Source organism: Oncorhynchus clarkii, chromosome 11 (assembly GCF_045791955.1).
Source record: "Oncorhynchus clarkii lewisi isolate Uvic-CL-2024 chromosome 11, UVic_Ocla_1.0, whole genome shotgun sequence".
In the NCBI taxonomy this organism is placed as follows: Eukaryota; Metazoa; Chordata; class Actinopteri; order Salmoniformes; family Salmonidae; genus Oncorhynchus; species Oncorhynchus clarkii.
In genome coordinates this window covers 10,587,859-10,811,527 of record NC_092157.1, presented here as the reverse complement: position 1 = coordinate 10,811,527, position 223,669 = coordinate 10,587,859, and the positions used below count along the sequence as shown (strand labels likewise).

The window sequence follows — 223,669 nt, the reverse complement described above, 5'->3', positions numbered from 1 at the left end:
TGACCCACTGGGAATGTGATGAAATAAATAAAAGCTGAAATAAATCATTCTCTACTATTATTCTGTAATTTAACATTCTTAAAATAAAGTGGTGATCCTAACTGACCTAAAACAGGGAATTTTTACTATGATTAAATGTCAGGAATTGTGAAATACTGAGTTTAAATGTATTTGGCTAAGGTGTATGTAAACGTCTGACTTCAACTGTACATGCGGGTAGGGGTAAAGTGACTTGGCAACAGAATATATAATAAACAGAGTAGCAATTGCGTATGTGAAGAGTGTGTGTGTGTGTGTGTGCTGTCAAAATGCGTATGTGTGTTGTAGTGTCAGTGTAGTATGTGTGAGTGTGGGCAGAGTCAGTGCAAAATAATGAAGATTAAATAATAAAGGGGTTGATGTAAAATGTTTGGGCAGCCATTTAATTGATTGTTCAGCAGTCTTATGGCTTGGGAGTAGAAGCTGTTCAGGTGCCTTTTGGTCCCAGACTTGGCGTTCCGGTACCGATTCGGTAGCAGGAGTCTTGGATCATTTTTAGGGCCTGCCTCTGACACCGCCTGGTATAGTGGTCCTGGATGGCAGGGAGTTCGGCCCCAGTGATGTACAGGTCCGTACACAATACCGTCTGTAGCGCCTTGTGGTCAGTTGCCGAGCAGTTGACATACCAAGCGGTGATGCAGCCAATCAAGATTCTCTCAATGGTGCAGCTGTAGAACTTTGAGTCTTTGAGGACGACATACCAATTATTTTCAGCCTCCTGAGGGGGAAGAGTCGTTGCCGTACACTCTTCACAGCGGAGTTTATGTGCTTGGATCATGAATAGGTCCTAAGTGATGTGGACACAGAGGAACTTGAAGCTCGACCCGCTCCACTACCGCCGCGTTGATGTGAATGGTGGCGTGTTCGGCCCTTTGTTTCCTGTAGTCCACGATCAGCTCATTTTTCTTGCTGACGTTGAGGGAAAGGTTGTTGTCCTGGCACCACACTGCCAGGTCTCTGACCCACCTATAAGCTGTCTCATCGTCATCGGTGATCAGGCCAACCACCGTTGTGTCGTCAGAAAAGTTAATGAAAAGTTAATGATGGTGTTGGAGTCGTGGCCATTCAGTCGTGGGTGAACAGAGAGTACAGGAGGGGACTGAGCATGCACCCCAGATGTTGTGGGTCAGTGTAGCGGATGTGTTGCTGCCTACCCTCACCACCTGGGACCCATCAGGATGTCCAGGATCCAGTTGCAGAGGGAGGTGTTCAGTCCCAGGGTCCTTAGCTTAGTGATGAGCTTTGTGGACACTATGGTGTTGAACGCTGAGCTGTAGTCAATGAACAGCATTCATACATAGGTGTTCCTTTTGTCCAGGTGGGAAAGGGCAGTGTGGAGTGTGATTGAGATTGCGTCATCTGTGGATCTGTTGGGGCAGTATGCGAATTGGAGAGGGTCTAGAGTTTCCGGCTTGAGCAAGTGGGGGATAGAAATATGGTCAGATTTGCCAAATGGAGGATGAGGGAGAGCTTTGTATGCGTTTCTGTGTGTGGAGTAAAGGTGGTCTAGAATAGTTTTTTCCCTCTGGTTGCACATGTGACATGCTGGTAGAAATGAGGTAAAACGGGTTTAAGTTTGCCTGCATTTAAGTCCCCGGCCACTAGGAGCGCTGCTTTTGGATGAGCATTTTCTGTTTGTCGTGGTAAAGAGACGGCTACAAATAATAAAGATAAGAAGGTATTCTACCTCAGGCGAGCAATACCTCAAGACTTCTTTAATATTAGACATCGCGCAACAGCAGTTCTTGACAATAGACAGACACCCCCGCCCCTTGTCAGACGTAGCTGCTCTGTCCTGCCGATGCACGGAGAAGCCAGCCAGCTCTATATTATCAGTGTTGTCGTTTAGCCACGTCTAGGTGAAACATATGATATTACCGTTTTTAATGTCCCGTTGGTAGGATAGTCTTAATCATAGATCTTCCAATTTGTTTTCCAATGATTACACGTTGGCCAATAATACGGAGGGTAGTGGTGGTTTATCTACTCGATGGCAAATTCTTACAAGGCACCCCGTCCTCCTCCCCTTTTCCTCTGGCTTTTCTTCACGCTGATAACGGTGATTTGGGCCTTGTCTTGACAAATGGTATATCGTTCACGTCAGACTGATCTTTGTCCAGTTCGAGGTGAGTAATTGTTGTTCTGATGTCCAGAAGGTATTTTCGGTCATAAGAGACGGTAGCAGCAACATCATGTACAAAATGAATTACAAACGATGCGAAAATGGCACAGTTGGCACAGTTGGTTAGGAGCCTGTAAAACGTCAGCCATCCCCTACAGCGCCATTATAATTGAATATGTAAATACCTACACGCAAACACACTGACTGAACAAAATAGATGCACGTGATCATGGCTGGTATGGAGTGTTTTGATATAACCCAGCAGAGTATATGGAGGCACATCCCACATCATGTGCAGGCTTCACCCTCTAAACCATCCGTATTTTATGTTCTGTCTCTTGATGTAGAGTGCGCAGTAAGCCTATGTATCAAATCTATATTGATGTGATCATTGTAACGAACCCTTATAGACATTGTGGATGGGTGTCTCTTAAAGTGTGTTTGGATGCAGTTATGCTCTGCACAGTACTGGAAATGGTAGCTTGAGAAACAAAGTCTATGTGATGTATTACCATCTCCCCACTGACTTAAACTGTAATTTGAAGGTTCCTTTTAACTCTCTGCACTACAGGTAATGATCTAGTTACTGCAGTGTTCATTTGTTTAATGTACAACTGAGAATGCAGATCCAGTATATATTCTTATCACTGGTAGAAAATATACGGGAAGGTTTTATAGTGATCATAAATGTTTTCACTTTTTTTTTTTTATCTGTGGGTTAAAGGTCGGCTGTATAATAACAGTGGAAATAAATGACTCTGGGCGTAAAGTAGGGAAATTGTTGGTGCAATTTCGCTCAGTGCAATATTCCCTGTTGTTGCCTCTGGGAACACTCTCTCTCTCTCTCCCCCTCACTTTCTCTCTCTCCCCCTCACTTTCTATCTCGCTCCCCCTCACTTTCTCTCTCGCTCCCCCTCACTCTCTCTCTCTCTCCCCCTCACTTTCTCTCTCTCCCCCTCACTTTCTCTCTCTCCCCCTCACTTTCTCTCTCTCCCCCTCACTTTCTCTCTCTCCCCCTCACTTTCTCTCTTTCTCCCCCTCACTTTCTCTCTCTCCCCCTCACGTCCTCTTACTCTCTCTCTCCCCCTCACGTCCTCTTACTCTCTCTCTCCCCCTCACGTCCTCTTACTCTCTCTCTCCCCCTCACATCCTCTTACTCTCTCTCTCCCTCTCACGTCCTCTTACTCTCTCTCCCCCTCACGTCCTCTTACTCTCTCTCTCCCCCTCACATCCTCTTACTCTCTCTCCCCCTCACTTTCTCTCTCGCTCCCCCTCACTCTCTCTCTCCCCCTCACTTTCTCTCTCCCCCTCACTTTCTCTCTCTCCCCCTCACTTTCTCTCTCTCCCCCTCACTTTCTCTCTCTCCCCCTCACTTTCTCTCTCTCCCCCTCACTTTCTCTCTCTCCCCCTCACTTTCTCTCTCTCCCCCTCACTTTTTCTCTATCTCCCCCTCACTTTCTCTCTCTCCCCCTCACGTCCTCTTACTCTCTCTCTCCCCCTCACGTCTTCTTACTCTCTCTCTCCCCCTCACGTCCTCTTACTCTCTCTCTCCCCCTCACGTCCTCTTACTCTCTCTCTCCCTCTCACGTCCTCTTACTCTCTCTCCCCCTCACATCCTCTTACTCACTCTCTCCCCCTCACATCCTCTTACTCTCGCTCCCCCTCACTTTCTCTCTCTCTCCCCCTCACTTTCTCTCTCCCCCTCACTTTCTCTCTCTCCCCCTCACTTTCTCTCTCTCCCCCTCACTTTCTCTCTCTCCCCCTCACTTTCTCTCTCTCCCCCTCACGTCCTCTTACTCTCTCTCTCCCCCTCACGTCCTCTTACTCTCTCTCTCCCCCTCACGTCCTCTTACTCTCTCTCCCCCTCTCGTCCTCTTACTCTCTCTCCCCCTCACGTCCTCTTACTCTCTCTCTCCCTCATGTCCTCTTACTCTCTCTCTCCCCCTCACGTCCTCTTACTCTCTCTCCCCCTCACGTCCTCTTACTCTCTCTCTCCCCCTCACGTCCTCTTACTCTCTCTCCCCCTCTCGTCCTCTTACTCTCTCTCCCCCTCACGTCCTCTTACTCTCTCTCTCCCTCATGTCCTCTTACTCTCTCTCTCCCCCTCACTTCCACTTATTATCTCTCTCCCCTCTCTCTCTCTCCCTCACGTCCTTTTATTCTCTCTCTCCCCTCTCTCCCTCTCACGTCCTCTTATTCTCTCTCTCCCCCTCACGTCCTCTTACTCTCTCTCCCCCTCTCGTCCTCTTACTCTCTCTCCCCCCTCACGTCCTCTTACTCTCTCTCTCTCCCTCACGTCCTCTTACTCTCTCTCTCCCCCTCACGTCCTCTTACTCTCTCTCTCCCCCTCACGTCCTCTTACTCTCTCTCTCCCCCTCACGTCCTCCTACTCTCTCTCTCCCCCTCACGTCCTCTTACTCTCTCTCTCGCCTCACGTCCTCTTATTCTCTCTCTCCCCTCTCTCTCCCTCTCACGTCCTCTTACGTCCTCTTACTCTCTCTCTCCCCCTCACGTCCTCTTACTCTCTCTCTCTCCCTCACGTCCTCTTACTCTCTCTCTCCCCCTCACGTCCTCTTACTCTCTCTCTCCCCCTCACGTCCTCTTACTCTCTCTCTCCCCCTCACGTCCTCTTACTCTCTCTCTCTCACGTCCTCTCACGTCCTCTTACTCTCTCTCTCCCCCTCACGTCCTCTTACTCTCTCTCTCCCCCTCACGTCCTCTTACTCTCTCTCTCCCCCTCACGTCCTCTTATTCTCTCTCTCCACTCTCTCTCTCCCCCTCACGTCCTCTTACTCTCTCTCTCCCTCACGTCCTCTTACTCTCTCTCCCCCTCACGTCCTCTTACTCTCTCTCTCCCCCTCACATCCTCTTACTCTCTCCCCCTCACGTCCTCTTACTCTCTCTCTCCCCCTCACATCCTCTTACTCTCTCTCTCCCCCTCACGTCCTCTTACTCTCTCTCTCCCCCTCACGTCCTCTTACTCTCTCTCTCCCCATCACATCCTCTTACTCTCTCCCCCTCACGTCCTCTTACTCTCTCTCTCCCCCTCACATCCTCTTACTCTCTCTCTTCCCCTCACGTCCTCTTACTCTCTCTCTCCCCCTCACGTCCTCTTACTCTCTCTCTCTCCCTCACGTCCTCTTATTCTCTCTCTCCCCTCTCTCTCTCCCCCTCACGTCCTCTTACTCTCTCTCTCCCCCTCACGTCCTCTTATTCTCTCTCTCCCCTCTCTCTCTCCCTCTCACGTCCTCTTACTCTCTCTCCCCCTCACATCCTCTTACTCACTCTCTCCCCCTCACATCCTCTTACTCTCACTCCCCCTCACTTTCTCTCTCTCTCCCCCTCACTTTCTCTCTCCCCCTCACTTTCTCTCTCTCCCCCTCACTTTCTCTCTCTCCCCCTCACTTTCTCTCTCTCCCCCTCACTTTCTCTCTTTCTCCCCCTCACTTTCTCTCTCTCCCCCTCACGTCCTCTTACTCTCTCTCTCCCCCTCACGTCCTCTTACTCTCTCTCCCCCTCTCATCCTCTTACTCTCTCTCCCCCTCACGTCCTCTTACTCTCTCTCTCCCTCATGTCCTCTTACTCTCTCTCTCCCCCTCACGTCCTCTTACTCTCTCTCCCCCTCACGTCCTCTTACTCTCTCTCTCCCCCTCACGTCCTCTTACTCTCTCTCCCCCTCTCGTCCTCTTACTCTCTCTCCCCCTCACGTCCTCTTACTCTCTCTCTCCCTCATGTCCTCTTACTCTCTCTCTCCCCCTCACTTCCACTTATTATCTCTCTCCCCTCTCTCTCTCCCCCTCACGTCCTTTTATTCTCTCTCTCCCCTCTCTCCCTCTCACGTCCTCTTATTCTCTCTCTCCCCCTCACGTCCTCTTACTCTCTCTCCCCCTCTCGTCCTCTTACTCTCTCTCTCCCCCTCACGTCCTCTTACTCTCTCTCTCTCCCTCACGTCCTCTTACTCTCTCTCTCCCCCTCACGTCCTCTTACTCTCTCTCTCCCCCTCACGTCCTCTTACTCTCTCTCTCCCCCTCACGTCCTCCTACTCTCTCTCTCCCCCTCACGTCCTCTTACTCTCTCTCTCGCCTCACGTCCTCTTATTCTCTCTCTCCCCTCTCTCTCCCTCTCACGTCCTCTTACTCTCTCTCTCCCCCTCACGTCCTCTTACTCTCTCTCTCCCCCTCACGTCCTCTTACTCTCTCTCTCTCCCTCACGTCCTCTTACTCTCTCTCTCCCCCTCACGTCCTCTTACTCTCTCTCTCCCCCTCACGTCCTCTTACTCTCTCTCTCTCCCCCTCACGTCCTCTTACTCTCTCTCTCCCCCTCACGTCCTCTTACTCTCTCTCTCCCCCTCACATCCTCTTATTCTCTCTCTCCCCTCTCTCTCTCCCCCTCACGTCCTCTTACTCTCTCTCTCCCCCTCACGTCCTCTTACTCTCTCTCTCCCCCTCACGTCCTCTTATTCTCTCTCTCCACTCTCTCTCTCCCCCTCACGTCCTCTTACTCTCTCTCTCCCCCTCACATCCTCTTACTCTCTCCCCCTCACGTCCTCTTACTCTCTCTCTCCCCCTCACATCCTCTTTCTCTCTCTCTCCCCCTCACGTCCTCTTACTCTCTCTCTCCCCCTCACGTCCTCTTACTCTCTCTCTCCCCATCACATCCTCTTACTCTCTCCCCCTCACGTCCTCTTACTCTCTCTCTCCCCCTCACATCCTCTTACTCTCTCTCTCCCCCTCACGTCCTCTTACTCTCTCTCTCCCCCTCACGTCCTCTTACTCTCTCTCTCTCCCTCACGTCCTCTTATTCTCTCTCTCCCCTCTCTCTCTCCCCCTCACGTCCTCTTACTCTCTCTCTCCCCCTCACATCCTCTTACTCTCTCTCTCCCCCTCACGTCCTCTTACTCTCTCTCTCCCCCTCACGTCCTCTTACTCTCTCTCTCCCTCACGTCCTCTTACTCTCTCTCTCCCCCTCACGTCCTATTATTCTCTCTCTCCCCCCACGTCCTCTTACTCTCTCTCTCCCCTCTCTCTCTCTCCCCCTCACGTCCTCTTACTCTCTCTCCCCCTCACATCCTCTTACTCTCTCTCCCCCTCACGTCCTCTTACTCTCCCCCTCACGTCCTCTTACTCTCCCACTCACGTCCTCTTACTCTCCCCCTCACGTCCTCTTACTCTCTCTCTCTCCCTCACGTCCACTTATTCTTTCTCTCCCCTCTCTCTCTCCCCCTCACGTCCTCTTACTCTCTCTCTCCCCCTCACGTCCTCTTACTCTCTCTCTCCCCCTCACGTCCTCTTACTCTCTCTCTCCCCCTCACGTCCTCTTACTCTCTCTCCCCCTCACGTCCTCTTACTCTCTCTCGTCCTCTTACGTCCTCTTACTCTCTCTCTCCCCCTCACGTCCTCTTACTCTCTCTCTCCCCTCTCTCTCTCTCCCCCCTCACGTCCTCTTACTCTCTCTCTCCCTCACATCCTCTTACTCTCTCTCTCCCCTCACGTCCTCTTACTCTCTCTCTCCCCCTCACGTCCTCTTACTCTCTCTCTCCCTCTCTCTCTCTCCCCTCACGTCATCTTACTCTCTCTCTCTCCCTCACGTCCTCTTACTCTCTCTCTCCCCTCTCTCTCTCTCTCCCTCACGTCCTCTTACGTCCTCTTACTCTCTCTCTCCCCTCTCTCTCTCTCCCCCTCACATCCTCTTACTCTCCCCCTCACGTCCTCTTACTCTCCCCCTCACGTCCTCTTACTCTCCCCCTCATGTCCTCTTACTCTCTCTTCCCTCTCTCTCCCCTCACATCCTCTTACTCTCTCTCCCCCTCACGTCCTCTTACTCTCCCCCTCATGTCCTCTTACTCTCTCTTCCCTCTCTCTCCCCCTCACATCCTCTTACTCTCTCTCCCCCTCACATCCTCTTACTCTTTCTCCCCTCACTCTCTCTCCCCCCCTCACGTCCTCTTATGTCCTCTTATTCTCTCCCCCCTCTCTACTTTTTCTCATTCTCTTACACACACACACACACACCACATTAACAACCCATTAATGGCATCCGAATATGACAAGCGCCCTGCCAAAAGTCCCTTGGTTTTTAAAACATGAACAACAGCAGCAGCCTCCCTATGGGCAAGCAAACCCCTCTAATGCTCCAGCCCTGGTCATCAGCAGATGGTCTGCTGCTTTAGGTATTTCTAGGAGTGTTATGGGGATACTCTTGTCGCAGAGCATTTTAATTCTCTCTTCTCTACTATGGTTGTGTGGAAGTGGAGGAAAGAGCCAGGGATTTGAGTACAGCAGTCAAACAGTACTACAAGGCACCAGACCAAGCACATTTTAACTTGGCCCGGATGGACCCAGGTGCTTTAGTGGAAAGAAAGGCAAGGCAGACAAAACTCCTCAGGGAGAGGTGTGTGTGTGTGCGTACGTGCGTGCGTGCGTGCGTGCACATGTGTCTCCGTAGAAGAGCTCCCCAAACAAATCATTGTATGTCTTGTGACACTAACGGATGACGAGAGGGTTTTCTCTTTGCCTCTTGAACAGCGTACCTCCCATGGTAAATAATAGTGTGTGGTGACACATGCTCTTTGAGTGTGTGTGCAATGCTGTGTGTGTGTGTGCAAGCATGTTCTTGGAGATATTGAGGGCTACTGGGAGCAGGAAAATTAAAGGGATTCATGGCTCTGTATGTTCCAACAGACGGAGGCTATACACAGTGTACAAAACATTAAGAACGCCTTCCTAATATCAAGTTGCACCCCCTTCTGCTGGCCCATGTTGACTCCAATGCTTCCCACAGTTGTGTCAAGTTGGCTAGATGTACTTTGGGTGGTGAACCATTTTATTTTATTTAACCAGTTAAGAACAAATTCTTATTTATAATGACGGCCTACCATTCTGGAAACACACGGGAAAAGTTTGAACGTGAAAAACCCAGCAGCGTTGCAGTTCTTGACCCAAACCAGTGCACCTGGCACCTACTACCATACCCTGTTCAAAGGCACTTCAATATTTTGTCTTTCCCATTCACCCTCTGAATGGCACACATACACAATCCATGTCTCTATTTAACCTGTCTCCTCCCCTTCAACTACACTGATTTTAAGTGGATTTAACAAGTCACATCAATAAGGGAAAATAGCTTTCACCTGGTCAGTTTGTCATGGAAAGAGCAGGTGTTCATAATGTTTTGTACACTCACTATATAGGCTGCAGAAGCTGCTCACATCAAAGGCAGAGGAGGTTTCCTCCTTATTAAAGATCTTTCCAGGCACACATGGGGCTTTCTCAGCACGAGTGGCTGGTTCAACACGATGGGCCTTGTTAGTAGCAAACTGCTTTATCTTTGAATCCAAGCTTATCTGTGAAATTTGCTGGCTTGCTGCTATGCGGAGATGAATTTAAAATGATTTCGCTGTAGGTGCTGTATGTTTTATCACACAGTGGATAACATGTTAAGTGTAGTAGTATAGGCTACAAGCATCAATATGGATTTTTTTTAATGTATTCTATTGAGAGACCCCACTTCAAATGTGTTAATATGATGTTGATATGGGAGACCCATTTCCATCCTACCCAATTAGGTCTTAACTATGGATATTGTAATGCATCTCCAATAGTCAATCATCTATGTATAGTAGATATCAGCTGCCCCAGTTGACCATACACCATACACATACCATCAATTGCTTTGAAGTTAGCTGCACTCATCGCAATTTACATAGATATGTTGCCTATACGTTGATCTGATGGAGTGCTTTTTTATATAATGGTGCTTGGAGAAGAACTGGGTTCTCAACATTAACAAAATACATTTTATTTTATTTATTTAACCTTTATTTAACCAGGTAGGCAAGTTGAGAACAAGTTCTCATTTACAATTGCGACCTGGCCAAGATAAAGCAAAGCAGTTCGACACATTCAACGACACAGAGTTACACATGGAGTAAAACAAACATGAAGTCAATAATACAGTAGAAAAGGTAAGTGTATATATACAATGTGAGCAAATGAGGTGAGATAAGGGAGGTAAAGGCAAAAAAAGCCAGCCAACGAGAGCGTACAGGTCGCAGTGGTGGGTAGTATAAGGGGCTTTGGTGACATAACGGATGGCACTGTGATAGACTGCATCCAATTTATTGAGTAGGGTATTGGAGGCTATTTTGTAAATGACATCACCAAAGTCGAGGATCGGTAGGATGGTCAGTTTTACGAGGGCATGTTTGGCATCATGAGTGAAGGATGCTTTTTTGCGAAATAGGAAGCCAATTCTAGATTTAACTTTGGATTGGAGATGTTTGATGTGAGCCTGGAAGGAGAGTTTACAGTCTAACCAGACACCTAGGTATTTGTATTCTAAGTCAGAACCGTCCAGAGTAGTGATGCTGGACGGGCGGGCAGGTGCAGGCAGCGATCGGTTGAAGAGCATGCATTTAGTTTTACTTGTATTTAAGAGCAATTGGAGGCCACAGAAGGAGAGTTGTGTGGCATTGAAGCTCGCCTGGAGGGTTGTTAACACAGTGTCCAAACAAGGGCCAGAAAGTATACAGAATTGTGTCGTCTGCGTAGAGGTGGATCAGAGACTCACCAGCAGCAAGAGCGACATCATTGACGTATACAGAGAAGAGAGTCGATCCAAGAATTGAACCCTGTGGCACCTCCATAGAGACTGCCAGAGAACCGGACAACAAGGCCCTCCGATTTGACACACTGAACTCTTTCAGAGAAGTCGTTGGTGACCCAGGTGAGGCAATCATTTTAGAAACCAAGGCTATCAAGTCTGCCGATGAGGATGTGGTGATTGACAGTGTCGAAAGCCTTGGCCAGGTCAATGAATACGGCTGCACAGTATTGTTTCTTATCGATGGCGGTTAAGATATCGTTTAGGACCTTGAGCGTGGCCGAGTTGCACCCCTGACCAGCTCTGAAACCAGATTGCATAGCGGATAAGGAATGGTGGGATTCGAAATGGTTGGTAATCTGTTTGTTGACTTGGCTTTCGAAGACCTTGGAAAGGCAGGGAAGGATAGATATAGGTCTGTAGCAGTTTGGGTCAAGAGTGTCCCCCCCTTTGAAGAGGGGGATGACCGCAGCTGCTTTCCAATCTTTGGGAATCTCAGAAGACACGAAAGAGAGGTTGAACAGGCTAGTAATAGGGGTTGAAACAATTTCTGCAGATCATTTTAGAAAGAAAGCGTCCAGATTGTCTAGCCCGGCTGATTTGTAGGGGTCCAGATTTTGCATCTCTTTCAGAACATCAGCTGACTGGATTTGGGAGAAGGAGAAATGGGGAAGGCTTGGGCGAGTTGCTGTGGGGGGTGCAGTGCTGTTGAAAGCCAGGTGGAAAGCATGGCCAGCCGTAGAAAAATGCTTATTGAAATTCTCAATTATAGTGGATTTATTGGTTTCCTATCCTCAGTGCAGTGGGCAGCTGGGAGAAGGTGTTCTTATTCTCCATGGACTTTATAGTGTCCCAGAACTTTTTTGAGTTTGTGTTGCAGGAAGCAAATTTCTGCTTGAAAAAAGCTAGCCTTGGCTTTTCTAACTGCCTGTGTATATTGGTTTCTAGCTTCCCTGAAAAGTTGCATATCACGGGGCTGTTCGATGCTAATGCAGAATGCCATAGGATGTTTTTGTGTTAGTTAAGGGCAGTCAGGTCTGGAGAGAACCAAGTGCTATATCTGTTCCTGTTTCTACATTTCTTGAATGGGGCATGCTTATTTAAGATGGTGAGGAAGGCATTTAAAAAAATAACCAGGCATCCTCTACTGACGGGATGAGATCAATATCCTTCCAGGATACCCCGGCCAGGTCGATTAGAAAGGCCTGCTCGCTGAAGTGTTTCAGGGAGCGTTTGACAGTGATGAATGGAGGTCGTTTGACCGCTGACCCATTACGGATGCAGGCAATGAGGCAGTGATCGCTGAGATCTTGGTTGAAAATAGAAGAGGTGTATTTAGAGGGCAAGTTGGTTAGGATGATATCTATGAGGGTGCCCGTGTTTACGGCTTTGGGTTGGTACCTGGTAGGTTCATTGATAATTTGTGTGAGATTGAGGGCATCAAGCTTAGATTGTAGGATGGCTGGGGTGTTAAGCATGTTCCAGTTTAGGTCACCTAGCAGCATGAGCTCTGAAGATAGATGGGGGGCAGTCAGTTCACATATTTTGTCCAGAGCACAGCTGGGGGCAGAGGGTGGTCTATAGCAGGCGGCAATGGTGAGAGACTTGTTTTTAGAGAGGTGGATTTGTAAAAGTAGAAGTACAAATTGTTTGGGTACAGACCTGGATAGTAGGACAGAACTCTGCAGGCTATCTTTACAGTAGATTGGTCTTTCTATCTTGTCTGAAAATGTTGTAGTTAGGGATGGAGATTTCAGAATTTCTGGTGGTCTTCCTAAGCCAGGATTCAGACACGGCGAGTGTGCTAAAGCAGTGAATAAAACAAACTTAGGGAGGAGGCTTCTAATGTTAACCTGCATGAAACCAAGGCTATTACGGTTACAGAAGTCATCAAAAGAGAGCGCCTATGGAATTGGCGTGGAGCTAGGCACTGCAGGTCCTGGATTCACCTCTACATCACTAGAGTAACAGAGGAGGAGTAGGATAATGGTACGGCTAAAAGCTATGAGAATTGGTCGTCTATAACGTCCGGAACAGAGAGTAAAGGAGGTTTCTGGGGGCGATGAAATAGCTTCAAGGTATAATGTACAGACAAAGGTGTGGTAGGATGTGAATACAGTGGAGGTAAACCTAGGTATTGAGTGATGATGAGAGAGATATTGTCTCTAGAAACATCATTGAAACCAGGTGATGTCATCGCATGTGTGGGTGGTGGAACTGAAAGGTTGGATAAGGTATAATGAGCAGGGCTGGAGGCTCTACAGTGAAATAAGCCCATAAATACTAACCAGAACAGCAATGGACAAGGCATATTGACATTAAGGAGAGGCATGCTTAGTCGAGTGATCATAAGGGTCCAGTGAGTAGTGAGGTTGGTTGGGGTCACGGCGATTCAGACAGCTAGCCGGGCCATCGGTAGCAAGCTAGCATAGGCTGGAGATCTGTGTTTAGCCACCTCGTGCGTTTCCGTCGGTAGATTAGTGGGTTTCCGTGTGGTAGAGGGGATCAATCCAATTGGCAAAATAGATATAGTTATAGTGACCCAAGAAAGATTTTCCGATAGACCTATTCAGATAGCAGCCAATAAGACAGCTAACGATTAGCGGGCTGCAGATGGGCGTTCAGGTAACGTCGTGACGGAGGGGCCAGTTGGATAACTCCCTTGGGCAGATAACGTCGGTTGTCCAGTCGTGAAGGCCCGGTCGGGCTCTGCATCGGCAGTAAAACGGGTCCGAATAGGTGATTGTAGCCCAGGAGTGGCTGATGGAACTCTTCAGCTGGCTAGCTCCAGAATAATTGATGTTTGCTCCGGGATCGACGTAAGCCAATAGTCACACGGATAGAAGCTAGCTAGCTGCGAGATCCAGGTGTAAATGTCCAGAGCTTGCGGTTGAAATCCGGGGATATGGAGAGAAAAATAGATCTGGCAATAGCTTCTCGAGCTAAAGGATAGCTGATGACCACAAACCGTGGTTAGCTGAATACTAACGTTAACCAGTAAACTGTTCAGCTTCTGGCTAGCTTCTGGTTAGCTTCTGGCTAGCTTCTGGCTAGCTTCTGGCTAGCTTCTATTGTGGATTTCAGATTTGAGGTAAATAATACTTTTTTTTAAATTGGTGAGGCGGGTTGCAGGAGAGTGTTTTGAAGTTGAGTTTTTGGAAAAGAAAATATATAAAAGATATGTGAAGAAAGATGTAAATATATATATATATATATACACAGGACACGACAAGACGAGGACAAAGGACGTCTGACTGCTATGCCATCATGGTAGTGCATATGAATGATTAAACTAATTAGCGATCACATGTTTAGCTGTACACCAATGGATTCCAATGGCTATATACTGCAATACCAATAGACGGGTATGATGTCGAGCAACAAAAACCTACACGTGCTTAACTATGGGGCAAAACAGACGGGGTTGGCTTAGACTGTTGACAACATCTAAACTATATTTAGTCTCAATGTTTATTGAAAACATAAATACATTTGCACAATGAGCACTTGTTGTGTCTGAAATATATCGTTACAGTTGTTGGTCAGCTAGCTAGCTGATATTAGCATAGACATGACATCAGTCAAAAAACCTCAATACGAAACATGGTATCAATAACAAGATATACTGAGATTAAACGAGCCACATACGATTCACCAGAAGGCAGCTTCTTGTCATTGTTGCTAGATACAGTGCCTTCAGGAATTATTGTTACTCCTTGGCTTATTCCACATTTGGTTGCGTTATAGCCTGAATTAAAAATGGATTAAATTTATAATTTTTCTCACCCGTCTACACACGTAAAACGAAATGCATGCTCTTCAACCGATCACTGCGCGCACCCGCCCGCCCGACTAGCATCACTACTCTGGACGGTTCTGACTTAGAATATGTGCACAACTATAAATACCTCGGTGTCTGGCTAGACTGTAAACTCTCCTTCCAGACTCATATTAAGCATCTCCATCCAAAATTAAATCTAGAATCGGCTTCCTATTTCCCAACAAAGCCTCCTGCACTCATGCTGCCAAACATACACTCATAAAAAACGGACTATCCTACCGATCCTTGACTTCGGCGATGTCATTTACAAAATGGCCTCCAACACTCCACTCAGCAAATTGGATGCAGTCTATCACAGTGCCGTCCGTTCTATCACCAAAGCCCCATATACTACCCACCACTGCGACCTGTATGCTCTCGTTGGCTGACCCTCGCTACATATTCATCGCCAAACCCACTGGCTCCAGGTCATCTATAAGTATTTGCTAGGTAAAGCTCCCCCTTATCTCAGCTCACTGGTCACCATAGAATCGCCCAACCGTAGCATGCGCTCCAGCAGGTATATTTCAATGGTCACCCCCAAAGCCAACTCCTCCTTTGGCTGCCTTTCCTACACGTGCTCTGCTGCCAATGACTGGAAGAAATTGCAAAAATCACTGAAGTTGGAGACTTACAGTTGAAGTCGGAAGTTTACATACACCTTAGCTAAATACATTTGAACTCAGTTTTTCACAATTCCTGACATTATTCCACGTAAAAAATTCCCTGTCTTAGGTCAGTTAGGATCATCACTTTATTTTAAGAATGTGAAATGTCAGAATAATAGTAGAGGGATTTATGTCAGCTTTTATTTATTTCATCACATTCCCAGTGGGTCAGAAGTTTACATACACTCAATTGGTACTTGGTAACATTGCCTTTAAATTGTTTAACTTGGGTCAAACGTTTCGGGTCGCCTTCCACAAGCTTCCCACAATAAGTTGGGTGAATTTTGGCCCATTCCTCCTGACAGAGCTGGTGTAACTGAGTCAGGTTTGTAGGCATTCTTGCTAGCACATGCTTTTTCAGTTCTGCCCACACATTTTTGAATAGGATTGAGGTCAGGGCTTTGTGATGGCCACTCCAATACCTGGACTTTGTTGCCCTTAATCCATTTCGCCACAACTTTGGAAGTATGCTTGGGGTCATTGTCCATTTGGAAGACCCATTTGCGACCAAGCTTTAACTTCCTGACTGATGTCTTGAGATGTTGCTTCAATATACCCACAATTTTCCGACCTCATGATGCCATCTATTTTGTGAAAAGTCCCTCCTGCAGCAAAGCACCCCCACAACATGATGCTGCCACCCCCGTGCTTCACGGTTGGGATGATGTTCTTCGGCTTGCAAGCATCCCCCTTTTTCTTCCAAACATAACGATGGTCATTATGGCCAAACAGTTCTATTTTTGTTTAATCTGACCAGAGGACATTTCTCCAAAAAGTACAATCTTTGTCCCCATGTGCAGTTGCATACCGTAATCTGGCTTTTTTATGTCGGTTTTGGAACAGTGGCTTCTTCCTTTGCTGAGCAGCTTTTCAGGTTATGTCGATATAGGACTCGTTTTACTGTGGATGTAGACACTTTTGTATCTGTTTCCTCCAGCATGTTCACAAGGTCATTTGCTGTTGTTCTGGGATTGACTTGCACTTTTCACACCAAAGTACGTTAACCTCTAGAAGACAGAACGCGTCTCCTTCTTGAGGGGTATGATGGCTGTGTGGTCCCATGGTGTTTATACTTGCGTACTATTGTTTGTACAGATGAACGTGGTACCTTCAGGCATTTGGAAATTGCTCCTAAGGATGAACCAGACTTGTGGAGGTCTACAATTTTTTTCTGAGGTCTTGGCTGATTTATTTTGATTTTCCCATGATGTCAAGCAAAGAGGCCCTGAGTTTGAAGGTAGGCCTTGAAATACATCCACAGGTACACCTCCAATTGACTCAAATTATGTCACTTGCCTATCAGAAGCTTCTAAAGCCATGACATAATTTTCTGGAATTTTCCAAGTTGTTTAAAGGCACAGTCAACTTAGTGTATTTAAACTTCTGACCCAATGGAATTGTGATCAAGTGATTTATAAGAGAAATAATCTGTCTGTAAACAATTGTTGGAAAAATTACTTGTGTCATGCACAAAGTAGATGTCCTAACCGACTTGCCAAACCTATAGTTTGTTTTAACAAGAAATTTGTGGAGTGGTTGAAAAATGAGTTTTAATGATTCCAACCTAAGTGTATGTAAACTTCTGACTTCACTAACTTTAACCATCAACTGTCAGAGCAGCTTACCAATCGCTACAGCTGTACACAGCCCATCTGTAAAAAGCCCATCCAACCAATTATCTTCATCATCCCCATATTTGTTTTTCTGCTCTTTTGCACACCAGTATTTCTACTTGCACATCCTCATCTGCAGATCTATCACTCCAGTGTTAATTGCTCAATTGTAATTACTTTGCCACTATGGCCTTACCTCCTTACTTCATTTGCACACACTGCATACAGATTTTTCTATTGTGTTATCTACTGTACATTTGTTTATCCCATGTGTAACTCTGTGTTGTTTTTGTCGCACTGCTTTGCTTTATCTTGGCCAGTTCGCAGTTGTAAATGAGAACTTTTTCTCAACTGGCCTACCTGGTTAAATAAAGGTGAAATAAAAAATTAAATTAAAAGACAATACGCCATAATGACAAAGTGAAAACAGGTGTTTTGACATTTTTGCTAAATGATTGAAAATTAAATACAGAAATATCTCATTTACATAACTATTCACACCCCTGAGTCAATACTTTGTAGAGGCACTTTTGGAAGCTATTGCAGCTGTAAGTCTTTCTGGGTAAATCTGTAAGAGCTTTCCACACTTGGATTGTGCATCATTTGCCCATTATTCTTTTCAAAATTCTTCAAGCTCTGTCAAATTGGTTGTTAATCATTGCTAAACAACCATGTTCAGGTCTTTTCAGGTCTTTCAAGTAGATTTTAGTCAAAACTGTAACTTGGTGGCCTCCCGGGTGGCGCAGTGGTTAAGGGCGCTGTACTGCAGCGCCAGCTGTGCCATCAGAGTCTTGGGTTCGCGCCCAGGCTCTGTCGTAACCGGCCGCGACCGGGAGGTCCGTGGGGCGACGCACAATTGGCCTCTCATCGCGCACCAGCGACTCCTGTGGCGGGCTGGGCGCAGTGTACGCTAGCCAAGGTGGCCAGGTGCACGGTGTTTCCTCCGGCGCATTGGTGCGGCTGGCTTCCGGGTTGGACGTGTGCTGTGTTAAAGAAGCAGCGGCTTGGTTGGTTGTGTATCGGAGGACGCATGACTTTCAACCTTCGTCTCTCCCGAGCCCGTACGGGAGTTGTAGCGATGAGACAAGATAGTAGCTACTACAACAATTGGATACTACGAAATTGGGGAGAAAAAAGGGTTTAAATTCAAAAAAAAAAAAAAAAAAAAAAACTGTAACTTGGCCAACATTCAATGTCTTCTTGGTAAGCAACTTCAGTGTAGATTTGGCCTTGTGTTTTAGGTTATTGTCCTGCCTAAAGGTGAATTCATGTCCCAGTGTCTGGTGGAAAGCAGATTGAACCAGGTTTTCCTCTAGGATTTTTCCTATCCTTAGCTCCACTCTTTTTTTATCCTGAAAAACTCCCCAGTCATTAACGATTACAAGCATAACCATAACATGATGCAGCCATCATGCTTGAAAATATGGAGAGTGGTACTCAGTGAACTCAGCTACTATCTTGTGTTGTATTGGATTTGCCCCAAACATAACACTTTGTATTCAGAACAAAAAGTTAATTGCTTTGTCACAAGTTTTGTGTGTAATGAATAACTTCACCATGCTAAAGGGATATTTAATGTCTGTCTTTCCCCCCCATCTACCAATAGGTGCCCTTCTTTGCAAGGCATTGGAAAACCTCCCTGGTCTTTGTGGTTGAATGTGTTTGAAATTCCCTGCTCAACTGAGAGATCTTATAGATCATGATATGTGTGGGGTACAGAGCTGAGGTAGTAATTCAAAAATCATATTCAACACTTGTTAAGCACATTTTTACTCGTGAACTTATTTAGGCTTGCCATAACAAAGAGGTTGAATACTTACTGACTGAAGGCACTGTTCTGAAGGCACAATGCACACATTCTGGCCACATTGTTGCGTGTGTATCATTTTCCTGACGTTGTCAGCAAACCCGTTTATAGAAGGCAACATATGAAGTACATTTTCCTGTATTTAAAAAAATATATATATCATATGCATTTGATGGATGCATTTTTTAAAGATATATGCTACATCACATAATTACAGAATGAATTCATCAAAATCATAGTGCATGTTGTAGGTAGGCAAAGCATGGTGCTGGGAAATACTCATTACTGATACATGGCCTAACACCTCAGGTGCAATTGTTCATTCAGTAAGATACTTTCTCCACCTGCAGAGAAAATATCCACAAAAACACATTAAATCTGCTTTAATACGTTTTGTACATATTTGCACGAATTGAGTGTGAGATTATGTTGGATCAAAATGTGTACTCCTCATCCCCAGAATCTGTTTGGGAATGAGAAGAGATACTATACTGTATGTGCAATGCACATTTCTGTTTGGTCTCTGTTATTGGTAAGCCACTAACCTAGCCATTCTTCCCATATAAACATAATTTTTCATTTAACATTTTGATGGACAGTTAGACCCACTCCACTGGGCACAGACGTCAATTCAACGTCTATTCCAAGTTGGTTCAACGTAATTTCATTGATTGAACCAGTGTGTGACCAGTGGGATCAGATTCAATGGCAGAAAATAATTACCGATGTATCTGGCATAAATAAGGCGCGCAATTTACAGGTATGTTTTTTTGCAGGAATTTTGGAAGCATATGTGATGCGGCAGATATAGAAGGTTCTGGATAGATTATGTTTCTGGATAGATTATGTTTCTAAATGCGCCAGGTGCCTTGCGCATTTTAGTTGGCGTCACTAACAATAGTCCACTGGTCCTACTTCTAGCCGAAAACGTTGGAAAGGTCTCACCATACGCGCTCTGACCGCAGCACAGCACGACTGGTCTTCGCTTTCAGCGCACCTGCACATCCAACCATGGATGGGGACTTTATGTTAACGAGAGGATAGTTAAGAACACAATTATTAAAATCCTGCCGAAATTTCAGTCGATGACTGCTGTGGTGGTAGCATAGCAACAACACCCAAGAATTAGAGAAACATCAGCAATCTCACCCACTGCCTTGCAAGCTCAAAACTATCCGTTAGAAACTCGGCGCGCTGCTCGCTGAAAAGACACTCCCTGGAGAGGAGCGCGAGTACGCCGAATAAAAGGGATACGCTTTTCACCCAGATGCAGGATGACTTGGAAAAGCTTAAGCCTCGATGAAAACTACAGCGCCTAGTGACTGTGACTGGTTGTCCTTGCTGAAGATCGCTAAACCTATGCCAAAATGGAATTACATGGAATGAACAGAGTTTCCTTTTACGACATGAGATATCCACGCCCAGGAATCTAAACTTTATTTTAGTGTTTAAGATGTGGTTGTTTTTGCCTGTCTTCTATGGTAAGCTTTTCGTTATAGGTGTTTTGATATGATATTGAAGAACTAGTGCTAGAATAAGCGTCTCATCTGAATTTCATGCAATTTCACTGTGCTTGTTTATGCGTTATACTGTAGATGGCTCCTGTCACGACCGCATAAATTGAACATTATTTAATTGCTCCTGTTCTGTGGTGGTGGTGGAGGTGGGGGGGGGGGGGGGGGGGGGGGGGTTATCTATGTATTGGACCTAATGCACCATATCAATATCTGACAATTCATACATGTCTATCAATGCCTGTAATGTTATCATATCCTTGAATAGCCTACTAAACATTAATCAACTGCACTTATGAATACTCAGTTGCCTGTCCAAGGACTGGATGAATGAATAATTGACAAACGTCATGCGTTTAGATGTGGAGACAGTAAAAACACTGGCCATTGCGCATCTGTTATTATTGCATAGCCTACTCAGAAATCGACGAGCCTAAATAACTGTCCTCGTCATTTTTTATGTAGGCTACTGAATAGTTTTTAAAATCTTAATTCTGCTACAGTAGACATGTCTGTTCTGTGTTTAGTTTACATTTAAATTCCTATTCAGCATCAAGTGAACATCGTTTAATGGCACAATAGGTGCATTTCTCATCAGTCTGTTTCTGTGGCATGGCCATAGATATGCCTTGCCATGGGCACCCGAGTGTTCCTCTTAACTGAAACTGTTATTATCATCATCATCTGTGTCTGTGTGCGTGTGTGTGCCTGCCTCTGTGTCTCTGTGCGTGTGTGTGCCTGCCTCTGTGTCGCTCTCTGTGTGTGTGTGTGTGCGCGCGCGTGCGTGCGGGGCAGTGAAGGTTTAGCGGGGTTTAATGGTTCACTATACATTGTGACTGAAGGCAGTTGAAAGGTAAGAGGGGGCATTCACATAATCAGAAACCTCACTTTTGTTAACAGCAATTTGTAGATCAGTTACCAACTGAGTGTGCTAAACCAGGGTTCTCCCCCCAAAATTGTTCTGGGACCCCTTTGATAGCAAATTCATAAAGTACCCCTCATAATTACAACACAACTCCAGTGCAATAAAAAAAGATATAGTTTTACTATGATGTATGCAGTGGCTGGACGAACCAAGTGTCAGACCCGGGGAAAGAATATTTAAAAGGTCACCTCTTAGCATTGGAGAGAACATTTAGCAGTTTAAGCTAATATCCTTCAATTCTACACATTTTGTCATGGAGCAGAGATTGTTGTTTTTGCAGCTTTAAAGCTAATATCCTTCAATTCTACACATTTTGTCATGGAGCAGAGATTGTTGTTTTTGCAGCTTTAAACCTAATATCCTTCAATTCTACACATTTTGTCATGGAGCAGAGATTGTTGTTTTTGCAGCTTTAAAGTCTAATATCCTTATCCTTCAATTCTACACATTTTGTCATGGAGCAGAGATTGTTGTTTTTGCAGCTTTAAACCTAATATCCTTCAATTCTACACATTTTGTCATGGAGCAGAGATTGTTGTTTTTGCATCCTTCCTTCAATTCTACACATTTTGTCATGGAGCAGAGATTGTTGTTTTTGCAGCTTTAAACCTAATATCCTTCAATTCTACACATTTTGTCATGGAGCAGAGATTGTTGTTTTTGCAGCTTTAAACCTAATATCCTTCAATTCTACACATTTTGTCATGGAGCAGAGATTGTTGTTTTTGCAGCTTTAAACCTAATATCCTTCAATTCTACACATTTTGTCATGGAGCAGAGATTGTTGTTTTTGCAGCTTTAAACCTAATATCCTTCAATTCTACACATTTTGCGATGAGGCAGAGAGAAAACTTTGCCGTTTTAAAGCTTAAATTAAAGTGCATTTTCAAAAACATTTTTGGGGATAGCTTTGAACTACGAAAATATATAATTGCTGGATTACAGTAATATCCCTGTGAACCTCCCAGACCCATGTTTCCCAGGGTTAACAACATAATAGCACATTGTATTCCACACTTTAAACTTATTAAACAATCCCTTTGTCAATAGTTGTTTAATCTGTGTGTAATATTCATGTAAATTATCATTTTTTATCTGGCCATGGAGCCCCTGCAGTACTTCCCCTGCACTAAACTCGTCATTATAACGCTGGTTATGTAATCAATTATTCAAATGTGCTTCAGTTGTCTGTTGAAATTGTCTTTTGAACATAAACAAGAATATTAGGATTATGTTTGGAAAACAGCTGACATTGAAATCTTATGATTCTATAACCTGCTAAATAGTTATAAATTGGTGCAATGTCAATGCATGGTTATCAAATGTTCTCCTAATTGTATGGTAAATAGAATTCTGATAAGATAGGCAATTGTGTTTGGTCATTGCCTCAGGGATCATAAGTAAAAGCATGTTGAACATCCCTCAGATAAACAGAAAGCGCATACACAGATAAAGAATTCTGAGAAACAGGTTTCTTCCTATTCTACAACACAGGTTGTGACACTTCACCTCCCCATCACAATGACTCCTGTAGAACCCCAGGGCATGTTTCAGCATGCTCCTGTAACAGAGGTGGTTTGGTGACCTTAGCTTTCCTTAGACCTGAAGAGTTGCTCTGGGTCAGAAATTAGCTGGCTAATGTGCTTTTCAACAGACAAGCAGAGTCCAGGAACCGAAATGTGGAGTGTTGAGAGTTTTCTAGTCTGATAGAGCTTGATACTTCACCACTATGAGGATGGATAGAGTTGTGGACCTATAGTGACCCTGACGCACGGCACCAAATGGGGAAGGATGTTCATAGAATTAGTTTGAGGGCACAGTACAGCCATCTCTGTGTTTGTCAGAGGGGGATGAGAATTAGTTTGAGGGCACAGTACAGTAGTCTCTGTGTTCGTCAGAGGGGGATGATACCATAGTGATACATCTACTGTATCCAACTCTATTGAGGAGACATGGTAGAAAGACCAATATACTGCAGTAGAAAAGCTGAGGGCTGTCGAGGTATGTTGCTATTTATGAAGAGATGGAGGATAAGAGGTGTGTTGGTGGTTATGTCTATCTGTGAAGAGGAGTTTAGGGGTGGTTATGTCTATCTGTGAAGAGGAGTTTAGAAGTGGTTATGTCTATCTGCGAAGAGGAGTTTAGAGGTGGGTATAAATAGCAGACCTTAAATAAACTGTACATACTGTATATACACACACTACTGTTCAAAAGTTTGGGGTCACTTAGAAATGTCCTTTTTAAAAAAAAAAAATTTAAGCATTTTTTTGGTCCAGTAAAAAACATCAAATTGATCAGAAATACCATGTAGACATTGTTAATGTTGTAAATGACTATTGTAGCTGGAAATGGCACATTTTTTAAATGGAAAATCTACATAGGTGTACAGAGGCCCATTATCAGCAACTATCACTCCTGTGTTCCAATGGCACGTTGTGTTAGCTAATCCAAGTTTATAATTTTAAAAGGATAATTGATTATTAGAAAATCCTTTTGCAATTATGTTAGCACAGCTGAAAACTGTTTTCTGATTGAAGAAGCAATAAAACTGTCCTTCTTTAGTTAGTTGAGTATCTGGAGCATCAGCATTTGCGTGTTCGATTACAGGCTCAAAATGGCCAGAAACAAAGCACTTTCTTCTGAAACTCGTCAGTCTATTTATGTTCCGAGAAATTATTCCAATGCGAGAAATTGCCAAGAAACTGAAGATCTTGTACAATGCTGTGTACTACTCCCTTCACAGAATAGCGCAAACTGTCTCTAACCAGAATAGAAAGAGGAGTGGGAGGCCTCGGTGCACAACAGAGCAAGAGGACAAGTACATTACAGTGTCTAGTTTGAGAAACAGGCGCCTCACATGTCCTCAACTGGCAGCTTCATTAAATAATACCCGCAAAACACCAGTCTCAATGTCAACAGTGAAGAGGCGACTCCGGGATGCTGGCCTTCTAGGCAGAGTTGCAAAGAAAAAGCCATATATCACTGGCCAATAAAGAGAAAAGATTAAGATGGGCAAAATAACACGGACACTGGACAGAGGAGATTTGAAAAAAAGTGTTATGGACAGACTAATCTAAGTATGAGGTGTTCGGGTCACAAAGAACATTCGTGAGATGCAGAAAAAATGAAAAGATGCTGGAGCAGTGCTTGACGCCATCTGTCAAGCCTGGTGGAGGCAATGTGATGATCTGGGGGTGCTTTGGTGATGGTATAGTTTGAGATGTGTACAGGGTAAAAGGGATCTTGAAGAAGGAAGACTATCACTCCTATTTGCAACACCATTCCATAGCTTGTGGACGGCGCTTAAATGGAGCCAGTTTCCTCCTACAACAGGACAATAACCAAAGCACAGCTCCAAACTATGCAATAACTATTTAGGGAAGAAGCAGTCAGCTGGTATTCTGTCTATAATGGAGTGGCCAGCAGAGTCACTGGATCTCAACCCTATTGCGCTGTTGTGGGAGCAGCTTGACCGTATGGTACGTAAGAAGTGCCCATCAAGCCAATCCAACTTGTGGGAGGTGCTTCAGGAAGTATGGGGTGAATAGAATCTCTAGAATAGAATCACTAGAATACCAAAGGTCTGCAAGGTTGTAATTGCTGCAAATGGAGGATTCTTTGACAAAAACAAAGTTTGAAGGATACAGTTATTATTTAAATGAAAAATCATTGTTTATAACCTTGTCAACGTCTTGACTATATTTCCTATTCCTTTTGCAACTAATTTCATGGAAAACAAGGACATTTCTAATTGACCCCAAACTTTTGAACGGTAGTGTGTATAGATGTATATATAAAAATAACCAATTATGAAGGCCCCTAAGGTGTACTGGAGAGACAGGTAGAGAATAGTGCTGCCCAGGAGGTCGGCAGAATCAAAGGAGCAACTCAATTGCACCTCGTTGCTATTGCCACATCACCAGAATGTCATTTTTACTTCAAGCCTGTTAACTTTCCCTGAGTCATTGAAATTTACCACAGCCTAAGTGAGTCCATGCCGGCGCTGATCATTAATTTCAACACTTCAGTGGCCATTTCTGAGATCATCGTGTGTATGTACCATTTCTGAGATCATCATGTGCATGTACTATTTCTGAGATCATCATGTGTATGTACTGTACTATTTCTGAGATCATCATGTGTATGTACTATTTCTGAGATCATCATGTGTATGTACCATTTCTGAGATCTTCATGTGTATGCACTATTTCACCATGCTTATGTACCAGTCCTGGGAGAACGGAGGAGAGATCAAGTTATGATGCCGTTGTTATAGAGTCATTCAAGATTGATGATGGAGAGATGTATCCAATGGTTACTACTGCCTCAGCGTGCCTCTACAGCCCTGAGAATGTGTGTGAAGCCAGGCCGCCGTACGGCAGGAGTAAACGGTTATCTACTCTCTTATTTTACATTAAGCATAGAATAGGTCCCTCGTGTGTGTGTGTGTGTGTGTGTGTGTGTGTGTGTGTGTGTGTGTGTGTGTGTGTGTGTGTGTGTGTGTGTGTGTGTGTGTGTGTGTGTGTGTGACACTGAGGTTGCATGTCAGCTTACAGTTCAAAGGTTAAGTCATTGATCCATAAATGCCTTATCGACTTCGCAGGAGGATGACAATACAACCCTGTTATGCTTCGGTTCCTCAATACATTTTGCTGTCCACAGTGCATGTCCAATTATTTCTTTGGTAAATGTACAAAAATGTAATCAGGAGTCAGGGGTTGTGTTGATATTTTCTTGCATGGTTCTTAATTTAACTGACATGATGTATCTTTTTAGTCACACCAGTTTTAGTTAGAATTTCAATCAAACCCCCACTGCAGAAAGCACACTCCATGAAAAACACAATGCACGTAATGTCTTATTTGAAATAGGGGGTTTCAACGTAAAATAAAGCAGTGTTACTTTCCACAATGCAGGTTTAATTAAATCCCAGAAAAATTGGTTGACTTGTATTGTAGCTTTTAATTAGCTCAAAGTTGTCAACTATAACTGCGTTAACAAGTATATACGTAATTGATTGCTACTTCATGCTCTCTCTAATGATTGGCCACTGCCAGTGATAATTAAAAATGGCAACTGTGGCCTGTAAAAAAGCAAATCGCTACTGGACATTCTTCTTCCTCCTGACAGAGAACCCATGTTCTTTACACCATCTAGCATCCTTCAACAAAAGAGGAGAAATACTTGTCATTTTTCTTTGAAGCAGACAGCAATTCAGTTGGATACCAGAGAAGAAATATATTGCCAGGAGTAAAACTGTACTATAATTCATATAACACGGTGATCCATCAATAGCCAATGATTCTGGCCGAGACAAATCCATTTCAGCTAGCTGTGGGCGTTCATCTGGGGTTGCCTTGGATTCCACTTGGCATTTTGCAGAGGCTGCAATCCACACCCGCCCTCAATAATGCGCTTGACATTATGGTCAAGACTGAATTATCCTGTGGTATGAAATAGGATTTACTGAGGGTTATTGTGACGTGAAAGAGCAGGAACAGAAAATAACTAGTGATGTGAATGTGGTGAAGGGTTACAGTACATTAGTTAATGGATTGACACAATACCCAGCTTGATCACACTGCTTTAGCTACACCCCTAGGCACCAGGCAATAGTGGCTCACACACAATGAACAAAGCATGCCTTCAACCTTTCTGTATATTTTCCCTATTGTAAGATGTAGGCCTGTGCCTTAATGCAGTCCATTCATTAGTCTAAGTGAGAGAAATGCTCAGGCAACAACGGTTTAATTAGACCTGCAACTGGACAGTACATTTGTCATCACAAATGAAGAATTATAGCTGCAATATATAACTAGGAGGCTATTCCTGGCCAAATGTCACCGGGCAAATGTCAGCACTGTCTGTTCTCTCTCTCTCCCTGCTGATTTAGGATTGATGGATATTTAAATTTTATGGCATACCCCCCCCCCCCCCCCCCCCCTGTGTGCTCTACACTTGCAAGCTACGCATAAAACAAAATGGATTTAAATATTACTGCCATTCACCGGTCTGATCAAACTCACTGGACAGTTCCTTGTCCTCATCATTTGTGAGCTGTCAAACTCACTGGACAGTTCCTTGTCCTCATCATTTGTGAGCTGTCAAACTCACTGGACAGTTCCTTGTCCTCATCATTTGTGAGCTGTCAAACTCACTGGACAGTTCCTTGTCCTCATCATTTGTGAGCTGTCAAACTCACTGGACAGTTCCTTGTCCTCATCATTTGTGAGCTGTCAAACTCACTGGACAGTTCCTTGTCCTCATCATTTGTGAGCTGTCAAACTCACTGGACAGTTCCTTGTCCTCATCATTTGTGAGTTGCGAGTTGCGAGAAAAAAGGCAGTTTTTCCCCCCGATGCTAACATTGAAGCGATCATATGAAGCTAAATGAGCTAGCCTACACACAGCTAGCCCTTTTTAATTGGACTGACCTTCTATGATCAAAGGTTAATGCAAAAATGCCAACACAAACACTTGTGCCTGCCTGAAATTGTTAGCTACCAGCTAGCTTCTTCTCTCCTCCATCCACTAGTCGCTATGCTAGCTGTGTGTAGAAGTCTCAGCTGGGTGGATGCCGCGTGCAGGGGTACAGCCCTGAAAGTGCTCCTGTGGGCCCAGCAGCCATTTGGCTTGTCTCTTTGAATTATCTCTGACACCAGGTGCTTCTTTCTGCTCCGTCTGTTTGCCAGCCAGGGGAGTATTAAAAGAGGCTTAGTTTTCACCCAGGAGCTTGTTTTTTTATTAGCCCTCTAAAGAGCTGTTTCCTCTTAAGTCTTTATTATTAAGGTACACTTTACCAAATGATCATATGTCAGGGATGTGGTGTGTTTTTATTTCTCTCACTATTTTTTGTAAGACAATAATTTTATGATAGAGGATGAGCTATCAACATATTTTGTGTTGCACATGCAGGGTGTATTGCACAATTGAATTATTTATTTGTGATTGATTTATTGAACCCTTATATCTTGGTTTGTTTTTTCGTGGACTATTGATCATTAGTTACACTGAAGCCATTGTTCCAATGTCATAATTGGTAGCCATCAATAATCCGCTGTGTCTGTGAGCTAATGAAACACCTGGGAGCAGAGGGAAGTGTGCATGTAACACATTGGGGATGTGTGGAACTTACTCCTCAGCCGGAAGTGTCCCCACTTGCGCCAGCGTATAGCTAGCTTTTCGCATGGCGCCGACTGGTGAGATGCTTCAGGAGGGCGGTCACCTGTGCTAGCAAGGTAGAGGTCCTGGGTTTGAGCCTCGTGTGAGCCGAATCAGGAGGAAGCGGTACTCGCTAAGCAAGCAGCGCAACATCCTTTAGAGTGGTGCCGTGGTCCGGATATACAGTTGCACTCAGCTCAACGCTGGGGGTCGCTGTTGAGTAAATATGAGGCTACTGGCTGTTTCACGCCATGAGAGAGTCACTCGCTCCAGCTGGTAACTGCACTGCGCACCAATCTCCATGCATCTCAATTAACATTTGTGGTCAAGATTTAGGTCTTGGATTATGTATCAGAATATGCCCTCCTGGGGTGGTAGATGTGCCAGTGTTATGGAGAATCACGCTTCGACTGGCTCTTCCGAGTAGTCAGCAGAGTAGTCAGAGAGCAGAGAGAATCTTTTTAACGACTCCCACAGATGGTAAAGCTCTTTGTATCAAAGTGTATCAGACTCACATCCAGGTCAGATGGGCTAGGTCTGCCGAGACCGCAGCAGCCATGTCCGAGTGTCCTCTCCTCTCTCACTCCTCTCTGGTTTAGGCGAGGAGATCTGTAGTCACCTTCTTCAATGGAGAGCTGCTTGGCTGCTTCAAGGTGGTGCATTAGCTCACCATATGTGTACCATCATCACTCATTGCACAATAACATCAATAGAATCTCAATCTTGTAACACAACACTCTTTAGACCACCTTTACAGGCACATTGCTGGTCACTGGATGCTTTTACTTATCTCCTTATCTGCTTTTATCTCAAGGGGATTTTCCTCCTCTCACTGTTTAGGTATTGGCATTGTTTTTGGTATCGCTATTGATAGTGACGATGTACCTAGTTCAAAGTTTTAAAACTTGTCCTGCCCAATGGGGCGGCAGGTAGCCTAGTGGTTAGAGTGTTGGACCAGTAACCGAAAGGTTGCTGGATTGATTCCCCGAGCTGACAATGTAAAAATCTGTCGTTCTGCCCCTGAACAAGGCAGTTAACCCATTGTTCCCCCGGTAGGCCATCATTGTAAATAAGAATTTGTTCTGACTTGCCTAGTTAAAGGTTAAATAAAAATAATCATTCAACTCCAGGAGTCCCCCAAGGTTTAGTCTCAAATCCGTTCCTGATGTGCTGTGCATAGCAAGAGCCAGCAAGTACACTACACACACTGTGAAGACTTTTAAGGGACAATCTTCTTCCTGTATTCAGTGTTTTCTATAGGGTGATCATGATTCTCTATGCAGCTTAGTAACGGTGCTACCTGGCGTTTCTGCTCTCTCGCCCCTTACATTAGAAAGAGGAGTGGTGTGGCAGTGTTGGATGGCCAGTTGTTTTCATTCTTCACAGTCCGCTAGGCTTTAAGATGTGTGTATTTATATCCCCTGTTGATCTTAGAACAGTGTATTGTGAAGCCACAGAATGTCTACCTCGCCCGCTCTGCCATGCCGCCTTGTCATTTTGGTGCATTCACCCCAGAGCGTGTGTGTGTGTGTGTGTGTGTGTGTGTGTGTGTGTGTGTGTGTGTGTGTGTGTGTGTGTGTCCAGACTTGTGTGTGCACATTCATTTCTGTTACTCTGTTCCCTGTGCTGTGGCAGAAATGTCATCACTCCCACACATCTCGAGCTGTCACCCAGTGAGCAAGTGCCTCTGGGAAACAGGCTTCACTTTGCATTGATTCTTATTGTTTCCCTCCTCCTTCATCCTGAAAGAGCAGAACTTAGCATATTTCACTGGGATGATCTAAATTAGTCAGAGCACAGCAGAGGTGTAGCTCTATTCAACTGAATAGGACTGGCAAATTCAGCAGTGCATTAACTATTATGGACTGCTTGAGTATCATGATCGATATTGTTAATCTAGAGCTATTATCAAACCTTTCCTCTTTCTCTCCCTGCCTATCTCTCACTCTTCCCCTCCTCTCTTCCTCCCCCCTTTATCTCTCCCCCTCCACCTCTCTCTCTCTGGCCTCAGGATGAGTGAGTGAGCTGTCCGTCCATCCGTTGCATCCCAACCATGATCGCCACCGGAGGCCTGCTGCGGATCAACAGGAGGCAGGACTCACTGCACTCCAAGAGCCGCGCCGAGAACAAGCGCAAGAGGAAAGCCAAGAAGAAGCAGAAGAACGAGGTGGTGGTGGTCAAAGGCAAGCTGAATCTATGCTCCATCTCGGGGGTAGTGGCGGCCATTGGGATTCTGATCCTACTGGTGGGCATTTCCATGGCCATACTGGGCTACTGGCCTAGGGAGAGCCCACTATACCCTGTGCCGCGCCATACCCAAAGGATTTACGACAAGAAGGAAGAGTCAGGGCTGACAGGCAACTGGACAAACAATGCAAAGGTCGGATTTCACATGGATAGGGATTTGGTCAGTAACAATCGTTCCAACGGCACAGGTTTAGAGCAGCCTCCTATGGGCTTCCTGTCCGAGTTCTTGGATAATTACCTGTACTCAGACAAGCTGAAGGTGTTCGGGCCCCTCATCATGGGCATTGGCATCTTTCTGTTCATCTGCGCCAACGCGGTGCTCCACGAAAACCGCGACAAGAAGACCAAAGTCATCAACCTGAGGGACATCTACTCCACAGTCATCGACATCCACAGCTTGCGGACTAAGGAGAACACGCCGCTCAATGGCTTTGTGAATTATGTGCAGTCCAAAGGGGTGGAAGGGAACCCTAGTGCTGCGTATACCGCCGCCCTGCTGGCCAAAGGAACCTGGCCCTCAGGGGGCTCGCCGGATGAGGGCAGTCGGGGCCCCTCCAGATGCCACTCCCTGACCAGGTCAAGGGTCTCGTCACTCGAGAGGCAGACGTTCACCGACACAGTCTACACTATCTCCAGACACAGCGGGGCCGGCCAGCAGAGCAGCCCTATTCCCATCCCCAAACAGTGGGAGACCAAGACAATAGTGGCCTCCTCGGTCAACGCCTTTACTCTCCCCATGACCAAACCCAACCACCGGGCCAACCAGCACCAGCGCAGGCCCTCGGCCAAAGCAGAGGCAGGCAGGAGCAGAGCCGCGCTGTGCGACTCTGGGGAGGAAGACGACGAGGCTCGGGTGGGGTACGTAGTTTCAGAAACCACCACTCAGGCCAAGGTAGAGACTTTGCGGACGGCCATGTTCTTGCCTCAAGACTCGGTAGAAGTATACAAGAGCAGTGGTAGCCTCCAGGGGGCGCCGCAGGGCTCCCAGGTGCAGCTACTCCCCTCTTCCCCCACCGGACACAGAGTGACAGGCTCCCACCTGTCCCTCAGCGCACTGACGGAATACTCCCGGTCCATCGACCTGGGCATCACTCCATCCACCCCCACCGATTGGAAAGTGGAACGTTCTCGGCGACTCAGCTGCCCTCGCCTAGAAGTACTGGGAGGCGGTGGGTACATCAAACTGGGCAACCTAGGGGGGGAGTCATTTGAGTCAAGGGAGTCATGTGAGATGACTGCCTTCAGCCAAGTGACCTCAGAGGAGGCTCTGGCTAAGTGTCAGAGGGAAGGAGGAGAAGCCAATGAACAGGAGATCAGATCCGGGGAACCACAGGACAGGGGCTCAAGGCGATACTCAAACAAAGATAAACTTTTTATGATCTCTCAGTCAGACTCCGTTTTGGATGATGAGGAGGTGGAGAGCACAGACATATGATTGGACGATTGCTGATTAGATAATTGCTGATTGGCGGATTACTGAATAGCGTAATGAGTTTACTTGAACAAAATGAACACGGGATAACTGGCAGGGTGTTGATCAAAGACACCTGACAACAGGCTCAAGCAATTATGACTATTACAACAAACTGTATAGGATCTGAAATCTAGAGTATCTTGCTGTTCATTGCAAATGCAATTATCGATACATGACCAAAAAAACGAACATGGTCTTTGGTGGGCTATGAAAAGTGAAGACTGTGTGTGAGTAGTATTTTGTCAAGCGTTTGTTTGTGTAGGTTGGAAGCATCGCGCCCAACAGAATGAGTTTCACAGCAAAAAGATAACATTAACCAAAAAGGGCCCGTTTTTAAATGGTGACTGTACAGATACTGTACCATCCACTTGATGTAATAGTTTATATAATGTGTAGAAATATAATTGTGGCTGTTCCACCCACTGTCACTACTGATACTGTAGTAGTATATTGATTGAGAGTTGCTGTCTCAACAGCATGTATTTTATACTGCAATGTCCTTACACCGTTTTTGTCAGTTGCCAGAGGAAGGTTTGAATTCAAACTTTAATAGCAATACATAATTGACCATCTCTGTTTGCTTGTGGGTAATCACAGTGTTGGCATATTTGCCAGTCTCTTAAAATTCTCTGAACAAGACATATGTTATTGTTTAGTTTTTTAGAACAGTTTTGACTTGCTTGTTAAGAAATCTATATCTTTGCCATCGCTATTGCCTGAGGGAAACTGAGAACCACACACTGACTAGCACAATTCACAGCACAATACTTGTATCTCGGTACAAGTAGCATAACTACCTTACCACAAGTAACCATCCGTGTAGAAAACAAATATCAAATCAATGTTATCCTGCGCAAAAGCAGCTGGGTTGTTTTTGTAGTTGGTTGTTGTTCAATGACAAACCTGCAGTACGTATTGTATTCCAATTGTTGCTGGTTACCATGGTCACGTCAAACATCCCATGGTCGTCCTATGGGTCATTCAGTCTTCAAATAAACATACTAGGCTGTCTCATTATCTGTACCATCTGTAATTGGTGACCTTCTGACATTCTGTCAATCAAGTTATCAACCCAAAGGAGAGAGAGAGAGAGAAAGAGAGAGAGAGAAAGAGAGAGAGAGAGAGAGAGAGAGAGAGAGAGAGAGAGAGAGAGAGAGAGAGAGAGAGGGGGAGAGAGAGAGAGAGAGAGAGAGAGAGAGAGAGGAGAGAGAGAGAGAGAGAGAGAGAGAGAGAGAGAGAGAAGAGAGAACATGAGAACATGAAAGATGGAGCATGAAAGAGAGTAGAGTGTAAGTGAAACCCATTTGGTATAGAATTCTGGTTCTTGGGAGTCGGGAGAGCGAGGTTTCCATCTGTTTATGGGGAGAAGGAGCTTAATATAGACAGAAAAAAAAGCAGCGTGTATTCCATTACAAGCAAACTAATTCCCTGTGTTTAAGTGCCAATCGTCAAGCTGTCGGCGTCTTATGTAAACGTGGCCACTCAGTTTTATGAATGATCATTATGGATTGAATGTAACCTTCCTGTGGATAGGACACCTAACGTTTCTTCTCTGCAGTCTTTCCAGGGTCTTTGAAGTGTGTGTGCTCTTCGAACATGTATTCATTTACTATAGTTCATGGGAATCCTAGAGCAACATAAATTCAACCCTGAAACGGATTATACACACTGAACCCATTTATGCCGCCAAATTCTGACTTGACTTCTGTCCTTTTTTTTTTTTTAACCTGTCTGACCTTTCTCTCAGCCAGCCAAGCCAGATGTGTGATGTGTTTTTTTTCTCTCTCTCTCCCGCTCTCGCTCTATGGCCTGCAGTGAGCTCTGAATCTTTCAACATCTCTTTTAAACCCTCCGCCTCTAACTCACATATCACAGAACTCTTCCTTATTCTCAATGTCATAGCATCACCTATTCCCTTATGGTTAAGATTAAACTGGGTTTCTCATCAATGTTTAATTACTACTTCTAATTAACAGTGGAAATGCTCAGTTGTCTTCCAACGGCAGGTGATATGTACTTGGTGTAGTCAGTCTCCTGTTCCTCTCTTCAGGTGATATGTACTTGGTATAGTCAGTCTCCTGTTCCTCTCTTCAGGTGATATGTACTTGGTGTAGTCAGTCTCCTGTTCCTCTCTTCAGGTGATATGTACTTGCTATAGTCAGTCTCCTGTTCCTCTCTTCAGGTGATATGTACTTGGTGTAGTCAGTCTCCTGTTCCTCTCTTCAGGTGATATGTACTTGGTATAGTCAGTCTCCTGTTCCTCTCTTCAGGTGATATGTACTTGGTATAGTCAGTCTCCTGTTCCTCTCTTCAGAGAGTTTTTCAGCTGATGTGGCGATTCTTTGCTCATTAAGATAATGAGCTGTGAGTCCTCTTGACGATTGTTTTTAAAGTGAGCCTACTTACAACACATTCTCAAGTGATGTCTAGCATTAATACCAATTTGAAGACCAAATCCAATGCCATAGAGTGTAGACCGATGGCATATAGGCTTCTTCACCTGGAAGAGAAATACATTCCTCATGTTACATTTTTATCTCAACCGTAGGCTTATTGCCACCCCTTTCCAACATCCTCTCCCTGGCCCCGTTTATGTTCAGATAAGATATACAAACAAAAGTACTTCATCTTAATGTTCACCAAGGTATACAGGGACAGCACACAGGTAATCCTTACTATACTACATACTATTGTCTTCATTAAACCTACTATTCCGGATTTGTAATACATTTCCTTCGAGAATCTCTACATCTGAATTTATTTGACACTGATAAAAGCGGCACATCTATCCCACGTTCAGCTCGTCTCAGTAAATTTGCTGTGACGCAATGAGAGTATCGACAGTCACATTGTCTTACATCCCATATCTGTCAGGAACATCTGATCTACATGACAGATCGTCTGACATGCCACTGACATGCCAAATCAAGTTTACTGCACTTGTTGTAAATGACATTGAGGATCTGCTTGGACCAATCAAAATGTTATAGACATTTTATCATCATAGCAGCCACATCGAGCTAAAAAAATAAAAATAAGCCTGGATTCCTAATGTTGACAGTATTAGGAAAGCCTGGTAAACATTTGCATTCAACTATTTAGTGTCAGTGACTCAGAGGAAATCAAGTCTGAATAAATTAGGAAGCATGAATATATTACAGTATGATCACATGACTTACTATAAGGTAGGCTCTGAGCCACAGATATGGGTCTGATTGGGTATGTAGCCCTGTTTTCCAGTGGTTGGCCCGCCTGTCATATTTTTGTAGGCCAAGACAACTTTAATAACAGCAGAACGGTTCACTAGGTGGGCATTTCCACCTGAGATTTCCACCCACACCAGTGTGTTGTTAGTGTTTATGTTAATAGAATATTTTTTTCAGGGAACTGTGTTACCATCAGGAATGTGGCACTTAAGACTTGGGGCAAGTAGAATCAACAACCTATGCATCATCAAAACAGTCGCTTAGTGAGAAAGTGTTAACTGTGGAAGGAGTTAACCCATGTTCACCTTTAAAAGGAAAAGGGGTTAGATGCAGAGTGATGTTTCTGCTAAGACGGGAGTTGGATTATGTAACGACAGATGCCGTTTATATAACACGCCCAAACATCTAGCAGCATCTCTCTGTACCGCTCTCTCTCCCTGTCACCATCACTTGCGCATCAGTGCAGCGCAACAGCTCGTAGGTCTGTCCAAGCACAGCTTACAGCTTCCATTTTCGTAGGTGAAAAAGCCGTTCAGCATCCCACACATTAACTTGAATAACAATTCAGCGCCCCCTCCCCCCAGGTCCACAAATAAGATATATGACTCCTCGTCTTAGTCATACCCAGCTCCATTACTGTATAACCCATATCAATGTGACAAGATGTGCGCACAGAATGACATGTGGACATCTAATGATGTGAGTCACATGTGGCCTAGTAATTGGGAGGTAAAGCATGACATTTTGAGATCACCTCATGACCATGCATTGGCTGCTGTATCAAATGGCTGTGTAGGCTCCGATAAATACACAATGCCGTCTTTTTGCACCATCTAGTGGTATGTTAAAATATATATATATATATGATTTTTTTCATGCAGCGCTTCAAGTGGGCCTACTATATATTCCCAAGCTGCTGTCATGTTGTCATCTTTACCTTTACAGCGCTCATGGATAATAGTATTTGTGTGTGTGTGTGTGTGTGTGTGTGTATATGTGTGTGTGTGTGTGTGTGTGTGTGTGCGTGCGTGTGCGCAATGATAATTTTACTTTCATTTGCATGTGTTTGATGCATTCATACTTTTCCAGCCATTAAAGTGAGCCCATCCTCCCCAGTCACAGACATTAAATTGAATTATTTTCATTGATGTGAACTACAGATAAAAAACAAAAAGAAGTTGGTAATAGTACTAGTTGCACTAATGGCTAGTTGTGACTTTTGAAAATAAGTGTCTCTTTGTTTTTTCATTTAATGGCCTACTACATAAAATACTAGCAACATTCTGTCCTAACATAAAATACTAGCAACATTCTGTCCAAACACATAAAATACTAGCGACACTCTGTCCTAACACATAAAATACTAGCAACACTCTGTCCTAACACATAAAATACTAGCAACACTCTGTCCTAACACATAAAATACTAGCAACACTGTCCTAACACATAAAATACTAGCGACACTCTGTCCAAACACATAAAATACTAGCAACACTCTGTCCTAACACATAAAATACTAGCAACACTCTGTCCTAACACATAAAATACTAGCAACACAGTCCTAACACATAAAATACTAGCAACACTGTCCTAACACAAAATACTAGCAGCACTCTGTCCAAACACATAAAATACTAGCGACACTCTGTCCTAACACATAAAATACTAGCAACACTGTCCTAACACAAAATACTAGCAACACTCTGTCCTAACACATAAAATACTAGCAACACTCTGTCCTAACACATGAGAGCAACACTGTCCTAACACATAAAATACTAGCAACACTGTCCTAACACAGAAAATACTAGCAACACTCTGTCCTAACAAATAAAAAACGAGCAACACTGCCCAAACACATAATATACGAGCCGCACCTTGTCCTAACACATAAAATACTAGCTTCAACCTGTCCTAACACAAAATACAAGCAACACTCTGTCCTAACACATGAGAGCAACACTGTCCTAACACATACAATACTAAACACTCTGTCCTAACACAAAATATGCGAGCAACACTGTCCTAACACATACAATACTAGCAGCAATCTGTCCTAACACATAAAATACTAGCGATACTCTGTCCTGACAAATACTAGCAACACTGTGTCCTAACACATTTGCGAGCAACACTCTGTCCTAACGCACAAAATACTAGCAACAATCTGTCCTAACACATAAAATACGGGCCGCACCCTGTTGTAATGCAGAAAATACTAGCCACACCCTGTCTGTAACGCTCGTCGTTGGAATGAGGTGAGGACCAAATCGCAGGGTGGTAAGTGTTCATCATTATATTTATTAAACACAGAACACAAAACAAAGTAACAAAGGAGAAACTAAACAGTTCTGTAAGGTGACAGACAACAGAAAACAATCAGCGTGAGCTTTGGTTGCGAATGGTATGAACTTTGAACTCTTATTCACTACAGAAGTGATACCTCCTAGCCGTTGAGTTAGCAACAGCCTCTGCAAACGAGGGTTAGGAAGGAACAGACAGAGTATCCCGTCTACCACACAACGACGTTACTACAACATATTCAATTTACCAGCAGAGACATTCTTCAAAGGACAAAGGACTTCGTTGGGCAACACGGTCTTCCATCTACCACCAACCTACTGAAGCGCAGCTCAGAGTAAATATTTACTGCATTTTCCTTTTCCAAATGGGCGGTAATTTAGAATGCATAAAATACTGTATTTACGATAGCACAGCTTCGCCCTTTGTTCCTCAGTCTTCCCGCTCTTTCACTCAAACCCAGCCCCTTTTCTTTTGTGTAACCAGCTGTCATATCTGTTCCGCCAGGGACGTTTTCCTTTATGACGTCATTTGTAACCAAGTTATGATTTAATTATGTGTATGTGTAATTTGGTGTGATTAGTTAGGTATTTAGTAAATAAATAATTAAACCCAATTTTGTATTGCTGATTCAACTTGTTAGCCAGGGTTCGTGCAGATAACCAAGAATTTACAACTTTCAGATGAGACTGAATTAAGATGACGATTAATATTGACTGCTATTGATGTAAAATATTACTAGGTCTTTAAGAGTTTATTCTGAAGATAACAGCTCTATAAATATTATTTTGTGGTGCCCAACTCTCTAGTTAATTACATTTACAGGATTAGCTCAATCAGGTAATATTAATTACGGAGAAATTATTTTATAGAATAGCATGTCATATCACTTAATCCGGCATAGCCAAAGACACAACAACCCTGTCATAACGCATAAAATACAAGCAGCACCCTGTCCTAAACCATCAAATACAACCCTCTGTCCTAACGCACCCTGTCATAAACCATCAAATACAACCCTCTGTCATAACGCACCCTGTCCTAAACCATCAAATACAACCCTCTGTCCTAACGCACCCTGTCCTAAACCATCAAATACAACCCTCTGTCCTAACGCACCCTGTCCTAAACCATCAAATACAACCCTCTGTCCTAACGCACCCTGTCCTAAACCATCAAATACAACCCTCTGTCCTAACGCACCCTGTCCTAAACCATCAAATACAACCCTCTGTCCTAACGCACCCTGTCCTAAACCATCAAATACAACCCTCTGTCCTAACGCACCCTGTCCTAAACCATCAAATACAACCCTCTGTCCTAACGCACCCTGTCCTAAACCATCAAATACAACCCTCTGTCCTAACGCACCCTGTCCTAAACCATCAAATACAACCCTCTGTCCTAACGCACCCTATCCTAAACCATCAAATACAACCCTCTGTCCTAACGCACCCTGTCCTAAACCATAAAATACAACCCTCTGTCCTAACGCACCCTGTCCTAAACCATCAAATACAACCCTCTGTCCTAACGCACCCTGTCCTAAACCATCAAATACAACCCTCTGTCCTAACGCACCCTGTCCTAAACCATCAAATACAACCCTCTGTCCTAACGCACCCTGTCCTAAACCATCAAATACAACCCTCTGTCCTAACGCACCCTGTCCTAAACCATCAAATACAACCCTCTGTCCTAACGCACCCTGTCCTAAACCATCAAATACAACCCTCTGTCCTAACGCACCCTGTCCTAAACCATCAAATACAACCCTCTGTCCTAACGCACCCTGTCCTAAACCATCAAATACAACCCTCTGTCCTAACGCACCCTGTCCTAAACCATCAAATACAACCCTCTGTCCTAACGCACCCTGTCCTAAACCATCAAATACAACCCTCTGTCCTAACGCACCCTGTCCTAAACCATCAAATACAACCCTCTGTCCTAACGCACCCTGTCCTAAACCATCAAATACAACCCTCTGTCCTAACGCACCCTGTCCTAAACCATCAAATACAACCCTCTGTCCTAACGCACCCTGTCCTAAACCATCAAATACAACCCTCTGTCCTAACGCACCCTGTCCTAAACCATCAAATACAACCCTCTGTCCTAACGCACCCTGTCCTAAACCATCAAATACAACCCTCTGTCCTAACGCACCCTGTCCTAAACCATCAAATACAACCCTCTGTCCTAACGCACCCTGTCCTAAACCATCAAATACAACCCTCTGTCCTAACGCACCCTGTCCTAAACCATCAAATACAACCCTCTGTCCTAACGCACCCTGTCCTAAACCATCAAATACAACCCTCTGTCCTAACGCACCCTGTCCTAAACCATCAAATACAACCCTCTGTCCTAACGCACCCTGTCCTAAACCATCAAATACAACCCTCTGTCCTAACGCACCCTGTCCTAAACCATCAAATACAACCCTCTGTCCTAACGCACCCTGTCCTAAATCATCAAATACAACCCTCTGTCCTAACGCACCCTGTCCTAAACCATCAAATACAACCCTCTGTCCTAACGCACCCTGTCCTAAACCATCAAATACAACCCTCTGTCCTAACGCACCCTGTCCTAAACCATCAAATACAACCCTCTGTCCTAACGCACCCTGTCCTAAACCATCAAATACAACCCTCTGTCCTAACGCACCCTGTCCTAAACCATCAAATACAACCCTCTGTCCTAACGCACCCTGTCCTAAACCATCAAATACAACCCTCTGTCCTAACGCACCCTGTCCTAAACCATCAAATACAACCCTCTGTCCTAACGCACCCTGTCCTAAACCATCAAATACAACCCTCTGTCCTAACGCACCCTGTCCTAAACCATCAAATACAACCCTCTGTCCTAACGCACCCTGTCCTAAACCATCAAATACAACCCTCTGTCCTAACGCACCCTGTCCTAAACCATAAAATACAACATTCTTTCCTAACGTACCCTGTCCTAAAACATAAAACACAAGCAGCACCCTGTCCTAAACCATAAAATACAATACTCTGTCCTAACGCACCCTGTCCTAAACCATAAAATACAACATTCTTTCCTAACGTACCCTGTCCTAAACCATAAAATACAAGCAGCACCCTGTCCTAAACCATAAAATACAATACTCTGTCCTAACGCACCCTGTCCTAAACCATAAAACACAAGCAGCACCCTGTCCTAATGCACAAAATACAAAATGCTAACGCATATCATAATCATTATTCTGATTAATTTGATTAAAAGACGTTACAGATGAACTACATTTGGATAAACCTGGATTAAAAGGCAAACGTTACGTATCTAACATTGCCTTTCGGGACATCATTAATTTCGGTTAAATGAAATGCTTGCAGAATTTCTCCTAACAAGTCCAATCAACTGCACCATTGAAGACATCATGACACATAAAGAGCCTGTTCTAGTGGCCTCGCCTGTTTCAGCTGTTGTGATCGTGTCACAAATGTGCACTGCAGCCATGCGCTCCTGGGGGAAGTTTCAACTTCTCCTCACCCAATCCTAACCTTAATCATTAGTGGGGGTAACTTCAAACCACACTCAGCACAGACAGGGACCGTATTTGTTTGTGTGTTGACCACAGGGGGGCAGGATCGCCCCATTTTCTTCCACACTGAGTTATTTTACCAGCCTACATGTCCATGTACCATTTCCTGTTTATCTGATGTCTGAAGCTCTGTCACGTTAACCAGCTAATCCTAGCTTATTTTATAATGAGTGAGTCTAACTGAGTCCCGAGCGGGAATGTAGCACAAGGGATTCGATTTTCCCCTTTCGATACAAATTGACTCAACAAACAGATGCCCAGTGGATACTAGTATCTAGCCCTTACAAAGCTCTCTGATATTTCACGTGGATGTGACATCGTTTTTAAAGTATCCAAATTTCGCGGTAAATCCGCGGACATGGCAAACCTGTCTGTAATAAGTAATGTCCTTTCTGTAAGGAGTCTCTCTGTGGCTGGGTCCTCTCTAAGGTTAATATACATGATTGTGTCATGAGTCTCAGTTACTCATAGTGGGACTTTTATTGTTGTTCAATGACATTTTGGTGAAATGTCAGCAGCCACAATCTGCCCTTCTTGAACCTGGGTTCTGATAGGGCTCTGGTTGGTATAAATGGCAGTCATGAAAGAAGTGTAAACGTTTTTGCCCTGTTGCCTGCCAATGTCTGTTCTGCTAACAAACCCAACCAGAGTCAGTATTCAGAAAACATTTCAGAGTAGGAGTGCTGATCTAGCATCAGTGTTCTGTTTTAGATCATAATGAATGGACAGTGAGTACCTGATCCTAGATCAGCGACACTACTCTTAGATACTTTGTGAATACAGACCAGATGTGCTGGTCGCTCCACAGCAGAGAAAGACCTCCCAGATCTAAATACTTAGCTCAATTCCTCTTATTTTGACAGAACAGCCACAGTTTCATTTTAAACTTGAACGTTGATACTACCTAACACTTTCAGACACATCTGTGTTTGGATTTTCTCCTAGTTTCACAAAAGAGCTATTGCTTTGTCTGACTCACTTTGACAAAAATAGTAAGAGAAGCCACACTAATAAGAAATAATGTTTTATTCATGGTGATTTTCCCCACTGCACGATGCTATCACTATCCACTGAGCAGCAGGGCTCCTCCAGTGGTGCACCACATTGGCTGTTTCTCAGAGAATAGCTTTGCATTGTAATGGGTATAACACCACACTTTGACCAGGACAAAGAACCTGGCAGCGCTGCGTACGTGCTGCCTCACTCTCTGTGCAACCTGATTGGAGAAACTGAACTGGGAATAAAAGCCAGTGATGAGACAAAGGGGTTTATATTTGAATGAATAATGCAGGGAGACGGGGAAGACTATTGAAGCTATACTTTGCTTAAGCAATAAGACCTGAAGGAGGTATGGTATATTGGTCATATACCACAAACCCCTGAGGTGCCTTATTGCTATTAGAAACGGATTACCAATGTAATTAGAGCAGTAAAAAATGTTTTGTCATACCCATGGTATATGGTCTGATATACCACGGCTGTCAGCCAATCAGCATTCAGGGCTCGAACCACACAGTTTATAATGCTAAGTACAGTGCGGAGAACAAGTATTTGATACACTGCAGATTTTGCAGGTTTTCCTACTTACAAAGCTTGTAGAGGTCTGTAATTTGTATCATAGGTACACTTCAACTGTGAGAGACGGAATCTAAAACAATAATCCAGAAAATTGTATGATTTTTAAGTAATTAATTTGTATTTTATTGCATGACATAAGTATTTGATACATCAGAAAAGCAGAACTTAATATTTGGTACAGAAACCTTTGTTTGCAATTACAGAGATCATACGTTTCCTGTAGTTCTTGACCAGGTTTGCACACACTGCAGCAGGGATTTTGGCCCACTCCTCCATACAGACCTTCTCCAGATCCTTCAGGTTTCGGGGCTGTCGCTGGGCAATACAGACTTTCAGCTCCCTCCAAAGATTTTCTATTGGGTTCAGGTCTGGAAACTGGCTAGGCCACTCCAGGACCTTGAGATGCTTCTTACGGAGCCACTCCTTAGTTGCCCTGGCTGTGTGTTTTGGGTCGTTGTCATGCTGGAAGACCCAGCCACGACCCATCTTCAATGCTCTTACTGAGGGAAGGAGGTTGTTGGCCAAGATCTCGCGATACATAGCCCCATCCATCCTCCCCTCAATACGGTGCAGTCGTCCTGTCCCCTTTGCAGAAAAACATCCCCAAAGGATGATGTTTCCACCTCCATGCTTCACGGTTGGGATGGTGTTCTTGGGGTTGTACTAATCCTTCTTCTCCCTCCAAACACGGCGAGTGGAGTTTAGACCAAAAAGCTCTATTTTTGTCTCATCAGACCACATGACCTTCTCCCATTCCTCCTCTGGATCATCCAGATGGTCATTGGCAAACTTCAGACGGGCCTGGACATGCGTTGGCTTGAGCTGGGGGACCTTGCGTGCACTGCAGGATTTTAATCCATGATGGTGTAGTGTGTTACTAATGGTTTTCTTTGAGACTGTGGTCCCAGCTCTCTTCAGGTCATTGACCAGGTCCTGCCGTGTAGTTCTGGGCTGATCCCTCACCTTCCTCATGAGCATTGATGCCCCAAGAGGTGAGATCTGCATGGAGCCCCAGACAGAGGGTGATTGACCGTCATCTTGAACATCTTCCATTTTCTAATAATTGCGCCAACAGTTGTTGCCTTCTCACCAAGCTGCTTGCCTATTGTCCTGTAGCCCATCCCAGCCTTGTGCAGGTATACAATTTGATCCCTGATGTCCTTACACAGCTCTCTGGTCCTGACCATGGTGGAGAGGTTGGAGTCTGTTTGATTGAGTGTGTGGACAGGTGTCTTTTATACAGGTAACGAGTTCAAACAGGTGCAGTTAATACAGGTAATGAGTGGAGAACGGGAGGGATTCTTCAAGAAAAACTAACAGGTCTGTGAGAGCCGGAATTCTTACTGGTTGGTAGGTGATCAAATTCTTATGTCATGCAATAAAATGCAAATCATTTACTTAAAAATCATACAATGTGATTTTCTAGATGTTTGTTTTAGATTCCGTCTCTCACAGTTGAAGTGGGGCGGCAGGGTAGCCTAGTGGTTAGAGCGTTGGACTCGGAGGGTTGCAAGTTCAAACCCCCGAGCTGACAAGGTACAAATCTGTTGTTCTGCCCCTGAACAGGCCGTCATTGAAAATAAGAATTTGTTCTTAACTGACTTGCCTGGTTAAATAAAGGTAAAAAAATTAATAATAAAAAAAAGTGTACCTGTGATAAAATTGACAGACATGCTTTGTAAGTAGGACAACCTGCGAAACCAGAAGTGTATCAAATACTTGTATAGCACTTGTAAGACATCTTTATTTTTCCTTTACTTACTTTCAGCTTGACTAATATTTTCTTGTGATATGCTCTTTATATCCCTTATTTTACCAGGTAAGTTGACTAAGAACACTTTCTCATTTACACCAGCAACCTGGGGAATAGTTACAGGGCAGAGGAATGAACCAATTGGAAGCTGGGGACGATTAGGTGGCAATGATGGTATGAGGGCCAGATTGTGAATTTAGCCAGGACCCCGGGGTTAACACCACTACTCTTACAATAAGTGCCATGGGATCTTTAGTGACCACAGAGAGTCAGGACACCTGTTAAAAGTCCCATCTTAAAGATAGCAACTTACACAGGGCAATGTCCCCAATCACTGCCTTGGGATAAAAATAATAATTATCAGAGGAAATAGTGCCTCTTACTGGCCTTCCAACACCACTTTCAGCAGCATCTGGTCTCCCATCCAGGACCAATCATGCTTAGCTTTAGAGGCAAGCCAGCAGTGGGATGCAGGATGGTATGCTGCTTAATGATCTATTAAACTGGTGTCAATGTTATTGAAGATCTGTCTTTTGTTCTATAGGAGGCCACATGTATATAATTCATAAATATAAATCAGAATTGTCTGTGTGAAAAGTTGTTTGCAGTTGCACTTCCAATCGTAGCCACATGAAGCCAGTATTACACTTCACACCATAGTGCGAGTCTGTAAGAAGCAATGGCAGTGAAGCACAATGTGCTCCAATGAGTATGTGACTGCAAAATGACCGCACATGATTTATACCGGCTGAATCTATCTTCTGTTACAACACTGATTTCATTTGTCACACTACAGCCATTTATATACCAGAACTCCTTGTGGTACGTCCTAATAAAAGAGTATACTGGACTGACATTTCAGGTCAGGCTATAATGGCTACTGTAGTGATCCGTCATATAAATAATTACTTTCCAGAGATCACATCACTGTTTCATTGGATTAATAAAGTTGCATCACATTGTATCTAGGCCCCACATGACGGGAGAAGTTTTGTACCTCGAGAGATTAAATCTCTCTCTTGTCTTTTGCAGACCACATCTGTGCTGTGGGAAGGGGCCGAGAGGCATCAATTTATTCCAGGTGACAGATTTACTTTCAATAATTCATACGAAAGTTGGAACACACCCTTCAAAGGGATGCGGGTAAAGATGAGTGTGGTCTGAGGTGTACTAAGAAGATGTAGCCTACTGACAGTATGTGTCCTGGTGACAGCCTTTGTAATTCTCATCACATTCTAATTGTCTAAAGGGAATTATTAAGTGGGTGGTTCGAGCCCTGAATGCTGATTGGCTGACAGCCGTGGTAACATTGGTAACCAGTTTATAATAGCAATAAGGCACCTTGGGAGTTTGTGGTATATGGCCAATATATTATCATACCCAGAGCAAGTTGGTCTGTTAATAGCCTAAACATATTTTTTATCAACTCCCAGCATTTTGCCTCTGAATTTCCCTCTAAATCAGTGGCTGAAAATCAAGCCGTAAACTCATCAGAAATCAGTACTTCTGTGTGCCTTCTCCAATGATGATTGACATTCAGAGATAGGGTCTAATCTGATTATGTCCCATTGGAAGACTATACAATCAGAGATAGAGACTGAAATAGACATTTGCCATGCAATAAACCAGCTGGCCTACTATCTTGGGTTAGTTATTCATTGGTGCATGCACCCCCATTATAATAGCCATTACAGAGACTATCCTTCCAGCCATTGCATTAGGCAGAAAGAAGCAGCAGTGACATTTTTCTGACTACAGTAGGCTAGCTCAGAGGGACAGTAGCAGCAGTAGGCTAGCTCAGAGGGACAGTATCAGCATTAGGCTAGCTCAGAGGGACAGTATCAGCATTAGGCTAGCTCAGAGGGACAGTAGCAGCATTAGGCTAGCTCAGAGGGACAGTATCAGCATTAGGCTAGCTCAGAGGGACAGTAGCAGCATTAGGCTAGCTCAGAGGGACAGTATCAGCATTAGGCTAGCTCAGAGGGACAGTAGCAGCATTAGGCTAGCTCAGAGGGACAGTAAGCAGCATTTATCTCACTCAATTAAAGCCACTGGATGGGAGAGCCAACAGCCAGCCCACATATGTGATTAATATTTTAACTGACAGTAACATTGACCTATGAGGATTGACCTATCCCGTTATGGAAAGAGGCTTTGCCCAGAATGGGTGTGACTTCTCTTGCTGGGAATGGCTTGTGTGGAAGATGACCATTTGCGCAATAGAGGGGCGTGTCTGTGAGGAGCGATGGGTTCGGTTGTAGCGTCGACTGTTAGTGGACAGCGAGAGGACTGTTGTGCAGGTGTGAGAGGCGCTCTACACTGTCCTGGACTGGATTTACGTCGTCCCGCCAATCAGACGTTTCAGAAATAACGCTATTTATCTTAGAGGATCGTATCAGAGGGCTGGAAAGGACAGTACATCTATAGGAATCAGGTAAACATATCTTTACAAATGAAGTGTCCCTATACTTGTTTTATTCGGGACGGACTTCAGTATATGAATGAGAGTAACATCTGTTCGTTTTTGTTTTGGTCACTGCACAGTAGTGTTTTTACTGTGAAGATCGACTGTTGTTTTAAAAGTGTACTTTGTTGCAGTTTTATTTTAGAAGTAGTCAAACCATTTTCGATGTAACTGTATTGCCTATTGCGGATTTCGTTATTTGCTAAAATGACTTGTTGATAAAACAATATCCCACATCCGTACGCGAGGAAAATGCCAATTTTTCTCTTGACTGATAATTGTATTGATATGCTACTGTATTTGACCGTATCCTGTCTCCATGACGTCAACAGCTGGTTATACAAAGTATTCTGTGCGTAACGTCGCAGATAATTTGCTTTAATGCCTTGAGAATAGACTGGCTACTGGGTCGTTCCACTTCAAAAAGCACAACAGGATTTCGACACCCACCATCACAGGCTGTTCTGAAATTCTTTCTGTTATTAGAGAAAGATACGATAGCATTCCTGCAACATTATTTTGCTGAGAAATTAAGCTAATTGTTTGCACCCAAATTGGCCATTTTAATGTATAGGATTCATATAATACTCAATAAATCTAGTACCCAACATCCGATTTGTACTAAACTTTTCCAACAATGAGTTAGACATGAGGAATCCAAAGGTATTGTAAAAAGCCATTAGCGGACCGATATAGACCTCTGCAGCGCAGCTAAACTGACAAAGACACACCAACAACACAAAAAAACTCCACATAATTCTGCCCAAAAACAACGACAATGTCTCTCAACCAGTGGCATATGGGCTTTTTTTTTTAAGTGAGCGCTGATGCCTCCCTGTGATAAGCAGTGCTCACTTTGTCAAAAATATTTAGTGTCCATTCCCAGCGCGCCTCTCCAGGGTGCTGTTGGAGAGACCTATCGCTGCAGCCCTCCACCAACGTTCTGTCCCCAAAATAATCTAACATAAATCATGTAGCAGAGAGTATATGGTAGAAAGAGCGTGTGGCTTTTTCGGTAGCCTACAGGCTGGAGATAACATGTATGGCAATGTAATGAGACAGTCCCTTTTTTACATCATGCACGTTTCTACGATCAATTAGCCTAACCTACATTTTTTTATCCATTATTTTACCAGGTAAGTTGACTGAGAACACGTTCTCGTTTACAGCAACAACCTGGGGAATAGTTACAGGGTAGAGGAGGGGGATGAAAGAGCCAATTGTAAACTGGGGATTATTAGGTGACCTTGATGGTTTGAGGGCCAGATTGGAAATTTAGCCAGGACACTGGGGTTAACACCACTACTCTTACGATAAGTGCCATGGGATCTTTAATGACCACAGAGAGTCAGGACACCTGTTTAACGTCCCATCCAAAGGCCAGCACCCTACACAGGGGAGTGTCCCCAATCACTGCCCTGGGGCATTGGGATATTTTTTTAGACCAGAGGAAAGAGTGCCTCCTACTGGCCCTCCAACACCACTTCCAGCAGCATCTGGTCTCCCATCCAGGAACTGACCAGGACCAACCCTGCTTAGCTTCAGAAGCAAGCCAGCAGTGGTATGCAGGGTGGTATGCTGCTGGTATGCCGCATTGCTCCCAATCAAATAAAAAAAATGTGCTGACATGTTAACAAACAACATATCCTATAAACAGGACCGGTCAAACTAAATAGGACCATATGGAATGGATAATCAGGCTACTCACAACTGCTGTCCAGGAGTTTCACCCCATTGGCTAAATTGTCATGATCAGTGTTTTCAAGTTTGTATCTGTCAAAATGAGCGAAGAAGAAAAAACTTCTGCATTTCCCGTTGCAAATCGGCTCAGGATAACTCCTGATAAAGTTGGGTAGCTGATATTCAGAGTTTAAATAGCCAAATTAATTAAGTCACAGGAATTAGGACTAATTAATTAAGACAATGCAACAGCCTGTTTTACAAACGGTGGTCCTACCACATGGATGGGCATTCATAACATTCCATTGCAGGCCGACATGGTAGGCTACACCCCAGACAGATGGTCTTTTGGCCGTCTTTTTTGGTCCAGTCCAGACTAGCAGTCTTTTTCTGGTCCAGTCCAGACTAGCAGTCATTTTTTGGTCCAGTCCAGACTAGCAGTCTTTTTTGGTCCTGTCCAGACCGTCTTTGATTTCCATTTCCACAGACGTTGGTTTTTGGTCTGGACCAGCCTTGATTTGGCCCAAACATAGACATCTATGTTTAGAAAGGGGAAAGGGGATACCTCGTCAGTTGTACAACTGAATGCCTTGAACTGAAATGTGTCTTCCGCAGTTAACCCATCCCCTCTGAATCAGAGAGGTTCGGGGGGCTGCCTTAATCCACATCCACATCTTGCGTCACCCAGGGAACAGTGGGTTAACTTCCTTGTTCAGGGGCAGTATGACAGATTTTTACCTTGTTAGCTCGGGGATTCGATCCAGAGCATTTCTGGTCCAATGCTCTAACCACAAGGCTACCCATCCAGGCATTGTGCTAAAGCTAGTTAGCGTTGGCTTACGAAACTACCTCTAACTTCCTTCGTAATGGGCACAGATACATAAAATGTGTATCCACAAGTTCATCTGACTCTGGGGAAGTAGATAAAGGGCCTCATTGCTAAAATACTGAAGTATCCCTTTAATATCAGCCACAGCACAATGGTCTTTGGCAGTAGACTGTAGAGAAAATATTAGATTAGAATATTAGTCTCTGCGCAGGCAAGAATGTTGACTAGAATGTTGATTATTGTGCACACTATCAAAATCATTGGTGTTCTGGTTGCAGCTTGGAATAAGCACTGCTGTACAAATATTGACGTAGACTAAATTATAACTGTTTGACAAACAATTCTACTGGTATATTTGATCTCTGGGTTATGTTGTTGGCATGTTATGACATGTTACACTTTGAGTGTTGGACTACTGAGTTGTTATGCCATTTTCTCCCCCACACCACTCCGGATCAACCTGAATGGAATTGTGGATGGAATCTGGATGTGCTGTATATGACCTGTCATGGTGAGTACAAATACATACTTCCTACATTTACTCACAAAATGAACTACCTGGTTGAGGAGTCAGCCCTTGTCACCTGTCAACAAATTGTGGGATATACTGTAGGGTACAACTGCACAACGATCTCGCTCTCGCTCTCTCTCTCTCTCTCGCTCTCGGCAATATTACCCTGTAACTTGTTCCCTCCCATCTCTCTCTTTCTCTCTCTCCAATATTTCCCTCTCTCTCTGTCTCTCTCTGTTCCCTACCATCTCTCTCTCTCTCTCTCTCTCTCACTCTCTCTCTCTCCAGTTTCCCTGTAACTTATTCCCTACCATCTCTCTCTCGCTTTCTCTCTCTCTCTGTCTCTCTCTCTCTCTCTCTTTCTCTCTCTTTTTCTCCCAGAACAGTGTTTTCCTGTAATCCTTATTTATCTGCAGGTATAAATCAGACTTAGTCTTCTTTCCCAGCAGTAAGTCATAAAGCGCTCCATTACTTGAATGACTGAACAGACATTTTTAATGTAGCAAAACCTATGGGATGATTCTGAATGCTCAAGTGCTGTCAAAGTGCCGGTTCAGCATGATGTAAATATTACACTGGTATACCCTGGCTAGGCCTATTTCAGTGTTCCTGCTCCCTGCCTTGTAGATTGGGAGAAAACAACCGCTGTTAAGGTTGTCAGGGCTTTTGTGCCTGTATTCTTTGTAATTCAACTCTGGTGCAAGGCCTTCTGTACTCAAATTATTACTTTTGGTAAAGTAATATACTGAATGGTAACCTGAGCTTCTGAGTGCAAGATCGTTATACACTGATGAAATAGTTCTATTTCCTTTTTAAGATTGTAACATAAAATCTCAGCTTGCACTGCGCTCTCCCTCATCAAAGTTAGAAGAACCAGCAGGGCTATGCACAAAGCTATGCACAAACCAACTCCCTCATCTCTCCTGTCATCTTAGCTTTCAAACACATACACACACACACACACACACACACACACACACACACACACAGACACAGACACAGACACACACACTAACACTCAGAAATGATGACAGTCGGCACCAGCAGCACCCAGAGAAGGCCTCCACGTGTTGTTTGATATTATAAAATCTGCCACATCTCACACTAGACAAGATCAGAAGTGGATTCCATTCACAATACACTGGTCTACTCAACGAATCATAGATCTACTAGTGACTATTGTACACTGAAAGTCGACTCTCACCCTGGACTCGGGGCTATATGCATGTTGCATCGATGAGTCCATTTAAAAAGGTGAACTAAACTGCAATGAATAGAGGTAAGGGCCATATTCACAAAGGGTCTCAGTGTAAGAGTGCTGATATAGTATCAGTTTAGCCTTTGTGATCATTCTGGATAAAATTACATGTTTAGGGGGACCTGTCTACGTAAACAACAGGTGTAGACTAACAGTGAAATGCTTACTGATGGGCCCTTCCCCACAACGCAGAGAGACGAATAGGAAAATAATAACAAAGAATAAATACAAAACGAGTAACAATAAATTGGTTATATACACGGGGTACCAGTACCGAGTCGATGTGCAGGGGCACGAGGTAATTGAGGTAGATATGTACATATACTGTAGGTAGGGAAAAAGTTACTAGGCAACAGGCTAGATAATAAACAGTATCAGCAGCGTATGTGATGAGTTAAAATAATTTGTGCAAAAAATGTCAATGCAGATAGTCCTGATAGTCTTGGTTAACTATTTAACTAATTATTTAGTTGGTTCTGGACTTGGTGCATCGGTCCCACTTCCTGTGCAGTAGCAGTAGCAGAGAGAACAGTCTACTTCCTATGCAGTAGTAGAGAGAACAGTCTACGACTTGGTTGGCTGGAGTCTGACAATTTTAAGGGGCCTTCCTCTGACACTGGCTTGTATAGAGATCCTGGATGGTAGGGACCTCTATATTATCATGTTCCATGTGTGTGAACCATGATAACTCCTTACTGGAAGTTCTCGACCCGTTCCACTACACCCCAGTCGATGTGGAAGGGGTGTGCTCGGCCCTTCTTTTCCTGTAGTCCACGATCAGCTCCTTTGTCTTGCTGACATCGTGGGAGAGGTTGTTGTCCTGTCACCACACTGCCAGGTCTCTGACCTTCTCCCTATAGGCTGTCTCATTGTCGTCGGTGATCAGGCCAATCATCGTTGAGTAGTCAACAAACGTAGTGATGGTGTTGGAGTCGTGTGCGCCGTGCAGTCGTGAGTGAGCAGGGAGTACATGAGGGGACTAAGCACGCACCCCTGAGGGGCCCCCGTGTTGAGGGTCAGCGTGGCGGATGTGTTGTTGCCTACCCTCACCTGGGGGCAACCCGTCAGGAAGTCAGTATCCAGTTGCGGAGGGAGGGGTTCATGTTTTACACATTTCGGCTACTAATGGAAAACGAAATGCTCATCAACAGACCTTTTTCCACCCCCCCAGCATCAAACCAAAGAGCAACAATAATTTGACTCAGTTTTAAGTCTTATCAAATCTTTATCAAAAGTGAACATTGAACTGACAAATGTGCCCAGTGGGTAGGTGCTCTCAGCTAACTCAGTGGAGGTCCTTATCATACACTGTGTGATGAGTGTTCATTGACCATGTCTGCCGTTTTTGGACCTTAAAAGCTCTTCTATTGATGTACTCGGCCATGATGAAAAGCTCTTCTATTGATGTACTCGGCCATGATGAAAAGCTCTTCTATTGATGTACTCGGCCATGATGAAAAGCTCTTCTCTTCTATCGATGTACTCGGCCATGATTGAAAAGCTCTTCTATCGATGTACTCGGCCATGATGAAAAGCTCTTCTCTTCTATCGATGTACTCGGCCATGATGAAAAGCTCTTCTCTTCTATCGATGTACTCGGCCATGATGAAAAGCTCTTCTCTTCTATCGATGTACTCGGCCATGATGAAAAGCTCTTTTCTTCTATCGATGTACTCGACCATGATGAAAAGCTCTTCTATTGATGTACTCGACCATGATGAAAAGCTCTTCTCTTCTATCGATGTACTCGACCATGATGAAAAGCTCTTCTCTTCTATCGATGTACTCGGCCATGATGAAAAGCTCTTTTCTTCTATCGATGTACTCGACCATGATGAAAAGCTCTTCTCTTCTATCGATGTACTCGGCCATGATGAAAAGCTCTTCTCTTCTATCGATGTACTCGGCCATGATGAAAAGCTCTTCTATCGATGTACTCGGCCATGATGAAAAGCTCTTCTCTTCTATCGATGTACTCGGCCATGATGAAAAGCTCTTCTCTTCTATCGATGTACTCGGCCATGATGAAAAGCTCTTCTCTTCTATCGATGTACTCGGCCATGATGAAAAGCTCTTCTCTTCTGTCGATCTACTCGGCCATGATGAAAAGCTCTTCTCTTCTGTCGATGTACTCGGCCATGATGAAAAGCTCATCTCCTGAGTCGATATTGGTCCTTCTGCTGTCTCTGGGATTTTATATCATTGACTGAAAGAATATTGTTCCAAGTCAAGCGAACAATTGGTGTCAGCGGTCTCAATGATGATGCTTAACAGGGTAAGAATAAGTAGCCCGACTTGCTCATTGATTTTGGGTCTTTTGACTTGTCATTCACACTGGAGGTCTGACCATGGCCGTTGCTACATATGAGGACACCAAGGTCCGGATACCAAGGTCCGGACCGCTGTACTTTCTTTTCTAATTTGAAAAAATACATAACATTATAAAAAATATATTTAGTAGACAATAAAGAAAATAAATGATGGGTCACATGTACATATTGCTCCCAGCATTGATCAATGCTTAGAACCCTTCTATTATCGATCTGACTGAGTCCTAATAGCTCCTGCCTCTTTACAAACGAGTGGAAACATGAACAGGGGTTTGTTCATTATGTTTGGCTGCGTCCCCCGGATTGGCCTTTTTAGCAGCACGTTCACCACCCTCTCAGCTGGCTAGCTCCGCCCTCTCGCCGCACAGAACGAGAGTCTGAGCTGTGAAACAAACCGCCCCAGCTTGCATTAAGCAACTTGAGATGGGGCTGACAGTGTGTTTGCGAGATGGTGGACAAAAGGCCATTTTAAAACCGTCCTGGGATTCCTGCCATGTCTACAGACATCCCCCAAACAAACCAAACCTGGCTTTTGGAGAATGACTGCACAGCTGGTAAATAGTCGCTTCTAGATATGTCTGTCAGTCAGGTGGCTATCTGCTGGCAGAGACTTCTATTGCAGTAATGTTGATGGGCTCTGGCTAGTATTACTTACAGTGCCTTCAGAAAGTATTCATACCCCTTGGTTTATTCCACATTTTGTTGTGTTACAGCCTAAATTCTAAATGGATTAAATATGCATTTATTCTTACCCATCTACACTGTTTTTATAAATGTTTGTACATGAAATGCAGAAATATCTCATTTACATAGGTATTCACACCCCTGAGTCAATATTTTGTAGAAGCACCTTTGGTGGTGACTACAGCTGTGAGTTGTCTTGGGTTTGTCTGTATCAGCTGTGAGTTGTCTTGGGTTTGTCTGTATCAGCTGTGAGTTGTCTTGGGTTTGTCTGTATCAGCTGTGAGTTGTCTTGGGTATGTCTGTATCAGCTGTGAGTTGTCTTGGGTATGTCTGTATCAGCTGTGAGTTGTCTTGGGTTTGTCTGTATCAGCTGTGAGTTGTCTTGGGTTTGTCTGTATCAGCTGTGAGTTGTCTTGGGTTTGTCTGTATCAGCTGTGAGTTGTCTTGGGTTTGTCTGTATCAGCTGTGAGTTGTCTTGGGTTTGTCTGTATCAGCTGTGAGTTGTCTTGGGTTTGTCTGTATCAGCTGTGAGTTGTCTTGGGTTTGTCTGTATCAGCTGTGAGTTGTCTTGGGTATGTCTGTATCAGCTGTGAGTTGTCTTGGGTATGTCTGTATCAGCTGTGAGTTGTCTTGGGTTTGTCTGTATCAGCTGTGAGTTGTCTTGGGTTTGTCTGTATCAGCTGTGAGTTGTCTTGGGTTTGTCTGTATCAGCTGTGAGTTGTCTTGGGTATGTCTGTATCAGCTGTGAGTTGTCTTGGGTTTGTCTGTATCAGCTGTGAGTTGTCTTGGGTATGTCTGTATCAGCTGTGAGTTGTCTTGGGTTTGTCTGTATCAGCTGTGAGTTGTCTTGGGTTTGTCTGTATCAGCTGTGAGTTGTCTTGGGTTTGTCTGTATCAGCTGTGAGTTGTCTTGGGTTTGTCTGTATCAGCTGTGAGTTGTCTTGGGTTTGTCTGTATCAGCTGTGAGTTGTCTTGGGTATGTCTGTATCAGCTGTGAGTTGTCTTGGGTTTGTCTGTATCAGCTGTGAGTTGTCTTGGGTTTGTCTGTATCAGCTGTGAGTTGTCTTGGGTTTGTCTGTATCAGCTGTGAGTTGTCTTGGGTTTGTCTGTATCAGCTGTGAGTTGTCTTGGGTTTGTCTGTATCAGCTGTGCACATCTGGATTTGAGGATTTTCTTCCTTGCAGATTTTCTCAAGCTGAAGTTAGATGGGGAGTGGTGGGGAATAGCCATCTTCAACTCTTTCCACATATTTTCATTAGGATTCAGGTCTGGGCTTTGGCTGGGCCACTCAAGGACTTTCATATTCTTGTTCTGAAGCCATTCCAGCGTTTCTTTGGCTGTATGTTTGGGGTCATTGTCCTGCTGGAACGTAAATCTTCTCCCCCAGTCTGAGGTCGTTTGCACTCTGAAGCAGGTTCTCGTCAAGGATTTGCCTGTATTTGGCTCCGTTCGTTGTTCCCCCTATTGTTACCAGTCTCCCAGTCCCTGCTGCTGAAAAGCGTCCTCATAGTGTGATGCTGCCACCACCATGGTGTTAGACGGGTGATGAGCTGTGCCTGGTTTTCTCCAGACAGCGTTTTGCATTCAGACTAAAGAGTTAAAAGTTTGTCTTATCAGACCACAGAATCTTTCACATGCCGCTATAGAAACTGTCAGAGTGGTCATTGGGTTATTGGTCAACTCCTTGACCAAGGTCATTCTTGCCTACGTGCTCAGTTAGTCGGACGGACAGCTCTAGGCAGTCTGGGTAGTTCCATATTTTCCGTTTCCCAATGATGCAGACACCTTGCTCTTAGAAACTTTAAACACTCTAGAAATGGTTTTATACCCTTCCCCAGATATATGCCTCATCACATGTCTATCTTGGAGAACTACGGACAGTTCCTTATACTTCATGGTATAGATTCTGCTCTGACATACACTGTCAACTGTGGGACCTTATATAGACAGGTGTGTTTAAAAAAAAATAATGTTCAAACAATGGAATTGGCCACAGGTGGACTCCAATCAAGTTGTCATGACATCTCAAGTATGATCAAAGGACATTGGATGCACCTGAGATAAATTTGGAGTGTCATAGCTAAAGGGTGTGAATACTTATTAAGTAAATTAGATATTTCTGTATTTAATTTTCAATAAATGTGCTAAAATGTCTAAAAACATGTTTCACTTTGTCATTATGGGGTATTGTGATGTCATTATGGGGTATTGTGATGTCATTATGGGGTATTGTGATGCCATTATGGGGTATTGTGATGTCATTATGGGGGTATTGTGATGTCATTATGGGGTATTGTGATGTCATTATGGGGTATTGTGATGTCATTATGGGGTATTGTGATGTCATTATGGGGTATTGTGATGTCATTATGGGGGTATTGTGATGTCATTATGGGGTATTGTGTGTAGATGGGTTAGAGATTATTATACATTTGTTTTATCCATTTTGAACAACATGTGGAATATATCAAGGGGTATGAATACTTTCTGAAGGCCCTGTAGCCAGCTAGAAGGATGAGGTAAACAAAGCCTACCTCAGCGGGAGCAAGAAATACGCTAATGATATCTCATAATACTACTGAGGCTATTGAGACAGACAGTGATGTGGCGCTCAGTGGTGAAGCTGCGATGCATGTAGGAGACACAGACACAGAGAGAGAGGTTAGTACAGTGGTTCTCAAACTTAATAAACATGTCAGGACCTTAAGAAAATAAGCTACTGTATGTTTCAATATGAACATCTCCAGCCTATCTTCCCTATAGGTCGACATTACAATCCAATCAACTCGCAAATAACACAGTCGTAAAAATGTCCGATGTTTTCGTTTCTTCGCTGATGCTACGTGTCAGTGTGAATCATTTCTCCTATTTCCCCCCTCCTTTTCAGGGGTACAACATCACAATTGTGTAGGTAATAGGCTATGTGTTTGTAGATGGACTGAGGTGAAGCAACCTACATCAGCCAAGGTGGTAATGGCCGGGGTCATTTTTGCTTGTTTTTTGCCGTTCTCCAAATAGCATGTGAAAGTTCTTGAACTGTTTAGGGATTTTGAGCTCTTGACCTCACTAAATCTCAAGCCCCTGGGTCTGACATCAGGGCCGAAGGTTTCACCAACAGCTGGGATTGCTGTGTTAAAACAGGAATCGAGCGTGAGAAACAGAAAAGTACAGGGAAGCACTAATGACATAACCCCACTGTCGACGTGCCCCTGTCTGTAGAATGATGCCTGGGTAGCCTGTTGTGTATTTAGTGGTGAATGGGTAAACATTGGTATCCTCAGCTGTGGACTAGATCAACTCAAAAAGCTTTTCAGCGTCAGTTCAGCTGCTTGGAGAGCTTACATAATGAATGCAAATAGGTACTCTAGATGGATGTTCGTGACAAAAACACACTTTTCTTTTAGGAGTGGCAGTCCTCGTGGACTTTACTTTTTAATAGATATTTTATTAATACAGAAAGAGGATGGGGTAGCCTACTTTGTCGAGACACACACGTCGTGGCGTTTTGACGATCCTCTGTAGGTTCCACTTCTCATTTGGCTGGCTGTGCTGTGATTGGCTTTCTCTCCAACAAATTGTGCCCACTCTTCACATTGAGTCCACTGTAAAAGTCTGTTGGAGGTTTCAGACATCATTAAAGGTGGTCTGTGTTGAGGGGCTGCCAGAGCCAGAGCCCATTTGCTCAGCAAAGCAATTATAGTCTCTGTCTTATTAGATAGAGTGCCGGGAGAAATAAAAGGAAGTCTGGAGCATGGAAGAGGAGTGTTCCATCACCTCAGTCAGTGTGTGTGGGACTAAGCTTGTGTGTGTAACCATCCCTAGAACGTGACACTGAGCTACTCCACTCCTCCTCACCATGGGCCATGTCTGCTCTGACTGACTCAACAGCAGTACCTACATGGGGGGACCACACAAACACACACACACACACACACACACACACACAGACAGACAGACAGACAGACCTACAGTGTCATCTCTTCTGTACGCACCATGCAGACAGACAGTCAGACAGACAGACAGTGTCACCTCTTCTGTACGCACCATGCAGACAGACAGACAGTGTAATTTCTTCTGTACGCATCATGCAGACAGACAGACAGTCAGACAGACAGTGTCATCTCTTCTGTATGCACCATGCAGACAGTCAGACAGTCAGACAGACAGACAGACAGTGTCATCTCTTCTGTACGCACCATGCACACAGTCAGACAGACAGTCAGACAGACAGACAGACAGTGTCATCTCTTCTGTACGCACATGCAGACAGACAGACAGACAGACAGACAGTGTCATCCCTTCTGTACGCACCATGCAGACAGTCAGACAGACAGTCAGACAGACAGTCAGACAGACAGACAGTCAGACAGACAGACAGACAGACAGACAGACAGTGTCATCTCTTCTGTACGCACCATGCAGACAGTCAGACAGACAGTGTCATCTCTTCTGTACGCACCATGCAGACAGACAGTCAGACAGACAGACAGACAGTGTCATCAGACAGACAGACAGACAGACAGACAGACAGACAGTGTCATCTCTTCTGTACGCACCATGCAGTCAGACAGACAGACAGACAGTCAGACAGACAGACAGACAGACAGACAGTGTCATCTCTTCTGTACGCACCATGCAGACAGTCAGACAGACAGACAGACAGTGTCATCTCTTCTGTACACACCATGCAGACAGACAGACAGTCAGACAGACAGACAGACAGTGTCATCTCTTCTGTACGCACCATGCAGACAGACACACAGACAGACAGACAGTCAGACAGACAGACAGTGTCATCTCTTCTGTACGCACCATGCAGACAGTCAGACAGACAGACAGACAGACAGACAGACAGTGTCATCTCTTCTGTACGCACCATGCAGACAGACAGACAGACAGACAGACAGTCAGACAGACAGACAGACAGTGTCATCTCTTCTGTACGCACCATGCAGACAGTCAGACAGACAGACAGACAGTGTCATCTCTTCTGTACGCACCATGCAGACAGTCAGACAGACAGACAGACAGACAGACAGTGTCATCTCTTCTGTACGCACCATGCAGACATACAGACAGTCAGACAGACAGACAGACAGACAGACAGACAGACAGACAGACAGACAGACAGACAGACAGACAGTGTCATCTATTCTGTACGCACCATGCAGACAGACAGACAGACAGACAGACAGACAGACAGTGTCATCTCTTCTGTACGCACCATGCAGACAGACAGACAGACAGACAGACAGACAGACAGACAGACAGATTACCGATTACATCACTATCAGCCAGTAGCTATCATCTCTCTCTTTGTTGAATGAAGACACGTGTCTGCTTTGTGCTGGACTCACCCCACGCTGTGAATAATTGAGGATCTATTTAACCAGTCCTTTCCTCTGCAGTGACATTCAAGCACAAGATAGGTGAAAGTAAATTGGTGATCATTCTCGATATTCCTTTGACTTATCCTGTGTTTTCAGTCAACATGAAGGAGAGGAGACAAGGAGAGGAGACAAGGAGTGATGCTTTATCAGTCTAACAGTATGTAAATAGCCATGTACAGTCAGTGTAATGCATGTATGCATGTTACTTAATGGGACATTGAACTCGTGAATTAAGCATGGTGGTGGTGGTGGTGTGTTGGTTGAATGGAGTCCAGTCTCGTGAAGACAGGAGGAGAATTCTAACACACCAGTTCAGCTGCTGGGTCCATAAAGAGGATGGATGGGAGAAGCAGACCAGTCTGTAATGTTGTTTTATGGCCCTGTGGCTTTCCCTTCCCTTCATCTAGCGAATCAATCTGTCGCTCCTGATATTACACTTTCTTACCGATTCTTCATTTTTTTGTATTAGTTGTGGTTTAAATGACTGTGGGTTAGATCATGGTGCTGGTAACCAGGCATATGGGTTAGATCATGGTGCTGGTAACCAGGCATATGGGTTAGATCATGGTGCTGGTAACCAGGCATATGGGTTAGATCATGGTGCTGGTAACCAGGCATATGGGTTAGATCATGGTGCTGGTAACCAGGCATATGGGTTAGATCATGGTGCTGGTAACCAGGCCTGTGGGTTAGATCATGGTGCTGGTAACCAGGCATATGGGTTAGATCATGGTGCTGGTAACCAGGCATATGGGTTAGATCATGGTGCTGGTAACCAGGCATATGGGTTAGATCATGGTGCTGGTAACCAGGCATATGGGTTAGATCATGGTGCTGGTAACCAGGCCTGTGGGTTAGATCAGGATGCTGGTAACCAGGCATATGGTTTAGATCATGGTGCTGGTAACCAGGACTGTGGGTTAGATCAGGATGCTGGTAACCAGGCATATGGTTTAGATCATGGTGCTGGTTGTGGGTTAGATCATGGTGCTGGTATGCTGGTAACCAGGCATATGGTTTAGATCATGGTGCTGGTAACCAGGACTGTGGGTTAGATCATGGTGCTGGTATGTGGGTTAGATCTGGTGCTGGTAACCAGGCCTGTGGGTTAGATCAGGATGCTGGTAACCAGGCATGGTGCTGGTAACCATGTGGGTTTAGATCATGATGCTGGTAACCAGGCATGTGGGTTAGATCATGGTGCTGGTAACCAGGCATATGGGTTAGATCATGGTGCTGGTAACCAGGCATATGGGTTAGATCATGGTGCTGGTAACCAGGCCTGTGGGTTAGATCATGGTGCTGGTAACCAGGCCTGTGGGTTAGATCATGGTGCTGGTAACCAGGCATATGGGCTAGATCATGGTGCTGGTAACCAGGCATATGGGTTAGATCATGGTGCTGGTAACCAGGCCTGTGGGTTAGATCATGGTGCTGGTAACCAGGCCTGTGGGTTAGATCATGGTGCTGGTAACCAGGCCTGTGGGTTAGATCATGGTGCTGGTAACCAGGCATATGGGTTAGATCAGGATGCTGGTAACCAGGCATATGGGTTAGATCAGGATGCTGGTAACCAGGCATATGGGTTAGATCAGGATGCTGGTAACCAGGCCTGTGGGTTAGATCAGGATGCTGGTAACCAGGCATATGGGTTCGATCATGGTGCTGGTAACCAGGACTGTGGGTTAGATCATGGTGCTGGTAACCAGGCCTGTGGGTTAGATCAGGATGCTGGTAATGCCAGGCCTGTGGGTTAGATCATGGTGCTGGTAACCAGGCCTGTGGGTTAGATCATGGTGCTGGTAATGCCAGGCCTGTGGGTTAGATCATGGTGCTGGTAACCAGGCCTGTGGGTTAGACCATGGTGCTGGTAATGCCAGGCCTGTGGGTTAGATCATGGTGCTGGTAATGCCAGGCCTGTGGGTTAGGTCAGAGTGCTGGTAACCAGGCCTGTGGATTAGATCAGAGTGCTGGTAACCAGGCCTGTGGGTTAGATCAGTGTGCTGGTAACCAGGCCTGTGGGTTAGATCAGAGTGCTGGTAACCAGGCCTGTGGGTTAGATCATAGTGCTGGTAACCACGCATATGGGTTAGATTAGGGTGCTGGTAACCAGGCCTGTGGGTTAGATCATGGTGCTGGTAACCAAGCCTGTGGGTTAAAGCATTGTGCTGGTAATGCCAGGCCTGTGGGTTTGATTCCCTCATGGGTCACAAATAGTTTTTGTCACTGTTTGTGTCAAAAGGTTTTAGTCTAACAAAATGGATCCTAGTCCTCCTGGTTTATCAGACAAATCTTGGTATTACTGACACACTGATGTGTTTTTCATTTCATTCTTGCTTCTATCCTTGACATTAAGGGCACAGTAGTGTGCAACAGTAATGCAGGTGACTGTGTTCATTTGAAATGGAACACTAATCTGTTGGTGGCGAGGGATTGGGGGTTTACTACAGTCATCCAGATTAGCTGTAATCCAATGGCTAAATCACAGTTTTGGACAATGTGTGTCTGGATTGGTCATAGGCTGGACAGATTCTGCAGGGTGTGAAGAGACAGTGTAATCATCAAGGGAAAGGGCAGCTTCTAGGGCAGTTGGGAGGTATTGAATGTTGATTGAATGTTGATTGAATGTTGATAGAATGTTGTTGACAGCGGGATACTGTATCTGTGCTTGGACCACACTAACACGTTGAGGAATTTGAGACATAATTGATGTATTTCGTTGATAACCGATGATTTGTGTATAGGGCTTTTTTTTTGGAGAGGCTAAGTGACGATTACCCGGCCTATATTCTCAGGTAAGAGAAAGTGATGGTGTTTTAGCCCTGTTATAGGTTGACCCTGGAGAGTGGCTCTCTTAGCCTTGGGCACCACTTCAGCACAATCTGATTTAGCCTCTCTCCCACAGCCTCTTCACACTATTACATGGCAGTATCCTGCTGGCAGCAGATGGATACGACCCCATCAGCAATACATCAATAGCATGACATGGAATGCTTACGATATGAAATTCATCAAGTGTTTTCTAAACAAACATAGTGCCATGCTGACTTGCTCTCAGGAAACAGTCGTACATTTTGTCCGTACAGTCATTATCACGTCTGGTTATATTGCCTGCCAGAACAGCTCGTAATAACAGGATTCAGGGCTCCCTTCATCTTCTCTCTTCCGTTATTTCGCTCACTCACTTGCTACACACACACACACACACACACTCTCATCTAAAGTGTGATTGGCGATGTGATGGGTTTCTATTCGACTCGTGGGATACTGACAATGGAATACTGGGCTACTGACACTGGCAGGCTAAAATTATTATGATCGTCCGTGAAGAAACATTTAAATGTGTACTCCATTCAGATCCTTACACTTGAGTACACTCTGTAAGAATTCACAGTTTCAAAATGTGGTTGTGCATCAACACTTTTCCCCTTGTTACACTTGTCGTGTCTTTGGCTATGCCGGATTAAGTGATATGACATGCTATTCTATAAAATAATTTATCCGTAATTAATATTACCTGATTGAGCTAATCATGTAAATGTAATTAACTAGAGAGTCGGGGCACCACAAAATAATTTTTATAGAGGTGTTATCTTCCGAATAAACTCTTAAAGACCTAGTAATATTTTACATCAATAGCAGTCAATATTAATCGTCACCTTAATTCAGTCTCATCTGAAAGTTGTAAATTCTTGGTTATCTTCACTAACCCTGGCTAACAAGTTGAATCAGCAATACAAAATTGGGTTTCATTATTTATTTAGTAAATACCTAACTAATCACACAGAATTACATATACACAGAATTAATCATACCTTGATTACAAATGACGTCATAAAGGAAAACGTTCCTAGCGGAACAGATATGACAGCTGGTTACACAAAAGAAAAGGGCTGGGGTTGAGTGAAAGAGCGGGAAGACTGAGGACCAAAGGAAGAAGCTGTGCTATCGTAAATACAGTATCTTATGCATTCTAAATTACCGGCCATTTGGAAAAGGAAAATGCAATAAATATTTACTCTGAGCTGCGCTTCGGTAGGTTGGTGGTAGATGGAAGGCCGTGTTGCCCAACCAAGTCCTTTGTCCTTTGAAGAATGTCTCTGGTGGTCAATTGAATACGTTGTAGTAACGTCGTTGTGTGATAGACGGGATACTCTGTCTGTTCCTTCCTAACCCTCGTTTGCAGCTGCTGTTGCTAACTCAACGGCTAGGAGGTATCACTTCTGTAGTGAATAAGAGTTCAAAGTTCATACCATTCGCAACCAAAGCTCACGCTGATGTTGGCTTCGTTCTGTAGTTATTATCTGAACCATTCTGACATCGGACCGTCGTCCTCACAGCCTCGGAACAGGAGGTTACATTTTCGTCAAGGGCTTATATAGTGGAGGGAGAAAAGGGGTGTGTTTCATAGTTTACAACCTATGTCTCTTCACGTTGGCAGGCCAATGAGTCGGGCATAATTCACTCATGAAAACCCCAACCCCATTTTAGAAGCTAAAATCACATTTCATCCCATCACAAATAATTTCATATTCAAACATTTAAATTGAACAACAATTCCATGTGAATCCGATAACTCTGATGTGTAGACTTTCCACTGTAGTGTTTATGTCATCTTATCATTGATGAGAATGTCTCAGATGACAACTGAACTGACATCATATTCATTAAGTACCACCGCATATGTTCAATTGGTCGGATTACCAGAATATAGTTCATTTCCCCCCACCTTCTGATGTTCCCAGAATCTCTATGTTAACCAAGGGGGTTTCAAATGTAACATCAGTAGGGTAGAGAGAGGAAAAAGGGGGGAGAGGTATTTATGACTGTCATAAACCTACCCCCAGGCCAACATCATGACACACTGATAGCTCATGTCAGCTAACATTTTTTAGATTGCTAAATTAGTTTAGCAGCCAGCTATCTAAACTTGTTATCATGGTTGAAGTACCGGCTGGGGTGACACCCACTGATTTTGTTAGTCAGTCTCACTCAGATATCATATTAATTAAAACTGCAAACATTTTTCTCCACCCTATTTCAAAATATGTAGAATTGCATGAATTTAGTTATAAAATTGTTAACCCTTCTCTCTGCCACATGGCAAAATGTGTTGAATTGTAGAAAACTTGCTTTAAAACTGCAACATTTTCTCTACACTCCAAGACAAAGTGAGTAGAATTGCACAAAATGAAGTCTAAAATGTTTTTAAAAATTCTGCGCTGTCAATAAGGGGCCACTAAAAAAAAAAATCTAATTCTGCGCTGTCAATAAGGGGCCACTAAAATGTTTTGCTCGCAGTGTGGGAGTATGGATGTGGGTACACAGACCCGGGAGCAACTGCAGCCCCTCAATGATTAATGAAAAATGTTGTGGCCCCCACTCCTATCAAAGTTTACCATCCCTGGTCGATGTGTATAGGGGAGACCTGGGTTGGTTGTCTCACAGTGCTAATTACTTCCAATCTAAATGGAGCTGTGTAATATTTTTAAGGTTAAAATTGATGAATTCTTTGAAAGAACTCAATTCATGTGAGCGTGACAAAATATTGAAGTGAGGGGAATTTGTGTTTTTCAAAGGTAAAAGAAAATATATATATATATATTGGTATTTTCTTTGTATATGTTTACTTTATGGGAGTATCTATGAACAACTATGTTTGTTGAAAATAGGAAAGGGAGTGCTGTATTTCAAACCTATTTCTGAGTTACTAAGTCAAGCCATGTGGTTACTAGCATCTTCATTAGCATTGGGGGGTGGTTGGGGATGTATGTCACATGGAATGTGGGGTTGGTTGTCACAATCAACTCCATTATAAAACAATGTCAGGTTGGTTGTCACAATCCGACCCATTATAGCCATATTGTTCAGGGATATTACCACTGCCAGTATAATAATAATATATGCTATTTAGCAGACACTTTTATCCAAAGTGACTTACCCACAGCCCTGGCGGTGTAAGCGCCATGGTCTACCAACTGAGCCATACAGGACCACAGCATACAATAAATCCCAAGAGCTCCCTTCCCAGTAAATCCCAAGGGCTCCCTTCCCAGTAAACACCTTTGGCCAAAGTATCAACATGTGTTTGGAATATATAGTGTGGAGAGCGTTTGCACATTGGGAAGACGTCGCTGAGATATCAGAATGGAATGTTGACGCCTGGCCGTCGTATATACGATGTAGAACTGTAGAATTTAGAATGTAGGTATTCTACACACATCTGTGAGACATCTTGCCAATTAGCAAACAGTGTGTAAACTGCATATTCTCAATGCATTTGTTGGCCAGAGATATCTGTGCTATCTGAGTTTGTTGTGTCTCTCGCACATACATATTTTCTGTCAAACACATGCTCACACAAATTTCCTTCTGTCACATCACAGTTTAGCCTAATTTAACCATTTTCTACTTTTGTCAACACTGATACTAGAGTTTCACAAAGAGCTTGCCATTGTCCAAATATGAATGGATTATCAGCCTCTACAATAACTTTGATTGCGTTGTTATATTGTCTTTGATTACAAGATAATTAGGTCTTTGTGGAGTTCTCAGTCATTCAGTGGATATTTTTCTGTCTGTTGTGGGCTGAGCATCGTTTCCATTTTGGAGTCTTGTGAAGACTTACTGTGGATTTGAAACAGAATTCTTGATTAGATGTTATTAGTGTAGAATGTGGATCAGATCTCTGTTCTTACTGAAGATTGCCTCATACAGTATGTTTGGTACATTGCTGCATGTAGTCCTACAGTACAATACCGATGTTACATGGTAACAGTACAATACCGATGTTACATGGTAACAGTACAATACCGATGTTACATGGTAACAGTACAATACCGATGTTACATGGTAACAGTACCATACCCATGTTACAAAGCAACAGTACCATACCCATGTTACATAGCAACAGTACCATACCCATGTTACATAGCAACAGTACCATACCCATGTTACATAGCAACAGGACCATACCCATGTTACATAGCAACAGGACCATACCCATGTTACAAAGCAACAGTACCATACCCATGTTACAAAGCAACAGTATCATACCCATGTTACATAGCAACAGTACCATACCCATGTTACATAGCAACAAGGGAAGGAAGATGGCGTAATAGTTGCTCTCTGAAAATGAGGGAAAATTGTACAGCATCACTCTCATTCATTACAACCCTGCTACAGTATATTTGTGCTTTCCTGAAAGACTTGCAGTTGAAACATGGCATCATGGAATTTTCCATGGATTAGCCACTTATGGCAGACAAAACGTAGGCGTATCCACTGTAACACTAACAGGGAATTCTTAAATTGCGGTGGTAAATGCTGATTTTGGCACCATATAAAAACACTTTTTAATGACAGAAACATAATAAATGTTCCTTTTTATTTAACTGTTATTTAATAAGAAAACATACAGTACCAGTCAAAAGTTTGGACACACCTACTGTACTCATTCAAAGGTTTTTCTTTATTTGGACTATTTTCTACATTGTAGAATAATAGTGAAGACATCAAACTATGAAATAACACCTGTATTATCATGAATCACGTCGTAACCAAAAAAGTGTTCAAAAAATCCAAATATATTTTATATTTGAGATTCTTCAAAGTAGCCACCCTTTGCCTTGATGACAGCTTTGCACATTCTTGGCATTCTCTCAGCCAGCTCTACCTGGAATGCTTTTCCAACAGTCTTGAAGGAGTTCCCACATATGCTGAGCACTTGTTGGCTGCTTTTCCTTCACACTGCGGTCCAACTCATCCCAAACCATCTCAATTGGGTTGAGGTCGGGTGATTATGGAGGCCAGGTCATCTGATAGGGCACTCCATCACTCTCTTTGGTCAGATAGCCCTTACACAGCCTGGAGGTGTGTTGGGTCATTGTCCTGTTGAAAAACAAATGTCAGTCCCACTAAGCGCAAACCAGATAGCATGGCTACCACAGCCTTCTGCAGCGATACGCCATCCCATCTGGTTTGCGCTTAGTGAGACTGACATTTGTTTTTCAATAGGACAATGACCCAACACACCTCCATGCTGTGTAAGGGCTATCTGTGTGCCTTGAATTCTAAATAAATCACTGTCAGTATCACCAGCAAAAGCACCCCCATACCATCACACCTCCTTTTCCATGCTTCATGGTGGGAACAACACATGCAGAGATCATCCGTTCACCTACTCTGCATCTTACAAGACACGGCGGTTGGAACCAAAAAATCTCAAATTTGGACTCATCAGACCAAAGGACAGATTTCCACCGGTCTAATGTCCATTGCTCGTGTTTCTTGGCCCAAGCAAGTCTCTTCTTATTATTGGTGTGCTTTAGTTGTGGTTTCTTTGCAGCAATTCAACCATGAAGGCCTGATTCACACAGTCTCCTCTGAACAGTTGATGTTGAGATGTGTCTGTTACTTAAACTCTGTGGAGCATTTATTTGGACTGCAATTTCTGAGGCTGGTAACTGTAATGAACTTATCCTCTGCAGCAGAGGTAACTCTGGGTCTTCCTTTCCTGTAGCGGTCCTCATGAGAGCCAGTTTCATCAAAGCACTTGATGTTTTTTGCGACTGCACTTGAAGAAACTTTCAGAGTTCTTGACATTTTCCGGATTGACTGACCTTCATGTCTTAAAGTAATGTTGGACTGTCATTTCTCTTTACTTATTTGAGCTGTTCTTGCCATAATATGGACTTGGTCTTTTCCCAAATAGGGCCGTCTTCTGTATACCACCTAGGGGTTGTCGATATGAACAAAAATTCATATCACAATATTTTCCACTGTCCGGACGATAACAATGTAATATCACGATAAATTGTTTAAAAAAAAACGTTTAAAAAAATTATGATATTGCTTTATCCTTGTAGAAACAGAAAGGGGGCATTGCAATTTTTTTTTATATATATATATATATATATATATATATATATATATATATATTTTTTTACTTCTGTGGAAAACCTGTGCAAACTTGAAACATTAACAAAGGTATACGAGTTAAATAAATATGCAGTAAAATGTTATACAAAAATATTTAAAGTACACATTGCCCTTAGTGCTAAATGCTCTCTCAGAGGGCCAACTTGTTTGACCGAAAGTCGGCAGTGGGAGAGAAGAATGCAGTGTTACGGATTCCGTTGGCAACTCTGTCCCGACATTCTGTGGCTCGCGATCTTGTATCTTGGGTCTGAAGTTCGAATCAACTTTCTGAAACCGACTTCCTCCACAGTTTGAATTGGTTCCATGTCTTTCGCTATGTGATACGTAACTGCACTCATTATCTAATTCCACTTGTTGCTCTTCTTGTCATAGGGAGTACCACTAACGAATGATGCCTTGCGTGATAGCTGAGTGAGGGTCTGTAGAAGATGTCTCGGGGGTTTGTTGCACGCATTCTGGTAGATTCTTCATATTCGCGCACATGCAAGGTTTTCAGGTGGTGAAAAATATTGTTGGTGTTTCCACCTTTGGCTAGCGTCTACACGACTTACACAGTATTGTTTTTTTTGGTCGAGATCGAATATCGTAACGCCAAACCAGTTACAAACGTCAGAGATTCATGATTCCAAAAGGTTCTACAGCTGCAACATCGAGAGCATCCTGACTGGTTGCATCACTGCCTGGTACGGCAACTGCTCTGCCTGCGACCGCAAGGCACTACAGAGGGTAGTATGTACGGCCCAGTACATCACTGGGGCTAAGCTGCCTGCCATCCAGGACCTCTATACCAGGCGGTGTCAGAGGAAGGCCCTAGAAATTGTCAAAGACTCCAGCCACCCCAGTCATAGACTGTTCTCTCTGCTACCGCATGGCAAGCGGTACCAGAGCACCAAGTCTAGGACCAAAAGCTTCTCAACAGCTTTTACCCCCAAGCATAAGACTCACTTTAACTGATCCTACATGTACATATTACCTCAAATAGCCCGACTAACCAGTGCACCCGCACTCTGTACCTGTACCACCTGTTTATAGCGACTGTTTTTTTTTTTTTTTACATTTCTTTACCTAATTATTGTTTACCTAATACCTATTTTTTTACTTAAAAACTGCATTGTTGGTGAAGGGCAGGTAAGTAAGCATTTCACTGTAAAGTCTACTACACCTGTTGTATTCAGCATTTCACTGTAAGGTCTACTACACCTGTTGTATTTGACGCACGTGACAAATAAACTTTGATTTGATTTACTGTCACTTAGGGTTGCACTATCAGTAGCTAGATAGCTTGCTTTGGCTAACGTTAGCTAGTTAGCTATTGGCTGTGTACAAGGGGATTGTTTGAAAGAGAAACTCACATCGACTACAACGAGAGATGGTACTCCCTTATTTCTGCTTATCGTCACCAACTAGTTAACTAGTTAACGAACTAACCACTATCTGTTAACTAATGTTTTCCCTCTACAGTATATGGTTAATTTTCAGAATGAGAGAATATGGTGAAAATGAGGCGTTGCTTGTTAAACAAGTGGATTCAGGGTTAGGGAGTTTTTCCTAGCCACCGTGCTTCTACACCTGCATTGCTTGCTGTTTGGGGTTTTAGGCTGGGTTTCTGTACAGCACTTTGAGATATCAGCTGATGTACGAAGGGCTATATAAATACATTTGATTTGATTTGATTTAAAGTGTAGCTGGAGCTCGGCCTGGCTTACTGTAAGCTGGATGCCACTATAGAGGTGAAAGGAACACCACACACTTTCCCTCTTTCCCACTTTTGCTGGCACATTGTAGAACATATGTCCACAGACAGAAAGTGTACAATGTAATAATGCCAATAATGTGCAGTGTAGCCCAAAGATATTGTTTTTGTTATGTTGAACTTGACAGTAACACGTGTGTGTGTGTGTGTGTGTGTGTGTGTGTGTGTGTGTGTGTGTGTGTGTGTGTGTGTGTGTGTGTGTGTGTGTGTGTGTGTGTGTGTGTGTGTGTGTGTGTGTGTGTGTGTGTGTGTGTGTGTGTGTGTGTGTGTGTGTGTGTGTGTGTTATTTTTTCACACATGTAGCCTTGTGCACTTGATCGATGTCTACTATAGTGGCCACTATAATAGAGCAAAAATAGAATGCCTGTTTGTTTCATTCTATTTCTACTTTAAGATGTTTTGTGTGGCCACAAGCGTTCTATGTAGATCATATTCTTTGTTGTTGCGTTTCCCCCGAGCAGCGTTTTTTTGCGTGTTTCAGTGCCCAAAAAAAATAAGTGTCACCTTTTTGTGCCCTCATCAGTTTGCATCCCTGTATCATACTGTGGGGATATCTTTCAGCTGCAGGGACTGGGAGACTAGTCAGGATCGAGGGAAAGATGAATGGAGCAAAGTACACAGAGATCCTTGATGAAAACCTGCTCCAGAGCGCTCAGGACCTCAGACTGGGGTGAAGGTTCACCTTCCAACAAAATAACAACCCTAAACACACAGCCAAGACAACGCAGGAGTGGTTTCGGGACAAGTCTCTGAATATCCTTGAGTGGCTCAGCCAGAGCCCAGACTTGAACCCAATCTAACATCTCTGGAGAGACCTGAAAATAGCTGTGCAGTGACGCTCCCCTTCCAACCAAGACAGAGCTTGAGAGGATCTGCAGAGAAGAATGAAGAGAAGAAACTCCCCAAATACAGGTGGGCCAAGTTTGTAGCGTCACACCCAAGAAGACTTGAGGCTGTGATCACTGCCAAAGGTGCTTCAACAAAGTACTGAGTAAAGGGTCTGAATACTGATCTAAATGTGACATTTCACTTTTTTATTTTTAATACATTTGCCGTTATGGTGTATTGTGTGTAGATTGATGAGGGAGAAACACGATTTAATCAATTTTAGAATAAGGCTGTAACGTAACAAAATGTGGAAGAGTCAAGGGGTCGGAGAACTTTCTGAATGCACTGTACTTTTTAAATAAATACAAATGATAGATTTGTATAAATTTTTTCCAAAATGCCAATGTAATTCAAGAACGGCCTTAACACAATAAAGGGCTTTGCATGGTCGGCTTCAGCTCAGACTAGACACGTTTTAGAAGACAGTTTGTTTTCTGTCTTTGAAAATGATTAAAAAGCTAATTCAATGTTCTTATCTCTGCCACTGCTTCTCCTCCACCTTCTCACTCTCCACCTTCTCACTTACCTTGTGTTTTGACAGGTATTTCTTGAAGCATACTTAGTCATTAAGTTCCTGATTAAACCGTGATTGACTTGCCCCTCACGACAGATGCAGTCAAGTGTTTAATGAATCCCCCTCGGCTTGCCTATTTTTCACCCGATAATTAGGTGTCTATTCTAATGAGTCGTACAGTTGTGACGAAGAGCGACAGGAGCCCATCAAAATGACACCCGAAACACTGGAGTTGACTGGCGTTTCCTTGGTGACCCGGGTCGTGTTCATTTGGCACCAAATGGAGAGAGAAAAATGACTGAAACAGGTAGGGACTACCTGGACTTGTTCAATAAGGAATATGCATCTTTGTTTTCCGTTGCTCAATGTTTTAACACCACAGGGTGTTGCAGGGTTTTACAGGTGGTGCAGGTTTTTACAGGGTGTTGCAGTGTGTTGCAGGGTTTTACAGGGTGTTACAGGGTGTTGCAGTACAGCAACAGGATGTTGCAGGGTTTTACAGAGTGCTGCAATGTATTGCAGTGTGTTGCAGTGTGTTACAGGGTGTTGCAGTGTGTTGCAGGGTGTTACAGGGTGTTACAGGGTGTTGCAGTACAGCAACAGGGTGTTGGAGGGTGTTGCAGGGTGCTGAGCGTGCTACAGGGTGTTGCAGTACAGCAACAGGGTGTTGGAGGGTGTTGCAGGGTGTTGCAGTACAGCAACAGGGTGTTACAGGGTGTTAGAGGGTGTATCAGGGTGTTGCAGTACAGCAACAGGGTGTTACAGGGTGTTGGAGGATGTTGTAGGGTGTTAGAGGGTGTTGCAGTACAGCAACAGGGTGTTAGAGGGTGTTTCAGGTTGTTACAGTACAGCAACAGGGTATTGCAAAGTTTTGCAGAGTATTAGTGAGGTCGGGTACTGATGTCGGGCGATTAGGCCTGGCTCGCAGTCACCGTTCCTATTCATCTCAAAGGTGTTCGATGGGGTTAAGGTCAGGTCAGTCAGAAGTTCTTCCACATCGATCTGAACAAACCATTTCTGTATGGACCTCGCTTTGTTCATGGGGACATTGTCATGCTGAAACAGGAAAGGGCCTTCCCCAAACTGTTGCAACAAAGTTGGAAGCAAAGAATCATCTAAAATGCCATTGAATGGTGTAGCGTTAAGATTTCCCTTCACTGGAACTAAGGGGCCTGAACCATGAAAAACAGCCCCAGATCATTATTCCTCCTCCACCAAACTTTACAGTTGGCACAATGCAATCGAGTAGGTAGCGTTCTCCTGGCATCCGCCAAACACAAATTTGTCCGTTATTCATCACTCCAGAGAATGCGTTTCCACTGCTCCAATGATGGCGAGTTTACACCACTCCAGCAGACGCTTGGCATTGAGCATGGTATTCTTAGGCTTGTGTGTGGCTGCTCGGCCATGGAAACCCATTTCATGAAGCTGCCGAAGAACAGTTCTTGTGCTGACGTTGCTTCCAGAGGCAGTTTGGAACTCGGTGATAAGTGTTGCAACCGAGAGCAGACGATTTTTACGCGCTACGCGATTCAGCACTCTGAGGTCCCGTTCTGTGAGCTTGTGTCGCCTACCACTTCGCGGCTGAGCCGTTGTTGCTCCTAGACGTTTCCTCTTCACAATAACAGCACTTACAGTTGACCGGGGCAGCTCTATCAGGGCAGAAATTTGATGAATTGACTTGTTGGAAAGGTGGCATCCTATGACGGTGCCACGTTGAAAGTCACTGAGCTCTTCAGTAAGGCCATTCTACTGCCAATATTTGTCTATGGAGATTGCATGGCTGTGTGCTCGATTTTATACCCCTGTCAGCGACGGGCATGGCTTAAATAGACGAATCCATTCATTTGAAAGGGTGTTCACATACTGCTGTATATATAGTGTAGCTAGTGCTACCATATGGCATCATTCTCACTTGCAGGAACCTGGCTCACCGTTCAGACCTCGGCTGCCAGCTGGAGGAGTTAGGTTGGCCTTCACAGAAATGCATCAACCACTAAATGAGGCTTGGAGTCAGCACCGCTCAGGCAACCCTTCACATTTTCTGAAGGGTCTGAGTCAGAGTGCTCAATCTCTGGGAACCTTCCAACCCATTTCCTTCTCATCCCACCTATCGAAATTTGTTTTTTTGACGTCCCCCCAGGGTGGTTTGGGGGGGGGGGTTGGGGGGGGGGTGTATGAGGATAGTCAACAATCAGCCCACTCTCTCTTCTTTGAACTGATGGAACTTGTGTAGATGAGATGACATCAGAAGTCAGACCCTGGAAAAGCTAATAATTCAATTTCAGATTAATCGTACTGGATCAGCAGGCCGTTAATAGGTGTTAACTTATCAATATATGCCTTGTGCTTTTGGGACAGTGTCCTGGGTGGTCAATGATATAATTATATAACGTTTTCACTTGGAAATCAGCAAGTCAGATATTTCTAAGGGAATGTAGTTTTAGGATGTTTGTGTACTGTTATTCATCTTTTAATTCAGGGTTAGCTTTTCAGCTATCTAATACAGATGTAGGAACTTAATTTGAGTCCGTTTTCTACAGCAGGAAAGTAATCCTGCAGCAACAGAAAATGTGACTTGTTATGTGGATTATAATGAATGGCCATTTTTGTAGCCGTTGATACACACCACTGGAGGCTGGTGAGGGGAGGACTTCTCATAATAACGGCCGGAATGGAGCAAATGGAAGGGCTCATTACCACGAGCCTGTCCTCCCCAATTACGGGTGCCACCAACCTCCTGTGATATACACTATATATATATATATAAAAGTACACTACCTGACACAAAGTATGTGGACACCTGCTCATCGAACATCTCATTCCAAATCATGGGCATTAATATGGAGTTGGACCCCCCTTGGCTGGGGGGGGGCTCCACTCTTCTGGGAAGGCTTTCCACTAGATGTTGGAACATTGCTTCAATTCAGCCACAAGAGCATTAGTGAGGTCAGGCACTGATGTTGGGCGATGAGGCCTGGCACTCGGCGGTGAGGACTGTCAGCAACGGGTGTGGCTGAAATAGCCGAATCCACTCATTCGAAGGGGTGTCCACATGCTTTTATATATATAATGCATGTGGACATTCCTTCAAATTTGTGTATTCAGCTATTTCAGCCACACCTGTTGCTGACAGGTGTATAAAATCGAACACACAGCCATGCAATTTGGCTATACTTTTGGTCATCTAGTGTATTTTTCTGAAGGGAAAATCAAGTCTGAAATTTCAAAGGGGAAATGACACAATTCAGAAGCATTTTTAAACCTCAAATACACTTCAAGTTTTTAATTTCCAACAGTTCATAAAAGTTCTGCAACAGGGTGATCAAATTAAGATTTTACACATGTAATATGCCTGTCATACAAATTATTTTATTAAATTAGAACTTTTTAGCATATTTTAGCATAAAAGGGGAGGTTCATCGTCGTTTGATCTGGTAATATGACCGTAAATGTTTCTAAGTTTAATCATGTTTGCTGGCTTCATAATTCAACTTTTAATCTAAGCAATCTGCACACACAATATTGTTATGAATCTTAATTTTGAGCAGTCTAAACTGATTTATAATTTGATGGTTTTGTGGTCATTAATAGCACCAGACCATATCAGCTAATGCACTCAGGTCTGCAGAGCATTATAATTGTATTTTCAGGGGCATTTTCATATAAATGAATATCGCAAATAGAATCAAGACAATCTGTCTGAATAGAAATGGCCCCAGATGGCCCCCTCAAGGTCATTATCAGACTGAACTGAAGGTCAGGATTCGGGGTTGTCTTTTGCACAATAACAGTAGACAGACATTATGTTATGCATTTGGTGTGCTGTGTATGGTTTCAGGTAGTAGTTATGAGTTGTGTTGTTATAGACTATTTAAGCTGTGATGTCGTTCTATGCATCTTAGATAGACGGTAGCTCAGACCTCAAAAGATTGTCATCCCATTAGCTTGTTTTTTATGTTAGCTCAATTTTGTTCCTCAACTTTTTATGTCACAAGCCACCACTTTAACAAGTGCTTCCTGAGAGCCAGATAGAAGTGCTTTACAGCTATAGCAAGTTGTTTACCAAAGCTTCAAGGATGCATATGTTGTTCAGAAAAGCTCAAACTTGGAAGCACCCATGGCATCACCCGATGCCCAGCTGTGATTTGAGGTGTGGCACTATGCAACATATAGGACCACCCAACCAAATAGCTCATAATCATGTTATGATCCCAAACTCTGATGTAGTGGAATATCAATGTTGTAACTCAACCTTAAATCAACACCTAGCAACCTCGTCAAGAAGGCCGGACCTCTTGGCGTAACCGTTAAGGTGTTGGCTTGACAGTCGCTCGAGCTGGGTTTGAGACCTGGTCAGGGCTAACTCCCGAATTGGCTACAATGGTGTTAGAAGCGGGATGGTGCATGTGAGGCCATCGGGGAGGTGTGTATGCATGAGACAAGTGTGGGGAAACGCTCTCCTGAGGGAAGGGGTTAATGTAGCAACCTTAATCCAACAACTAGCAACTTTGTTAAGAAGTTTGGACCTCTTGGTATAATAGTTAAGGTGTTGGTTTGACAGGTTTTGGACCTGGTTTCAAGTCCTGGTATTCACTACAATATGTAAATAAGTTGAAGCAAATTATTTTTTTCATTTAGATTTATTTAATAGATAATAGTAATCTAAAAAGTATTACAGAAGTTTGAATAAGTAGTCTATGTGTTCCCCAAGGTCAGTTTCCAATGTGTGATAGCTCTTATTTATTTTATTAGGACCTCTCAATTGGAGGAGGGGGATTTTGCGCACATATAATAGTATAAACCTGCACCCGGTATTATCCATCTGTGGGTGGGTCGTGTTTTGTCATAAGGTGGGCATCCTTGGCTATCCCAGAATTCCGTTTTTCCCGGTGTAGAGTGTAGCAAGCTATTTTGGCTGCTGCAGGCAGTGGCAGGATGACATAGGGGAGACTTTACCGGTCTGCAGCTAAAGCGTGGAGGAACTGCACCTTAGACCAGAGATTTTGGAGGACACAGGATACCCGGTAAAACGCTACTAACTCCATCTTTCAGAAAGGAGAGTCATGTGTTGAATTCAATAGTCGCACAATAATTGTGGAAAGAGAGAAAATAGTTTCGTTATCGAGGTTTTCATCTGAAAATGTGACGTGCCGGCGTCGCATCATTTACAGTAGGTGACGAAGCAGATTCCTTGCACCAACAACTGCTCAGGTGTAGAGCAACATTAACCTTTAAGACAAATAGAAATGTACATCTTTATCTTTATCTTTAGTCTTTGTATCCAGTGTCCCACATTGTAATTTGAGAAACCATGCATAGGCTGCTGTGTAGCCTAGTGTATGTGTTTAATTTTACTCGGGATACTGTATATTGTCCATGTGATCAAAACGCCCGATGCCTACTGCCTAGTAGCGACTGGTTCAAAAGTGTCTAGGCCAAATAATACAATAATGCACGGAGACTTGCGCATCAGACAAAAAGTTATCGGTTATATTCTGTTTTGAGAGTTGTGCGCTTTTGTGTGCTCTTTACTATTGCGTAATGCGTTACGTCTAGCGGTTTTGTTGCTGGTAGACTAGACTATATCACTGGCGTATAACAGTTATGACTTGCAATCGTGAAGTTCCGGTCTCGGTTTTCGGGATGTGCTTCTGCAATGCGGTGGGTGTGGCCTGGCTGTTCGGTAGATGGAGAACCGAGATGAGAGGAGAGAGGAGAGGAGAGCGCCTATGTGGCCGCTTTGCCCTGGTTTACCCGTCTGATGGGGCGTTTTTCAGCCCACGTCATGGTTAGAGAGTGAGAGCAGATGCTACTGTCACAGGTGATGGTGCATTGTGCAACATGAGTCAGAAAATCTAGGTGTAGTTGGCCATTGTTTACTATTTTTGATTGTGTTTTGTTTTGGTCTCATCTTTCATTATGGGGCACCACAAAGGGGTTAAAAATAGGCATGTGCTTGTGTGTGTAGATGTATAATAAACCATTGGTCAGATTTGTTTTATCATCACTTGATTTATGATGTAGAAAATACAAATTGCACCACAAGAAAATGCCATGACTGACATGAAATGAACTGGATGTTATGATAACTGCCTGCACCACTCTGCTTGAAATGAGATGGATGTTATGATAACTGCCTGCACCACTCTGCTTGAAATGAGATGGATGTTATGATAACTGCCTGCACCACTCTGCTTGAAATGAGATGGATGTTATGATACTGCCTGCACCACTCTGCTTGAAATGAGATGGATGTTATGATACTGCCTGCACCACTCTGCTTGAAATGAGATGGATGTTATGATAACTGCCTGCACCACTCTGCTTGAAATGAGATGGATGTTATGATATCTGCCTGCACCACTCTGCTTGAAATGAGATGGATGTTATGATAACTGCCTGCACCACTCTGCTTGAAATGAGATGGATGTTACGATACTGCCTGCACCACTCTGCTTGAAATGAGATGGATGTTATGATAACTGCCTGCACCACTCTGCTTAAAATGTTTAAAGTCACAGGGCAACTGGAACCTTCTTTATTTTCATAGCCTATTTGAAGAGGTAGGTCATTCAACGTGTGCCCATACCAATACTTACTCTTTCCGATTAGCGGACATGGACGTAAGGTCCACAGAATAGTGATTGTCATGGCTTCCCTTACAGTAGCTGCATGGTAGGGTTGTGTTGTTGTTCCAGTGACGCCTCTTCAGAAGGTGACTCACTCAAAGCCTGTTGATGTCAAACAGAGAGAAAATAAACAAACTGGCACAGATTTCTGTTGTGCTTTTCACTAATACCTGCCCAATATCCTTTATCTTGGCCAGAGCTCAGCCGACCATTGGTCAATATTAGCGAAATAGCTTTCATTTTAACATAGCAAAATGTTCAACGGTTATAAGATTTTGGATAGTAGAAAGTGGCATGGCAGTGCACTTTTAAACCTTGTATAGATAGATCTCTTCAGTCTAGGAGCAGTGGATCTGTACCATTTTCCTTGTGGATGTGTCGTATCCCCGTGTCCCATGACTTTGATGGATGACTTAAAGTGCCTTTATGCTGACTACGGACTACTGCAACAATACTGCTACTGTGCTGAGGTGGAAGGTTACGTGGGAGAATGTCACATACACAATCTCCTATCATAACCAAAAGGTTTATAGTGTGTTATATTCAGGCTATTATTGTAGGGGACCAGTGGACCTGGCATCCAAATGATAATGCTTGGTCTCGATTTGTCAGTCTGTGGACCCTTGTATACATCTTGTACGTTTTCCCATCCTGGATGTTTCCCTGTGTGTACTCTTGGAAAGCGTTGTGTGATTGTGAACAGTTGGTAATCAGCCATGTGTCCTTGCTGAGAAGAGTTAATTGGCTTCGGTCTCCTGTGTCTAGTGTTTCAATCACTGGGATGTAGGCTACAGTGGAACAAGTCACAGAGTAGCAGCCTTCTTTTAGACTACAGTGGAACAAGTCACAGAGTAGCAGCCTTCTTTTAGACTACAGTGGAACAAGTCACAGAGTAGCAGCCTTCTTTTAGACTACAGTGGAACAAGTCACAGAGTATCAGCCTTCTTTTAGGCTACAGTTGAACAAGTCACAGAGTAGCAGCCTTCTTTTAGGCTACAGTGGAACCAGTCACAGAGTAGCAGCCTTGTTTTAGGCTACAGTGGAACAAGTCACAGAGTAGCAGCCTTCTCAGAGCAAAGCAGGAAGAAAGTGAAGCTACTGGGGCATTTCTGTCAATGGCAGGATAAAGGCGTTCGGTTGTGCACCCTTATCTCATCCAAGAGAGTTCACAGTACTTTTAGGCTGCCGCTATGCAGTGTAAGTACACAATTACTGCATGGAGACTAATTTATACGATCAGATATGCTTTATGTAATTTATGCTTAGCAGAGCTTGCTGCATCCACTTGTTTGTGACTCAAGGAGGTGTGTCTTAGCACAAGGGCACCATGGACAGCACCACAGGCTTTGACGAGACAATCAGACCCAGTTCAAGTCCTGTAACACTGTTGTGGGCACTGGAAGGGCCATTGAAGGTCAATCAGGGAGCCTTGTAGGTGTGCTGCTGCTTTGTCATCAGGATAATTCAATGTCATTGAAACAGATATATGCAGTTTCACAAAACACTGCCGTTCCTTTCCCTGATGCAGCCTATGCGTTGAACCATAAGCAGTTTAGAGGAACTTAACACGGGTTATGTAAAGGTTTGGTTGTAACCTTTACGTTACAGCAACAACTAGGAACATAACTTGTTATTGTCCTTATACCACTTTATTCTGTGCTTAATGTGAAGCGCTATCCAAGGTTTTTGGAGGTTGTATCTAGGTTTTTGGAGGTTGTATCTAGGTTTTTGGAGGTTGTATGTAGGTTTTTGGAGGTTGTATCTAGGGTTTTGGAGGTTGTATGTAGGTTTTTGGAGGTTGTATGTAGGTTTTTGGAGGTTGTATCTAGGTTTTTGGAGGTTGTATCTAGGTTTTTCTAGGTTGTATTCTCCATTTCTAATAGTAATACTCTGGCCGTGTATAGGCCTATAGACAGTATATAGGCCTATAGACAGTAAATAGGCCTATAGACAGTATATACGCCTATAGACAGTATATAGGCCTATAGACAGTATATAGGCCTATAGACAGTAAATAGGCCTATAGACAGTATATAGGCCTATAGACAGTATATAGGCCTATAGCTCTATATGGATTATAATCTTCACAGTATGCAGAGCGGCTGTCCTACATTTTTTGAATGACAGCCTTTAAGCACCCTCTGTAATTGTCTGGATCTGTGGATATTACTGTAACATCTAACTCCATGTGGTGCAATCCTGCTTTAGATTCCATGGGAGATATTCTTTACGACAAGAACAAACAGAAAAACAGTTGGAGCTTAATATGCCGATCTGATCAGTACATGCATTTTTCAAAATTAGGATCTAAAATCCAATCATTCAATTTTTTTTTCTATCTTATAATTATTCTATTTTTAGCCATCTTAACCAGGTTCTGTTTGCAGTTAGATGGACCTGATTGAATAATTCATATTTCTCATTAGTGAAATGGTATTGGCTTTTTTTTGAAGAGGTCATTTGGTGGTGAACATGCCTCGTCAATAATGTTAACTTCATCAGTATTAGGCTATATGAAACGCTCCGCTATTACAATGTCTGTTTTCTTTGCTTTGCCTTCAATGGGGTAGGGTTGCTAGGTTACAGTAGGTGACTCTTTTAATGATACCTAATATTTTTTTTAAATAAAAATTAAACTTTGTTTTTGTAATTGCAATTCTGTTCTCTTAATTTCAGGAAAGTAGTGATTCATGTTTGTGTAGATACCAAGTATTGGACTAATTCCTTATTCATGAGCAGTGTGGTTTTGGTCCATCAATGTAAAATGTGTAAACCCATATAATAATTGGGTTCATCTAAACCATGTCAGCTGATTGGACCTCTCTCCCATCCAGATCAATGTTGCCCTCAAGACTATTTTTCATCTGTCCTTGTCTTATTTAACCTACTTGCACAAAACAGGTTTCTTCCGTGATAGGCCTTAATTACAGAAGTGCAGAGAGGACCTATTAACAAAAAATATATCATTCCCTCGTTATGTTGAGATCACAACTTATTTATCTCATGATCTCTACATAACGAAAGTTGTTTTGTTGAGATCACAACTTATTTATCTCATGATCTTTACATAACGAAAGTTGTTTTGTTGAGATCACAACTTATTTATCTCATGATCTTTACATAACGAAAGTTGTTTTGTTGAGATCACGAGATAAATGAATAATCAAAAATCAAAAATACCACGCGTCATCCATTTATATGTTCAGATTGACGATACCCCCCCCATCAAGGAGCCCTGTGGCTGCATTGATCGCTATGCGCTTGAGGGACATTTAAGCCCTGAACGATGCCTAACAGGCATACTGTCTCCCAGGCTGCATGCCGCCCCCCCAAAACCACAGCCAATCGCATGCAAGGAACAATGTTGCTAACTTGGCTAGTATTGTGAGCTAGCTAACAAGCTAGCTTGTGATCTATGCTGGTTGTTAGCTTGCATAACTGATATGTGTATAATTATAAGGGACACTTCATGTTTTGTGGATAATATTGACATTTACACTGGGCGAGCTCCATTCCTGACAGGCTGATCAGATTCAACTTCAGCCTCAAAGGCGGATAAGTCAGGATGCTGACTTTTAGGCCGTTTTATAGGTCAGGCTCCTTGCAGGCAGATTAGCTGTTAAAGTACTTTATAGACAGATACATATCTGGTCCAGGAGATGAGTTCTATTCCTGGCAGGCTGATCAGACTCAATAGATGTCAGGATGCTGCCTTGTATGCTTTCATATGTAAGGCTCCTTGCAGAATGCCTACAAGGCAGCATCCTGATGTATCAGCCTCTAAGCCTGCTATTGAATCTGATCAAGCTCTGAGGCGGAAATTGAATCTGATCAGCCTGTCAGGAATGAAGCTCACCCAGTGTAAATGTCAATATTATCCATAAAACATGAAGTTTCCCTTACAATTATACACATATCAGTTATGCAAGGCAACAAACAGCATAGATAACACGCTAGTTAGCTAGCTAGGTATCCAGCTAACAAGACTACCTAGCTAACTAGCTAGCTAGGTCACTCGCTCGTTCACAAGACTAGCCAAGTTAGCTGTGTTGTTGCTTTCATGCGATTGGCTGTGGTCTCGGGGGTGGCACACTACCTGAGAGACAGGGCTGCCTGTCAGGCATCGTTCATGGTTTAAATGCCCCATAAGGGCGTAGCTCCCCCACGAGTTCTTAGCTCAAGGTAAGGGACATTTACCTTGCTAACTTTCTAATTTATAAACTGACAATGAGCTCCAAACACAAATGAAAGCATGATGTTAGCATGAAATGTAGCCAAACATCTCTTTGTGTAGCAATCAGTAGAAACGTATGTGTTGGTCCACCGAGGGCTCTGCCGGCTCAGCCATACTGTCAATCTATCAGCAATACGTCACTCCTATTTATAGAGTTTCTCTTGTGATCTCGACATAACGAAGGAATATTTTTTTAAATTCATATGTCCTCTCTGGACTTCCGTACTTGATACAGCGCGTTGTAACAGACATAATCCATGCCGTACATCAACTCCCCCCAGTGCGTTTATTCTTATATTATATATTATATATATTCTTATATTTATTTTATTTATTATTATTAACTCTACCCCCCCCCCCCCCCCCCCCCCCCCCCCCCCCCCTCTCCCTGTGAGGTCTGGGGGAGAATCCTGCCTCTGTGCGGGCTGCTGGCTGGTTAAATTGAAGGGCTCTTTGGTAAAGAGGACCAGCTGCTGCGGTGAACTGGGTAATTGCCTGGAGCGGCTCTCTGAACTCTGCCGGCACACTGCCGGCCCACCGGTACCATTAGTGGAACAGTAAGATTAAGGGAGATGCCATACGGAGAAGAAAGCAATCAAATTGAAGGAGACAATCTGGGCCTTTGGGAGTAATTCAAGAGAGAACAGCAAGGTGGAGGAAGCAAGTGTAAGATAAAATTCTATTTGAAGAGGGGACATAGGCTGTTGGTAGTCTCTGTGCTGTAAATAGAGATAGGAGAAGAAGGGTTCAGATGCTATCTAGTCAGAGGAGTTTGTTTGCTTTTAGATACTTTGAGCATTTGATTGAGACTGCCCGGAGTGCTGAATTGGTGAGGTTTCCACTTCTGTGGCTATTCCATTTTCACCAGAAAACTCAATCAAACGCAGCTTGAGTATTTGAATGAAAACAAACACCATTTGAACCCAGCTGTGTCTGACTTGAAGACAGCCCATAGTTTGATGCTATATGTTCTCTAGAAGAGTCACACAGTACCTCAGGCAGAGAGACAGACTTTTGATAAGTACACTCCGGATACAGTAAGCCAGTAAATGTCAGAGCGGCCATCTTTTTCAAACAGCTGTCTGCATTCCAGCTGTGAGTGGAGAGAAGGCCGCATGCCGGAGATAGTTTCGCTGGGCTGAGTCACAGACTATAGATTGTAGTGTAACAGATCCCAGTACACACAGGGATTCTCTGCACAGCTATGCTCAACCCGGTCTGTATTGACAGCCTTGCTAATTTTAGGCCCCAACTGCGGAGGGAGAGAGGGAGAGAGGGAGAGGGAGAGAGAGAGAGAGGAGAGAGAGAGAGAGAGAGAGAGAGAGAGAGAGAGAGAGAGAGAGGGAGAGGGAGAGGGAGAGGGAGAGAGAGAGAGAGGGAGAGGGAGAGAGAGAATATTAATTCATGCCACAATGGTAGTCCAGAGAGACATTTTCCCCTGGGACTTGTGTGCAAAATACCATACATCAGTTTCCACCAGAGGTTGGAGAAGCTACCCATTTGTTTTAGATAACATGTTATTTTTTGTGGAACTACTGGGTTTTGTCTCTGTGAGGAAATTCTCTTGACTTTCTCCTTTGATCATTGTTGGTTTTTACCTTGCTTCATTGGCCATGAAAGTTGACTAATTCTGCTTGAAATATTTGTACTCCTCTGAGAAATAAATTACCTTCAAATGATGGCTTGAATAATTCATATTTCTGCTTACTACGAAGATAGAGAAATGTCAAATGTTCATGATATTTCAAGCAAATAGACAGTATGGCTACATTTACAACATTTTATGATTATAATTTCCTGTATCAGAAAGGATTTCCTGACCTTCATGGGTGACACGATCTTTCTTGTTTGGCAGTAATGTCTGACTCTGCTGTTGCAATATTAATCCAACAGAAGACTGCTGTGCTGGCCCAAACTCCCTCTGTTCAGCCTGGACTATCTGTAATCCTGCCATAGTAACTGCCACAGCAATGGACACTTTTGTCTTTTTTTTCTCCCAGGCTAATTTTATCACGGTGTAACAATAGTGATTGTGTTTTATGGAAATATGGTGCACAGTAGCCTACATGTTGTATGACATCTCTTCAGTGCTGTATCTTACGTATGCTGTAGTTAGAGCGTATCATTTGGACTGAAGCAATGTCAGCCCATCTTGTATAACTAAGTAGTACTAGTAACACAAGTGTAATGACCACAAAAAAAAAAATGGCTTTTCTCAAGAGTGGAATTGACTTGCTATGGATGGAGGCCATCCTTTTAAGATAAGCCTATAACTCAGGGTCGTATTCCATTTGTCACGTTGGCATAAATGATTCGGGAGACAGGCACAGGAATGCGTAATAGTTTTTTTTATTTGGCCCAAATTGCGGCGTGTCGTGTAAAGGCACGGGGACGAAGACCAAACAAACATGTACACAAAACACGGGATTGAAACCCAAACAAAAGAGTGAGGAGTACCTTGAAAAAAATAACACTAGCACAATGATTACCACATGGGAAGAAACCCATAATCATCTGCGCAATCCACAAGGGCACGAAAGTCCAAAACATACAAGGACATTGGAACAATAATCGACAAGACCATGGAAACCAAAGGGCACATATATACAAATACTAATCAGTGGGAATAGTGTGCGTGATGAAAGTTCCGGAGGGATCCGTGACACCATTAAACCTACAGTAGTAATACGGGGAAGAGAAGAATGTCCTTGCACAGCGAGAAAGCATTTAAAGGGGAATTACACACCAAAACAAAAAATTGTGATTTAAGCATTGACATGGACTCAGAACATCAATTTTCGTTGTTTCTTTATGAATAATTGTAATATTGAGAGTTTAAAAAAAGGCAAATATCCCAAACCAGGAAAAAGAAAACAGAGAAAACAGAATTTGAAAAAACACAAAATATCATTTTATGGGGCCTGTCATACCAAATACTGTTTATGAACCAAAGACATCTCTTGGACCCGGGGAAGACATGCTTGCGACTTGTTTTAGAAAAGGTTGGAGTCCCCTGACGCTGTGTAAATGAAACATTCTTGACTTAGTAGTATTTTTTTGTACATTACACTGTTCAGTCAGAAACAAGGAAGGCATACCTGGGTTTGATTGAATGGGGCTCCTAGAAACTAAGCCCGTTTTCTACTTACCCAGAGTCAGATGAAGTCCTTGGATACCATGTTAATGTCTCTGCTAGCTGTACCAGTAGACTCCCAGTCATTTCTCTAAATGCTAGTTAGCAAAGGCTCACGGAACTACCTTCAAACACAGAGAAATGTTTATTCATATTCATCTGACTCTGGTTAGTAGAAAAATAGTTGAATTGCCCAAAAATACAAATAAAGGACTTAATTTAGGGCTGGGTGGTATACCGTATTTTATGATATACTGGTATTGATGCACGGACCTGTTTGGGTTTTTACTTTACCTTCTATAACGGTATTTAGCCCACCTGTACATCGCCCATCTATGATTTAGCCCAAACAACTACCTCTTTCCCTACTGTATTTATTTATTTATTTTGCTCCTTTGCACCCCATTATTTGTATTTCTACTTTGCACATTCTTCCACTGCAAATCTACCATTCCAGTGTTTTACTTGCTATATTGTATTTACTTTGCCACCATGGCCTTTTTTTGCCTTTACCTCCCTTATCTCACCTCATTTGCTCACATTGTATATAGACTTATTTTTCTATTGTATTATTGACTGTATGTTTGTTTTACTCCATGTGTAACTCTGTGTTGTTGTATGTGTCGAACTGCTTTGCTTTATCTTGACCAGGTCGCAATTGTAAATGAGAACTTGTTCTCAACTTGCCTACCTGGTTAAATAAAGGTGGGGGGGGATGTGGGATGTTTGTTTGATGTGATATACCGTGTGTAAACGTCCGTTTTTATATTTTACTCCGCCACCTGAGTCATCTCTCTGCTCTGGCTTTCTCCATGCCGCTTTCCACACAGACCTAGCCCCGCCCCCCGTCACTCAATGAGCGCATTTGTTGTTCCTCTACCAGGTGACACTTCTGTTCAGTCTGCATGGTCAACGCAGCACATGCAACAATGATGCCGACAACAATGCTGTTTTCACTTTGCTTATTATAAATCCTCTAGCGTTCTATAATTACACTATTCATTTGTGTTTCATACATCTTTTCTTAGCAAGTTGGGTCTAAATCTTGTTAGCCATTAATGTTAATTGCTAGTGTGCTGGCTAGATAGCTAGCAAATACATTTACTGAGTCAGAGCAAATCCAATTAGCTATACATCCTGATAATACCAGTGATGGTGTAGACCCAAATCAGCATGTTGTTTGTGCAACAGTATCTTCTAAAGCAAAGAGGAATACGTGAGGCATGACTATGTTAGCTACTTGAAGTAGCTAAGAGAAAACAATCAATGTAGCCAAAGATTATAGTGTCTCCTAGGAAACGCTTACCAACACTTTGGTCCTAACCTGTCACAATAACTTCTCCCTGGCAATTCCATTGTCATGTCAAACAACACTGTATGCAAAGTGACCACTATCATATTCTTACTAAAATTACAATAGTCATTCTATTTCCAATATTCCAACAGTTCACCTAAGTCTTTTGCTCTAAATCGCAAGACATTGCAACATATGTTTAAAAAAAGGCCTAGATTGTATCGTGCAGCACTACATGGCAGTGTGAAAATGATCTCAAATGAGTGCAGGAAATACAGAATTGATTGATTTTGGGTTGAAGTTGAATTGAACAGTATAAACCAATTAGAATGGAGAAAGACTCATTGAAATGACTTAGAATGAATGTGTTGCAACCTTAGGATCACTCACTACTCATAAAGTACCTTAGGATCACTCACTACTCATAAAGTACCTTAGGGTCACTCACTACTCATAAAGTACCTTAGGGTCACTCACTACTCATAAAGTACCTTAGGATCACTCACTACTCATAAAGTACCTTAGGATCACTCACTACTCATAAAGTACCTTAGGATCACTCACTACTCATAAAGTACCTTAGGATCACTCACTACTCATAAAGTACCTTAGGGTCACTCACTACTCATAAAGTACCTTAGGATCACTCACTACTCATAAAGTACCTTAGGGTCACTCACTACTCATAAAGTACCTTAGTACTCACTACTCATAAAGTACCTTAGTACTCACTAGTCATAAAGTACCTTAGGGTCACTCACTACTCATAAAGTACCTTAGTACTCACTAGTCATAAAGTACCTTAGGGTCACTCACTACTCATAAAGTACCTTAGGGTCACTCACTACTCATAAAGTACCTTAGGATCACTCACTAGTCATAAAGTACCTTAGGGTCACTCACTACTCATAAAGTACCTTAGGGTCACTCACTACTCATAAAGCACATTTAGAACTTATATTATTAAAAAACAAAATACCGTCAAATAATGTCATACCATACATTTTTTTTTAATACCGTGATATGATATTTGGGCCATATAGCCCAGCACTAACTTAATTGCCCAAATCTCTTTAACTCTTAGTGCCTGATTTAATCCCTGACCCTCCATGGAAGAAAGGTGACATGGGGAAAGACAATCCTATGCTTCTTTCAGAGATCTGAAAATATCCCCCAGCACGTCACAGCTATGTTAGAGGATTTTATCGTTCCCTAGGGGTCAGTGGGGCTGTCTCAGAACATATCCCAACATCCCCTCTGGCAGAGTGTTCGGAGTGACTCCCATCATTACCCATCAGCCTCTGAGAAGCGGAGCATGCTGGGGGATATTTTTAGATCTTTGAAAGAAACGAGAGGGGGAGGGAAAAGAAAGGAAACCAAGCTGTTGCCTTCTTGCTGTTTACCAACATTTGTTTGAATTGGTGTAAAAGTGTGATTGAGATGAGATTGTCCTCAGCTTTTGTCAGCTTTTTTCTTCTCTATCACAAATGTTTTCCCAAACTCTAGCAGTGAGGTAAAAGCCTACCCATTGGTTAAAAACAAGAATAAAACGATGGGCTCCAACAAAACTGTCCTGTTAAAAGTGAGAGTATGAGCTGGCTAGGTCCAATTTTCAGTATGGCGATATACACTATATATACAAAAGTATGTGGACACCCCTTCAAATTAGTGGATTTGGCTATTTCAGCCACACCCTTTGCTGACAGGTGTAAAAAATCAAGCACACAACTATGCAATCTCCATAGACAAACATTAGCAGTAGAATGGCTTCACTGAAGAGCTCAGTGACTTTCAACATGGCACCGTCATAGGATGCCACCTTTCCAACAAGTCAGTTTGTCAAATGTCTGCCCTGCTAGAGCTGCCCCAGTCAACTGTAAGTGCTGTTATTGTGAAGTGGAAACGTTTAGGAGCAACACTGGCTCAGCCGCGAAGTTGTAGGCCACCAAGCTCACAGAACGGGAACGCAGAGTGCTGAAGCGCGTAGCGCGTAAAAATCACCTGCCTCTGTTGCAACACTCACTACCGAGTTCCAAACTGCCTCTGGAAGCAACGTCAGCACAAGAACTGTTCGTCTGGAGCTTCATGAAATGGGTTTCCATGGCCGAGCAGCCACACACATGCCTAAGAAAACCATGCTCAATGCCAAGCGTCGGCTGGAGTGGTGTAAAGCTGGCCACCATTGGACTCTGGAACAGTGGAAACGCGTTCTCTGGATTGATGAATCACGCTTCACCATCTGTCAGTCCAACGGACTAATCTAGGTTTGGCGGATGCAGGAGAACGCTACCTGCCCCAATGCACAGTGCCAACTGTAAAGTTTGGTGGAGGAGGAATAATGGTCTGGGGCTGTTTTTCATGGTTCAGGCCCCTCACTTCCAGTGAAGGGAAATCGCCACATCATACAATGGCATTCTAGAGAATTCTGTGCTTCCAACTTTGTGGCAACAGTTTGGGGAAGGCCCTTTCCTGTTTCAGCATGACAATGCCCCCATGCGTGCACAAAGCAATGGCCATACAGAAATGGTCTGTCGAGATCTGTGTGGAAGAACTTGACTGGCCTGCAACCCCATCGAAAACCTTTGGGATGGATTGGAACGCCGACTGCAAGCCAGGCCTAATCGCCCAACATCAGCGCACGACTAATGCTCTTGTGGGAGTCCCCGCAGCAATGTTCCAACATCTAGTGGAAAGCCTTCCCAGAGGAGTGGAGGCTGTTATAACAGCAAAGGGGGGACAAACTCCATATTAATGCCCATGATTTTGGAATGAGATGTTTGACGGGCACTTTTGGCTATTTAGAGTACCACACATAGCATTTCTATGATCCACAAATCCCCGATTTACATTAGAGAGGGTCTGTAGAGCTACACACACACACACACACACACACACACACACACACACACACACACACACACACACACACACACACACACACACACTAACATAGGTAATTTCAGCCTGGACTGTAGCGTTTATTGAGCTCATTCCCTTCACTACTCCTACAGCAGACTCATCACCACTCCTACTGCAAACTCATTACTACTTCTCCAACAGACTCATCATTACTCCTACATCAAACTCATTACTACTCCTCCAACAGACTCATTACTACTCCTACAGCAAACTAATTTCTACTCCTCCAACAGACTCATCACTACTCCTACAGCAAACTCATTACTACTCCTCCAACAGACTCATCACTACTCCTACAGCAAACTCATTACTACTCCTCCAACAGACTCATCACTACTCCTACAGCAGACTCATCACTACTCCTACAGCAGACTCATTACTACTCCTCCAGCAGGCTCATCACTACTCCTACAGCAGACTCATCACTACTCCTACAGCAGACTCATCACTAGTCCTACAGCAGACTCATCACTACTCCTACAGCAGACTCATCACTACTCCTACCTCAGACTGTAGGAGTAGTTAAAAAGGATGTTCCACTCCCCACTTTTACCCTTCCGACTTTACCTTTGGAGAGATATCCATTTCCCCATCAGCACAAATCAACAGGCCACATTTGGGAGTGGTTCATTTCAAAGTCTACTGCTGGTTTAATGTGGCCGTAAATTATTTTAGCTTCTATCCGCTCAAGGACACTCTTTTTACCTCTTTGAATTATCCCCTGACGTTTAGTTCTTTGCCTTGTCAATGGACTATTTTCTGTCATGTTTAGAGAAATGTGTCTATTGTTTTGAAGAAAATACACATTATTTCTCTATATGTTAATTGGAATGGATTATACAATATTTGCAGTCACCGTTAGACTAATGAAGCTAAGGTTATGCAAGTGAGGGAAACGTTGTCTAGTTTTAAAAAAAAAATGGATCATGTTCTAATCTAGATCAGAAATTAGCAATCTTTCTCTAGCATTTTGTTTAATTTGCACAGGCATGCTCATGTCGCCTCTTGTCATAGCTAGTCTGCATCACTTCCCTTCCAGCTTTTACATCCGCTTTGCCCTGAAGCTCGGATATGAAAGAATCACTAAAAGTCATTTTGGAGATTGGTCTTTGGTATTGGCGTTTTTATTGCCTACCAATAGTTTCCATGCCAACGGGGTCCTTCTAGCTGGCCTACTCTAATCTGTCACCTGTTTGGTTGGAATAAACAGAGGGAGAGCTTATGGTGTGACATCATGCTGCCTGGCCAACAGTGCACACTGACCTATATTACAGATAGTCGATTAAACCAAGGGAAGGTTCCACAGGCTTACACCCCACAGAGTCCATTTACAACCCTGTAAGGATAAGCCTTCTGTTGAATGCTCTGGAAAGACTGACTAGGGGATGTGTAGTTGGGTGGACCTCGGCGGTCTTTGTAGTGGCTATTGTTTTGCAATGGTGAGCATTTAATTGAATGAATGCGTTATGAAATGAATGCAGTGAGTTCAACACCAGTTCATGACGTGTTGCTGAGAGTTTGTTTTTGTATAAGGTTCAAACAACTTCAGTGCAACATCGAGTTGGTTTCTCAGTAAAGCACATGGTCTGTTTCAGTAGTACCTGATGAACCCCGTATACTCTGACTGCCACGGGCCGCAGTGGCCAGGGTTGGGTAGGTTAAATGTAATCCGTTAGTTACAGTTACTAGTTACCTGTCCAAAATATGTAATCAGTAACGTAACTTTTGGATTACCCAAACTCAGTAACATTATCTGATTACATTCAGTTACTTTTAGATTACTTTCCCTTTATGAGGCATTAGAAGACAAAAATGTATGTTACTAATTGAACGACATATATTGCAGGATAAATCAATGTTAAAGTTTACATATCTGGCCATATATGGATGTTAAAATTTACTTTATGGGTTGGTTATGTAGGCTTCTTCTAACCCATCGCTTTCTATTGCATATAATAATGCGATTAAATTATATCTTTACATTAAAATCCCTCTCTATCAGAATTACAATAAATGTTATACCCCTTGATCTTCAAGAATAGGACTTGGAAATATGGAAGTAAAGATTAGCCTAATTGTTTTACCTAAGCATAATCCCAAAACAAAGGATTTATTAGCCAGCCCCACTCTGTTGTTTATGATTTTGTTGTAACCACTCTCAGATTAATAGACAGCTGTGCACGCTAGGACTGACCATCCATGATATCAAAATTATTGTTATAACCATGTTATGAGGCTATACAGTGTTTGTTTATATTTACAATGTTTACAAACATTGGAGAAAAACAAGTTTATTTTTTGGGTTCTGATTAGGTATGACAGTTGAATTAAACTCATGTGGCATTTATAAATGATATTCTTCAAGAATCATTGGATATATTTAAATATAATTTATAAGTCCAAAAATGGACACAGCAAATACAGATTGCCCCTTTAAGTGTATCAAAAGCATGCAAGTTTGAGCGTGTGTCCATTAGGCCTATGGATTTATATTTTTATCAGCATGAATTAGATTGAGCAATAAAAGCCCCACTATTATTCCATAGGCTGGGATCCACACTATTATTCCATAGGCTGGGATCCGCACTGTGCATCTGTTACAAGAGCGCATTTTTCACTGGCTGTCCATCTGGTTTCAAAAACAATGATTGACAGGCAGCTTAAAGTTCTTGAATTCAATGATTATTAAGTTTAAATACACATTTAGATTTGTGAACAGCCATCCACAACACCCACAATCCGTGAAGGCCAAATAGCTAAATGAAAGAGCAGCAGTGTGATTCACATCAATGCGCTATGTAGATATCAATAAGAAGTGATGTCCGTATCGCCTGTATGCTAAACCACTGCTGTCATCCTTACCTCCAAGCGTTTATTCAAATTGGATAATCTATGGACGCCAACAGCAGTTGCACCATTACTTGTACATGTCTGTTACTCCCCAACCCTGGTAGGGGCCCTTTGTTGGTGGGGGTGTGTGTGCACCTGTCTTCACCACAATTTGGACAAAACAGTATGTACTTGGGCTTGTCTGATATTTGACACTGTGACTAAAATATTGTTGAAACTGAGTAAAAAAAACGTAAATATTTGGTTCATTGTGGGGTCACTTGTAAAACATCCGTGAGTTAAGAGAAGTGGTTTGAATCATATATTTTTGTCCCATGTTGTGGTTTTGAATCATATATTTTTGTCCCATGTTGTGGTTTGAATCTTATATATTTGTCCCATGTTGTGGTTTGAATCATATATTTTTGTCCCATGTGGTTTGAATCATATATTTTTGTCCCATGTGGTTTGAATCATATATTTTTGTCCCATGTTGTGGTTTGAATCATATGTTTTTGTCCCATGTTGTGGTTTGAATCATATATTTTTGTCCCATGTTGTGGTTTGAATCATATATTTTTGTCCCATGTTGTGGTTTGAATCATATGTTTTTGTCCCATGTTGTGGTTTTGAATCATATATTTTTGTCCCATGTTGTGGTTTGAATCATATATTTTTGTCCCATGTTGTGGTTTTGAATCATATATTTTTGTCCCATGTTGTGGTTTGAATCATATATTTTTGTCCCATGTTGTGGTTTTGAATCATATATTTTTGTCCCATGTTGTTGTTTGAATCATATATTTTTGTCCCATGTTGTGGGTTGAATCATATATTTTTGTCCCATGTTGTGGTTTTGAATCATATATTTTTGTCCCATGTTGTGGGTTGAATCATATATTTTTGTCCCATGTTGTGGTTTTGAATCATATATTTTTGTCCCATGTGGTTTGAATCATATATTTTTGTCCCATGTTGTGGTTTTGAATCATATATTTTTGTCCCATGTTGTGGTTTGAATCATATATTTTTGTCCCATGTGGTTTGAATCATATGTTTTTGTCCCATGTTGTGGTTTGAATCGTATATATTTTTGTCCCATGTTGTGGTTTGAATCATATGTTTTTGTCCCGTGTTGTGGTTTGAATCATATGTTTTTGTCCCATGTTGTGGGTTGAATCGTATATTTTTGTCCCATGTTGTGGTTTGAATCATATGTTTTTGTCCCATGTTGTGGTTTGAATCATATGTTTTTGTCCCATGTTGTGGTTTGAATCATATATTTTTGTCCCATGTTGTGGTTTGAATCATATAGTTTTGTCCCATGTGGTTTGAATCGTATATTTTTGTCCCATGTTGTGGTTTGAATCATATATTTTTGTCCCATGTGGTTTGAATCATATAGTTTTGTCCCATGTTGTGGTTTGAATCATATATTTTTGTCCCATGTGGTTTGAATCATATATTTTTGTCCCATGTGGTTTGAATCATATAGTTTTGTCCCATGTGGTTTGAATCATATATTTTTGTCCCATGTTGTGGTTTGAATCATATATTTTTGTCCCATGTGGTTTGAATCATATATTTTTGTCCCATGTGGTTTGAATCATATAGTTTTGTCCCATGTTGTGGTTTGAATCATATGTTTTTGTCCCATGTGGTTTGAATCATATAGTTTTGTCCCATGTGGTTTGAATCATATGTTTTTGTCCCATGTTGTGGTTTGAATCATATGTTTTTGTCCCATGTTGTGGTTTGAATCATATATTTTTGTCCCATGTGGTTTGAATCATATATTTTTGTCCCATGTGGTTTGAATCATATATTTTTGTCCCATGTTGTGGTTTGAATCATATGTTTTTGTCCCATGTTGTGGTTTGAATCATATATTTTTGTCCCATGTTGTGGTTTCAATCATATATTTTTGTCCCATGTTGTGGTTTGAATCATATATTTTTGTCCCATGTTGTGGTTTTGAATCATATATTTTTGTCCCATGTTGTGGTTTTGAATCATATATTTTTGTCCCATGTTGTGGTTTGAATCATATATTTTTGTCCCATGTTGTGGTTTTGAATCATATATTTTTGTCCCATGTTGTGGTTTGAATCATATATTTTTGTCCCATGTTGTGGGTTGAATCATATATTTTTGTCCCATGTTGTGGTTTTGAATCATATATTTTTGTCCCATGTTGTGGGTTGAATCATATATTTTTGTCCCATGTTGTGGTTTTGAATCATATATTTTTGTCCCATGTGGTTTGAATCATATATTTTTGTCCCATGTTGTGGTTTTGAATCATATATTTTTGTCCCATGTTGTGGTTTGAATCATATATTTTTGTCCCATGTGGTTTGAATCATATATTTTTGTCCCATGTTGTGGTTTGAATCATATGTTTTTGTCCCATGTTGTGGTTTGAATCGTATATATTTTTGTCCCATGTTGTGGTTTGAATCATATGTTTTTGTCCCATGTTGTGGTTTGAATCATATGTTTTTGTCCCATGTTGTGGGTTGAATCGTATATTTTTGTCCCATGTTGTGGTTTTGAATCATATATTTTTGTCCCATGTTGTGGTTTGAATCGTATATATTTTTGTCCCATGTTGTGGTTTGAATCATATGTTTTTGTCCCATGTTGTGGTTTGAATCATATGTTTTTGTCCCATGTTGTGGTTTGAATCATATATTTTTGTCCCATGTTGTGGTTTGAATCATATAGTTTTGTCCCATGTGGTTTGAATCGTATATTTTTGTCCCATGTTGTGGTTTGAATCATATAGTTTTGTCCCATGTTGTGGTTTGAATCATATGTTTTTGTCCCATGTTGTGGTTTGAATCATATGTTTTTGTCCCATGTTGTGGTTTGAATCATATATTTTTGTCCCATGTTGTGGTTTGAATCATATAGTTTTGTCCCATGTGGTTTGAATCGTATATTTTTGTCCCATGTTGTGGTTTGAATCATATATTTTTGTCCTATGTGGTTTGAATCATATAGTTTTGTCCCATGTTGTGGTTTGAATCATATATTTTTGTCCCATGTGGTTTGAATCATATATTTTTGTCCCATGTGGTTTGAATCATATAGTTTTGTCCCATGTGGTTTGAATCATATATTTTTGTCCCATGTGGTTTGAATCATATATTTTTGTCCCATGTTGTGGTTTGAATCATATATTTTTGTCCCATGTGGTTTGAATCATATATTTTTGTCCCATGTGGTTTGAATCATATAGTTTTGTCCCATGTTGTGGTTTGAATCATATGTTTTTGTCCCATGTGGTTTGAATCATATAGTTTTGTCCCATGTGGTTTGAATCATATGTTTTTGTCCCATGTTGTGGTTTGAATCATATGTTTTTGTCCCATGTTGTGGTTTGAATCATATATTTTTGTCCCATGTGGTTTGAATCATATATTTTTGTCCCATGTGGTTTGAATCATATATTTTTGTCCCATGTTGTGGTTTGAATCATATGTTTTTGTCCCATGTTGTGGTTTGAATCATATATTTTTGTCCCATGTTGTGGTTTCAATCATATATTTTTGTCCCATGTTGTGGTTTGAATCATATATTTTTGTCCCATGTTGTGGTTTTGAATCATATATTTTTGTCCCATGTTGTGGTTTGAATCATATATTTTTGTCCCATGTTGTGGTTTTGAATCATATATTTTTGTCCCATGTTGTGGTTTGAATCATATATTTTTGTCCCATGTTGTGGTTTTGAATCATATATTTTTGTCCCATGTTGTGGTTTGAATCATATATTTTTGTCCCATGTTGTGGGTTGAATCATATATTTTTGTCCCATGTTGTGGTTTTGAATCATATATTTTTGTCCCATGTTGTGGGTTGAATCATATATTTTTGTCCCATGTTGTGGTTTTGAATCATATATTTTTGTCCCATGTGGTTTGAATCATATATTTTTGTCCCATGTTGTGGTTTTGAATCATATATTTTTGTCCCATGTTGTGGTTTGAATCATATATTTTTGTCCCATGTGGTTTGAATCATATATTTTTGTCCCATGTTGTGGTTTGAATCATATGTTTTTGTCCCATGTTGTGGTTTGAATCGTATATATTTTTGTCCCATGTTGTGGTTTGAATCATATGTTTTTGTCCCATGTTGTGGTTTGAATCATATGTTTTTGTCCCATGTTGTGGGTTGAATCGTATATTTTTGTCCCATGTTGTGGTTTTGAATCATATATTTTTGTCCCATGTTGTGGTTTGAATCGTATATATTTTTGTCCCATGTTGTGGTTTGAATCATATATTTTTGTCCCATGTTGTGGTTTGAATCATATGTTTTTGTCCCATGTTGTGGTTTGAATCATATATTTTTGTCCCATGTTGTGGTTTGAATCATATAGTTTTGTCCCATGTGGTTTGAATCTTATATTTTTGTCCCATGTTGTGGTTTGAATCATATATTTTTGTCCCATGTGGTTTGAATCATATATTTTTGTCCCATGTTGTGGTTTGAATCATATATTTTTGTCCCATGTGGTTTGAATCATATATTTTTGTCCCATGTGGTTTGAATCATATAGTTTTGTCCCATGTGGTTTGAATCATATATTTTTGTCCCATGTGGTTTGAATCATATATTTTTGTCCCATGTTGTGGTTTGAATCATATATTTTTGTCCCATGTGGTTTGAATCATGTATTTTTGTCCCATGTGGTTTGAATCATATAGTTTTGTCCCATGTTGTGGTTTGAATCATATGTTTTTGTCCCATGTGGTTTGAATCATATAGTTTTGTCCCATGTGGTTTGAATCATATGTTTTTGTCCCATGTTGTGGTTTGAATCATATGTTTTTGTCCCATGTTGTGGTTTGAATCATATATTTTTGTCCCATGTGGTTTGAATCATATATTTTTGTCCCATGTGGTTTGAATCATATAGTTTTGTCCCATGTGGTTTGAATCATATATTTTTGTCCCATGTGGTTTGAATCATATATTTTTGTCCCATGTGGTTTGAATCATATATTTTTGTCCCATGTTGTGGTTTGAATCATATATTTTTGTCCCATGTTGTGGTTTGAATCATATATTTTTGTCCCATGTTGTGGTTTGAATCATATATTTTTGTCCCATGTTGTGGTTTGAATCATATATTTTTGTCCCATGTTGTGTTTTGAATCATATATTTTTGTCCCATGTTGTGGTTTGAATCATATATTTTTGTCCCATGTTGTGGTTTGAATCATATATTTTTGTCCCATGTTGTGGTTTGAATCATATATTTTTGTCCCATGTTGTGGTTTGAATCGTATATATTTTTGTCCCATGTTGTGGTTTGAATCATATATTTTTGTCCCATGTTGTGGTTTGAATCATATGTTTTTGTCCCATGTTGTGGTTTGAATCATATGTTTTTGTCCCATGTGGTTTGAATCGTATATATTTTTGTCCCATGTTGTGGTTTGAATCATATAGTTTTGTCCCATGTGGTTTGAATCATATATTTTTGTCCCATGTGGTTTGAATCATATATTTTTGTCCCATGTGGTTTGAATCATATATTTTTGTCCCATGTTGTGGTTTGAATCATATAGTTTTGTCCCATGTGGTTTGAATCGTATATATTTTTGTCCCATGTGGTTTGAATCATATATTTTTGTCCCATGTGATTTGAATCGTATGTTTTTGTCCCATGTTGTGGTTTGAATCATATATTTTTGTCCCATGTTGTGGTTTGAATCATATATTTTTGTCCCATGTTGTGGTTTGAATCGTATATATTTTTGTCCCATGTTGTGGTTTGAATCATATATTTTTGTCCCATGTGGTTTGAGTCATATATTTTTGTCCCATGTGGTTTGAATCGTATGTTTTTGTCCCATGTTGTGGTTTGAATCATATGTTTTTGTCCCATGTGGTTTGAATCATATATTTTTGTCCCATGTTGTGGTTTGAATCGTATATATTTTTGTCCCATGTTGTGGTTTGAATCATATATTTTTGTCCCATGTGGTTTGAATCATATATTTTTGTCCCATGTGGTTTGAATCGTATGTTTTTGTCCCATGTTGTGGTTTGAATCATATGTTTTTGTCCCATGTGGTTTGAATCATATATTTTTGTCCCATGTTGTGGTTTGAATCGTATATATTTTTGTCCCATGTTGTGGTTTGAATCATATGTTTTTGTCCCATGTTGTGGTTTGAATCATATATTTTTGTCCCATGTTGTGGTTTGAATCATATAGTTTTGTCCCATGTGGTTTGAATCATATAGTTTTGTCCCATGTTGTGGTTTGAATCATATAGTTTTGTCCCATGTTGTGGTTTGAATCGTATAGTTTTGTCCCATGTGGTTTGAATCATATATTTTTGTCCCATGTTGTGGTTTGAATCATATATTTTTGTCCCATGTGGTTTGAATCGTATATATTTTTGACCCATGTTGTGGTTTGAATCATATAGTTTTGTCCCATGTTGTGGTTTGAATCATATATTTTTGTCCCATGTGGTTTGAATCATATATTTTTGTCCCATGTTGTGGTTTGAATCATATATTTTTGACCCATGTTGTGGTTTGAATCATATAGTTTTGTCCCATGTGGTTTGAATCATATATTTTTGTCCCATGTGGTTTGAATCATATATTTTTGTCCCATGTTGTGGTTTGAATCGTATGTTTTTGTCCCATGTTGTGGTTTGAATCATATGTTTTTGTCCCATGTGGTTTGAATCGTATATATTTTTGTCCCATGTTGTGGTTTGAATCATATGTTTTTGTCCCATGTTGTGGTTTGAATCATATATTTTTGTCCCATGTTGTGGTTTGAATCATATTGTTTTGTCCCATGTGTTTTGAATCATATAGTTTTGTCCCATGTTGTGGTTTGAATCATATAGTTTTGTCCCATGTTGTGGTTTGAATCATATATTTTTGTCCCATGTGGTTTGAATCATATATTTTTGTCCCATGTTGTGGTTTGAATCATATATTTTTGACCCATGTTGTGGTTTGAATCATATAGTTTTGTCCCATGTGGTTTGAATCATATATTTTTGTCCCATGTGGTTTGAATCATATATTTTTGTCCCATGTTGTGGTTTGAATCATATGTTTTTGTCCCATGTTGTGGTTTGAATCATATATTTTTGTCCCATGTTGTGGTTTGAATCATATATTTTTGTCCCATGTTGTGGTTTGAATCATATATTTTTGTCCCATGTTGTGGTTTGAATCATATATTTTTGTCCCATGTTGTGGTTTGAATCATATATTTTTGCCCCATGTTGTGGTTTGAATCATATGTTTTTGTCCCATGTGGTTTGAATCATATATTTTTGTCCCATGTTGTGGTTTGAATCATATATTTTTGTCCCATGTTGTGGTTTGAATCATATATTTTTGTCCCATGTTGTGGTTTGAATCATATATTTTTGTCCCATGTTGTGGTTTGAATCATAAATTTTTGTCCCATGTTGTGGGGCACATAGAACTTTACCTATGACTGACAGGGCATCAACAGCTATGACAACCCTGCCACAGGCATGTGTGTGCGTGTGTGAGCGTGTCCGTCCGTCTGTCCAGCCATGCAGGCCAAAGTTCACATACTAGCGTCTCCCTCGCAGATTCATTACAGCATGGATACGTCATGAATGACACTAATACATATTTACAGTGATTAATGTGTTGTTAGCACACAGGAATCATAAAATGGTAATAAGTTGTTGATATGGTGTCAAATGAACTGTAATGGACTGAAGTGGTTTTTTGGTTTGTTTTTGGAAATAAGCATTTTATATTTTTACCTTACTTTGTCCTTTAAGACAGCTGAATATATCTGACCAGTACTTATCTGACCAGAACTTATCTGACTAGTACTTATCTGACTAGTAGTTATTGACCAGTAGTTATCTGACCAGTAGTTATTTGACCAGTAGTTATTTGACCAGTAGTTATCTGACCAGTACTTATCTGACCAGAACTTATCTGACTAGTACTTATCTGACCAGTAGTTATCTGACCAGTAGTTATTTGACCAGTACTTATCTGACTAGTACTTATCTGACTAGTAGTTATCTGACCAGTAGTTATCTGACCAGTAGTTATTTGACCAGTAGTTATTTGACCAGTACTTATCTGACCAGAACTTATCTGACTAGTAGTTATCTGACCAGTAGTTATTTGACCAGTAGTTATCTGACCAGTAGTTATTTGACTAGTAGTTATTTGACCAGTAGTTATTTGACTAGTAGTTATTGACCAGTAGTTATTTGACCAGTAGTTATTGACCAGTAGTTATCTGACCAGTACTTATTGACCAGTAGTTATTTGACTAGTAGTTATTGACCAGTAGTTATCTGACTAGTAGTTATTTGACCAGTAGTTATTTGACCAGTAGTTATTGACCAGTAGTTATCTGACCAGTACTTATTGACCAGTAGTTATCTGACCAGTAGTTATCTGACTAGTAGTTATCTGACCAGTAGTTATTGACCAGTAGTTATCTGACCAGTACTTATTGACCAGTAGTTATCTGACCAGTAGTTATTTGACCAGTAGTGTGTACTCAGTGGAACCCATATGCACAAAGTCATTTTATGGTTTGCCGACAGAAAATGGCAGCCATCTTTTTGCGTGTCAAAAATATAGTACTGTAAATTGTAGTGGACTGCTATAGTTGCCAGTTACACGTGACTTTATTTACATTTGAAAGACACTTGGGGAAAACTGACGGACTGTCTCAATGACACATTGAGAGATATTAGTGCTGGGGTGAGTGGGAGTTTCTCACAACTCTTCAATCATTTTAATCACAGTTTAATCACTGCTGTCTCAAACAAGCTTTATTACAGAGAGAAGAACTGTAGTGGCACCTCTGTTTCAACCTTGAAGATCTGTCAAATACATCAGTAGTCAAATCAATGCTGACTTTCACATCAAGTGTTTATTATCATGGCAGCTGCCCTAGATATGTTTGGCATTGGCAGGGAGGAATTGTACTTCATGCAGGTTGTTCTTGATTTATCCCATATTCATCTTTCGACACATAAGGAAGTGCTCCTCAGATGGACGATGTGGTGGTTGTCAATATGATGATATCCCTGCATTGCTGTACACTCTTAGATAAAAGGGTTCCGAAAGGGTTCTTTCAGCTGTCCCCATAGGATAACTTTTTTTGGTTCCAGGTAGAACTCTTTGGGTTCCATGTTGAACCCTATGTGGAAACCTTTTGTAACTCAAAAGGGTTCTGCTTGGAACCAAAACGATTCTATCTGGAACCAAAAAGGGTTCTTCAAAGGGTTATCCTATGGGGACAGCCCGAAGAACCCTTTCTGTTTCAGGTAGCACTTTATATCTAAGAGCGTAAGCTGTCATTTTGAATCTATGCACAGAGTATTCAGTTTATTATTATAGCGTATTCTTATAAACGAGTTGTATAAGGGCAATGTGTTGTACCTGTTTTCTCCGTCCAAATTCTCCCGTCTCATGTTGTGTGTTTTTATTTCCTGTGTCGTAGGGTGAATCGCCATGACGACAGAACCAAATTCAGAGTCTAGCGCGGACCAGCAGGAGGTCAGTGCGGCTCCGCCACTGGAGGCGGACTCTTTTCCCCCGGCTGCCGCCCACAGCACGCCTGTCAGGAAAGAGCAGGTTAGCCACACCCACAAAATACGCACCGTCATCGTCATACAGGAAGTGAATTAGGAAAAGGCTTTTATATTCGATTTAAATGGTTGAATTTGAATGGAAGTCACATAAACATTTGATACAATATCAAACACCCACATGATAATAAACAAGTGTCCAAATATTTTCTCTGAACTTTCCTGTCAGATTTATCCGGCAAACCAACTATTTATTCCACTTCACCATTCGTGTCACAGCATGTTTGGTCCAAAACAACACATGATCATAATCATAGCTCTTCAACATGCCCACGGCGCTGTGTTAAAACACGTGCCCCCCTGTCCAGAACGGCGACGAGAGAGCGGAGGGAGGCGTGGTCCCACAGGGGAATCAGCTGGAGCCATCGCAGGCGGAGGAGGACAGGACCTCGTACAGGTCGTCCACCAGTAAGCTGTCCAGGTCTCCCGGTGGAGGACGGAGTGTCCGCAGCGCCAGGAACATGCAGTGCAAGGTCACCCTGCTTGATGGCTCCGCCTACACCTGCATGGTGGAGGTGGGTTTGTTTCGCTGTTTGGGGAGAGGAGTTTAGGAGGTAGGTTTTTATTTATTTAAAATTATTTCACTTTTATTTAACCAGGTAAGTCAGTTAAGAACAAATTCCTATTTACAATGACGGCCTTCACTGGCCAAACCCTAACGACGCTGGGCCTATTGTGCGCCGCCCTATGGGACTCCCAATCATGGCTGGTTGTGAAACAGTAGGTGGGTTGGTGTGTGTGGTGGGATGGGTTTGAGTGTATGTATGTGGGGATGTACTGTGTGTGTGTGTGTGTGTGTGTGTGTGTGTGTGTGTGTGTGTGTGTGTGTGTGTGTGTGTGTGTGTGTGTGTGTGTGTGTGTGGCAGAGTTCACCAGGGATAGAGATGGAGTGGTCAGAGACGGCAGGACCTTAGTGTATCAAAGTTAGTCTCACTGATATTTCTTTATTTAACCTTTATTTTATCAGGGAGTCATACTGAGACTGAGATCTCTTTATTTTATCAGGGAGTCATACTGAGACTGAGATCTCTTTATTTTATCAGGGAGTCATCCTGAGACTGAGATCTCTTTATTTTATCAGGGAGTCATACTGAGACTGAGATCTCTTTATTTTATCAGGGAGTCATACTGAGACTGAGATCTCTTTATTTTATCAGGGAGTCATACTGAGACTGAGATCTCTTTATTTTATCAGGGAGTCATACTGAGACTGAGATCTCTTTATTTTATCAGGGAGTCATACTGAGACTGAGATCTCTTTATTTTATCAGGGAGTCATACTGAGACTGAGATCTATTTATTTTATCAGGGAGTCATACTGAGACTGAGATATCTTTATTTTATCAGGGAGTCATACTGAGACTGAGATCTCTTTATTTTACTCATACTGAGACTGAGATCTTCTTATTTTATCAGGGAGTCATACTGAGACTGAGATCTCTTTATTTTATCAGGGAGTCATACTGAGACTGAGATCTCTTTATTTTATCAGGGAGTCATACTGAGACTGAGATCTCTTTATTTTATCAGGGAGTCATACTGAGACTGAGATCTCTTTGACAGATGAACCCTGAAAAATACAAGTTGGCTTGAGGTTATTTTTTATCATGCTGACTCAATGACCTTTCCTTCTACAAATTCACCAGTTTACAGGATGGGTGGACATGAATCGTATTGTTCTGTTAGAAGCTCATCTATATGCATGGCTCTTCCTTCTATTTCCTGTATTCTCTGATCTTAACATAATTAAAGACTATGGATTTGACTCTGCTTTAAACAGTAAACTCCCCTTAGACCTAATACTGTCTGTTTACATTGATAAACACCCCTTAGACCTAATACTGTCTGTTTACATTGATAAACACCCCTTAGACCTAATACTGTCTGTTTACATTGATAAACACCCCTTAGACCTAATACTGTCTGTTTACATTGATAAACACCCCTTAGACCTAATACTGTCTGTTTACATTGATAAACACCCCTTAGACCTAATACTGTCTGTTTACATTGATAAACACCCCTTAGACCTAATACTGTCTGTTTACATTGATAAACACCCCTTAGACCTAATACTGTCTGTTTATATTGATAAACACCCCTTAGACCTAATACTGTCTGTTTACATTGATAAACACCCCTTAGACCTAATACTGTCTGTTTACATTGATAAACACCCCTTAAAATACTGTCTGTTTACATTGATAAACCCCCTTAGACCTAATACTGTCTGTTTACATTGATAAACTCCCCTTACCTAATACTGTCTGTTTACATTGATAAACACCCCTTAATAATACTGTCTGTTTACATTGATAAACACCCCTGCCTAATACTGTCTGTTTACATTTAAAATAAACACCCCTTAGACCTAATACTGTCTGTTTACATTGATAAACACCCCTTAGACCTAATACTGTCTGTTTACATTGATAAACACCCCTTAGACCTAATACTGTCTGTTTACATTGATAAACACCCCTGCCCCCACCACGTCTAGAGACAGAGCTTTTGGGGTCAATTTGACGTTTTGCTTCTAAGCAGACGTTATCCGTCACTCTGTATAAATCTGTCCTGTCCTATATATTTAATGTTTTGTCTCCAGAGACTCTGTTCTGTAGCTTCCAGCAAACTCTGTCAGACAAAAACTGGAGAGAAACCAATCTACTTAGTGCAGTTTGAGCCCTAGGCTGGATTTAGACAGATTAGTCAGAACGTCCAATGGAAAAAGATGATAGAGCATTGTGGCCGGTTGGCCCAGTCGTTCGGTTGGTCGCTTGGTGTTGGTGGCCATGGGAATGTGACACGGCGGAGAGAGGGGTGTGGCCCCGGGCTTAATGTGCTGCAGTGATAATTGACTGGCTCTGTTCCCAGCAGAGAGGACAGAGGAGAGATGTGGGTGGGTGGGGGGGGGGGGGGGCAGGGGGAAGAGAGATGGCAGGGGGAAGAGAGAGGGGGCAGGGGGACGAGTGAGGGGGGCAGGGGGAAGAGAGGGGGGCAGGGGGAGGGAGAGAGGGGGCAGAGGGAGGAGTGAGGGGGAGCAGGGGGGAAGATAGAGGGGGGCAGGGGGAAGAGAGAGAGGGGGGCAGGGGGAAGAGAGATCGGGGCAGGGGGAAGAGAGAGAGGGGGCAGGGGGAAGAGAGAGGGGGGCAGGGGTGAGAGGGGGCAGAGGGAGGAGTGAGGGGGAGCAGCAGGGGGAAGAGAGAGAGGTGGCAAGGGAAGAGAGAGAGGTGGCAGGGGGAAGAGAGAGGGGGCAGAGGGAGGAGTGAGGGGGAGCAGGGGGGAAGAGAGAGAGGTGGCAGGGGAAGAGAGAGAGGGGGCAGGGGCAAGAGAGAGAGGGGGCAGGGTGAAGAGAGCGGGGGCAGGGGGAAGAGAGAGAGGGGTCAGGGGGACGAGTGAGGGGGCAGGGGGAAGAGAGAGGGGGGCAGGGGGAGGGAGAGAGGGGGCAGAGGGAGGAATGAGGGGGAGCAGGGGGGAAGAGAGAGGGGGGCAGGGGGAAGAGAGAGAGGTGGCAGGGGGAAGAGAGAGAGGTGGCAGGGGGAAGAGAGAGGGGGCAGGGGGAAGAGAGAGGGGGGCAGGGGGAGGGAGAGAGGGGGCAGAGGGAGGAATGAGGGGGAGCAGGGGGAAGAGAGAGGGGGGCAGGGGGAAGAGAGAGAGGTGGCAGGGGGAAGAGAGAGAGGTGGCAGGGGGAAGAGAGAGGGGGCAGGGGGAAGAGAGAGGGGGGCAGGGGGAGGGAGAGAGGGGGCAGAGGGAGGAATGAGGGGGAGCAGGGGGGAAGAGAGAGGGGGGCAGGGGGAGGGAGAGAGGGGGCAGAGGGAGGAGTGAGGGGGAGCAGGGGGGAAGATAGAGGGGGGCAGGGGGAAGAGAGAGAGGGGGGCAGGGGGAAGAGAGATCGGGGCAGGGGGAAGAGAGAGAGGGGGCAGGGGGAAGAGAGAGGGGGCAGGGGGAAGAGAGAGGGGGGCAGGGGGAGGGAGAGAGGGGGGCAGGGGGAAGAGAGAGAGGGGGGCAGGGGGAAGAGAGATCGGGGCAGGGGGAAGAGAGAGAGGGGGCAGGGGGAAGAGAGAGGGGGCAGGGGGAAGAGAGAGGGGGGCAGGGGGAGGGAGAGAGGGGGCAGAGGGAGGAGTGAGGGGGAGCAGGGGGAAGAGAGAGGGGGGCAGGGGGAAGAGAGAGAGGTGGCAGGGGGAAGAGAGAGGGGGCAGGGGGAAGAGAGAGGGGGCAGAGGGGGGAGTGAGGGGGAGCAGGGGGGAAGAGAGAGAGGTGGCAAGGGAAGAGAGAGAGGTGGCAGGGGGAAGAGAGAGGGGGCAGAGGGAGGAGTGAGGGGGAGCAGGGGGGAAGAGAGAGAGGTGGCAGGGGAAGAGAGAGAGGGGGCAGGGGCAAGAGAGAGAGGGGGCAGGGTGAAGAGAGCGGGGGCAGGGGGAAGAGAGAGAGGGGTCAGGGGGACGAGTGAGGGGGCAGGGGGAAGAGAGAGGGGGGCAGGGGGAGGGAGAGAGGGGGCAGAGGGAGGAATGAGGGGGAGCAGGGGGAAGAGAGAGGGGGGCAGGGGGAAGAGAGAGAGGTGGCAGGGGGAAGAGAGAGAGGTGGCAGGGGGAAGAGAGAGGGGGGCAGGGGGAGGGAGAGAGGGGGCAGAGGGAGGAATGAGGGGGAGCAGGGGGAAGAGAGAGGGGGGCAGGGGGAAGAGAGAGAGGTGGCAGGGGGAAGAGAGAGGGGGCAGAGGGAGGAGTGAGGGGGAGCAGGGGGAAGAGAGAGGGGGGCAGGGGGAAGAGAGAGAGGTGGCAGGGGGAAGAGAGAGGGGGCAGGGGGAAGAGAGAGGGGGCAGAGGGGGGGGGGGTGAGGGGGCAGAGGGGGGGGGTGAGGGGGAGCAGGGGGCAGAGAGAGAGGTGGCAGGGGAAGAGAGAAAGGGGGCAGAGGGAGGAGTGAGGGGAAGCAGGGGGGAAGAGAGAGAGGTGGCAGGGGAAGAGAGAGAGGGGGCAGGGTGAAGAGAGCGGGGGCAGGGGGAAGAGAGAGAGGGGTCAGGGTGAAGAGAGCAGGGGGAAGAGAGAGGGGGGCAGGGGGAAGAGAGTGGGGGGGCAGGGGGAGGAGTGAGGGGCAAGGGGGAAGAGAGCGGGGGCAGGGGGAAGAGAGTGGGGGGGCAGGGGGAGGAGTGAGGGGCAAGGGGGAAGAGAGCGGGGGCAGGGGGAAGAGAGAGAGGGGGGCAGGGGGACGAGTGAGGGGGGCAGGGGGAAGAGAGAGAGGGGGGCAGAGGGACGAGTGAGGGGGGCAAGGGGACGAGTGAGGGGGGCAGGGGGAAGAGTGAGGGGGGGCGGGAAGAGAGAGAGGTGGCAGGGGGACGAGTAAGGGGGGCAGGGGGAAGAGAGATCGGGGCAGGGGGAAGAGAGAGAGGGGGCAGGGGGACGAGTGAGGGGGGCAGGGGGAAGAGAGGGGGGGGCAGGGGGAGGGAGAGAGGGGGCAGAGGGAGGAGTGAGGGGGAGCAGGGGGGAAGAGAGAGGGGGGCAGGGGGAAGAGATAGAGGTGGCAGGGGGAAGAGAGAGAGGTGGCAGGGGGAAGAGAGAGGGGCAGGGGGGGGGGGGCAGTGAGGGGGAGCAGGGGGGAAGAGAGAGAGGTGGCAGGGGAAGAGAGAGAGGGGGGCAGGGGGAAGAGAGAGGAGGCAGAGGGAGGAGTGAGGGGGAGCAGGGGGGAAGAGAGAGAGGTGGCAGGGGGAGGAGTGAGGCGAAAGGGGGAAGAGAGAGAGGGGGCAGAGGAACGAGTGAGGGGGGCAGGGGGAAGAGAGAGAGGGGGGCAGGGGGAAGAGAGAGTGGGGGCAGAGGGACGAGTGAGGGGGGCAGGGGGATGAGTGAGGGGGGCAGGGGGAAGAGAGAGAGGGGGGCAGAGGGACGAGTGAGGGGGGCAGGGGGACGAGTGAGGGGGACAGGGGAAAGAGAGAGGGGGGCAGGGGGAAGAGAGAGGGGGCAGAGGGAGGAGTGAGGGGGAGCAGGGGGGAAGAGAGAGAGGTGGCAGGGGAAGAGAAAAGGGGGATAGAGGTCAGAAGAGAGGGGGAGAGAGGTCAGAAGAGAGGAGGGGGATAGAGGTCAGAAGAGAGAAGGGGGATAGAGGTCAGAAGAGAGGAGGGGGATAGAGATCAGAAGAGAGAAGGGGGATAGAGGTCAGAAGAGAGGAGGGGGATAGAGGTCAGAAGAGAGGAGGGGGATAGAGGTCAGAAGAGAGGAGGGGGATAGAGGTCAGAAGAGAGAAGGGGGATAGAGGTCAGAAGAGAGGAGGGGGATAGAGGTCAGAAGAGAGGAGGGGGATAGAGGTCAGAAGAGAGGATTAGAGGAGGGGGTTAGAGGTCAGAAAAGAGAAGGGGGATAGAGGTCAGAAGAGAGGAGGGGGATAAAGGTCAGAAGAGAAGAGGGAGATAGAGGTCAGAAGAGAGAAGGGGGATAGAGGTCAGAAGAGAGGAGGGGGGGATAGAGGTCAGAAGAGAGAAGGGGGATAGAGGTCAGAAGAGAGGAGGGGGATAAAGGTCAGAAGAGAAGAGGGAGATAGAGGTCAGAAGAGAGAAGGGGGATAGAGGGGAAAGAAGAGTAAAAAGGGAAGTGTGATAAGAAGAGATAAGGCTAAGAAGAGAGAGGAGAGTGGAAAGACTTGAGGCGAGAGAGGAAAGTGGAGAAGGATCGAGGGGGCGAGAGAGAGACAGAGTTCACTGAGGGGATAAAAAGAGTGGAGAACAGAGAGAGGGACAGATAGTTCACTGAGGGGATAAAAAGAGAGGGGGATGATGGCATGACGTCCCCTCCACTCTCGCAGTGACATGCCACTCTTCTTCTGGTCCAAATGGTCTGACTCATCAATGTGCTCTGACCTACCACACAAACAGCATTCCAATTAACTATCCATCAGCCCCCCATCAATGCCACAATAACACTCCTAGAAATGGATGTAGTGACGTGGCGGCTAGGGAAGTGAAAACATGTTTTTCTCTCCATCTCTCTTTGTCCTTGTGGTTCAGTAGCTACATTGTTTGTAGCTTTGGGGATGTTGTTTTGATCACTCAGACAGTGAGTGAGATCGTTGAAGTGCTCCTTCTGGAAGGGAAATTGAGGCTGCAGAGAGCGGATGTTCTTTAGCGTTAGCCGCTGGCTGCCCAAGGCTAATTCACATACAGGTAACTGCCAAAATAAAGGAAACACTAACATAGAGTGTCTTAAATGGCATTGGGCCACCACCAGCCGCCAGAACAGCTTCAATGTGCCTTGCATAGATTCTTCAATTGTCTGGAAGTATGATTCTTCAATTGTCTGGAAGTATGATTCTTCAATGTGCCTTGCATAGATTCTTCAATTGTCTGGAAGTATGATTCTTCAATTGTCTGGAAGTATGATTCTTCAATGTGCCTTGGCATAGATTCTTCAATTGTCTGGAAGTATGATTCTTCAATGTGCCTTGCATAGATTCTTCAATTGTCTGGAAGTATGATTCTTCAATTGTCTGGAAGTATGATTCTTCAATGTGCCTTGGCATAGATTCTTCAATTGTCTGGAAGTATGATTCTTCAATGTGCCTTGGCATAGATTCTTCAATTGTCTGGAAGTATGATTCTTCAATGTGCCTTGCATAGATTCTTCAATTGTCTGGAAGTATGATTCTTCAATGTGCCTTGGCATAGATTCTTCAATTGTCTGGAAGTCTATTGAAGGGATGCGTCACCATTCACAAGAAATTCCATCATTAGGTGTTTTGTTGATGGTGGTGGAAAACGCTGTCTCAGACGCCACTCCAGAATCTCCTGTAAGTGTTCAATTGGGTTGAGGTATGGTGACTGAGACACACACACACACACACACACACACACACACACACACACACACACACACACACACACACACACACACACACACACACACACACACACACACACACACACACACACACACACACACCCCTTATGCTCCTTTGAGACCCCTCTTTCATAGTCCCTGAGGTCTCTTCTTCTAGCCGTGGTAGCCAGAATAGTGGGTAACTGGGCGTTTTATACATGACCCTAAGCATGATGGGATGTTAATTGCTTAATTGACCCAGGAACCACACCTGTGTGGAAGCACCTGCTTTCAATATACTTTGTATCCCCCAAGTGTTTCCTTTATTTTGGCAGTTGCCTGAAGCTTAGATTATTACTGGTCATTGTTTAATGAAGTTACAGTGGTTAAGTGGCTCCCCAAGAGGCCTTACGACCTGGGAAATGGCTTGACTGCGTTTCACAGTAAATCACTGAGACCTACCATAAGATGTTCCTCAATTACAAAAATATGGGATTTTCTTGCCTCCTATATTTTTCTTGCTGCATACACACACACACACACACACACACACACACACACACACACACACACACACACACACACACACACACACACACACACACACACACACACACACACACACACACACACACACACACACACACACACACACACAAACATACACACACACACACACACACACACACACACACACACACACACACACACACACACACACACACACACACACACACACACACACAAACACACACACACACACACACACACACACACACAGTTGTTTTGTACTTTATTGTGGGCTTGAATGGCACAACTTCTGTGTAGCCCAAGAATGTATTCATTTTGATCCCACGCTTTCAGAGGAAGTGACAACAGAAGGAGCAGATGTGTTTTTCTTGGAGGAGTTTTGTCTCTCTGATCGTGATGAGAGAGATAATTATCCGAGTCTTAGGCTTCTGTGGACGTCAAGACACTTGAACTGAGACCAATGGGATGTGACGGTACGCTGCAAAGACTTGGTTTGTCTCAGTTTTAACAAACCTAGCAACACTCTTTGAAAAAAAAGTGTTATTGTAGAACTGAAAAGGGTTCTTCGGCTGCCCCCATAGGAGAGCCCTTTGAAGAACCCTTTTTGGTTCCAGGTAGAACCCGTTTCTGTTCCATGTTGAACCCTTTCCACAGAAGGTTCTATGTGGAACCCAAAAGAGTTCTACCTAAAAACCAAAAAAAGGTTTCTACCTGGAACCAAAAAGGGTTCTCCTATGGGGACAGCCAAATATCCCTTTTGAAACCCTTGTTCGCTTTTTACTCCAGAAACACTCTACAAAATAACCCTCACAATCTTTGTCTGTTTCAAGGTGACATGTTTGGACATACCAGTTTCGTCGCAGGTGTAAAATAATTCTGCAGTAGGAGCATTTGATTATATATACAATATTTCCTGATCATTTGGTTACAGTCATTGCAGCTCAAGGTTTTATTAAGGGGGCAATTACTTTCTCTCATTGGGTCTTGCATAACTTTGTCAATTAAATAAATAAAATAAGTCTATTTTTGAGGGCTTGTTTGTAAACTCATGTTAGGTTTGGGTTGAAGATCTGATAACATTCAGTATCAAAAATATGCAAAAAAAAGAGAAAATCAGAAAGGGGGCAAATAGTTTTTCACGGCTCGGTATAAGCACCTCATTGGACTGTTTTTACGTAGCATTAAGGCATGTTGCTTATTTAGAGGTAACAATGGGAGCCTCACAGGTTGGCGTATCATGGTGGCAGGGAGCCTTGGATCTCACCCTGCGAGGGCCCGGCAGGGTAGCAGACATTAGGACACTCATCATGATGTGACACAAAATGGTGTGATGCTGGGAAATGGGAGTGGAGCCCTTTTTAACAGGCGACTTCTTCCCCTGTAGAGAGTTGAGTCATGGTTGAGTTGTGTGGATTCTCTTCTTTAGTGCAATCCATCATTAAACGGCTCCCGAACCGGTGCGAGGAATATATCACAATTTAGTGCGTTGGGATGCCGTTGTCATTTAGGAGGGGTTTGAGATCCGAAAAATTGTATGCCGCAGTAAACATCTGTCCAATGTATAATTTCAGGAATAAAATAATGTAGGTTAATCTAAGTGTTTTGTCTCTATCTGCAGAAACGGGAGAGAGGCCATGTGTTATTTGACAAAGTGTGTGAGCAGCTCAACCTCCTGGAAAAGGACTACTTTGGCATCACATTCCGGGACATCGAAAACCAAAAGGTGGAATTTGTCTTGTTGATTTTTCTGTGTAATTATTAGTGTTTTGAACATGTTTTGATGTGAATTAACACCGTCCTCTTGAACTCTTGAACCAGAACTGGTTAGACCAATCCAAGGAGATGAAGAAACAGATCAGAGGTGTGTAGAATATGAGTTTTTGAACGTTATTTCTCTGCGTGGTTTGAAAGTTAGCCAGCATGCTAGTTACTCCGGCTTAAAGGCACAATCTGGGTTTTTTCCTGCTGTTTAATGGTCATTTCAATGAAATTGTTGTTTTTGTACACTGCAGGAGCCGCCTGGAATTTTTCATTCAATGTGAAGTTCTACCCTCCAGACCCTGCCCAGCTGTCTGAGGATATTACAAGGTTACACTTTCTATAGTTCCACTTTCGGGATATACACTGAGTATGCAAAACATTAAGGACATTTGCTCTTCTCATGACATAGACTGAACAAGTGAATCCAGGTGAACTTCAATCACTGTAGATGAAGGAGAGTAAACAGGTTAGAGAAGGATTTTTAAGCCTTGGGTGAATGGACAAGACAAAAGATTGAAGTGGCTTTGAACGGGGTATGGTAGTAGGTGCCAGTCACACCGGTTACAACGCTGCTGGGTTTTTCACACTCAATAGTTTCCCCTGTGTAACAAGAATGATCCAGCACCCAAATGATATCCAGCCAACCTGACTCAGCTGTGGGAAGCATTGGAGTCAACATGGGCCAGCATCCCTGTGGAATGCTTTCCACACCTTGTAGAATCGACGAATTGAGGCTGTTCTGAGGGCAAAGGGGATGAAACGTTTATTTATTTTGACCCCTTTTTCTCCCCAATTTTGTGGAATCCAATTGGTAGATACAGTCTTGTCTTATCGCATTTCCCGTACGGACTCGGAAGAGGCGAAGGTCGAGAGCCGTGCGTTCTCCTAAACACAACCCAATCAGGCCGCACTGCTTCTTCACACAATGCCCACTTAACCCGGAAGCAAGCCACACCAATGTGTCGGAGGAAACACGGTACACCTGGCGACCGTGTCAGCGTGCACTGCGCCCGGCCCGCCACAGGAGTCGCTAGTGCACGATGGCACAAGGACATCCCTGCCGGCCAAACACTCCCCTAACCCAGACGACGCTGAGCCAATTGTGCACCGCCACATGGGTCTCCCGGTCGTGGCCGGCTGCGACAGAGCCTGGACTCGAACACAGAATCTCTAGTGGCACAGCTAGCCTTAGACCACTGCACCACTCGGGAGGCCGGGGGGATGAACCTTAATATTAGGAAGGTGTTCGTAATGTTGGTATACTCAGTGTATATAAGCATAATACCAAATTAAACATTTGTATCAATGAAATACTGTCCTGTGTGCATTATTTCCATTGACCTCTTTCTCGCTCTTTCTCTCTTTCTCTTTTTTCTCCCTTTTTCTCACACTTTTTTCTCTCCTCATGACACAAACTCCATCCCTCACTCTCCTTTCTCTTTCCCCACCCCTCTCTATCTGTCCCTCGCCCTCTCATCCCTTTCTCTCCCCTTCCAGATATTACCTGTGCCTCCAGTTGAGGGATGACGTGGTGTCTGGGCGTCTGCCATGCTCTTTCGCCACCCACACGGTGCTGGGATCCTACACGGTTCAATCAGAGTTGGGGGACTACGATCTCGAGGAGTCTGGGACGGACTACGTCAGCGAGTTCCGCTTCGCCCCCAACCAGACCAAGGAGCTGGAAGAGAAGGTCATGGACCTGCACAAGAACTACAAGTTAGTCTGTCTGTTGAGAACTACACTTAGAAGAAAGGGTTCTTCATCAGTTCCCATACGAGAACCCTTTTTGGTTCCAGGTGGAACCCTTTTTGGTTCCAGGTAAAACTATTTTGGGCTCCACGTAGAACCTTCTATGGAAAGGGTGTTGCATGGAACTCAAAAGGGTTCTAGCTGGAACCAAAAGGGTTATTTCTACCTGGTACCAAAAAGGTTCTTCAAAGAGTTCTATTGGGACAGCCCTTTTCGGTTCTAGATGGCACCTTTTTTTCTAAGAGTGTAGAAGTCAGTCTGGTTGTCTGTCCATCTGTCTGCCTAGAACTACAAGTCAGTCTGGTTGTCTGTTCGTCTGTCTCTCTAGAACTACAAGTCAGTCTGGTTGTCTCTTCGTCTGTCTCTCTAGAACTACAAGTCAGTCTGATTGTCTGTTCGTCTGTCTCTCTAGAACTACAAGTCAGTCTGGTTGTCTGTTCGTCTGTCTCTCTAGAACTACAAGTCAGTCTGATTGTCTGTTCGTCTGTCTCTCTAGAACTACAAGTCAGTCTGTTTGTCTGTTCGTCTGTCTCTCTAGAACTACAAGTCAGTCTGGTTGTCTGTTCGTCTGTCTCTCTAGAACTACAAGTCAGTCTGGTTGTCTGTTCGTCTGTCTCTCTAGAACTAGAACTACAAGTCAGTCTGGTTGTCTGTTCGTCTGTCTCTCTAGAACTACAAGTCAGTCTGGTTGTCTGTTCGTCTGTCTCTCTAGAACTACAAGTCAGTCTGATTGTCTGTTCGTCTGTCTCTCTAGAACTACAAGTCAATCTGATTGTCTGTTTGTCTGTCTCTCTAGAACTACAAGTCAGTCTGGTTGTCTGTTCGTCTGTCTCTCTAGAACTACAAGTCAGTCTGGTTGTCCGTTCGTCTGTCTCTCTAGAACTACAAGTCAGTCTGGTCGTCTGTCTCTCTAGAACTACAAGTCAGTCTGGTTGTCTGTTCGTCTGTCTGTCTAGAACTACAAGTCAGTCTGGTTGTCTGTTCGTCTGTCTCTCTAGAACTACAAGTCAGTCTGGTTGTCTGTTCGTCTGTCTCTCTAGAACTACAAGTCAGTCTGGTTGTCTGTTCATCTGTCTCTCTAGAACTACAAGTCAGTCTGGTGGTCTGTACATGTGTCTGTCCATCTGTCTGACCTAATGGAAGAGAAGGTCATGGTCTCAAAAGTAGCTGTCAAAAACCCATACAAAAAGCTGTGTGTATCTTTGTCTCTCCAGAGGAATGACGCCAGCTGACGCTGAGATGCACTTCCTGGAAAACGTGAAGAAGCTGTCCATGTACGGAGTTGACCTGCACCATGCCAAGGTAAAGTGGCCTAATTCAACTTTTACAAAACAGGCTACCTGTTATTGACCCCAACCCTGTTGTTGTTTTTCAAAATGCCTGCCATGTCATGAATTGAAAAAGCCCTATTGTTATGGCCTGCATGATGCTGCCAGGTTCCCTGCCCTTTGACCCCCAGCAGCTGCATGATGCTGCCTGGTTCCCTGTCCTTTGACCCCCAGCAGCTGCATGATGCTGCCTGGTTCCCTGCCCTTTGACCCCCAGCAGCTTCAATAGCCATTTGGATCATTGTTGTTTGAACCTTCAGGTCCAATCCATGGTGTTGTGTACTGCTCTCAGTGACACCCCAAAACCCCACTTCAGGTCCAGTCCATGGTGTTGTGTACTGCTCTCAGTGACACCTCAAAACCCACTTCAGGTCCAATCCATGGTGTTGTGTACTGCTCTCAGTGACACCTCAAAACCCACTTCAGGTCCAGTCCATGGTGTTGTGTACTGCTCTCAGTGACACCTCAAAAACCTAGGTCTAGGAGAAATAAGTTTAGTTTAGTTTAGTTTAACCTGCTACTAAATTTATGAATTTAGCCTATCAGAGGTGTGTACGCTATACATGGTCTGAATTTAGCCTATCAGAGGTGTGTTCGCTATACATGGACTGAATTTAGCATATCAGAGGTGTGTTCTCTATATATGGTCTGAATTTAGCCTATCAGAGGTGTGTTCTCTATATATGGTCTGAATTTAGCCTATCAGAGGTGTGTTCTCTATATATGGTCTGAATTTAGCCTATCAGAGGTGTGTTCTCTAGACATGGTCTGAATTTAGCCTATCAGAGGTGTGTTCGCTATACATGGTCTGAATTTAGCATATCAGAGGTGTGTTCTCTATATATGGTCTGAATTTAGCCTATCAGAGGTGTGTTCTCTATATATGGTCTGAATTTAGCCTATCAGAGGTGTGTTCTCTAGACATGGTCTGAATTTAGCCTATCAGAGGTGTGTTCGCTATACATGGTCTGAATTTAGCATATCAGAGGTGTGTTCTCTATATGTGGTCTGAATTTAGCCTATCAGAGGTGTGTTCTCTATATATGGTCTGAATTTAGCCTATCAGAGGTGTGTTCTCTATATATGGTCTGAATTTAGCCTATCAGAGGTGTGTTCGCTATACATGGACTGAATTTAGCATATCAGAGGTGTGTTCTCTATATATGGTCTGAATTTAGCCTATCAGAGGTGTGTTCTCTATATATGGTCTGAATTTAGCCTATCAGAGGTGTGTTCTCTATATATGGTCTGAATTTAGCCTATCAGAGGTGTGTTCTCTATATATGGTCTGAATTTAGCCTATCAGAGGTGTGTTCTCTAGACATGGTCTGAATTTAGCCTATCAGAGGTGTGTTCTCTAGACATGGTCTACCTATTACTTGCTAATGTCTGTTTTGTGTTGAATATTGTTATTTTGTAACTATGTTGTTTGTTTCTGTTGTTTGCAATGTCAGCTGGGGATCACATTTTAGGACTAACTACCCAAATCCAAGTAACCAAGTAAATCAAAAACTCAGATAAAATAACATAGATTTGAATGGAAATGGCACAGTCAGATAAAATACCAGTATCAGATAGATTATACTAAAGGAACGATAGGAGAGGAGAAACAGTTTTTTAAATTATTTTTTTTAGATCTTAGCTCAGCTTTTTACAAATATGGCACATTTTTGTCTTCATCAAAGAAATATTGTTTGGACATTTCTATTTCTGTTGCCGTGTTCTCCTGAGTGGTGCAGTGGTCTAAGGCACTGCATCGCAGTGCTAGCTGTGCCACTAGAGATTCTAGGTTCGAGTCCAGGCTCGGTCCCAGCTGGCCGCAACCGGGGACCCATGAGGCGACGCACAATTGGCCCAGCGTCGTCCGGGTTAGGGGAGGGTTTGGCCGGCATGGATGTCTTTTCCCATAATGCACCAGTGACTCCTGTGGCGGGCCGGGCGCAATGCACGCTGACACGGTCGCCAGGTGCACGGTGTTTCCTATGACACATTGATGTGACTGGCTTCCGGGTTAAGTGAGTATTGTGTCAAGAAGCAGCGCGGCTTGGTTGGGTTGTGTTTCGGAGGATGCACGGCTCTCGACCTTCGCCTCTCCCGAGTCCGTACGGGAGTTGCAGCGATGAGACAAGACTGTAACTACCAATTGGATGCCACAAAAGAATAATACAATTCCATTGCCAGCCATGTATATATAGCCTGACCCAACGATTGATTGGGTTATATCATCTGACCTCATGTGAATCAACGCAATGATGGAAAAACCATTCACCTCCTCACACCAAATGTGTAATAGAGTAAGCATATTGTTTTGTCTTGAAATATAATAATAATGAAATAATGACATGCAGCTATTTCACTTCAGATTTGCGTTAATAACCAAATAAGAGATCACACTGATAGCATGGAAACCTTCCCTCTGGTCAGAACAGCCTATGATTGTGTTTTCTTATTCTTACTGAATGTCCTAGTTGGTAGGAAGCCTGTTTGAGTGCTTGTCTCCAGCTAAGGGCGAGGTAAGGCTTGCATTTTGTTTGTGTGTATGTAGAGTTACATGTATGTTACATGTGTCCCTGTCTGAAAACCCCTGTCTTCGTGCATGACCTGTTAGAGTCCATTGTTTGGAGCTGTGGGGTTGGCTCACCACAGTTTCGAGTTGACATTGTGGATGCCTGTAGTTGTAGTCTCTTAGGTGGCTGTTGTGAGGTATAGGACATCACCCCCCCACCCTTCATATCCCCAGTGCATATATATCCCACTCACAGGGAGTTGTGGACCCCCTCTGTCCCCCCATCTGCTCTGTGACACCACGACTGTGTTGATCTGCAGACTTCAAGACCTTTTGGGGAAGGCCTCATCATCGTGATGTCATGTGACTAGTATCTGCCAACTTAGCCCCACATAGGCTACGTTCCAATATCCACACTAACATGCCACTTGGAATGAAGCAATCAGGAATGCATTTCAGGTGGTATGCTAGTGTGAAAATTGGAACATGGCATTAGATTTTAGACCAGAGTAGATGTCACTGCAGTCATAGGCTTTGCCTTATGAGTGATAGACTCCTCCATCACCATTACATTCACTGGCCTTGCAATGCCATCATATTGCGGTGTGCGAATGAAAGTTTAGACAAAATGCTTCCTGCTGCATTGTAGACCTTCAGCATCTATGAAACTGGAACACAGTTCATAGTGCAACACAGCTGAACATACCTGAGTGTTGCTCATTACTACCCTGAACTAAACAAAAATATAAACGCTATGCAATGTTGTGCACAAATATGTTTACATCCCTGTTAGTGAGCATTTCTCCTTTGCCAAGATATTCCATCCACCCGACAGATGTGGCATATCACAAAGCGAATTAAACAGAATGATCATTACACAGGTTCACCTTGTGCTTGGGGACAAATAAAGTCCTCTCTAAAATGTGCAGTTTTGTCACACAACACAATGCAACAGATGATTCACGTTTTGGGGGAGTGTGCAATTGGCATGCTGACTGCAGTAAAGTCCAACAGAGCTGTTGCCAGATATTTTAATGTTCATTAAAATATCTGTGTGTGCGGGGGATGGGGGGGGGGGGGGGGGTCATTCTGAATGGCTGGGCCTGGCTCTAAAGTGGGTGGGCCTATGCCCTCACAGGCCCACACATGGCTGCGTCCCTGCCCAGTCATGTGAAATGTATAGATTAGGGCCTAATGAATTTCAGTTGACTGATTTCCTTCTATGAACTGTAACTCATTAAAATCTTTTAAAAATGTTGCATGTTGCATTTCTATTTGTGTTCAGTACACATTTACATAGCTAAGACAAGTACATCAGTGTGCTCTTTAAATTCTCTTCAAAATCTGTGCTCCCCTCGTCTCCTTAACTTCATCTGCACTGATTGGAACGTGACAGGTAAAAACAAGATGGTGGAAGATCATCATTAGACTGGCTTTCACCTGGTCACTTCTTTCACCTGGTCGCTTCTTTCACCTGGTCACTTCTTTCACCTGGTCGGTTCTTTCACCTGGTCACTTCTTTCACCTGGTCACCTCTTTCACCTGGTCACTTCTTTCACCTGGTCGGTTCTTTCACCTGGTTGGTTCTTTCACCTGGTCACTTCTTTCACCTGGTCACTTCTTTCACCTGGTCGGTTCTTTCACCTGGTTGGTTCTTTCACCTGGTCACTTCTTTCACCTGGTCACTTCTTTCACCTGGTCACTTTTTTCACCTGGTCACCTCTTTCACCTGGTCACTTCTTTCACCTGGTCGGTTCTTTCACCTGGTCGCTTCTTTCACCTGGTCACTTCTTTCACCTGGTCGGTTCTTTCACCTGGTCACTTCTTTCACCTGGTCGGTTCTTTCACCTGGTCACTTCTTTCACCTGGTCACTTTTTTCACCTGGTCACCTCTTTCACCTGGTCACTTCTTTCACCTGGTCGGTTCTTTCACCTGGTCGCTTCTTTCACCTGGTCACTTCTTTCACCTGGTCGGTTCTTTCACCTGGTCACTTCTTTCACCTGGTCGGTTCTTTCACCTGGTCACTTCTTTCACCTGGTCACTTCTTTCACCTGGTCGGTTCTTTCACCTGGTCACTTCTTTCACCTGGTCACTTCTTTCACCTGGTCGGTTCTTTCACCTGGTCACTTCTTTCACCTGGTCACTTCTTTCACCTGGTCACCTCTTTCACCTGGTCACTTCTTTCACCTGGTCACTTCTTTCACCTGGTTACCTCTTTCACCTGGTCACTTCTTTCACCTGGTCACTTCTTTCACCTGGTCACCTCTTTCACCTGGTCACCTCTTTCACCTGGTCACTTCTTTCACCTGGTCACTTCTTTCACCTGGTCACTTCTTTCAGATCAGTGCAATGAAGGAGAAGAGGAGAGGACAGAATTTTTAGGCAATTGAGAAAGAGCCCAAGACCTGCTCCTGGCTATAAAGCCAGATATATCACTAGTGAAAGTGGGAGTTGTGAAAATAGATAGTTTTAGGATAAATAATTGGTTTCTGTTAATGTAAGTCCATTTCTTGTCTCTTGAGTTCTTGGTTTCGGTGAAATATGTCCGTCGACATTACAACAGCTCTCATGATAGCTCTCATAAATTACAAAGCTAATTTGAATCCGTCATTGAGAAATGCTTTGTAAATGGCTTGCTGTATCGCCAGTTGTCTTAAGCCGTCTATCTTGTGGGAGAAAGTGGTGGTGTTTTTACAATCAAGAAACCTTTTTTTGCCTGGTTTTCAGTTTGTTTTGGCATTAGTCAACTACTTTCCTGTTATCATGTACACATTTTATTTGTCACATGCACAAGAACAGTTAAATGCTGAACTTGCAAGCCCTACCCAACAATATTTTAAAAAGTATATTAAAAAAACACTAATAAAAAACAGGAGAAATAAGAAATAAAAGAGGATGCTCTCTTATTTCCACTTGGTATAGGAGTCTAGTAAAGAGTGGACATACTGTAGAACAGGCCCGTTTAACACCAGGCCTGGAGGGCCGAAACACCTCTGGACTCTCTGGGTCAATTAGTAACGTTCATCATTCAATGGTAAAGAAAAGCCCTTTGGCCCTTTAGGCATGGAGTTGACCAGCCCTGCCGACAGTAAACTGAGGACAACATCCAAAAAGTGTGTTGAGTCAAGCCCAAACTGACTGACACCCAGGCTACCTCAATGTGAAACTAGTTTGAGTTGCAACATTCCAGAAACTTTCCCAAAGTTCCCTGTTTTTTTTTTTATACCAGTTTGCAGATGTTTCAGGAATTTTGCAATAAAGAATCAAATAAAAAGTGTAGTTTGAGTAGTGTCAAGTTGTTGACCACGGTGTGTGTTCCTGCCGGTCCTTCCCAGGATTCTGAGGGTGTTGAGATCATGTTGGGCGTGTGCTCTAGCGGTCTTCTGATCTACCGTGACCGCCTGCGCATCAACAGGTTCGCATGGCCCAAGGTCCTCAAGATCTCCTATAAAAGGAATAATTTCTACATCAAAATACGCCCCGGAGAGGTAAGCATGTCAGCATGGCCCTCCTAACATGAAAGAAGTGTCCCTATCCTGTTTCATGTATGTAGAATGGCATCACATAGAATGGCATTGCATAGAATGACATCACATAGAATGGCATTGCATAGAATGACATCACATAGAATGACATCACATAGAATGACATCACATAGAATGACATCACATAGAATGACATCACATAGAAGGACATCACATATAATGACATCACATAGAATGACATCACATAGAATGACATCACATAGAATGACATCACATAGAATGACATCACATATAATGACATCACATAGAATGACATCACATAGAATGACGTGTGTGTGTGTGTGTGTTTTCTGTACGTTTTGCTGTCAGTTTGAGCAGTTTGAAAGCACCATCGGGTTCAAGCTCCCCAACCATCGGGCGGCCAAGAGACTATGGAAAGTCTGCGTGGAGCACCACACTTTTTTCAGGTGAGACCTGGGCCACCACCTCAACGTGTAGACATCTGCCATTTCAGTGGAGGGTTTTGAAAGTAAATTTATAGCTATTGTATATTGTCTTGATTATCTTCACGCTGGGTTGGAGTAAAAGCCTGCATGCCCTGCTTCCCTCCAGGATCATTTTTCTATCCCTGCTGTAATAGTGTGGCTTTCTTGACCTCGTCCTTGTTCTCCTGACCTCACCATTCCTCCCTGTCCTCTAGGTTGGTGTCTCCAGAAACTCCCCCCAAGAAGTTCCTAAATCTGGGCTCTAAGTTCCGATACAGTGGGAGAACCCAGGCCCAGACGCGACGAGCCAGCTCCCAGATCGTCCGTCCGGCGCCCCGCTTCGAGCGCTCCACCAGCAAGCGCTACATCATGTCGCGCAGCCTGGACGGAGGTTCGTAGTTCCATCAACATTTCTCTTAGGAATGAAAGAGGATTGTGTCACATTTCTTCCCATAGAGTTTGTGTTGGGAAAGTTAGCCTGAAAGCATTGAGTGCGCCACCATAAAGCTAGGTACAGGACATCAACCAAAAACGACTCAACCCAAATGAACAAGAAAATCATGTTGTCCTTGTCCCCCTCTGTCTCTATGTCCAGCCTATTTTGAAGTTACTATCTCTTAAGCTGTTGAATTCAGCTGATAGGGTGTCAAGAGGACAGTACATTTGACCATACAGCTCAGGCACCAATCAATCAATGAACCCATCTGTCATAATGGCCATACCACTGCACACCTTGTGACATCTGTCAATCAATCACACTTGATTTGGTCTTCACAACCATTGACATTCACTCAGGTCCTTCCAGACCTGTCATTGGCTGACAAGTGCCACTGGCGTGAATAGGGAATTGGTATTTTGTATACTTTCCCTTGAAATTCCCTAGAACAATGCAACATTATATTCTCCACAGAGCCATTTTGTTCACCGTTTGTCTTGAGTGTGGCCGTTTGCTTGATAGCGTCACCATTTCCCAGTCTACATGAAAGCTTAAGAGAACCTCCCTAAGCAGCCGTGCTGTGAAGTCGCTAAAGTCAGTATGTCGCTCAGACTCATTACAGCTTGTAGCCATTGTTTTATCCTCGCTGCTCTGCACTCACATCGCCTTTTCATCCCCTCAAAGTACCCAGGGCTGTCCCCCTCTCCCCTGTCTTTATCAACCAGTCCCAGACCATGAGTAAGGTCCTTTATTTTTCAGGCCAGCTCACAGAGGTAGCCGCAGTTAGATGGCTCATAGTGACAGCGGCTGTGTACGAAGAGGGAATGGATACTCGCCACATGAATTTATCAGACGCCCCCATTGTGTTATTTTGACATCGTCACTCGGCAACGCACCCTCTGCTTTTGTTCTCACCCGTTCTCCCCTGGTCCAACCCATTCCCCCCTGTTCCCAACTGTTCTCACCCGTTCTCCCCTGTTCTCACCCGTTCTCCCCTGGTCCAACCCATTCCCCCCTGTTCCCAACTGTTCTCACCCGTTCTCACCCGTTCTCCCCTGGTCCAACCCATTCCCCCCTGTTCCCAACTGTTCTCACCCGTTCTCCCCTGTTCTCACCCGTTCTCCCCTGGTCCAACCCATTTCCCCCTGTTCCCAACTGTTCTCACCCGTTCTCCCCTGTTCTCACCCGTTCTCCCCTGTTCCCAACTGTTCTCACCCGTTCTCCCCTGTTCTCTCATGTAACCCCTTGTTCTCCCCTGTTCTCTCCTGTTCTCCCCATTCTCCCTGTTCTCCCATGTAAGCCAATGTTCTCCCCCATTCTCTCTGTTCTCCCCTATAACCCCCTGTTCTCCCCTGTTCTCCCTGTTCTCCCCTGTTCTCCCCTGTAACCCCCTGTTCTCCCCCATTCTACCTGTTCTCCCCTGTAACCCCCTGTTCTCCCCCATTCTCCCTGTTCTCCTCTGTAAAGCCCTGTTCTCCCCCATTCTCCCTGTTCTCCCCTGTAAAGCCCTGTTCTCCCCCATTCTCCCTGTTCTCCCATGTAACCCCCTGTTCTCCCCTGTTCTCCCCTGTTCTCTCCTGTTCTCCCCCATTCTCCCTGTTCTCCCATGTAACCCCTTGTTCTCCCCTGTTCTCTCCTGTTCTCCCCATTCTCCCTGTTCTCCCCTGTTCTCCCCATTCTCCCTGTTCTCCCCCATTCTCTCTGTTCTCCCCTGTAAAGCCCTGTTCTCCCATGTTCTCCCATGTTCTCTCCTGTTCTCCCATGTTCTCCCCTGTTCTCTCCTGTTCTCCCCATTCTCCATGTTCTCTCCTGTAACCCCCTGTTTCCCCCTGTAACCTCCTGTTCTCCCCCATTCTCCCTGTTCTCCCATGTTCTCCCCTGTTCTCTCCTGTTCTCCCCCATTCTCCCTGTTATCTCCTGTATCCCCCTGTTTCCCCCTGTAATCTCCTGTTCTCCCCCATTCTCCCTGTTCTCCCATGTAACCCCCTGTTCTCCCCCATTCTCTATGTTCTCCCCTGTAAAGCCCTGTTCTCCCATGTTCTCCCATGTTCTCCCATGTTCTCTCCTGTTCTCCCATGTTCTCCCCTGTTCTCTCCTGTTCTCCCCATTCTCCATGTTCTCTCCTGTAACCCCCTGTTTCCCCCTGTAACCTCCTGTTCTCCCCCTTTTTCCCTGTTCTCCCATGTTCTCCCCTGTTCTCTCCTGTTCTCCCCATTCTCCCTGTTCTCTCCTGTAACCCCCGTTTCCCCCATTCTCCCTGTTCTCTCCTGTAACCCCCTGTTCTCCCCAATTCTCTCTGTTCTCCCCCGTTCTCCCCTGTAATCCCCTGTTCCCACCTGTTCTCCCCGTCCTCCCCTGTAACCCCCAGTTCTCCCCATTCTCCACGTCCTCCCCTGTTCTCCCCATCCTCTCCTGTAACCCCCTGTTCTCCCCAATTCTCTCTGTTCTCCCCCGTTCTCCCGTTCCCACCTGTTCTCCCCATTCTCCCTGTAACCCCCTGTTCTCCCCTGTTCTCCCCTGTAACCCCCAGTTCTCCCCTGTTCGGCCCCGTTCACTGATTAATTGGAGAATTTGTTTTTTAATTATATTTATGCCCCTTCCAGAGCTCTGTGAGCCAGCTGTCTTTGTCTTGATTGCCGGCGTGGGTCGTCACTATCGTATCAGAACTGTGGATGAAAACCGGTCCATTTGAATGTAAATGTTGTTGTAGCTGGCGTCCCCAGCTGATGTCTCATCTCGGGGTGACGAGCTCTTTTGGCGGAATTTCACTAGCTAACTGATGTGGCAGAGAGACTCTGCCAATTGGGTGTGGTGCCAATTTAATATGAGCCTCCTCGGGGCCCGTATTAGATTCAGACTCGTCATTATCATTGGACCGAAAAGGCAACATTGATATTTATGTCTCAACTCCTCATTGATGGGAGCCAGTTCAGTGTCTGACGGTTGGTTCTCCTCCCATCCGAAAGTGTATCCATCCTCTAGCACTGTAAGACTCAACTCCATCTCTTAGTCTGAGGCTTTCCATAACACTGTGAATCAGACACAACATACACATCCTTTAACATTCATGTATTCAAATCTATAGTCAATATCTCTACAGAATTATAATATAAACCAACAATATTCTCTCAAGTGCTCAGCTGACGCACTAATGCTCAGATTTGAATAGTATTACATCATCATGTTAATATTGAATTTCTATGCAATCCTCCTCAGCTCCGCAGAGTACACCCAAAAGGAGTTCACCCAATAGGAGTTCACCCAATAGGAGTTCACCCAAAAGGAGTTCACCCAAAAGGAGTTCACCCAATAGGAGTTCACCCAATAGGAGTTCACTCAATAGGAGTTCACCCAATAGGAGTTCACCCAAAAGGAGTTCACCCAAAAGGAGTTCACCCAAAAGGAGTTCACCCGAAAGGAGTTCACCCAAAAGGAGTTCACCCAAAAGGAATACCCCCCAGTCTGTATCCCCGAGAATTGAACCACCTGCTAGTTTTAACGTCGCTAAACCAACAGGTAGATATCATGCACTGTGTGTCTCTGTACATGCTAACAGTAGATGTAGCCCCTGCTAGCTATGCCTGCTAGTTAATTATCACATTTATGCTTCTTCCCTTTTCCTATTTTTGACGAGGGCCATTTTGTTTTGTATTTTGGGCCCTTTTTAGAGACTCCCCCCTCAGTGCTGACCAGGCTTGCATGCTCCCGTGCTGATTGGGGGAGCTCCCTGCCTAGCATGTGAATGCACCATGGCCTTCGCTTCACAGCTGTTCACTTGCAGTTGTTTGTTTCCCAAAAAATATGGAGGAAACAAAATACGCCTTGTTGTGTAAGCTTGGCCGCTATTGGTTAAGGAGACTTGACATTTACTCACTTTTTCTCCCAGCGCGTAACATGGAGTCAGAGTGCTTTCTGTGCCGTCACAGATGTAGGGAGATGGTACAAGTTAACCTAGATACAGTTAATATTGGGTAGGATATGTGTTTTTCTTGGCTGAGTGATAGAACACAGCTTCTTAGCTGTGTTTGGGTCCACAACAAGGATGCAGTCCATTCTCTCATCTGTAACTGCAACGACGGAGCATATTTTTATGTGTCAGTTAACAGCACATCCAATACCTTTGGATTTCCTGACTCGTTTACACCCTGATGCAGTAGTTTTTCTATTGATATTTCAGTGTGTGAAAGGAGCCTTTAACAAGTAGTTTGAGCCTTTGATTTCCAGTCAATGGGGAAATTTCCAAAGCTGCGGTAAGTTAAAGAATGTTTGTAAGGCCTGCGTATCGAGGAGTTTAAACATGACAGGTTATCAGGGATTTAGAATTCCAGTCCAAGAAGATGTTAATAGAGAGCATTTATGATGAGAGTTGTCAACCAATCAGAAAAACCTCTGCATGGAAACTGATAGCAAATCAGAAAACCCCTTTTCTCCTCCTAAATGTGGACCCTGGTATTTCACTAGTTGCTTACTTACTGTTTTACCTGAAACTCTTGATGATATTGTTGTATAATATCATACTGCTGATAAGATTCTATGAGCAGCTACACTACATGATCTATATAAGACTAAAATATGTGGACACCTGCTCATCAAACATCTCATTCCAAAATCATGGGCATTAATATGGAGTTGTTCCACCCTTTGCTGCTATAACAGCCTCCACTCCTCTGGGAAGGCTTTCCACCAGATGTTGGAACATTGCTGCATGGACTTGCTTCCATTCAGCCACAAGAGCATTAGTGAGGTCGGCAACTGAAGTTGGGCGATTAGACCTGGCTAGCAGTTGGCGTTCCAATTTATCTCAAAGGTGTTTGATGAGGTTGAGGTCAGGGAACTGTGCAAGCCAGTAAAATTCTTCCACACCGATCTCGACAAACCATTTCTGTATGGACCTCGCTTGGTGCGCGGGGAATTGTCATGTTGAAACAGGAAAGGGCCTTCTCCAAACTGTTGCCACAAAGTTGGAAGCACATAATTGTCTAGAATGTCATTGTATGATGTGGTGGTGTCCACATACTTTTGTATACGAAATGTTCAGGGCTAGCTTTGTCATTTCAAACCACACAATGATTTCAGAATATTGCTTTAATTACAGATCATATCTGATAGAAAAGCTCTGATGTTGATAATATGTTATTATTTGTTATTATCAACAAGAATGGGATTTAATATCTCCTGTATCTCCTGAGTCAATGGCTGTGATGACTACGCTGATACAGACTGTAGCTCATTAGCATTACCTCTCCAACCCGCTGACCTGCAATATTGCCTCCGTTAAAGGAAAATGACAATTCCCTAAATGGAAAATGATCTGTGTGTGTATGTGTGTGTGGGTATGTGCGTGCTTGTGTCCGTGCGTGTGCGTGCATGTGCGTCTATGTGCATGCTTCAGAGATGGGCTCGGACCTATACGGAAGGGCGAAGGGCATCGCCATGAGCGACCTCATCACCACCGTGACACCGGAGAAAAGGGTGGAGGAAAGGAAGGCAGAGGAAGAGGTGGAAGTAAAGGTGGAGGTAGAGGTGGAAGTAGAGGTGGAAGTAGAGGTGGAGGTAGAGTTGGAGGAGGTGGAGGAGGATGAGACCACGAAAGCCACCGAGATCTCTCTACCAAGTCCAACCTCTCCCATTCGACACGACACCAAGGTATAGTTCTCCACACCCAATCAAATATCTCGTTCCTTTGCCCACCCCTGAGAGCATTCTATAATACATTCCTCTGAGTACCCAGATTCCACTCTGAAAATGACAGCAGTTTATTGCCGGAGCCAAGAGTAGAAAGTAGCTAGCGCCAGCCAGAGCTATTCTGTCAGACAGACTAGAGCCAGATGGCCTTTCTCCTTCTAGGGTAGCGAAGTAGCACAAATCTCATTGTCTGGGGATGCCACCCTGTGCTTTCACGCTCTGCCACTCTCTCTATCAGGTAGGCAGGTCCCTGATAAGTCACTAATGGAGAACTGACCTGAACCTTCAATACTCTGGCAGAGCGGCAAGTTCAGATCAGTGCCAGAACACTCAGCGAAAGGCAGGGCCAGACTATTTGAAATGTAGAAATAAAAATGGCTTTTTTTAGTGAACAAATTGATGACAAGGAGCTTAACCTGAATGAACTTTGGCAGATGTAATGTCTGTACTTACTACCTAGGATAAGGGTTCTTAGTAGAATACAGAGGTCAAACTACTAACGTTAATTGCATTCGTGATGAACATTTATACGGTGGGAGAGTGACCTCAAGCTGGTGGAGTCATCTGTAATGTAGTTTAATGATATTATGTTGACATAGGTCATCTGAATATGTTTTAATGCATTTCCTGTTTACTTTTTCTTTACCCCGAAAACAGTTTACTAGTCACTACTTTGTTCAACCACTTTTCCTAATAGCTAATGTTTAGGTAAATATGAGTTCTGGGAAATGCTATACTCAACCCTAACAGCCACGGTTCTCTTTCTCCTCATGCTGTTGTGTTACTACTAAACAGACTGAACTGACTGACACTGGTGTCGATGGTGAACTGACAGCCACGGAGGTTTGTAACATGGGTAGTCACTAGTCACCTCAACTCTCATCTCCTTTTGTAGAAATCTTACGTTTTTTTGGTTTCACATTTCTATTTCAACAATATCTGATGTTATTTGATAATTCCTCTCGTAAGCTATAACGTGTGTTGTATTCCGGTTTCGATATCAAATTCCCTCTCTGTGCTTCCCATGCTGCCAGTCGGACCAGGAAGATGAGTCCGAGTTAAAGACACAGGTATACTAACTAAAGTACCTTAACACTCATTACCACTCATTTCATCCACAGCTGGTCAAACGACCATTTCACCCACAACCTGTGAGCCTGGGATTCGAAATCACTGAAGGCTGCACATTCAACAGCTGCAATCGACGAGGAGATATAGATTTGACATGTAATAAAATCTAACGGACTGTCATTTTCTTTCCAGAACAGGCTCATAAGATGAATAAAGCAGGAGAATGTGTTTGTCAGACATAGTCTGCTGATGTTAGAGGTTGGTATTGTATGGAACAGCAGGCTAGTGCATGGTGGGGACTTGGTTTGGACAGTAACAGTGGATTTACCATTTTTTATGTCGTCAACATGAGGGGTTTGTAACAGGTAGCTGTTATAACAGACAACATGAGGCGTTTGTAACAGGTAGCTGTTATAGCAGACAGCATGAGGGGTTTGTAACAGGTAGCTGTTAAAACAGACAACATGAGGGGTTTGTAACAGGTAGCTGTTATAGCAGACAGCATGAGGGGTTTGTAACAGGTAGCTGTTATAGCAGACAGCATGAGGGGTTTGTAACAGGTAGCTGTTATAGCAGACAGCATGAGGGGTTTGTAACAGGTAGCTGTTATAGCAGACAGCATGAGGGGTTTGTAACAGGTAGCTGTTATAACAGACAACATGAGAGGTTTGTAACAGGTAGCTGTTATAGCAGACAGCATGAGGGGTTTGTAACAGGTAGCTGTTATAACAGACAACATGAGGGGTTTGTAACAGGTAGCTGTTATAACAGACAACATGAGGGGTTTGTAACAGGTAGCTGTTATAACAGACAACATGAGGGGTTTGTAACAGGTAGCTGTTATAACAGACAACATGAGGGGTTTGTAACAGGTAGCTGTTATAACAGACAACATGAGGGGTTTGTAACAGGTAGCTGTTATAACAGACAACATGAGGGGTTTGTAACAGGTAGCTGTTATAACAGACAACATGAGGGGTTTGTAACAGGTAGCTGTTATAGCAGACAGCACAGCTGTTATAACAGACAACATGAGGGGTTTGTAACAGGTAGCATAACAGACAACATGAGGGGTTTGTAACAGGTAGCTGTTATAGCAGACAGCATGAGGGGTTTGTAACAGGTAGCTGTGTTATGAGGGGTTTGTAACAGGTAGCTGTTATAACAGACAACATGAGGGGTTTGTAACAGGTAGCTGTTATAACAGACAACATGAGGGGTTTGTAACAGGTAGCTGTTATAGCAGACAGCATGAGGGGTTTGTGACAGGTAGCTGTTATAACAGACAACATGAGGGGATTGTAACAGGTAGCTGTTATAACAGACAACATGAGGGGTTTGTAACAGGTAGCTGTTATAACAGACAACATGAGGGGTTTGTAACAGGTAGCTGTTATAACAGACAACATGAGGGGTTTGTAACAGGTAGCTGTTATAGCAGACAGCATGAGGGGTTTGTAACAGGTAGCTGTTAAAACAGACAACATGAGGGGTTTGTAACAGGTAGCTGTTATAACAGACAACATGAGGGATTTGTAACAGGTAGCTGTTATAACAGACAACATGAGAGGTTTGTAACAGGTAGCTGTTATAACAGACAACATGAGATGTTTGTAACAGGTAGCTGTTATAACAGACAACATGAGGGGTTTGTAACAGGTAGCTGTTATAGCAGACAGCATGAGGGGTTTGTAACAGGTAGCTGTTATAACAGACAACATGAGGGGATTGTAACAGGTAGCTGTTATAACAGACAACATGAGGGGTTTGTAACAGGTAGCTGTTATAACAGACAACATGAGGGGATTGTAACAGGTAGCTGTTATAACAGACAACATGAGGGGATTGTAACAGGTAGCTGTTATAACAGACAACATGAGGGGTTTGTAACAGGTAGCTGTTATAACAGACAACATGAGGGGTTTGTAACAGGTAGCTGTTATAACAGACAACATGAGGGGTTTGTAACAGGTAGCTGTTATAACAGACAACATGAGGGGTTTGTAACAGGTAGCTGTTATAACAGACAACATGAGGGGTTTGTAACAGGTAGCTGTTATAACAGACAACATGAGGGGTTTGTAACAGGTAGCTGTTATAGCAGACAGCATGAGGGGTTTGTAACAGGTAGCTGTTATAACAGACAACATGAGGGGTTTGTAACAGGTAGCTGTTATAACAGACAACATGAGGGGTTTGTAACAGGTAGCTGTTATAACAGACAACATGAGGGGATTGTAACAGGTAGCTGTTATAACAGACAACATGAGGGGTTTGTAACAGGTAGCTGTTATAACAGACAGCATGAGGGGTTTGTAACAGGTAGCTGTTATAACAGACAGCATGAGGGGTTTGTAACAGGTAGCTGTTATAACAGACAACATGAGGGGATTGTAACAGGTAGCTGTTATAACAGACAACATGAGGGGGGGTTTGTAACAGGTAGCTGTTATAACAGACAACATGAGGGGTTTGTAACAGGTAGCTGTTATAACAGACAACATGAGGGGATTGTAACAGGTAGCTGTTATAGCAGACAGCATGAGGGGTTTGTAACAGGTAGCTGTTATAACAGACAACATGAGGGGTTTGTAACAGGTAGCTGTTATAACAGACAACATGAGGGGTTTGTAACAGGTAGCTGTTATAACAGACAACATGAGGGGTTTGTAACAGGTAGCTGTTATAACAGACAACATGAGGGGATTGTAACAGGTAGCTGTTATAACAGACAACATGAGGGGTTTGTAACAGGTAGCTGTTATAACAGACAACATGAGGGGATTGTAACAGGTATGTTGAACTAATGATACCATGTTGTTTTGAACTAATGTTGTCTGATGTTTATTCACTAACATGCTACCTTTTATTTTGAGATTTTGTTTTGTTGATGTAATACATACTGGATTAATAGCATATGCCAGGTGGAAGTTATTGCTAGATAGAGAGTAAGAGGATGTTGAGTTATATTGATATCTATGAACGCTTCCTTAAAAAGGGGCAAATCCTAACTTCCATTTAGTCATGCATTGATTTCAATGGGAGACTAATTGAAAATGTTACTTAAGTGAAAGTTAGGATTCGCTGCAAAATGCAGATAATTCATTTGAAAAGAAGGTCTGTTTCGGATAGATTATGACGTTATATATTCAGCTCATTATACTGCAGCTGTGATCATAATACGAACATGCATCAAAGTAAAGGACATTACATTTGTCAATCTGTCACCACGGTGATACTTAGCCATGCTACTTGAATAGCAGCACACAAGCTGCTCTCCCAAAGATTCAGATGTGTAATTTGTCTCACAAAACACAGTTGATTTTCTATTGCATTCACTATCTCATTCATTTGTTGGTTTTTAGCTTGCGCTTTAGCGTCCAGTGGCATTCTTGTTTTCCATGGAATTTTATTTTCAGTATTTTTTTAAATTCATGGACATAAAACATATTGCACAATCTGAAACAACATAACACAACACTGCTATATTGACTTGACATCCATACACATGTAACATCTAAACCTTAACGGTAACTGACCCTAACAGTAACTAAGCCTAACAGTAACTGACCCTAACAGTAACTAACCCTAACGGTAACTAACCCTAACAGTAACTGACCCTAACAGTAACTAACCCTAACGGTATCTGACCCTAACAGTAACTGACCCTAACAGTAACTAACCCTAACGGTAACTAACCCTAACGGTAACTAACCCTAACGGTAACTGACCCTAACAGTAACTAACCCTAACGGTAACTAACCCTAACGGTAACTGACCCTAACAGTAACTAACCCTAACGGTAACTAACCCTAACGGTAACTAACCCTAACAACAGTAACTAACCCTAACGGTAACTAACCCTAACCCTAACGGTAACTAACCCTAACGTAACTAACCCCCTAACGGTAACTAACCCTAACAGTAACGGTAACTGACCCTAACGGTAACTGACCCTAACAGTAACTAACCCTAACGGTAACTGACCCTAACAGTAACTAACCCTAACGGTAACTGACCCTAACAGTAACTAACCCTAACGGTAACTGACCCTAACAGTAACTAACCCTAACGGTAACTGACCCTAACAGTAACTAACCCTAACGGTAACTGACCCTAACGGTAACTAACCCTAACAGTAACTAACCCTAACAGTAACTAACCCTAACGGTAACTAACCCTAACAGTAACTAACCCTAACGGTAACTAACCCTAACGGTAACTAACCCTAACTAACCCTAACAATAACTAACCCTAACGGTAACTGACCCTAACTAACCCTAACGGTAACTGTAACTAACCCTAACGTAACTAACCCTAACAGTAACTGACCCTAACAGTAACTAACCCTAACGGTAACTGGTAACTGACCCTAACAGTAACTAACCCTAACAGTAACTAACCCTAACGGTAACTAACCCTAACAGTAACTAACCCTAACGGTTACTGACCCTAACGGTAACTAACCCTAACTGTAACTAACCCTAACGGTAACTAACCCTAACGGTTACTAACCCTAACCGTTACTAACCTTAACGGTAACTAACCCTAACGGTAACTAACCCTAATGGTATCTAACCCTAACAGTAACTAACCCTAACAGTAACTAACCCTAACGGTAACTAACCCTAACAGTAACTAACCCTAACGGTTACTAACCCTAACGGTAACTAACCCTAACGGTAACTAACCCTAACGGTTACTAACCCTAAAGGTAACTAACCCTAACGGTAACTAACCCTAACAGTAAAAGTAGTGTATCATTATCAGTAAGATTACTTCTCTTCCTGCTCCTCAGGACACAGTGGGCACGCCGGAGGAGCTGTTGAAACACACAACCAACATCAGTGAGCTCAAGAGATCGTTCCTGGAGACGGGCGCCGACTCGGCTGGCCTTACCGAATGGGAGAAGAGGCTGTCATCGTCCCCCCTGCGCTCGCCGCGCCTCGACGAGGCCCCCATGATCGAACCCCTGGAACTCGACGAGGTACCGGTAAGTTCATTGTTTAATCAGAGAGGGACAGAATGGAGAGAGAGAGAGACTGGGGGACATCAACATACTTTTTGGAGACCCCTCCATTTTCTACAAAACATTTAGTAGAACCTCACTGGGTGGAAACATCAACATGAGAAATCTAGTGGCATCTAATCCAGTGGTGGCCAGTGTGCAGGTTTTTGTTCCATTCCTGCTCTAACACCTGATTCTACTAATCAGCTGCTCATTAGCTCCTTGGTGAGCTGAATCAGGTTAGAAAACCTACTGGATGTACATACACAACCCTGATCTAAAGAGAAATAACAATTCACCTTTGATAGGCTATGCTTTGAAGGTTGAGATGTGTCTGCTAGAATGTGAGAAGAATGAGATGTGTCTGCTAGAGTGTGAGAAGATTGAGATGTGTCTTCTAGAGTGTGAGAAGGTTGAGATGTGTCTGTTACAGTGTGAGAAGATTGAGATGTGTCTGCTACATTGTGAGAAGGTTGAGATGTGTCTGCTAGAGTGTGAGAAGATTGAGATGTGTCTGTTACAGTGTGAGAAGGTTGAGATGTGTCTGCTACAGTGTGAAAAGACTGAGATGGGTCTGCTAGAGTGTGAGAAGATTGAGATGTGTCTGCTAGAGTGTGAGAAGATTGAGATGTGTCTGCTAGAGTGTGAGAAGGTTGAGATGTGTCTGCTACAGTGTGAGAAGATTGAGATGTGTCTGCTAGAGTGTGAGAAGATTGAGATGTGTCTGTTACAGTGTGAGAAGGCTGAGATGTGTCTGCTAGAGTGTGATAAAGTTGAGATGTGTCTGTTACAGTGTGAGAAGATTGAGATGTGTCTGCTAGAGTGTGAGAAGATTGAGATGTGTCTTCTAGAGTGTGAGAAGGTTGAGATGTGTCTGCTACAGTGTGAGAAGGTTGAGATGTGTCTGCTAGAGTGTGAGAAGGTTGAGATGTGTCTGCTAGAGTGTGAGAAGGTTGAGATGTGTCTGCTAGAGTGTGAGAAGGTTGAGATGTGTCTGCTAGATTGTGAGAAGATTGAGATGTGTCTGCTACAGTGTGAGAAGGTTGAGATGTGTCTGCTAGAGTGTGAGAAGGTTGAGATGTGTCTGCTAGAGTGTGAGAAGATTGAGATGTGTCTGCTAGAGTGTGAGAAGATTGAGATGTGTCTGCTACAGTGTGAGAAGGTTGAGATGTGTCTGCTGGAGTGTGAGAAGGTTGAGATGTGTCTGCTAGAGTGTGAGAAGGTTGAGATGTGTCTGCTAGAGTGTGAGAAGATTGAGATGTGTCTGCTACAGTGTGAGAAGGTTGAGATGTGTCTGCTAGAGTGTGAGAAGGTTGAGATGTGTCTGCTAGAGTGTGAGAAGGTTGAGATGTGTCTGCTAGAGTGTGAGAAGATTGAGATGTGTCTGCTAGAGTGTGAGAAGATTGAGATGTGTCTGCTACAGTGTGAGAAGGTTTAGATGTGTCTGCTAGAGTGTTAGAAGGTTGAGATGTGTCTGCTAGAGTGTGAGAAGGTTGAGATGTGTCTGCTAGAGTGTGAGAAGATTGAGATGTGTCTGCTAGAGTGTGAGAAGATTGAGATGTGTCTGCTACAGTGTGAGAAGGTTGAGATGTGTCTGCTAGAGTGTGAGAAGGTTGAGATGTGTCTGCTAGAGTGTGAGAAGGTTGAGATGTGTCTGCTAGAGTGTGAGAAGATTGAAATGTGTCTGCTACAATGTGAGAAGGTTGAGATGTGTCTGCTACAGTGTGAGAAGGTTGAGATGTGTCTGCTACAGTGTGAGAAGGTTGAGATGTGTCTGCTAGAGTGTGAGAAGGTTGAGATGTGTCTGCTAGAGTGTGAGAAGGTTGAGATGTGTCTGCTACAGTGTGAGAAGGTTGAGATGTGTCTGCTAGAGTGTGAGAAGGTTGAGATGTGTCTGCTAGAGTGTGAGAAGGTTGAGATGTGTCTGCTAGAGTGTGAGAAGGTTGAGATGTGTCTGCTAGAGTGTGAGCTCAGGTTGTTTAGGGGGAAAGAGATGAATGAGATCCTTCCTCTCCATGTCAAGTCTCTGGAGACTGGAGCTTCTAACCGCCTCCCTTTGAAAACCTGCTCAATAATCCATGCAGGTGGAGGACGGTGCTTAACACCCAGCTACTGGAGATAGAAGAACAGCTGTTGTGAAAGAATCGCTGCCTCATTATAACATTTGACACCTACCTTTCTTCTCCAGTGCTGTTTTCAAATAGTTACCAAGCATCAATCAATGGAAGTTAGGCCACGGTAAAAGGAAGTGATTCAGATGCGGCTCCTTGACGAAGCAAAAAAAAAGAAAGTGTAATCTACCTTATCCAACCATTGAAGCCAAAAGTAGATAAAAGGAGCAAGTGTTGAAAGGAGCAGGGGACAATTAACCGTGGGACATCAGAATAGGGCTCGATTGATTTGTAGCAGTGTGGCCAGTGAACGAGTCATAAATCCTTGTGCTGTAACCTTGCCAAACGGAGGTGGGAGGGAGAGACAGAAGGAAACCATTGGAAACATCCTTCTCGGCTAAGCATTTTAGTGCACTAATATATATATATGGAGAAGCATGCAGGGACTTCAAAAGAGAGGGAGGATTAGGGAGAAGAAACCCTGCTCCCTTTTGCATGGAGTTTGTGTGTGTGTGTGTGTGTGTGTGTGTGTGTGTGTGTGTGTGTGTGTGTGTGTGTGTGTGTGTGTGTGTGTGTGTGTGTGTGTGTGTGTGTGTGTGTGTGTGTGTGTGTGTATGATGGCGTAACCAGGGAAAGGAGATATTTTAATCATTAATGTAGCAGCAACGACGGCATATTTCGGCCAGTATTTATTTTCATGACTGTTGGGATGTGGTTAAATTAAGTCTCAGCACCGCAGCAGTTCCGCTCCAAGGAGATCTCCAAGAGCAATGTGGTGGATGACATGGGGTTAAATTAAGTGTGGAAAGGAGACAGTTTTATCACTCAGCCAAGTCTTGCTACCTTGTTTCATTCTTTATTTGTGATCTACTGGACCCACATGTCCGATATCAACCCCACAGTGTGACTACGTTTGGAGAGATACTATAGTCCTGTAGTCACACGCTGGTGAAATCTCAGATCACACACACTCTTATCAAACACAATGAGTAAATATCACACACACTCTTATCAAACACAATGAGTAAATATCACACACACTCTTATCAAACACAATGAGTAAATATCACACACACTCTTATCAAACACAATGAGTAAATATGACACACTCTGTAATGAGTAATGGTGCCAGTAATAGGATGCAGACCACACACGCACACCTCAAAGCTACTTTCAATTCTAGTTCATTCATGCTGTTCGTTTGTTTCCCTTTTTTTCTTTTTATTTTCCATTCATGTAGAGCCAAGAGGATGAGGGAGAGGATGAGAGAGAGAGAGCCATGGCTGCAGGCGGTAGCGTTGAGGAGGACATCACGCACAGCCTTGTGGATACTAAGACTACTGTGGTAGGTAGCCAAGCTGTCACTACATACAAGTATCTCCTGGTTCATGTATCTCTGTGTGATTAGAAAACCTTCATCTCTGCTGCTTGGCTAGATTAGAGCCAGCTACGCCAATTGATTATTGACGAGTCTTACACATTTAACCTATGATCCATTTGGGTGTGTAGGACTAGGTTCCTATCCAGCAAACCAACATTTAATTAGTTCTGTGACAGTTCCCAGAACATTCATTAGGCCACGGCAAATGTTATCTTGATGATTATGGAATGTTTGTATAAAACGTTCGCCTGACGTTCCAAGAACGTTCCTAGAAAACATTTAGTCTGTTCTTTAAAGGTTCCTAGAATGTTTCTGGGAACAGTCTGGTGGGAACATTGTGGGGACATTTACTGGAAACATTACTGGTTCGTTGTGTTATTACATTACCTGGAAACCTAATGGGAACGTTTGGGGAATGTTCTGTGATGGTTGTTACAGATGTTGTGTACAACATTTTAGTGAATTTTAGGAGAAAATTCCAAGGATATTTCATTAAAAAATTCAAATAAGAATATAAATAGATTTTGTTTTCAAAAATGTGAATGTTTTTGGGATGTTATCATCCTAATGTTGGTTAAAACCCTATATATAAGTTAATGGGAATCTTAGCTAGTATTTTCGGAATGTTCCCGGTTTGCTGGGTATGTTATTCATTGTCAGCAGTGGATGACAATGTGACTCATTTGACCCTGTGCAGTACCAGTCAACCTTTGCACACTCTTGGCATTCTCTCAACCAGTTTCATGACGTAGTCACCTAGAATGCATTTTCAAAAAAATATCTATATATATTTTTTATTTTACCTTTATTTAGCTAGGCAAGTCAGTTAAGAACAAATTCTTATTTTCAATGACGGCCTAGGAACAGTGGGTTAACTGCCTGTTCAGGGGCAGAACGACAGACTTGCCAGCTCGGGAGTTTTTAACTTGCAACCTTCCGGTTGCTAGTCCACCACTCTAACCACTAGGCTACCCTGCCACTAGGCTACCCTACCTTAACATGTGTGCCTTGTTAAAAGTTCATTTGTGGAATTTCTTTCCTTAATGTATTTGAGCCAATCAGTTGTGTTGTGACAAGGTAGGGGTGGAATACAGAAGACGGCCCTATTTGGTAAAAGACCAAGTCCATATTATGGCAAGAACAGCTCAAATAAGTAAAGAGAAATGACAATCCATCATTACTTTAAGACATGGCAAGAACTTTGAAAGTTTCTTCAAGTGCAGTCACAAAAAACATCAAACACTATGATGAAACTTGCTCTCATGAGGACTGTCACAGGATAGGAAGACCCAGAGTTACCTCTGCTACAGTGGATAAGTTCATTAGAGTTACCAGCCTCAGAAATTGCGGCCCAAATAAATGCTTCACAGATGCTTCGCAGAGTTCAAGTAACAGACACATCGCAACATCAATTGTTCAGAGGAGACTGTGTGAATCAGGCCTTCATGGTTCGAATTGCTGCAAAGAAACCACAACTAAAGCACACCAATAAGAAGAAGAGACTTGTTTGGGCCAAGAAACACAAGCAATGGACACTAGACCAGTGAAAATTTGTCCTTTGTCTAATGAGTCAAAATTTTTGATTTTTCGTTCCAACCGCTGTGTCTTTGTGAGAAGCAGAGTAGGTGAACAGATGATCTCCTCATGAGTAGTTCTCACTGTGAAGCACGGAGGAGGAGGTGTGATGGTGTGGGGGTTCTTTGCTGGTTACACTGTCAGTGATTTATTTAGAATTCAAGGCACACTTAACCAGCATGGCTGCCACAGCATTCTGCAGCGATACGCCATCCTATCTGGTTTGCGCTTCGTGGGGCTATCATTTGTTTTTCAACAGGACCATGACCCAACACATCTCCAGGCTGTGTAAGGGCTATTTGACCAAGAAGGAGAGTGATAGAGTGCTGCATCAGATTACCTGGCCTCCACAATCACCTGACCTCAACGCAATTGAGATGGTTTGGGATGAGTTGGACCGCAGAGTAAAGAAAAAGCAGCCAACAAGTGCTCAGCATATGTGGAAACTCCTTCAAGACTGTTGTAAAAGCATTCCAGGTGACTACCTCATGAAGCTGGTTGAGAGAATGGTTGAGAGCATGCCAAGAGTGGGCAAAGCTGTCATCAAGGCAAAGGGTGGCTATTTTGAAGAAACTTTTTTTGGTTACTACATGATCCATACGTGTTATTTCATAGTTTGGATGTCTTCATTATTATTCTACAATGTAGAAAATAGTACAAATAAAGAAAAATCCTTGAATGAGCTATACGGAGAGACCGTTTTTAACGATACACTATTAACTAACAACTGTGATACAATACATGACCAAAAGTATGTGGACACCTGCTTGTCGAACATCTCATTCCCAAATTATGGGCATTAATATGGAGTTGGTGCCCTCTTTGCAGCTATAACAGCCTCTACTCTTCTCGGAAGGCTTTCCACTAGATGTTCAACATTGCTGCAGGGACTTGCATTAGTGAGGTTGGGCACTGATGTTGGGCGATTAGGCCTGGCTCACAGTCGGCGTTCCAATTAATCCCAAAGGTGTTCGATGGGGTTGAGGTCAGGGCTCTGTGAATGCCAGTCAAGTGCTTCCACATCGATTTCGACAAACCATTTCTGTATGGAACTCCCTTTGTGCATGGGGGGCATTGTCATGCTGAAACAGGAAAGGGCCTTCCCCAAACTGTTGCCACAGGTTTGGAAGCACAGAATTGTCTAAAATGTCATTGTATGATGTAGTGTTAAGATGTCCATTCTCTGTATCTAAGGGTTCCGAACCATGAAAAACAGCCACAGACCATTATTCCTCCTCGACCAAACTCGACAGTTGACACGATGCATTGGGGCAGGTAGCGTTCTCCTGGCATCCGCCAAACCCATATTCATCCGTTGGACTGCCAGATGGTGAAGCGTGATTCATCACCACTTCGTGGCTGAGCCGTTGTTGCTCCTAGACGTTTCCACTTCACAATAACAGCACTTACAGTTGACCGGGGCAGTTCTAGCAGTGCAGAAATTTGACGAACTGACTTGTTGGAAAGGTGGCATCCTATGATGGTGCCACGTTGAAAGTCACTGAGATCTTCAGTAAGGCCATTCTACTGCCAATGTTTGTCTATGTAGATTGTATGGCTGTGTGCTCGATGTTATACACCTGTCAGCAACGGGTGTGGCTGAAATAGTCGAATCCACTCATTTGAAAGGGCGTCCACATACTTTTGCATATATATTGTAAATGTTGCTGTCTATGTTCATGCTGTTTATGATCTATGTTCCTTCAAGTCTAAAATGGCTTCCTTATTGCTCTTCTTGGGACTGCCATTGGAAGTCCTACTCCCCCATTGAACTGGCTAACCCCAGTCTTTGTATGTATCTTGTATGTAGGACTCTGACGGGTGGGTAATAGTAAGCAAAGTCCCTCCTAAGGTAGCCGAAAAGAGAAACATTGTCAACTATAAAGTTATGGCCGTCGATAACACTGTGGCTGAAGGAGCGCTCGGCGGCGCCAGTGGTGTCGTTGTCATCAAGGAGTTTGGCAAACCATACGAGAGCTTCAGCAGTGAACTAGCGTCCAAGGCCGAGGAGATGGAGGAGAAGACCTACACCCTGGGCAAATCCTACGACACCATGTCAGGCAAGATCGTCACCATGACGACGCAGGCCAAAGATGGCGGGGAGGCGGCGGTAGCCGTTCCTGCGGTGTTCGCCAGGGAGCTGAAGAGGGCAGCGGACCAATCCACCACCACTGTGAAGATCATCCCGGTGTCGACTGAGTACGAGATGCCAGTGTCGGTCCACTTGAGTCTCCCGCCCATAGAGGGAATCGGACCCCCAATGATCACCATCCAGGAGGCCAGGACCCCCTCTCCATCTGAGGGAATGGGACCCTCCATGATCACCATCCAGGAGGCCAGGACCCCCTCTCCATCTGAGGGAATGGGACCCTCCATGATCACCATCCAGGAGGCCAGGACCCCCTCTCCATCCGAGCCCAGCGACAGTAGCCTGGGCGCCATGCGTGTGTCCATCCGCTCCAGCCAGGACATCAGTGATGCCGCGAGAGCGGACAGCAGGAAGCAGCTACGGGAGACTTTTCTTCTGGGAGACAGGAGCACCACCCCTGTTGCGCCTCACACACCCCTCTCTCCACGGTCCCCAATGGCCAAGTCCCCAATGGCCAAGTCCCCAATGAAGATGCCCAAGCCTCAAATGGTCGATCTGCGTCTGAGCCCCAGCCCTGTGTCCTATCTTTCCAGAACCCCATCGCCCTCCAAAGTGGTAGGATGATATGAACCTCCCCCCAAATACCTGAAACCCCTTCCCCCTTCTCCCTAACCCTCCACTTTATCCTCAAATTACTTCCTCTTCCCCCCCTCTCCCTAACCCCCCATTTTATCCTCAAGCTACTTCCTCTCCCCCCCCTCTCCCTAACCTCCCACTTTATCCTCAAGTTACTTCCTCCCCCCCCTCCCAAAACCCCCACTTTATCCTCAAGTTACTTCCTCCCCCCCTCCCTAAACCCCCACTTTATCCTCAAGCTACTTCCTCTTCCCCCCCTCTCCCTAATCCCCCACTTTATCCTCAAGCTACTTCCTCTTCCCCCCCTCTCCATAATCCCCCACTTTATCCTCAAGTTACTTCCTCTTCCCCCCTCCCTAAACCCCTACTTTATCCTCAAGTTACTTCCTCCCCCCCTCCCTAAACCCCCACTTTATCCTCAAGTTACTTCCTCCCCCCTCCCTAAACACCCACTTTATCCTCAAGTTACTTCCTCTTCCCCCCTCCCTAAACCCCCACTTTATCCTCAAGTTACTTCCTCCCCCCCCTCCCAAAACCCCCACTTTATCCTCAAGTTACTTCCCCCCCCCTAAACCCCCACTTTATCCTCAAGCTACTTCCTCTTCCCCCCCTCTCCCTAATCCCCCACTTTATCCTCAAGTTACTTCCTCTTCCCCCCCTCTCCCAAAACCCCTACTTTATCCTCAAGTTACTTCCTTCCCCCTCCCTAAACCCCCACTTTATCCTCAAGCTACTTCCTCTTCCCCCCCTCTCCCTAACCTCCCACTTTATCCTCAAGTTACTTCCTCCCCCCCCCCCCAAAACCCCCACTTTATCCTCAAGCCACTTCCGCCCCAGCCTGTTTGGTCGTCTTATCCACTGCAACAAGGCTGGACCCGGCGCTGTTTTGCACTCGACTGAATGTTCATGAGAATTGCATGGGAGTCTGTTTTTTCTTTCTATAGTCTGCTCTGTTTAGTTGATACCTTTGCCACTGTATTTGGTGTCATTTGTTATCTGCATGCCTTAACCAAACTTGCTGCTCCATGGGTACTGGCATTTGTTTACCTCTTTCATTTCGATTTGTAAATGAAAATCGTGTTTTGTTTTAAGCTGGTCCCCATGCTGCTAGCCACACCAAATTAATGCTTTCCACTATGGCTTATGGTACGGTATACAATGGTTCATATGCCACTGATTGCTTCAGCCCTGCCACTTTTACTTTGACTTCCCTGGGTTTGCGCTCTCTGACCTCTCTGCAGCTTGATCTGACATGATGATATTGGCCCTATTCATAAGAGGAGACCCTCCGACACACAATACCCTCTTGTCTGTCTCACCTATTGCCTTTATGACTGACATTCTCAAGACAAAAACAACTCGGGTTCAGTGATTGACATGTCACAGGATGGTGTTTCTACCCATGTGCTCTGTAAAAGAAATGCATTGCTCCGAGTTGCATAGTATAGCACACAAACTGGATTCAAATAGTTGGAAACCAATTTGATGAAACCTTTGTAATTCTTGCATTGTCTTATAGAAGGAAATCAATCTAGGTTGTGATTGACATAATTATTTTTGAATACTTTAGAATAACATTTGACAAACCCAATTTTCTCAAACCCAATCCTCTAAGTGTACCTTTCTTAGCTATCAATCATCACCTCAATGCTCTTATGAATAATCCCATCCAACGAGCTTGTGTCTGGGCATTGTGTGAAAGACCTGTCTCTTTGTCTCTCCTCCTATGTACGTACAGTATCTAACTGTGTGTGTGTGTGTCTCTCTTCTACTCCTGTTGTGTTGACTCTCCCCATCTCTCTGTCTGCTCAGCCAAAGCCGACCTTTGAGGAGATGTCCCCGGAGCTCACCGCTCTCTTACAGTCGGCCAGAGATCAGACCAGCACGCGGGTCTGGACTGCTTCGCCTGCCTTTAGTCAGACCGTGTTTAAGGTGGCCTCTTATACTATATAGATAATATACAACTCAACAAACGTGATGACAGCAGTTGTAGTGCATGCATATCTGAGTTGTTGAAAGGATTTTTTAAAAACCTTTTATACAGGTTATCATTGAGATCACATCTCTTTTGCAAAAGACCTGTTCAGTATCTGTACTGTTTGTCACTGATGTGTTTGTTGTTGAGGAAATGTTGCCACTGTAGCCACTGTGTTGTCTGTCAGGCTTTTCTGTCCCCTGTCCGTCCGTCCTTCCTGCCGGCCATTAAAACAGTGGACAGGTTTATGAGGAGGAATATTTTGTCTAGACAGAAGCACCACATGGTCCTGGGGCCTTATTGAGGAGGAATGTTTTGTCTAGACAGAGGCACCACATGGTCCTTGGGCCTTATTGAGGAGAAATGGTTTGTCTAGGACCACATGGTCCTGGGGCCTTATTGAGGAGGAATGTTTTGTCTAGACAGAGGCACCACATGGTCCTGGGGCCTTATTGAGGAGGAATGGTTTGTCTAGACAGAGGCACCACATTGTCCTGGGGCCTTATTGAGGAGGAATGGTTTGTCTAGACAGAGGCACCACATGGTCCTGGGGCCTTATTGAGGAGGAATGTTTTGTCTAGACAGAAGCACCACATGATCCTGGGGCCTTATTGAGGAGGAATGTTTTGTCTAGACAGAGGCACCACATGGTCCTGGGGCCTTATTGAGGGGGAATGTTTTGTCTAGACAGCGGCACCACATGGTCCTTGGGCCTTATTGAGGAGGAATGGTTTGTCTAGGACCACATGGTCCTGGGGCCTTATTGAGGAGGAACGTTTTGTCTAGACAGAAGCACCACATGGTCCTGGGACCTTATTGAGGAGGAATGTTTTGTCTAGACAGAGGCACCACATGGTCCTGGGGCCTTATTGAGGAGGAATGTTTTGTCTAGACAGAGGCACCACATGGTCCTTGGGCCTTGTTGAGGAGGAATGTTTTGTCTAGACAGAGGCACCACATAGTCCTGGGGCCTTATTGAGGAGGAATATTTTGTCTAGGCAGAGGCACCACATGGTCCTGGGGCCTTATTGAGGAGGAATGTTTTTTCTAGACAGAGGCACCACATTGTCCTGGGGCCTTATTGAGGAGGAATGGTTTGTCTAGACAGAGGCACCACATGGTCCTGGGGCCTTATTGAGGAGGAATGGTTTGTCTAGACAGAGGCACCACATGGTCCTGGGGCCTTGTTGAGGAGGAATGTTTTGTCTAGACAGAGGCACCACATAGTCCTGGGGCCTTATTGAGGAGGAATATTTTGTCTAGGCAGAGGCACCACATGGTCCTGGGGCCTTATTAAGGAGGAATGTTTTTTCTAGACAGAGGCACCACATTGTCCTGGGGCCTTATTGAGGAGGAATGGTTTGTCTAGACAGAGGCACCACATGGTCCTGGGGCCTTATTGAGGAGGAATGGTTTGTCTAGACAGAGGCACCACATGGTCCTGGGGCCTTATTGAGGAGGAATGGTTTGTCTAGACAGAGGCACCACATGGTCCTGGGGCCTTATTGAGGAGGAATGGTTTGTCTAGACAGAGGCACCACATGGTCCTGGGGCCTTATTGAGGAGGAATGGTTTGTCTAGACAGAGGCACCACATGGTCCTGGGGCCTTATTGAGGAGGAATGGTTTGTCTAGACAGAGGCACCACATTGTCCTGGGGCCTTATTGAGGAGGAATGGTTTGTCTAGACAGAGGCACCACATGGTCCTGGGGCGTTGTTGAGGAGGAATGTGAGAGTGTTACCCACCCGGCATATTTGATTTTGCAACTCTTCTCCACCTTTAGGTCATTTTGATATCCGAAAGTGGGGAACAAAGCAATCATCCAGTGCACAGCATGTTAAATGATTTAAACATGCATTCAGAAAGATCACATCGGTACTAACATATGAAGTAACCATTGCTGTATCCTACGATATGGACATGTGGAGGTAATGTTCAATTAAGGTCATTTATACAGAACTAAGATTTATTGTACTTTAGTAATCACTGTTATAAAAAAGTAAAGTACAATAAATCTTAGTTCTGTATAAATGACCTTAATTGAACATTACCTCCACATGTCCATCACTACTGTATGGAAGCAGATTCTAGGTCATCCACCCAGAGTGGCTGAAAACTTGCTTTGGTGATGAAATTTCACTTCCTTATGATCTAAATTGTTTTTTTTACCAAAAGACAAATATAATTATTCACGTTCTAAATCGTTCAGTGTGGACTTTTCCTCTAACATCCAATAATAAGCACCAAGATCTGTTGACATAGAGTTGCAGGTTTCTTATAAGTGTTGACATAGAGGTGCAGGTTTCTTATAACAACTGTTGACATAGAGGTGCAGGTTTCTTATAACAACTGTTGACATAGAGGTGCAGGTTTCTTTTAACAACTGTTGACATAGAGGTGCAGGTTTCTTATAACAACTGTTGACATAGAGGTGCAGGTTTCTTATAACAACAGTTGACATAGAGGTGCAGGTTTCTTATAACAACTGTTGACATGGAGGTGCAGGTTTCTTATAACAACAGTTGACATAGAGGTGCAGGTTTCTTATAACTGTTGACATAGAGGTGCAGGTTTCTTATAACAACTGTTGACATGGAGGTGCAGGTTTCTTATAACAACAGTTGACATAGAGGTGCAGGTTTCTTATAACTGTTGACATAGAGGTGCAGGTTTCTTATAACAACTGTTGACATGGAGGTGCAGGTTTCTTATAACAACAGTTGACATAGAGATGCAGGTTTCTTATAACAACAGTTGACATAGAGGTGCAGGTTTCTTATAACTGTTGACATAGAGGTGCAGGTTTCTTATAACAACTGTTGACATGGAGGTGCAGGTTTCTTATAACAACAGTTGACATAGAGGTGCAGGTTTCTTATAACTGTTGACATAGAGGTGCAGGTTTCTTATAACAACTGTTGACATGGAGGTGCAGGTTTCTTATAACAACAGTTGACATAGAGGTGCAGGTTTCTTATAACAACTGTTGACATGGAGGTGCAGGTTTCTTATAACAACTGTTGACATAGAGGTGCAGGTTTCTTATAACAACTGTTGACATAGAGGTGCAGGTTTCTTATAACAACTGTTGACATAGAGGTGCAGGTTTCTTATAACAACTGTTGACATGGAGGTGCAGGTTTCTTATAACAACTGTTGACATAGAGGTGCAGGTTTCTTATAACAACTGTTGACATGGAGGTGCAGGTTTCTTATAACAACTGTTGACATAGAGGTGCAGGTTTCTTATAACAACTGTTGACATAGAGGTGCAGGTTTCTTATAACAACTGTTGACATGGAGGTGCAGGTTTCTTATAACAACTGTTGACATTGGGTGCAGGTTTCTAATAACAACTGTTGCGGATTTTATATCTTGTGGTTGTCTTCAAAGTTGTTTCAGAGGGTCGCAAAAAAAGATAAATTAGCATGACACGAGCTGAGTTAAATGTAAAAGGCTTTGAAAATGAAAAGCTTGGTTAACACAGTGCTCCGTTGAAATTTATAGAGATATGCTTGTTTTTGTGAGAAATCTTCTAATAATAACAGGAATTTCAAATTAAAATAAAGTGCACACTAAAATATGAAAATACTACATGACATGTCTCAAAATCAATATCTATCTTACCTCTAAAATGTTTTATGTCCTGCGGATTCGAGAAGAAAGATGACCAGTTCAGGGAGAAAGTGAGCCTGTCAGGTAGCCAATAGCCTTAATTCTTGCACGGCATCCAGCCTAGCTGACACAATGCAGTTTTCCTGATTTTTGACCCCTTTCTTCCCTCTGGCCTCCCTAATCATAGCCATCTCAACAACGGTAAAAACTCCAATGACTTTTGAACGGATTATGATAGAGACATGAGGTTTGGACCATTGGTTTTTCATAGAGGACTATCTGCACCATTAACATTAGTTTACTCATTGGTCAAAATATGTGTTTTTGATTGGACACCCTACAGATTCATGCTATTTTTTAATCTGCTTCCATACTACTGTAGATTCAATCCATATTGAAGGTTCAAGAAGACTGTTGGTTATGTCTTGTTTGTTTCCTTTGTTAGACAACAGAGAAGGTGGAGCGGATCGTGCTGCAGACAGAGGTGGTATCTTCCCAACAAGAAAAGGACCAGGACCAGCCTGAGTTGAAGTTGGCACAGCCAGAACAGTCTGACCACCAGCCTGACAACATGGAGAACCAGGCAGAGCATCAGACTGAGCAGGTAGAGACAGACTCACTGGAAGGGATAGAGGACGATAGGCCTCAGTCCGTGCTGGGGTTTAAAGGGCTGAGCATGCATGATGACCACTCTGACGACTCAGACACGCCAAGCGACACTAGTGACGCCACTAGCGTAGCCTCGGCGGGGCCGGCCCTGACTGCCGCAGCCAAGGCCGCCGTGGACAAGGCTATAGGGGCGGCGGTGAAGCAGGCGGAGGCCGAGGAGAAAACTCCAGCCCCAGGCTTGGGTGGAAGCCTAGGCCTTGGGCTGGACAGTCAGTCAGAGGAGTCAGCAGGGTCAGTCTCAGAGGAGGAAGCGGAGAAGGAGAACAGCCAAGACTGGAGAGGGTGCTTCGTGCCCCCCTCCCCCGTGCACACCTCTCCTATTGGAGCGTCCTGGCAGAGTCTCAGTGGGGAGGTAGCTGCTGCAAGGGCTCACTCGGAGGTAACACCCCAAAGAGCCCCAAAATGTTCCCTAGTTGCCCCATTGACCTGTAGTACCTCTCCATAAGTACCCCCTAAATTATCCTTAACTGTCCTTCCTACTTGCCTACAATAGCACTGGAAAAGCTACCCCCGTCTCATATTCCTTGTTGCCCATGCTATTTAGAAAGTGCTCAATCTGTTGCAGTCTTGCCTTCCCATTCCCCTGTAATATCACTGGAAAGATTCTCCCCAAATGATCCCAATCTTGGCCTCCCATTAGCTAGTAGTGCCAATAAGCAGGAAACATGCAATTTATCCCAATCTTGGCCGTATTACCACAGAATTAGCTACCCAACTCCCCCAGTCCTGACCCTCCTCTTTGCCAATAGTAGCAGTCAGCCAGCCTGTGCTGCTGTGTGTTCAGTGATGTGCAGGTGGGAGACTGTCCTTTTCCCTGTTTCCTGTCCCTGTTTCTGCCCACTGGGTTTTCTATTGGAAAGCATTACCATGGCCAGGCAGGCTGTACATACTGTATGCTACTGTATCTATCAGCCAGGGAGGTATTGAAAACGGTTGAAGATTACATAGAGGGACTTTGCATAGAGGGACTTCTTACATGTGTGATTGTGTGTATGCAGGCCTGTGTTTTTTTCACACAGCGCCACTATAAACACTATAATATTTTCGAGCTGCACATATACACACAGTATCATAGTGGAAACGGTTTATTTCTTCCTGACTTGTTGTTGCTTTATTTCCTCAATGTTCAGATACACTGAGTATCTTAAAACATTAAGAACACCTTCCTAATATTCAGTTGCTAGAAGGCTTTAACCCGTCTCCTCCCCTTCATCTACACTGATCAAAGTGGATTTAATAAGTGACATCAATAAGGGATCATCGCTTTCACCTGGATTCACCTGGTCAGTCTATGTCATGGAAAGAGCAGCTGTTTTTAATGTTTTACTCAGTGTAGTTTACCTTTGTGGCAATCATGAGCAGCAATGAATTAGAATGTTTTATGGACACACATCTATGAGAAGCACAGATTGAATAGATAGCGGTCTGTTGCAGGGTTATTGTCTTATCGGTCCACAGACGTTTTGAATTATGTGAATCGTTTCAGTTTATAAATACAATCCTACCAGGTAGACCCATTTGGCCTCCTTCTAAATGAATGAATATGCTTCCACAATCTCACATAAGACTTACTCTGTGGTGAACTGTGACGAACTCTTAGTGAATGGTCCAGGATGATGCACTAAGTGTCATAGCCTCTTTCATCATAAATAAATAAAAAAACAACTATTTATTTTATAACAACATCTCTGCTATTTGCTTTTGGGATTTTATGTTATCATTTTGATTTGATTCATTTTGATAATTTTATAGATATTCTATCATAGAGAGGATGGTCCTCATGAACAGCCAGTCCTTCAGTACTTTCCCTTTCCTATTTCTATGGCCTTTCAATCCATTCATTAATTGCTTGTGTGTCCTGTAGACAGACGGTGACAATGTAATTGTGTGCGAGCATGCAAACGTGATTGCCTGTGTGTGTGCATAAATAAATATAAGGGTGAAATCTCATTTTCTGCACCCTTTTCATTTATCCCTCTCCCTCTCTATCCTTTTCTCTCTCTCTCGCTCTCCCTCTCTCTATCCCTCTTTCTCCATCCATGTCTTTATTTCTCTCAATCCCTCTCTATCTCTCTCTCTCTCTCTCCCCTCTCTCTCATCCCTCTCTTTATTTCTCTCTCTATCCCTCCCTCTTTCACTCTCTGTATCTATCCCACTTGCTCTCACTCTGTCCTTCTCTATCTCTCTCTCTCTCTATCCCTCTATCTCAGTTGTCTGTGCTGGAGGCTCCAGAGGTCCTGACCTTCAACAGGGCAGACGTGGTCGATGTGACCCAGCAGGTCCCTGTAATACACACGGAAATGAAAACTGTCACATACCAGTCACTAGAGGTAAAGGACCTCTCGTCCGACTTATGTCTCATGCTCCATTCTGGATATTCTCATATACTCCAATGTGTATATTTTTGACCTGGGTAGTGCTCATTAGGGCACACAATGGAAAATGTAGTAAAACTCTAATTGCAACAAAAAACCTCCAAGTGGTTCCTCTGTGTTTCAGTCCGTTTTACAACATTTGGTGCCTAAGGAATACGACCCTGTTCTTCCATCCAATTGAGATGATGAATTGTGTCTGTGTTGTTCCAGGCTGACGCTGATCCCGAGGCGGGGGTGTTGATGAGCGCCCAGACCATCACCTCAGACACCACCAGCACCACCACAACCACACATATCACCAAGGTATTTACTACCTGACCTCAACTCAGAGGGGTGCCACTGTCATTCACCTCAGCTTTCCATGAGTCCCTTTTGTGTCCCCTTTGATATTTTAAGTTTAAATTGTGCACCAATTGTAACGAGTGCGCTGAGAGTCGGGAAACAAGTTCAGGGAGTGAGTGTTTTAATAAATAAACAAAACAATAAACATGTAACACAAACAAACGCACCGACATGAAACAGAATCAATAACACCTGAGGAAAGAACCAAGGGGAGTGACAGATATAGGGAAGATAATCAAGGAGGTGATGGAGTCCAGGTGAGTGTCATGAGGCACGCGAGACGATGGTAACAGGTGTGCGGGATAATCAGCAGGCTGGAGAGGGAGTATACGTGACAGTACCCCCTCCCCGACACTAGGCTCTATGGCCGCAGGACGCCGTCAAAGGGGACGAACCCGGGGATCAGGAGCAGACCGGTCACCCCTGCTGATTCCTCGAGAACCTGTCATGCCAGCTGAGGCACCGGAGCCTGTCGAGTCAGCTGGGGCACGGGAACCTGACAGATCGATTGAGGCAGGGGAACCTGGCGATCCGGTGGGAGCAGGGGAGCCTGGCGATCCGGCTGAGGCATGAAAATCCAATGAGCCATTTGAGGCAGGAGAGCTTGGCGATCCGGCTGAGGCATGAAAGCCCAATGAGCCATTTGAGGCAGGAGAGCTTGGCGATCCGGCTGAGGCATGAAAGCCCAATGAGCCAGCTGAGGCAGGGGAGCCGTGCGATCCGGCTAAGGTCTGAAAGCCCAACGAGACAGCTGAGGCAGGGGAGCCTGGCGATCCGGCTGAGGCATGAAAGCCCAACGAGCCAGCTGAGGCAGGGGAGCCTGCCGATCCGGCTGAGGCATGAAAGCCCAACGAGCCAGCTGAGGCAGGGGAGCCTGGCGATCCGGCTAAGGTATGAAAGCCCAACGAGCCGGCTGAGGCATGAGAGCCTGGCGATCTGGTTGAGGCATGCGAGCTTGACGAGCCGGCTGAGGCAAGGTAGCCTGGCAATCTGGTTGAGGCATGAGAGCCCAACGAGCCAGCTGAGGCAAGGTAGCCTGGCAATCTGGTTGAGGCATGAGAGCCTGTAATAATACATTTTTAAAAAACACTCCCTGATGCTTCCCTTAGATGAGGTGTTATCCTTTAACGAGTTCACTGAGAATCGGGAAGCAGGGTGTGAGTGTTTTAATAAATTAAACACTTAACACAAACAACGCACCAACATGAAAACAGAATCAATAACACCTGAGGAATGAACCAAGGGGAGTGACAGATTTAGGGAGGATAATCAAGGAGGTGATGGAGTCCAGGTGAGTGTCATGAGGCGCTGGTGCGCAAGACGATGGTGACAGGTGTGTGGGATAGTCAGCAGCCTGATGACCAAGAGGCCGGAGAGGGAGTATACGTGTCACCAATATTGCATTTTAAAGGCCTGATATATTAAATGAAGTGCCCTTTAATATAGACCGCATGGACAAATAAATAAATCAGATTTTTTATATTAATGAAGACTTAGTGCCAAAATCCAGCATTTTGACATGTCCCTCTGTGACTGTTTAGGAAGATTTTAACCCACTTAAACTCCCCCAAGTTTTCACCGTCCTTGTAAAGCCCAAGTTATTTTATTTCTTTGACAAAGTAATTTCTAATGATTATTATTTATTTTTTGTGATTAGTGATTTATTTACATCTGTCCCTCATTTTAAAGTCAACCCTGTTACATGAACTGAATTCTCATTTTAATAAGATGATACTATTCCTTAAAAAAATGTAAAAAATAAACCTTGAACATCTTAGTGTATAAACAGGTGAGCTGGTTCTAGTCTTTATGTAAAAGCAGGTGAGCTGGTTCTAGTCTTTATGTAAATGCAGGTGAGCTGGTTCTAGTCTTTATGTAAAAGCAGGTGAGCTGGTTCTAGTCTTTATGTAAAAGCAGGTGAGCTGGTTCTAGTCTTTATGTAAAAGCAGGTGAGCTGGTTCTAGTCTTTATGTATAAACAGGTGAGCTGGTTCTAGTCTTTATGTAAAAGCAGGTGAGCTGGTTCTAGTCTTTATGTAAAAGCAGGTGAGCTGGTTCTAGTCTTTATGTAAAAGCAGGTGAGCTGGTTCTAGTCTTTATGTAAAAGCAGGTGAGCTGGTTCTAGTCTTTATGTAAAAGCAGGTGAGCTGGTTCTAGTCTTTATGTATAAACAGGTGAGCTGGTTCTAGTCTTTATGTAAAAGCAGGTGAGCTGGTTCTAGTCTTTATGTATAAACAGGTGAGCTGGTTCTAGTCTTTATGTAAATGCAGGTGAGCTGGTTCTAGTCTTTATGTAAAAGCAGGTGAGCTGGTTCTAGTCTTTATGTATAAACAGGTGAGCTGATTCTAGTCTTTATGTAAAAGCAGGTGAGCTGGTTCTACTCCTTTTGGCCATTTTCTGGTGTTTTGTGTTGGAAAACAAAGCAGTTTGAGAATTACACTTCAACCCTGTTACCAATAGATAGACAGGCATTTTATTTAATTTTTTACAATTTCCTTTTTTTTGTGAAGCTTGCATTCAACAAGCTTCCATTCCCCCTATCACAAGGGGATTTACGTCTGATTTCAAATGAAATTGTCAACCCTGTTACTATATTTGGCACTTACTGTAGTCCGTTTGTTTTTTTTGTTTTTTTAATTATTAAATTGAACATGTTATCTTTATGACAGAATGTTAAAATTAAAATTCACCAAGTTCATCTACCCAAAAGGGACTAGTTTTCGTGGAACGACCCAGTGGCATGGGTAGCATACTGTATGAGTAAATAGGGCAGGGTTATGGATTCCACTGGTTTGTTAGTGGTGCATATCATTTCACTATTAATTAGGTTGTTCCATTGGCTCAGTTGGTTTCAAGCTTGGTGCTTCCAATACTACAGCTGTGGGTTCATTTTGGCTTAGTTGTTCCATGTCTGAAATGTACCTCAAATTCAATTACATTTTTTCCAGACTGTGAAAGGCGGCATCTCGGAAACCAGGATCGAGAAGAGAATCGTAATCTCGGGTGATGCAGACATTGACCATGACGAGGTAAAAGGATATACTGTTCCTTCCCTCTTACACTGTGTGTCCTCTAGCACGCATCCTAAGTATCCTTACAGCTACTAAATAGGCTTAGCTATTTTAACAAGATGATTGGTAACTGGAGACATTGCTGATGTCAAGGTATTTGGTCCCCTACCCAACGAACAAACTGGTGGCAAAGACATCATTATGCCGTCTTTTATGATGGTCCGGCTTTTATTATGGTCCGGCTGTATACGAGTTGTAACAAGTTTTGTTATCGTCTTTTATGATATCATGGTCCGGCTGTATACGAGTTGTAACAAGTTTTGTTATCGTCTTTTATGATGTCATGGTCCGGCTGTATACGAGTTGTAACAAGTTTTGTTATCGTTTTTTATGATGTCATGGTCCGGCTGTATACGAGTTGTAACAAGTTTTGTTATCGTCTTTTATGATGTCATGGTCCGGCTGTATACGAGTTGTAAGAAGTTTTGTTATCGTTTTTTATGATGTCATGGTCCGGCTGTATACGAGTTGTAACAAGTTTTGTTATCGTCTTATGATGTCATGGTCCGGCTGTATACTAGTTGTAACAAGTTTTGTTATCGTCTTTTATGATGTCATGGTCCGGCTGTATACGAGTTGTAACAAGTTTTGTTATCCTCTTTTATGATGTCATGGTCCGGCTGTATACGAGTTGTAACAAGTTTTGTTATCGTCTTTTATGATGTCATGGTCCGGCTGTATACGAGTTGTAACAAGTTTTGTTATCGTCTTTTATGATGTCATGGTCCGGCTGTATACTAGTTGTAACAAGTTTTGTTATCCTCTTTTATGATGTCATGGTCCGGCTGTATACGAGTTGTAACAAGTTTTGTTATCGTTTTTTTAGTAACCAGAAAAATACGTCTTTATCTGGTTATAATCTGACCAGGTAACAATATAAAGTTTTTTCGATGATGTCTTAAAGTCGTTGTTCACATAGTGATGGAGGTGTTCACAACCACATAGTGACGGAGGTGTTCTCACACACACACAGTGACGGAGGTGTTCTCACACACACACAGTGACGGAGGTGTTCACAACCACATAGTGACGGAGGTGTTCTCACACACAGTGAAAGAGGTGTTCTCACACACACAGTGACGGAGGTGTTCTCACAACCACACAGTGACGGAGGTGTTCTCACACACACACACAGTGACGGAGGTGTTCTCACACACACACACAGTGATGGAGGTGTTCTCACACACAGTGACGGAGGTGTTCTCACACACACACACAGTGACGGAGGTGGTCTCACACACAGTGACGGAGGTGTTCTCACAACCACACAGTGATGGAGGTGTTCTCACACACAGTGATGGAGGTGGTCCTCACACACAGTGATGGAGGTGGTCTCACACACAGTGATGGAGGTGGTCTCACACACAGTGATGGAGGTGGTCTCACACACACAGTGATGGAGGTGGTCTCACACACAGTGATGGAGGTGGTCTCACACACAGTGATGGAGGTGTTCTCACACACACAGTGATGGAGGTGTTCTCACACACACAGGGATGGAGGTGGTCTCACACACACACAGTGACGGAGGTGTTCACAACCACATAGTGACGGAGGTGTACTCACACACACACACACAGTGACGGAGGTGTTCACAACCACACAGTGACGGAGGTGTTCACAACCACATAGTGACGGAGGTGTTCACAACCACATAGTGATGGAGGTGTTCACAACCACATAGTGACGGAGGTGTTCTCACACACACACACACAGTGACGGAGGTGTTCACAACCACCTAGTGACGGAGGTGTTCACAACCACATAGTGATGGAGGTGTTCACAACCACATAGTGATGGAGGTGTTCACAACCACACAGTGACGGAGATGTTCACAACCACACAGTGATGGAGGTGTTCACAACCACATAGTGACGGAGGTGTTCACAACCACATAGTGACGGAGGTGTTCACAACCACATAGTGACGGAGAGGTTCACAACCACACAGTGATGAAGGTGGTCTCACACACACACTGTGACGGGGGTGTTCTCACACACACACAGTGACGGAGGTGTTCTCACACACACAGTGATGGAGGTGTTCTCACATACAGTGATGGAGGTGTTCTCACACACATACAGTGACGGGGGTGTTCACAACCACATAGTGACGGAGGTGTTCACAACCACATAGTGACGGAGGTGTTCTCACATACAGTGATGGAGGTGTTCTCACACACAGTGATGGAGGTGTTCTCACAACCACACAGTGACGGAGGTGTTCTCACACACACACACAGTGATGGAGGTGTTCTCACACACATACAGTGACGGGGGTGTTCACAACCACATAGTGACGGAGGTGTTCACAACCACATAGTGACGGAGGTGTTCACAACCACATAGTGACGGAGGTGTTCTCACACACACAGTGACGGAGGTGTTCTCACACACACAGTGACGGAGGTGTTCTCACACATAGTGACGGAGGTGTTCACAACCACATAGTGACGGGGGTGTTCACAACCACATAGTGACGGGGGTGTTCACACACACAGTGACGGAGGTGTTCTCACACACAGTGACGGAGGTGTTCACACACACAGTGACGGAGGTGTTCTCACACACAGTGACGGAGGTGTTCTCACATACAGTGACGGAGGTGTTCTCACACATAGTGACGGACGTGTTCTCACACACAGTGATGGAGGTGGTCCTCACACACAGTGATGGAGGTGGTCTCACACACAGTGATGGAGGTGGTCTCACACACAGTGATGGATGTGGTCTCACACACAGTGATGGTGGTCTCACACACAGTGATGGAGGTGTTCTCACACACACAGTGATGGAGGTGTTCTCACACACACAGGGATGGAGGTGGTCTCACACACACACAGTGACGGAGGTGTTCACAACCACACAGTGACGGAGGTGTTCACAACCACATAGTGACGGAGGTGTTCACAACCACATAGTGATGGAGGTGTTCACAACCACATAGTGACGGAGGTGTTCTCACACACACACACACAGTGACGGAGGTGTTCACAACCACCTAGTGACGGAGGTGTTCACAACCACATAGTGATGGAGGTGTTCACAACCACATAGTGATGGAGGTGTTCACAACCACACAGTGACGGAGATGTTCACAACCACACAGTGATGGAGGTGTTCACAACCACATAGTGACGGAGGTGTTCACAACCACATAGTGACGGAGGTGTTCACAACCACATAGTGACGGAGAGGTTCACAACCACACAGTGATGAAGGTGGTCTCACACACACACTGTGACGGGGGTGTTCTCACACACACACAGTGACGGAGGTGTTCTCACACACACAGTGATGGAGGTGTTCTCACATACAGTGATGGAGGTGTTCTCACACACATACAGTGACGGGGGTGTTCACAACCACATAGTGACGGAGGTGTTCACAACCACATAGTGACGGAGGTGTTCTCACATACAGTGATGGAGGTGTTCTCACACACAGTGATGGAGGTGTTCTCACAACCACACAGTGACGGAGGTGTTCTCACACACACACACAGTGATGGAGGTGTTCTCACACACATACAGTGACGGAGGTGTTCACAACCACATAGTGACGGAGGTGTTCACAACCACATAGTGACGGAGGTGTTCACAACCACATAGTGACGGAGGTGTTCTCACACACACAGTGACGGAGGTGTTCTCACACACACAGTGACGGAGGTGTTCTCACACATAGTGACGGAGGTGTTCACAACCACATAGTGACGGGGGTGTTCACAACCACATAGTGACGGGGGTGTTCACACACACAGTGACGGAGGTGTTCTCACACACAGTGACGGAGGTGTTCACACACACAGTGACGGAGGTGTTCTCACATACAGTGACGGAGGTGTTCTCACACATAGTGACGGACGTGTTCTCACACACAGTGATGGAGGTGGTCCTCACACACAGTGATGGAGGTGGTCTCACACACAGTGATGGAGGTGGTCTCAGACACAGTGATGGATGTGGTCTCACACACAGTGATGGAGGTGGTCTCACACACAGTGATGGAGGTGTTCTCACACACACAGTGATGGAGGTGTTCTCACACACACAGGGATGGAGGTGGTCTCACACACACACAGTGACGGAGGTGTTCACAACCACACAGTGACGGAGGTGTTCACAACCACATAGTGACGGAGGTGTTCACAACCACATAGTGATGGAGGTGTTCACAACCACATAGTGACGGAGGTGTTCTCACACACACACACACAGTGACGGAGGTGTTCACAACCACATAGTGATGGAGGTGTTCACAACCACATAGTGATGGAGGTGTTCACAACCACACAGTGACGGAGATGTTCACAACCACACAGTGATGGAGGTGTTCACAACCACATAGTGACGGAGGTGTTCACAACCACATAGTGACGGAGGTGTTCACAACCACATAGTGACGGAGGTGTTCTCACATACAGTGATGGAGGTGTTCTCACACACAGTGATGGAGGTGTTCTCACAACCACACAGTGACGGAGGTGTTCTCACACACACACACAGTGATGGAGGTGTTCTCACACACATACAGTGACGGAGGTGTTCACAACCACATAGTGACGGAGGTGTTCACAACCACATAGTGACGGAGGTGTTCACAACCACATAGTGACGGAGGTGTTCTCACACACACAGTGACGGAGGTGTTCTCACACACACAGTGACGGAGGTGTTCTCACACATAGTGACGGAGGTGTTCACAACCACATAGTGACGGGGGTGTTCACAACCACATAGTGACGGGGGTGTTCACACACACAGTGACGGAGGTGTTCTCACACACAGTGACGGAGGTGTTCACACACACAGTGACGGAGGTGTTCTCACATACAGTGACGGAGGTGTTCTCACACATAGTGACGGACGTGTTCTCACACACAGTGATGGAGGTGGTCCTCACACACAGTGATGGAGGTGGTCTCACACACAGTGATGGAGGTGGTCTCAGACACAGTGATGGATGTGGTCTCACACACAGTGATGGAGGTGGTCTCACACACACAGTGATGGAGGTGGTCTCACACACAGTGATGGAGGTGGTCTCACACACAGTGATGGAGGTGTTCTCACACACATAGGGATGGAGGTGGTCTCACACACACACAGTGACGGTGTTCACACACACACAGTGATGGAGGTGTTCTCACACACACAGGGATGGAGGTGGTCTCACACACACACAGTGACGGAGGTGTTCACAACCACATAGTGATGGAGGTGTTCACTACCACATAGTGACGGAGGTGTTCACAACCACATAGTGATGGAGGTGTTCACAACCACATAGTGATGGAGGTGTTCTAAACCACATAGTGACGGAGGTGTTCACAACCACATAGTGATGGAGGTGTTCACAACCACATAGTGACGGAGGTGTTCTCACACACACACAGTGACGGAGGTGTTCACAACCACACAGTGATGGAGGTGGTCTCACACACACACTGTGACGGGGGTGTTCTCACACACACACAGTGACGGAGGTGTTCTCACACACACAGTGATGGAGGTGTTCTCACATACAGTGATGGAGGTGTTCTCACACACATACAGTGACGGGGGTGTTCACAACCACATAGTGACGGAGGTGTTCACAACCACATAGTGACGGAGGTGTTCTCACATACAGTGACGGAGGTGTTCTCACATACAGTGATGGAGGTGTTCTCACACACAGTGATGGAGGTGTTCTCACAACCACACAGTGACGGAGGTGTTCTCACACACACACACAGTTATGGAGGTGTTCTCACACACATACAACCACATAGTGACGGAGGTGTTCAGTGTTCACACACAGTGATGGAGGTGTTCTCACAACCACACAGTGACGACGGAGGTGTTCACAACCACATAGTGACGGAGGTGTTCACAACCACATAGTGACGGAGGTGTTCACAACCACATAGTGACGGAGGTGTTCTCACACACACAGTGACGGAGGTGTTCTCACACACACAATGACGGAGGTGTTCTCACACATAGTGACGGAGGTGTTCACAACCACATAGTGACGGGGGTGTTCACAACCACATAGTGACGGGGGTGTTCACACACACAGTGACGGAGGTGTTCTCACACACAGTGACGGAGGTGTTCACACACACAGTGACGGAGGTGTTCTCACACACAGTGACGGAGGTGTTCTCACATACAGTGACGGAGGTGTTCTCACACAGTGACGGACGTGTTCTCACACACAGTGATGGAGGTGGTCCTCACACACAGTGATGGAGGTGGTCTCACACACAGTGATGGAGGTGGTCTCAGACACAGTGATGGATGTGGTCTCACACACAGTGATGGAGGTGGTCTCACACACACAGTGATGGAGGTGGTCTCACACACAGTGATGGAGGTGTTCTCACACACACAGGGATGGAGGTGGTCTCACACACACACAGTGACGGTGTTCACAACCACACAGTGATGGAGGTGTTCACAACCACATAGTGACGGAGGTGTTCACAACCACATAGTGATGGAGGTGTTCACAACCACATAGTGATGGAGGTGTTCTCAACCACATAGTGACGGAGGTGTTCACAACCACATAGTGATGGAGGTGTTCACAACCACATAGTGACGGAGGTGTTCTCACACACACTCACACAGTGACGGAGGTGTTCACAACCACACAGTGATGGAGGTGGTCTCACACACACACTGTGACGGGGGTGTTCTCACACACACACAGTGACGGAGGTGTTCTCACACACACAGTGATGGAGGTGTTCTCACATACAGTGATGGAGGTGTTCTCACACACATACAGTGACGGGGGTGTTCACACATACAGTGACGGAGGTGTTCTCACATACAGTGATGGAGGTGTTCTCACACACAGTGATGGAGGTGTTCTCACAACCACACAGTGACGGAGGTGTTCTCACACACACACACAGTGATGGAGGTGTTCTCACACACATACAGTGACGGGGGTGTTCACAACCACATAGTGACGGAGGTGTTCACAACCACATAGTGACGGAGGTGTTCACAACCACATAGTGACGGAGGTGTTCACAACCACATAGTGACGGAGGTGTTCACAACCACATAGTGACGGAGGTGTTCTCACACACACAGTGACGGAGGTGTTCTCACACACACAGTGACGGAGGTGTTCTCACACATAGTGACGGAGGTGTTCACAACCACATAGTGACGGGGGTGTTCACACACACAGTGACGGAGGTGTTCTCACACACAGTGACGGAGGTGTTCACACACACAGTGACGGAGGTGTTCTCACACACAGTGACGGAGGTGTTCTCACATACAGTGACGGAGGTGTTCTCACACATAGTGACGGACGTGTTCTCACACACAGTGATGGAGGTGGTCCTCACACACAGTGATGGAGGTGGTCTCACACACAGTGATGGAGGTGGTCTCACACACAGTGATGGAGGTGGTCTCACACACAGTGATGGAGGTGGTCTCACACACAGTGATGGAGGTGGTCTCACACACAGTGATGGAGGTGGTCTCACACACACACAGTGACGGAGGTGTTCACAACCACACAGTGACGGAGGTGTTCACAACCACATAGTGACGGAGGTGTTCACAACCACATAGTGATGGAGGTGTTCACAACCACATAGTGACGGAGGTGTTCTCACACACACACACACAGTGACGGAGGTGTTCACATCCACATAGTGACGGAGGTGTTCACAACCACATAGTGACGGAGGTGTTCACAACCACATAGTGATGGAGGTGTTCACAACCACATAGTGACGGAGGTGTTCACAACCACACAGTGATGGAGGTGTTCACAACCACACAGTGATGGAGGTGTTCACAACCACATAGTGACGGAGGTGTTCACAACCACATAGTGACGGAGAGGTTCACAACCACATAGTGACTGAGGTGTTCACAACCACATAGTGACGGAGAGGTTCACAACCACACAGTGATGGAGGTGGTCTCACACACACACTGTGACGGGGGTGTTCTCACACACACACACAGTGACGGAGGTGTTCTCACACACACAGTGATGGAGGTGTTCTCACACACACAGTGACGGGGGTGTTCTCACACATAGTGACGGAGGTGTTCTCACATACAGTGACGGAGGTGTTCTCACACACACAGTGACGGAGGTGTTCTCACACACAGTGATGGAGGTGTTCTCAAACACATACAGTGACGGGGGTGTTCACAACCACATAGTGACGGAGGTGTTCACAACCACATAGTGACGGGGGTGTTCACAACCACATAGTGACGGGGGTGTTCACAACCACATAGTGACGGAGGTGTTCACAACCACATAGTGACGGAGGTGTTCTCACATACAGTGACGGAGGTGTTCTCACACACACAGTGACGGAGGTGTTCTCACACACAGTGATGGAGGTGTTCTCAAACACATACAGTGACGGGGGTGTTCACAACCACATAGTGACGGAGGTGTTCACAACCACATAGTGACGGGGGTGTTCACAACCACATAGTGACGGAGGTGTTCACAACCACATAGTGACGGAGGTGTTCTCACATACAGTGACGGAGGTGTTCTCACATACAGTGATGGAGGTGTTCTCACACACAGTGATGGAGGTGTTCTCACAACCACACAGTGACGGAGGTGTTCTCACTTACACACACAGTGATGGAGGTGTTGTCACACACATACAGTGATGTGGGTGTTCTCACACACATACAGTGACGGAGGTGTTCACAACCACATAGTGACGGAGGTGTTCACAACCACATAGTGACGGAGGTGTTCTCACACACAGTGACGGAGGTGTTCTCACACACACAGTGACGGAGGTGTTCTCACACACACAGTGACGGAGGTGTTCTCACACATAGTGACGGAGGTGTTCACAACCACATAGTGACGGGGGTGTTCACAACCACATAGTGACGGGAGTGTTCACACACACAGTGACGGGGGTGTTCACACACACAGTGACGGAGGTGTTCTCACACACAGTGACGGAGGTGTTCACACACACAGTAACGGAGGTGTTCTCACATACAGTGACGGAGGTGTTCTCACACACACACAGTGACGGGGGTGGTCTCACACACACACAGTGACGGAGGTGTTCTCACACACACACAGTGACGGAGGTGTTCTCACACACACACAGTGACGGAGGTGTTCTCACACACACACAGTGACGGAGGTGTTCTCACACACACATAGTGACGGAGGTGTTCTCACACACACATAGTGACGGAGGTGTACCCAATCACACTGTGAAGGAGGTGTACCCAACCACACTGTGAAGGAGGTATACCCAATCACACTGTGAAGGAGGTATACCCAATCACACTGTGAAGGAGGTATACCCAATCACACTGTGAAGGAGGTATACCCAATCACACTGTGAAGGAGGTATACCCAATCACACTGTGAAGGAGGTATACCCAATCACACTGTGAAGGAGATATACCCAACCACACTGTGAAGGAGATATACCCAATCACACTGTGAAGGAGGTATACCCAACCACACTGTGAAGGAGATATACCCAATCACACTGTGAATGAGATATACCCAACCACACTGCGAAGGAGATATACCCAACCACACTGTGACTAGTCCAACCCTTGCCCTTGTGATTCTGATCATGCCCATTCCACCTTCCTCTCTGTTTCCCTCCATGGGGTGTTTGGCATATTGTCTGTCTGTCTGTAGGCCTTGGCTCAGGCCATAAAGGAGGCCAAAAAGCAGCACCCTGACATGTCAGTGACCAAAGTAGTGGTCCACAAAGAGACTGAGATCACGCCCGAGGAGGGCGAAGAGTGACCGCAGGTAAGGGGACCACGTCGGTCGGTCTGTGACGGCTGGGTCTGGCTGGCAGGACACTGACAAGCAACCCCCTCCATTCCCTCCACATCCATCCTCTGCTTCTTGTGCTGTCTACAGTCACCGGCTTCCCCATAGGGCTGCTCGATGCTCAGCTTGCTGAACTAACCTGGGGCAGTTTCAGCTTTCCACAGTCCTCTCCCTCTCCACAGTCAACTATAGTATAATGATACCGTCTGTGTGGATGGAGTACATGCATACATACAGTGCCTTGCGAAAGTATTCGGCCCCCTTGAACTTTGCGACCTTTTGCCACATTTCAGGCTTCAAACATAAAGATATAAAACTGTATTTTTTTGTGAAGAATCAACAACAAGTGGGACACAATCATGAAGTGGAACGACATTTATTGGATATTTCAAACTTTTTTAACAAATCAAAAACTAAAAAATTGGGCGTGCAAAATTATTCAGCCCCTTTACTTTCAGTGCAGCAAACTCTCTCCAGAAGTTCAGTGAGGATCTCTGAATGATCCAATGTTGACCTAAATGACTAATGATGATAAATACAATCCACCTGTGTGTAATCAAGTCTCCGTATAAATGCACCTGCACTGTGATAGTCTCAGAGGTCCGTTACAAGCGCAGAGAGCATCATGAAGAACAAGGAACACACCAGGCAGGTCCGAGATACTGTTGTGAAGAAGTTTAAAGCCGGATTTGGATACAAAAAGATTTCCCAAGCTTTAAACATCCCAAGGAGCACTGTGCAAGCGATAATATTGAAATGGAAGGAGTATCAGACCACTGCAAATCTACCAAGACCTGGCCGTCCCTCTAAACTTTCAGCTCATACAAGGAGAAGACTGATCAGAGATGCAGCCAAGAGGCCCATGATCACTCTGGATGAACTGCAGAGATCTACAGCTGAGGTGGGAGACTCTGTCCATAGGACAACAATCAGTCGTATATTGCACAAATCTGGCCTTTATGGAAGAGTGGCAAGAAGAAAGCCATTTCTTAAAGATATCCATAAAAAGTGTTGTTTAAAGTTTGCCACAAGCCACCTGGGAGACGCACCAAACATGTGGAAGAAGGTGCTCTGGTCAGATGAAACCAGAATTGAACTTTTTGGCAACAATGCAAAACGTTATGTTTGGTGTAAAAGCAACACAGCTGAACACACCATCCACACTGTCAAACATGGTGGTGGCAGCATCATGGTTTGGGCCTGCTTTTCTTCAGCAGGGACAGGGAAGATGGTTCAAATTGATGGGAAGATGGATGGAGCCAAATACAGGACCATTCTGGAAGAAAACCTGATGGAGTCTGCAAAAGACCTGAGACTGGGACGGAGATTTGTCTTCCAACAAGACAATGATCCAAAACATAAAGCAAAATCTACAATGGAATGGTTAAAAAATAAACATATCCAGGTGTTAGAATGGCCAAGTCAAAGTCCAGACCTGAATCCAATCGAGAATCTGTGGAAAGAACTGAAAACTGCTGTTCACAAATGCTCTCCATCCAACCTCACTGAGCTCGAGCTGTTTTGCAAGGGGGAATGGGAAAAAATGATGTGCAAAACTGATAGAGACATACCCCAAGCGACTTACAGCTGTAATCGCAGCAAAAGGTGGCGCTACAAAGTATTAACTTAAGGGGGCTGAATAATTTTGCACGCCCAATTTTTCAGTTTTTGATTTGTTAAAAAAGTTTGAAATATCCAATAAATGTCGTTCCACTTCATGATTGTGTCCCACTTGTTGTTGATTCTTCACAAACAAATACAGTTTTATATCTTTATGTTTGAAGCCTGAAATGTGGCAAAAGGTCGCAAAGTTCAAGGGGGCCGAATACTTTCGCAAGGCACTGTATATATAGAGAGAGACTCCATACAGTATATAGAGAGACTCCATACAGTATATATAGAGACTCCATACAGTATATATAGAGACTCCATACAGTATATATAGAGACTCCATACAGTATATAGAGAGACTCCATACAGTCCATATAGAGACTCCATACAGTATATAGAGACTCCATACAGTATATAGAGAGACTCCATACAGTATATATAGAGAGACTCCATACAGTATGTAGAGAGACTCCATACAGTATATAGAGAGACTTCATACCGTATATATAGAGAGACTCCATACAGTATGTAGAGATACTCCATACAGTATATAGAGAGACTCCATACAGTATATAGAGAGACTCCACACAGTATATATAGAGAGACTCCATACAGTATGTAGAGAGACTCCATACAGTATATATAGAGACTTCATACATTATATAGAGAGAGACACCATACAGTATATAGAGAGACTCCACACAGTATATATAGAGACTCCATACAGTATATATAGAGACTCCATACAGTATATATAGAGACTCCATACAGTATATAGAGAGACTCCATACAGTATATAGAGAGACTCCATACAGTATATATAGAGACTCCATACAGTATATATAGAGAGACTCCATACAGCACATATGTCAGAGTCAAGGCCCGCGGGCCACATATTTTTTACGATGATCTTGATTTATTATTAGAACCGGCCCGCAGCAAGCCGGCAGCCCGCAGATCTTTTACACGCACCAATACTACATTTCCCACAATGCAAAGGTGACGCACTAGGCTGCTTCATACAGTATATAAAATTAACTTTCAGAGAAAACGGAAGGTGGATACTGAGAACCGGGGGTTTCAAACAAGGTGGGAGTCGGAGTATATGTTCACGAAGGTAGCTGGAAAACTCCATACAGTATATAGAGAGACTCCAAAGGCTACAAAAGGCAGAGGAATTAAAACGAGGCCTCAAATCTCGACAGGCTCTGTTCAAAAAAGCCAAATCACAAGGCCAGGCTAAGGCCAGTTTTATTTTGGCAGAAGAGATCGCTAAATCAGCCCGGCCATATATCAAAAACTGCATGAGAGAAGTTTGCTCTTTTTAAATGTGAGTCTGAGCAGAAACACCATTGCCGAGAGAGTAGACCAGTTGTCCATCAATCTAAAAGAGCAGCTTGTGAAAAAGGGAAAAGATTTTATTGCATATTCCTTGGCTGTGGATGAGAGCACCGACATTTCTGACATTGCCCAGTTGTCAATTTTCATCCGCGGAGTGGACTCCAGCCTAAGCGTGACAGAGGAGTTTTTGGCTTTACGTCCTATGCATGGCACAACTACGGGGCATGATTTGTATGAAGAGGTGTCAAGATGTGTAAATGAGATGGAGCTGCCTTGGGAAAAACTCGTGGGTTTGACAACCGTATATGGTGGCGAAGATACGGGAAAAGATGCAAGAGGAAAACGCGACAGGTGAGCTGACAGCTTATCATTGTATCATACACCAGGAAGCGTTGTGCGGTAAAGCCTTGAAAATGGAGCATGTAATGAGCATCATCACGCGCACAGTTAACTTTATCAGAGCCAAAGGTTTGAATCACCGCCAGTTCAAGGCATTTCTGACGGAGTTAGAAACGGAGCATGGTGATTTGCCTTATCACACAGAGAAGCCAGGGAAAGGTGCTTCAAAGATGTTTCGAGCTTCGTGAGGAGATTTGTCTATTCTTGGACAGCAAAGGGAAAGACACAACACAACTCCGAGACGAAATGTTTCTCTTTTCTGTGTGACATTACGAGTCATCTGAATGCAATAAACTTGCAGCTGCAGGGTCGGGATCGTGTCATCTCTGATATGTACAGTACAGTGAAGGCATTTAAAACCAAACTGACTCTGTGGGAGACGCAGATGCGGAAAGAAAATTTGAGCCACTTTCCCAGCTGCCAGACCATGAAAGAGAAGCTCTCTACCAGTGCGTTCCCGAGCACACAGTTGGCTGATAAAATAGGTATGCTTACCACTGACTTTCGACGCCGATTTGCTGACTTTGAAGCACAAAAAAGCAGGTTGGAACTGCTCGGTAACCCATTTGCTGTTGACGTGGAAAGCTCACCACCAAACCTCCAAATGGAGTTGATTGACCTCCAATGCAATGATGCACTGAGACAATGCCCCAGCTGCGCATCCAGGCTGCTCAAACGTTGTCTATGTTTGGCAGCACATACCTGTGTGAACAACTGTTTTCTTTGATGAACCTGAACAAAACATCACACAGAAGTCGACTTACTGCTGAACACCTCCACTCAATTCTGAGGATTTCTTCATCAGAGCCTTAACCCGAACATTGATGAACTTGTGGAAAAGATGGGACACCACCAAGTATCACCCTCAACCTCAAACAAGTGAACATTACTGTGCAATCACATATTTAGAGTTTTTACTCAGTTCAAGTTTAAAAGTTAAAATTTAATATTTGTTTTCACTGCATGTTACTTCTCCTTAAACAAAGTGTTGTTTTTGATTAATAGATTTTTGCACTTTATTTTTTTGTATTTCAATCCAATTATATTTTAATAATATTTCAGTTGAGTGGAGGATAGAAAATTGCTATTATTGTTTTTTCTTTGAAGTAAATTTAGCCCACTTTTGCTAAAATAGAAAATATAGTCTACTGATGGTGCCTTGAATACCGGTTTCTTTCATTTAATGTTCATGTTATGGGGATATTTATATAAAGGAAATTTGTCTTTTGTGTCTGTTGAAAATTAAAGATTACTGACAGAGCCATAAGAAAATATTGCTTTATTTATCTGATCATATTGTAATATATTTGTTAGGTTTTCAGTAGGTTCAATTAGGTTCACTAGACTATATGCGTCATACAGTATATAGAGAGACACCCCTGCCATACACCATACAGTATATAGAGAGACACCATACAGTATATAGAGAGACTCCATACAGTATATAGAGAGACTCCATACAGTATATAGAGAGAGACACCATACAGTATATAGAGAGACCCCACACAGTACAGTGCCTTGCGAAAGTATTCGGCCCCCTTGAACTTTGCGACCTTTTGCCACATTTCAGGCTTCAAACATAAAGATATAAAACTGTATTTGTTTGTGAAGAATCAACAACAAGTGGGACACAATCATGAAGTGGAACGACATTTATTGGATATTTCAAACTTTTTAACAAATCAAAAACTGAAAAATTGGGCGTGCAAAATTATTCAGCCCCCTTAAGTTAATACTTTGTAGCGCCACCTTTTGCTGCGATTACAGCTGTAAGTCGCTTGGGGTATGTCTCTCAGTTTTGCACATAATTTTTTCCCATTCCCCCTTGCAAAACAGCTCAAGCTCAGTGAGGTTGGATGGAGAGCATTTGTGAACAGCAGTTTTCAGTTCTTTCCACAGATTCTCGATTGGATTCAGGTCTGGACTTTGACTTGGCCATTCTAACACCTGGATATGTTTATTTTTGAACCATTCCATTGTAGATTTTGCTTTATGTTTTGGATCATTGTCTTGTTGGAAGACAAATCTCCGTCCCAGTCTCAGGTCTTTTGCAGACTCCATCAGGTTTTCTTCCAGAATGGTCCTGTATTTGGCTCCATCCATCTTCCCATCAATTTGAACCATCTTCCCTGTCCCTGCTGAAGAAAAGCAGGCCCAAACCATGATGCTGCCACCACCATGTTTGACAGTGTGGATGGTGTGTTCAGCTGTGTTGCTTTTACACCAAACATAACGTTTTGCATTGTTGCCAAAAAGTTCAATTCTGGTTTCATCTGACCATAGCACTTTCTTCCACATGTTTGGTGTGTCTCCCAGGTGGCTTGTGGCAAACTTTAAACGACACTTTTTATGGATATCTTTAAGAAATGGCTTTCTTCTTGCCACTCTTCCATAAAGGCCAGATTTGTGCAATATACGACTGATTGTTGTCCTATGGACAGAGTCTCCCACCTCAGCTGTAGATCTCTGCAGTTCATCCAGAGTGATCATGGGCCTCTTGGCTGCATCTCTGATCAGTCTTCTCCTTGTATGAGCTGAAAGTTTAGAGGGACGGCCAGGTCTTGGTAGATTTGCAGTGGTCTAATACTCCTTCCATTTCAATATTATCGCTTGCACCGTGCTCCTTGGGATGTTTAAAGCTTGGGAAATCTTTTTGTATCCAAATCCGGCTTTAAACTTCTTCACAACAGTATCTCGGACCTGCCTGGTGTGTTCCTTGTTCTTCATGATGCTCTCTGCGCTTGTAACGGACCTCTGAGACTATCACAGTGCAGGTGCATTTATACAGAGACTTGATTACACACAGGTGGATTGTATTTATCATCATTAGTCATTTAGGTCAACATTGGATCATTCAGAGATCCTCACTGAACTTCTGGAGAGAGTTTGCTGAACTGAATGTAAATTGGCTGAATAATTTTGCACGCCCAATTTTTCAGTTTTTGATTTGTTAAAAAAGTTTGAAATATCCAATAAATGTCGTTCCACTTCATGATTGTGTCCCACTTGTTGTTGATTCTTCACAAAAAAATACAGTTTTATATCTTTATGTTTGAAGCCTGAAATGTGGCAAAAGGTCGCAAAGTTCAAGGGGGCCGAATACTTTCGCAAGGCACTGTACTGTGTGGAGTCTCTATATATACTGTATGGTGTCTCTCTCTATATACTGTATGGAGTCTCTCTATATATACTGTATGGAGTCTCTATATATACTGTATGGAGTCTCTCTATATACTGTATGGAGTCTCTCTATATACTGTATGGAGTCTTTATATATACTGTATGGAGTCTATATATACTGTATGGAGTCTCTATATATACTGTGTGGAGTCTCTCTATATACTGTATGGTGTCTCTCTATATATACTGTATGGTGGCTCTATACTGTATGGAGTCTCTCTATATATACTGTATAGAGTCTCTCTATATACTGTATGGAGTCTCTCTATATACTGTATGGAGTCTCTCTATATATACTGTATGGAGTCTCTATATATACTGTATGGAGTCTCTCTATATACTGTATGGAGTGTCTCTATATACTGTATGGAGTCTCTCTATATACTGTATGGAGTCTCTCTATATACTGTATGGAGTCTCTCTATATATACTGTATGGAGTCTCTCTATATACTGTATGGAGTGTCTCTATATACTGTATGGAGTCTCTCTATATACTGTATGGAGTCTCTCTATATATACTGTATGTAGTCTCTCTCTATACTGTATGGAGTCTCTCTCTATACTGTATGGAGTCTCTATATATACTGTATGGAGTCTCTCTATATACTGTGTGGAGTCTCTATATATACTGTATGGAGTCTCTATATTTATACTGTATGGAGTCTCTATATATATACTGTATGGAGTCTCTATATATATACTGTATGGAGTCTCTCTATATATACTGTATGTGTGGAGTCTCTATATATACTGTATGGAGTCTCTATATTTATACTGTATGGAGTCTCTATATATATACTGTATGGAGTCTCTATATATATACTGTATGGAGTCTCTCTATATATACGGTATGTAGTCTCTCTCTATACTGTATGGAGTCTCTCTCTATACTGTATGGAGTCTCTCTATATATACTGTATGGAGTCTCTCTATATATACTGTATGGAGTCTCTCTATATACTGTATGGAGTCTCTATATACTATATGGAGTCTCTCTAAATACTGTATGGAGTCTCTATATATACTGTATGGAGTCTCTCTCTATATACTGTATGGAGACTCTCTCTATACTGTATGGAGTCTCTCTATATACTGTATGGAGTCTCTCTATATATACTGTATGGAGTCTATATATACTGTATGGAGTCTCTCTATATACTGTATGGAGTCTATATATACTGTATGGAGTCTCTATATATACTGTATGGAATCTCTCTATATACTGTATGGAGTCTCTATATATACTGTATTGAGTCTCTCTATATACTGTACGGAGTCTCTATATATACTGTATGGAGTCTCTCTATAGCCTTCCATGGCTGGCTTCTGTGCCTGTTATGGCTGCTCTGGAAATGTTATTGGTGCTAATGTTTGCATTTCCTTTCAGCTTCTCATACCATTATTGACAATAAGCAATTAAAACGTTGTGTGTTTGCTATTTATTTTTTACTGTCTTGTCTAAATTTCACGTTTGGTTTTGATTGTCTATATAATTATCTCTGTTATCTCTGGTAGTGTTCAGAGCGTACTGGTTTTCATACTGCCAGTTTGTCTCATTCCTATCAAATGAGGGGTTACTTGATGAGTGTGTTGGTCTACATTATATCATTATTTACCCTCTTTCTGGTTATTAGGGCATGATGCTCAAGAGAGACACCAGTTTACATTTCTTATTGTCAAAGTTTCTGTACGCTGTAGTAGAGACATATTGCTTGGCAGAGGCTGTCTAGTCTATTAACCCTTTAAAATAAATGGTCATGTCTTAGCATGCAGCTTGTCTGAATCTGTGTCTGATAAGTGTTGGTTTAGATGAAAAAGGTTCTTCTGCTGATAACAAACAAACCATTGACTGCCATTCCCACGACCTCTGGCATTCCCACGACCTCTGGCATTCCCACGACCTCTGGCATTCCCACGAACTCTGGTATTCACACGACCTCTGCCATTCCCACGACCTCTGGTATTCACACGACCTCTGCCATTCACACGACCTCTGCCATTCCCACGACCTCTGGTATTCACACGACCTCTGCCATTCCCACAACCTCTGGCATTCACACGACCTCTGGTATTCACACGACCTCTGCCATTCCCACGACCTCTGGTATTCACACGACCTCTGCCATTCCCACGACCTCTGGTATTCACACGACCTCTGCCATTCCCACGACCTCTGGTATTCACACGACCTCTGGTATTCCCACGACCTCTGGTATTCACACGACCTCTGGTATTCACACGACCTCTGCCATTCACACAACCTCTGGCATTCACACAACCTCTGGTATTCACACGACCTCTGCCATTCCCACGACCTCTGGTATTCACACGACCTCTGCCATTCCCACGACCTCTGGTATTCACACGACCTCTGCCATTCCCACGACCTCTGGTATTCACACGACCTCTGGTATTCCCACGACCTCTGGTATTCACACGACCTCTGGTATTCACACGACCTCTGCCATTCACACAACCTCTGGCATTCACACAACCTCTGGTATTCACACGACCTCTGCCATTCCCACGACCTCTGGCATACACACGACCTCTGGCATTCACACGACCTCTGGCATTCACACAACCTCTGCCATTCACACGACCTCTGCCATTCACACGACCTCTGCCATTCACACGACCTCTGGCATTCACACGACCTCTGGCATTCACACGACCTCTGACATTCACACGACCTCTGGCATTCACACGACCTCTGCCATTCACACAACCTTTTCCATTCACACGACCTCTGGTATTCACACGACCTCTGGTATTCACACGACCTCTGGTATTCACACAACCTCTGGTATTCACACAACTTCTGATATTCACACGACCCCTGCCATTCACACGACCTCTGGTATTCACACGACCCCTTCCATTCACACGACCTCTGCCATTCACACAACCTCTGCCATTCACACAACCTTTTCCATTCACATGACCTCTGATATTCACACAACCTCTGATATTCACACGACCCCTGCCATTCACACAACCTCTGGTTTTCACACGACCCCTGCCATTCACACAACCTCTGCCATTCACACGACCTCTGATATTCACACGACCTCTGATATTCACACGACCTCTGATATTCACACGACCTCTGATATTCACACGACCTCTGATATTCACACGACCTCTGGTATTCACACAACCTCTGGTATTCACACGACCTCTGGTATTCACACGACCTCTGGTATTCACACGACCTCTGGTATTCACACGACCCCTGATATTCACACGACCCCTGATATTCACACGACCTCTGATATTCACACGACCTCTGATATTCACACGACCGCTGCCATTCACACGACCGCTGCCATTCACACGACCGCTGCCATTCACACGACCGCTGCCATTCACACGACCGCTGCCATTCACACGACCGCTGCCATTCACACGTCCCCTGCCATTCACACGACCCCTGATATTCACACGACCCCTGATATTCACACGACCCCTGGTATTCACATGACCTCTCTCATGCTATTCTTCTTATCTTCAATCATAACAGCTGCAATAACATAAAACATTTCCTTTTTTCCATCCTTCTGAAAAATATGTACCTTCAACAAGAATGGGAGTGTTCATCTGTTTCATCTAAGCACGTGCTCTGTAACGATACTCTCTCTCTTTCAGGTGTGACGGGTCACCGGGTTCACCAACGTTTCGGGAGCATTCTGTTAGCGTTACTTCACGCTGTTCAGAGTACGGGACGCAAGCAGGATAGTGGCGTTGCCAACAGACAGCACCCCACTGTAGCAAACACTAATACTGCATCCAACCACTACTGAACTAACCTCATCCACCCACCCACACTCCCTCACTCACTCACCATCACTACTGGCAAACACAGACCTCCAAAGCTACCTTCATAGGAACATGTATACTGCATGAAAAGGGAACAATTCTGCATTTTTGTAAAAGAAAAAAATAACAATATATCAAAAGTTCTACATGTTTTACTTGACCTGTAAACTCAGACTCAAAGGTTTAAGAATGTATGTGATGAGAGTTAAGATAGTATAGATCATTATGTTGTATTTATTATCAAACTGCTCACTTGGAAACATGTATAATAGTAGGCTATGATGGCACAATATTTATTCACGCAATAGATGTGGCATTCATCTTGTCAGAAGTCCCCTTATTTATCCCAAATGCTGATTTTATCCAATTTTACAAAGATTATTCCCTTTAAAAAGACAACAATAATATCTATGGTACTTGGTACATGCATTTGCTTAGTAGGTCATTCATCCTCAAAGATGATTTTGTTGTTTTTACTTGTAAATATGCTTATTTGGTTTTCATTAATTACAAGGTGAGGATGAGGACGATGAGGCAAAATATTGTAGAAGCGTTAGTTAGCAGGAAAAGTTCAACAGACTCCATTACTGTGACCTCTGAGGTGATTAAGAAACCCCTTATTATACAGTATGTGTCTTCACACTGTGGATTATACTTTCTTGTTGGCTTGTATCTGAAATTATACCCTATTCCATATGGGCTCTGGTCAAAAGTAGTGTACTATATAGGGAATATGATGCAATTTTAGATACATAATTGTTTAGACACATTCTTAAAGGAAAACTCCACCCAAAAACAATATTTTTGTATTTGTTTCATTAGTCCATTGTTGACACAGTCCCAACATGTTTTGCTTGTCAGCAATCAAGTTTTCAAGATATGTAACTTTGAAAATACAGAAATCATCCCTGTATGAAACATTTTGCATCCTATGATGCTGCGTTTTGCGTCACAGGGTGCAAAATGCATCATACAGGGATGATTTCTGTATTTTGAAAGTTACATATCTTGAAAACTTGATTTTTGACAAGCAAAACATTTTGGGACTATGTCAACAATGGCCTAATAAAATTTTTAAAATGTTGTTGTTTTTTTTAGGGGGGGGGGGGGGGATTTTCCTTTAAGTCCTACCCAGAATCCTCCTCATCCCTGTATGGCACATCTGAGCCTTAAAACTGTGCAGAATGGGCAGACAACAACCTCAAGTACAAGCCTGCAGTGTGTGTGTTTGTGTGCTTGGTTTCTCCCACACAGAGGCATCATTCCCAATCGAACTTGAGCTGGCACTATCGGGTGGCACATGCCCCCCTCAATATCATCCACTGGGAGAGATGAGAATACATAATTAGCAGTGTCTTATAGAATGAATATTATGACATTATATATTCGGTCATCAGTGACCCCTCAGAGATATTGGGATCATGATGCCTCTGATCCCACCTCTTCAAATCATCAGCTGTGAAAACCGTCCTTGTTGAATGTGTTTCCCACAAGATAAATAAATGGATAAATACAGTTTGTTGGATCTATTTTTTTTTTTTTTTTTTTGTCATTCGCTGAAAATATATTGGTGGTTGTGCTCTCATAAACTCTACAGTGAAGCCATTTACAGTATCCCAACCAGTTCAGAGTGAGACTAGCCCACTACTCTCTTTTTTTCTTCTAACAAGCTACTAGTTATTTAACAAAAGGAACAACATTAGAAGGAAAGTTGTGACAAAATGGCTGATTGTACTTTCACTGAACACAAGTGCAGAGTCCGGTTACAGTCATGTGTTGCAAGTTAAGGTGTAAATCACATTGGTTGTGTGTGACAGACTAGTAATGTTCATAACCAAGCCAAATGTCCATCAACAAGACAGTTACTTTGAATTACGCATTTGAGAAGCAGTGTTTTGGTGGGGAAACTGAAATGTAATATGATAATTCAGTTCCACAACAGTATTGTCTAGAGGGACCTAACCAGTCAGAAACTAGGGCGTCTGCTCAAGAAGCATCTCGGAGTAGGAGTGCTACCTAGGAGTGCTACCTCAGCTGCTTTGTGATCACCCTGCTCAAAGGATGCCGGATGATTATAGCTGTTTGTCGCGAAGTTAGCCTTTTGAACCATAGATGTGTTGGAGTGTACAGTACTGTACAAGTGTTAAGTGTTTTTGATGAAGTTATACATTATATAGAAATGTTTCAAATGTGTATTCGGCTTTACAAAATTGTTTTTAGTATTTTTAAACGGATCATTAGGCCAAGGCAGTTGTTGACCTCCCAGTAGCCACAATGTATTTTCAATTACAGATTTGACCTTTCAGAGCATATTGAATCTGGCTTTCCTCTAATTCAAAGTGCAACTACACCAATGGAACATGAAGTCAACTGTGAAGGCACAGCTGCTCTGGCATGAAGCAGATGGGGCCATAGTGCCCACTGCCAATGCATCACATTCACTATTCTAACTCTGAACACAAACCATGACAATTATCTATTGATGGTGCAATCCAAACCTTCAAGAGATCTGCAGCATTGTTAAATAACTAAATGACATTTACAGAAATATTACATTAACATCTCTGGGATATAAAACAGGGAATCATTATGCACGGTGGCATCTCCAATTAGCATGAATTATTGCATTGCATTAGAGACTGAAAGAAAATTGCTTTAATGTAATTTGGGCATATACATTTAGAATGCCGCTAAAGGGAAACATGGCATCATTAATAGCCGATATCCAACATCCCATTACAATTGAGGACCATAAGAAAATGGAAATTAGCCTAATAAATCCATTTAGGGCTACATTCCTTGTAAAAAAATATATATATAGTTTCTCGATATGGATCATTAATTATTAAAACGGTGTTGTAAAATAAATATTTGATGGGGTATTTCATCAAATTATTATCGGTGGGCCATGTCAAACGCTCCAGTTTGACACTCCGTGCCGAAGGTGCACGCACACCTGTTCGGCTCAGTGGGTGAAACAGTGGCTAAAATGATTGAGGGTCAATGCTATTAGAGATCCTTGAGACGTCCCTACCCTAAACCCCAACCATAATCCTTATCTAGCCCTAACCTTGAACCTTACTTTAACCATTTTAAATATGAACTTCAATGAGGGTAGGGACTACCAAGGACTCTGGATTGCACGGAATAATTATTGAATCGCTCTGTAGAATCTCGATAAAAAGCGCACTCGCTTCCCGCTCGTGACAGTAGCTTTCGCGCCCCAAATCTACTCCCGTTTTCCTTCTAGGTTCGCGCTCCAGAGACTTCTTATCAGTAATTTGCGTAAGCACAGTGTGGTTTCTGCTTTTTGTGTTGTATTTACGCTTTGAGCGCAGGCGGAAACATTTACAATTGACGTACGTACGCGCATAGTCACTTGCATGCTGCAGTTCCGTGCTGGCGCAGCGCGTCCTTCCGCTTATGCTCGTCCTCAGGCCAACAACACACAAAGTGTATTATTCCCTTTTGACTGCTTGACATATATCGGAGACGTTCTCAAGGGGACGACATATTGTACTACAGGTAAGAAACGTATTTTTTTTAGCGAATCAGATCGATTTCCGAAATATTGCATAATGTTTAACCAAGATGCCTGCGCGCTCACGGTTTCAGCAAAAGCTCGAGTTCGTCATTTCAGGAGAGTTCATGGCTGCTCGGGCATTTTCCATGTTAGTGTTACGGGCGCTTCCTCGCGTGCTTGTGGCTAGTCAGATACACAACCCTTCTCTCCCCACCGTTCAGAATGAGATAGATTGTTGTGTTGTCATTGACATACATTACGATTTTACAACCAAAAGCAACATCGTATTCATGTTCTGTTGAAAACAATACGTGTATAAGCATAGCTAATAGCTAGCTAAAGGTGAGCAAAATAGGCTAGCTAACGTTAGCCAGTTAACGTTAGTTACACTCCCCCAAATCTAAAGCTATATTGCTAGCTTTTCCCATCGGTTTACTGTATGCATGCAAATTAATTTGCCAATGAATGGGCTATACGACATTGAGATGTATTGCTATGCAAGCATGCATTCATAATGTAGCCAATTTAAATTTGCAACGTTATATAATTTATGATTTTCTGGGTTGAAAATGATCAAAGTCTAAGACATTCAATTGATAGGCGATTGTATCTGCCTAGATTGAATGTACTAAAATCATTTGGTCACCACAAACCTTGATTTATTTATTATATTTCGTTTAAAAAAAAACATGAAATGAAATTAATCAACAATGTGCCTATTTCCCTCTGGTCATGTGATCCATGTCGGGAGGGGATGGTAAACTAGTTATCTAAAAAATCAAATCAAATGCTGTGGGTCACGTACACATGTTTTGCAGGTGCAGCGAAATGTTTATATTTCTAGCTCCAACAGTGTAGTAATACCTAACAATACATACAAATCCTAAAACTGAATACATATCATTTTATTTTTTATTTCACCTTTATTTAACCAGGTAGGCAAGTTAAGAACAAGTTCTCATTTACAATTGCGACCTGCAAGGGATTGCATATAGGCTACTCTCATAACGCTTTCCTATCCACATAGATTACTACATGTATTAGGTTGATATGATAATAAATGATAAAACAAAACATAGCTTTTTAAGTCAGCCCATTATTCTGCCCCCACAACAGCCATGATGGTGTCATCCAGAGAAACATCATATATCGGGCCATGACACACACAGTGCAGGAGCTAATCATTCGCAGTGTGGTTAATGTTTTAGGATATTATGACCAGATTGCTTTAGGCTTATTTCCCAATGGTTCCGAGTGAAATGTATCCACAGACATCTAACAACGTTCTTTCTATTGTTCCAGAATATCAATTCAAGATGTCAGAGACCGTGAAGTACATGGATGATGAACACAAGACCATCTTCCTGAAGATACTGAATGAGCAACGGTTGGAGGGTGAACACTGTGACATCGCGGTGGTGGTTGAAGATGTGAAGTTCAGGGCACACCGCTGTGTGCTGGCAGCGTGTAGCAACTACTTCAAAAAGCTGTTCAAGAAGCATGAAGTCGACAACTCCTCAGTCATAGAAATCGACTTCATCCGCTCAGACATCTTCGAGGAGGTGTTGAACTACATGTACACGGCCAAGATTTCTGTGAAGATAAAGGACGTGAATTTGATGATTTCTTCAGGCCAAATACTCGGAATCCGTTTTCTGGACAAACTCTGTTCACAGAAGCGTGACATGTCCACTGAAGAAAGGAACAGCCAAAATGACAAACCCTTTCCCTGTGATATTCTCAAAATGGCTCTCCCTACTGATGACCCTACATTGGGCCAGGATAACGACTTGCAGGTGCTCGGTGACCATGACGACACTCCTACTGACGACCTTGTGGAAGAGCCAATGACCAATCACGACTTGGACAAATCTCCCAACACGGCGTTGAGAGTGACGGAGGCCATTCTCAAAGAATGGCCTCCTGCCAATGAGGACGTGCACAAGGTGAGCTGTTACGACCAGGACGTGGAACCCATGGATACGGAGCAAAAAGACCTGGCGGGTCACACCACAACGACCTTAGCGTTCGCTGACAGCATCGGCGAGGTGAAGGACGAGCAGCCCCCCGGTTGGACCACAGCCACGACGGACATGAAGTTCGAGTACCTCCTCTACGGCCAACGGGAACAGCTCGCCTGCCAGATCTGTGGAAAGACCTTCATCGACGAGAACCGTTTGAGGAAACACGAAAAGCTGCACTCGGCCGAACGTCCGTTCATCTGTGAAATCTGCAGCAAAGCCTTCACTACCCAGGCTCACCTGAAGGAGCATCTGAAGATCCACACAGGCTTCAAGCCCTACCGCTGCGACGTGTGTGGCAAGTCCTTCATCCGAGCGCCTGACCTCAAGAAGCACGAGCGGGTCCACAGCAACGAGCGTCCCTTCGGCTGCCAGATGTGTGACAAGGCCTTCAAGCACAAGTCCCACCTGAAGGACCACGAGAGGCGCCACAGGGGCGAGAAGCCTTTCGTCTGCAGCTCGTGCACCAAGGCCTTTGCTAAAGCCTCAGACCTAAAGAGACATGAAAACAACATGCACAGCGAGAGGAAGCAGATGCCGCCCAGCGCCCTGCAGACCGAAACTGAACAGCTGCAGGCAGCAGCCATGGCCGCCGAGGCCGAGCAACAACTGGACTCCATAGCGTGCTCATAGCACACAACATTTTGTGACATTACCTTACTGGTCATGGACATCTTGAGAACAATCTGCGTTTTTTGATGATGTTTCATTTTGTATTTTCTTTTTGGGAGGCCGACAAACTCCAATAATCAGATAGATTTGATGTTGATAAATTTTCTCGAGAACATAGTGAAATAAGATATGATTTGACTGCATTCATTTATTTTTTGATTTATTTCACGTGATTTAGGCTTTCTCGCACTTGATTATATTGTAATGGTTAACTAATTTTTGGGGGTATTAATTTAAATATGTTTGTGTAAATGTTATGGCAGCGTTATGGATATAAATGCTACGACTACTGCCTCTACTCGGTTTTGGTTGTCAATATGTTACTGCTGTTATACAGTACTGGTTTTATCAAGAAAAACTGGAAATTAAATGTTTGATTTGTAAAAATGTATGGAAAAAATTGTTATAAACCACAACATTTTTGATGGTTAACTATTCCACAGCATCACATACACAAGTCTTACTGTAATTGACATCGAAATATGTGTTGCTTTAATAAACATGGTAGCCTCAACTGCCAACAAATCATCAATCTATTGTCTTTTACATTATTTTGGGAAATACATTATAGCTTTAATTTGTGTAGACTAGCCTATGTTTGCATGGATTGACATGTCCAAAAAAATATATAGTATTGGGAAGTAGTGAACTACATGTTGTTCAACTAGTCATTTAACTACATTTTGCAGTAGCTTTTTGGTAGTTGAACTAAATAAAAATCTAGGTTGGGTTTTCAGTAGTTAATTTATTTTTTGCCATGTAGCAGTGTAGCTAACTACTGGAACTACACACTACTGTTTTACCATGTAGCGGTGTAGCTAACTATTGGAACTATACACAACTGGTTTACCATGTAGCAGTGTAGCTAACTACTGGAACTACACACTACTGTTTTGCCATGTAGCGGTGTAGCTAACTACTGGAACTATACACAACTGGTTTACCATGTAGCAGTGTAGCTAACTACTGGAACTACACACTACTGTTTTGCCATGTAGCGGTGTAGCTAACTACTCGAACTATACACTACTGTTTTACCATGTAGCAGTGTAGCTAACTACTGGAACTACACACTACTGTTTTACCATGTAGCGGTGTAGCTAACTACTGGAACTATACACAACTGGTTTACCATGTAGCAGTGTAGCTAACTACTGGAACTATACACTACTGTTTTACCATGTAGCAGTGTAGCTAACTACTGGAACTACACACTACTGTTTTGCCATGTAGCGGTGTAGCTACCTACTGGAACTATACACTACTGGTTTACCATGTAGCAGTGTAGCTAACTACTGGAACTACACACTACTGTTTTGCCATGCAGTGGTGTAGCTAACTACTGGAACTATACACTACTGTTTTACCATGTAGCAGTGTAGCTAACTACTGGAACTACACACTACTGTTTTGCCATGTAGCGGTGTAGCTAACTACTGGAACTATACACAACTGGTTTACCATGTAGCAGTGTAGCTAACTACTGGAACTATACACTACTGTTTTGCCATGTAGCAGTGTAGCTAACTACTGGAACTACACACTACTGTTTTGCCATGTAGCGGTGTAGCTAACTACTGGAACTATACACTACTGGTTTACCATGTAGCAGTGTAGCTAGCTACTGGAACTACACACTACTGTTTTGCCATGTAGCGGTGTAGCTAACTACTGGAACTACACACTACTGTTTTGCCATGTAGCGGTGTAGCTATCTACTGGAACTATACACTACTGGTTTACCATGTAGCAGTGTAGCTAGCTACTAGAACTACACACTACTGTTTTGCCATGTAGCGGTGTAGCTAACTACTGGAACTATACACTACTGGTTTACCATGTAGCGGTGTAGCTAACTACTGGAACTACACACTACTGTTTTGCCATGTAGCGGTGTAGCTAACTACTGGAACTACACACTACTTTTTTTGCTAAAATAAAATATAGGGGAAGTAGGCAAGAATTTCCTTTATTTTTCAGCATCAGACCTGCCTAATTCTCCCTTGAAACAGTTTTTGTTTTTAATAGGCTATATGACACATTCTGTTAAAAACATCTGAATCCAGAGTGATCTTTTCTTGCAATTTGTAGTCTATGACTTGAGATTTAGATATGCTAATTCATCACTAAGTAGTTTGGACTTTAGTTAACTATATTTTATTTATTTTCAGAGTAGCTTTCCCAACACCACTATTAATGCAGTGTTGTAAAGTACTTAAGGTAAAATACTTTAAAGTACGACTTAAGTAGTTTTTGGGGGAATCTGTACTTTACTATTTATATTTATGACAACTTTTACTTTTACTTCATGATATTCCTAAAGAAAATAATGTACTTTTACTCCATACATTTTACCTGATACCCAAAAGTACTTGTTATATTTTGAATGCTTAGCAGGACAGGAAAATGGTCTACTACACAGACTTATCAACATGTGGTCATTCCTGCTGCCTCTGATCTGCATCTTTTGTAAATGATGTCGGAGTGTTGGACTGTGCCCCTGGTTATCAGTACGTTTTTAAAACAAGAAAATGGTGCCGTCTGCTTTGCTTAATATAAGGAATTTGAAATGATTTATACTTTTTTCTTTTGATACTTAAGTATATTTTAGCAATTACATTTATTTTTTGATACTTAAGTATATTTAGAACCGAATACTTTTAGACTTTTACTCTGGTAGTATTTTACTGGGTGACGTTCACTTTTACTTGAGTAACTTTCTATTAAGGTATCTATACTTTTACTACAGTATGACAATTGGGGACTTTTTTCCATCACTGTATTAAAGTGTGTACATCAAGACTAGGCTACGTTAGATCTATTCAGTCATTGTGTCACATTTTTTTATTATCTATTTGCTGACCTTGCTAATAACTTTATATTTGAGCAAGTTTTAAACATACACTATTCGTTGTAAATGTTTGTCAATGTGTTATTTGGCTGGATTTATGGTTGATCCTGTGCGTTCAAGCATGCGCAGTAGGTCGCTTTTGGTACATGAAAACTTTCAGGTGTCATGAGTTCTCAATCTCATCGAGAGTGTAATGGACACGATTGTGAATTGAGAACACGGACAACTCTGTTTACAGGTAAAGAATGCAAATACTTTCAGATATGTTAGCATTTTTCAAATGAAATAAAATAATTGGACAATTTTATGAACGTGTTTTGTCGACTAACTTCGAGTAATATTGCCAGATTATCGATCCTCCAATCAGTGAAATCCTGACATTGTAAATTGATCTACAAATAACCATCCGTAATTCGACCTCGTGTGTTTAAAATGGTGTGGAATTGAAACTTCACAATATTATAACTATATACAGGTACAATTCAACTTGTCTACTTTAACATTGTCTACTTTAAAGACTTAATTGTTAACGCTACCTACGGTCAAATTTGAGTGATGAAACTGGAAGACAATGAAGGGCATGGAGGAGCCGAAACATCCAGCAGGAAAAGAACAGCATCAGAGTCTAAGATTGATGAGAGCCCAACAGACAGGTGAGTTTCCTGAAGATACCTCAAACCACTGGTCCTAGGTCAGGTTGTCATCATGATAGAATTGGGTTTTTTTGGGGGGGGGTATCGTTGAGGTTACTATTCTCAGTGACAAGGTAGTAGAATAGAGCCTATCCATTACAAAGAGGTCATTGTTTTTATATGAATATAAATCAGGATTATTATAAAAAGCTACTTCCCTATGGTCCAACACAGGAAGAGGAGTAAGGATGGGGAAAGGGACAAAAAAGAGGAAACTGAGCTGAAGCACAAGGTAATGTAATGCACCATTTGGAGTGGTTGGAGAGTGGAACGTCAACTATATGAAAGTTAAGACCAGACGGAGGCAGCATGCATGAGATCCACACACCATCTCAATTATATCGCATGATACACGCCAGGCATTCCTAATCAATCACTAACACAGACACGCCTTACAGTGAAATAGACCATTCATCCGTATGCATGTGCCTGTTTGATGATAATTTTATTTCATAGACGAAGCACTCCAGTTCTAAGCATCCTCGTAAACCTCTGCAGGAGCCGAAGATCACAAGGTGAGTATGGACAGATCTATTAGGATTCATTTTCATACAGGGGATATGTGAAAGCGCCCTTAATTACAATCTCCCACTTACATGTCTTCATTCACAATGAAGGGTGTAGTATTCTCCGATGTGTTCTGTTTTATTTAAATCAGTGGTCAACTTGTTAAGCAATCATCTTATTTAATCTTGTTTTAACAATGCATTTGTTTCTGTCTTTCCTTTATCAGTTCTGGGGGCTTTAAAGCTGTCTCGGAGAACGACCATGCAGATGTGAAGACCAGAAGTGTAGCCATGGTAAGAACCATCACCAGAGATCTGTACATAATGACAAGATGCTCATGTCTCCACCCTAACAATGGGAGACATCCCAAAGGCGGGAAGGCAGGCGACAAGTTTAGGTCCTAAATAAGCCCATAGAAACGCATGGGTCTTATTTTGGACAGATTTTGGTGTGAGAGAAACCTCTCGCTTCACCTCTTCCTCTCTGCTATAACATGATATACACAGTCCTAGTTACTGCATATCCCTGTATTAGCAAAACATTTTAGCTAATGTTTATTCATGGGGTTTCTGTCTTTCTCTCACAGGATGCATCACTACCTTCTGAAAAGAAGTACGTTTTTCTCTGATGTTCAAATTATTCACCCCAAAGGTGAAAGTATATTCTTGAATGTGAACGGAGGGAAAGCAAAGGTGGTGATTTTGTTTTGTTTTATTTTCAGCACCATTGACTTAAACAACAATATCTCTGCCAAGCACACGGAATCAGATGAGAGGAAAGTGACCAAGACTGAGTTACAGGAAGTTGACTTGTTTGCACCAATTGAGCATTCAGATATGGAGAGGTAGGCTACAATTGACCCTTTATTGCACGATGAGTTTATTTATTGACAAAAACGGTCACTTGGTTTGGGGTAAATTGCCTTTCTCTCTTTAACCAGGTCTGACAAAAAATCTAAGAAAACTGGGGATTCACAAAAAGATAACAAACACAAGGTAACTGACTAACCATTTATTGTTATTTTCAGTTATCAATGTTATTGGTGATGTTGCTTGCCTTGTTTCTCACCTATTATGTCATTGTAGCACAAATCTAAAAGTAGCAAAAAGGGACACCACAGGACAGACGAGAGAAACCCTGAGCAGAGAAAAGTTGGTGAAATATCAGCTAACAGGTGAACATCATTAAGTTCCACAGTAAAAAATGCTTTATACTCAGAATATGCTATGCTCTGAGTGAACCAACTTTTTTGCGTTGTTCATTTTAATGACGATATCAAATATGTGCCAAATGGCCATACTTTGTGTTATGGTGGATTTTATAGTGCATTTCCACAAAGATTTATTTAAAAGCATTTTCTCTTGCCATTTAAATAGTTTTCATTTGAAAGTCATGCTTAAAGTCTCATTTTATTTTCTCTGTAGTTCCGATGGCAACTCTAAAAAGAGGAAGAGCAAAGATTCATGTGAAACTGATGTTCTACCGACAGGTGACAGTAAAAAAGAAACTGCCGTAAAAAAGGAGAATGCCAAGAAAGAAAGGGAGAAAAAAGATAGAAGTGGTAAAGACACAAAGACATCCGATGAGAAGAAACGTAAAAATAAGCCAGAGGGAAAAGAGGAATCTAAGAAGAAGAAAAAAGATGGAGATGATGGGAAGACCAAGAAGGGTGGGAAAAAAGAAGGGGAGGACAGTACATGGAAATGGTAATTGCGCCATTATTTACTCTGTATTGCATGTAATGGGCAAGCATCATATTTTACTGAATTTATATTTGTTTTTAGAACATTTTCCCCGTTATAGTGGTTGACATAATATTACCCTCATGTGTAGCCGGAACCGTTAACAATCGTTTGTTTCTAGGGGGACACCCCGTTATAGTCGTTGACATGATATTACGCTCATGTGTAGCCGGAACCGTTAACAATCGTTTGTTTCTAGGGGGACAGTATTAATAGTTCAACACACGTGTATATTGTTTTGACAGCGTTATGAAAGTCCTTGGCGCCTGTGAATCTCATTCATTCCTGGTAATCTGGAATGAACAAATACAGCATTTTTTTTGCAAACTTTATATATCAGTCGGAGAAATTTAATAGAAGTTGTTCTGCGGTTTACTCATTACGATTTTACCGAACTAATGTAAAGATTAAGCATGAGCCCAAAGCCAGGTGAGAAAACGATGGCTAAAGCTGGCAAATAGCTGATCTTACAGTAGCTTACTCCAAACCACGCATGAATAGTATAGCTAAGTAACGTTATATTTGTCAAAACAGTGCAGATAGCCAGGGTAATGACATTTTGGAAGAGTAATTCTAGCTAGCCACACATTGTTAATGTAAAGGGGTACGTTAGTTAACACTACTTTTGCTAGATCTGGTATGGCGATGTTGCATTGTCTCACTTGTATTAGATTTTAAACCTTCAAACCTTTTCTGTCTTTCTGTACTGTAATTAAATTGCGATATGCTTGTTGTCAGGTGGGAGGAAGGTAATTCCAACAACGGGAACAAATGGACCACGTTGGAACACAAAGGTCCACTTTTCCCACCAGAATACGAACCATTACCAAATAACGTGTCTTTCTTTTACAATGGTGAGTTACCACCCTACGTGAATCCATCTTACTCATCCTCATAGTTTTCCTGTCTCGTTTTAGCTTTACAGCAAAGCAGACCTAACATTCAACGTTCTGTGATTCATAGGGAACCCTGTAAAACTGACTTTGCCTGCTGAGGAAGTAGCCACGTTTTACGCCAAGATGCTGGACCATGAGTACACAACCAAGAGTTCCTTCCAGGAGAACTTCTTCACCGACTGGAGAGAGGTTAGTCTCACTGATTGAGTATAGCCTTGAGTCGAGACTTGCGTTTTGCAATGAACAACCACAGTTTTTAAGCAGCGTTTTGTGTGTGTGTGTGTGTGTGTGTGTAAGAATGAAGGTCAATGTAGAGGTTGATATTGAGCTCATCAGGATTTTACCTAACAGGAAATGTCAGTAGAGGAGAGGGAACAGATCAAGAAGTTGTCGAAGTGTGATTTCACACACATCAACAAGTACTTCCTGGATAAGTCTGAGGAGAAGAAGGCTATGACTAAAGAACAGAAACAGGTAACTTAGCCAAGTAAAAATAGCTTAGAGCTGCATCTATAACATTATGTAAGTATTGAAGTATATTGTTCCACTTGCTTTGAATGTAATTGTTGGTACTTCATTTTGCATATCCAAGTGAATCCCCCCAAAATATATATTATTTTTTGAGGTCACACTATCATTGCAAATCTGGAAGTCTTTGGATTGTGCTTCTGCTAGGTCCTGAAAGAGGAGAACAACAAGCTGACGGAGGAGTATGGCTTCTGTGAGCTGGACGGTCACCGGGAGAAGATCGGGAACTTCCGTGTGGAGCCACCGGGGTTGTTCCGTGGCCGGGGAGAACACCCCAAGATGGGCAAGCTGAAGAAGAGGATCCAGCCAGAGGAAATCACCATCAACTGCAGCAAGTGAGGGCCCCCGGGAGAGCACTAGGAACAAACAACCTCACTATAACTTTATGGAACTTCCAATTGGGAATTAGTGGCCTGACTAGTAAATTTAATCCGCAAATATGTGCAGAAAGGCAATAAGCTAAATAAATAGTGTTTTGGTTGTTTTTCCAGAGGCTCCAATATTCCGGTGGCCCCAAAGGGCCACAGGTGGAGGAAGGTGCAGCATGACAACACAGTGACCTGGCTAGCCTCCTGGGTGGAGAACGTCCAGGGAAACTTCAAGTACGTCATGCTCAACCCCAGCTCCAAACTCAAGGTACGGAGCCTTTCTCTTCACCTTCGTTTACCTCAGTGGGGTTGTTTTAGTGGAAAACAAACCCAAACTTTTGAGAAGAGTCTGAAGACTGAACTCAGTAAAAAGATGGCGTACCTATCAAGCCAGTAGTTCAGAGTTTGCCTTAGACTGTTTTTCTCTCTGTGCTCAGGGGGAGAAGGACTGGCAGAAGTACGAGGTGGCTCGTAAACTCAAGCTTAAGGTGGAGACCATCAGGAGGCTGTACCGTGAGGACTGGAAGAACCGAGAGATGAAGACCAGACAGAGAGGAGTGGCTCTCTACTTCATCGACAAGGTACAGACCTCACAACTATCTTACCGCAGTGTGGTTAACAAAATGGAAGCCCTTTTAGGTCATCTCAAACACATATTGTAGAACACTCATGTGTACGTACTAGGATGGGGTGAATTATTTCTTTGTCCCATCATGATTATGTACTCATAGAATATGGTGATGTACCCCCCCACCCCTGTAGACTCCTTTCATTCTTGTTCTTTTTGAAAGTGGCAACTTTAGGACAGAACTTCTTTAGGTTATTATAATATTTGGGAAATAGGCTACTGTTCATCATTTTTACTTGTCTTAAAGCTTTCATGATGTGCCTAGTAGGAGGATAGGTTATTGGCCGTTTTGGTTTTCAACCTCGCGTGGAGGGTCAGGATTTTTTTCCACCCCACACAGAATTTATTTCTAAATGAGCTTAAACTTGATTTAAACTTTTCATTCTGTGTTTCTATAGGCTGTTGATGTTTGTTCACTCCCTTGCTGCCTTACATTTTTAGACGGTTCATTTTCTGCCCCCTTGCTAATAGTTTATAGGCTATTCAAACAACTTTTGGAGTTGGAACTCCAGCTTCATTCATTGTTTGACGAGAAAGCCATTGCATGCATACAATGATGAAATCGTATAGCCCAAAGTCATATTCAAAACCTATTGAAGGGAATATAGCCTTTTTTTTAACGGCTAGATGCAAGATAGTTAGAAAATGTCTGTTTTATAAAAGCAATTAATAGGTTTAGGCCCATGCATCTGAGAGAGTATTTTCTGAATGGACATTTTGCGCTGCTTTGGTAAGAATTCTCAGTTTTGTCTAGACTACATTCCTCTCTTGCGTTCTGTATAACATTCAGTGCGTTTGGAAAGTGTTCAGACTCCTGGATTTTTTTTCTTCACATTTTGTTACATTACAGCCTTACTCTAAAATGTTTTTTTTTTTTTTAATCCCTCATCAATCTACGCACTACCCCATAATGACAGTAGAAACAGTTTTTTATTTATTTTTTTGCACACAAAAAAACAACTTATTTACATAAGTATTTAAACCCTTTGCTATGAGACTCGAAATTGAGCTCTGGTGCATCCTGTTTCCATTGATCATCCTTGATGTTTCTTGATTGGAGTCCACCTGTGGTAAAGTAAATTGGTTGGACATGATTTGGAAAGGCTGTCTATGTAAGGTCCCACAGTTGACAGTGCATGTCAGAGAAAAAACCAAGGCAAGAGGTTGAAGGAATTGTCCATAGTGTCAAGGCACATCTGCGGAAGTGTGCAAAAATGTCTGCAGCATTGAATGTCCTCAAGAACACAGTGGCCTTCATCATTCTTAAATTAAAGAAGTTTGGAACCTCCTAGATGAGGCCTCCCGGCCAAACTGCGGCGGGAGGGGGAGGTCTGTTAGAGACTTTAGGGTAAGAGGGTTAATCACATGTTCGTGGTTGATTGTTAGTGTTTTTGTACGTTGACGTGCTTTAAAGCGTCCTTTTTGTTTATGGTGGTAACGGAGCATTATTGGTATATTATTGCTGATCTCATGTGCTCTTATGGGGCAATGTTTTAGTTCAAGTAACCCTGGTAAATTTGATGAGTCATAGTGTTAAGGTGAAATTTACATCCTGGAACTGTAGGGGATTAAATAAAACTGGTAATAAGTAGATTAAAAGAACTTCGGGCGAAGATCAAGAATCACATCTATTATCTGGCGACATTCCTAAGATATGCAAGAGGAGGCCTGGGCAGGTCACTGCAGCCTCATTTAGTTCCCATGCAAAGGGAGTTATTATTCTTATCCATAAGTCCATTCCATATCGGATATTGCGAACAATTTGTTATCCCGCCGGCAGATATATTATTATATGGAATACCTTTTTGTCCGAGCAGTTTTAATTTAATGCATATGGTCCCAACGAAGATGACTCTAAATTCTTTAATGATTTGGTTTTAAACCTTTCCACACTTCCTTGTAATTATATTGTTGCAGGAGACTTTAATTGCACTTTAGATCCTGTTAAAGATCGCACCTCAGGTTCAAACTACTCCCACACCTAATCTAGGAAAACCATACAGTATTTTATGAAGGATTTAAACTTAATAGCGATTTGGAAAGAAAATAACCACATGATGTGGAATACTCCTGTTACTCTAGCACTCACTAGACCTATTCCCAAATCAACTATTATTATGTTCTCAGCAGCATTTCGCTCTACAATTTGAATATTGTTTTTATGATAACATTTTCATCTCTGACCATGCTCCAGCATCTCTTTTGTATTCCAATTCTATTTTAGTAGGTGACTCACCTAAATGGCTGCAAGATACACGTTTTACAGAATACATTGGACAGAAGTGTGACCTATATTTTATACAACAGACTTCAGCTTGTACTAGATGGGAAGCCTTTGTTGTGAGCGCTGAGGGAATTTATGCACTTGGCCAGATGATTCTGCATCTTTGTTGCATTCTTCACATGATTTGGCAAATGTACACAGCTTTTCCTTCTACATTAGCTGCAGTGAAATGTCTCCACACATCAGATAGTGCCTGTGGCATTTTCCTGTAAAAAAAACATAGTTAAGCAGTTAGATTAAACAACTCCTTTGTAAAAAAAAAATTAAAATGAAACATGTATGGAAACAGGTGAATTAACACTCCTCAGTTAGCAGGCTCAAGCAAGCTAAAACCCACATGGTAGCAAAAACTAACTAGCAGAAATTGTTAACAAGTTAGAAATGATTTAAGGCTACTATTTACCAGTCATTAAAAAATCATTTATGTCATATAAAATATGTTCGCCCCACCCAGTATTGTAATGAAAACTTACCAGAAAGCATGTAGTCCTTGGCTCAGACAGTGTAGTACTGTGGGCTCAATAGCATCTCATTAGTGTGCAAGATCTTGAGAATCAGCTGTACATGTGATGGACAAATGCACTGTGCATGCAGAGGGTTGCAATTCCATTGAATTGGGGATAATTTAACCAAAGTATGCCACAAGACCTAGAATTGCCTTGTGTGTATCCCACAAAAATTTTTTCACTGTTATAAGCTTACTTTAATGAATTTAAGCAAAATTCCCAGCCTTAATTTCCCATGGAAGATGTATGGAGATTTACCGGAAAGATTCCGACCCTTTGCAACCCTAGAGGTATCACATATGATATCCCAAATAGTATCAGTAAAATTGCCTCTCGATCCCAATGTGTTTATCCTGGGGTTATACCCAATCAAACTTCATCTAAAGAACCAAGTATAAACACTTATGAGATAGATATGATATGATAGATATGTGCTTGTTGCAAGCAAGAGGCTTGATAGCTCTTGCCTGGGAAAGTGTGAACAGGCCTAGTATTTCCCAATGGCTTAGGGAAATGCATTGCCTAATAATGGAAAAGATAACATATAAGTAAACAACACTTTTGAAAAGGTTTGGGGACCATTTTTGATTTTTTTTGGAGCAGAGTGATGTGGGTGAAATATTGGCTAATGAAGGGAACTCTGGGTAGTGGACTATGCTTTGTGTGCATGAGGGGTGGTGGTGAGAGAGATCCGATTGGCTTGTGGTAATTTTGGTGGTTTTACACTTCTGTAACACTTGTTTTGTCTTAGATGTAACTTTTGTTTTTGCTGTTAACTATTGGTGGTTTTTGCAATTTTTTTTATATCTACTTATGACTTAAATAAGAAGAAAAATCTAACTTTTTTTTTTTTTTTTTAAGTGATTTCCGTTTTCGATTAAAAAAAAAAAAAAAAATTCTTAACCTGTTTTTGCTTTGTCATTATTGGGTAATGTGTATAGATTGAGGGGAGGGGGGGGGGGGGACTATTTAATACATTTTCGAATAAGGCTGTAACGTAACTGTAGAAAAAGTTGAGGGGTCTGAATACTTTCCGAATGCATTGAAATAGGCGATAGCAAATAGAAATACAATAATTACTCGGCACTTGACTTGTGTGCTGCCCGACTCCGTGCTCACCGCCAGTCATGTTCAAATTGGCTAAACCGTCGTCTGCCACATGACAATGTCACCGGCATCAACGATGGCTGTCAAGACGGTAATATGCTAATATTACCCAACCCTACCTTGTACCCACATGTACAGTATACATCTCCTTCACTAATGTGTGTGTGTGTGAATGTAGCTGGCCCTGCGAGCGGGGAATGAGAAGGAGGAGAGTGAGACAGCGGACACGGTGGGCTGCTGTTCTCTGAGAGTGGAACACATCACCCTGCACCAGGAGAAGGGGGGCCAGGAGTTCATGGTGGAGTTTGACTTCCTGGGCAAAGACTCTATTCGCTATTATAACGAGGTGCCTGTGGAAGGCAGGGTGAGCAGCACTGTCTAGCATCTGTTACATCTTCACTCCTCCGTTGTTATGGGGTGTCAAGGGTTAAACATCTGTCTAATGTGCAAAGACATTATTTGTACACAGGTTTTCAAGAACCTGAAGCTGTTCATGGAAAACAAGGAGCCTGAGGATGACCTGTTTGATAGAATAAATGTAAGTTGAAGACCTGCACCTGGTTATTTCATGTTTGCTCTAAATAATGACTAGCTAGCTATGTGATTCACACAGTAGGCTTATCTAGCTCTGCAGATACAGTTACGCTTGGTTGTTGTTTGTTTGGTAGACTACCTACCTGAACAAGCACTTGAACCAGTCCATGCCGGGGCTGACAGCAAAAGTGTTCCGAACCTTCAACGCCTCCACCACTCTGCAAGAACAGCTCAACAAGCTCACCACTGGTTAGTCCACTTCCGTTTGCACCATCAATGCACTCAGTGCAGTTATTTTTTTTTTTTGTAGATCTAGTTTAGAATAGCTGACAAGATTTCTCCGCTCTGCTCTGGCTACCCTCTGTGACATACGTGGTCCTAGTTGTTTTTCTCGACTTGGTCTCGGGCCTAATGTAACAGTATAACTTTAGACCGTCCCCTCGCTCATACCCGGGCGCGAACCAGGGACCCTCTGCACACATCAACAACAGTCACCCACGAAGCATCGTTACCCATCGCTCCACAAAAGCCACGGCCCTTGCAGAGCAAGGGGAACTACTACTTCAAGGTCTCAGAGCAAGTGACGTCACCGATTTGAAACACTATTTAGCGTGCACCACCGCTAACTAAGCTAGCTGTTTCACATCTGTTACACTAACACCACCCATGCTAATATATCCTCCAAACAACACTGGCTTCTCGGACCTTATCACCTGTGTTCTAACTGTATGAAGCTGTGAAACAAGCAGATGTATAGTGAAGACGGTACAATAATGAAAGACATGCCTGTTTTCCTCCTCAGCTGATATGAGTCTGGAGGAGAAGCTGCTGTCCTATAACCGAGCCAACAGAGCTGTGGCCATTCTCTGTAACCACCAGAGGGCAGCACCCAAGACATTTGAGAAATCCATGCAAAACTTGCAGGACAAGGTAACTGGAATATGTATGAATGGTGTATTTTTTTTCTTCCCTGGACAGTTTGAGTAGCTAGTGCTTCTTATAGTGCCATTTTAAAACCATCTATGCTCCTTTGCAATATTGTATAATGTTCAGATCCATTATCTTGATTATTTTTTGTTTTATTACCATGTACAGCAGTTCCCTTTAACAGTGAATCCATGTCTAACATACTCCGTTTTATTGTTCCAGATTGCGCAGAAGCAGCAACAGTTAGATGTGGCCAGGAAGGAGCTGAAAGAAGCCAAAAAAGAGCACAAGAGGGGCGGAACTGAGAGGACCAGGAAGTGAGTACTTTTTGATAGGCTGAAACTGACCAGTGAAATTAGTGAGTCTTGCAGTTGGTCATTTGACTCTACTGTTACTGACACTGTAGGATAACAGCCAGTGGATTTGACCTTTCATAACCTATAAACTACTTCTACAATGGCAGCTGGAAGGGCTATTTCAAATTGCTACTGTGGTGCTTGTTAGGCTACTGAGCCTCTCTTGTTTTAACATCAGATCATTCTGTTGGTCAAATTTAAGCCAGGCAAGCGCAATCAAGCACAGATAAATAATTATACTTTTATATATTTTAAAATTTGACCCACGGTCTGCTCTCTCCAGGCTTGTTGAGAAGAAGGAGGCTGTGGTGAAGAGGCTGGAGGAACAGCTGAAGAAACTCCAGCTGCAGATGACTGACAGGGAGGAGAACAAGGTCATCGCTCTGGGCACATCCAAACTCAACTACCTGGACCCCAGGATATCAGTGGCCTGGTAACCACCATTTTAGCCTAACATTTATCCTTGACCTCTGTCCGTTCCACAACACTTGCTGCCCTCTAAAAGTATATTTTTATTCACTTTGTATTTTTGTAGCATGTGAATGACTTTTACATTTATTTTCATGGCAGGTGTAGGAAATTCAATGTGCCAATCGAGAAGATTTACAACAAAACCCAAAGAGACAAGTTTGCTTGGGCTATTGATATGACTGAAGAAGATTTTCAGTTCTGAGCTGCGTCGCCCTGTCAGCAAGACAGATTTCGCGTTGTTTCATTTCCTCTGTTACTTATTTTTATGTTCCCTTTATAATTTCAACTACTTAGGTCTTTATTTGTTGTTGGTTACTAGCAGTGTTTGTTTTCTGACTTGACAACACGCACATCAGTGAGAATTAATCAGTTATAATAGACGAGGAACATTTTTGTGTTTTAAGATTTGTTTCCTTTGTTAACAATTGTAAATGTGATATAAAATACCTTTTCATTGATATGTTAAGTGTTTGTTGATGCCTTACTCATGAATATACTGAACAAAAATTATACATGTAACAATGATTTTAATGAGTTAGTTCATAGAAGGAAATCAGTTTATTTAAATACATGTATTAGGCCCTAATCTATGGATTTCACATGACTGGGCAGGAGAGCAGCCATTGTGGGGGGGAAACTCATTGTCTGGTCCTGTCTTCCAAGTAGGTGGTCCTGGCTCATGCTTTTGAGAGCCAGGACCACCTACTTGGGAGCCAGGACCAGCCAATGAGTTTTCCCCCACAAAATGACTTTTATTACAGGCAGAAATGCCCCTCAACAGCCTCCACTGGCTTCTTGATATGCCACACCTGTCAGGTGGCTGGATTCTCTTGGCAAAGGAGAAATACTCACTAACAGGGATGTTAACAATTTTGGGCACTTGGAACATTTCTGGGATTTTATTTCAGCTCATGAAACATGGGACCAGCACTTAACATGTTTCATTCAGGGTTTTTTCAATGTAATTACATTAGTAATTTCCCATTACAGAAGCAGAGGTACATCCCAGAACATGACTTATGATTCATATCTAGATATAATAGGCCATTTTAAAGGGTTAAGATTAATCGAGCTAGCTCTTTGGGGGTTTTAGGCTGGGTTTCTGTATAGCACTTTGTTACATCTGTAAAAAGGGCTTTATAAATACATTTGAAAAGTTTGATAAAGTGAGGTTATGAATATATTAGTGTCATATATCAAGAAAGATGCTTATCCAGCTGTGACTTAACATCTTGTTTTTATTTTAAAACCGTATATAAAGAGAACTAAATATCAATATCAACAAGTTAAAGATGCGAAAATGTGTTCAAATTGATATTGTCTTATGCAGTTTGACGCTGCGATGGGCTGTATTAGCATGGCAAATTCAATTCTATCATCTCGGATTGCAATCCTCACAACCTGCCTCTAGTCATACCGACTGGATTGGAGTCTTGTGTTTTACCAGCCTTGTTAGCGTAGGTTAAATCTCACCAGGCGAAAGAACGTGCGTGAATTTAAAAGGTTCATCTCTGTGGTGTATGAAACACTGTCCTGTGAAGTGTGCGACTGGCATGAAGTAGTATACTGTCATGGGAGATTTTTTGAGCTACAAGACAATGTGATACAACAGTTTTTTTACACATCCTTTTTTTATGTGTTGTCTGTGAAAAAGACACCATAGTTTGACGGCTTTTTACATTTGTCAGTAGTGCTGATGTGAATGTTATTTTCCTCTTCATGTGCATGAGTACTGCTGCGATAGCCCCTAGTGACGCCAGACTCATGTGGTTCCCCAAAGGACTGTGGTCGGTAGACTGCAACGCGCCACATCAAAACTGTGTGCAGCTCCTCAAAAAGACAGAGACAGGAAATGTGGGACAAATTCCTCCAGACCGCATTCCGTCTGCTGCCTGACTGCCTGTAACCCTGTACGCATGGAAAGTGGCTCTTTGGTTTGGCCCTTTTCGCAACTTCTGTCTAGTTTGTCTGAACAGAATATCCTCATGCCTCCTAACTCAAACTCTGTTGCAGCTCAACCTAGTTCTTAATTGTATTTGACCACAATACCAGACAGTTAAATTATTCAGCCTTTTGGGACCATAAGGAACATTTTGTTTGGGGTGCCACCCCCTCCTGATGGCGGAGAGAGAAATGTACTTTTTAAAGTAAATTTTCTGATGTTCTACACATTTTGCCATGTAGCTGAGAACATTTATCATTAAAAAAAATATATATATCAAGTCTACTCATTATTCCCTGTTAGTAATTCTTGCCATTTAAAAATAATTTCTGGCAATTCTACACATTTTTCCATGATTTATGCCATGTTAATGAAATCTGAGTGAGAGTGACTAACAAAATCAATGAGGTCCCTCTGGAGGTCAGGGCCCCTGGGCATGTGCCGTGCCCGGTTGGTATTCGGCCATGATTACTGCAAGTTAAGCTTGTCTAAAAACTGTTAGCTGACATGGCTAATTTAGTGACTGACAAAACAAGAGACAAACTACTGATGCACAACGAAATTGTATACTTGCATCTTATGTATTCTACTATTCTAACTGTCAACAGTAAATTCCTATTATTATTATTTATTTATTTATTTTTTTGGGGGGGGGGGGCCTTAGCGGCCGGAGGCCCTAAGCGACTGCTTATGTTGCTTAGGCCTGGAGCCGGGCCTGAGTACACATGCTCTGGGCCACCAATGATTCATGCGTGGACCTTATTCTAATACGCTGAAAATGAGAAAAATAACACTTCTCAGCTCCTCTCAAGAGGCCCTTGCAGTCTACAAATGTCCTCCACCTTTCAATAGCAGTCTGAGATCTGACCTACTGGGCTCTGTCTCATTAGTAAACCCCTTAATCTGACTAAATTCACATAGAAATATGTATTAGATCTATCATTCTAATTGAAAACATGTCTGAGAAGCAGTAGAGCTTTTTTATGTGTGCTATTTCTATGCTTTGTTCTTAAATCTCAATTTTGCATCTTTTACTTTTGGTTTTGTACACCAGCTTTAAACAGCTGAAAATACAATATATTTGGGTACGGCCTTCTCCCCTGATTGCTCAGTTTGGCCGGGCGGCCAGCTCTAGGAAGTATATTGGTGGTTCCAAACTTCTTCCATTTAAGAACGATGGAGGCCACTGTATTCTTGGGGACCTTCAATGCTGCAGACATTTTTTGGTACCCTTCCCCAGATCTGTGCCTCGATACAATCCTGTCTCGGAGCTCTACGGACAATTCCTTCGACTTCATGGCTTGGTTTTTGCTGTGACATGCACTGTCAACTGTGGGACCTTATATGGGCAGGTATGTGCCTTTGCAAATCATGTCCAATCAATTGAATTTACCACAGGTGGACTCCGATCAAGTTGTAGAAACATCTCATGGATGATCAATGGTAACAGGATGCACCTGACCTCAATTTCGAGTCTCATAGCAAAGAGTCTGAATACTTATGTAAATAAGGTATTTCTGTTTTTCATTTTCAATAAATTATCCAAAAATATTACTTTTGCTTTGTCATCATGGGGTATTGTGTGTAGATTGATGAGGACAATTTTTTTTTAAATCCATTTTAGAATAAGGCTGTAATGTAACAAAATGTGGAAAAAGTGAAGGGGTCATATCATACTAAAGGGAGTATCTCCGATTTATGTACAGAATAATACGAAATGCTCTGAGACCACATTGATCACTCTCTCTCTCTCATAACTTTGTTGGTCATTGTTTGGACAGTTTTTCTCTGCAAGGGAGCAATACAAAAATCCTACTCTGAACCTGATTGGTGCACCCATTCGCTGTTAGTGTTGTGAGCTTGGCAAGCCCCGGAGGAAACAGAAAGCCTAGTCAGAATGCTCATTGTTCTAGGTCCTCATTTGAAGTTTGTGCTTGCGAGAGGACTTTGTAGAACAACAGCCAGTGTACTTGATCTTCCATAGCCTTGTTATTAATGGCAGTTAGCCATCTGTGGATGTGGAAGGTTGGATTCAAACTGCTACTGAGATGCTTGTTACTGATCCTCCAATGGTTGGACTCATTTTTTCAAATGTTCTGGGCTACATTTTTAAATGAGGGTTATTATTAATGACTAAATCAGTCTACTTTATGGCAGTTCACTATCTATGGATGTGGAAGGATTGGTTCTTTTAAACTAATCCTCCAATGATCATCAGTGCAGGTTCCTCTTTTTTTCTCTCTTAAATTAGGGTTATTATTAATGACTGATTATAATTGCTTCGTTTCGAAACACAGGGGGAGACAACCCAATGGGACTCGACACACAAAGATCTCTTTGCACATGTGGAACGTTTTCAGAACCCCAGAGCCAGAACGACATTCCTTCTTTCCCAGATCTGGGTTTGTTTGTGTTGGTCGTCAACGCACCATATGATCACCACATTGAGATGTTCAAGCAGCGACACTCACTGCGTCATTTTTCTCCTTCTATTATTTTACAGACAGTTGGCTTGTCAAGCAGTTTGACTGAGGATAAAACATCAACTTTTGTCTGGTTTGTCTGATCAGACAATAGAGATGACCTGTCTGAAAGAAGAATTGCTTGATTTTCCCTGTTCTCACATAAGTTTTTCTGTTATTTGTTAAGAATACGAATAAATACTGTGTTGTCCATTTACTGGTTGCTCACTGGGAAAAAAATATGTGACAATGTTGGAACAATCTGAAAAACTGATTTGGAAAAAGTCATCAACATAAGAGATTTTTGTGGTTTTTTTCACACCACTTTTAACCTAAATCCAATGACATGGTGACATCTTTGGTTGATGTCAAATCAAATCAAATGTTATTTGTCACATACGGTGAATACAACAGGTACAACCTTACCATGAAATGCTTACTTGCAAGCCCTTAACCAGCAATGTCGTTTTAAGAAAAATAAGAGTTAAGAAAATATTTACTAAATAAAAAAAATAAAAAATTGGGGGGTCAATGCAAATTGTCTGGGTGGTCATTTGAATAGCTGTTGAGCAGTCTTATGGCTTGGAGTTAGAAGCTGTTAAGAAGCCTTTTGGACCTAGACTTGGCACTCCGGTGCCGCTTGCCGTGCGGTAGCAGAGAGAACAGTCTATGACTTGGGTGGCTGGAGTCTGGCAATTTTCAAATAAAATGTTATTGACCACATACACATGGTTAGCAGATGTTAATGCCAGAGTAGCGAAATGCTTGTGCTTCTAGTTCCGACCATGCAGTAATATCTAACAAGTAATCTAACAATTTCACAACAACTACCTTATACACACAAGTGTAAAGGAATGAATAAGAATATGTACATATAAATACATGGATGAGCGATGGCCGAACGGCATAGGCAAGATGCAATAGATGGTATAGAGTACAGTATATACATATGAGATGAGTAATGTAGGGTATGTATACATTATATAAAGTGGCATTGTATAAAGTGACTAGTGATACATGTACAGTGCCTTGCACTGCCTTGCATTTTTTTGTGAAGAATCAACAACAAGTGGGACACAATCATGAAGTGGAACGACATTTATTGGATATTTCAAACTTTTTTAACAAATCAAAAACTGAAAAATTGGGCGTGAAAAATTATTCAGCCCCCTTAAGTTAATACTTTGTAGCGCCACCTTTTGCTGCGATTACAGCTGTAAGTTGCTTGGGGTATGTCTCTATCAGTTTTGCACATCGAGAGACTGAAATCTTTTCCCATTCCTCCTTGCAAAACAGCTCGAGCTCAGTGAGGTTGGATGGAAAGCATTTGTGAACAGCAGTTTTCAGTTCTTTCCACAGATTCTCGATTGGATTCAGGTCTGGACTTTGACTTGGCCATTCTAACGCCTGGATATGTTTATTTTTTAACCATTCCATTGTAGATTTTGCTTTATGTTTTGGATCATTGTCTTGTTGGAAGACAAATCTCTGTCCCAGTCTCAGGTCTTTTGCAGACTCCATCAGGTTTTCTTCCAGAATGGTCCTGTATTTGGCTCCATCCATCTTCCCATCAATTTGAACCATCTTCCCTGTCCCTGCTGAAGAAAAGCAGGCCCAAACCATGATGCTGCCACCACCATGTTTGACAGTGGGGATGGTGTGTTCAGGGTGATGAGCTGTGTTGCTTTTACGCCAAACATAACGTTTTGCATTGTTGCCAAAAAGTTAAATTTTGGTTTCATCTGACCAGAGCACCTTCTTCCACATGTTTGGTGTGTCTCCCAGGTGGCTTGTGGCAAACTTTAAACAACACTTTTTATGGATATCTTTAAGAAATGGCTTTCTTCTTGCCACTCTTCCATAAAGGCCAGATTTGTGCAATATACGACTGATTGTTGTCCTATGGACAGAGTCTCCCACCTCAGCTGTAGATCTCTGCAGTTCATCCAGAGTGATCATGGGCCTCTTGGCTGCATCTCTGATCAGTCTTCTCCTTGTATGAGCTGAAAGTTTAGAGGGACGGCCAGGTCTTGGTAGATTTGCAGTGGTCTGATACTCCTTCCATTTCAATATTATCGCTTGCACAGTGCTCCTTGGGATGTTTAAAGCTTGGGAAATCTTTTTGTATCCAAATCCGGCTTTAAACTTCTTCACAACAGTATCTCGGACCTGCCTGGTGTGTTCCTTGTTCTTCATGATGCTCTCTGCGCTTTTGACGGACCTCTGAGACTATCACAGTGCAGGTGCATTTATACGGAGACTTGATTACACACAGGTGGATTGTATTTATCATCATTAGTCATTTAGGTCAACATTGGATCATTCAGAGATCCTCACTGAACTTCTGGAGAGAGTTTGCTGCACTGAAAGTAAAGGGGCTGAATAATTTTGCACGCCCAATTTTTCAGTTTTTGATTTGTTAAAAAAGTTTGAAATATCCAATAAATGTCATTCCACTTCATGATTGTGTCCCACTTGTTGTTGATTCTTCACCAAAAAATACAGTTTTATATCTTTATGTTTGAAGCCTGAAATGTGGCAAAAGGTCGCAAAGTTCAAGGGGGCCGAATACTTTCGCAAGGCACTGTATTACATCCAATTTCTCATTATTAAAGTGGCTAGAGATTTGAGTCAGTATGTTGGCAGCAGCCACTCAATGTTAGTGATGGCTGTTTAACAGTCTGATGGCCTTGAGATAGAAGCTGTTTTTCAGTCTCTCGGTCCCAGCTTTGATGCACCTGTACTGACCTCGCCTTCTGGATGATAGCGGGGTGAACAGGCAGTGGCTCGGATGGTTGTTGTCCTTGATGTTCTTTTTGGCATCAGGTGTTGTAGGTGTCCTGGAGGGCAGGTAGTTTGCCCCCGGTGATGCGCTCTGCAGACCTTGCTACCCTCTGGAGAGCCTTACGGTTGTAAGTGGAGCAGTTGCCTGTACCAGGCGGTGATGCAGCCTGACAAGATGCTCCCGTTTGTGCATCTGTAAAAGTTTGTGAGCTGCTTTTTTCATCTCCTCACAGACACTCCCTCATTCATACTCTGGTCCTTCAATGGAGGATCTCCATTAAACATGTCTTTTTGTCCAAGATTATTCTGTGTCCGGTGTCTGGGAAACTGTCCCAACGTGCATGTAGGAGTGCTTTTATGTTATAATTCTAAAGCACAGCTTAGCACCTGACAGTCACATTTCACACATCCTTGTTTCACTGAAACAAGTTAAAACATTGGTGAAAATGTATCAACATGTATGGAGGGAAGGGATGGGGGGATGGAGAAGGTGTGACAGGATGTCAGTCAGTGATTGGTGTCAAGTTTAAATACTTGTACTTTATAGCATGTTGACTAACTTCAATACCTCTTTGTCCAGACATTGACATTGAGGAAACATTCATATCTCCTTGATTAAACTAAACTAAACAAACTGAGATTTGATATCAGACCCTTTTAATGCCTTCATTAATTGCAATACTAAGTACTCATTCAAGACATGCCCATTCATGGACATTAAATATTATTTTTCAATTTTCTCGGGTTGCATTTTCACCCCTCTGAGCATCAAAAGGGCATCCAACGCAGCAAGCATGTTTCATTAAGCAACACCAATGCCCTTAGTAAGTATATTTTGGTCTTGTTAAATACACTCAGGTTCCCTGGAGGGTTTGGGTGAGCCAGTGCTAGGCTGCTAGTAGGCTGGCAGACAGCCTGTGACCACAAGGAGTAGACTCTCACTCCTGCACACACACGCGCGCGTGCGCACGCACACAGCTTAGAACACACACCAAGGTGAGACCTTCTGCGACTTAGTAGATGAATATCAAAATATAAGGACGCTGAAGTTGGCCATAATGATGGTAGCGATATTGTAAATATAATTATTTAGAACCGACAATGTCTTGTTTACATTGATAAATAGATTATGATTTTTTACAGATATGTCTGGATACAATGTATCAAATAATATATTATCTCAGTGCATGAATTGATTACCTTACTGCAATACAAGACAGACTGTACAGTAACTAAGAAGGAGTAGTCCATTTGCAGAATCTTGCTATTGGACTTCACAACGTTAGAATAAAAAGCTTGGGTGTCTCATTCGACTTCGCTATTGACTTCAGGAGCAGGATTTCATGCTGCAGGCTTCTTGTATGTTTAGATTCAACCATACAGATACATAATTCATGTAGCTGTCACTGAGGAAATGCAGTTAGATTGGAGCGAGAGGGGATTTTTGACCACGCGCTGACAGATATCTGCCTCACTACTCAACTGCAAGGCATATTTATATTCCACCAAATTATTCATAACCCATCAGATTTCAATGTAAATAGTGAATGCATTTATGTTGCATTTATATTGCTATAGCCTGATGTAACATTTAGATATTGTATGATGTGTGTGTTGTATCACTGTACAGTGGATTAATGTATGGCAATACCCTGAACATGTATTTATTTGAATGTGTGTGTGCAGACCTAGGTGTTCTTATTCTGTAGTTGGTTATGTTGACTTTGATCATGTTCAGAATATGGTTTGACTCATCGGTTTGTTGGGGGGGGGGGGGGGGGGGCACTGAGTCACAGCACGAGTGCCCTCATACGAAAGAAAACAGGACTTGTTGTGTGCTGTCAACTATGACAAGGACAGACGACAGAGCAAGATGTTCGTCCAATTTAAAAATATTTTTTAGAAGTCGGATAAGAGGAAAAACCTAACAAAATAAATTACAAAGTTGCTCTATGAGTCACATTGAACAACGACGTTATTAGTATATTATGAAATGAACTCGTATCAGGGCATCAAGCCAAGTTTCTGATAATGATTGACATCGAAATGTTCTGCGATGTATTTTATTATTCTGCAATGAACGGTTGGTGATGAAAGGAACAAATGAGAAGAACGGCAACTGATAATGAATAATACTTGTTAATGGACATAGAAGTGGACTTAGCTAATAAATAAAAAAAGGTTTCGTCTCAGTCAAGACTAACAATGTTACTGATACAATGGATTGTCTCTACTGCTGTTCTTTTCAATGGTGAGTTTGGAACATTCAGGTTTAAGTATTTACTAGTGATGTAGCCTAAATATTTTTTATTCCGTATCTATATTGGGCGATAGCCTATAATGTTAATTTATATGTAGCCTACCTATTATTTTGAAAATGTAATTATGAACAACACGTAGTGGATGATTGTTATATTTGAGAATTTAGTAATAGATCTAGCAATGCATGCACTCTATTGCCATGTTTGTATAGTAAACTTTTCATAAATGTGTGGTATGCTACTAAAGCATTTCTAATTTAAAAAAAATCGAACTCATGGAAAAGTTTATAATAACACCACTCTTTCTCCACTCCAGTTATTTGTCATGGCTCTCTACTTCACTCAGACATAAGAGCCAGTGTCGGGACCTTGGGGAGGAAACATGGGCAGCAGCATCAGCACGCTGCTATTGTGGAATTTCAGTGTCAGTACATGTTCAAACATCTCCAAAGTGGAGGCCAGATCTCAGTGCATATGCCACCCAACATCGCAGGCCACTGGGTATCCACCAGGTAATATAATGTGTAACATGCGCAATTAAACTGTTTGTTATGAACCCATATTAAGTACAGCATTGTAAGTCTGTTCTGGACTTGGGGATTGTGAAGAGACCTCTGGTGGCATGTCTTGTGGGGTATATATGGGTGTCCGAGTTTAAACAAACAGCTTGGTGCATTCAGCATGTCAATACTTTTTACAAAAACAGTAGTGATGAAGTCAATCTCTCCTCTACTTTGAGCCATGAGAGATTTACATGCATATTATTAATGTTAGCTCTCCATGTACATTTAAGGGCCAGCTGTGCTGCCCTGTTCTGAGCCAATTGTCCATTTCCTAAGTCCCTCCATGTGGCACTTGATCACACGACTGGACATTAGTCCAGGTGCGATAAAACTAGGGCCTGTAGGACCTGCCTTGTTAATAGTGTTGTTAAGAAGGCAGAGCAGTGCTTTATTTTGGCCAGACTTCTCCCCATCTTAGCTACTGTTGCATCAATGTGTTTTGACCATGACAGTTTACAATCCAGGGTTACTCCAAGCAGTTTAGTCACCTCAACTTGCTCAATTCCAAGATTTAGTGAAGGTTTAGGGTTTAGTGAATGATTTGTCCCAAATACAATGCTTTTAGTTTTGAAATATTTAGGACTAAATTATTTCTTTCCACCCATTCTGAAACTGACTCCAGCTCTTTGTTAAGCAGTGATTTCACTCGCTGTAGTAGCTGACGTGTATACTGTTGAGTCATCCATCCGCATACATAGACACACTGGCTTTACTCATGCCACTTCAAGCCAGTGGCATGTCATTTATTTATTGCCTTACCTCCCTAATCTTACCTCATTTGCACACACTGTATGTAAATGTTTTCTATTGTGTTATTGACTGTACGTTTGTTTATTCCATGTGTAACTCAGTGTTGTTGTTTGTGTCGCATTGCTTTGCTTTATCTTGGCCAGGTCACAGTTGTAAATGAGAACTTGTTCTCGACTGGCCTACCTGGTTAAATAAAGGTGAAAAAAATAAATAATAATTAGTCAAGATTTAAATAATTAAGTGGTCTAGACAGCTACCTGGTTAAATAAAGGTGAAAAAAATAAATAATAATTAGTCAAGATTTAAATAATTAAGTGGTTTAGACAGCTACCTGGTTAAATAAAGGTGAAAAAAAATAATAATAATTAGTCAAGATTTAAATAATTAAGTGGTCTAGACAGCTACCTGGTTAAATAAAGGTGAAAAAAATAAATAATAATTAGTCAAGATTTAAATAATTAAGTGGTCTAGACAGCTGCCCTGGGAAATGGCTGATTCTACCTGGATTATGTTGGAGTGGCTTCCATTAAAGAACACCCTCTGGGTTAAGGTCACTCACTACACGATACAGTATAATAGCTCTGTTCTGTATGTAAGCCTACTTGACACAACAACAGGTTCAGCTTCAGACTTCTTAGTGTAAAGTCTTAGGTGTTGAATCGAACTGGTGCAATTAAAGGTGTGTGTGGGGGGGGGGGGTCGACTCTAGTTACCCACCAGACTCACTGCATAATACCGAAATAACGAATCATTTGACTAAGCCAATTTCATGAATGTTTTCCCCATCAGCTGTGAGGTCAGGCCTGGGTCAGAGTTCATCACCAGGTCCTATCTCTTCCACCACAACCACACCTTCCAGGTCCTCCAGTTCCACTACCGGGACAACCGCTGCTCCTCCCCCACATACACCCTCCACGCCCGGGGCAAGCTGTACCTGCGGCAGGCCTCCTGGGTGGTCCGCGGAGGCACCGAGGCCGACTATCAGCTTCACAGCGTCCAGGTTGTGTTCCACAGCCCAGAGGCAGCCATGGACCTCAGCCAGTGGCTCAAGCCCAGCTGTGGACCTCCATCCCTAGGTAGAGGGGGAAAGTGGGAGCCCTGGGAGCCCCACGTCAGCTATGACCTGTGGAGTGAGGAGGAGCAGGGGAGGGACTGTACCCATAGGCTGGGCTTCACTATGAATGAGCTGCAGCTGGTGCGTGTGGAGCGGCGCCGCCATCATGGTGTCTGGCTCCCTGATGACCACACCGAAGAGCTCTTCCTGGGGGACGTCCACACTGAGCACACCCAGAGGACCCACCACACACCCTCCAGCTACCAGCCGCCACTGCAGAACACCAAGGTCAGACATAGAGATATATAATATATTTTATGCTCTAATCTGTTCTACTATATTTCGATGGTCAGAGTCCCCTTATTATCACTTACATCCCGAGACCCCATGAGAGAGAATCCTTTTCGATTTTTGGGCAGACAGTATCATTTTCGAGTATTTGTGAATCGTGAATCTGTTTGTCAAATCCCTACCAACTGAAAAGTGTTGTGGGTATTAAAGATGACAAACTGTTACAGCAATGAAACCACACATGTACAGTAATTGATGCGTGATATTCCAGGGCTGTGTATTCCTATTTCCTTTCAACAATCACAGTATTGTCTGTATGTTTTTGTACACAACGACAGACACGTTATGTGAAATGGGAGAGAATATGAACTGTGCAAACTGCAAACCCAGCAGTAGAGAAGATCCATGGATTGCAGTGATCATCCGTTGTTTAGTTTTCCACTGGCGCTCTTCAAAGAGAATAGCAAAGAGTGGCGCATTATGCTCTGCTCTGAATTTCTGAATTCCTGCCCTTACTCTGTGGTAGTGTTGGTGCCTGAGGCTGTATCAAGGACCGAGGGATAAAACTGGAGCCGGACCAGAGAGATGGAACCAGGCCTTCAGTTCAGAAGCTCCCTCCTTTCCTCCCACTCACAAAAGGATTCGTCCCTTTATTTTCCAGGCCAGAGAGAAGCTTTTGATTCTTTGCCTTTGGTGGTTGTTTTCATCCCTGCCATCAATCTAGGATGGCAGACCCATGTTAAATGATCTGTTTATTATCTATGCATAGTTACTTTACCCCTACCTACATGTCAGTGGAGGCTCCTTAGAAGAGGAAGTAGAGGACCATCCTCCTAAGTGAATTTCATTAAAACAAAATTAAAAACATTTAAAAAGTTAACCTTTTTAGATAAAACTATACTAAATATAGTCACGTCACCAAATAATTGATTGAAACACACTGTGTTGCAATGAAGGTCTACAGTAGCCTCAACAGCACTCTGTAGGGTAGCACCATGGTGTAGCCGGAGGACAGCTAGCTTCCATCCTCCGTTCTCACCCTCTTCCATAGACTTACACAGTAATTATTACAACTTCTGGAGGACGTCCTCCAACCTATCAGAGCTCTTGCAGCATGAACTGACATGTTGTCCACCCAATCAAAAAATCAGAGAATGAATCTAGTACTGAAAGCATAAGCTACAGCTAGCTAGCACTGCAGTGCATAAAATGTGGTGAGTAATTGACTCAAAGAGAGAGAAAGAAAATAATTGAACAGTTTTCAACAAATTAATTTCTTCAAAAATGAAGGAGAGGCGAGAGAGAGAGATTTTGTGATTTCTTTTCACTTTTAGTTTCACTTACTTAACTAGCAAATGCAGCTGGCTAGTCGAGCCTACTCAAACACCTGGCTCAAACAGGGGGATGCTATGTTAGCTAGCTGGCTATGACTATCCAACATAACACTGGAACTCTTCCAAGTCAAGGTAAGCTTTTTGTTTTATACATTTATTGCCACCGGGGCCCACCGGTGTAACTGCTAAACTGCTTACCGACTATAAACTGTAATGTTACTGCATGATTGTAGTGGGTTTACTAACACGTTAGTTATATTATCTATGTTGACTAGGATGTTACTTTAGCTAATATGGGGACAACGATGTAGGCTGTGTGTAGCGGTTATGACATGGTCACATACAGCTTATGTGTTGTGCATTGAAGTCCACAAATGGAGGGAAAAGGTGAGAGGAGGAGAGTGCATAGAGGTGAGAAGGAATAAAAAGTGGCTGCTATGAAAGTGAACTGTGTTTATGGGTGATCAGGGGTGTATTCATTCCGCCGATTCTGTTGAAAAATGTTTCTTAAACAGAAGCAAACGAAACGGGGATAAATACTTGAATTTGTCCAATAGAAACTATAATTTGCAACTGTTGGAATAGATAAGCTACATGCAGGCAAGAGTGTTCAAGGCGGTATTGAATGTGTCACTGTGTCACCTCAAAATTTTCTCTACAACCTTTCATTCATAGGCTAGGTTGTAGCAACCTCATGATGGGAATAGGGAAAATTTGAGTATCATGTAGTAGCCTAAACCTATCGATGTTACATTGAACTGGGTGAATGGGAATATGAATGACAGTCATCCAATAATGCTGTAATAGAAATAAGGCCATGCTCTTGAAAAAATTAATTGTCAATCATAAACGGCACTGACCGCCACTGCTACATGAACAAATGACCTCGACTAACCTGTACCTCCGCACATTGACTCGGTACCAGAGGCTATTGTTATTTTATTATATTACTTTTTTAGTAAATATTTTCTTTAACTCTATTTTCTCTATTTTCTTAAAACTGGTTAGGGGCTTGTAAAGTAAGCATTTCACTGTAAGGTTTTATTTGTATTGGCAAATAAAATTGTATCTCATTTGCAGTGGTGCCAGGAACACTCCCAAGTAGCATATGAGGAGACAGTCTGCCATGCTTCTCCTTTATTAGCTGGGTGGGTCAGTCAAACAACAGTTTGAATGGCCTCGTTTGTGTTTTTCATCATCATGATTGGTTGTCTGTTGACATTTCAGTGATATGGCCTCGTGATGATATTTATCACCATGCTGTGACTCATTAACCGCTTAGAAATCTGAAATATAGTTCAGACGTTTGTGTTAAACATCCAAATGGGATGCATTCTAACATCTACAGTCTCTTGCAGGTGTGTGAATTTCTTTTGAATCACAATATGAAAACGTAACATTCTGAAACACTATTACAGAACCATGAGCGTACCTGCAGTGTCTGCCGAGTCATTGCTGGGGCGGACGAGCACCATCCTCCCATCCTGCCCTGCGAAGACAACCTGCCCGTCAAACTAGAGGGCCAATGGGTGAGCCAGCGCTGTGAGGTACGCCCTGGGGTCCTCTTCCTGACCCGCCATTTTGTTTTCCACGACCACAACTGCACTTGGGAGGGTCACTACTGGCATTACGCCGACCCAGTGTGCAGACACCCAACGTTCAGCCTGTACGCACAGGGTCACTACAGCCACGGGGTCCTATCCACCAGGGTAATGGGAGGGACAGAGTTTGTCTTCACAGGTAGGTGTTACTGTCACAATAAATCGAAATATACTGAACAAAAATATAAAACAAAACATGCAACAATTTCTAAGATTTTACTGAGTTAGAGTTAAAAACTCAGTCTATTTAAATAAATTCATTAGGTCCTAATCTATGGATTTCACATGAATGGGAATACATATATGCATCTGTTGGTCACAGAATCATAGATAGTGGCTTGTGGTATGTTGTCCCACTCCTCTTCAATGGCTGTGTGAAGTTGCTGGATATTGGTGGGAACTGGAACACGTTGTTGTACACGTCGATCCAGAGCATCAATGGGTGACATGTCTGGTGAGTATGCAGGCCATGGAAAAACGGGGGCATTTTCAGCTTCCAGGAATTGTTTACACATCCTTGCTACATGGGGCCATGCATTAGCATGCTGAAATGTGAGGTGATGGCGGCGGATGAATGGCACGACAATGGGCCTCAGGATCTCGTCACGGTATCTCTGTGCATTTAAATTTCCATCTATAAAATGCAATTGTGTTCGTTGTCCATAGCTTATGCCTGCCCATACCATAATCCCACCGCCACCATGGGGTACTCTGTTCACAACGTTGACATCAGCAAACCACTTGCCCACATGACCCCATACATGTGGTCTGCGGGTTGTGAGGCCAGTTGGATGTACTGCAAAATTCTCTAAAACAACATTGGAGGTGGCTTATGGTAGTAAGCATGCCAATTGCACACCCCTTCAAAACTTGAGACATCTGTGGCATTGTGTTGTGTGACAAAACTGCACATTTTAGAGTGGCATTTTATTGTCCCTAGCACAAGGTGCACCTGTGTAATGAAACATGGGACCAGCCCTTTACATGATGCATTTATATTTTTGTTCAGTGTTTATAAATGATCACAGCTCATGATCATGCCATTATTAGTGTGCATAACAACCAACCTGACTAATTCCCTCTTGGTCTTCAGTGGACCACATGAGGGTTACCCCAATGGACCGGGCCACCACCTCCCTGCTCAACGTCTTCCAGGGCAAGGAGTGCGGGGCGGAGGGCTCATGGCACCAGGGCCTGGAGCAGGATGTCACCCCCACCCATGGCTGTGCTGCCCTGGGCATCCGGCTGCCCCACACTGAGTACGAACTCTTCCGCATAGAGCGAGACTATGCGAAACGCCTCCTTCTCTTCAACGGCCAGAGGCCCACGGATGGCTCCAGCCCTAACCAGCCCCACATGACAGCCACCTCCTACCAGGTTCCCCTGGTGCAGTGTGCAGGGGCTGGCCATGGGCCAGCGGAGTGGAGGGAAACTGACGAGCTCCAAAGACTGTGGAGTAGCTGCTGCAGACACAGAGGTGGCGGCATGGTGGATATGGTTAGACTACTGCTTATTGCTGCTATCTCCGTTCTGCATCTCAGGTCGGAGTAGCTGAATGTTATTGTTGTTGTGGAGCAGCACTTCATTGACTGTGTATTGGACTTTCAGACACTTTGAATACAGCATATGTAATTGCAATGTTGAATTGTTACATTCTATTATTCAGAGTCGTGTTCAGTAGACATCAAAAGAAGAAAACACTTTGACAGGAAGTGAAACTGGGAAGTACTGTACTTGTCCAATAAGTAATGCATTTTTCCTATGGTGTGCCCAACACAACATAAGTTGTCTATGGCCGTGATTCAATCTGACTGTGATTTGTCAACAATGTGCCATTTAAATCAGCGATAGACAGTTTCTACATACATTTTTGGACTTGTAAATGAATTATATATATTTTTTTATTTAACTAGGCAAGAACAAATTCTTATTTACAATGACGGCCTACCCCGGCCAAACCCTAATGAGGCTGGGCTAATTGTGCACCGCCCTATGGGACCCAATCACGGCCAGTTGTGATACAGCCTGGATTCAAACCAGGGTCTGTAGTGATGCCTCTAGCACTGAGGTGCAGTGCCTTAGACCACTGCGCCCCTCAATACACATTGATTCTTGAAGACTATAACTTATAAATGCCTCATGAGCTTAGTTCAACTGTCATACCCAATCAGAACCCAGAAGAACTTTTTTAAACTCCAATATTTGTAAATGTAAACTCTGTATAGCCTCAAAACATGGTTGAAACTATACATTTGATATAAGAGATGGGCGGCGGCTTCGTTATAGATTTAACTGCTGATTGGCCCTAATGACCTATTTGGTAATTTCCAAATGAGCTGACCAATGCAGCGTTTACCATGAATGCAGTCTCCGCAAAGATTGCCTTTAAAAGCTGCGTTGTCGACAAAGCGCAATCAGATTGACTCCTGGCCTGTGGTATCATGTTTCATGCAGCTCACTTCAATGACATTTGCATGTTCAACACAGAGTTTGCGATTTTGGAGTTAACAAAATGGAGGTTATCGAATACAAATGAAGCCTTGCTCTTCCTCAAAGACAAAAGGTAAACAAAGATGACAAGCCACTAGAATGTTAAAGATTTTATTTATTTTTCATCAATGTTAAATACCATGGGACAGGACTGCAAGAACGTAGATATTTTTGCCTCACAAGGGATATAGAATTTGTGTAAAGAAAAAAAAAAATCTAGAAAGAATAGGAATAATAATAAAATTCATTTTTTATAATTGTGTGTTTATGTCAGTAGGGAAAAGGAAAAGTAGGAGTCACCTATATTCCCAGCATACTGTATATTTTCACATAACTCAAGAAAAACCAAGATTAGAAGAATTGAGTGAAAATGAGAATGTTTAGGCAACATGTAGCAGAGTCTTTTGTTTGGAAGGCTATTTCTTCATTCCATTTTCTTAAAATCATTAAAACAGACAAGACACTGAACATTCAAACTCTTATTAAAACCACAGAGAGAGAGAGCTCATTTTTTATTTATTTTTTTGTTTCCGATTTCAACCAAGGTCACAAACCCAGTGCCCCGACTCACCTGTTATCAATGCTCTGACAAATGTACAATTTACATTTTCCCCCCAAAACATCCCTCCCCTGATTCCTCACCCCAAAAAAAGATCAGGAAAAACCCCCAAAAAAGGAGAAAGCTCATTCTTCTGTTTTTCCACGTGTACTAACCATGTGAGATTGTAAAAGGCGAGGCCTGCTTATGATTGGGTACACAGAACATATGTACGTAGGCCGTGAGCTGGCGCTACGGCCAGGCCCTTGGAGACAAACGAGCCCATGCCGGCTCACTTTTCTTTTCTCTCGCTCCACCCCTACAAGACAAACTTCCCTAGGAAGAATCCGATGAAGATGGCTGCTATGACGACCAGTAGCGAGGGAAGGGAACTGGAAGAATGCTGTTTGCTCATCGTGGCGCCCGAGCTGGAGACTATGTTGTCTGACCGGTGGGCCTTCCTCATCCTCAGGCCCTCGTCCTGAGAGGACAAACACAGTAGGTTAGAACCCCAAAGCTTTCCCACATGCCACTGTGACATTATTTATCCCGTTTTCAGGGGCGTAACACCACAGCCATAGGCCAAAGCCAATATCATCTTAACAAGAACATTGTCTTCACAATATGTTTGTATATCGCCAATATATAATACTATTCTAATACCACCTCAATCTTAGACATCACACAACCTATGACCATACCTTGAGTTGTCTGTTCTCGTCTGAGAGTTTGCCCACATCATACTGCAGCCTCTTGCACTCGTCCATCAGTTTCTTTATCTCAGAGTCGTCCACGGACGCGCTGATTGGCTTGGGCGCCGACGTGCCGTCAGCGTTGGAGTTGAGGACGGGGGCAGCTTTGGTTGCATCAACATCATCCTGGAAGCAAGGAAAGTGGAAAAAGGTGGCGAAAAGACAAACGTGAACAAGAGGCTAGTTTCCCTCCTGACATTGCTGTACATTCCAACCACACAAACTCAACACGCTTTAGAGTAGACCAAACTTCATGAAACTGTTAAGCAGATGGAAATTATTTTTTTTATTAAAATAAAAATTGTGTTAATTAGTTTGAAATTAGTATGAAGCGGTAATACGTTTTCATTCAAACTACCATTCTAATTACAACCAGCTACGGCAGGGGAATAATTATTTTGGGTAGATGAGAAGTTATTTCTAAATTATATATATATTAAACAGACCTTTCTCTAAACCACAAATTGATTTCGACAAGAGGAAAAAAAAAAACATTCTGTGCGGCCCTCCATTGAATTTTGAAAGCCTAGTGTGACCCTTCAGCCAAAAGGTTTGCCCACCCCTGGTCTACAGTGAATAAACGACACCTGAACTTCAACTTCCTGTCCTGCCACAAACCTGCCACTCCCTGCCTCGCACTGAGCTGGGTGCTGACATGAACTCTGGGAGGTCGCTGGCGTCGTGGGCTGCCAGGTGGTGCCTGGTTCCCAGGGGGGTGCAGTACTCTCCGGGGGTGAAGGCTGCTCTGTCGCCCAGGTGTCTGGTGCTGAGCTTGGGGGTCTGCTCTGGCCCTGGGGTGATGAGGGGTCTGCCCATGTCCCTACCATGAGTCTCCCTGGTACTACCGCTAGGCTATCGCACGAGGGGGGGCACAAGCAACATGCATGCCAATAGATAATGTATATAGCTTTGGATTGTTAAGTGGTTGCTTGGATTGTAGGGTAGAACATTCGACACTCAATGTATTATAAACGGTTATACACTCTTACTGTGTTGAACAAACAAAACGGACCTATCACATACTAGGAACAAGCGGTGAGTATTTCAGATATGACTTTGGTGAAGTTTGAGGTAGAAATGCTGGTTAGTACAGCAGCTATTTACTTAAAATCATCAGAAATCCATGATATCATTAGCACCCATCAAATGACTGTACCTAGGCAAAGGCAGAGAAAGGAACAACCAACAGTAACAGGGCAAGGAGAGGGAGAGAAATCCAAGTAGAATCTAGGAGAAAATGTGAAAAAGATGCATTGACAGACAACATTGACCTGTGGCCGTGACAACAGTACAACATTGACCTGTGGCCGTGACAACAGTACAACATTGGAGGTATAATATCAAACAATTATAAACTGGGTGGTTTGAGGCCTGAATGCTGATTGGCTGAAAGCTGTGGTATATCAGACCGTATACCAGGGGTATGACAAAACATGTACTTTTAGTGGTCTAATTACGTTGGTAACAAGTTTATAATAGCAATAACGCCCCTCTGGAGTTTGTGATATATGGTCAATATGCCACGGCGAAGGGCTGTGTCCTAGCATTCCACGTTGCGTCGTGCTTAGGAACAGCCCTTAGCCGTGGCATATTGGCCATATATATATATATATATAACACCCCTCGTGCCTTATTGCTTAAATATATGGCAGCTGATAGAATTTCCACTCCTTTGGAAAGTCCAGCCTTTACTACTGTACACTACCTACCATTTTATCGTTGTCAGTGGGCAGTTCGAACACACATCTCAGCTTGGAGTCCATGAAATCATCTGGCGTTGCATCTTTCCACTGTGGAGATTCAACAAGTAGAAGTTGAGATTGACAAGTAGATGATAAGGTGAACAACACGGATCGATCAGTTGATCACAGGGTCCGCTGATGGAATAACAATGAACATGCAATACTGTCAGTTACTTGTCTATAGACATTAGGATGTGGAAATGCTGATATATCTGTGTAATATGCCATTTGCTGCCCTCTGCTGGAGAAATCATAAAAAGCATTTTGAATACAGTACTGCAGGATTCTCCAACTGGCAGACCAAATTATTTTATTTGGCCCACTAAATTCTGAGCGAAAACAAAATACGTTGGGGGGGGGGGGGGGGCGCATAAGACTAAAAATACCAGCAAATCAGCTCCAAGTGATTTTAATTTTGGAAATCTGTTCCAAAGTATTCCCACGCATAAGAGAGATACAGTATGTGATTATATATCAAATGCAAACAAGATTTTAAATCATTATGTTTTAGTGAAATAGTATATCTGTTTGGGCTTCTTGCGGTCAACAGTATACAAATTATTTGGAATTATGATCAAGCCCCCTGACCAGCCACTGAATCTAGTTGATGATCCCTGCAGTACTGAAGCCTGTAAATATTCAAAAGCAGGTTTTCCATTGATGACATAGCTACTAACATAAAGCACAACATGTATTTGGTAGCAATGTGGACAGGAAAACTTACCACTGCATCCATGTCTGTAGCAGTGGATGGTGCAAAGATTGTCTGTACCATGAATTTGTGTTTACTTTTTTCATTGGGGTCATAGTCAAAGGGCTGCAGCATTACTGTTGAGACAGAAGATATGGGGTCAAAACTGGGGTCATGACTATGCATACATATAGGCCTACTGATACATGCATTTGACATTTACATGCCTGATTCGTCTGTACTTGAAGTGGCAGGTAGCCTAGTGGTTAGAGCATTGGACCATTAACCGAAAGGTTGCTAGATCGAATCCCAGAGCTGACAAGGTAAAAATCTGTCGTTCTGCCCCTGAACAAGGCAGTTAACCTACTGTTCCTAGGTCGTCATTGTAAATAAGAATGTGTTCTTAACTGTCTTGCCTAGTTCAATAAAGGTAAAAAAAAACTTTAAAAGTCATACATTTAATTAAAGTGGAAATAGTGACAGGATATAATTTGTTCTTGTTTGATGTTGTTGACAAAAAGGGCTCGTTACATACATTTGGCAACACAGTGAAAAAGGTCTGCAAATACAAAAGTCTTACCAGAGACGGTGACAGTCGCTCCTGACTCAATCATGCCGCTGTTGGGCCTTACACAGTACCGGCGAGGTGCCGTAGTCTTCACTTTGAAGCATACTTTTCGGTCAGAGGGATTTTTGAGCTTGAGGTTTGTGGTCACTACATCTGTGAAGGGACCTGCATTCGAGAGAAAGGAGATGGTGTTGAGGGTCAATGGAGTCACCTGTACAATGCACACAACAGACGCAAATGACAACCAACGTAGACTAGTTACACGTTATGGCAAATGATTTTCTATATAGTAAAATGACCCATTAAAACAGTAGTGTTAACTGTTGGCTAGGCTCAGATAAACATGTAGCTCAAGGCATAAAAACATAGCCAACTATAATGTGAAAATAGCCTACGGTTACACATAGTTAACTACACCTCGTTCTCAATGTGATGAGCACTAGGGATGCGCTCAACAAAATACCATAACAATGCATGAACTATCTGGACACTGTGCAAAGTGTCAATGAGTGGGATAGCTAGCTAGCATATGAGCGGTCAGTCAATCAGCTTCCTTTAGCTAGCTACTATTTCCATATTCAACAACTGCAATTTTAGCCGTGTCACCCTAGCTAGCTAGTTAAATAAATCCGTGAAAATAATAGTATATGTAATGACTGGTCTAGTCAAATCAGAATGTGTTGCTTGTTAGTTGAACCTATCTATCAGGCTAGTTAATGTTATAGTACTTACATGGCCAAACAACCATGTCAGTGACTATTATTTCAGGCTAACGTTAGCTAGCTATCAATGATCCCTGAGTGACTGACAGCAAACTAACGTTACAGTAGTTATCCGTGCCAATGCCACAGTAAGAAGTCAGCTAACTAGGGTCACTAGAGACCATACGCCCTCCGCGGCTGACGATAAATGTTGTGCAGTGATAGCTAGCTAGCTAACTGGGTAGCTAACTGGGTACAGGCCCATAAATCCTCGCTGCCATCTCAAAATGGCGGCGGTAAGCGAGAGGTTTCAGTAGGGTTGTTGAAGCTAACACATCCCCCCCCGGAGTCGGTGACGTTAGCTAGCGTCTACAAGTGGTAGCTAGCCACCGACATTATTCATCTTACCTTTAAATTTGAGATCATACGGCGGTTCAATAACTATGATCTGCTCCAATTTAGACATTGTGTTGTTGAAAACTGTTCCAAGGAGCCGGTGTTCAGAGCCAAAAAACGTGCACACGAGTTACAGTTGTTACGGGAGCGCGCAAAATACACATCACCGCGAAACCCGCGCTCTTCGCCTGAACCAGAGAGCAGATAATTGTATGTACGAGCAACATTAGTATTCTCAAATACATTTGGCCCAATAGAAACGTGTTCCTTTTCAGAGGGTGCCTACAGAGCCAAAATATACAGTTTTCAGAGTTTTATTTAACTTAAAAAAAACCCTAAGCTAATAAATTAACAATGCTGACTAGTCTCAAATGCATGAATGTATATTATGTTTTACATGTGTCGGAAAAACATTACATTGTGTTTTAGGTACGCTTATCCACAACTATAACCATATAATTACAAATAGTGACTAAGACACTACAAACTTCTCCAAGCATGCCAGTAGCCATCAAAGGTGAGCATTTTCCCACTGAAGTCGGCTAAGACGTCGAATGGAGAGGACAACAGGCATTCAGACGAGCTTCCCTGACATGGTTTCTGACAGTTTGTGCAGAAATTCTTCCCGTTGTGCAAACCCACAGTTTCATCAGCTGCCAGGGTGGCTGGTCTCAGATGAGCCCTCAGGTCAAGAAGCCAGGACCGGTCTGCGGTTGTGAGACCAGTTGGAAGTACTGCCAAATTCTCAAAACAACGTTGGAGGTGGCTTATGGTAGAGAAATTGACATTAGATTGTTTGGCAACAGCTCTGGTAGACATTCCTGCAGTGCTCCAGCAAAACTTGAGACGTTTTTGGCATTGTGTTGTGTGACAAAACGGCACATTTTAGAGTGGCCTTTAACTGTCCCCAGCACAAGGTGCACCTGTGTAATTATTATACTGTTTAATCAGCTTCTTGATATGCCACACCAGTCAGGTGGATGGATTATCTTGGCAAAGGAGACATTCTCACAGAGATGTAAACAAATTTGTGCACAACATTTGATAGAAATATGCTTTTTGTGCTTATGGAAAATGTCTGTGATGTTTTATTTCAGCTCATGAAACATGGGACCAACACTTTACAATTTGCGTTTATATTTAAGTTCAGTATAATTAATATTAAACAAATAATTGGGCGTTGAACTTTACTATCAACCGTAACGCCTCTTGGTGGGGTGGTGATTTCTTCACCGATTTTATACTATCCGGACCGCTCGTTCATTTGTAACGGCAGTTCCTGTATTGTCCCTCCAGTTGTTACCTCATCTGTACAGACCGCTTTAAATGTAGGACCAGGACAAGATGGCGGGTACGTAGTCTATTTACGCTAGCTTCGGGAAAATGCACAATTCCGTCCCATTTTTTTAACAGTTTCGAGTGAAAGTCGATACAGCAGAACAATTTAGTAATAGATTGAGTATCTTTTGATTCCGTTTTTGGTTGTTTTTAACAGATATATCTTTACTCCAAGAGGATTCCCAGGAGGAGTTGGACGGATGTAAGTTTGTCCCTGTGTTTTCAGTGTTGGAAATTGCTAGCTAGCCGTGCAATGCATGCGATGATTGCCTTGTCGGCTCTCTGGAGTTCACGGGTCTGTGTGGGCCTTGGGTAGACGAGTTGGACTGTCCCCTTTCTTTGCAACTTACTTCACTTCTTCGATGTGTAGTGAGTTATATTCACATCCTACATGTTTTTTAAATGCTCTCAAAACTAGTTTCGCAAAAGCTAACACTCACGCGCTAGTCTCTCCGATAGCCAAGCAGCCAGCTAGCCTCTCCGATAGCCAAGCAGCCAGCTAGCCTCTCCGATAGCCAAGCAGCCAGCTAGCCTCTCCGATAGCCAAGCAGAGTAACCACTGCATTACATTTGATTATGATCGTCTCGCTTCCTTCGCTAACTAGGTTCTCAACCTAATACATCAAGCTTGCATGCAGGATTGTTAACCTAGCTAGGTCAGCTAGCTAGCTACCACCCATAGCGGAGGGAGGTTTCTGTTACATCAGATATGGAACCCAGTTAAGCCCTACGACTATAGCCTGACACTTCCTGAACTGGACTATTAGGCTTGCTAGTCTTTGCAGCCAATATAAATTGGTATGATATAACAACTAGCCAGCTATCTATTTTCTATTACTATCCAGTATGCATATTAGACAATTTGGTGACTGATAAATTGTAGCGAAAGTGGGAAGTTTATACACCTAGCCTGGCTATTGTGCAATAACTGGGATTTGCAGTTACCATACACTGTACAAGCTAGGTATTTATGTTGCAATATGATAGATTGCTCTGTTTCAGTCGTGCATTTTGCAACATACCCATACCATTGCGAGAACAGTCATGCAACAAGTCCACCTACAGATCACTACCATCATCCTATAGATCCCCACCTGCTTGTATACTATGTGTAGTCACTCTATTTCAAGGACTTCTTCATATGTTTATTTCTCCAAATCTGTCATTTTCACTTTTGCACTTTTTCCCCCCCCCTTGGACTGCATTCTCCTAACCACTGTTGATATGCTAATAGCTTTAGCATTGGGGCCAAGCTTCTGCCACAACTGCATGTCACCTCGTCACTGTCCCTCACCGGCCTGACTGGGTACGTGGTGGTGGGTGCCTCTCATGCACAATATTCCCAATGTCTCTAATAGTTGGTGTGGATGACTACAGCTCAGAGTCTGATGTCATTATTATACCTTCAGCCTTGGATTTTGTATCGCAAGATGAGATGCTGACTCCTCTTGGAAGATTGGATAAATACGTCGCTAGTGAAAATATTTTTAACAGGTACATGTCCAATGGAATGTTATTAAAACTCACACTTTTTTGAATACTTTTTTTTTGTTGAGAATATTTAAAATATCATATTTTATTATGACTTCCAGACAGATGGTGGCACGAAGTTTGTTGGACACATTAAAAGCAGTGAGTGAGGATGAGAGGGACTGTATCGGCGTCTTGGAGAGAGTGGGTCGACTTGCTGATGACTCGGGTAAGACCCCATCGGTTTATAAGGGGCGTTTGTTTCATATTTAACGACTGACTGTAGTGAAAACTGTCTGTTGTGTATATGAACTGGCTGTGTGTGTCGGCATGCCCTGGACATGCCCTTATTTCTGTCAAGAAGTAGTCTGTCTGTTATCTTGGCTGGCCACTAGTGCAGAGGAGAGAGACCCATGAGTGTTTTTGATGGAGGGATGTAGTTAACTGCACCTAGATGCCATTTCATACAGGTGAAAAGTTTGTCTGAGTTTTCCAGCCAGTCCCAGTTTGCTCCCTTGGCCCTGTAAGGTGCAGGTAGGCTAAAGGTGTCAGCATGCTTCAGTTCAGCTCGCATACTCCCTTAAAATACCTTAACTTGAAAAACGAGGAAAATCAGCAATAGTGGTGATTGTCCATTTTGAGATGCTGTAGCCAGTATACACTTCCTCAAAATAGTCTGAAGTAATCTAAGACAACTCAAGAAATCTGTAATTCATTTGGATGTCCTTGCCGAAGAGCTCTTAGTCACACAATTTTACATCTAAGATGTTTGGTGCATATTTTTCAATGAAAAAAATTGCATAAAAATGAGTCGTCCCTCGTTGAATGACAGCCGTTATTGAAATTTCTCTACTTTTGACCAATCACCAACGAATGAGCGTAGACTTCGGGCTCCGAACTTTGACTTGCTTCCATAAAAAAAGTGTACCCGAACAGCCCCACAAAAATGTCCAAAACGAACAAACTTAACAAAATGTCATAAAATATACACAAACTCTACTGAACTGTTTTGTCTGGGAAGTGTGCGGATACCTTTAAGGAATATAGAGGAAGGTGCATCACTGCTTATACATATCCAGTAGGGATTAGAAAATATATTGGGATATTTGGGCATTTATTAGTTGGGATAACTAATAACTAATAATAAGTTATCCCAACTAAAAAAAAAATGTGTGCAATGGTCAGGTCTCTGTAGTTCTCTGAATGTAGTAACCTAGCAGTGTCCTTGTAAGTGCAGGGCATGTCTTTCAGCGTAATGCAGTAGCCCTGCATAATGGTGCAGGCATACATTAGAGCAGCAACCAGTTCCCTTGACCCTGGCGTAAACTGACCATAGAGGATCTTAGTCAGTCAGTGGGTATGTATTTTAAACAACTACATCAAAATAAAAATAAACTGTTTTCCCTTAGCATCACATACATCACCATGTGCTTCGGGGACATTCTGGCCCCGCCTGGTAAAACGGAGTTTCAAAATGCACCGTCCATCAGCATCCTTCTCACAGCGATTTATATTAGTGCGTCTTTAAAATATAGGCTTAACTAAATTCACACCTGAAGTTAAGACAATCTTAACTGTGTTTATGCAGACAATTTCTTTGGACAAATGATATTCTCCTCTGGTCCCAGGGCATCCAGCCAGGTGTCAGTCATTGTTGAACACTTGTGCTGCTGTCGATGATGAGACCAGGCCCCTTTTGTCATTGAAGACATTTGATCTTCAGGCTTTATTGACCCCCTTTTTCTACTGTCCTTAAAATACCTCTTAAGTGTTTTTAAAATGTCTGACCTTTCTCTTTTCAGAGCCCTCTGTAAGAGCAGAACTAATGGAGCAAGTTCCTCACATCGCCAGTTTCTGTCAGGAGAACAGCCCTTCCATTCCGTTTGCCTTCTCTAAGTACTTGCTACCGATCGTGGTGAGATACCTGGCTGACCAGAACAACCAGGTAAGGGAGGCGTGTGATAAGAATACATTACATTCTCCTCTTTTTTTGTATTGTTCAACATACTTTGTTCTGTTTTTTTTTAATTGCCTCTCGCTCGCTTTCTCTAGCCATTGGCACATGTTAGTTAAACATCTATTCAGCGACAATAAATTAAGCTCATAGATGTTATTCTACCTAATGTTATTAATAGCGTCTGTATAATGATTGTGATATCTCGCCAGGTCAGGAAGACCAGCCAGGCGGCCCTGCTGGTGTTGCTGGAGCAGGAGCTGATTGAGAGGGGGGACATTGAGACCCTGGTGTGCCCCGTTCTGGTGGACCTGACCGCCCCCGACAGCAACGACGACGTCAAGACGGAAGCCATGGCCGTGAGTCACGTGACCAAGGAGATGCCTGAAATGGCACCCTATTCCCTATAAAGTGCACTACTAAGTAGCTTTGTTGGTCAAAAGTGGTGTAATACATATGAGAATAGAAGGTGCAGTAGTGTGGAGACGGTGGTCAGGGAACATGACCCACACAACATTATGACATTATCAGGCAGCTACTGTGCCACGTTTTTAGATATGATCATATCAAATGCAAAAAGTAGAATAAGGTTGACCCCTTTGTTTTATTTACCATAGCTGTGATTTCCAGAAGCAGGCTGCAGCCAGCATTCAAATTAATGTTTGCCCTTCTGCGGATAGTGCAAGCCAAGGGTATTTCAAAGTTGTCTGTAGAACGCAGGTAGTTTTGTTGTGACATTTTAGTTCAAACCACCACGCTGTGTGAGAAGGATCCTGGCGGACGGTGTATTTTGACGCTCTGTTTTTGTGGCTGTAGATCATCTGTAAGATGGCCCCCATGGTAGGCAAGGACATCACCGAGCGCCTCTTCCTGCCCCGCTTCTGTGAGATGTGCTGCGACTGCAGGATGTTCCACGTGCGCAAGGTCAGTAGAGACTAAACTAGGGTTGTGTTCATAAGGCACCAAACAAACGAAAATGGACTGAAATAGGAGGGACTAGCTGGACTTGACACATGTTTCTTTCCCTTTTTTTTCCCCCCTGTTAACATTTTTAAATGTCTTTTGTTGTGCCTTAATGAACACGACCCTGGATTAGATCACCCCCAAGCAGTGGCTATACACTCACGCAGACTTTCTCAACTTTTCAGCTTTTTTTTGTTTAACATATTGTTAAATCAGCT

General features: G+C 43.4%; 7 protein-coding genes across 27 annotated transcripts in view; 6 read left to right on the top strand and 1 right to left on the bottom strand.

Moving 5' to 3' along the window:
* Window positions 1-19,930: 19,930 nt before the first annotated feature.
* Window positions 19,931-32,953, top strand: LOC139420610 (transmembrane protein 200C-like). The gene is made up of 2 exons (XM_071170806.1): window positions 19,931-20,151; window positions 30,282-32,953. Exon 2 carries the CDS (start codon window positions 30,324-30,326, stop codon window positions 31,950-31,952), a length of 1,629 nt encoding a protein of 542 aa, XP_071026907.1. The 5' UTR covers window positions 19,931-20,151; window positions 30,282-30,323; the 3' UTR covers window positions 31,953-32,953.
* A 13,725-nt stretch (window positions 32,954-46,678) lies between these two features.
* LOC139420190 (band 4.1-like protein 3) lies at window positions 46,679-175,708 on the top strand. 16 transcript variants are annotated; one of them, XM_071169996.1, is made up of 26 exons: window positions 46,691-46,840; window positions 102,219-102,331; window positions 102,654-102,860; window positions 112,288-112,392; window positions 112,488-112,530; window positions 112,682-112,757; window positions 113,928-114,146; window positions 115,394-115,481; window positions 117,976-118,020; window positions 121,350-121,502; window positions 121,869-121,966; window positions 122,200-122,375; window positions 125,637-125,936; window positions 127,813-128,066; window positions 128,901-128,948; window positions 129,140-129,175; window positions 133,975-134,169; window positions 137,536-137,640; window positions 141,062-141,955; window positions 143,789-143,908; window positions 148,013-148,615; window positions 150,447-150,566; window positions 150,822-150,914; window positions 153,901-153,981; window positions 163,701-163,817; window positions 174,023-175,018. In XM_071169996.1, exons 3-25 carry the CDS (start codon window positions 102,807-102,809, stop codon window positions 163,809-163,811), a joined length of 4,017 nt encoding a protein of 1,338 aa, XP_071026097.1. In that variant the 5' UTR covers window positions 46,691-46,840; window positions 102,219-102,331; window positions 102,654-102,806; the 3' UTR covers window positions 163,812-163,817; window positions 174,023-175,018. The 16 variants fall into 16 exon arrangements, with proteins under 16 accessions (XP_071026100.1, XP_071026105.1, XP_071026097.1 ...); XM_071169992.1 differs by having other exon boundaries at window positions 46,702-46,840; window positions 102,198-102,331; XM_071170002.1 differs by lacking the exon at window positions 46,691-46,840 and adding an exon at window positions 49,632-49,890 and having other exon boundaries at window positions 102,198-102,331; window positions 148,013-148,171; window positions 174,023-175,708.
* Window positions 175,709-177,564: 1,856 nt separating this feature from the next.
* LOC139420609 (zinc finger and BTB domain-containing protein 14-like) lies at window positions 177,565-180,935 on the top strand. The gene is made up of 2 exons (XM_071170805.1): window positions 177,565-177,718; window positions 179,019-180,935. Exons 1-2 carry the CDS (start codon window positions 177,577-177,579, stop codon window positions 180,368-180,370), a joined length of 1,494 nt encoding a protein of 497 aa, XP_071026906.1. The 5' UTR covers window positions 177,565-177,576; the 3' UTR covers window positions 180,371-180,935.
* Window positions 180,936-183,458: 2,523 nt separating this feature from the next.
* LOC139420608 (DNA topoisomerase I, mitochondrial-like) lies at window positions 183,459-195,285 on the top strand. The gene is made up of 23 exons (XM_071170803.1): window positions 183,459-183,498; window positions 183,778-183,913; window positions 184,127-184,184; window positions 184,409-184,467; window positions 184,686-184,752; window positions 185,046-185,071; window positions 185,181-185,303; window positions 185,400-185,454; window positions 185,545-185,633; window positions 185,884-186,165; window positions 186,940-187,055; window positions 187,165-187,286; window positions 187,449-187,571; window positions 187,773-187,960; window positions 188,117-188,261; window positions 188,431-188,574; window positions 192,697-192,882; window positions 192,988-193,056; window positions 193,187-193,301; window positions 193,855-193,982; window positions 194,202-194,296; window positions 194,619-194,768; window positions 194,906-195,285. The coding sequence occupies exons 2-23, from the start codon at window positions 183,816-183,818 to the stop codon at window positions 195,006-195,008; spliced, it is 2,541 nt and encodes an 846-aa protein (XP_071026904.1). The 5' UTR covers window positions 183,459-183,498; window positions 183,778-183,815; the 3' UTR covers window positions 195,009-195,285.
* An 8,733-nt stretch (window positions 195,286-204,018) lies between these two features.
* LOC139420184 (protein APCDD1-like) lies at window positions 204,019-211,436 on the top strand. Its single transcript, XM_071169977.1, has 5 exons — window positions 204,019-204,245; window positions 204,572-204,767; window positions 206,358-206,910; window positions 209,666-209,987; window positions 210,942-211,436. The coding sequence occupies exons 1-5, from the start codon at window positions 204,200-204,202 to the stop codon at window positions 211,397-211,399; spliced, it is 1,575 nt and encodes a 524-aa protein (XP_071026078.1). The 5' UTR covers window positions 204,019-204,199; the 3' UTR covers window positions 211,400-211,436.
* Window positions 211,437-212,433: 997 nt separating this feature from the next.
* LOC139420188 (vesicle-associated membrane protein-associated protein A-like) lies at window positions 212,434-217,916 on the bottom strand. 2 transcript variants are annotated; one of them, XM_071169987.1, is made up of 6 exons: window positions 217,739-217,916; window positions 216,642-216,794; window positions 216,095-216,198; window positions 215,338-215,418; window positions 213,578-213,754; window positions 212,434-213,357 (listed from the first exon to the last, which is right to left on the bottom strand). In XM_071169987.1, exons 1-6 carry the CDS (start codon window positions 217,794-217,796, stop codon window positions 213,196-213,198), a joined length of 735 nt encoding a protein of 244 aa, XP_071026088.1. In that variant the 5' UTR covers window positions 217,797-217,916; the 3' UTR covers window positions 212,434-213,195. The 2 variants fall into 2 exon arrangements, with proteins under 2 accessions (XP_071026088.1, XP_071026090.1); XM_071169989.1 differs by lacking the exon at window positions 217,739-217,916 and adding an exon at window positions 217,362-217,620.
* Window positions 217,917-219,000: 1,084 nt separating this feature from the next.
* Window positions 219,001-223,669, top strand: part of LOC139420183 (serine/threonine-protein phosphatase 4 regulatory subunit 1-like) — a 20,376-nt gene continuing 15,707 nt past the window's right edge. For 3 of the 5 annotated variants that reach the window (XM_071169976.1, XM_071169972.1, XM_071169971.1), the window contains exons 1-7: window positions 219,001-219,077; window positions 219,222-219,266; window positions 220,423-220,558; window positions 220,657-220,763; window positions 222,337-222,479; window positions 222,701-222,847; window positions 223,305-223,412. In XM_071169976.1, the coding sequence (XP_071026077.1) occupies window positions 219,071-219,077; window positions 219,222-219,266; window positions 220,423-220,558; window positions 220,657-220,763; window positions 222,337-222,479; window positions 222,701-222,847; window positions 223,305-223,412 (693 nt within the window). In that variant the 5' untranslated portion in view covers window positions 219,001-219,070. Of the gene's footprint in view, window positions 219,078-219,221; window positions 219,267-220,298; window positions 220,371-220,422; window positions 220,559-220,656; window positions 220,764-222,336; window positions 222,480-222,700; window positions 222,848-223,304; window positions 223,413-223,669 lie in introns of all 5 variants that reach the window. The other 2 variants (XM_071169975.1, XM_071169974.1) reach the window with 2 other exon arrangements.

Excerpts from the sequence above, each read along its gene's own strand:
- LOC139420608 (XM_071170803.1), top strand. The coding sequence starts at position 183,816 with ATGAAACTGGAAGACAATGAAGGGCATGGAGGAGCCGAAACATCCAGC. Across the intron at positions 186,166-186,939 it reads GAGGACAGTACATGGAAATG|GTGGGAGGAAGGTAATTCCA; the intron begins GTAATTGCGCCA and ends GCTTGTTGTCAG. Across the intron at positions 188,575-192,696 it reads CTCTCTACTTCATCGACAAG|CTGGCCCTGCGAGCGGGGAA; the intron begins GTACAGACCTCA and ends GTGTGAATGTAG.
- LOC139420190 (XM_071169992.1), top strand. The coding sequence starts at position 102,209 with ATGACGACAGAACCAAATTCAGAGTCTAGCGCGGACCAGCAGGAGGTC. Across the intron at positions 121,503-121,868 it reads TCAAAATACGCCCCGGAGAG|TTTGAGCAGTTTGAAAGCAC; the intron begins GTAAGCATGTCA and ends TTTTGCTGTCAG. Across the intron at positions 122,376-125,636 it reads GTCGCGCAGCCTGGACGGAG|CTCCGCAGAGTACACCCAAA; the intron begins GTTCGTAGTTCC and ends AATCCTCCTCAG.
- LOC139420188 (XM_071169987.1), bottom strand. The coding sequence starts at position 217,796 with ATGTCTAAATTGGAGCAGATCATAGTTATTGAACCGCCGTATGATCTC. Across the intron at positions 216,795-217,738 it reads GTATGATCTCAAATTTAAAG|GTCCCTTCACAGATGTAGTG; the intron begins GTAAGATGAATA and ends TCTCGAATGCAG. Across the intron at positions 213,358-213,577 it reads ACGAGAACAGACAACTCAAG|GACGAGGGCCTGAGGATGAG; the intron begins GTATGGTCATAG and ends TTGTCCTCTCAG.
- LOC139420184 (XM_071169977.1), top strand. The coding sequence starts at position 204,200 with ATGTTACTGATACAATGGATTGTCTCTACTGCTGTTCTTTTCAATG. Across the intron at positions 204,768-206,357 it reads GGCCACTGGGTATCCACCAG|CTGTGAGGTCAGGCCTGGGT; the intron begins GTAATATAATGT and ends TTTCCCCATCAG. Across the intron at positions 209,988-210,941 it reads GACAGAGTTTGTCTTCACAG|TGGACCACATGAGGGTTACC; the intron begins GTAGGTGTTACT and ends CTTGGTCTTCAG.
- LOC139420609 (XM_071170805.1), top strand. The coding sequence starts at position 177,577 with ATGCTGCAGTTCCGTGCTGGCGCAGCGCGTCCTTCCGCTTATGCTCGT. Across the intron at positions 177,719-179,018 it reads GACGACATATTGTACTACAG|AATATCAATTCAAGATGTCA; the intron begins GTAAGAAACGTA and ends CTATTGTTCCAG.
- LOC139420610 (XM_071170806.1), top strand. The coding sequence starts at position 30,324 with ATGATCGCCACCGGAGGCCTGCTGCGGATCAACAGGAGGCAGGACTCA.